Below are 288,358 nucleotides of genomic sequence, written 5' to 3' on the forward strand. Positions count from 1 at the left end.
TTAACCCTGCCATATCAATTTGATGTACACTCCTTGATATTACTATAACACCCAATAGCACCCCAAATCCCTACTAAAAGTCAGCCATTTCAACACATTAAAAGTTAAGTGTGAGGACATTCTGGCATGGCCGGGAGCTGGAATAATACTACCTGCCCCCAGGTTTTTTGTGTGTCAGTCAGTTTGTGATTTGATTCAAACAAATTAAAACACAAACATATAAATTATAAACATTATAAAGACAATAGGATGCCTTGATGAAATCCTTTACAATCATGGAACGGACAACTTGGAGCGTTGCCCAAATTACTTGAATACTGTAATCAATCACTCATTACTCAGTTTCTGCTCAACGGCAATAAAGGTGGCTTTAAACAACTCCAGATACTCCATACTCAAATGTTGCATCTTTTGTATCTAACACATGCGGTTTAACAAGCAGGCAGGCCTACAATTTAGAGGGATTTACTGACCATCCTGCAACTAGCCTAGGTTAGGTGACTGCACACAACGCTCCATTAAGTCTCAACAAGACAGCAATCAGAATTCAAGAGATGTGAGCTCCCCAGAAAGCCTCATTTCTAAAATAGCTCTAAAATATTGTAATTTTTAGTGCAACAGTTTTTTTTCTGTATAAATTTGTATATCTATGTTCCTGGAATAAATGATAGGCTAATAGTAAAGCACTTGTCAAAGTGCATGTTTATTTGCTAATAACAATTTCCAATAATTTGTGTCTTATCAACACATGGGGGCGCACTCAATGCACCTAATGCTCCGTATTTTTTAAAAGCTTGTAGTGAGCAGGTGGCCTTGCCATCGTATGAATGTGAATGAAAGGGTGAATGTAGACTTGTGTTGTAAAAGCACTGAGTGGTCGTCAGACTAGAAAAGCGAGATATAAATACAGTCCATTTACCATTGACCATTACTACTTTTCCCAGTGTAATTTAAATAATTCCCTCTAACGTGGATCTGTATGAGATCATGATGCTGGAACAAGAACATGATTGTCTCCTCTTATACAATTCATTGTGCATCACAGGCTGGATGACTGTGTAAGCTCACATGCTTTAAAAACACATCAGTGAGAACAAAAAAACATTTCACCAGAGGATTTATGCAGGAAACTCTGCATACTGTAGGAAATGCTCTTTGTGCACCAGGTCTACATTTTTTTTTCAAATCCCTTCAGATTTCCCTTTATTTCCAATTAAGGTTTTTCTTTGAATCTGCGCACTCCTGTGAGATAGGTGCACGTTACAGATCAGGCTGCACATGCACAATGGAAAAATAACAATAATAATAACAAAATAACACAAAAGCAAAGTAAAGTAAGACTTTTTTGGTTTTCTTGTTTATTATGTTACCCATTTCAAGACCAAACAAGAAGACACACTTTTATAACTATGAAAACCGGTAGTGTAACTTTAAGAAACATAACAGAATTAATAATAATCCACATAATTTGGATACATTCCACCCACATTTCACATATGAACAATACATACAAAGAAATCTAGTGGGTGTATGTGTTATGAGAGACACCAATTTCACTGCATGCACAGCTCCTCCTTGAAAATTGCATTGGAACATGGCCGTAGGTCAACTTTGGCAGAGCCAGTTTTCTCTTGCAGCACAGTGGTGCTCCAGGCAGTTTCTTGGTGATTCTCTGCCAGCTCTTGCATCTTGATATGATCATGTATGGAGAGCTCTACTGCTTATTTGAAGCTGACTGTTTCTTGTTGTTGAAATGGGAAATGGCCATGGCATTCATAAAACTATTCTGATAAACTGTATGGTGGTTCACATCACCTATTACTTCACATCAGCCCTACACTCTGGCTGAGGTCTGATTTTAAAAGGCTGTTTACATAACACTGTTCATTAATCTGTGTAACCTGTGTGGGCTTATCTCTAATATACGAAACAACTGGCACAATGACGTGTAGCACTTGAAAACCTGCTTTCTATTGGAACAATGTCATATTTTCTACCACTGCTGTTTTACATGACTGCTGGAAATGTATTTTGTCTGAGTAACTAAACTCACAAATTGGACCAAATGAGAGGATAAGCCAGATAGTTTTACAGTATGTACTATTTCTATCAATGAAGTATTCTTTGATTTTCGCTCGCATTAAACTGTGGCAAGACATCTAGTTTCACTGTGATATATTAAGGATAACTTACTTTACACATACTACACTGACTTATGTAAAATCTAGTAATATGAGGCCATCCGTGTAATACTTTGCTGTTCATGTAAACGCTGATCACTGTTAAAGCTTAGTGGTGATTAAGAACTAAGCCCTGAAAGAAATCTTAGTGGAAAATGACTATTAATGTTAAATCTTATTATGTGCTGTAATCACAGATCTTGCTGAACTGCGTTAATGTATAAATAAAGACTTGGTGTATGGTGTCTCACTTTGGCCTGTTTGGTATCTGTCTCAGCTGTCTTAACACTGTTCTGCACTGAGCATGTTACTCAGGTAAGAAGTAAGTCAATGCTTGGATTACACTACACTACACTACTCTGCTCTACTCTACAACACAGGCAATTCACAACAGTTCACCAATATAAACATAGCACAAAAACTAAGGAAATCTGTGTTTGATAGATCATTTCTTTGTTGTAACAATGCTTCTTGGCAATAAATCTTACACTGTTGGAAAGCCTGTTTATTTCCCCTCTAAATGGTGCTAATTTCTAAGGAACATGCATTTGCGGGATGAGTGGCAGATCTGAGGATGTGGGTTGCGCCCATTAAAATTTGCCAGATCTTCTCTGCCAATGCAAAACAGCTTATTCTGCTATTGCCTCTTGTTTGGGCATTGTTTGGTGGATTTGGATGATTGAAGTCTGAAGAAACAAGACCTACTGGCAATTTAAGCAATTTATTAATTTAACAAACAGGAGAATCAGTAGCATGTGGAAGAACCATACACAGCCACAACAGCCTGGCACCTCCTCCTCATGCTGCTCACCAGCCTGCTCACACACTGCTGTGGGATGAACAGCACAATCAAGTTGATCCCACAAGTGTTCAGTGGGGTTGAGGTCAGGACTGCTGGCAGGCCGTTCCATCCTCTCCACTCCCAAATTCTGGAGGTAGTCTCTGATGAACCCCGCTCTGTGGCAGTGAGCGTTGTCATCTTGGAGGATAGAGTTCAGTGCCAGACTGTGGAGATATGGGATTGCCACTGGTTACAAAATGTCATCTCGATATCTCTCTGCATTGAGATTGCCTCCAATGATGGCAAGCCCTCTTTTTCCAGTGAGGGAGATGCTGCCCCACATCATCACACTGCCTCCACCAAAAGATGTTACTCTATCGGTGCAGCAACCTGCATAGCATTCTCCATGTCTTCTCCATGCATAGCATTCTCCATGTCTTCTCCATGCATAGCATTCTCCATGTCTTCTCCATACTTTGGCCCTACGATCCAACTGCGTTAGGCAAAATCTGGACTCAGCGCTGAACATAACGTTCCTCCACATGTTCAGGTTCCAGTGCACGTGTTGCGGTGAAGGGCAGTCATGGCAAGCCTCCTGGCAGCCCTATGAGACTGGAGATTGGCTGCGTGCAGTCTGTTTGAGATTGTGTGGGTTTAGAAAGGTGTCGGCAATATAGCCTCAGTTTCCTGTTCTTAGCTGACAGGAGTGGCACACGGTGTGGTCTTCTGCTGCTGGAGCCCATTTGCCTCAAGGTTGGACGTGTTGTGCGTTCAGAGATGCTCATCTGCATACCTTGGTTGTAACGAGTGGTTGCTTGAGTTACTGTTGCCTTTCTGTCAGCTCAAACCAGTTTGGCCATTCTCCTCTGATCTCTGACATCAACAAGACATTTTCACCCACAGAACTGCTGCTCACTAGATATTTTCTCTTTTCGGACCATTCTCTGTAAACCCTAGAGATGGTTGTGTGTGAAAATCAGTAGATCAGCAGTTTCTGAAATACTCAGACCAGCCCGTCTGGCACCAACAACCATGCCACGTTCAAAGTCAGTTAAATCACATTTTTTCCCCTTTCTGATGCTCGGTTTGAACTGCAGCAGATCATCTTAACCATGTCTACATGCCTAAATGCATTGAGTAGCTGCCATGTGATTGGCTGATTAGAAATTTGTGTTAACGAGCAGTTGGACAGGTGTACCTAATAAAGTGGCCGGTGACTGTGTATTAAGCAAGGAAAAAGACCTAAATGCAGACAGCTGGGCAAAAAAGAACAGTTCTGTAATTTATTAGTAAAGGGGAAAGAGTTAGGGTGAACCATTGGCTTACAGGTAAGGGCAGCAAGTTCAAACAGAAGAAGTTAACAGAATTGGGCAGTTAAAGAGTAAAGGTTAATCGACAGGCAGAATCAAAGAAATGGGTGGCTTGGACAATGGTGATTGACTTTAGATTGAGGTTAGGGAAGGCTGCTGCTAGGATTAGCAGACTGTTGGGGTGCAGAGCAGATGGTCAGTGGCAACTAAAGAGCAGAGACTGGCGACTGAAAATCTAGCTGGGCATTGACAGAGATGGGTGACCGAAGATCTTGCTGGGTGTAAGCAGGGGGGACTCATTATCTAACTGGGCTTTGGCGGCCGACTGTACGACAGAGGTGGCTGCAGAGAATTCTGTGTGCTGACTGGGATGCAGACTGTAGGCAAGCAGATGGGGGATTAGGTTTGTTGTTAGATGGATGGGATGCAAACAAGGCTGGTGAGACAGGTTCAAGAGAAACAGGATCTGGAGCAGTGCTCGCAAATGTCTACCTGAAAAATTCCACTTTTTTGGGAGAACAAGGTATTCTATGCTTCCAGATAGCAGCGAGGCTCTCCAGAAAACATGGCTCTTTGTGTAGAAAACTACCCTTAATAACTTCAAACTCGTACCAAAAAATGGCAGGCAGGGCTCGTGACGGCCCATTTGTGCTGTCATCAGGTGTGTATGACGCATCAAGGAAAATGACTCATGAATCACCAATGCAGACAACTGGGCAGACAGGAACAGTTCAGTGATATTAGTAAAATGATTAAACATATGCTTACAGGTAAAGGCAGCAAGTCCAAACAGAAGTAGCCAGGAATCCACAGATTAAGAGGAACTGGGCAGGTAAAAGGTACAGGTAGATGAGCAGGCAGAGGTGCAGATTCAGATTTGGATTGAGGTTCAGGTTTAAGAGGCTGGAACACAACGACATGATGCAACACTAATGATGTGGCCATGAGCAGGTGCTTACCAAGTGAATTGCTAAGGTGCACTTGATGCACCTTTGGTACCAGATCTTTTTCTCCTGCATCCAAGACCCCCTTAATGTAGATTGTTTAGCTGATCGTTATTATGTTGCTGGGTGAAACTGCTATGACATCATCTTCAATGTGACACAAACAAACAGGAACAAAAGAGGATTGCCTTTCTTTTTGAGATCATTTCATCTGCAACCAGAGGAATGTCTGCACATCATTAAGAGACACGCATGCTTTAGATGAGCATGTAAGTTTTCTGTACAATGAAGGATTGCTAGCAACATTTTGGGTGCACTCACGTTCAGTTTTACCTACAAATAAAGCGGTTTTGATAATCTACATAAGGTGTTGCCATGTTTCCAACCTGCCTGGCTGTCTGACAGCTCATGTTCCCTGCACTGCTGACCTTTGTTGTAGTGATGTCATAATATTCCCAGATCTGAGTAATTGTTAGGGTGAGTAGAATGTTATCAAAATCGGAATGTAAAACCCAACTTGTAATAAACTGTAATTATCCTACCTCTGGCAAAAATGAACATGGAATTCAAAACCTACTTGTAGTTGCCCATCAATCTCAATTATGAAATATGGTCACAGCATCCCCACAATACATTCATACTCTAAATTCTAGTACCATCACCTTCACTATCAACACACACACACACACACAGACACACACACACACACACACACAGGTCCCATCTGTGTATTAAATAGTACATGGTGTATCAGGAGTTGTGTCAGTAATGTAGGTTTGTCCATCTATTTAAGGCAGATTAATTAGAGCACTTTGAATAAGGCCAGAGAGAACGAGAGAGAGGGACAGAGAGACTACCATTATGAATAGTTAATCTATGTGCCAGTTCCGCAGCCACCACAGGGACTGTGGAGATTTATTGGGACAGATGACAGTCTGTTTGCCACACAGTCTGTAAAAATTTATGACCAGATTTACTATAATTCTTGAACTAATTTGAAAAAACTTTTCAGGATGAATGTCTTCTGAGAAAGATGAGAGAATGATTTTAAACAACTCTCCTCACACTGCAGCAGAAATAAGTGTACATAACAAAACGACTACAATATATCTGCAGGGACTGAGGTGGTTGTTAATCTATAGAGGCTGCAAGTGAAGGTCATTATTTTTCCAACCTTCTATGCTATAAAGTGCCAAAATGTAAGTATTTCAATATTCTTGTAGAAAATATGAATAGGCTCTTTAAAAAAGGCCCAAACTATGAGCTGTTGAATGGATGTCCAGGAGGAGGAGCATTTTCAAAAATTTCAATCAGCAGGGATAGTTTATGTCTTTACTCAGCAGGATTCTTGGCTTCTTTATCCCAAACTCACTACTGCCAGGAGATTAAAATCACCCATAAGCCTTTCAGTGTAATGACACTTTGTAGAAATCACAATCTTTTTAGGACTTCCAGTGAACAAAACTGGACTGGGATAGAACTCAGCCTCTGAAACCAACGGAGGCCAGCTTGATTACAGGGAATAGATTGAGTAGTGAGGTCGTTTACTTGTTGGGTTTGGCTCCTGGCACACTAAGGGTTGAGTCAGATAATATGATCACTAGCTGCATGGCTAACTAGCTAGCAAATGGCGGCTACACAGTTGGCAGCTGTTTGTAACATGAGCAACAATTAAAGCTATCTGTTCCCTGTCATCACACTGACCTTTTAACATTTAGTGACATCTTAATGAAAAGTCCACATTGTACCACTGAAGTTGAGGTAAAGGAAATTATTCTTCTTGACACCATTACAAAATCATTTGCATTTATATCACACTTTCCTAGTCTTACTGACCACTCAAAGTGCTTTACAACGCATTCACCCATTCACACACAATTTCTTACACTGATGGCAGAGGCTACCATGCAAGGTGCCACCTGCTCATCAGGAGCAACAACCATTCACACAGACTCACACACCAACATCACAGCATTGGGAGCAATTTGGGGTTCAGTATCCTGCCTAAGGACACTTCGACATGTAGACTGCAGGACATTGTGATCAGTAGATGACTACTCTACCTGCTGAGACACAGTTGCCCAACAAAAATTATAATGACAACTTTATAACAAATCCAAATTGTTCCACTGTAGACTTGAGGTCAATGAAATTATTCATGACATTGTTTGAAAAGCATTTGACAGTGTATTAACACTTAATGGCCTGTCCAAATTTCAGTTGAGCAACAGCAAAGCTATAGACAATACATCCACCATGGGATTTATGTGACGATCAGTTGGTATATACATCCTCAAATGTGCACATCCACCTCTGTCATGGTGTCAGTAACTTTATTGAAAAAATGTCAGTTACAAGCAAAGCATAACAAAGTTAAAGTTTTATTCTACATATACCATAAAAACTATTATGAAACTATAAAATTTGATTCAATTGAATGATTATTTTCTCATTTTGTTATTTTCTCTGGTATTCATGTCATATACAGATGCAATGATGATTGCTGGGTAATTTTTTGTTGTCCAATCTTTAGTCTCTGTTGTTTTTGTCCATCTCCCTCTCTCAAGCACATTCTCATACATGATGCTGCAGCTGTGTGCACAGGCGCCTTATCCAAGTTCACTGCCACTGCCCTCTGCTGATGAGTGCTCAGAGTGCAACACTGAAACTGTGAACTCCATTCTTTTTCTACACCGTGCAGCCAAACCAGACTGTACAGACCTCATGTGGACCGATGTTCTGTTCAAATTCACTATATGAATGGGAAAAGAGGGAGAGAATGAGATGAAGTCAGTTTAACTAGTGGTCAGTTTAACCAAAACAGAATACATATAAAAACCGAGAAAGTACCAGAGAGTGCAGTACCAAGGCTGCCATCTGCGGCACCATCTTGCAACTATAACATATAGTAATATAATATATAATAATATATAATAATTATTATATAAATAATATAATAATATAATATATAGGAATTATTGGTTTTAAATTATTTATTATTGAGAAATATATGATCCTACAAGCTTGAGGATGCTTCCCTACCACTATATAGTACATTAGATCTCAGCTTCTGAATTACCTCCACCAAAGCCCTTTTTTAGGTAGCAGTTAGCAAAATAAATAAATTCAATTGGATTTACTTTAGAAAACATCAACAATTCAAACACATATATTAGACCTTGACTTGTCCATTATCAAATACATAGTATTAATGCTATCAGAAGTGTAGAACATGTACAGCAGCTACTGTGTCCACCAGTGTCTCTCTCTGCCCCTCTCTGTCTCTGAGGTGTTTATCCTTCATATTGTTGTTGTTGTGTATTTGACTGTGTGGGCGTATGTGTATGTGTGTGGGTGGCAACTGACTTTTTTGTTATCTGTGTGTGTGTGTTGTTCTGTGTGGGTGCTAGCTGCTTGTATGCACTGCATGTGTGAAGAGAGGAGGATGAAAGAAACTGCTGCACATTGTCTATCTTTGACAGACACCAAGCTGCACAGAGTACACTGAGCCAGGCAGTAAGTTAGACAAAGGAATGGAACAGAGAATCGGGTCAATTTTCAAAATAAAATATTCTGTGCAGACTCAATGATCAGATCTCGATCATCAATAAACACAATTAAAACAAACCAAAAAAAAAAAAAAAAAGACATACACAGCAAACGAGGTGGCGTGTTGATGACATTGCACAGTGTAGCTGCTGCACTGTTCTCTGATGTCAGAATATTGCTTTGACTTTGTGGATGTGTCCAAATACATGTAGTATTGATGTTAACACAATTCAACACCATTCTCTATCCACACACCACCCTTCACCTAAACCAGGCTGAAGTTTTCCATTGAGTGAGAACACGTCTGAAACAGACAAAAGTTCTACATGTGTCACAGGACAACTCTGGACATTGTTTGGACCTAATTCTGTGGACACTGTCCAGAGTTCATATGAGAAAAAGGCTTTAGTGTCTCTGCTGTATAGTGGGAGTGGGCAGCGCAATGTAGCAATCCAGCTGCCACACAAAGTCATGTGATTTTGGCAGCAGGACTGCTTACCACCTTCTCACATGACCGGAGAGGGACAGTTGGTAGCAATAATGAAAAATGTTGTTAACCCTTTAACTCCGATTGTCACAAATTCACATCATACCGCTTCAATCCACATTAGAGCCGAATCGTGCATGCATTCCTCTAATGCCGGTTTGTGCATATTCAACACACACCTAGGAACCTTTTGAAAGCACTGGTTTCTCGTTGGACTGGTCAAAGTGAAGTTGTTGTTACAATGCAATGGTTGTAAGCCAATTTTGTGGCTGTTTTGATGAAATTAATTAATTTTGAATTGCTTTTATGATGCACATTTATGAACTTTGAAAAAAAGTATTTTTGTTGCATTTAAGCATTAGCACATGTTGTCGCTAATTTGCATCATACCTTAATTTATATCTATTCTATGTGCTACAGAAAAATTAACAAACTCCTCTTAATTTAGGATCAGCTTGAAAGCAAAAACACAAAGAATTAATGTTTTAATGTAATTCTAAATAAATTTAGGCGTCAAGGGGCTAAGATGCTAAACTCATGTGACACAGTTGTTTTTGTTTGTGTGGAAGTTCCAAATGAACAAGGAAACTAATGAATTATGATGAAGTATTTCCAACAATTTCTTAATTCAGTTTACAGACATTACATTAGTATACTGTGATAAAAGTATTACCTAATTTCCTGAAATTTGGTATGGTGAGATACGATTAATTCAATTTAATTGTAGTTTCTTTTGGTGAACACACATCATGACCTGATGTAGTCCAGTGATGCTAGATGCAAACTGGACTGATGCTAGCTATCTGATCAGTGCATTAGTGCATTAAAAGATAAGGGGTTCAGAAAAATGCCAAAATCACCCAAACTACCCATTGTAAACATACATCACAGTTTACAGACCCACCCCGTTTGACCAGCTATACTCGTGAAAGTTTGGACTGTCTGGATAATAACCTTAATGGTGGTTGTCATTTTCTCCTCCAGATAACTTCTGATTGTCTGAGTGCTCAAGTTTCTTGCCCCAACTCTAGAGGTTACAGTTTTTCTCAATCGCTTTGGTGCTTTTCTCACATCACTCTTAAAATTTACACAACAGTCAGTGCTTTTCTCAAAACAATTATTGCAAACTGCAAAACCTAGTGGATAACCTGCAAAAGCAAATCACTTGCTAAAAATGGATAATTCATCCCTCAAAAGCAAGTATTCATGTCAATGAAACTGCCAGTGTCATCAAAATGAGAAGTCTTGACACCATCGTGTATGAACAAGAGTCAAATGGCTTTGTCTTGTTTTCATTACGACAGGTTATTCTGTCAGTGTTTTCCAAAAAAGGTCAGAACTCTGTGACACTACCTGAAAATGCTTAAGACAGCACGATACACTGCTTGTACAACCTTTTGAAAACAACAGTAAAGTTACACATTGCTGTAGTTAGAGGAGTTACTGTATATGTGCTTTGAAATTCTACAGCATTGTGGAAAAGAAAAACACACTGCAGTCGCTTATTTAGAATAAACACAAGAAACACCCTCTTGGTAGAGCTGTGCACAAATGTGAACAATATAACAGCACATATTGTAACTGAACAAAGGTAAATCATTCTGACACATCCAGACGTTCCTGTCTGTCTGGACACAGAATTGTTAATTTAGGAGACATTTTCAGGAAAAAATGATAAAGAAAGGTATAAAATTTGCTTGACAGAATTTGATAGCTAGTTCAACAATTTTGTATGTAATGACTCAAGCAATAAAATGAAGACTATTTTAGTTTTATTGGGAATGACTATTCAGCATCCATGAGTATAGTTTATTTGACCTACATGACATAAGCAAATGATAATGTTTAAAACAGCAGAGAGTTGTATAAAAGCAGCTGATACGTGTCCAAAAACATTTGCAATTGCTTCAAAGGAAGGAGAAGTTGCAATCATGATGTGCACAAATGACTAAATGTTGAACTGGAGGTTGAACTAAGAGCTATGAGAATTTTCATTCTGATCTGAGAAAAGCACCAAAGCGACTGAGAAAACCTGCAAATAAAGCTGCATTAGCTAAATTTTCTGGGCCACCTGGGGGCAGCAGAACACTGGCATATTATCACCTCATAAAGTTGTTAACGTAAACCTGTTAGTTGCGGAAGAAGTAGTCTGATTAGTAGTCTGAACACAACAATATAAAGTTAATTAAAAGTGCTGCATTCAAAATTCTACTTGAGTATAAGAAATAATGAGTACAAGTTCAGGCAGGCCATGGAGGTCAAGCTCAATTCCCATTGTAACTTCATAGGCTGATGGCTCAGCTGATCTCAACCCAGCCCACATCAGCTGACAGCTCAGCTGATTCTCTGCTTCACACCCTACTGGCACATCTCAAACAGGGTGCCTTATTTACTGTCATAGCCTGCTTACCCTCGCTGCTTCCTCTACAAGCCATTTTGCTTTCCCACATGAGAATGACAAGACTGATGGTGTGTGTACTTGAACTTACCCTGCTGCTCATCAGATTGACTGCATCATGGATTCCCAGCAGGTATCCGAAGCTGAGGAAGCCATTTCCGAAGAGGACGCTGTTCCCATTCGCTGAAGCTCTTGTCTGGCAAGTAAAACCATTAGCAAATGGCCAGTGCTTAGACTCCTGGACGCCTTGTTCAGGAATAACATTCAGGCTTCAGTGCTTCTCAAAGGGAGCTTTTTTCCCCATTATTCTTGGAAAACATCCACAATGAACAACCATCCACAGCTTTTTCCAATTCCTCCGTTCCCAGGAAGGATGCAGAGAAAAGGAAGAAACTGCAGTTCCAGCGCCTGCCACTGCTTGAGCTGGAGTCTCAACCCCAGCAGCCAGCTCCGTGGACCTGGAGGATGAACTGTCTTGCCAGCCTTCTCCAACATTCAATTATTACTCACCAGCATGAACTCCATGATTCATGGAGTTTTTTTTTTCAGCCAGTGGACCAGCTCTACACCCTCCGCAGGGTGCTCGAGGGTTCGCGGGAGTTTGCCCAGTCCACATGTTTTTTGTTGTTATATGTTATGTTATAGATGGTCAGCTGTTTCTGTAAAATTTGAAAATGAACTGCTAGTTTGTTTTTTCTGCCATTTTGTTTCTGCACTGCAAATTGTTTGACACTTGCCAAGATTTAAAATGTTATTTTTAGCCATGATAACTTATTTCTGGATTTAAAAATCTTATTTCAAGAATTCTTATTAAGTATAATTTACTTGCTGCATGGACAGACACTAGTTTTAAGTAATTTTCTTCTCAAATGTAGTTTTTATATCTCATATTTGGGATGCCCTTTTTTGCAGTGTGCTATTCTGCAGTTTCTCTTCAATTTTATTATGTCACTGTTTCTCCAGGTTTTGAATTCATTTTAACCTTTTTAAGTTTTACTGGTGCCACTATGTCAAGTGCTGACTTGAGTTCATTGTTAAAATTATCAACAATAAAATCACAAGAAGAAGGTAAAATCTCTGGAGAAATAGATGGATAAATGAATTGTTGGAGAAGTCTGAGGGTCCCAGTCCTGTAATGCAGCTCTCACTGTTAGAAGTGGAACTAAAGTAATAGTGACTTGGACCTGGGGGACATCAATCACTGATGGGCTGGTCAGCAGGTGTGGGCCTGCTCGGGGGAGAGGTGGATGATGTGTGTATGTGCTGGATGCTGTATGTCAAATTAGCAGACAATAGACGGCTACCAGATCTGTTCAGGTGCAGTCCGTCTGCCCCGAAGAGGTGCCTCCTCTCCCAGAAGGCATCAAAGTCTATGAAGCCCATATTGTTGGATCTACAGGCAGTGGAAAGCCAGGTGTTCAGGCTGAGCAGCCTGCTGAAACTGACAATTCCTCGGCCACAGGTGGGGGTGGGGCTGGAGATAAAAACACCTGACTGACAACACCTGAAGTGTTTGACCGTATTGAAAAGGTCGATAAAATCCTGCTTTAGAAGTTCGGACTGCTGTTTGATCATTTGTGCCTGCGTGGATGATGATTCTGTCAGCCTCCGGATAAGATCTCAGAATGTCTGGAATTTTCCTCCTTATGTCCGTAACATTGAAAGACAGCAAGAGTGGCCCCCTCATCTGCACCCATCCCCAATGATGATGGTGGTTGGAGGGTCTGTCAGCTGTCTAGTAGGTAGGCGTGTGGTCGTCCTCCTGGCAGGGTCTCGTTTTGTGACGGACCATGACAGATTTTTCGGCCAGCTCTTATGGGGCTCCCCTAACCCGGGGAACTGTGAGGTCAGCTGCTTCAGGTGCATACCTGGGTGATGACTGCAGGGTGTTTGGGTTGGAGCCTTTTGGGAGCAGTGGGAATTCTAGCTTGTCCAGAACGTCAAACCTGTTGCCCAGTTCGAGTTCGAGGGGAGTGTTTAGATGCCGACTCTTTGCTCGTTTTATTCCTCTGGACTTTGGACCACAGCATCTCCGCCAGAGTGGAACCAATCAGTCGCTTGGGCTTGGCTCCCTGGAGAAGCCAGCGGTCCTGGTCTGGATTTTGGGATACTGAGATTGTGGAGTCGAGCTCCGGTTCCCCTCCAGCGGCGCCCTAAGTTGCTCCAAGAGTGACTACCGTGTCTTCTTTGTACAAGGTGGAAAATGTTTATGGAGTTGGATGGTCTGTGACATGTGGAGGCAGTGATGGCACCCAGATGGAGAAGTAAGTGGTGGCATGCTGGAGAGAGCGAGCTGCTTATGGCTCTTCAACAGCGGGTACCAGCTAGTTTTAGCTGTAGTTTATCCGGTGTTGATGGAGGGGAATCAGAAACTCTTTAGCTTTCCTGCTAAAAACAAGCCGGTGATAGCAGCAGTTTCGGTAGTATGCTGTTTGTCACTCCACTCGTCTTTCAGCGTCTCTCTGGTGGTCCTCTACTGGTGGAAGCCCTTCCTTATGAGCAGAAAATGCGTGGGTAGAAATCTGTAAGCTGGTTAGTTCACTTTAAAACTAAAAACTTGTGTGGTGTAGGTCCCCACACTTTCACCAACTCAGCAGCAGCAACACTTCCTGGTGTTTTTGTTTGTACTCATGCCACACATTGTTGGAAAGATTCTTGTGATTCAATTAATGCAAACCATTTCAAGATATGACCACGACAGCAGCAGGCAGCAGCACATCGCATGGTTGATATACTTGGAGTAAGATGTACTGTAGTTGATTGTTACCTAAATCACACCCATATAAGTGATATTATATATGGTAAATGAACTGTAGTGATATATACACGAGTCTGCATTCACCCATTCACACATGGTGGCTCGGCCACCTCCTCATTACGAGCATTAACACACACATTCACACACTGATGCACAGGGTTCAGCATCTTGCTCAAGGATACTTCAACACGTCGACTGCTGAGGCCAGGGATCGAACCACCAACCTTCTGATAGGTGGCTCTACCTGCTGAGCCACAGTCGCCATATATGATAATTGTACTTAGTTACTTTCCACCATTGCTTGTTAGCATAAAGCAGTCATGTTTCTGCCTCTTTGGTACGTGCAGGGTGGATAAAATCCATGACCACTAGAATATTCCATTACAATATCATCATCAATTATCACAAGGCAAAAGCAGCAACAAAAGCTGAAACAAGGTGGATGTTAATGTTTGCCAGTCTGCTGAGGCTGGTGCAGACTCGTGCCATGAAAATTGTTTCCTGTTTTCTCTGTCAAATCTTCTGAAGAAAAGGGAGAGAGAAACAAATACGTATAGGCAGGCAGAATGGGATACAAACACTAGGATAAAGAGCAAGAGAAGATCAAGAAGTGCTGATTACGTAAGACCATCACAAATATCATGGTAAAAGCTTGAGAGGGAGCAGAGCTATTTTAAACCTGGGCTAGAGCTCAGAGAGAGAGAAGCAGTGTGGGCTGATAAGTTGGCCATCACAGCAAACTGTGCTTTAGTGTGTGTGTAAAGCTTGTGTTGCCCTGTGCATACCCTTCCCTGCAGAAACCTGGCAGATAGCAGACAGGGACTTTAAAGACAGGTTGCATAATGCAGACTGGGGGTTTTTCACAGTGAAGCACCTCCAATTTTGTCTCCTGGTCAAATCACTCCTAAAAAATCCTGACTACTGTTTCAGAATTTTGCAGAAAATGGACAGTGCTGAACAAATCTAGACTGAACTTCCCAGCATTATGGAGACATGTACAAGATAGTGGGTGGATGTACAGTATGTGATGTTGGTAAAGTGGCTGATATTTCTTTAAGACTGAAAAGCTTAATTGAAAACAGCATTGATCTGACTGACAGACATGATTAAGTGTAAATGAAAGGGTATTAAATCATGTCTTGATCAGATGTCATATTGCCCTTTTTCAATGTATGTCTAGTTTATAAACCACATGTAAAATGTATGACATATTCCTTAACGAGATTAACTAAATTAGGGGTTTATAAAGTCACATATTATGCCTTGTCTGGTTACAGTGTGCTTATTAGAATTCTACCTATCCTGCAGCAGATATGATTTTAGTATCTATATATATTTCAGAATGAAAGAAATAAAATACAGTAAAACAATAAAATAAATAACAATAAAACAATAAGGCTGCAGCAGCTCAGAGAGGTAGGGTGGGGCAAGGCCATTGAGGGATTTAAAAGTAAATAAAAGAATTTTAAAATGTATCCTAAAAGGTATTGGCAGCCAGTGTAGTGAGGCTAAAATGGGAGAAATGTGCTCGCGTTTGCAAACAAACAATAAATGTCTATGTAAAATTTCATGGCGTACAGAGGTGATTCTCCCAGAGGTCAAATCTATAAACCAGTGGGGGGAAAAGGATACTTTGTTTTATTCTTAAACCTTTCTCAGCTGTTATATAACATTTTATCAAGAGTTCCTAATTTTATAATATTCTAAGACGCTGTATCTGGGAAGATATGTGCTGTCATAAACATGCAAGGGATTACACTATTATTGTATACTGTGGTTTGATTTACATTGTGTGGAACATAGTTGGACCATCTCAAGTTCAGGAAATAGAGCTGAACCACCTGTCACGTACAGTGCTCTCAAAGCTCTCAACCTGTCCGCATGTCTTCTTCAGTTCCTGATGAGAGGGATCACCTCTGTCCTGCACCCAGAGCCATCCAATCAAATTAACATTTTCATGCCTCAGACTCTTGAGTTTCTAGTAAGCTGTTTATTTACATGGGCAACACATTGAAGTCTGGTTTGTAGACTCTAGATCTCTAAATTCATCATAACTATACTTCGCCATAAGAAATGATCAGTGTTCTGTCCACTTTCATGTATGTGCTCTCTTGGAACAGTATTGTCGGTGATCAGGACGATGTTCTGGCCATCTCTTATCTCAGGGACTCCTCTTCTTGCTTTCATCTGATGACTCAGATAATAGTGACAATGAAGTCTCTGAAAATGCCACCAGTCTATTGGACAGTTTGTTTGTATGTTTTGTTGTTCTGTATTATTAACAATGTTCTTGTGTGGAAATCTTTGCACTAAAAGCTGTTTTGCACAGAAATTAATTGAAGCCTGCTTTGTTTTTAATGTTTATACATGTTGAAGTCATGGTTTACAAACATACACAGAATTTGTACAAAGGGTAATTCACGTCACTGTCAAAGCAGAGTGATATGGCGCCACCCTGTGGAATATTTACAATTAATCCAGATCTGACTTCTCTAATCTCTGAATCTAATCCACATATGTCAAATGAGGCTATAATCAATATTCCAGAATAATTCAAACTCATAGTGGTGGGATATCTAAATTCATTCCTCCCAGTGGTTATTTCCAAGATAAAACGAGTTAAGGCCAGACTGCCTTCTTAAAACTTAATAAATATTAAAATGAGCCAAATGAGCCAGTTTTTTGAGCGGCTCTTTGAAAGGAATGGCTCACCAAGATCCGGCTCCCCTCAAAGAGCCATAAATCCTTACTCTCTACTAAAGTCCGGTGACAACCTTCAAAATAAAACTACCAGCTACCTTCTTCCTGTGAACACTGGTTATTGTCAAAACAGTTAACTCCACCGGTGTAAACACAAAATTAACAGAATAAACTAGGATATCCAGGATAAACACAACTTCAAAGTAACATTGTCAAATTAGATGGCTGTCTGTATCTTGTGTTTTTACAGAAAAGTTAACTGCGAGCAGCTTGCGTCACCACAGTAAACAGGAAGTGTTGCTGCAGTCATTTGCCATGTGACTGCGATTAAATTGCTCCGTTTATTCGGAAGCCTGTTGTTTTAACGTCCATCACAGCATGGGTTTAGAAGCCTGGTACATGGACAGCTCTGATGAAGACCAGAGAAAGCCGCACAGACTGGTCCCAAATCAGCCCGTTTCCCTGGACGAATTAAAAATGCTTGGGGTGTTACACTGGAAGGTAACGGTATCGTTACAGCCATTTGCTGCTTTCCACATAACAGCTAACATTACTAGCTGATCCAATAATAACCAGTGGCTAGCATTAGAGTCTGTCGAAATGAACACACAAATAAACATTAACTTTTCTACCAAGTTCTGGCAGTGAATTTCATACTACTGGCACAGCCCCAGTTTGTATTATCATTACATGAAACAGGCTAACTGCTAGCATGGGATTGCTGTTCCAGTTCAGCACTGCGGTGAAGCCAGTCGTCATTCGCAAATCCGTGTATAATTTATGACAATGTCTGATAGATTTGAGTTCAGGAGAAGTCCCACTGACTGAAAATGACACATTTTTACTTCATTGATATATTAAAATGTTTTGGTTTTCAGTCAGGGTGTAGTCGGAGTCTTCCTGAACTTGTCTATTGTCCAAATACTCCTTTTGAATCTCTCTAAATCCAGACAGTGAAAAGGTTTGGTTTTCATTTTAAAGGATATTTTTGTGTACAAGTGACACGGTTCATGTGTTTTATTTTCATCCCATTGATATTATTTACATGTATGTATTTGCCATGCGCTGTGTAATATCTTATTTTGAAAAGCGAACATAGATGCGATTTGCAAAACTGTGATGTATGCGTGATGCTCCGGTACAGTTAAGATTTCATAGCTTCTCTTCAGATAAGACGTCAACAGACAGACAGACTGACTGACTGACTGCAACGCTCTCGTTTTTGGAAAGTGACAAAAAAAGTCCCCGAGAGCTCGGGGACTTTATCCTATCCTCCAGCTCAATGCATCTGCCGTCTGCCTGCAGTCCAAATGTAGGGGCGGCTGGTTTGACCACGGATTTGCCCATGACGGCCGGCTTGACCGCAGTCAGTGCGCGACAAATTATTAAATGATCGTGGTTCAGTAGGAATTTCTTTTCATAGCAGAGTTTGTTGACGGATCAGTCCTTTTTTGCTGTTCTTGCAGCTGAATGCTGACATCTATGAAACAGACCCAGAGCTGGAGCAGATTCGTAAAGACCAAGCCTACTCCTATATGGACATTATCACTATTCACAAGGATACACTGTCCAACTATGAGGAAAAGGTAACCTAAGCACTTCACATTGCAAAAGCTGTACTTTTTAAATTAGGCAATGAAAATGATCTTTTTTATTGTGAGAAATTTACTTTGTTAGAAGATTCATCAAACAGTTGAAACTGAAGAAGAGTGCAGTGTAATCTTGTCGCTGAATCCGATGTTATGACCTGTGGACAATTAGTACAATGCTCTATAGTGGTTTATGACCGTTATAATACCATCGTTCTCAGTCAGTGGTGAAGAGAACACCATTAGGACAGCTACTACTGTGTGGAAAGTTAAGAATTCAATGAAAAAGCCGCCACTATTCAGGCCCCTTTGTCTTTTTGTGTCTGTCAGCTGAAGATGTTCTTTGAGGAGCACCTGCACTTGGATGATGAAATCCGCTACATCCTGGATGGCCAAGCCTACTTTGACATCAGGGACAAGGAGGACCGATGGATCCGCATCGCCATGAACAAGGGGGACCTCATTACCCTGCCGGCTGGCATCTACCACCGCTTCACCCTGGACGAGACTGTACGTACCATACATGAGTGTAACTCATTGATGCACGCCAAGTGAACTGAAACATGAAAGTAGTTTCAGAGAACTTAGAAGTGTACATGTTCAATACTGACAGTGTTAGCAAAGCACATCACTACACTGGATTAGAGGAGATGAAATGTAAATGATGAGGAAGAATTGAATTGTTGCACCAGAAAACAATAATATTTGAATTAGAGCAAATATTGAGAGCACAGCCCCACTGCCATTTCCATACATCAGACTACAAACAAAAACTTGCAGATGTGTATTGTTCAATAGTATTGAAATTCAATTTTTATTTACATATTTAAAGAATGCACAGAATGCATACTTTGTGCATTACAGTTGCAACCTTACTGTTTGCTACTATTAAACTATTACTAGTTTAATAGTAATAGTTGCAGCTGTGTGATATGTGATATGTTACTACTCTTAGCATTGTCATTGCTGTTGCCACTGGCATGTAAAGCTTTGTTTTTTGTTTTTTTTTTTTGCACTAACAACAAGTTTACCTTGACATTTTGACCTTAACTGTATTTTAGCAGTAGCTAATTCATTAGTTTCCAGCTAGCTGAATGAATTGGTTTCTGTAAGGAAAGTTCACAAGCTGTTTTTGTTGCTGTGTTAATTAGGGGAGGAACATTTGAGAGTTGAGATTCTTTCATTTATCCAGCAACATTCAGACTGATCTAAACACTGTCTCTGTAGAACTACACGAAAGCCATGAGGCTGTTTGTGGGGGAGCCAGTGTGGAAAGCGTACAACCGGCCCGCTGATGGCTTTGACATCCGCCAGAAGTATGTGGCTTCTCTGCAGGGATCCTGAGAGAACGCTGCACCTGCACACAACAATAACTACACAGTGGTCTCCATATGACCACTGTTCATGCAAGACTAAGGACTTTTAATGTGATTTGGTTAAACACATGAATGAATGAAATGATGTAGCCTTCATATAGACAATCTCAGAGATGGAATCTTAGTCACTACATTTACTCAAAGGTACAAGTCTTTTGAGTTTATGCTTCTACTGTGCTATTGTTACTTGTTGTATTTACATACAAAACACACAATCATCAACTCATAAGTATTTTCTAATTTAATGTTCAGATTCTGTGACTCACAAGTGAGAGATAACTATTCTGTGCTAATGGGGTGGACCATTTCTGACAGTTAAATATACATTTTTTGTTGTATGGAAAATAAAACTGCTGCTATTGTCAGTCTGTTATGTTTTTTTCCTAAACCAGATAAGTTGATTAAAAAAACAGCTTTATTTAGGATAAAACAGTTTTTTAAATATACATAAATATGATCAACACAATATGTAAACAGTGATAATTAAAGACCCACTATGACAAATCACTGAAAGATTTAACAAGACAATTATTTTGATATAATCAGTTAAAATGAAAAATAATCAGCTTCTTTGATATGTGCAATTTAGGATTCCTAATATTTGTATTTTTGATTAGTGGAGAGGCTAAATGGAATCAGAAAGGCTTATTTTTGAGTTAATAAACCTGGGATCTGAAATCCGAGTGGTCTCTGACTGTTAATCCAGAATTACAGGGTCTGCTGAGAAGAAGCTTTGGACCTCAGCTGTCGTTTATTAGTCTTTCAGCACAGTGATGCTCAGGATAATGCCCCTGTCTCAGAGTCAGTGTCAGATGATGAGCCTGCAACTCCCTTGAAACCACTATTGGTATGTGGAGCAATGTAGGCTACATCTACGTTGACGCCTTTCTTCCAATCTCATGATGCTGAATTTGGTATTTCCTCTGCAACTAGAACTTATTTAATAATAATAATAATAAAACCATTTTAAAGGAATAGTTTGACATTTTGGGAACTACTTCTAGTCACTTTCTTGCAGAGATTCTCTCATGACTACATGCCAGTTCTGAAGCTTCAGCAACCAACTGCTTAGGTTAGCTTAGCACAAAGACTGTTAGCAGGGGAAAACAAAACACCTAGCTTGTGTAAATGACTACTTGACAGGGGGTTATAATGTGCTGGACTTTTTCCTGGTGGGGAGACACTCTTGGGATCAAGACCTGAAGGGCCAGGGTCACATGAAAGATGAAGGTAAGGTAATATTTGATAGCCTAATCAGCTTGTCTGCTTGTACTGTATGAAATTTAGCAGTGAAGAAGCACATAATATGGCTCTCCCTGAAAAATTTGTAAAACTCCTTACAGCAAAGGTAAAAACCAGGAAAGCTTCTTAAACAAGCTGCTCCACTTATTTATTTTCCATGAAGCAGTTCCTTCTCTTTGTGATTTAAAAATGTGATGAATGCAAAATTTTCAAGTGCAAAAATGCTTTTGAAAACGTTTCTGTATTACAGTTGAATTTTTGAAGAATTGACCCTTATTCTTTCATATGTATTATGTCTCATCCTTCAGGTTTGTTCACATCTGGCTAAAGTATCACATAATGAAGAGGACAAAAGACAAAACTTCTTCAGACTGTTTTTCCCACCTGAAATGCATCCATTGTAGCAGAAAAGAACAAAAACAAGCAGACAAAAAACCATATACTCAAATAAAATACAAGATTTGCTTGCTATTGGTAATGCTAGTGATGTACCCCTGATGGTCATTTGACCTATCCCATGAGGTCATAGTGGTCCCTTTGGAGTGGCTGAATTTTTTTTTTACATTTAGACAGAGCCAGGCTAGCTGTTTCCGTTTCCTTTTCCAGTCTTTATGCTAAACTAGGATACCTGCCTTTTAGTATATACATATTTACTGAACAGACAGAGTAATAGCAATCTTCTATAAAGAGTTTTCTTTCCAGAATGTCACTCAAATAGTATTAGTATGAGCTGGCCTGGCTGTTCCTGTAAGTAAATGTGTAGCTCATTACTGGGTCACTCTTCAGAAGGATGCAAAGAGAAAAGTGTGATCTGAAAGATCTTGTATCAACTCATTTTTGGGAAATCAAACCAAGCACTAAACATTTGCTTTCTGTCACCACACTCTGACAGGAGCTAGAGCTTTCCAGTCCTCCAGATTCCACTCTTGGGGTTTTACTTCCTGTCACACTGGAGGAAAAAGAATGCACTAGTGTTTGTCCCAGTTAATCCTCTTGCCTCTTAGACCAATTTGAGACACTGTATGTTAAAGCTGTCCCCCTCCCGGCAAGCCACGGCCTCAAGCAGAGCCTGCTTCTTCTGGGTGCTGCGAGACGACTCCAGCTCGTACATAGTGGTCAGGTTGAAGAGGACACTCTCATGGAGGTAGAGTGCGGGGTCCTGCTGCACCAAGCCCTCCAGCTGGCCAAGGGACTCCTTCAGACGGCCTAGATACAGCAGGCACACTGCTGCGTTGTTGTTGGCCTGGTAATGTATGGCGGGAGGGAATGGGCGAGGACACAAGAGTTTAAAAATGAACTGTATCACTCTATTTGGTATGAGGCTGCTGTTGATATTGATATTAATCTTAGCATTTCACTCTGTGAGAAAGCAAATAAGTGTATGTCCAAAAATATTGAACTGTTCCTTTAAGGATCAGCAATGAAACTGTAACATGTTTGCTGTTAATCTTAGAATGGATCTATATGTGGCTCATCAAATAAGACAGACCCACTACTATTTGTTGATGAGATGATATAATGCATGACGTGAGCCTTAGTTTAGATTGTCTTTCTACATCACTTTGACTTAATGTGGTCAAATGTAATACAGTAGTTAATATAGTGCTTGCATCTAATATCATTTAACATTTGAATCATCTGAAGTCTAACTATTTTTTGAGCTCCTGTCCTGCATTATAAAGCTATTGAAGAGTAAAAGACGTGTTTACAACAGTGCATGTGGTAGCACTTAGCACTTACAACGGGGTTTTTCGGGTCAGTTTTCAAGACTTCAATGAAGGATGCATGTGCTTCAGCGTAGTTGTTCTGACTGAGGTAGACAAAGGCCCTAAAAAAAACACACACACATACATACACATACATTACATCTACAAAACAGGAACATTCTGGTTATTTTCAATCATGCTCAACCTGTGCTGTATTCAGGTCATACTGGAAGCTATACCATACATGGCACAAAGTATGTGGGAAAGAGAACATGCAACCATATGTCATTTCTGAACCATGCACATTCAATTGGCCCTTCACTCTTCTGGATACATGTTTTCAACCTGATACTGGAACCTGGCTACAGTGACTTCCTCCCAGTGAGGCATAGACCATTAGTGAGCTCCAACACTAAAAAGACCTGGCTCACAGTCAGCATTCCAGTTCATCTCAAAGATGTTGGATGGGGTTGAGGTCAGGGCACTGTGCAGGCCTGTCACACGCTTCCACACCAAACTGGGAAAAACATGACTCTGTGGTTCTGGCTTTGTGCATGGGGGCAATGTCTTGTCATAACAAGGAAGGGACAAACAAACTACTGACACAAAGTTGGAAGAACACGATTGTCTAAAATAATACTGAGTGCTGTAGAAGTAAGAGTTCCCCTAACGAGAAAATCGACACCAAAATAGAGGTATGTTATTTCTCTCATTTTCTACAGGTCAAGTTGTATTTGTTAATCTCTTTAAGATGAACAGCAAAGAGACTGACTGGTTTGGTGATGTCATCTGGAGACACACACAATGTAGAGTTGCTCCACAGACAGGAGGCAGCAGTTGAGGCTGAGGAAAACAACTTTCAGCACCTAAACAATCAGCACCGGCGCCCTCCAGCAATGTGTGGTCTGCCCACTGCTTTTCTCCCTCCAAACCCATGACTACACTTCAGGAGACCAGTTTATTAAAATCCAGCAGAGGGTTTCTGGGATCCACCATCTCCCAGGACCTAATGTGGGCAGCCAACAAAGACTTTGGAAGTTTAACCTGCATAAGAAGATGCTGATCCTGTTCTACAATGCAACCATTCAGTATGTACTCTGTTCATCCGTCACTGTTTGGTTTATATCAGTCCCCAGTCAGGACAAGACCGGACTACAATGAACAGTCAAAGAAAATCATTGGTGCCAACTTGCCCTCCATCCTGCCCGTTTAAACATCACTGCAGACCCATCACACCCTGGACACAACCTTTTACAACTTCTCCCATCTGGGAGGTGCTACAAAAACAACCAGACGCAAGAACAGTATCTCCCCACAGGCCATCACTCTGATGAACAGCGTCATCATTCATACTGTATATTTACAATTTAAAATACACACAGTGCTCTAACATGTACATATCATCCATCATTGCCAACAGTCCTGTACACTGTATTTTTTTTTATTTCCAAGTGGTATTATTGGTCGGGCTGCTGTCGCAAAGGTAACCTGGTAACTACCAAAAACACAGGATACACTGCATTTATTTCCAAATTTCTGTGAGAAAAACTTTGGAGAGAAGAAAGGAGCATATTCACTGACGAGGTAAAGTGAAATTGTATTTTATATGGAGACATCAGGTTGGAGGTGGGAGTAGAAGAAAACAGAAGAGTTCATTCATTCATTAATTTAATCTATAACAGAGACATGAAAGCAGAAACAAATGGTGCCAGCTAGACTGGATTGCCAGTCAGTCTTCATTTTCACAGGAAAATGATTAGAGCAGCTGTTTAACTTGAACATACCCCTTTCACATATTCAAAAAACGTGCTGTTTACACATGACCACTTACACTTTCACCCCCCTACCCCTGTACACGTTTCTGTGGCCCACAAATCAGTTTTTAATCAGTACAGCTGTATACACTAGCAGCACAGCGGCTCACATTTCACTCACAGGTAACACCAACTTATTGGGGGTTCAACACTCTCGATCTCTTTTGAAATTACAACTACAAACCGGAGTTAGGTATGTAACTATGACTCCAAGCATTCCAGGACAGCTACCGATGTTATGTAATGGATGTCCATCATCTGTGGCAGTTAGGAAACATTCAACAGAACTTTCCACACCACTGAGATTTCTGTATTTAAGACTTGATGTTTCAGATTTCTTAAGGGCGTTTTTGGTTTAAGATGACAGGATTCACCAGTATTCCTGAATAACGAAATGCAATTTTGTTTTTATTCACACCTCAGATTTATTATTGTTCATATTTGTCCTGTAGTATCCTTCCACATCAAATAAGACAACATAAAGAGTTTAACTAAAAACAACAGAATGCAGCAAAAACAATATGGATCACCTTACTTTGTGAAGTGAGCAGTGTGAGTGAGACAGGTTATCACCTGAGCTTGCCTCATGCTATACATCACCTTAGGTCAGAGCTACACAGGTGTGACCTCCTGTGCTAAATCACACGCCAGGAGGGAGCGCAAACCTGCAAAAAGCCCTGAAGGACCCTCTGCTAGCATGGAGCGAAAATGATCCTGAGAAGCATTGAGCACACACACACTGTATGGAGGTGCTAAATGCACAACACACACATACCTGTTCATTAGCATGCATGTGGTCTGACTGGGCTGGCTCCCTTTCATCTGGCAGGTTTTCTCCACATCCTGGAAGTACCTCTCTGCTGTTTTGATGTCTCCAATCTGGTCAAGAATAAAGCAACAGTAACACATTAACCACTAATCTATGTGTGTGCATATTGTAAAATTGGTGACCTAACAGATCATATTAGATTTTATGGTCCCCCAAGGAAAACGGTTTTATTACGTCAGTAAAGAATACATACAGGACCAAGAGAAAGTAATTATGACAAAACAAATAGATCTGTTTGATCTGATCTGATGATAGAGGAACCTCCACATTTTGTTATGCATGATTTTTGCAGCAATTTGATGAAGTATCTTCATATGTCAGGTATCTGATTTGCTGGATTGCTGTCTGGTTACTGGAGGGAGGTTGTGTCTGTGCCTAGGGAATCAGTGTCTTATAGTCATGTGTGTGTTAATGTGTGGACCTGCAAGAAGATTCGTCCTATGCCACTGAGTAGCTGTTCTCTCTGCTGGGGTTCATACTGGATGATCGAGTGATAGGTTTCTACAGCCAGAACATAGTCCTGAGAGAGGGGGGGGCAAACACAATAGTTAGAAGTGAATACACTAAAACAAGTAGAGCTGAGGCATGGACAGAGAGAGGGAGAGAGAGAGAGAGAGAGCATGAAAGCATTGCATTAAACAAATATATGGAGTATTAGAAGGGTGATTTGACCCTCCTCTCAACTCCACACTGCACTGCTACACATTGCTCACATCAGCTGAGCGGGGCGACCGAGAGAGGTGGGTGTATGTGTGCATATAGGGAGCGTGTACTAGGCTGGGACAAGGTACAGAGACATGTGTGTTACGGTGCAGTTTTTTATTCCTTCCTATTATTGCTGTGGTTCAGTTTTCAGAGTGTCCAAAACTCTGAAACTTGAAATCTCTACAGTATGTAAAACAAAACAATGAGTTGATCTTACTACTGTGTATTGCAGCCTGAAATACAGTATCTTCTTCCTCTGTGTCATAGAGCTCCACTATTAAGAACACATCAGTGTGCCACACTGTTGAACTATGGGGCTAGAATGCATGTTACTATGGGTGTGCTGAGTGACATGTTCCGTCTTTACCAAGAACACACACAGTTTTTTTTTTTGACTTAGCTCTAGATACTCTTGTATACTCAATAGAGCACCAAATTTGTATTAATCCGCTGCTGAAAATAGTCCTCAAAAACAACACTATTGATCCTCCTGATTAAGCAGCATTTGCTAAATGTACAGTGTGAGCTACTAATACTATATTTTTTAATTTCAGTGTGAACCAATGACCTTGGGGCTTAGAACCACAGACAGGGTAGGAAAGTCAGAAAGTATTGAGGGACTGTTGTTAGTTAGGGTCTTTGAAGTTGACAACACCGACAACAACAACAACTAGTTTTGTCTCCTTTTAAGGTAGCTATTGGTTTCCATTAATTTCCACACAGTCTAAAAATAAATAAGCAGACTTTTGAAACTTGCTTGAATTGTATTCCATCACTCTGGACAAAATGTTTACCTTATTGTTGTTTTTTTAAAAGTTTTGTTGTTCTTCCAGTTTTCCTTAACACTGTTTAAGTGCATAACGATATGAAAAGTGTGCACAGTGTTTCCTCTTTTACATAACTTAACATTCACTCTGATGGACTACACAACTCAAGCAAGTTTCAAAAACCAGCCATTTAATTTTCAAACCATGCAGTAATGAATAGAAACGAGTGGTTTCCTTAATGGTACAGTATCTATTTAAAACATTTAACACTTAACACTTAAGCATGGTTTGCTAAACAGTTCACACTAAAATGAAGTATTTAAGATTTGAAATAAATGTGCTATAGTATATAACATCACTGGTGTGGCGCTTTAAAGGTGAGAGTTTGGCATATTGACATTGAAACTGAGCCCAAGACACTGAAAAATACTGTAATCTCAATTCTCACCAGTCGATGGCACTGTGGTTCTCTCTAGAGCCTGATCTAAAATCTGCACCTCAACCTCTCTTTCTCTATCACTGAACAAGAATCCAATTAGTGGTCAGTCTGGGGGGATTTCACTGTGAATCCTCCACCAGCCTGGCATCAGAGATCTCTGAGTCTCTCTCTCACTAACACACACACACACAGGCGCACACAATCACACGCACACACACACACACACACACACACACACACACACACACACATGCATATTGCCATACACTCACGACAACACACAGTGACACACAAACTTAAGCTGACAAACACACACACACACATGCACATGCGCACACACACACACACACACACACACACACACACACACACACACACACACACACACATACCTTCATCAGCAGCAAACAGTTGGCCATGGAGTACATGATCCGGCTGAGGCGAGACCTCCAAAGCTTAAGAGACTCTAAAAACACGGAGAGAAGAAGAATGACACAGGGTTTCTTTCTTCAAGGGTTACTTCCTATTTTTATTCCACCTTTTTTTGGGCGTCCCTCTTATGTTACCATTTTCCCCCACTCTCTACCCCCGCCCACTTTCCCACATATACACACACTAGGTTTTTTTTTTAAGGCGATAAGGTAGTGAGGAAGACACTGCGGCACACTTGGCTTTCCTCTTTTCCCTCAGACAGTGTACCCTGTGGAAAAGCTTGTGTGCAAGCATATTAGTATTCATCGCTGCACACATGTGAGTCTGTGTGTGTTGGGGAGAAGAGCTAATCACTCAGCAGGGGTCTGATGTGTGAAGGCAAGGCCCTGCATTACTGACTTGACTGTAGACTGTCTGCGTGGGCAGGGTAAGGAGAGACAGAGGGCATGGCTATTACACTAATTTTAGAAGGGGAGAAACCGGCAGACCTGGCGCACCGAAACACATACAGTGGATTTATCACACGTCACCCTGCCAATTTTCACAATTATATGCAAGTGTCTTGGTACATTTAGCTCAACCTCACCAAGTGGCTTGTTGTTGTTTATTGCCCTGAATTAGCTGATTAAACGGCTTCTAGTTGCTTTTAACCAATAAATAAATAAATAAATAAAAAACAAATAAATTTGACACACAGCCATTGGAAAAGTTGCTAAATTAATGGTCGCAGGGCTTGTAAACATGATACTCAAATGCTCTGCATTAGGATGTATTGCTGTGTCGAGAAAGTCTGAGAGAAGAGAAGAATAGATGCAGTCTTTTTACATTGAATTGTGTGGAGGTGTGTCTACCTAAAACTGGTGAATTTCAGATGAAGGTGCCTGCCTATTTCCCCAGCACATTTGTGCAGATGTGAGTGGATTGGATAGGATTGATCTGTATTGATCTGCTTGGCGTGAAGGGCTGGAGAGGCCATTTGATATTCTGCACGAGTACTGAAGCAGTGAGGTGCTAAACACCTTTATAGCACCGCATTGGTGTGTTTGTGTGGTTAAAAGTGTGTGCCTTTGTGGCTGAGGTATGCTGCAGTCCTGCACCAGGTGTGCCTCTGTCTCAGTGGTTGTTTGTATGTGTGTTTGTGTGTGAATGCATGCGTGCGTATTACCCACTGGGGCCCATGACCTCACCCTCCTCCCACAGTGTGATACAGTCTGGGAATGGGGCCAGGTCTGTAGCCAAATGTCTGTGTGCGTGAGCACATGCTAGAGCTTACCTTGCCTGTTCTCCTGTGTTCGGGTGATGATGCTGCCATCCTCAGCCAAGCCTTTCTCCAAGTTGTCCAGAATCTGTTTGGGAGGAGAAATTAAACTTCAGAGGGGAATGTTGCTTCACTGCCAGTGCTGAGGCCTTTTTATATGTGAGTGTGTGTGTGTGTGTATTAGAATATGCATATTCACTCCAAAATCTATCCATATTTGGCTGTTTACACAGGTGGGCTTATGGATTTGTATGGTGAATGTGCTTTTCTGGGGGTGTGTAGTTTTATTGTGTGAACACTAGTATGAATAACTTTATATTCATCCAGAGGCTGTATTCGTGTATATGTGTGTGTATACTAACAGTGAGGGAAACGGTTTTGAGATTGTGCAGGCGGTCCAGAGCCTCTTGGGGCTTGGCCAGGTACTGGGGAAGCTCGGCATGCAGCAGCCGCATGGATAATGGCACCATGGAGCCTGTACAGGAAGGAGGGAGGGAAGGAGAGGGGGAGAGGATAAGAAAACATGAGACACAGGGAGAAATGGGAAATGAGGGGCAGGGGAAAATAAGAAACAGGGTGGGATGAGGACATAGCAGGAGAGAGAGAGAGGGAAGGCAGAGAGAGACAGAAAGAGACAGAGAGCGAGATGAGAATATAAACCCATCCACCCACACACAGACTGCACACAGCCCTGAAGGCAGGAACCTACAGATGGCATTGAGCTAAGTATGGCTGCGTATTAAACCCTCTCATCTCTCTCCCTCTGTGTGTGTGTGTGTGTGTGCCGCACAGCTCCATCACTCCTCTTTCTGCCTCATCCCTCTGTCTCTCTCTGCTTCTGAATCAATCACACCATGACACACACACACGCACGCGCAACAGAAAGAAAGAAAGAAAGACAGACAGACAGACAGACAGACAGACACACACACAGAGGCACACATATCCCCAAGGAAGAGCCTATATTCAGGTGAGTCCCTAAGCTTTGATCAGGGTCTCTTTGATATTGTCATCATATCGAAGCTCAGCTAGCTGGTCCATCTTTGGCTCCTGCTACTGCCAGTCTATGTATCTCTATTTTTCTCTCTCTTGTCTATCTGCTTGTGCTTTCTATCTAATCCATCTACAGTACAGAATACACACTCAATTTCACCATTTACACCAGTGTCTCAAGTACTGCCCTCTGCCACATCATTTTATCTTCATACTGACTGGACACTACGCTCTCTCAGCTTGATTCTTCATCCTGGTGTTAATACTTTCAACACCTTTACAATGTCTGTTAAGGTAAAGGATTCGTAACTGACATGGACAGAACCCACGGATGCATTCTTCGAAAACTAAATTAAATGGTTTCAAGAGGGGTGCCCATTTGAACAGTAATAATATATATATATATATATATATAGTAATAATATATATATATACAGTAATAATATATATATATATATATATATATATATATATATATATATATATATATATATATATATATATATATATATATATATATGATATATTATATCATTTAATAACAATGACATTTTGGAGCAAAATAAATAAGAATGAGCCTCATCCTTACCAGCTGCTACAATTTTTTTTTTTTTTTTTGAGGGGGGGGGACTCATTCTACAATTATATAAATAGTAAATTTATTTAATTTTTAAAGCTGATTATAATACATTTTCTTTTATATTTTAAAATGTGACAAGTTTTAGGAAACAAATATATTAAAATAAAAGGCATTCTCCAACAGAACGTACCTGATGGTGTAGAGAGGGATCTGAGACTAAATTTAGACTGTAGTTTTTTTTAACCCTCACAATCATGAGTAATATGTTGACATTAAAAATCTCTTTTGAAGAGTGTCCTGGCCAAGACAGAACAATTGCACAGCTGCAGACATTAAACAAACACAGAATGTGAGACGAAAACAAGGAACAAATCAAAGAATCATAAAATAATACTAATAATACAAATAAAATTAATGTGGGTAGATACTATTTGTAGAAAACGGAACTGAACATTTAAACTTATAAATACAATTAGTGTTCTTAAAAAGTCTAAAAAGATTTAAACACTTCTAAAATCCTGGCTCAATGTCATCAAGCGTCCAGCCCCACTTATTCTGCAAAGATGTGCTATGAATGTGCTGTGTTACTGTCTGGTCTGACCATGCATCCAGTCCTATTCTCATCTCTCTTTTACTTTATTGATTAAAACATGAAAGGAATTATGACTGAAAGGAGAGGATGAAGATACAGCTTTAAAAGGGACATGAATGAATACCACTTGTCAGGCACGTGGAAATCAGGTCTCAATATTTTCGGAGTCTAAATTGGATTTAACTTTTCAATTGGCAAATTAATAACCGATAAAAATTGATTCCTTCTCAAGTGCTTACTCGATCCTAATTCTTTGGACAGCAATACATGGGTAGCCATCTCTTAAGGCATTCAAAGAGTGTGATCAGCGGTAACAGCTAGTCGATGCAAGCGCTTGGCTGAAGAACTTGTTCGACTTGTGATGCCAGGTTACTCGTGCCAGATAGTTTGCGAGCACCTAGCAGGGCACAAAGCCTTTAAATTGAGCAATGGGAAGTCAATTGGTGCTCTCTTTAGAAGGCTGTGTGGTGCATCTTCAAGTGTGCTTTTTTTTTTGTATGAGTTTGTGTTGGTGTGCGTGCGTGTGTGCAGCTGTGTCTCTGCTACAGCATTCACTGTGGTAGCCTGGGGGGCGAAGCAGATCCAAAGTAATGGGAATACATTAGAGAACAATTCATGCAGTGTAAAAAGAGGAAAAACAAAACTAAAGAACTGCTGGAGACAAGTAGAGTTGTTGGAGCTTCTCAACGACAGAGTCTAATATCAGGCTCCTGGCAGAAACTTTCCTTTGAATATTTAATAGGACAGTGGTGGTACGCTTGTGTATCCCCCAAAAAATGTGGGCAAAATGCAGAATCCTTTCAGAGAGTAGGCTAATAACAAATGCAAAACTCACAGATAACAGTTTCAGAGCTGTTTTTCCAGCACTATGCTGAATACTACTATTCAACCCCAATTCATACAGCAGCCTTTGGACATATGAAATATGAAAAGAGATATGAAATTATGCATGATTTTACGATGGAACAGTTTGTGTATAAAAGTTTGTGTGATCAGTGCCAAAAGTGCTCCTTCTGCATAAAAGGTCAATAATAGCGACCCCAAGGAACAAAGGATGGTATTGTTGCATGCAAGCTGAGTGTGTGTGTGTGTGTGTGTGTGTGCGTATGTACACCTCTTCTCCCAGGGTAAACAGTGGGGTAGTACTCATAGTAGAGGTCTGGATGATCCAGGTTGCCAAAGGGCTCAAACTCCAGCTCAGCATTTTGGAAGAGGTTCAGTTTGGTCATTAGGGCCAACCGCACAAACCAGAGCTAGAACACACACAAAGACACCTCTCTCTGTTTGTTAAATGCAGAAATCATTCATTAAATAGTATTGAAAAGACACATCAAAAAGATACATCATACAAAGTGTCTTCTCTGGTCACAGTTTCATTATTAGACTCTTGCGATGAATCTAAACATTACATTTTCAAGGACTGATTACTTTGTTGGACTGCCAGACAGCTATAAAGGTACGGAGAAACAATGTATCTATGGCTTCAGTTGTGCTGTGTATGCCATCCAGTGCACTTTCTTGGAAAATGAACACAATGGCTAAAAAAATGAGCCTAATCTATCTGTACATATATTACATGTTCATATGTCTGTACTTTCACAGTACTAGCTGTCTATGACAGTTCAGTGTTGTACTAATGTCCTGTGGTTGGAGTTGCCCAACAGTCATCATCTTACATACATATTGCTTTGGGATAAGGTGATACTGTTGTTGACTTTAAAGCTACAGGCTTGGGCTAGCCAATCGGTTGAAAAAGAGTGAATTAAAGTTTGATTGATTTGAAATGATGATTGATTTAAAACCAGAATTTCAAAATAGTGCCAGGATGTTTAAGTAAAATAAACAGAGGTCTATACATAGGCAGTTGGTCTCATGCACAGAGCCTATCACAGGGGTGGCCTTCTGAATAATCTTATGCAGCCATCCATCTTCTAGATTGAGCCCCACAAACACAGGCATATGAATGTGCTAGCAGCAATACTGACAAAACGTAAAAAAAGGACAGCACTGCATAACAAAACAAACAACGAAAAATATTTTGGACTGTCCTTTCTTACAGATTAATTCTAGGAAAAGAAAAAAATCCACATCTGCCTCCCTGAAGTGAAACTCTACTTAATATCACTCATCACTTACAATAATTATATCATTGGATTTGAAACAAAAATTGTACAAAAAAAATGTAATTTTCTTGTGCAATTTTTTTTTCACTTCTCAAGTGCAAGACTTACATTACATTAATCTCTAGAAAAAGACTTGTCCCAGCTTCACTTTCTAACGCTGACAAACACAGAGAGACAGACAGATGAACTGATGGATGAAAGTCATCGGTGTCTTACCTGCAGTGAGTCAGTAGTGTGGGAGGTTGGCTGACCAGCCTTTCCATATCCCTGACCATGAGCTGTCAGCAGCCGGCCCGTCAGGTCCACCGCAGCCCGCCAATTCTTACTGCTCTGCAGGGGGAAAAAAGACACAACATACTTAATCACACACAGACTGAAGAGAACAAATCACCAACAATATATCACTGCATTTTTTTAAGATGCGTGTCTCTCACACAGGGACAATGCTTTTAGCAAATTTAAAGGATAATTAGGTTTTTTTAACAACTTGGGTCTTATTTTTACAGTTTTGGCTCATTTCTATCAGTTATGATAATCTTGTAGCCACCAAGGTCCAACAGGAAAAAATAATTCAGTAATTTATCAATTATTTTTAATTGATTGAACATTTAGAATGGATGCTGTGAAAGGCAAGTGAGAAAAAAATCTGATCTGGGGTGGCTGTGGCTCAGAAGGTATAGTGGTCATTCGCTTATCAGAAGGTCGTTGGTTTGATCCCTGGCCTCAGCAGCCCACATGTTGAAGCATCCCAGGGCAAGATACCGAACCTGTGCCATCTGAGTGTGTGTGAATGTTCGTAATTTAAGTAAGTAAAATTTCTACAAGTATATCAGTGAATGCAGACTTGTCGTGAAAGTGCTTTGAGTAGTCATCAGACTAGAAAAGCCAGACATAAATGCAGTCCATTCACCATTCATTTTCTAAGTTTGATTTAAATTGTTTTCTTGCCAGGATAAGAGGTTTTTTCTTAGTTCACTATATTTTCTATCTGCAAAAAAAAAGTTTTTGCAGGTGAAAAATACTTTTTTTTTTGCTAGGAGCACTTTTCTAAATGTTCGTTGATATAATACTAATTTTGACAACAAAAGGCTGAGGTGCACCACACATGGGAGAAGTTTACCTTCAGGGCTTTCTGGCAGAAAGGCTTTAGGAAGTCAGGTGACATAGTATAAAGTGTGACAAAATACAAGGGAGAACGCTGTGGTGGATGAATGGGTCAAACAAAGGACTGAGGAGACTGGGGTTCATGCCCCGTGAGGAACCAAAAGTCAGATATGCCTTTTTATTTTCAGTTCTTTTTAAATATCATTTTCAGTTTTCAGTTGCTGTTTTGTTTAGGCACCAAAACTAGTTTGTTAGGTTTGGGAAACGACAATGGTTTGGGTTCAAATAGAACCTTTCATAGCATTAACTATGTGTTAGAAAGGCCTTCTGGCAGAAAACTTTCAAGCTCTAAATGCAAACTTCTGTTCTGATCAATTAATCACCTGTTTCAGCTGTATGCTAATGTGTCTTTCCCTGTCAGATCGAAGGCCTCTTTGGCCTTGAATTTATAGTAGACACCATTTTGGACAGCTTACTAATGATCTTATCATCTCTTTGGCAGCTCTGTGACTCAGTGGTACACTCAGTGTCACCTAACAGCTGGGTCAGGACCTTTCTGTGTGGCATTTGTATGTCCTCCCTGTGCTTGTGTGGGTTTCCTCCGGGGGCAGGTCAATTCCGTCAGTGCCCTTGACAAAGGTACTAGCTGTAGCTGTGGCTGTCTGCTGCTCAGGGACAGGTTAAATGCAGAGAGCAATATGTACACAAAATGTATGTGAAAATAATGAATCTTCTTATATGAGTGGAAACTCTAAACTGCATAGGAAATAAGTTGTGTGTAAGTGCACAACTGACACTGTTTACATGTGTTTATTGGGTTTAAAACTGCCAGCCATTTAGGCAAACAAAGTGCCCCCTCACACAAACACACGGGACAAATATGCATGCACACACACAACTCAAGATATTAGCAGCATCTGCTTCCACGTGAGATGGTACAATAAGTAAGAGAGGGACAGAGGTGGGAGGCGGTGTAGAGTCACCACCCCATCATCAGCACACATGACAAGGTCGGCTTGTCGATTGGTTCCTAAGTGCTGTGCCATTCATCACAGCCAGGGAGCTAATTAGGAGAGAGAGGAAGAGAACAAGAGAGAGGGCTACTTTCTTTCTAATCATCTTTATTACAAACCTGATCACTCCTTTCCCTCTGTTTTCTCCCATGTAGCTGTCCTCTCTTTCCCATTCATTCCCCAGCCTTCCATTCTTCTCCTTTTTTCTCAAACCTACATCGATGCCTCTCTCTCCCTTTTCAGGATTCTCCCCTATTTTCATTTCCCTCCATCTTTACGCCCCTCCCTCCCCATCCACCCTGGCTCTCATTTCTGCCCTACTTCTCTTCCTTCTGTAATTTCTCCCTCCTCTATCTCTCCTTCCTCATCCTTCGCTCCTTCCCTCTCCTCTCCTGCCCTGTGCCAGTAGCTGTGCTGCCTCTGAATCTTCATTAGGGGGGGAAATGAAGCTGAAAATGAGAAGGCAGCCTGGATGGCCAAAAGCAGCTGCAGTCACTCAAATACACACGTATCCTACAGTATGCTACCGTACACCACGCTACCATACACCACTGCCCTACCACAGGGCATTAGAAAACAGGTGTGCAAGCCTGTGTTTGTACGTATTGTACGTACGAGTGACATTAGGATATGGCCTGACTAGGAGACATGAGAACAGCCAACAGTGATGTTCTGTAGCTATGTGCGAACACACACATAGAGTTGAGAGAGGGCACAGAGGACAGAGGATAAGCAGGATAAGATTGGAAGAAATCTGGACCACATGTAGTGCAAGAGCGCAGAAGTCAAAGTTGGCTACAGAGAATGGAAGGAAAAAAACAGAAACTCTGGGCCAAAAGAGCCGGGAAAAAGAAAAATGGAGCAGTGGTGAGGAGAAAACAGCTGAGGGCCAAGGCAGCTGCAGAGAGGCACTGCAAGGAACCAAAGTGAAAAAAATCTCACAAAGCTGGAAAAGTGAAATTCAGCTCAGGCCTCATGTAATGATGCAGAATTGCTGCTATGCACACATAGCTTTATGGTATGATGTTGTCTTACACCAGCCTATACTTTTAGTTCTTGAACCATACAAATCCAAACCAAACATTACAGCTATAAGAGGAGCTGTGATTTGAGTAGACAGCAGGCAGGGCTTTGTGTTTTGAGAGGCGATCTTCTGTGAGCAGGTCACAGGGTTAGACTCCATTAAAGGTAGTATGTGATTATGAGTGCCCTTGACTGAGATAATGATGTCTCTGCTCCACTGTCATCTTAAATCACTGAACCCTGACCCTGCTGATGAAAAAAGTTTACGAATAATCACAGACTGGACCGTGTTCATCATGCTAATTTACCATTTAGAATGTATGGAGTCAGCACGCATCACTCTGATTGAAATTTCTATTATATCTTTTCATTTTCAGTAAGGCAACATTTGTCCAATCGTGTTTTTCCATAGAGTCAGGTAAAGCTGCTTTAGCCACACTGTGCCTTGCCAATCTGTGATCGCCTGTGTTTCCACCAAAGGGGATAACCACACTGAGCCACACTATTGGTGCACTGCACGGTGCAAGACACTGACCAATAACAGTCTGACTTGATCTCAACCGATTTTGCACATAACTGACACATCAAATAGCCAATGAAATTCTAAACATGCCGATATGCCACTTTAGTGAATTATTTACAGCTCTGATTACCTCAAACCAAGGAATTCAGTGCAAATAGGAATATTACACATGGCTTGAAATGATACATATAGTACATGGCCTCAATATAAACATATATAGCCAAAATATATGAGAATATAAATGGTATTTTTTTATTGAATGTACATAAATATAGATATGTATGAAGATAAATATAATAAATTGCTGTACCATTAGAGAAAACATATGAAAATATTCAGTTTCTGTGGTATTTTCAGATGAAAAAAAAAACCCTTCTACTTCAACGTGTTCAAACTTCTATACTCAATGCCAGTAGCACTTACAGTGATTCTGACTGCCAGGAATGAACGAGTGTTAGCTTTCAAAAGACACAAAATCATGCACGTACTCCAAACAGCTTTCAGTTTACTTTTGGTAAGCCTTGGATAGGTGTTGTCGGCAATTTTTTAGTGGAATGGTACGTTAAGATAACCGCTCCTGAGAGCCAGAGCCTGTCCCCATCCATTTAAAAACCAGAACATACATTTGTGATTAGACTAAGGAGACACTGCTGGTTTTATTTTTGTTTCTACAGTTGGGGTTCAGGTGAACTTATTTCTCATTTAAGAACATACAAAGTGCTTTATGATAGCTCCCCATAAATGCTATAATGTGCACAAGCCACGCTGTCAGTCCTCCGGTTGGAATGATTTCAAATAGCACAGAAAGGGCATTGGGAGGACATAAAAATAGAAAAAACAACAGGCTGATGGTGATTAATAATTTAGTTCAGCTCAAATGACTCTGCAATAAGGCATAATTAGATCACCCCAAAATCAAATGAGAAGGCATAACCACGGTGATTTATTGCCAGTGATATTAAATGAGGAATTGACTACAGAGGTTTGGCAAAAGAAGCGTGTGTTAGGATTGTGCCGGTATGTCTCTAGCATGATAGCAGGGAAGGGCCATTTTCTTTTGTTTGCTGTTGCTTATTTTGGAAGATGGTGAATAGTACACACCTGTTACTGCACCTGCTTTATGTGCTTGTTCCTGACAGAACAAAAACACCACCCTAAAGTAGAAAATCAGGGAAGAATACAGGTAAGATGAACTTTATTAATCCCCTGCTGGGGAAATTCAATAAACAAACGTTTGGCTGGCGTACGGCAGGGGGAACTGTTCCAAAGGTCGCTGGTTCGTTCCCTGACATAGAACATATCTCCATTAACGTGAACTCTTACCAAGTGTTATGAGTCTTTCAAAAATCACTTAAAAAGCGATACAAATAGGAACATGGGTTACTTCGAATGGCATATAACCAAATAGTAGTACTCGGTTACATAATGTAGAAATGTACAGCAACGTGAGAAACATTTGTAAGAACTACTAGTCTCACCTACACTCGTGACTTTGAGTGTTTGCTTGAGAAAAAAGATCCAATTTAAGGATGCAATCTAATTAAGAAATATATAAAATAAATAAAATAAACTAAATACCAAACATAATAAATAAAGCTAGGAAACACTGCTCTACTAATAAAAACACATATATACTAGAAGACAATATCAACAGACTTTGCCAAGCACACACAATATTTGTCAGTAAGATAAGATAAACTTTATTTATGCCCAGTCGGGGAAATATATATATACGTTATGTTATTTCTGTAATGCTGATTTTTCTGAAACACCACAACTGTTATATGGGATGATAATTAAATACTTACAGCAATAGGCTGCTACAACAAGCAGGCTGTAGGGTGTACCTGTACAGGTGGAAGAGACACAGGCAGAGAGAGAGGCAGGCAAGTTGACTCCTTGCAGCAGAATGTTACATTCCCGCCTCGTCAGTGCTTCTTGTGCCACTGAATGAGTTTGAGTCACATCAAAGAACTGCATAGTGTTCTGCATGGCCACACCATTACCCAGGACCAGCTGCCTGATCTTGCTGTAGTCTCTCAGTCCATCTTGTCAGTGCATAACTGGCCGGACTTTTAGGGCTCTTATGAATGTTACAGAGTTTCACAAAGATGGACTCTACCAGATGACAATGGTCTGGCCACTTGGCAGGGCACCCTGTTGATCCTAAGATACAGATGTCATGCTCTCCACACCTGGTTTAAATTCAGGTTTCTTTTTTACAACACCTGTAGCATCCTTTTGTCAGCTGCACGTGGTGCCGTGCAACATATGCCAAACGCTGCTGGTCATGTGGCAGAAGGTTGTACCACAGGGCTACGATGGTGGTGGCCTGCTGGTTGCTCAGTGTTTGTCCAATTTAAGTCCCCAGCCCCACCAAATACTCCGCCAGGTTGTCCACTCCGTCCATCCCTTGGACACTGCACTCACCCACAACCTGGTATATATAAGAGTACAGCAAAATCAAAAACACACAATATCACAGGTAGAAAATAACACATCCGTCAAAGTGTACCTTGTCACAACATCAGATTATTCTATTTTTGGATAAGAAAAATAATCTCATCATGATAGAAAGCTAAAACTCAGGTAAGGGATAATGTATAGTGAGCAGGTTGCTATGGAAAAACAAACCAGACGGGATGACATAAACCCCTTCATCCTGCAGCAGTTTATTTCTCCGTAGGAACCAGCTCTCTGCACATTATCCCGCTTAGAACACGGCTTACTACTAAATCATAATTCATCATTAATAATTTGACACAAAATAGTGATTAAAACATATTTTATTGATTTAAAATTAGCCTACTCTCGTCTGTCACCGCTCTCACTGTGCAGCGGCTCTGAAAGTAAACACATATGTTGCCTAGCAACTGCCTGCCACTGTGCGCAGGCCAGCAGGCAGGAAAACTTATTTATAATCATGTCAAATGTGGAGACGTGACGGGATATCCCAGACCTGAGAGAGACGTAGTTGACGACAGAGTTTAGTTTACCGCTATTATTTTGTACTGATGGATAAAAGTCCTGCAGCAGCTGATTTCTGCGTTCAGCGTCATACATTAAAACAACCTGTCTTCAGTTTTGTCTCCACTGAGCAGTCTTTCAGCAGGTTGATCGCTCATGCTGTGTTCTTCTTGGTGTATTTTCGTGTCTGTCTGCTTCAATCTGGTAAATCTCTGTGTTCTCAAGTCGCTTTTGACTTAATATTGCTCCTCCTGTCGGTTCAGCATTGTTATTTACTTTTCTTGTCTTTTTTTGCTGGGGACATGTCATTATCCAGCCACACGTCAAGTGTTTTGTCCTCTCCAAACAAATTAAAAGTAATGTCTGGAAAATGCTCCATATTTTCGCTCAAATCAGCTGGTGATTTGCTATTGAGCTTGGTACATTAAAGGATTGCCCCTTTAGTCTATGACTGTTGGGAATTCCTTAACAGGCGGTAGTCTGTTGAGAAATGAACACTGCTGAATTTTGGCGGATGACCAATCAGAATCGAGTATTTAAGAGTGCCGTGTTCTAACAGTGTGCAAACAACAGGTGGCTGAAAAGTAAATTCAATTTGACTGCAATTAGTCTAGCGACTAAATAAACAACACTGATTTTATCTGCACCGACATGCACTGTGACAGCAACCTTATGCAATGATAGTAAGGCTGATATAGCACTCATCATATAGCGTAATAGCGTAAAGAAGCTAGCTAGCTAGCTAGCTTGTCAACAAAATAAAATAAGTATAGAATAAAATAAGTTTGCCAGCAACAGCTCACCTCTTTATGTTGACCAGTGGACTTGAAGCGGCTTCAGGCGGAAAAATTCGGAGGCCCGCGGTGATTGGCTGCGGGGGAAAGATGGAAATGAGGAGCCACGATTGGCCATCTGTCGGAAGATGGAAATGAGGATCAACGATTGGCCGGGGGGAAAGACGGAAATGAGGAGGGGGGATTGGAGGAGAGTGGCCAGTCTCTTGGTCCCCTGGCACCACTATCGAAGGTTTGACTCCACAGAGACAGTGTGGTGTGTCAGATGGTTCCCAAGGTAAGGGTTCAAAACCAAGAGGCATTGACAGGCACAAACTGCAGACCTTCACCCTGACAAATAAGCGACATGTAGACAGACGGCAAGTAAGACGATGTCAGTCATGCCATGGAAAGTCACCAGTAAATCTCTCAACTTTAAAAAAGTACATGCCTAAAGCATGTTCAGCATTACAGGAAACAACTTAATAATACACTTTTTACACATATTACACTATTACCACTTGTAATTAGCAAGCCTGACTTTAGTAGTATTGTAATGCTTCAAACACACGCCTACATACTCACACTCACCCACACAAGTGTGTGCAATAAAAATGTGCACACTATGTCCTCTATCTCTCTCTCTCACACACACACTAACAGATATACATAATCATTCTCATCACAAGTTTAAAAGGGGTGAGGCTTCTAAAATGTGCTGAAGATCACAAGTTTAGTGCTGCTTTTTTTGACAAGTTTAGAAAAGACCTGCGTAACGAAGCCTGATGAATAAACGAATGCCCACTTGTTCTCTCGTAAGACCCGAAGCCTCCAGGCAAATCAGACTTAAAAGGCTTCCTCACACCAGCTTTGGTTAACACAAGGACGTCCCATGCTACTTCAATTAAGCCCCTGCATTTTGGATTACACAGTGGTAGTGGGGAAAAAACAGATTTATAATATCCTAAAAGTGCAAGCCAGTTATTGCAACAGCAAATAACCTTGATGCCTCTGTAGTTGGTCTACAGATGTTTGAACCAGGGGACAGTATATTGCCTTCAAGATGGTGGATGGCCTGCTTGGCTACTATGCTGATATGACTTCACACAGCAGTCATTTTGTCTCCCACAGGCAACTGCTGGACTCTTCAAACAAATATCACTGACAGATGCTGAGACACAAACTGGCATAATATATAATGTGACGACACCATACTAGCTCATGGCTTATAAGAGAACTCCACATGACACCCCCAAAGATCAATCAGCATAGCTTCCAAGTTCTAAGTGACATGCTCCTTTGGGTAATATTAACTACTGACTGACTAGTGGGCTACTGGATAGCTTTTGATGATTAATAACGGTATGTCCCACTTCCTTTTTCCTCTGAGAGTTCTGCCAAAGACATGCATTTAAGAGAAGTTCTGTCTGTGGCCCGATTCATGTCAGATGACTCCCAAAGTACAGCTTCTCCTCCTCCTCCCCTAACTTGTGTCTCTTTTGTCATTTGCATGGAGTACCAAACTTTTTTCCTATAATATTTAGTAGTATAATATATTAATAGTTAAGCAGGTATAATTGTCGCCATCTTTGAATAGTGTGTTAGCAAATTAACATTTGCTAAATAGCCCTAAACATATAGTAAAGCTGAGGACAATGGGAATGTTAATATTTTTGCAGATATTTAGTCATAAACAAACACACTGGACAAATGAAAATTTGACCTGATGATGATGGCATGGTAAATAGTAAATGCACTGTAGTTATATGGGACTTTTGTTGTCTTACCAACCAGTGGGGCTGTTAAAATTGCCAAAAATGATGTTTGATTATTCCTTCTTAAAAAAAAAAGAAAGGCACGTACCAATATGAGAGACATACTACTTGAATATTATTTCAACATAAACATTCTTAAAGATGTACATTCCTCGATATTACCAAAAAAACCCAAATACATTAACGTCCTATATCGTACTCTTGAATTGTTCGTTCATATAAGCTTGGCCTACGTAATATTTTCAATGAATGAAAGTGACGTGCAATTTCCAGTTGGTGGTGTTCTGGACAAATGGGAAAAATTGATCTCAGTCAGAATATGGACCCTGCTTCCCATCTATTTGTGTGTCAGTGACTGAGACAACGTTTATTTTTTTTTCCAGAACTGAATGAGAGCTTCTGCAGCCGCAGCCACAAAACAGCCTACAATATAGTCCCTCCCAGCATTTGCACACTGTCAGTGTATGGCCACTAAAAGTGTTTGTTTTTGCCTCCTTTTTGTTAAAGAGTAAGATCCTTTCTGTTGCACCAGAAACAGCTGCTCAATCACTCTTGTCAAAGCCACCAGACTCTATTTACAAAAACCTTCATTTTAGCATCATAAAACATACTTCATTGATAGAAACAACATAAATAAATAAAATAATAACTAAATCAGCAGACCAATCCTGGTTTCCTCCTTTCAACAATCACTACCCCCTCAAATTAACTCTTATTTCACTGAATTGGAAGAGGAGCAAGAGGGCGGACATAAGAGAAGTGACAAAAACAGAAAGATTTTGTGACTCCTGTAAGTCATGCAGTGCATTTTGCACAGCAACTGTGGTGGTGCTCCTTTTTTTTAACAATTGAATTGTTATAATTGACCTCTGTTCACTTTAGGTTTGTACTTTTTCACTGAACTCATGATATTTACTGGTTGTTCTCATTTAATTAACAACATCACAGTTTACTTTAATAAGCAGGCCTCTCTAAACTGTCATGTTAGGTTTGTTGCCATAGATACACGCCTCAATGACAACATTCATTCATGTTTTATATCACTGTTCACCAAAAAAATTTGGTGGAATACTTGGAAACGAAGTATGAGAAGACTTAAATGATTTGAATATGACTGCTTTAACTGTTTCTTCAGGTGCAAATGTTCTGGGGAAGCACTGCATCCAATAGTACTGATACTGAGATATTTCAATCTTGACAAAGTGGTGGACAGGCGAATAGCACGCCTAAAAAGCACCTTCCAGTTTGACACGGTACCTGCTGGTGCAAAGTGGCACCTGCTGAACACGAGTGGCATGCTGTTTTTTTCTGGCACACAGCAGCGGCATGTTTCAGTAAGAATTGCAATATGCCACGTGCCTGTGGTACACAAGTGATGTATGGTTGATAAGTGTGACAAGCCAGTACAACTGCAGCGGCATACCAGTAGTCAACAGTCCCAAATCTAAGAATCAGCATATGCCACTAAAACAAGAGTGGCAAACCATCAGCCACTTTTAGACTGCAGTGTCATTCCAGATCTTTGCAATAACTTTGTAAGTGCATTGTTTTGATGACGAGTAGGAATGATGTCAAAAAATACTAAAGTAAGAACCAAGTTGTGATGAACTGGAATGATCCAGTATGCTGGCAGACCAACGGGTTAAATTCTGTACTTTTACAATAGGTCTGAGCATATGGCTGCAGCAACATAAACAGAGCAAGGTGAAAACAAATACCAGGTTTAAACATGCTCTTCAGTGCTACAAAAGCTGATGGTGACCCTGGCCTGCAAGCGTAACTGGTGGCAGAAAATGTTAAAAAGTTATGATAATGACAAGTAAAGGTTACAGCAATGATATCAAAGTGCGATGCAGCAGCTGGGTCGTTGCAGTGATTACAGGGGTGTGTCTGTCTGTCTGACCCAGGCAAGGTCTCTCTCTCTCTCTCTCTCTCTCTCTGGCAGGGGGAGGGGAGAAAGAGACAGAGATGAAGGAGCGAAAGACAGGGAGAGGAGAGAAGGGGGTGATTGCTAATGAGAAAGACAGATGAGGCCAGCCCAGGTGGTGCTGAGCCAGAGACTAGACCACTGCTGACCACACCACAGAGGTCATTGGGAAGACAAAAGCAGAGGTAAGGCGGAGGCAAGGACAGCTAACCAAATTCAGTTCAGTCCAACCAAAGTAACCATTATTTTCTAAAATTAAGAGTTCCCTAACATTGCTATGTTATGCTATGGTTTATTACCATTTCTTTTGTAGTTTTGGTTGTCTTTAATAACACTGTACTTGCAAGAGTAATGACATATGGGATGAGGTGACAGGCTACATTCAAGTCTGACAGGCCAAGAAACAAGCAGTCAGACACTCAAACTGTCTGTAAACCTTCTGTGTTTTTGTCAGACTTTGTTATATCAATGTGTCCATGTTTGCACATGTTAGAAATGACGTTGGTGAGTACAATGTTACCTGGCCAAATCCACAGAATAGGTTCTAAAATACCTGAATTATCTTTTCAAAGAAGAAATGACGAAATTAGGTGGAATCACTGCAGAAAGTAATTTAGCAAACAGCTGAAAACTTGGTATCAGTTTGAACCAGCCTACCAAACCATGTAAACTGGGCGAGGAATGAAGTATGACCAAATTTTGCTCTGTCAAATGAGGCTGGAGAGACATATACAACGAAACAAAGGTAGAGAGAAAGTATTCTTAATTAGTCTTGTGTGTTATGCGTGTATTCAATGTGAATTTGTGTACACAGTTCAAATGTGTGTATGTATGAACGGAGGGAGTATGCAGTGGCTATGGGTGCAGTAACAATCTGGCTCTGCAGCATGACTCATTCTGCCAGCTCATAGGAGAGCTCTACAAACCACACACACACACACACACGCACGCACAGTGATGCCATAAAGTAGAATCTATGAGCTACTGCCAACTACTAGCTACATCCAAGCAAAAGGCCACATACAAAGGATGATCACAGCTGACAACAAATACAGAATAGCATAAAATGTGTTTAAAGCAGAGTAAAGAATCAGTTGTCCCAGGTTCTATGTGATTGATCTTGTGTGTGTATGTTCGGATTGTGCACATCCTAGTTTTGTCCCTCCAAGCTTAGTGAGCTACATCAACTACTACAGCTTTGATCTATGAACTTAGTTGATCTTAGTTTGTAATTTTTTTAATGGATTTGTAAATGCATGTTAAATGCAAGTAGTTACCAATTCATCAGTGAATCAGTCAGTGATTACTATGTCAGCAAAGCCGTCACACAGGTGCTGCTCTGATGAAGACCAAAACAAGCTCCTGATGCAGGAACATTTGTTGGCCCCTCACTGGGTGATGCAGTGAGTAGCGATGTTGTCCCTCAGCTGGAGGCCCCGGGTTTAAGTCTTTGTCTTGTCTAGAGGTTTTCCTTTACAAACAAAAAAAAAGCCTCTGTGGTGGCCTCAAGTCCTGATTTACAAAACAAGGCATGAATATACATATATATGTATATATACACACACACACACACACATACATATATAAATATACAGATATAATAAAATAGTACATACTGCAGTTAGTGTCATAAAGTATGAAAACATAAGATCAGAGGAATTACTGATATGGATGTGAAAATACAAAGGTATAGCTTTTATCCTGTGTAAACTTTATTCATAAAGTGTCTTTCAATGCCAGAGTTGTACAATGCAAACATTTAAGAAAAAATAGGAAGGTAAAACGGCAGATAACAAAAGTAAAAAAAAGAATTAAAATATAAAAAACAAAAGGCGAACACAGACGTCAATAGCATTGACAAAATTGAAATTGTGGAACATTTAGCAACATCAGATACGTTTGAGGACTGGATACAAGACCACTGGGAAGGTCTAAAGCCATGCAAGTAGCTCTGTCAGGTTGCAATGAGGCACAGCTGTGCTTTGAGTTAAATGCTAAAGTTCAGACAATGATAATGCTAGCTAATATGTTGATGTTTTGCAGTTATTGTTTACTATGTACAGTACACCATTTTAGTTGACTGTGTTAGCATACTAACATTTACAAATACAAAGTACATCTGAGGCAGATGGAAATGCCATTAGTTTTTCAAGTATTTGGTCATAAACTTAAGTATGGGCATATCAAAATTTTGATCTAATGCTGGTGTTGGATGACCACTTAACTCATACATTACAGTTAATCCTGGGGAAACATGGAAAACAAATTTCATGGCATGCCATCCAACAGTTATTTGAGACATTTCAATCAAAACCACAATCTCATGGTGGTGCAATGCTGATCACTGGTGAGTCATTAGGATATATTCTCTGGGAACCATGAAAGTCTACTCACGCTTGTGAACGATTGAGGATGCCCCTTTCACACACAAACATGACACTATCATGTTGCCCCTGTCCCAAATTGTTGAAACATATTGCTGGCACTGAATTCAGAATATGTATATATTTACAAAAATCTATGAAGTCGATGAGGTAAAACATTAAATATATTGTCTGTTTACTGTTTTCAATTGACTATATGTCAAAAAGGATTAGCAAATTATCACACACTGTCTTTTTGATGTTTTACACAGCACAACAGCTTTTTTGGAATTAGGGTTGTATGACAAACAGCACCTTTTTTTCAGTAGCTCTTGGAAGTTGGGAAAAAAAATAATTCTCAGATGCTTCTGTACAATGAATCTGTGTCAGTGCAGACACTTAAACTTCTAGTTTCACTGAAAGATGCTGCAATTGCCTACAGTTGCAGAGTGGCAGACAGTTACAGCAGCAACCGTCACTAGTCTCAGTTGAACATGTTCACCTATGGGTATACAACTGGTGAGACTAGTGATATGATTCTTACTCTTTTCTGGACTATTTAAAACCATATCTGAGATCCATTCAACCACAGCTCCATTGTTAACACTCGAGTAGAGCTGTTAGCACTGTTAAACAACGAAGGTAATCCCAGTGGAAAGACTGGAGATCCAAGGAAATAAGGAAGAGGGGATGCAAAAACCTGAGCGAAGTGCCATAACAAGAAAAGATGGTATAAACCATCCACGCCGTCTCTTATTGTGGGGAACGTGAGATCTCTCCGTAATAAGATGGAAGAGCTAACGGGTTAACCAGACTGCAGAGGGAGCATCGGGAGTGCAGCATGATGTGCTTAATGGAGTGCTGAATGAACTCACGCTGGATGCACATGCTGCATTGGACAGATTTCAACTTCTGAGAGTGGACGAAGCAACGATGAGTGGTTAGAGGAAGAGTAGGAATATAGGGGTTGAACAAGGATTTGTAAACAACAGCTGGTTTAACCCAGGGCACATCAGTCTAAAGGAGCAACGCTGCATGAGAGACATAGAGCTGCTAGCTGTCAGCATTTGGCTATATTATCTCCCGTGGGAGTTCTCACATGTCATCGTGATAACGGTGTACATCACCCCTGTCAGGTGATGCTGCAGCAGCCTGCAAGCTCCTACAGATTGTGGTTTCACAGCTGCAGACATCACACCCCCAGGGCCTCCTCCTCGTCTCTGAAGACTTCAATCACCTTCCTTCCTGTCTTCCACAGTCCCCACCTTCACCCAGCATGTTAAATGCTACACCAGAGAAAATAGAACCTTGGACTTAACATAAAGGAGGCTTACAGCTCTTCATTCCTCCCCCCACTGGGCTGCTCTGTTTACAGCTTGGTTCATCTGCTTCCTGTTTACATACTGTTGGTGAATAAACAACCATAAGATGTGTGAGGAAATGTTTTAAGGAGACCAGTATGGTACTGAGGGACTGCTTTGACACCACTGACTGGGAAGTGTTGTGCAGTCCACACGGGGAGGACATCAACAGTTTAGGGAACAGTCTTCCCTGGAGCATCCTTGAGCACTCTCCTCATACATCAGAGACTACATACCCTCCCCCCACCTCACTCGGCAGGGGCTGCCACAGGGCCTGTGCAGATCAGTTCTGTGGGGTCATTCTGCACATCTTCAACCTTAGCCTCTGTCCAGAAAGAGTTCCAGCCCTGTGGAAAACTCTAGTCCCAAAGCCTGTGCACTCCAAGAGCCCAACCACTTCAAGCTGGTAGCCGTAACTTCTCACCTGATGAAGACCATGGAGAGGATCATGCTCAACCACCTCCATAACCTGGTGAGAAGGGAGGTGGACCCCCTACAGGGGCTCCATAGGGTACTGTGCTCTCTCCTTTTCTCTTCACCCTTTACACATCTGACTTCAGACATAACACGGACAGCTGCCACATCCAGAAGTTCTCTGATAATACAGCCATCGTTGGACGTATATCACAGGGGAACAAGCTGGAATACAGGAAGGTTTTCACCAACTTCATCGACTGGTGTGGATTGAATCACCTGCACATCAACGCCAGCAAGACCAAGGAGATGGTGATAGACTTTCGCAGGATGGAGTCACAGATCACACTAGTAAGCATACAGGGTTTGGACATTGACATTGTGAGGGAGTACAAATACCTGGGTGTGCACCTCAAGAACAAACTGGACCACTAATACAGATGCCCTGTACAGGAAGGGTCAGAGTCATCTCCATCTGCTGAGAAGACTGAGGTCCTTTGGAGTATGTAGACACTGTTAAAAAAAACGTATGACTCTGTGATTGCATCTGCAATCTTCTACATCTGCTGGTCAGGAGAGCTGACTCTGTCCAGGACTGCCCTCTGGACACCATTGAGAACAAAGGCAAGACGAGGATGGTAGCCAAGCTGACATCTATCATTGACAACCCTTCTCAGCCCCTGCATGACACTGTGGTAGCCCTCAGGGGCTCCTTCAGCGACAGACTGCTGCAACCACTCTGTAAGAAAGAACGCTGCCGCAGGTCCTTCATTCCAAAAGCCGTCAGGTTATTCAACTCAGGCATTGTATAATGTAGCACTTTATCCACACACATACTGTTTTTCTCTACACTACTGTAAAACACTGGAATACAGGGAGGTGTGAACTGAACCACCTGCACAAAAATGCCAGCAAGACCAAGGAGATGGTAATAGACTTCTGCAGCAAAGTGCCACAGAGTACACCGAACTGAACACTCAGAGTTTGGACATTGAGATTGTGGGGAAGAACAAATACCTGGGTGTTCACCTCAGCAACAAACTGAACTAGACCAACAGCACAGATGTCATCGAAAAGAAGGGCCAAAAACCTCAACTGGTGAGAAGACTGAGGTCCTTCAGAGTGTTACACTGTTAAGAACATTTTATGACACTGTGGAGGCATCTGCAATGTTCAATGCAGTGGTCTACTGGGGAGCTCTGAGAGGGACAGAAAAAGACAAGACCAAACAAACTGATCAGGAGAGCTGGCTCTGTCCTGGACTGCCCTCTGGACACCTTCAAGGCAGTGGGAGAAAAGAGGCTGTTAGCCAACCTGAAGTCAATCATGGACAACCCCTCTCACTCCCTGCATGAGATGGTGGGGGCCTTAAGCAGCTCTTTCAGTAACAGACTGCTGTATCCACTGTGTAAGAAAGAATGCTTCATTCCAACAGCTGTCAGACTGTTTAACTCCAGTATCATTTAATGTAGTACTGTGTTCATGTTTTTTCACATCACAACATCACAAACCAATTGTTTGTACTACTGCACTATTTATGTTTAACATGTGATAATATCGACTACATCCGTGCAAATATCTATATTATACACTGCTCACAAAAATTAAAGGAGCACCTTAAAGAAACACATAAGATACATCAGATCAAAATATGAAGTTGGATATCTATACCAATAATGACAGGGCACTGTTTTAGGAACAAAAGGATGCCAAGTCTTTTAATGGAAATAAAAGTTTTCAGCTTACAGAGGGCGCAATTGTGTAGACACCCTAAAATCAGAGTGAAATGAAGATGTTAAGGGCTAGTCCATTTTTTCCAAAACTTAATTTTTGCCACTCAAAATGCTTTTCAGTATCTTGTGTGGCCCCCACGAGCTTGTATGCATGCTTGACAACGTCGCGGCATGCTCCTAATGAGACGACGGATGGCGTCTTGTGGCATTTCCTCCCAGATCTGTGTGAGGGCATCCCTGAGCAGTTGTACAGTCTGAGGAGCAACCTGGCGGCGCCTAATGGACCGAAACATAATGTCCCAGAGATGTTCTATTGGGTTTAAGTCAGGGGATCGTGAAGGCCATTCAATTGTTTCAATTCCTTCATCCTCCAGGTACTGCCTGCATACTCTTGCCACGTGAGGCCGGGCATTGTCGTGCATTAGGAGGAAACCAGGACCTACTGCACCAGCGTAGGGTCTGACAATGGGTTCAAGGATTTCATCTCGATACCTTATGGCAGTCAGAGCACCATTTCCTAGGCAGTAGAGGTCTGTGCGTCCCTCCATGGATATGCCTCCCCAGACCATCACTGACCCACCACCAAACCTGTCATGTTGAACGACGTTGCAGTCAGCATAGCGTTCTCCTTGTCTTCCCCAGACTCTTTCACGTCTATCACAGGTGCTCAGGGTGAAACTGCTCTCGTCTGTGAAAAGTACAGGGCGCCAGTGGCGGACTTGCCAATTCTGGTGTTCTTGAGCAAATGCCAGTCGAGCTCCACGGTGCTGGGCAGTGAGCACAGGGCCCACTACAGGACGTCGGGCCCTCAGGCCACCTTCATGAAGTCTGCTCCTGATTGTTTGGGTAGAGACATTCACACCAGTGGCCCTCTGGAGGTCATTCTGTAGGGCACGAGCAGTGCTCAGCCTGTTCCGCCTTGCACAAAGGAGCAGGTATCGGTCCTGCTGAGGGGTTGAGGACCTTCTACGGCCCTGTCCAGCTCTCCGAGAATAACCACCAGTCTCCTGAAATCTCCTCCATGTTCTGGAGATTGTGCTGGGAGACACATTAAACCTTCTTGCTGCAGCACGGGTGGATGTGCCATCCTGGAGAAGTTGGACAACCTGTGCAACTTCTGTAGGGTTAAGGAATCGCCTCATACTGCCAGTAGGGATATTTACGCAAGCCAAAATCAGCACGAGTGGAAAACCAGCCGAAAAAGATGAAGAGGGAGAAACTTGAAATGACCTCCACATGTAAAACCAGTCCTGTTTTGAGGGTTTTCTAATTGTTGCCACTGAAGTGCACCTGTTGTTTATTCCATGAACACCAATACAGCTGAAATTGATTAACGAGGCCCTCAGCTGCTTAACCAACCAGAAAATTATCAGACAGGTTTAATTCAATTCATGCCAGGGCCAATGAAAAAGGTGTTCCTTTAATTTTTGTGAGCAGTGTATATTCATTTACTGTGCTTATTCTTTTTTTTGTACTGTGTTATATATTGTCTACTGTGCGTGTGTGTGTAGTACAAAACACTGTATTTTATTATCCATTTCTACCATGTGCAATTCAAAGATTTCCCATTGGCAACAGTATTTTTATACTCTTTTTGTGTATCCAAGACGGCGGCGCGTGCACACGCAGCAGCTTCTCTCTCTCTCTGACTTTGATAACGTACACACACACACACACACACACACACACACACACACACAAATATATATACATTCACTCATGGGCCACTTTATTAGGTACACCTTGCTAGTACCGGGTGCCTTCAGAACTGCCTTAATCCTTCGTGGTATAGATTCAACAAGGTACTGGAAACATTCCTCAGAGAGTTTGGTCCATATTGAAATGATAGCATCAAGGAGCTGCAGATTTGTTGGCTGCACATCCATGATGGGAATATCCCGTTCCACCACATCCCAAAGGTGCTCTATTGGACTGATATCTGGTGACTGTGGAGGCCAAGTGAACTCATTGCAATGTTCAAGAAACCAATCTGAGATGATTCGAGCTTTATGACATGGTGTGTTATCCTGCTGGAAGGAGCCATCAGAAGATGGGTACACCGTGGTCATAAAGGGATGGACATGGTCAGCAACAACACTCAGGTAGACTGTGGCATTGAAACGATGCTCAATTGGTACAAAGGTGCCCAAAGTGTGTCAAGAAAATATCAACAACACAACATTACACCACCACCAGCAGCCTGAACCGTTGATACAAGGCAGGATGGATCCACGCTTTCATGTTGTTGACGCCAAATTCTGACCCTATCATCTGAATGTCGCAGCAGAAATCGAGACTCATCAGACCAGGCAACGTTTTTCCAGTCATCTATTGTCCAATTTTGGTGAGCCTGTGCAAATTGTAGCCTCAGTTTCCTGTTCTTAGCTGACAGGAGTGGCACGGGGTGTGGTCTTCTGCTGCTGGAGCCCATTTGCCTCAAGGTTCGACGTGTTGTGCGTTCAGAGATGCTCATCTGCATACCTTGGTTGTAACGAGTTACTGTTGCCTTTCTATCAGCTCGAACCAGTCTGGCCATTCTCCTCTGACTTCTGGCATCAACAAGACATTTTCACCCACAGAACTGCCGCTCACTAGATATTTTCTCTTTTCGGACCATTCTCTGTAAACCCTAGAGATGGTTGTGCGTGAAAATCAGTAGATCAGCAGTTTCTGAAATACTCAGACCAGCCCGTCTGGCACCAACAACCATGCCACGTTCAAAGTCACTTAAATCACCTTTCTTCCCCATTCTGATGCTCGGTTTGAACTGCAGCAGATCGTCTTAACCATGTCTACATGCCTAAATGCATTGAGTAGCTGCCATGTGATTGGCTGATTAGAAATTTGTGTTAATTAGCAGTTGGACAGGTGTACCTAATAAAGTGGCCGGTGTGTGTGTGTGTGTGTGTGTGTGTGTGTGTGTGTGCACAGTTTTACAGTGTATGGTATGGCAGCTGTGCCAAACAAACATATTAGAAATACAACCACACATAAGCGAAACCACATACTGCACATTGCTTAATAGAGTTGGAAGAGAGACAGCAGCTTGCTGTTGTTGTCAACCAGAGAACCAATAAGCGAATGTCAAAAGACTTTATCCAACATAGAAAAGGTAGAGGAAATCACATCACTCAAAATTCTGAGATCTGCATCATCACGATCAGGACTGCAAACTTACAGAATTACGGTTGATGTCCACTGACACAGACTGTGTGCACAGACACTGAATTAGTTAGGCATTAGTTTTGTATTATATTCTTAACTATCCCTTATCAAATGTCTGAAAAAAAAAATTGTAATAATTTACCAGAAATAATTCTTAGTTAACTGACAAAATTGATAAAAAAGCAAATGAATTTGGATCATTTTTACTAAATTTAATTTTAATAATGTAATATTTGTGAATAAAGGTTAATTTATTGCAAATATTCATGGTGATAATCACGAAATCAATTCAGAAGGGTCTAGACATTCAAAGCCACAGTTGCTCTTCACATTCCGAGGTACATTGTGCGCATGTGTGTGCGTTTATGTGTGAGTGCTTAGGACCAGGTGAAGCCCTCTTCTGCCTCCATGTCTCTCTCACACAATATCACTTACTCCTTTCTTCTTTTTTTCTTTTGCTTGTCATTCCATGACATTTCTCCTGTAAGTCTACATTACCTTTCTGGCTTACTGTCTCTCTCCTTTCTTTTGCCTCTTGCTCAAGGGAGCCACCCACACCATCTGGCAGACAGCGTATGATCTTTTTACACATACACACTCACCTACACCATATACAGTTGACTGCAAGCTGGAAGTATCTTGTGAGCGTGTGTGTGTGTATGTGTGTGTGTGTGTGTGTACACCAAGTCCAGAAGGCCTTTGAAATATGCACAGCAGTACCATGCATAATACATGGGCACAGCAGGAGAAAAGAACTTGTGAGCCGAGTGGACTGCTACCTCTCCACCTCTCTACTCCACCCGTCCCCTCGTCCTTTCCTCTTTCCACTATCTCCATCACACTGCCTGCTGCCGCTGTGCATATGCTTTAAATAACAAGTGTCTGTCAGGGTCACCCGTGGGTCAGAAATTATGACTGAGGGAACACATGAGGGCTCGAGAAATAAATAGCTCAATGGCAGCAGGAAAGGGAATGAGTTCACAACACACATGGTCACAAAGAAAGACGCACATTTATAAGAATAAGAGTAGAATAAGAATAAGAATAGCAGAGGAATGAAATATGAACAGAAAGGAGACAAATTCACTGTTTCAGTTAGTTGAGGCATGACCACCCAACAGTTTGAGTAGAATCTGACTGTCAGAAGGTCAGACAAGCTGCAGAAACCAATGAATGTTAAGCTGTGGTAACCTTGCAGTGGTTCGGTCATTTATCTCCAGAAAGTGAGGTTATGTTCCCAGAAAGTACCTGCTGCGATGCACATGCATAAAACCAGAGGTCATTAAATCAGAAGCCTGTCACAACAGAGCGAATTTATTTCAGCTTTAATTTCTTTCATCACATTCCTAGAAGTTTACATACACTAAGTTGGTATTTAATAGCATTGCCTTTAAATTGTTTAACTTGGGTCAGACATTTCAGGTAGCCATCCACAAATTTCTAACAATAAGCTGCTCGGATTTTGGCCCAAAAGAACTGCTGTAACTGAGCCAGGTTTTTAGGCCTCCTTGATCGCAAATTTTCAATTGGCTTGAGGTCAGGGCTTTGTGATGGCCACTCCACTTTGTAGTCCTTAAGCTATTTTTGCCACAGCTTTGCAACCAAGCAAATGCCTGGATGATGCTTCAATGCAATACAAAATATTCCTTCGTCATAATGCCACCTTCTGTATTTTGTGGAGTGCACCAGTCCCTCCTGCAGCCAATCACTTCCACAAAATGTTGCTGCCACCTTGCTTCACAGTTGGGATGTTTTTCTTTGGCGTGCAAGCCTATCCCGTTTCCTCCACACATAATAATGATTATTACAGCAAAACTGTTATATTTTTGTTTTACAGGACCGGAGGACATTTATCCAGAAAGTAAGATCTTTGGCCGCATGTGCAGTTGCAAACCAAAGTGTGGTTTTACTATGGCAGTTTAGGAGAAGTGGCTTCTTCCTGGCCGAGTAGCCTTTCAGGTTATGTTGACATAGGACTTGTTTTACTGTGGATACAGACACTTTTGTACCTGTTTCCTTCAGCATCTTCACAAGGTCTGTTGTTGTTGGTTTCGGATTAATTTGCACTTTTTGCACTTAAGTATGTTAATTGCAGTTTCTGTATTTATACTTGCCAAATTTTGTTTGTACAGATGAACAAGGTACCTTCAAGCATTTGGAAATTGCTCCTAAGTATGGAGCAGACTTGTGGAGGTCCACAATTTTCTTTCTGAGGTCTTGGCTGATTTCTTTTGATTTTCACATGATGTCAAGCACAGAGACACAGAATTTGAACATTAAAATATATCCACAAGTACACTTCCAATTGACTACCTGACCAAATTATGTCAATTATTAGAATCTTCTAAAGCCATGAAATCATTTTCTGGAATTTTCCAAGTTGGTGTAGGAAAACTTCTAACCCACAGGAACTGTGATATGGTGAATTCGAAGTAAAACAATATGCCAGTAAACAATAGATGGAAAAATAACTTGTGTCATGCACAATTTAGATGTCCTAACCATTCTTCCAAAACTATAGTTTGATAACATGAAATATGTGGAGTCAATACAATGAGTTTTAATGACTTCAACCTGAGTCTATGTGAACTTCTGATTTGAACTTTATGTGATCCAAATATAGGCCTTGTTTCAAAAATATAACACATAAAACAGTAATAATAAGTTGAATAGATGAAATTATTGGCATAATATCAAGGAGAGTTTGGGAACTGGACTCTGAAAGACTGCTAGTCATGAATTTGACATGAAGTGGTTCGCAGCAGGTATTGCCGTGTTAGAACTGTTATAAACGCACACTCTGAACAGTGGATTTAACCAGACAACATCCCATCAAGTTTTGCTTTGGCCTGCCATCACCTGATTCATGGAATTCATGTCAATCGGTGACAGCTGATACGATGAACCAGTGGTAGAAAGTAACTATACTCTGTACTACAGTCATGTGAATCTGCAGAGCAGCCACCTCACTAAACTAAACACTAAACTCCTTGTCACAGCTCACATGTCATGACTAATGTTTTACCTTCATGTTCTAGTGTACCTTTCATCATCTTCTTTGATATCAAAATCTGTGATTTGCATACAGTCACAGAAAAAAAAAAAAAGTCATAGTTCAGTAATAACCACAGACACTGTAGAGCAACTCTTCTTAATGGCTTCTGACAGTAGAGATGCACTGATACTGATATCGAGTATCTGTCCAACACAGATTGCTGGACTGGGTATTGGTGACAATAGGCCAATCTGGTATCACATGGATGTATTAGGGACGTCAACGGTTAACCACAGAGAATATTTTTGATCATACATATGTGTGCATACACAAATACAGTATGATGCACGTCGGTCCAAGGCCATCACCCAGTTGGTGTACCGAATGATTGAGACCCATATGCTGCCAATCAGTGTGGTAGAAAGTAAGAGATTAAATAGAGCTAGTTTGCTACCTCGACTCAGAGTATGCTATGCCATTGAGTGCTACTGTGACTAAATACATTGAAACCACTTTGAAGAGAAGGAGGAGGAGCTAAAAAACAGGGCAGACAAGCTAACTTTGACCATAAACTGCTGGAAGACTCTCACAAACGAAACCTACATCAGAACTCCCTGTCACTTCATAGTCTAGCCATTATCGTGTAATTAACTGGAAAATAACTGAAAATTTCTGGAATTACCACATATCTAACTCTCCAGTCATAATCTCTGGGTAAAATAATTTTGTAATATTTTCATCATTATCATATTATGTAATCATTTGAGTAGTTTAGTAGAATTGTATTACATTGTCAAATAAATGTGAAAATAACCTGGCTGTACACGCTGGTTTCCCCAGCTACTTCTCTGATGTCCGCCCTCTCTCTTGCACAACTCCCAATACAATGAGTTTATGTCAACCAATCCAGAGCTGGTGGGGATTGTTGTAACAGTAGAAAGACAAAGATGGTTTTCGGTCAGTTTCATTTTGTTTCTGTCAAATCTGAATGAAGCGTGTTTGATGATAAAATTATTGTTTGTAGTCTTGAGTCTGGTGGCTTTGGCAAGAGCGATATAGCGGCCTTTTGTGTTTAAACAAAAAAGATCTTGCTCTTTAACAAAAAGGTCTATCTCCTATTCATAATGTTAATAACAATCTGAGCAGTCAGTGACAAAAACAAGTGCTTTCAGTTGCCGTGCATTGACATTGCGCAAATGCTCAGAGGGATCACATTGCTGACATGTTGAGGTGATGTGTTGAGGTGACGTGTGTAATGTGATGTTTATCCTGTATAGCCAGATGTTAAGACGTTTATCCTGGATAGCCTAGTTCTTTATTTTTACTTCAGTATTTTTTCTTATATTGTTATTTTGTACTGTATTTTTACCTCCTACCTGAAAAGGTTCATTACTTGAAAGTAGTTGTTGTTCTTATTTTGCATGCCCTTGTGTGTGCCCTTTTGAGCTGCACATTTCTCTTCGGAGATGAATAAAGTCAGTAAGTATCATCCATCCATCCATCCATCCATCCATCCATCCATCCATCCATCCATCCATCCATCCATCTATCTATCCACCTACCTATCTATCGAGGTGAGCATATTGTTCCATTTCCTGTTTGCAGTTGCTACGTTAGTAGCTGTTTGCTCCTGTTGCTCACACTCGTCTGAGCTTAAACTGCGTTATTGCTCTTTCATCACACCAGTTAATCTCCCGCTATTTGAACTAACATTAGTTCTGCTCAAGCATTCATAGGTCTATCTCTCTAGCGACCGCTAATCTCACTTATTCACACACTTGTTTGGTCTGCTAGCCACATTAGCTTAGCCTAGCAGCTAGCGATGGCTTCTCTCTCTCCCTCTCCCTCCCCTTCTTTCTCTTGCTCGGTGTGTCAGATGTTTAGCTATTCCTCTGCCTCCTTTAGTGATACTGGTACATGTAATAAATGTAGTTTGTTAGCTGCGCTGGAGGCAAGGCTTAGTGAATTGGAAATGCGGCTCCACACCATGGAAACTCAATCCATAAGCATAGCTAGCCAGGCCCCTGTAGCTCTTGGGACCGACCAAGTGTAGCTCCTGCTAGCTGTCCTTCGGCTGCTCCCGAGCAGCCAGGAAACAAGGGAGGCTGGGTGACTGTTCGAAGGAAGCATAGTCCACAGCTGAAGCCCACGGTTCATCCAAACCACTTTATGTTTCTAACAGATTTTCCCCACTCAGCGATACACTCGCTGAGAAACCGACTTTGGTTATTGGCAGCTCTATTTTGAGAAATGTGAAGTTAGTGGCACAAATTTGAAACTGCTGGCTAAGGATAAGCGTAAATACAGTAAAATTGTTATTCACGTTGGTGGTAGTGACACCCAATTACGCCAATCGGAGGTCACTAAAATTCATGTGGAGTCGGAGTGTGCATATGCAAAAACAATGTGGGACTCCGTAGTTTTCTCTGGACCCCTGCCAAATCTGATCAGTGATGACATGTTTAGCCGCATGTCATCATTCAATCACTGGCTGTCGAGGTGGTGTCCAGCAATGGTGTGGGTTTCATTGATAATTGGCAGACTTTCTGGGGAAACCTGGTCTGATTAGGAGAGACGGCATCCATCCCACCTTGGACGGAGCAGCTCTCATCTCTAGAAATCTGGCCGAATTTATTAGTCGACCAAACCTGTGACGACCCAGAGTTGAGTCCAGGAGGCAGAACTGCAGTCCTATACGCCTTTCTGCGCTTCCATTAGAGCAGTTACCCACCCAATACTCAAAAGAGACTGTGTCCGCCCCCTGACCATGCAAACAAACTAAATCTAAAATAAACAGGAGAGGAGTTATATGTAAAAACGTATTAACGCGACCGACGCGACAGTACAAGACAGGAGAATTAAATGTGCACTGCTTAATATCAGATCTCTGTCCTCTAAAGCTGTATTAGTAAATGAGTTAATATCAGATCATAGTTTTGATTTATTTTGTCTGACTGAAACCTGGCTGTCTCATGATCAGTATGTTAGCCTAAATGAAGCTACTCCTCCTAGGCATACTAATACTCATGTTCCTCGAGGCAGCAGCAGAGGAGGTGAAGTTGCAGCCATTTTTGACTCTTCCTTATTGATCAACCCTAATAATAATATAATAATACATTTTATTTGGAAGTGCCTTTCAGAACACTCAAGGACACTTTACAGAGCAGGTAAAACACAAATAACACAGGATAAAAACCCTAGACCTTAACTCAATTGTAGCTAATTTGAAAGCCTTGTTCCTAATCTTTCAAACCGAACCTGGAAAACATCACAGATTATTTGTCATAGTGTACCGCCCTCCTGGTCCTTATTCAGAATTTATATCTGAATTCTCGGAGTTTCTATCAGGGTTAGCCCTTAAAACAGACAAAATAATTATTGTAGGTGACTTTAATGTTCATGTGGACATTGATAATGATAGCCTTAGTACTGCATTTATCTCATTATTAGACTCAATTGGCTTCCGTCAGAGTGTTCATGGACCTACTCACTGTTTTAACCACACTCTCGACCTTGTTCTGACATATGGCATTGAAACTGAACACTTAATAATTTCAACGCAGAATCCTCTTTTGTCAGATCATCATTTGATTACTTTTGAATTCCTATTACCAGACTACCCACAATTAGGCAAAAATTCCAACACCAGATGCCTATCAGATAGTGCTATAGTTAAATTTAAGGATGTGATCTCATCAGCATTTAACTCAATGCTCAGTACAACAGTGGACTGCTGCGACATGATTAGTCCTTCTTGACCATTGATCATCTGGTTGATAGTACAACAGGTTCATTGAGTATGACCCTTGACTCGATTGCCCCCTTAAAAAAGAAGGCAACAAAACAGAAGAGGTTAGCTCCTTATTATACCCCCAAAACTCGCAATTTGAAGCAAACATCATGACAACTTCAAAGGAAATGGCGTTCCACCTATCGAGAAGTATTTAATCTCACCTGGCAAGAACAGCCAGAGCAGCCTATTACTCTTCACGAATAGAGGAAAATAAAAACAATCCGAGGTTTCTCTTCAGCACTGTAGCCAGGCTGACAGAGAGCCAAAATTCCATTGAACCATGTATTCCCTTAACCCTCAGTAGAAACGACTTCATGAGTTTCTTTAATGATAAAATTCTAACCATTAGAGACAGAATTCAGCAACTACTGCCCTCAGTGGGTACTAATTGATCTTCAAATACAGAAACCATAGCAGTAGCTGTTAAACCGGTCGTATTTTTAGACAGCTTCTCTCCTGTCAAGCTTCACAAACTAATTTCAACAATTTCCTCATCAAAATCATCAACCTGTGTCTTAGATACCATCCAGACCAAACTGTTTAAAGATGTTTTCTCTTAACTGGATCTTACATGATTAGACATGATCAACCTGTCTCTGTCAACAGACTATGTACCACAGTTCTTTAAAGTAGCTGTAATAAAACCTCTCCTCAAAAAGCCTACTCTTGATCCAGGGGTCTTAGCCAACTACAGACCTATATCTAACCGACCCTTACTCTCTAAAATCCTTGAGAAAGCAGTTGCTAATCAGCTGCAACTTTTAACAATAGTTTATATGAGGATTTCCAGTCAGGATTTAGAGTGCATCATAGCACAGAGACAGCACTGTTTAAAGTCACAAACAACCTTCTAGTTGCATCAGACAAAGGACTCGTCTCTGTACTGGCATTACGAGATCTGCCCCATTTGACACTATTGACCATGGTATCCTATTACTGAGACTGGAACACCTCATTGGCATCAAGGGAACTGCATTAAGCTGGTTTAAATCCTACTTCTCAGAACGATTTCAGTTCGTACAGGTTAATGATGACTCCTCTATGTACACTAAAGCAAGTCACGGAGTTCTGCAGGGTTCTGTGCTTGGACCGATCCTTTTCACTCTATGCTTCCTCTAGGCAACATAATCAGGAAACATTCCATAAATTTTCACTGTTATGCTGATGATACTCAGCTATATTTATCAATGAAGCCAGAGGAGACCAATCAATTAACTAAACTCCAAGTGTGTCTTAAGGAAATAAAGACCTGGATGACCTGCAACTTTTTTTCAAAACTGAAGTTATCGTATTTGGGCCTAAACACCTTAGAAACTCACTATCCGATGAGATAGTAACTATGGATGGCATAGCGCTGGCCCCCAGTACAACAGAAAGGAATCTGGGAGTCAGGATATGTAATTTAACTCCCACGTAAAACTAATTTTAAGGACTGTTTCCACCTACGTAAGACTGTAAAAATTAGACACTTCCTGTCTTAAAATGAAGCAGAAAAACTATTCCACGCATTTGTTACTTCAAGGCTGGATTATTGCAATTCCTTACTATCAGGATGTCCCAATTCTTTGCTAAATACTCTCCAACTAATCCAGAATGCTGCGGCACATGTTCTGACAAAGACCAGGAAAAGAGATCATATTTCTCCGATATTAGCCGCGCTACACTGGCTGCCTGTAAAATCTCGAATAGAATTTAAAATCCTTCTCCTTACCTACAAAGCATTAAATGGTCAGGCACCATCTTATCTTAAAGAACTTATAGTACCCAATTACCCCAGTAGAACATTGTGATCCCAGAATGCAGGGTTACTGGTGGTTCCTAAAGTCTCTAAAACCAGAATGGGAGCCAGAGCCTTTAGTTATCAAGCTCCTCTTCTGTGGAACCATCTTCCAGCTATTGTCCGGGAGGCAGACACCCTCTCTACATTTAAGAGCAGGCTCAAAACTTTCCTCTTTGATAAAGCCTACATTTAGGACTGGCTCAGGCTTGTCTTGGACCAGCCCCGAGCTATGCTGCCATACGATCAGGCTGCCGAGGGACTTCCAATGACACCCAAACCTCTGTTCTTCTCTCCCTCTCCATCTGTATGCGTTCCTGTCCTATTAAGGCATGTTACTGAGTCTTTGTGCTTTCTCGTCTCGCAGGTCTGAAGGGAGAGAGGCTGAGCCTGGACTACTGAGTTCACCTGCAGGACATCCACTGCAACTTCTAGAACTTAGATCATTAGTGCCGTTCTATGTTCATATACTATCTGCTATTAATATGTTAATACATCACATACATAAATATATCACATAGACATGTACCATGCCATATGGACGTTGTATACCTATAAATCTATTACAGCTGTCAAAACTGTGATTTCTTCCTCTCTCTATATCTCTATATATATCTCTCTCTCACCCACCCAACCGGTCGAAGCAGATGGCCGCCCACCCAGAGCCTGGTTCTGCTCGAGGTTTCTGCCTCCTAAAAGGAAGTTTTTCCTCACCACTGTCGCCAAGTGCTTACTCATTTGTTGGGTTTCTGTAGATAAAGAGTTTGGTCTGTACCTGCTCTATATGTAAAGTGTCCTGAGACAACCTTGGTTGTGATTTGGCGCTATATAAATACATTAATAAAATTGAATTGCCGTAGAGCTGTCAAAATTGGCCAAAAATGAAGTTTAGAAAAAAACACATAAATTGGAACCATTTGAATATCTATTATTGGGCATTATGTCCACAAGAGGGAAAAGCCACACAAGAGACACACTACTTATTGTTTCAACATAAACATGTTTTTCAAAAGATCTACTTACCTACACACAAAATAAACAAATAAAATAATGTCCTGTACCATGTTGCTGAATTATGCATTTGTTTCATCCTGACTAACATTTAATTTTCAATCAAGGGACGTTGTGCGTGCAGTTTCCAGTTTGGTGCCGGTCAACATGTCCTGGAAAATTTAATGTCCCGGCCAAATGGGAGGAATTCCATTATCTGATTATGCACCATATTTTCAATGTTTTTGTGCCCAAGTGCCTAATGGAAACAACAACTTTTGAAGTTTATCCAGTATTGAACAAGAACACCGGCAGCCATAAAATGGGCTGCAATGTAATCCCTCCAGGCATTTGCGCACAGTTTTTGCCACTGACAGGCTTGGATTGTTATCATAAATGTTTGGACATTACGGACCTACAGAGATACCTTTTTGCTAATGAGTAAGATCTGTTTTGTTTAATTAGAAACAGCAGTTATATCGCTCTCGCCCCAGCCACCAGACTCTTTTCACAGAAAGAAGTATTTTTCTCATCGTAAACACACTTTATTCAAATGAAACAAAGCAAAATAAAACTCACCAAAACTTTCTTGGCTTGTCTTTTCATTGTTCCAACAATAATCACTAACTCTGGATTGGTTGAAATAAACTCTCGCAATGAATCAGGAGAGGAGCAAGAGAGAGGGTAGAAATCAGTGGAAGAGGGGAAACCAGCACATGCAACCAGAATATTTCAACTTCAACGGATTTTCCTGGTAAAACAACAAAAAAACATGAATTACTGGATAACAGAAGCTCTGGTTTTATGACTCCTGTCCGTCATATGGTGCATTCAGTGGCCGAGATGGTTATTATTTTATTAAATTTTCACAATCAAATGTATTGATTTTTTTTTTTTTTTTACAATCCCAAAAAAATTTGAATTTGGAATATTTGATGACAGCCTTACATTGCAGCACATTTTGTGGCTGTTGATTGGAGCAATGCCGCTCAATACTAAACCAATTTAAAAACTATTGTCTCCATATGTTAGACACAAAAACATGGGAAAATAGAGTCCATGGTCACAGTTAATATTTGACTAGAATTTCTCCCATTTGTCTTGGACACTGAAATCTTCCACATTGACCAGCACCAATTTTTTTCTCATGGAAACCCTGACTGGGAGATGCAGTCAAATGTGCTCCTCAGCTCAAAATCAACCAGCTTGTTACTGGTTCATGGAGGTTAATGAAAACAGTGTATGAAGTGAACATGAAAAACAAAAAGTACTCAATGACTTACGATGAGTTGTTTGAGGCCTGTGAAGGACTGTTCCACAGAGTTGGCAGTGAGGACCTGACGCTTCATTGCTGCCTGTTCTCCCAGGAAACGAAGCATTACGTCTTTTACAGCATCGCCCTGCAGCGAAACACACACATACATTTAATACTGGCAAAAGAACATAACACTGTACAAGCAAGAGAACTAAGAGTTGTCATGCTGGTATTTACATATTTAAAAATATTGGATTTGGATTTGTTATTGATAATTACTCGAAATTAAATAAAGTAGAATGGAAATTATGTGGGCATCCCCAGATTTGGACAGAATTATAATCAATAAAACAGCCCAGATATGAACAGTATAAAAACAGACTGCAGAAAAGCTCTCTTTAATCGAGCTTTAGTGTGGATCTAATTTGCTTGCTGAAAACTGTCTCTTAGTGGGTAATAACACAAAGATGATGGGAAAAATTCCTTTTTTATTTATCTATTTAGGTAGGCATTCAAACACATTCGGAGGGGATAGTAATCACAATCTGAGCTGAGCGGTGGATTACATACCATGAGATTCAATTGAATAAATAAGTAAACTCATGTTTAATCTGGGTTGTTAATATGAATTAGTGTGTCTCTTCAGAGAGCTCAGAGAATGTCTATGAAAAAAACATGATACAGTGACCCTGGAACAAGGAAGGGCGTATGTAATTATGCTTACAGACAACTGCCTTGACACTATACTGTGTCAGAGAAGGAGAAAAGGTCTGACTGAAACTACTGTCATTCTGTGACAGACAAAAGAATATTGTGGTAGTTAAAATGTGTTTAACAGATGATAATGATCAAGGTGGGACCTATGGCTGATAGATTTCTTGCCATAACAGGTCAGCGTGAAGGCAGAATGATTTTTCAGTATTACTGCAATATTTTTAAAAAAACACACAAAATGAGTACAAAAACATGCTTTGTCAACCTTCCATCCTTAACAAGAAGGTTGTTACCTTAGGTTCTAGCAGGTGGTCATAGTAAATGTGTCCAAGCATTCTGATTACAATTGAGTGCTGTGACCAACCTAATATCTTTAAGAAATGAAACAATTAATCAACTAATTGATGAGCTGATCTTAATCTGAAAATTAGTTTGCTGCAATTTCAATTATTGATATGGTTGATAAAAAATGGCAAAACAGGTCTGAGCTTCTTAAAAGTGCAGATGTTCTCTGTTTTATATGAACATAAATTATATAGTTGTGGGCCTTAGATGAGTGGTAGAGCAAACAAAGCAATTGACAGTGACGCCATGGGCTCTTAACATTTGTGATGGGCATTTTGGGCTAGAGGCATTCACATCAATAATGCTTGGTGTGAATGATGGAAGTAAACAAAACTTTCTGTTTTTGTCTGTAATTTGTTAGTAATTTTTGAAGGCATGGCGTCATTAACCTACAGGTCAGACCTATGTAATGCTAAACTGGACTGCAACCAAAGTTGGAAACGTTGTGCATACTGCCAACATGCACAAATGTGTAACCCTTCATACAATTCTACCCCAAAATTAACATTCTAGTTAAATTTGCTTCTTTGCTTCAATTTTAACAACACAGTCATGCACAAAAATTACCAAAAATCCTAGTTTCATTACATATCCTAAGAAGAAACAGTAATTGTTTTCGTAGTATGTGTTGTTGTTGTTGTTGTTATGTTCCTACTGACTACTCCAGTGATTTAGTATCGGACTTACACAAAGTTAGGAGCCTTGCAAAAGACAGAATTTCAAAAGGAATGGTCAAAATCAAAAGACATCATCAGATGACATCATCATCAGGATTATTTTGAAAATGCTCCAAGTTCTTTCTAAAGACAAGCTATATGGTAAGCATTTGACTGCCACAGTTCTTGCTCTACCTGCAGGTTGTCAAACTTGAGTCCAGGCATGGTGAGTCTGTTGGTCTCTACATAGGCTGGGTTACAGTGCTGGGTGGCCACAGAGATCAACACCTTCCTAGTCTCCTCAGATGGCAGCCAGGCATCATGGCGCCTATCAACCTCACTCAGGCTCAGTGCTGTTGCAAATGGGTCATCACTGCCTGAGAACACAGCCTGGAGCTGGTTGAAGGGCTGTGGCTGAGTAGCTGGGGAAAGGGCTTGAGATGGAGCTGAGACAGCTTGGGGGGGATTTTTGGGGGGCTTGGTGGTGGATTCGGTTGGGGCATGGACAAAGACTGAACTAGGGGTGGGAGCACAAGAGTCCAAAGTTCCTCCGGGGGTAGAGATGGAGGAGGAGGTGGAAGAGAGCTGGTGATCAGGTGTGGGGGCTATGGCCACTGGGCTGGGGCCAGGAGAGATCTCAGCATTTGGGTTTGAAACAGAGATAAAAGAGGAGGGGGCCGTAAAGGAATCAAAAAAGTCAGAGGCTGGGTTGGCCTGTCCATTGTCAGTGAAGAACTTACTGAGACTGGGGCTGGGCTGGCACACGAGGGGGGCCATCAACTTGCTAGGGGTTACAGCCTCAGTGCTTCCCCCACCACTACCCATGCTAAAGCTGGGGGACTTGATGAGGGTGGGCTGGAAGCCATCAGGCACTAGAGACTTTGGCTGGGTGCCCTGGCTGAATATGGTACACACTGGAACAGGCTCGTCTTTTGGGTGTGTCCCTTTAGCTTCTTGTGGAGCTGGTTCCTGTCTTTTAAGACCAGATGGGCTCTGTATGTCATCTCGAGGTGAAACACTGGCTGTGATTTGCTCTGTCTGGTCCTTTATGTTGTCTTCAACTTTTTCCTCAGGACCACCTTTGTCCTGTTCCTCCACTGAAACTTTAATCTCAGTTGTGTTCTGCCGAATTTCACTTTGTTCCTCTTTTTCACCTGACATTTCTAGTGAATTCTCCTCCTCCTCTCCTCCATCAAGAAAGGAGTCAATGGGAGCAACATCTTCCTCCTCACTGTTATTGGGTGAGTCAGAAATCATGACACTCTCCATCATCTGGTCGTTAAGCTTGTCCATCAGGCTCTCTGAAGGTGTAGCGCTGCTGTCTTCTTGGGGAGTGGCGAACTCCCCACCAAGGTCGATGCTATCTTCCTGAGTAACACGGTTGTCTCTGGAAGGTGTCTGACTGGTGGTTGGCTCTGGAGGGTCCGGGGCTTCCTTGGTTACATCTTCCATTGTGATGTCCAAGGTTACTGGCCGTTGAGCAAGAGCCTCCCCACTATCCATCTTACTGCCCTTGAAAATTAAACACAGCAAAAATGACACAATACTTTAACATAACATCAACAGTCAAGGAGCAATATTCTGTGTTTTACAACACTATAACGCTATATAATCTCTTAGAAACTTCCTGTCAATGTAAGAAAACGCTATTTTTACAAGCGCTTATCGTCAGCTTTAAACTACAGCAACAGAGAACGAGTCAGTTTCTCGCATTTTATTTATGCACTAAATCGCATATGAACCGTTACCGGAGATATCGAAGGATTGTTGTCTGTTACTGGTACTGGCTGATACCTTGCTAATGCTACATTAGCCGATTGGCTATAATACGCTAACTTACCTTAACAGTTGGTTACAAATGTCTAGCACATTCTTCACTAATAGCTGTCTACACTTAAAAAGGCACTGAACATACTATCCTGTTTTCCATATCACTACGCAATGACAGACAACAAATAATAAACTGAAACACAAATACGGTTGTTTCCTTACCTTACTGTACTGACAGATACAACTCTGGTGCGCATGCGCACCTCTAGCTACATGTACGGTATTCCAGAGCAGACAAATCTCATGCCGCCATTTACTTTGGTATTCTTGACTTCTTTCACGTATTTTTAAAAGCGTATACTACGTTGCGCGATTGTTCTTACGTATTTTCGTCGTACGCTTCCTTTTTTAAATCGCGGAAGTGCTGTATTAATGTTTTGATGTATGTAGCGCAGTTACAATATTTTGAAGTGTTTTCATCGAAAGACGATCGTTTTTTTAAGATTAGAGAGCGCTGACTTTTGCAACAAACTGCAAAATGGAGGACGACGCTCCTGTTATTTATGGGCTCGAATTTCAGGTAGTCTTTACTGTTGCACTATTACATCATTCATCACTAATTACCTATGTGTGAGTGAATCCTAACTGTTATATTGTAAACGTCCTATTGGCAGTACTTAGAGATTTTAGTGTACGCCATGCTGTTAGTCTACACAGAAGAACGTGTCACTATATTAACTAGTTGTTTTCATATTCGATTCTATTCTATTCCCGAAAACGTGTTGATGTATGTTAATGGATAAACTCTTTTCCAGGCACGAGCACTGACTGCCCAAACAGCTGAAACTGATGCCATTCGTTTCCTTGTGGGCACACAGTCACTCAAATTTGACAACCAGGTAAGAAAGGCAGTTCATGGCAGACCTCTCTTACCATATATATAACCCTGACGGATAGGAAGTTGTACACAAGTGGAGACAACAGGCATCAACTTTTCTGCTCATTTAGTTCATAAGATAAGATAAGATAAGATAAAACTTTATTTAAGCCCAGCTGGGGAAATTTGGGCATTACAGCAGCATATAACAGCAGTGGGAAGAAAAATAGCAGCAGAGATAGAGAACATTCGGGGAAAAAAAATACAAAATAAAAAGTAGACTATATATGTATATATATTTCTATATATATATATAGAAAAAATATATTAAAAAAGTGTAAAAACTCGTATTGCCCCACTAGCTGTGGGAAAAAAACAATGTATGCTGCCTTCAGATTAAAAATAACTATAAATAGTGTTACTACTATTGCACAGAAGAATGAAATGAAATATACAAAACAGTAAATGCTATGTAATATTGCACAACATGTAAGGAGATGAGCGTATGTTGGCATAAATGACGAGTGAAAAACAACAGATTATTTGGCAAACAACATCAACACAGTCTTATGTTAAGTGATGCTGGAGTTGAATAACCTGACAGCTGATGGAATAAAGGACCCGCGGTAGCGTTCCTATTTGCAGAGTGTTAGCAGTCTGTTCCTAAAGGAGCTGTTGAGGGCCCCCACTGTGTCATGCAGGGGGTGGGAAGGGTTGTCCGTGATCAATGTCATCTTGGCTAACTCCTCTCAAATACATCCTCAGTGGTGTCCAGAGGGCAGTCCAGGACAGAGCCAGCTCTCCTGACCTGTTTATTGAGTTTCTTTCTGTCCCTCTCAGATCTTCCACAGCCCCAGTAGACCACTGCCTAAAAGACTGCAGAGTCCTACCACAGAGTCATAGAAAGTCCTCAGTAATGTCCTACATACTCCAAAGGACCTCAGTCTTCTTAGAAGATCATGGACCAGTCCAGTTTATTGTTGAGGTGTACACCCAGGTATTGTACTCCTCCACAATCTTAATGTCCAGACCCTGGATGCACACTGGTGTAGTCAGTGGTGCTTTCCTGCGGAAACTAATCACCATCTCCTTGGTCTTGCCAGCATTGAAGTGCAGATGGTTTAGTCCACACCAGTCGACAAAGTTAGTGACGACTTCCCTGTATTCCCAATACACATCCGATGATGGCTGTATCATCAGAGAACTTCTGGAGGTGGCAGCTGGTTGTGTTGTATCTGTGTAGAGGGTGAAGAGGAAAGGAGAGAGCACAGCAAACTGCCACATCTGACACACAGTCGCAAAGCCTCACATACTGTGGTCTGTTGGTGAGGTAGTCAATGGTCCATGCAGCCAGGTGACAGTCTACTCCAGCTCCTTCCAGCTTCCTCCTCAGCAGTGATGGATTGTGTTGAAAGCACTGGAGAAGTCAAGTCCCAGGTGGGAAAGAGAGCGATGGAGCAGGTAGATGATAGCTTCTTCCACGCCAATGCCTGGTCAGTATGCAAACTTAGACTTAAAAACCCTCTTCTTCTCATTCAGTAGGTTTGATCAGATCTGCCCAGTGGGGGGAGGGGTGAAGAGCTGTAAGCATCCTTGGTGTTTGCATACAGTTAATCCAGTGTTTTATTGTCTGTGGTGTGGCATTTGACATACTGAGTGAAGGTGGGGAGAGTTGAGGACAGGGAAGCATGATTGAAAATCTCCAGAGATGCGGAGGAAGGCCTGGGGGTGTGATGTCTGCAACTGTGAGACCACAGTGTGCATGCATGCTCACCTGCGGTGTCGCGCTCCTTCCTGCACTAAGGGTGCCTCAGTCGGCCACTGAAAGGGCTGCTCAGGTCCTCTACAGTCCGGTGCAGTGGGTGAGAGCTGTTGTCCATGATGGCTGTGAGCTTGGTCAACAGCCTCCTCTCACCCACCTCCTCCACAGAGTCCAGTGGGCAGCCCAGGACAGAGCTGGCCCTCCTGATCAGCTTGTTTAGTCTCTTCCTGTCCCTCTCAGTGCTGCCCGGGGCCCAGCAGACGACAGCGTAGAGGATAGCAGAGGCTACCACAGAGTCATAAAAACTCCCGAGCAGGGGTTTGCACAATCCGAAAGACCTCAGTCTCCTCAGATGGTGGAGACAACTCTGGCCCCTCTTGTACAGGGCGTCAGTGTTGTGGGACCAGTCCAGTTTATTGTTGACTGGTACTTGAAACTGTCCACTGTCTCAATGTCCTCCCCCTGGATGTTCACTGGTGAGTGTGGTAGTGTCAACCACCATCTCCTTCATCTTACCGGTGTTGAATCACAAGTGGTTGCGCTCACACCAGTCCACAAAGTCCATGATGGCCGACCGCTCGTTCCCCTCTGACACACAACCTACGATGGTGGAGCAATTGGATCCTCCTGGTTGTGTTTTCCTAAGTCCTTATGAATTCTCCTCAACATCTTTCCTTGACCTCACAATGTTTTCCACCAACGTAAAGGAAAATTGTTTAGGAAAAGACAGGGTGTACTTTTTTTAGATTAGATGGATCATGATTGGTCCCCACATTCACCGTCCAATACCATGAGGGAGGAGGAGGAGCCAGCACTGAGGCCCACAGTGCATGCAGAGCAAAACACACCACATTTTATCAGTCATGCATCTATGGGGGAATGTAACAGAGACAGACAGACTTGTTTTTGATTTTTTTTGTTTTGTTTTTTTAAATTCAAATGAGAGATGATTTTTAATATTCTGGAAATAGAGAGCATGATATGGGTCGACATGATGACATGAGATTGTGGGGACCAATTCAGAAGTACTGAAGAAATTCAACACTTAATTTTGGCCTAAAACCTAAGTTTCTGGTATTGGTTCAGAGATTTATTTGTTATCTCCTTCAACATTTGTTTTTTTTGAGTGCAGAAATGGTGTGCTATCTTTGTCAAGGTGTATTGTAATCATTTATAATAGGGCTTAGACCTACAAATAGTAAAAAGTCATTGCAGCTATTTAAATAGACCCAAAGAGCTAAAAAGATTTTACTTTTGTGGCACTTTCCTAGGGTGTTTTCCCATGAGTATAGGTTTTTCTTCAAGGAATGCCTTATATCGTAGATTCATAGGTTCATGGAAAAATCAGCAAATGAACCATACAGACTCAAACAACTGCAAATCAGGGCCTATTTTTGTTACACCAACATGAAAAAGATTTGAAAAACTATCATTAATAAGAACAACATAATCGGAAAAGAAAAATTAGTTTGATGATCAATTAATTGTTAAGAAAACAATGCCAAATATTCGCTGCTTCCAACCTTTTACTTGTGCGGATTTCCTACTTTTCTCTGATTTGTTTTATTGTTCACTGAATATCTTACTTGAACTGAGCAATCAAGATGAAAATTAAAATGAAAAAAAGACGTTTTGGGAATTTTGGAAGTTGTCATGGGTATTTCTGACAACTATTAGTTCACAAAGAGACTCTACTGAATAATTAATCAAATAGTAATTGTTTATTTTAGCCCTAAATGAATCAATTGTATATTTCAAAAGCAGCAAATCTTCACATTTGAGAAGTTGGAACCATCAAATATTAGCCATTTTTGCTTGATTAATGGTGTAGATTATTAAAGGGCTACAACTAACTATTATTTTCAGATTTAATTAATCTGATGCTTGAACAATAAAACGAAAAAAAAAAAGTGAAAACTGTTGGCATCACAGTTATTATCATTATCATTTTCCAAGAGCAATGGTGACAATACATCCCACTCGATCTGTGTGATTTGCCATTACACACTGTGTGTAGTTTAATATACCCATCTTCACACTTTCCACTCTGGCATGCCCACAGAGCTTCAACACAAAAAACAGAGATGTAAATTCTTCAACAGTACTGTAAACAATTATTAGATTTATGTAGTAATGAAGGTGCTTGTTGCTCATTTATTCATTGGTCTGATTGCTTTAAGGCCACTATACACAGTGCAGTTTTGTCATGTGGATTGCACTGGTTGAAAGTAGGAGTGCACAATCCAACTTTTTCTCGTAAATACTAATAATACTAATTAAGATACCGATTTGTATATTTAATGTGGATACACTTGAAGACAAAGTCAGTGGGCCCTGCTTTTGTGAACTACCGGTTCAAGTGACGCTCAGACCTTATTTTCTTGACCTTGAAATTGGCATATTTTGGTGGTTAGTGTAGAGTGGTGCAGAGGTGGTAGGAGAGGCTTAAAAATGCAATGCAAAGTAAGTTGTTTTAATCTTTCATTTTAGGTCTGTCTGTTTCGGTGCAATGCCACTCAGCTGCCACTTTGGTGATTTTGCCAACAAGAGCAAACTAAATACATGGAGCAAATGTGCAGTAATAACAGAATAATGCTTAAAATCTAAATATACCATTCTGATTAAACACTCTCCAACCAGTGGATGTGCTTAAATCAACATCATGTGATTACTGTGGTGAAAGCAGGCAGCCTGGTAAATCAGTCTGCATTTATTAATCAGTATCTGTTATCCACAGCTGCTTTTTCCTATGAGGACAGCAATCCTATAAATGTCCTCAAGACATTTTTTATTATTTGTTTCTATCATCATTGTACTAATTAACTGTTAAAAAGATGCCATCTGTCTTTGGCTGTAGATTTGTGATGCTGTGTCTTCACATTATGATGCTCTGCACCATTCAGAAAACAACATGATTGGAATCGTGGAGGAGCTGATTCTTCATTTGTTGAGCCATTGTCCATATTCACCTATACCGAGCCCTTTTGTTCAGCTGCACATACCAAAATAACAGGTGTGCTTGGAGAAGCCCTGCATCAAAAGTCTATCAAGGGCACAGTATGCTTCAAAGAAGTGCTTTGGCAAGTGCTTGTTTAACAACAGTGTATGAAGACCCATTCAAATTAAATTTTTTTGTAACATCCAAACAGACAATTGTCATGCCCCTTTATGCACCAAAAGGCTAGGTGTGTGTCATCACTTTTCATGTGCGCTACTGATTGGTCTACCGTGAACGGCTATTCAAGGATTGACTGTCCCATATTGTGCGCTGTTGTCCTCATTGTAGCGTTAGCGTTGTGCAAACGCTACAATGATACACAAAAGACACAGAATTCTTCAAGTGATATCCAGGAGGCAGTGGGAGAGACAGTGCTGCTGCTACAGCCATGGGCGGATCTACCCCCAGAAGGCACAGGGTGGCAAATGCCACCCTAAAAGAAAGCCTTGCCACCCCAATTTGCAGCGACGAATTTGACATTTACGATTGAGGAACTCCAATGTCTGACTGCAGTGAATGCAGCACGAGATGAGGCCGGAGCGGCAGCGAGCGGCTGCAGCGCAGGCACAGTAAGAGACTGAGGTAAAAACTGAGCAACTATCGAAATGTCTATCTATCAAGAAATGTAATTATAGTTAAAGCACAGTGCCAGTATAGTCGCAATGCTGATTTTGAGACAATCAGGTTGAAGAACGCTGTTTTGCTACTATGCATGTATTATTAGCTAGTTTTGAGGCTTTCGGTGTAAAGTAGGCTACAAAAGCCTCTGTTGATTCACTGTCTGTAAAACACAGTGAAATGACTTTGAATCTTACAGAAATGAGGGGAAAGGTAGCATCTGCAATTTTTTTTTCTTGTGGGAAAATTGTGAATGTGTAGTGAGATGGGGACAGAGCTTTAATATTTTGTGTACAATTTGTTTTAGATATATTGACCAGGTTAAATTCCAAAATTTAACAAATGAGCCTAAAAATACTCTCCCAGGCTAAAATGCTAGTGTATGTTAACACAGTCTGATGGTTATGATTGATTATGTTTTTACTCGTTGTTATATTGTATAATTAGTTCAGATGTAATGCACTTTCAATCGTTCCTCCTCTCCATCTTCTAGACGTATCCAAGTCCAGATTTGAGGTACCAGCGCAGCCAATGCGAGACAGTTTCCCTCAGACCCCCCAGGGAGGAGCCAGAAGAAGCTTCTGCAGCGACTGGTACAAACTTCATCCCTGGTTAGAAAACTCACAATCAAAAGATGCAGCTTACTGTTTTGCATGTCGGCATTTTTCCAGACAGAAAAGAGACTATTGAGTTTGGCTGCACTCAGCATTGAATCAACGCACAAAAGCGTCAGATCTGGATACATTTGTGAAGAGCAGCATGGAAATCACCACGTTCAGCTGTTATAGGCATGCCAACTTCATGTTATGCTCACTGGTGAGGCTTTACAAAGGTCTTAAAATGATGACCTCAACAGAATCTGCACTTTTTTCTTTTTTTTCTGTATTTATATCTTTGTTTTGGCAACTGAGAAAATCTGATATCACCTTTAATAAAACCTAATGTGAGAAAAAAAGTTTAAAATTCCACACTGGTGTAAATGGTGTAAATCGTGCTGAACAGGAAGCAGTGTTGTTATTGTTGTTTTTTGTATGTACATTATAAAACTGTCCAGAAAGGCCCTGTATGAACCAACTCACAAAATAATGTTGTCAGTGAAGAAAATACAGCATCAAAAATAATCAGTAAACAACCCATCCATCAAAAAAATGTTCAAACTACAGAGGGAGAAATGGAGAGAATGTGTGTTCTCAGTAAAGAATAAAAGTGATGTCCAGTACCTTGTTTGAGTGCCAGGACCTGTTTATTTCCACACAGTGTCTTTATGCTCACCTTAGTGCAGCTCAGTCCATCGATCTTCTTGGGTAAGTTTTTCTCTGACTAGTTTCTTCTTGTACAAATGCTGCCTGCAACGCTGCCACTCTGACACAGTCAAAAACTGTTTGCTTCCTTTAATGCCTTTCCTGTGATAATGCCCCACCTACTGTAGTGTTACCATACTTCTGTCTCCTAATAAGTACTGTACTCTTTGAAGTGTTTCACATGAAACTTCAAATGAGATTAAGTTTGTCTGTATGCAGCCTGTGCCCTTATGTAGTATGTACAAACTATTTCATCAAACTATTAAGTTCAGTATATGTACATCTGTCATGTTGCCACCCCTCAAAAATGCCTGCCCCCTTCTCGCCACCCCATAAACATTTTTCTAGCTCTGCCCCTGGCTACAGCTAAACTTTTTTTGTTCTGCTTAACATACAAAACTTGAATGTTATGAAAATTATTTGCATCCATTTACATCATAGCGCCACAATTCACCACTCATTCATTACGTGCTAATCAAAGTTACTGTCATACAGTATCACACAGATAAAGATTTTTTTAGACCCATCTAGCAGTGGCATGCAAAGAACATGCAAGACCAGTTTTATTATAAAGTGTAAAGGTATTTAATGTGTTGTTATCCTCAAGTTATTTACCTAAACAATTCAAAACCATGTAAAACTCATGTAGGAAGATTGTCAAAAATATGTGTTACTCTCTTCAACTTTGTTTTCTGATATAAATGTCAAAGAGCATTCAGAGCTGTAAAATCTGCTTGGGATCACAGGCTCACTCAGTGCAGTCCATTTTATTCATGAAGTGGTTTCCACACGGCATAAGTTTGCTGTCCAAAATTGGTCAGCTCATCATCTAAGTTTGAACTTGCAATGTGAAATATTTTTTCAATTGGCATTTCAGCCCTGCTACCGCCTGCTGTCTCCATAAGCCTGCTGGCCTCTCCACCTCCCATTAAGCAAAATGCTGGGTGGAAATGTCTCTCTTAACTCGCAGAGCACCTCTCAAATCCCTCAGATACCAATAGCTGGAATGACAAATCAGAGGGCGCGTCGGCATGGCATTTAAAGCTGGTAACAAGATAAAGCGCCCGAGCTTGGCCCCTCTCACCCGCTCGCCGCTCCTCTGCCCCGCTTACTGTCATCTGTGTGGCTAAAGAGCTTTAGTGGAGAGGCCCCTGAAGTGGGGGCCATGAGCCAGCTTGGTTTTATCCCCCCCTTACGCCTCTTCCCAATCTCCCTCCTCTCCTCCTCCTCCCTGCCTCAATTCCTCACACCATCGGATCATAATTAAAAGTGCTGGGCTGGGTGCCCAAGTGGCTGAAGGCTATGAGTCACTCCCCAGGACTGGAAGAATGAGGGATAAATCACTTGGTGGAGGAGGGCTGGAACTTCTCTCTTCCCTCACACCTGGGTTCATTTGTGGGGACCCTATTACTAGGCCCTCCAATTACCCTGTCCCGCCAGCCTGAATTTATTTGTACTGCTCCCCCACCACCATAAAATTATAACTTTGCGTAATAATTTTTTGCTTGATGCAGTCCAACCCAAGGTTAATAGCCAGCTAGCTGACTTTGAGGAGGCTGAAGGATGCTGCTGCACCGATGCTCTTCTCCTCCTCATCCTCACACTCCCTCCTTTCATCCTCTTGTTTAACCTGTAAAAGTAGTACAGGCAAGGGGAGTGGAAGTGACTAGCAGGAGTTATTGTCCGGAGCAACCCCATTAACAGTCCCCCAAGGTGCTGTAAGTGTCTCTCTTATGGGAGAAACCACCATTAATTGTCTGATCAAACCTTGAGGCCCTCACTGTTTTACTGCATTGTAGGCCCTGAACTGCATTCAGTCGAGGGCCCTCATAGAATAGATTTCCATCTAATGAAAAGAGAGAAGGACTTTCTATTAACTTCTTATGGATAAAAGTTGAGCTTGTTTGTTGGACTTGTGTGCTGTTTAGACAGCTGTTGATGTGTTTTCAAGTGCAGCCAAGGCCTCAGCATTACACAGGATCAAAGAAACCCATAGGTATTTCTGGTGTCTTATGGCATGTAGTAGTTTAGCCATAACTGTTGAGAAGTTCTTGGTATGCATCTTTGGAGTTTTTTCTTGACCCTAGAAACACTTTGACGAAACATCCTAACATGGACCTTGAATTAAGATTTTTTTGGTCAAGGCACTGGTGCTGATTTGATGCCTAGGTATACCGATACCAAAACAATACTTTGCTCAGTACTTTGAGAAATAGAAAACATATGTAACGTATGGTCAGCCTTGTCACCAGTCAGCACAAGAGACAATGTCAGCACTTAAGTGAGTGAACACTTATTTGTTGAGCTTTAGTTTCATTCAAAAGGAATGCAATAAAATGGGAAACAAATATGCTCTACCCTTGGTTCAATTTACCCATAGCTTCACTAAATTGTATTTCAAGTGCATCAGATATTCCTACATATCTACAGGATTTGAGATTTGCTGGGATGAAGGAAAAATCTGTATCTTAAAGGAATAGTGTAGCATTTTGGGAAATACTAGTGTTTACTTTATCTCTTAAGAGTCAGATCATGTCTGTGAATAAATATGTAGCAATAGTCAGAACATGTTTGGGATGTCTTAGCATAAATACTGGAGGCAGAGGGAAACAGCTATGATGCCACACCTGACAACCTCATTGTGATGGTGAACCTCCAGAAAGTCACCACCCAGCTAGAGCTTCTCATCTTACTCTTGTAAAAAAGGAGCAAGCAAGAGTATATCTCAAAAGGTTTAACTGTTCCTTTTAACAGAATAAAGTTTTATGCCCTGTCATTGCAGGTTTTTCCAATTACAGCACATGTTTACACAACACAGCAAGACAGCATTTGGCTGTCAAAGATCCATTCTAAGTCTACTCTTCTGTATGTTGTTGCTGCCCCACATCAGTTAGTTTAGCTATAGCTAAATTATCCTCTCCTGCCAAAGGTTTGCATACAAAAATTGTCTTTTCAAAAAAAGTGCAAAATTAAAGCCCTTTCACAGAAAAGCTCTCTTGGATAAAGCACCTAATGCAGAGTTCTTTTTAGCATGGCCAGTTGTCAAAATAAGAAAAAATGAGCTTTTATCAATTTCCTTTTTGTTGCACCTTTACCTCTGACTCCTCCAACGTGTTATATCCAACACCGCCATGAATCCATGTGAGTTCCAACAGTGTCTTAATCATCACTTTAAAGGCCAAATCAAGATAAAAAGTCTTCAGTCATATGAAGTTGACAGGGAAAAAAGAACCAAAGCGATTCCTGACTTGAAAATTACGTGTACTGTCACATTAAAGAGACGAACCTCCTCCTTTTTCAGGGGAATCAGACGAGTGAGTGGAGCTTTGAACTGCAATTGGTGTGTGTGGAGGAAGGTGTACGCAACCCATCCCTTCTCTCTGTCTCTGCTTTTCTTCCAGATCCACATCATTGACTTTGATGATGAGAATAACATCATTAATAAGAATGTCCTTCTGCACCAAGCTGGGGAGATATGGCACATTGGCGCCAGTCCTGCAGATAAGGCTGTGCTTACCACCTGCTATAACAAAAGTGAGTCCTACTGTTTCCTTCTGTCTCTGGCTTCATTCTCTGCCTCTTTAGGCTTTATGTTTCCTTATTCTTATTTCTATTTTTCTGTCTTTGTATCTTTTTTTGCATAAATACTTTATTTTCCTATTTTTTCTATCTCTGTTCAATCTGATGACCTCATGCAATTTTGTCAAGAATCACAACATGTCATCTGCCTTTACCACGTGATCGGTAACAACCAGTCTCTCTTCAGAGGTCTGACTCTAGCAGCTCATAAAATCAATGCTAATATGTGGACTTGATCACCCTCATGAGGGGTCGTAGCAGCGAATGCAAAGTCGCTGTCAAGCAGGAGATAATCTTTGAAGGTCAGAAGCACATCATCTGAGCTTTTATGCAAGGTCATCTTCTACTTGTCAAATGTCACAGTTTTTTGGTTTGCTACACTCACACTGCACTGCACAAGTATACACACAGTGAATCCTAAAGTCACTGCTAGGCAAAAATTGGGTTAACTAGTACCTTAAGTAAGTGACTACAATCGGAATCAGACACCTGGCTGAAGTGCAATGCTCTGAACATCCCTGCATTACATAAATGAAAACACAGAAGGGCATATAAATTCAGCACTTCATTTGAATATGTATTACTTGAAGGATATGCAGGCGTCTCTAATACATTATGCTTCCGTCGTGATTTTCAAAGAGGCTACCGGCAGGTGAGACAATTGGTAGGAGCGGGTTATTATGAAACTCTGTTACCTTAAAGGCAGAACGACTAGGATTTTCCTAAAGACAGTGTATGTGATGTAACATTGTATAGTGTCATGTAAAAGTAATCCAGCCATCAGTCATCATATATGACCCACTAAAAGTGTGTGGCGGTATCTGTATGTGTAGAGGCCCTGCCCCGTCTGTGTTTTCTTTCAACCGATTCCAAAAAAGTTGGGATGCTGTGTTAAACGTAAATAAAACAGAATGTGATAATTTGCTAATCAGTACACAAACAATGTATGCAATGTTTTACCTCATCAACTTCATTGATTTTTGTTTATGTATAAATCATTATAAATATATGTTTATTCTGAATTTGATGCCAGCAACATGTTTCAAACAAGTTGGACAGGGGCAACAAATGTCTGGGAAAGTGCTCAAAAAACAACTGTTGAGCATTCCACAGGTAGTACGTTCACTGATAACAGGTGATAGTATTGTGATTGGGTATGAAACGTGCATCCTCATTGGCAAACGAAAGCATGTAACATCAGCTTTTTCCCAATGAACCCCACCTACTTCACACTAGTCAGAAAGGTACAGACAAAAATGCAACTTCAGAGAATTTGTGTCTCTGTGCATGCGTTTGTGTGGAAGAGATTTTGTAGGACTTGAATTTCAGAGCTTGACAATAACAACGTAAAGAAAGGACAGTTTTACCAGGCTTAAATTTTTCAAAAGGCTGTTTGAATGTTGAGACTTGTTTTCAGAGCTCGGATTTAAACTCCGTTCAGGTTAGGGGCTAAGGGATTCATTTATGTTAATGACGGTTCTCTCAAGTATAGAAGGTGTGTGAATGTGTCTGAGGTTGAGTCACAAAGGAGCAGACCGCCATGTTAGAAGGAGCATGGGGAGGTTGATGCAGAGTGCACTGTAGGCCTTTAAGGGTAGACACAACCTTCCAACACCCTCTTGCCTCACTCCCTCTCCCTTTTCCATGTGTCTCTCGCTCTCTGTCAGCTGAGTTCTGCATGCTTGAGCGCGCAGGATTACAGCCACTCCAGACCGGGCTGAAGCTCAGACAGCCCACTACACACAGCTACGCACACCACACACTCGCACCCAAAATATATACATACAAACACACACACACACACACACACTAGTTCAATCATATAGCGTTTCCATACCGCCCTCCACCAACACTCCAATATGTGAGCAAGAAAAGGCTTTTGTTCAAGATGATTGCTTGCCCACTTACTCCAAGCAAGGTTGTCTTAAACCACTCAAGAGCCTGCGCACTTGCCCCACGTTGCTTTTTAATTTGACAAATAGGCTTAACGCCAGTGTTTCATAGCCCAACGGCTGCCTACACACAGTCAATATCTTTGCCAAAAAGAAATTAGGCTCTTTTGCGCTCTCTCTCTCTCTCTCTCTCTCTCTCTCTCTCTCTCTCTCTCTCTCTGTCTCTTCTGCATTTGCTCCATTGGTTCCAATTAGCAGCTCTGGTGCTGGTGTGGATGTACCAAAATAACTCATTTGTAATGTGGATTTGGAGGACTGTGCACATCAGCCACATCAGTGCCTGTCCACCACACAGAAACACACACAAACACATACACAAAGAGCAGTTTAACAAACTGTGAATGACTCTGTGTGCATGCGTGCGTGCATGTGTGTGTTCTCCCCCTCCAGCCAGTGACAGCAGGGTGGTGTCCTGTGCAGCAGTATGGCGGATGCCATCTGACTGGGAGACAGGAAGTCATGAGTCACCTGATGACTCCGCCCATAACCCCCAAACCCTGGAGTTGCTCTGTCACCTAGACGACAATAGCCACAGCAACGCTGCCTGGTAAGTGTTGCTGGGCAACAGTCACACTCACAGTACAAGTCATGCAAGTGCAGTTATTCTTTTGATCCACAATAGTGTGCAATTGTGTTTGTCTTTTGTGTATATTTGTTGGATGGGATATTGTTAACATTTTTGTGGACTGCAGGATAACTAATGGGGTTCAAATAAACTACAAACAGAAGACTGAGACACCTTGAAAAGCCTTACCATATTTGAGACAGTCATACCATTCTTGTGACACAGTGATTAATATAAATATGGTTTAGCTAACATCTCTGATATCATTTTTTATTGATTACTTCTGAAACTTTGTCAATATGTAATAATTACTAGAATAAAACTTTTTTAATAGAGCTGAGCTAGTAAATCTATATAAAATCAATATTACGATATAAGATTCAGATTCAGCTACCGGAATATTGAGATATTCCGGTAGCTGAAATAGATATTAGTATTTTCCGGGTCTGATGATTACATCTTCTGATTTTAGTTTAGCTCAATGAAATTAACATTGAGTCACTGTACTTGTTTCTTTGTCATATTCGCATTACACATTATTTTGAAGGTTTGACGGAAATATTTTATCCTGTGAAATATTTTATGTTTTAACCTCCAAGGTTGGGAACCAGCTGTATAAAAGACATTACCACATGGGCTCAGGAACACTGCATAAAACTGTTGTTGTTAAACACAGTTTGTATGCAAATAATTGCATTCTGTTTTTATTTAGATTTTAAGCTGTGTCCCAACTTTGTTTGTAATTGTGATTACATTATTGAATAATCCTCTATCAGTGATCATTGTTATATCCCAGCCATTTTAGATTGTTACCCCTTAATACATAGCAATATCTACAAGCAACACTGCATCACAAGGTGCATATCCATGTGTTGTGAATAGTTCAGTTCACTTCATTTCACACACTGTAATGATTTATTTATAACTGAGAATGTAAACTATGCAAATTATAGTATGTATTTCACAAGATATGTCTGGCATGACAGTGAAATAGTATTTAGCAAAAATTTGCTTTCTCTTATTTCCTTTCCCTGTGATCATCCTGCAACCTCTTAGATTCCTCTTGTGAGTCCTTGCAAGGATTTCATCCTCCCGGGTGGGAACTAGTGACATGAATATCCACAGACATAAACATATTTTCATTATTTTCTGAAGTTCCTGTAAGACTCCAAGGAAAGTACAAATGAAGGATGCACCATTATGTCAATGTACGCATGATTACACATTGATGGCACAACTGAAAGCTCTTGGCACAGTTAGCGTAGTGGTGAATTGGCCGATCAGTCCCTCATCCCATCATACAATGTTCGCAACCTGATCCTCCCCTCTAGTAGGAAGTATAGAGCACTTTACACCAAATCAACCAGGAGACAGGAGAACAGTTTTTACCCACAGGCCATCATAAATCATTCATACAGTGTCAATGATAACACCAGGTGATTTGATCACAGCAGAGATCACATCACTCATAATTACTTATTATTAATTAAGGTTTCATTTAAATATGCGATATTCCCATACCACTAGCTATTATTAGCCCTGTCAATCATTGTTCTGCCCTCCCACAAAACACCCACAAAAAAAAACAATAGCACCACTTCCTGATTTGATCTCTGCCAGCACACTCCCCACCTGACATCTATAAGATTTCACAATTACATTGTCTTTCCAGTGTCCTTGTCATTAGTGTTTGGCAGGAGAGCTACAGTGTCCCTTATTCGTCTTAAAAGAGTCTTGCATGTTCCTCCAGAGCCAAGCTTGACTTCTAGTTTCCTCACCTTCCCATGTGAAGGTAGGTGTCTGACTGTACCTGCCACATTGTGGCAGAATTCTTCTAATGATGTCAGAATTAATTGGAGCGATTTTTCATCTGCCTCTACTGGTATAAGTACAGGTCACTTAAGTGAAGATTGCCAGGAGGTGTGGATGGAACTCCCAACTGAAAACAGAGCTCTTTGCATTCGCCCAAGAAGTTGGTCCCACAGTCAGACCTCAGCTATTTTACCGGGCTGCTGGAGAGGAATGGCTGCAGCACATTGGTAAAATTTGAAGACTCCATTGACTCACATCACTTCAGTGTATGTGGCCCTGGTAGTCATAAAGCAAAAAATGACTGCCCACTGTGTATTGATGGTGCAGTCTCCTAGAATTTGATGAGAAGTGACAGTCAAAAGTCTAACATAAGAGAACCAAGAGTTGGTGCTTAGATGCATGCCTAACCCGGCGGGAGAAGAGGTTAAAGTCTGAACAAGACACCTCTCCTCTGCTCTGCTTTCCCCACCCCATCTTCTCGCTCTGCCAATAGGAAGAGAACCAGGAAGAGGAAGTTTAGATAAGGTGGGGGTGTGGCCAGCTAGAGTCTCTCTTTGGGACCATGCGGCCTGTTCAGGTGAGTTTGCGTTGTAAGATACAGAGTTGGCTTGTTTTTTGATCTTTTTGGTTGTTTTCCTGTTTTGTTTGCTTCTTGAAGGAAATGTTAGGGTTTGTTTTCCGGCTTTGTTTGCTTTTTGAAGGAAATGGTAGGGTTTGTTGCTTCTTGAAGGAAATGTTAGAAGAGGCTGTTAAATCTAGTCTGTGGTTTAGGCCTCCACCTTCAGCACCCTCTAAATTTTCCACCCCCTACCCGAACAAGGGTCTGTATCCAATCCCTACTTTCATCTTTTGACTCTACCTCTTTATTTTCTACCCCCTACCCGAACCAGGGTTTGTATTCCCACCCCGCTTTTTTGGTGCAGTTGGTGAGAGGCAGGTGTAGATGATGGTAGTGTGGCAATCGGCAGTTACATGTGGCATCTAGGCCTGTGGTAGCATTGTAGCAGCTAACAATAGCTAAAGCGGTGAGAGTATGATAGTATCTTAGCAGTTAGTATTGGTAGCTAGCAATTAACATTAACAGTATAGGTGAATCTAGCTTTATTGTCTTCTTCTGTTCCTCTTAGCAGGTAGCGGTTAGCACGTAACATTAGCTAAATGGTAGCATCGGAACTGTATTGTCTTCTTCTGTTCTTCTTAGCGGTTAGCATTAGCATTAGCAATAGTTAAATGGTAGCATCGGTACTGGCCACTACCTGGAGCATCTCTGGGTAGGTTGAACGTGGCGGTGCTGTTTGGATTGTGTAGGAGCAGTGTGAACTGGCACTAGGGGGGGGTGACTCTGGGACGCCGGAGTTCACTGCCTAACCTCCTGGAGGTGTAGTGGGACTAAGTAGGCGAAACACTGTTGAAGGGAGGTTTCCACCTGATGACCCCCAGAGACGTGTTAGGAATCACTGCTCTTTGGCAGGTATGGAGGCAGATTAGAGCTCCAAGGTTCTTCACTGAGAATGAATCCTCTTTTTGAGCACAAGTATCTTGTGTTTAAATTAACCCCACTAATGACCACCTTTGATGCTGGACTTGCTGGTGGTAGTGTGGTATAGTAGGATTGATTGATGGTGACGGCGAGGAATAATGAGTGGGTTTCTTTTGTCACTTTCACGATCTACTTGTGACAAACAACCTCTACCTCTAAGGCAACCTGCATCATCTATGTAAGGAGGCGGTCTTCTGAGCTGGCTTTGTTAAGGGGTCTCTGCCAAGAGACATGCAAAGACTTTAGGGAAGGCCTAGTTTTGAAGGGAATGTATGATAATAGCCTTAGCCCTGATGAGGTCCTCTGGGCAGAGAGTTCTGCATATGTGCCAGCAAAAAATGACAATTGCTCTTGCTATTTTCTTGCTTGAAGGAGCTAGCTGTATATATTTGTCTTGATATAGTTCTTACAAGCGATCAGGACATTCATTCCAGGAAAATAATTACTCAAAATCACTTCAAACAGAGTCAAGGGAGAGTCTGCTTCAACAGGGAGTCTGGCCTTTTAAGCCACACGCTGGCCATCGAGATGTTTATGAGAATTGACCTTGAAGCACGCTTAGCCGCTTAGCTTAGTTTGTATCTGTGGCAACGTAGTTCCATAGGCTCCAACATAGTTCTGTTAGGGGTGACTTTGTGATTCGCTGCACACGATTACTTAAGTAGACTTAGGACCTTCTGGATTTCTTGCATATGTAACCAAGGACAACTTAACTGGTACTGGACATCCGTCTTCTCTGCAAGTGTGTCTATAGTATCGTCAGTGAAAACGGCTGCACAAAGTTCAAGCCTGGGGATTGCCACCTCTAGTTTCGGTACAAGCCTGGCCTTGTCAAACACAAATCTAAAAAGAAGAATGAAGACGTTCCTGTGATGAAATGGAACATCTGTTTGATATCAGCGTTGACTACCACCCACTCCTCACTGAGCATGCGCAGAAGGCCATTGTTGAGATTGGGGAAGTCAGTCAGGCATTCTCTCAATCAGCTTCATGAGGCAGTCACCTGAAGTAGTTTTCCAATGGTCTTGGCGGAGCTCCCAGAGGTGCTGAGCGCTTGTTGGCTGTTTTGCCTTGACTCTGCGGCCCAACTCATCCAAAACCTTTTCAACTGGGTTTACGTCAGGTGATTGTGGAGGCCAAGTCATCTGACGCAGCACTCCATCACGCTCCTTCTTGGTCAAATAGCCTTTACACAGCCTGGAGGTGTGTTTGGGGTCATTGTCCTGTTGAAAAACAAATGATGGTCCAACTAAGCACAAACCAGATGGGATGGCATGTCGCTGCAGAATGCTGTGGTAGTCGTGCTCGTTAATTGTGCCTTGAATTTTGAATACATCACCAACAGTGTCACCAGCAAAGCACCCCCACACCATCACACCTCCTCCTCCATGCTTCATGGTGGGAACCAGACATGTTGAAACAATCCGCTCACCTTTTCTGCGTCTCACAAAGATGTGGCAGGTGGAACCAAAAATCTGTACTTTGGACTCATCAGACGAAAGTACAGATTTCCACTTGTGTAATGTCCATTCTACGGAGCCCCTAAAGTGTCATGAAGAAAAAAAAAACTATATCGTGCGCACGAGATACTAAAACGTGCACACGTTTAAAACGTGCGCTCGATTTAATACACTCGTTCATTTATACAGACAGGTAGCAACAACAATAGACAGCGGGCTCCGTTCACGACTGAATCTGATTTGAATATTTACCGTATTTTCCGCACTAAGGCGCACCTAAAAGCCTTTAATTTTCTCAAAAACCCACAGTGCGCCTTATAATCCGATGTGCCTTTTATATGGATCAATATTGGTTAATTATGGCTATCGTAGTAAGGGGGCGTGGCCGAAGTAACAGCGGTATTCCACTCTCTGCGTGCCGTCATCCTTTTACTGGCATTATGAGTGCATTAAATCGAGCGCACGTTTTAGTATCTCGTGCGTACGATATAGTTTTTTTTTTTCTTCATGACACTTTAGGGGCTCCGTACCATTCCTTGTGTTTAAACAAGTCTCTTTTTCTTGTTGGTCTTCCTCAGTAGTTGTTTCTTCGAGCTATTCGACCATGAAGGCCTGATTCAAGCAGTCCTCTCTGAACAGCTGATGTTGAGATGTGCCTGCTACTTCAACTCTGTGAAGCATTTATATGGCTTCTATTCTGAGGTGCTGTTAATTTACAGTTTCTGAGGCTGGGAACTCTGATGAACTTATCCTCTGCAGCAGAGGTAACTCTTGGTCTTCCTCTCCTGTAGCGGTCTTCCAGCCAGTGTCATCACAGCGACTGCACTTGAGGATACATTCAAAGTTCTTGAAATGTTCTGGATCGACTGACCTTCATGTCTTAGATTAATGATTGACTGTCGTTCTTCTTTACTTAGCTGAGTGGTTCTTGCCATAATATAGATTATAACAGTAGTCAAATAGTAAACACACTGGGGGACAGGTGGACATGTCGTCCTACTGAAAATGAAGTAGTCCACACTGTGAACACCATTTTCTTACTACCAGTCGGAATAAAGCTTAGAATAGTGCTCTTTTTTCTTCTTCCCCTCTCTCCCTATATCTCTCCTCCATTTGAGTGATTTTATATTTTTTTTACTTACTTACTAGACTATTGACTGGCCCACATCTGAGATTGTAGCCTCAGTTTGGTCCTTTTGTTCTGTAGTCGGAGCTCCTGTGCACAATGCCTTGCCATAATTCAGCACTTATGAGAAGGAAAATCAATGGTCATTCCCCTTTTATTCAACTATTTTTATTCCATTCCGCTATCATTTTTAGAGGCACCAATCATTTAGCATGATGCATACTGTGGCAGGTGTCTATCAGGGAGAGATAAAGATGAAGAGTGACCTGGGAAGACAGAGAAAGAAAGATGAAGCGAAGCGCACAAAGAAGAGCACAAGAGAGGTAGAAGAGAGGTCGCATTTGTGTACTGTGTACTTGATGTGTGCTTTGAGCTTGTGTGTGTGGAAAGAGGGTTTTGTATATGTGTGGGTGCACCTGTGTATGTGTGAGTGTAGGTCTGTGCGTCAGAGGGCAGGTCAAGCAAGGCTGCTGGGTAATGATTGATGGTCCTGGCTTCACCGTCTTACCACCCTAAGAGCTGGGGCACCATACTGTGTGTGTGTGTGTTTGTGTGTGGTGGCAGTGTGCATTTGGTGCTGTGAAGCCTGTAGCCTATGCTGTGCACTATTGGCTTCCCAATGGATGGCTGTGGTCTGCTGCCCACCTCCTCCATCTCTGTATGACACACAGACACACACATACACACGCACACTTATCCCCACTCACTGCAATATTACTGGCAGCTTGCACCAATCTGTGTCTGTGTGAATGTGTGTGTGTGTGTGTAAGCAGACGTAAATTGGAGTTTGTATTCTTGTGAGGTCTGTATGTGTTTGTTTGTTCACCTTCCCGTGTGTTGGCATCCACTGTAGCGTGTCTGCGAGTGTGTAGCCTGCATCCTTTATGTGTCTGTTATTTGGTAGCTGGTGTCTCTCCACCCCCACTAATAATAACCCTTTCGCCCTTGTCCAAATCTCCTATTTTTTTCGTTGGGCAAACATTTGATTATCTGCCCTGTTGTGAAGTGTGCTCTGAATGGAAATATTGGCAAAATCGAACCCCCTAAAAGTGGGCTAAACAAAACGGAGAAATGATTTTTTTGTGTGCTTATGTGTGCATCATGTCTATGTTTTTTCCCCTTCTCCTTGTTTTTCTCCTTTCACTCGGTTTTCGATTGGGTTGAGTGAATCGATTCACGTGGAGCCATCTAAGCCAATCTGGGTCCTAGGCGGGAATGGAAAAGCGCAAAACACAAGAATGTTGATTTTCAAAAGTGTGCAGACTTCTAGATCACTAAATGAGATTTTCAATGTGAGGGTCCCCGAGTCCCATTAATTGGACCCCACCGGGCTCTCATGCAGATTATCAGACCTGTGTGCTTGTGTGTGTGTGTGTGTGTGTGTGTGTGTGCGCATGTGTGCGTGTGTGTGTGTGTTCTAGCCTTTTTAACCACATCTTGGTTTTGCACTGAAGTTTGGGGGTCTAGTTATTTTTTCTTCACGGCCAGCAGATCTTTAATCTTTAGTGAAGTTCCAGTAATTCCAATTAATTACAATTTGGCAATTACCTACATAATTTTGATCATCGTTTCTGTCTGTAATGATACAATTGAAGTTGAAGTTTGATTGAATTTTTCAGAATACCAACCCAGTATGTCATCTGAAATACCTTATCTTGACAAGCCCAGAGGCACAAGGTTTCTGGACTCAATAATACAGACCCACACAGCAGTGAGAGATTTCAAAATAAGAATAATTTATTGACTTAAATCGCTCAGGATGATACAACAAAATAAGGCAAGATAATCAAAGTACAAACCAAAAGCGCTAAGGATCAAAATGGAAAACATAGCAAACTAATTTGGCAATGAACTATGAGAAAAGTATCAAACAAAGGGCGCAAGGCAAAACTTAACCAGAGGAAAAGTAACAACAAAAGATATAACTCAATACTACTAACAAGACTTACTAGGTAATCAGGAGACAAGGATCAAGAAAGCTAGACAGCAAGGCAGTACAAGACATGGCACGAGACAATCTGGCACAGGACAAAGGGAGACGCAGACTATATATACACGAGGTAACAATGAACAGGTGGAGACAATTAGGGCGGGGTAGACAATCAGACAGGCAGGAAACACACCGGGAAGTCAAGGGCCTGAAACGAGAGGAGAGTTAGGTTTCACAATAAAACAGGAAGTGCAAGACAAGACATGACGCTCGTGAACAAAACACATTAACAGACTTGACGAGATATAACAGTACCCCCCCCTCTAGGGCCGGCTCCTGACGGCCCAGGAACATCAGGATGACGTCTGTAGAAGTCCGTTATCAGAGTCTTATCAATGATGAAGCTCGTGGGGACCCAGGATCTCTCCTCAGGACCATAACCCTCCCAGTCCACCAGATACTGGAAGCCCTGTCCCCTGCGGCGCACGGCCAGGAGCTTTTTGACTGTGTAGACAGGTCCTCCGTCTACCAGGCGAGGAGGTGGGGTTGGGTCGGTGGGGGGTACCAGAAAGCTCTCTCGGACAGGTTTGATTTTAGACACATGAAATGTGGGGTGGACTTTCATGGACCCGGGAAGTTTCAGCCGAACCGCTACTGGATTAATGATTTTTGATATGGTAAAAGGGCCCACAAACCTGGGTGCCAGTTTACGTGAGTGTACATGGAGGGGGAGATCCTTCGTGGACAGCCAGACCTTCTGGCCCTGAGAATACTGCGGTGCTTCTCTGCGGTGACGATCAGCCGCTGTCTTCACCCGCGCCTGAGTCCTGCACAGCATGCTCCTTGCCGCTGCCCAGATGCGTCGGCATCGTCTCACCAGTGCGTGGGCTGAGGGAACGGTCACCTTCCGGTCATTCACCTCGAAAAGAGGGGGTTGATAGCCATACACAACATGAAAAGGTGACATTCCCGTAGCTGCAGTGGGTAGGGTGTTGTGCGCATACTCTACCCATGTAAGGTGGTCACTCCAAGACGTTTGGTTTTGTGAGACAAGGCAACGGAGGCAGGTTTCAAGGTCTTGGTTCATACGTTCACTTTGGCCTTTGGATTGAGGGTGGTATCCTGAGGTCAGACTAACAGTGGCACCCAGCATAAGACAGAATTCTTTCCAGAAATTAGAAACAAACTGTGGTCCTCTGTCGGAAACAATGTCTTTGGGAAACCCGTGAATGCGAAATACCTCCTTAATCATGACTAGGGCCGTATCTTTAGCTGAGGGCAATTTGGGTAAAGCAATAAAGTGAGCCATCTTGGAAAATCTGTCCACTACAGTGAGTACTGTTGTGTTACCTCTTGAGAGGGGCAGCCCCGTGACGAAGTCCATCGAGAGGTGTGTCCAAGGTCTCTGGGGAATGAGTAGCGGCTGGAGGAGTCCGGTCGGGTTCTGCCGGGGAATCTTGTTCCTGGAACAGACTTCACATGCCTGAATATATTCCAACACATCTTTTTTTATGGTTGACCACCAGAATCTTTGTGAAATTCACACTTTTCGGCCTTAACATACAGGTGATGTTCTAACAGTTGTGAGAGTATGAGTCGGACATGACGCTGGTGAGAATCCAGGTCAGGGGAGAAGATCAGTATATCGTCAAGATATACAAACACGAAGTCATTTAAATAGTCTCTCAAAACATCATTAACGTACCCTTGGAAAACCGCTGGGGCGTTAGTTAATCCAAAGGGCATCACCAGGTATTCGTAGTGGCCGCTAGGGGTGTTAAACCCGGTTTTCCACTCGTCCCCTTCCCGGATGCGGATCAGGTGGTAGGCGTTGCGGAGGTCCAGTTTGGTGAACCACTGAGCCTGTTGTAACAGTTCAAATGCAGATGACATTAATGGCAGAGGATAACGATTCTTGACAGTGACATCATTAAGAGCGCTATAGTCAATGCAAGGTCTGAGAGAGCCATCTTTTTTGTCAACAAAGAAAAATCCCGCCCCCGCGGGGGAGGATGATGGCCTGATGATTCCGGACTTGAGGGACGCCTGGATGTATTCATCCATGGCTTTGCGTTCGGGAACCGAGAGAGAATAAAGTCTCCCCTTGGGAATGGGAGCGCCCGACAGCAGCTCTATGGCGCAGTCAGAGGATCTGTGAGGCGGTAGAGAAGTGGCTTTCACTTTATTGAAGACCTCCTTGAGGTCCAAGTAGCACCGTGGCACCCGAGCCAACTCCGGGTACCGATCATCCTCGTCCTCTGGCATCGTAGCACCTGCTGTGCTCTGGGTGTTCACACTGTGAATAGAGACACAAGGAGAGTTTGTCACGCAACCCCCCCCCCATCCCAGGATTTTCACAGTTTCCCAGTCAATGTGGGGGTTATTTTTTGCGGAGCCATGGATAACCCAATATGAGAGAGTGCTGAGCTGAGTGGAAAAGGTGGAAATTGATAGTTTCACAATGTTCATCACCTATAGTCAGCAACCATGGTTCGGTACAATGGGTTATTTGAAACAGAAAATGTCCATTCAACGCACTAGCACTTATTGGCTGAGACAGTTTTTTAACTGCCACCTGAAAGTCCCTGGCAACTTGCCAGTCCAAAAAGTTCTCATCAGCCCCTGAATCAATTAGTGCTTCAAAATCACAGAGTTTATTGTTCATAAACAGGGTTACCTTGGTCAGGATGCGAGGAGGATAATGTTCAGGTTTTCGGCTCACCAACGCCCTCCTCTCGGCTGGTGAGCCTGCTCTTTTACCTGACACGTTGCTAGGAGGTGTCCCTGCTCACCACAGTAGAAGCATGCGTTCTCCTTGCGGCGGCGGTTTCTCTCTTCCGCAGTCAGCCTGGTGCGTCCAATCTGCATGGGCTCCTCCGCTCCAGGAGGTGGCAGGCTGGGCACGGTTGGCTGAGGTGCTGGTGGCGGACCGAAACGGCGACCCTCCTCCCTTGCAGGTGGTCGGTAGCTGTCCCCGCGGCGCGCGTTCTCCCTCCGGCGATCCCTCTCCCGCTCGCACAGACGGGAATCGATGCGGATGGCCGTAGCAATGATGGATTCCAATTCTGCCGGAAGATCCAGGGGAGCCAGCTGATCCTTCAGCGCCTCGGACAGCCCGTTGACGAAGGCATCATTAAGTGCGGGTCCGTTCCACCCACTGTTGGCTGCCAATCTGCGGAAGTCTATGGCATAGTCAATGACTCTTCGCTGGCCCTGCCTCAGTCGCAAAAGCGCTAGTGAGGCTTCATGGGCTGGCGACTCATGGTCAAAAATGGTTGACAGGGTTTTGGAAAAAGTCTTAACATCTTGGCAAACCAAGGATTCCCTCGACCATTCAGCCGTAGCCCAGGCCGAGGCTCTCCCGGTCAGGTGGGAGATCATGAACGCCACCTTTGAATGTTCATTAGGATACGCACCGGGGTACTGTGTGAAATGCAAATTCAATCACAGATTTTTTTGTGTCAGAGCTTAGTGAATCTGGGTATTTTGCCATCCAGGAACCGGTTGTGTGTCAAAGCCCTCAAAGCCACACACACACACACACACACACACACACACACACACACACAGCCCTTGTGTCTGTGTGTCCATGCTGGAATCTTATCCAGAAGGAGGAATGACATGTGTCTTTCATGCTCTTTGTTTGCGTTGGCTGTTGTCAGGGTCTGGGATTAAATGCATATGGATGCAAAGCACAGAAAACCAGGGGAACAATCTGATGAGCAAGAGACATAGTGAGAGACAAAGAGAGAGAAGTGCATCTGTGTCCTAGACTATATAGAGGGCTGTAAAACCTCCATAGCTCTCCCTGACGGTATTTACATACCATTCCACTAGCCAGTGTGCCAGCTTGGTGGAGAGCTCAAGGACAAATGCATATAACTTATATTCTTCAATAAGTGAAGAAGGCAATATGTGTCTCTCTGTCTCTCCCTCTATATCATGAATTGATGGATACAAGGAGAAGCATACATCATGTTAATCCCAAAGTAATTAATATATTTTAATTGGTCCTATGGTGTGCTCATAATGTTTATGTGTATTATATGTGTATGTTTGTGTGTGGGATTGTGTGTCTGAAAGAGAGAAAGACAGGCATCTCTGTCAGTGTGTGTGTGTGTGTGTGTGTGTGTAGGGTCAAGACTTGGGTTAAGATTCGGGTAAGGTTAAGGTTAGGGTTAGGGTTGTGGGGGCATAAATCTGTTTACACGGTCACATTGTAGGGACTCGCCTTATGGTGACAAAACGCAGGTCTCCATGATGTAAATGATTACATTTTTGCGTGAAGACTTGGGTTAAGTTTAGGTTTGGGTTAGGCATGCCATACGTACATTGACAAGGTTACCAGTTGCTGTGATAATTCCTCCTCTGCAGGCTGGTTCTGGCCAGTAGCCTGTTATCCTTAATTTAGTGACTTAGTAAATTCAATGAGAGTACTAGCAGTTGTTTGGTTAATATTCTGTCTGCATTCCAGTGTCTGTACTGTTTGCACTCAGCTAAATTGTTTCTTTGAGGAAGTGCACCTATCTGTACAATTCTGAGTTATAGCAAGATAGGAAGTGGGCTGCATCTTTTTTCTTTCAAATAAGAGCAACGGAGGCAAGTCTGTCTAGATAAACAATGTGGTGTCAGCTGGTCTGATCATTGTTATTACAGGTAACACTGGCTAACACTATGGTACCTTTCAAGTAAGTGACCAACAGCCGGCAGATGGTCAACAGTATTGTTTGTTGTTTTCATCTTAGCACACTATCTGACTTGCAATAATACGTTATTTGCAGATGCCTGATTTTGCTGATGGAGGTCTAGCACATTGCAAACATTGCAAGTCAATGTGCAAGTTAGACAGTGTGCAGCAGTTTGTTTACAAATTTTAATCTCGTCTTAAAAGCTCTGAATCTGGACCTCCATGATTACTTGTATTGCTGCAGTTTGTCCTGTCAGTCTGTCACTAGCTGAATAAGTTACAGTCTATACCTAACAACTGTGGATGTCAAGGTTAACATTAGTTAAATGTGACTTACCAGCAGTTTGTCATTTCAACCATAACTGGATGAGTGTATTGTTTGAGAAACTATAAAACATATATATAAGTAAAGAATATATAAGTAGTAAAAAATATATGTAATATTGCACAAGATAGATACACAGATGTAATGGATATTGTTAACATAAATAACGGAGTTGTGCTGTTGTGATGAGAAACAACATCAATACAGTGCTACATTAAATGATGCAGGAGTTTAACAGTCTGACAGTTGATGGAATGAAGGACCTGCGGTTTGTTCAGTCTGTTTCTGTCCCTCTCAGAGCTTCCACAGCCCCAGTCCTTCACTGCATAGAAAATTGCAGAGCCCACCACAGTGTCATAAGATGTTCTAAACAGTGTCCTGCACGTTCCAAAGGACCTCTTTGGCCCTTCTTGTACAGGATATATGTGTTGTTGGTCCAGTCCATTTATAGAATCACAGTCAAATACAATATTGTTAGAAAATTTGTCATTAGGTGTTTTCCTCAAAATCCTTTGTCCAGGTAGCTCTGTAGAGTAGCTGTATCTCATACTGAAGATACACATTTGTGTGTGTGTGTGTGTGTGTGTGTGTGTGTGTGTGTGTGTGTGTGTGTGTGTGTGTGTGTGCAGCCATGAATTTACAGTCATTATAAACACTCTACCCCCCCATATTTAAAACTTGGATTAAATCCAAAAGCAAACTTCAAGTTTGTCTTCCCTTCCTTACACTGTCATTTATTATATCTCCCCCGAACACTCCCACCATCTATTGCACACACTCTCTCTCAAACACTGGAATTGTTCCTGCTGCTTCAAGTTAACAAATTAGTCCAAGAAAATGGAGTTGTCTAATTGAACTCCTTAAATAAATGGCGTCATTTTGTAAACATCTAATGACAGCAGCTTTCATGCTGTGATGGACTTAGATATCCAAACCTTTAGGCAGACCACATCTGTACCTCTGTGACATTTTACACCCCAGATTAGACACAGGTTTTTTTCTTGATCTGAAATGTCACACTAAATTAAAACCTTAACAAGCATATAGCAGCTTTTTCCAGGCCAAGGTTATGTTGAGCATATTGCTGTCTCTCTAACTGCACTGACTTTGTTTTAATGTCGACAGGCGTCAGAGTCAAAGTACTGCTTTCTAATTTCGGTTGTTTCCCCTTTCTAATCCCATATAGTTGTGTCTCTACATACATTCAGCTGCTAAGTGTTTCCAAACGAAGGAAAACAAACTACTAAAGCATACAAGTGATCCAATCAATAGCAAGGGAATTATAAAATCAACAGTTGGTGCTCCAGCTTGTCAGGTCTGGTTTGTTCCCTATACATACATACATACATACATATATATATATATATATATATATATATATATATATATATATATATATATATATGAAGTAGAGTTCAGTGGAGAAACACAACTCTAAGAAGCATGCACTGAGGAATGAGCACTCCACAGAAAGTAGTATGCAGGGCAAAATAAAAGCATGAATGCAGTAAAAACTACCACTTCTTTAACACTAGGGAGGCAACCCTGTGTCATACTGCTGTGTCTGAACACTAGATTGACAGAATTGGGCTGCTGGATTTGCCATAAGTACTAGCCATACAGAACTCTGTTCTCACATTCTTGGGCAATTAATTTGTGCAGTTTAGACCTGCTATAGGCAATTTTCACTGTTTTTTTTTAAGGATTTTTTATGCAGACATCAAATAACATGACAATCTGCACACAGAAATTAAACTCTTGTGACTAATGGTAGTGACAATGACATCTGAGCCTGGGTTAAAGAAGCTTCCTAAATGTGAAAGAATTGTATAGTAACCAGGAAAATGTATTTGTAATCATACATAATTAGGCATTCAGAAGAACTGGAGAAAAATGTAGAAACATCTTAAAGCTTTGCTTTTAATTGAAGTGAATTATTGAATATTTTGGTAAATATATTTACTTTCTCTCCAAAAGTGAGATGAAAAGACCAGTTTTACCACTAGTACTTTTGTGCAGCTTATCTGGGTATTTTCCAGATATATATACAGTAGATATAGTCAGTGAACACAGGTTTGGGCTTGGTTTGCTGTAAAGGCACAATCATAACAAACCTGGGAACCTCAATCTGACAACATGACTTCTGTAGGCTTCTCAGTCACTGCACCTAGTGCAGCGTTTCCCTTATAAATAGTTTTTGCTCTGAATGCACTGTAAAACCTCAAATTGCCATTTTACATTTCTGTTGATCTACACAAGTACAAAAAAGTACAAGTACAGGGGATTGTTTGAGATTTTTTATTTGTTTTTTTTATTTATTCATTTGATTGTTTATTTTTTGCAGGGAGTAATGATATCATAAAATATAGACATTCAAACCTTCATTCAAAAAACCTCATTAGAAACTTCAAATTTAAAAAATGACATTTGGTACAGCACTAAATGAAATTTGACAAAAAGAAAAATATGACAGAATGCCATCCTGAACCTTCCATCTGTAATGTCTAACAATTTCCAATTTTTTACTTGTCAACACTTTACATACAGAAAACATGCATCCATGCATGCATTCCCAGGCATGTTCTAGAATTGCATACAGATGTTTAAAACTGGTTTAGCTGTGGTATTTTACAAGGTGCTTATATTTAGCAGTATTCTAATTGACTGTGACTTTTTGAATGTCTATGAACAGTGTGCTGTGGGAGCCCATGGGGGATGGCAAACGTGTGATTTCATTGGCTGATAACCATGCACTGCTCTGGGACCTGCAGGAGAGCTCCACATGGGCCACGGTAAGACACACACACACACACACACACATGCATGCATATTCATACATACTTTAAACCACAGTTCATTCACAAACTTACACACAATATCACACAATAGCTCATGTAGAAGCTCACATCAACTCATTATTTGATAATCCTCTTGGTGTTATCAGATCCATGCACACAGCTGAGTGTCCACTGTTCATTCTATCTCACACAGTCCTACTAGGGCTGTCAAAATTGGGCAGAAATAAAGTTCGATTATTCCTTTTAGTTTTGATTGTTCCAAAATAAAACACGTAGGTTCGAACCATTCGCTTATTTATTTTTGCTGATTATGTTCACAAAATCAAAACAATGAAAGACATACTGATTGTATATTATTCCCATATTTGAAAAGATCTACATACCTACACATTACAAAATACACAAATGCAATAATTTCCTGTACTATGTTGTTCAATTATTCATTTGTATCAGCTTGACCTACATTTCATTTGCGATCAATAAAAGAAAAAAAAAGTTTCCAATTGGAGCCAGTCCATGTTTCCTGAAAGGTTTCAATGTCCCAGTCGAAGGGGAAAAATTCTGTCCAAGTAGTATCTATTGATATTTTCTCATGTTTTTGTGTCCAAGTGACTCATGGATTGTGTTAGAAGCACTGGAGAAGTCAAAAAACATGACCCTCACTGTGATCCCAGTGCTCTCCAGGTGGGAAAGAGATTGCGTCTTCCACACCAATGCCCTTGTATGCGAACTGTAGGGGGTCCAGCTCGCTGCTCACTAGGAGGTGACGGAGGTGGTTGAGTATAATCCTCTCCAGGGTCTTCATCAGGTGGGAAGTTAAGGCTACCGGCCTGAAGTGGTTGGGCTCCCTGGAGTGCACAGTCTGGAACCACATAAGAATTTTTCCACAAGGCTGGAACTCTCTCCAGATTGAGGCTCATGTTGAAGGTGTGCAGAATGTCCCCACAGAACTGATCTGCACAGTCCCTGAGCAATCTGGAGCTGATGCCATCAGGGCCAGTAGCCTTCCACTCCTTCAGCCTCTTGAGCTGGCTCCTCCAGGTGGCTCCTGTTGAGTGAGGTAGGGGGAGGGGTCAGTGATCTGTGATGTGGATTAAAGAGGGATGAAATGGTGTGAGGACGGAGCTGCTTGTGTCAGGGATGCATTGGGGCGGAGGGAGGAGGTGCAGAGAAGTAACGCTGTCTGCTCTGGGCTCTGGTGGGTGGGGGAGGTAACAGGGGTAGAGCCAAACCTGTTAAAAAACAGATTCAGTTTATTAGCTCATTCCTGGTCTCCAGATTCTGGGCCCCTGCCGTTGTCACTGCTGTGGCTTGAGATGGTTTTCAGGCCCCTCCAAACCTCTCTGGCGCTGTTCCCCTGCAGGCACTCTTTGCCTCTCTTAATCTCCCTTTTTAGCTCCCTCTGCACCCTCTTCAGCTCAGTTCTGTCCCCTAACTTAAAAAACCTTCTTCTTCTCATTCAATAGGGTTTTCAGTTGTTTGGGAAACACACACCTTCCTGGTAGGCAAAGTGTTTTCCACACATAAGTTGGTGCAGTCCGATGCATGTTGTCAAACTGTTGATGTCCTCCCCGTGTGGACAGCACAGCACTTCCCAGTTGGTAGTGTCAAAACAGTCCCTCACGGGAGGTAATACGGCCGAATGCTAACAACTAGCAGCTCAATGTCTCTTGTGCAGCGCTGCTCCTAAACGCTGATATGTGCTGGATTACACCATCTGTTGTTCGCAAACATCACTATGCCCCCACCCCTCCTTTTACAGCACTAGCAAAGCAGTAGTCTCACCAGTTGTACACCTGTTGGTCCAAAAGTGTGGCCTTTTCTATATATATATATATTTTTTTGGATCTGGTCCAGTTGGGGAGGAAATGAAAATTACCCAAACCCTTGGGATGAAAGAATCTTTGCATGTCGAGATGAACAATTAGTTTCTTCAAGTCACAACCTCTGGGGCTATTGGTAGAGATGTCGACTGCCACAAGCCTAGGATAGCTAGTTTTCAGAAATTGTTTAGGAGGCAGAACACAAAGTGGCAGGACCCACAGTTTTAGGTATGGATGTGAGAGTGGGTGACACAAAGGTCTAGATTGAGTCTTGCCATGTTGCATATCAGAATGACTTAAAAGCTATAAAAAGGATAAAATTAGTAGTCAACTGCTTTGTTCCCTTTCTATTCTGTATAAGCTTGAATTAGTCCAAAAGTAATCAATGTTTGAGATGAGCTCATATTCCGCCACCAAACAGAAGTTTTTTTAACCAGTGGGTGGAGACTGAGGAGTCAACTAAAACATTCAGACCTTTTGGAGAGAGTGGGAATGGGGCCATCAGGCAGCGTTTTCCAAAACTGGCAATTGTGTAGCATAGGGACTCAAGATCTGTGTGTAATTTGTTGGAATTTACTAGCCATGGCATCATTCGTTCCTACTTGTGTTGAGACAATTTTGACACTGGGATGCAGGTCAATAAGAGTTGGATTGATCAATTAGGTCAACTACCTTGCCACTGGAGAGACAATGGAGACAGGCACCTGAGAGAGTTAAATACTATAAAAATTCTGGATTGCTGCTTACCCCACATCTGTTGTAGACAGGTAGTTTAAGTTGAAGCCGGCAGCTAGACAGCTCCAAATCAGTGGCATTATCCTCAGAATCACAGCCAGGAGATGGATTAGCAGTATCAGGGTGTATTACCTTCACTGATAGACTAGTAGACTCAGGATGGAGTTGGAAAGGAAAGTGACCATACTCGGAGATATAACCTCAGTTTTCTCCAGAAATAATGTGTAAAAGAACAAAAGTCCATAAAAGTGCTAAAAGTTTAAAAAACTAAATGAAAGAGCTCAGCTAGCCTAGCCACCAGGCTAAAAACAACCCTCGCCAAGACAGCAGCAGCAGTGGAGGCAGTGGTAAGCTGTAACCAGCTGACAGCCAACTTAATTAGAAATTTTAGAAATTATGTCAGATTTAGATGTCCAATGACCAAAATGTTTTATCGTGTTAAAACTTAACAGTAAGATGATCATGATCTAAAAGTGTAGTATAAAATTGTGACTTAAAAGCTGGATAAAAAATTATGACAAACCTTCTGGCGGGCAAACAAAACACTGACGCATGCGCATATGATCAGAGTTTAAAAGAAATCCTTTTATGTGAAACATCTGTGCAGGAAGTATTAAGTTTCACTGTCTCCTTTGTCCCTGGGGCTAAGCATTTGAACAATTTAACAAACAAATTTGCAAAAAAATTTGAATGACAATCATGCCACAAACATTGCATTTTTCATTTGGCCAGTAACCACCAAGCTAAATATGGCACTGCTGCCACATACAACGCCAATGAGGATAAATAGGTCACCCTGGTGGACAATTTATGCAATTCGGGGAACAGTGTTAAATGACAAATAATAAATGTGATAATTTCAATTTAACCATTTTCAATGTGATAACATGAATGTATGTGAAAAATACATGAATGAGTTTATACATACGTTATCGTTGGTGCCTGCTCTGTTTCTCAGTGCCTGTAACTTTTATGTATGTATTTGTTCTATTTAGTGTCTGTTTGTGTGTGTGTGTTTGTGTGTGTCTGTGTGTGTGTCCCTGTGTGAGGTCAAGTTGGACCAGGGAAGCAGGGGTTTGTGGATTCTGTCCTTTGACTCCAACACTGGACAGCACAAACTTTAAATCTTGCATCAAGGGAGAGAAGGAGGAACGTAATGGTGAGAAAGTAGTATAGTGAGAAAGGGAGGATGGACAAAGAAGGAGTAATGGAGAACCTGACTGATTAGAAGGATGAGATTAGGAGGGAGAAAGAAGGAGGTACTGATAAGTAAAGAGAGTGGGCTTGATGAGGAGAAAGGGAATAAAAAAAGCGGAGAAAGAGCTTTTGCAGCCAAGACAAATTCCTTCAGTGCTGATGTGAATGCTCATCTCCTTTCCTCCGTTCCTTCTACCTCCTCTCATCCCACTCTCCTCTCTTCCATTCCATCCATCTTTCAGATGGTTATGTTTTCATCTCAAGTCATGTCCAGCTGCAGTGTAGATGTGTCCTTCTCATGGACCAGGCCAAAATTAGTTTGTCTGTCTGTCTGTGTCTGGACGTGTTTTACTAATGTTGTCGGGACAATGCAATACTAATATAATTTTATTGTGTTTTTTATTGTTTCGATACCATCGAATGTTTGATTAGCTGACTAACTTGTTTTAAAAATATGATAACAAAACCATACTTTTGACAACCTTGTACTTCCTTATGGGGACAAAACACATAAAATCCCTATAATGTAAATAACAATAACATAAATAAATCATGACATTTTAGGTTGAAGACTTGGGTTAAGGGTAGGGTTAGGTCAAGGCTTAGGGTTAGGGTTTGACAAATAGTGATAATGGTTAGGGTCAGCGCCATAGTAAAAAGAGAGTTGACTCTTTGATCCCGGCGTCACATGGCATTGTGTTTCATGTATTTCTCAATAGTTCCAAACAAATCAACCTATTTAAATGAGTTCAAGTGGGACGGATAACAGCAGCAACTGCATTTGCTGCAATATTCGGTCAATATTAACGCAAAATGTGCATTGATTACGATGTGTAATTGACTACACTTATATTCAATATAACATTTTTTCTGGGCAGTGGCTGAGGGACCACATTAATCAGTCGTTGTGTGTCAATTTTGGAGGGAAGGGGGACTGCTCCCATAATGTAGAATTCATTTACAACACTCCACTATATTTATAACCTAAGTGCAGAATTAGATATACAATACTTATGTGTGGAAAACACTTTACAAGATAATGTAATGCAAAATAATACAAGGCAACCAACTGCATTCAACAAAACATTTTATACTATAATATATCCAGAGTGAAGGTAGATACGTTTTTCCTTGAATGGACAGTCTTCAAAGAAAGCATACAAGAGAAGAGAAGCATACAATTGTTCCAAATAGCCATTGCATTCTTCCACGGAAAAAGAAAAGAAGATGTGGACACCTTTCTGTGAGCACTCAATTCACTTCAGTGGATGACCACTACTCAAACTATCTCCAGACACACATGCAAAAATCACAGAGTCAACTGCTCATCCATTCAATGATAGCAAAAACATTCCAGCTCCAGACCAAAAGTAATGCTGCAGTTTAATTTCTTTGGTGAGAGCATTCCACTGCCATAAGCAGACCACATCATAGTCCCCAGATGAGGCCGGGCCTTGAGTCAAGTTGAGTTTGTCACTGCAAGATGGAGAACTAAAGAAAGATGAAACAGTGGTAAGGTAAGATATTTAAAATCAGAAATACACATTAAAAACAGATGTTAATTTAATCATATGTTTTAACATCAAGGTCATGGTGGTGGTACTATTCATGGGGAACCATAAACACTAGGTTTTGTTTCACTGTATTCTAACAACTGTTAAAAATATGACTTTAGTTTTTTTGTTTTATGTCCAAGCAGGTGACCGAAGAGGTTGTTTAAAGTGCAAGGGAAATCAAATACAATTCCACAGCAAGACCATTAGCTGAAAGGAATGGTGTTGAAATGCCTTTGTAACTTAAACTAATTGTATGTTCCATGTACACTATGTACATTTTTGCCAAAATATGGGCGAGAGCTTGTCTGGGTTATTTTTGGTGGTATGAGGTATTAGACCTCTACTCACTACTTTTAAAAGATACAGTGTTGGCATGTTTCTATGTTCTCATGTTTCATAAGTTATGTTATTATGTGTTCAGTGTGGGTGTATATGGATATGTAAGAGGGGATCATGTGATAAGCATACCAGTGTCCATTGTTTGAAGGAGAATTTGTGTGTTTATGTGTGGGTCTGCATGTGCATGGCTCATCAATTAGGTTGCAGGTGGAATTGAGTGAGAACATCTCCACTGGCTCACTGCACACCCATACACCTCCTGCACATCTGCTCATACACACAGACTCTCTCTCTCTCTCTCTCTCTCTCTCTCTCTCTCTCTCTCTCTCTCTCTCTCATCCAGAGTCGAGGCATAGTATAATTGCATGGCGATTTGACAGATAGCTTTGCATTATTGCTGCTTGCATCCTATGTGAATGTGTCCCCCAGTGCTGTGTGTACGGTCTTGTTAGGGCCCCTAATTTGGTTATTGCACTAATAAAGCTGGGAACCTGTGACACACGAGGCTCAAGCTTTATTGTTGCACCACTAGCGTATCTGCTGAGAGGGAGAGTCCTACTCCACCCTTCCAACTGATTATGGAGTTTACAGAGCTTCTCTTCTGAGAGGAAGTCAGGGAACATGTCAAAGGCACAGTGAAATCAAAAAAATACATTGCTACGCTGATTGTTTCTGTTTTCTCTTCCTGTTAAAATACTTCTGATGACTCCTGCACTCATGGTTGCATACATGAATTTGTCTTATCATGGATGTCAGTTGGCAAAGCCTGTGGTACATTTTCAGAAGAGTGCAGCTGAGGTCTAATTTATTTCTCCCTTTTCCTTTACTCTCCGGTCTACAGTAACAATGCCAGTGAGGGACATGTGAGAGGAGGTGAATGGTATTCCACAGCTTGTGTCACTGTGGTCCTACAGAGACTCTATGCTTACAAGTCATGGCTAAACAATTAGTTTTAATCCTTCAGAATTACAGCCCATCTACATTTTCCATTTCACTCAGAGACATGTGATATATTTGACACCTGATCGAGTTTTCCTCGCTGAGGAATAGCATGGGATATGATTGCAAGCCCTGGAAGAATGTTAAGTAAACATAACATCACATTGTAGTTAACATCACAGCATTAGGTTGCATCAGCAATATTCTGTATTTGTTTCTCATCGAAAGTGTCAATCATTGTTGTTTTCATTTTGTCTTCAGATGACCTTACTTTTATACCCTGATATACTGACCACACCATTCATTCGCTTAATTACACCTTGGGATGCTTTAGGCAGAAATATGCTTGAAATGAAGTTTTGTACAACATGTCCTGTGATCAGTGTTTATAGTATTTCTAAATGGCCACAATTGAATTTGGGCTGAAAAAAAAAAAATGGTGAAAAAATAGTGTCGTACTGTTGTACATACGAAAGTACTGGGCACCGTCCAATTCTGACATTATAAATGTGGGAGGTCTTCTAGACTCTGTTCGACCATCCACCAAACATTTTGGTTTATCATACAACCAATGCTTTGAAGGAATGCAAGATACACGGTCGTCATGCACACACAAATACATAGTTATAAACAAATATGTCAGCAATGTAAAGCTGCACATTTCACTGTGAATTTAATTAAGTAAGTAAGTAAGTAGTAACCTATGTTTTGTTCATGATTGGTATGCTCGATAACCCTAACCCAACATAAAAAAATGAAAATGTTTTTAATGTATGGAGGCACTCAGATGTAATCATGAAAATTCATGGAAAAGTAATGGAATTTTACCTAAGGTCACAGAGGAAACAGTGCTTCTCTCATATTCCGATTTTATTTGTCTCTCTTAATCTGCCATCTTTTTTCAGCTTTCTTTTCCCCTCTTCTTCCCTCTTTGTTCTCCTTCCTTTTACACTATCTGCTTTTCTGTTTCAGTCTTCCTCCCTACCTCCTTGCTGCTCTTTCAACCTGTCTCTCTCTCACTCACTCTCCCTCTGTCCTCTCCAGCTGAAATAATGAGAGTGTACCAGGGAGCTGTGCTGTGACGGGGCGATCGATGATCCTTGCTCCAACAGGCAGAGACAGGGGAGAGAGAGCGGGGGGAGAGAAATGGGAGACAGAGAAAGATGAGGATAAAAACCTGCAGACTGTCAGAGAGCAGAAAAAATGGAGCAGTGCGATGTTGCTTTTTGGAATTGTTAGATGCATCATAGTTTCAGGGAACGATAACTATTTCCAAAGCCAGCCTGCTGAATTAATTGGATTCCATTTTTAAAGCGGCCTGGTCAAGTGATGTGCTTCATAATTCAAATCCCTTGAAGTGTTTAGATTTTGATTAATTTCAACTTCAATTGTTGCCCTGTGAAATATAGGTTGCAGGTTGGTTAAATATCCAATGACAAGCATGTCATCTTGAAAAGCCTTAAATGTAACAATTTAATGTGCCTCCCTTTCAGCTGAACTGCTCTGCTCTTTTTTGGATCCAGTGACATTTTGTCAGTTAAGTTTTCTTCTTTCTGCTGAAAGACATTAAAATACATTTGAATGGTTAGCCTAACCAGTGGTTGATTCATGTGTAACTTTGAGCTATCTAGTGTGTAGATCCCCACCATGGGAACATGGAGAGCCTTTGATCAGTAGATCTGCTGACTGAGCAGCAGGTGACAGAGGAGACAGGTGCATGCTATTGCCTCCTAGTCACTCTTAACAAATCTGCATCAACTGATATTCGGTCACGTGGGAAGGATAAGCACATCCAACATCACAAAAGAATTTAACACGGAGCAACATTAGCATTCATGAAGAGTTTTCTTTAAACCTGACAAAAATAACTGCCTCTGTAGCTGTGAATACTACTGTGTTGCTGTGTATGCTGGCTCTGTGCCCACTGGTGGCTGTTTCCTCCAGTTTGAGAACAAGATGAAAAACATTGAGATAACTGATCTTAAACGGCCACTACTCTAACTTTGGTGTCAGTTGAAAATGTCAGCAGGGTCGATGCATCTCTTCTCTCTCTTCTCTTCTGGGTTGTTGGGGCAAAACAAAACAATCCCTCTCCTGTAAAGAAATCAGTTAACATGAATCATTGTCGTCTGATCGTATGGTTAATATTCACCATCTTGCAGCTACCTTTTTAGGGACGCAGTTTTTCGCGTCTTACGACGCGAAAAACTGCGATAAATTTCCCATAAGAAATGAATGGGACGGGTGAAAAAAACAAGATTGAAATTGGAGTTTTTCAAACATCTGTAGCTCAGGCATACATTCACCGAGAGACTTCATTTCAACTTTAAAATGTAGACCCAAGTCTGGTCTATTGGTGTGTTCATCCACATTTTGATTGGTCCTATAGTTTTTGATCAGTCACTGTTCAATGACAGTGATCGTTTGGAGGGAAATTTTGAGATTATAATGGGTGTGTATTGCGCGGAATGTTCGTGCTAGAGTGCGTGCTAGAGTGGCACAGAGTCTAAAAACGATCTGAAAATCTTCTCTTTTTCTCGTCGCTACGGCCACAAATTACACTCTACACGCATAATTTTGGGATCAGTTTGTAGACAAACTTGTCCTCTTTCGTGTGATGTCCTCGAAAAAGCCGAGAGACTTACTGAATTTAAATAGTGAGACTTTTTGTGCAGCCAGCTCCCTCCTGCTCTCCCATTAAGTCCCATGTTAAAATTCAGAGCTGTTTTGTGAGCAAAGCAGAAATGCCTCCTGTCTTTAGATCGCCATAAAACGAAAAGTTGTTGTGTCAGGAATAAAACGAGGAGATGGTCGGACTCAGGAAGTTCTCGGGAGTCCGATGATCTATAGTACACTCTGATACGAGGTACGGTTCTCTCACCAGAGGATTTAGTTCGCCGAACCCAAATCTCACTGCATACAATACAAACTCCTGTTCTCTGAGTCGCAGAGTCTTTTTAAGTCGACCATTTTGTCATTTTTCTAAAGAATATCTGGACATAAAACACACGTACATCTGGCCCAGACTTGTCCGCATCTCACAGTGTAATCGGTTTTTTGATAGCAGCTACGGTTTTGACACAATCGCAAGTTGTTCGGAAGAAACCGACAGCGAAAAAGCCGCTTTTCAGTTAACAGGTGTAACTGTCATTAACTGTCATTTACACACACACCGGTCAATAACCCACGCACACACATCTGCAGGACAACAAGCCTGAGAATGATTATCTTAACGAGCTCAGTCAAAACAAGGGCATTGTTTGAAAACAATCTCCGTCCAACAAGCAGTTAAACTCAGCTTCAGAAAGCTCTTTGCCAAAGAGGTTGAGACAGTAGTCACACAAATGCAGAAGTTACACAGGCACACACGCACACACACACACACACACACACACACATTCAGACACATATATACTATACACATCTCCATGTAGGAGCTGGTTGGGCTGCTTGTGTAGTTCAAGCAGACACACACACACAAACAGACGAAGACACACACATACGCAGTCACACACAATGACAGATACATAAACACACACACACAGACAAATGCATAATGAAAACCCCATCCCCCCGCCCCCTTGTTAACGCCGTTAGCTCTATTAGCTCTGTTAGCACAGTTAGCTCTGTTAGTGTTAGCGCCGTTAGCTCTATTCGCACCGTTAGCTGTTAGCTCCGTTAGTGTTAGCTCTGTTAGCTCCGTTAGCATTAGCTCCATTCATGTTTATTGATTCAGTTCATTAATTCATGTTAACAGAGACATGAAGCAGAGGAGAGAAGCAGACAGACAGCTGAGGTGATCAACAGAGACAGACAAGGAGAAAGCCACAGAAACACAGCTGAGAGCAATTCATTAATCAGGGACTGACTACCTCTGATATCTGCTGTTTTCTCACATTACAGCCTTTTTCAATTGTCCGCTGCTTCGCCATAGTTTCTCCTAGAGACTTCATTCAAACTTTAAAACGTAGATAATTTTGTCGGCTCGAACGCACCCCGTGTCCCTTTCAAAATTTCCCAGGGGGAATTTTCTAGTTTTGTCTACCGTTTGGTGGTGGGTAGTTACATGCAGTGGGTTTATTAAAGCTTTTCTTTCTGAAAGCCCCTGCTTGCTGTTGACAAAGGGGTTGGTGAGAGCAAATTTGAGGGCTAGAAACCAAAACAATAACCTAAGAGAGACTTACAACCTCTGCAGAGAAGAGGGGAACGGCAGGGTTTGGTAACAATTCTCTGTGGGTTTGTCTGTATGAGTAAGACTGAATCAGTCCAAACTTATATCTTGATTAAGAAATGTATTGCAAAATATGCAGAAGTTAGATATGTTTCAGCTTGGCTTAAATCTGCAGGCAGTTGTGCCACTAATACCCAAAATGCAGATTCATATTGAACGATTGTGGTCTTGAGTGTAGTCTGCAGAGAAAAAGACTAATTATGCCTTATCTTGCTGATTGATTGCACTGTATTGGCTGAAGCTGTCACAACTTGTTGGATGAGATTCACAGCCCTGCTCAGAGATGGTAATGAGGGTGTTTCTGTCCTCTGTAGCTCTCCAGCACTGCCACTCTGGAGGGTAAAGGTCAGCTGAAGTTCACCTCGGGCAAGTGGAGCCCCCATCACAATTGCAGCCAGCTCGCCACAGCGAATGATACGGCCATACGAGGCTGGGACCTTCGCACTATGAGGTGAGCTCTAGATATAATGTATCTCATTGCAATAATGTTGTGCTTTTACTGCTTAAGTAAGGGATCCGAGTACTTAACTATGTCAGTCACATAAACAAGTGCAACAAGTGATCTCAGTTCATGCCAACAACTGCTCAATCTTGTGTAAACAGTGTATCCAGAAAGAGGGTAGATACATTTTTCTTTGAGTGGACAGTCTTCAACGAAACTCATTTGACCTCCAACAGTAAGAGACAGATGACAAAAAGCAGGCCAGGAGAGATATACAGGTGTTCTGAATAGCCATTACATTCTTCCACCCCAGCAGTAGGAAGAAAAGGAGATGTGGACACCTGGCTGTGAGCGCTCAACATCTCCAGACTCACATGCAGGAATGAACGAGTCAGCTGCTCGTCCATACAGTGATAAGCAAAGACGTTCAAGCTCTAGACCAAAAGTAACGCTGCAGTTTATTTATTCTTATGGTGAGAGCATTCCACTGCCAGAAGCAGACCACATCATGGTCCCCAGTGGAGACCAGGTCCTGAGTTGAGTCAAGCCTGTCACTGCTGGAGAGAACTGATAGAGGTAGAGAAAGATGAAACAGACACCTGAAAGTCTGCACCTTAAACCCTCTGTCAGCAAAAACTAAACAATATAAAGCAGAATTCATGGCATGTTATGCCCTTCTCTATCACCTCTTAAAAGAGAGAGAAAGTGTTACCTTTACATAATGCAACATTAGATGGCATCCAAAAAACCTCATGTTGGTCCAGCAAGCATACTATAATGTTCTCTTTAAGCTTCACTGAACAATTTGCATTCATCAAAGCTCAAAGTTGAGCTCCAATTTCAATACCACAGTAGAACTGGGCTATTTACCAAGAAATATTGCAGTTTCACGTGTATACATTTCTTTACAGAAAAGGAGGGTATAGAGATATCACACTGGTGTTTCCAACTTTTGGAGGGGCACTTTGAACCTTCAGAGTGTCCCCTAAGTGGCAGTGTAGATGTGCTTCTTTCACAGGAAGCTTACATCACTAGCATGAGATATTTATGTGTTTTCTATGACATACTCACAAGTCCACAAACAATGTTTTTTGAGAAATAAAAAGAATGGTATTGCTTCTTCTTCTCCTTCTTCTTCTTCTTTAGACTAGACAGACTACAGTGTTTAAATCCAACACTGCAGTCTGCAGTTAAAATGTGACTTAATTTTATTGTTATGCACAAACAGTTGGCCAAAGAGACAGTTTGGCTCTTCCCTCCCTAGAGCTCGTCCCACCACAAGGCTGTGCAGTTTTGGGAGCCATTTTCTATCTCTTCCACTCTATTAGGGCTGTGCCTTGATCCACACGTGCACATACGCACACCCACACAGACACATACACAATAATAAAGACCATGGAAATAATAACTAAAGAACAACCTTACTGGATGCAAGCTAGCCATCTTATCATCATCAGTCAAACTAAACAATAGTCGCAACTAAGTGTTGCTAACAACAAATCTAATAACCGAAGATCAGTATTACAGCACATGCACCTGACTTAAAACCAGTTGGATGTTTTCAGCCTGCATTTAGTTCTGACAGACGTGAGTCATGTAAGTTAAACTCTCAGAGCTTAAATGTGTCACTGTATGTTTACATACATCACATACATGTGAATCATCAGGCTGAATGAACACAGGAAACGGGAAACTTTCCCTCCTATCTATATCAATACTGCACATTTATAGCATATGTTTAAGACAAGCCCTACATATCCAGTCACTGAAAAGCTCTGTGATTTGCGTCTTTTAATATTGTGTTATCCAATCAATGATATCTAATTGAATCATATTGTTTCAAATTATGACTGAAGCTGTTTGTTTACATCATTTCAACAAAATAGTTAAACTATATTCAGACTTTAATTGATGAATTATTTCAAATCTTCTGTTATGCATTATGATCTTTATGTAAGATTTCCTTGCTAAATCATTTTCTAATTTCCATAGTTCACACTACAAACTTTGCTGGTATGTCTAGTAGCTCAACTGGACATACCACAACAAGCACCGATTAACAATACAGAGCCAGACAACTGCTGACCATAAATACTATTTTTTTGCCAGTAGAAACACACTGCATATTTCTGAGCTGCAGTACAGGATACGGACAATGTAATTATATTAGCTGATTTTAACATAATATAATTAATATCAGTCATAGACAAAATGCTGTTTAGACTTATCAATACCAGTGACTACGAATGTGACAGTATCACATTTTTTTGGTCATTGTGACAAAAATATCCCAGTAAACTGCATTACTGTTTGTGTTAAAATATAATAAAAAGTGTTTGCTAACAGCCCAGTCAGCACAGTTTGGTATTCTGGCTCAGACAAAAAAGATGGTGCAACTCACTGCATCCACAAACCTATATTCAGCTATCTGATCCAGCTAATCCAGCTGTAGTGAGTTACAGTGGTGACCCAAATATCCCACCTTTAATTGAAATTGACTTGAATATGCTTTCATCAATATACTGTTGATATTGTGCCTGACATTGATAAAAGGCTAAAAGTCTTGTTACTTTAATTTGGACATGGACTGGACCTGGGCGTAGTCTCAAGAATTGAAGCTGGTATTGAATGCAGATCCTTACATGACTTATTCTTTGAGATTTCCTCATTTGAATAATAATGCTGGTCAATTCAGACTGTATTTTTAGTAAGGTAAGGTTATATGTAAAAACGTTGCTAAAAGAAGATTCATATTCCTCAATCTGACATCCTAAAACTCTGGTATGTTATCTGAAAAATTACAACCAAAATCCAGCCATCATGACCCATAGCATTGCCGTTAAATCATATGATGTGCTCCTTGACAGAACCTATATTCACCACATGTCCTTTATGTCTTTATCTAAAAATATTACCATCAATAAAATTGAGGACAGGGGCAAAAAAAAACAAAAAACAACCCTGCACATTGCTATGATTTTAATCCACATTCTGAGTTCTGTTTTTGTCCAGAAGAATCTGGAAAATAGACATCCAGGAGTGTCATGATGTTCTCTGTGGAAACACTAGGAAGGCAGTGGTAACAGTGGACTGACTGGCGGAGGGAATCTGTGAATTTCCTCTTTTCTCTTTATGGTTTTGTTTGCCATTCATGATTCTAATGAAGTGTAAGCTTCACCTCAGCACACGATCAAGTGTGAGGTGCCGGAACACAAATTTTCCTGCTTGACGTGCAGCACGTGTACTAGCACACATTAACCCAGGTTATCAGCTACCCACCTTACAGCCACTAGCGATGCATGTGCATTGTGTGTGTGTGTGCTTTCTTAGTGTTCGCTGTGTCTCTGAGGTATGTGGTTAGCGAGGTCAGCATGTGTGTACATGTGGGCTCTGCTAGAGGATTGATAATCACCTCGCTATCCATCGCCAAGATAACGGAACTGTGCCGAAGAGAGAGAGAAGGGTGCTGGTTGAAGGAGAAAGACAAGGAAAGGGACAGGGAGACTGAGTATATTTAGATGTGTATCACAGCCCCAGATACGATCGTTGAATATATCACTCCCCATCAGCCCCATAACAAATTGTAGAGCTTCTGCACGCTCCGTTTTGGCCGTTCTCCTCCCGCTGTGCTATTTTGAAAGATGCAACAGTACTGATGTGGCTGCCGGCACAAAGGAAGGGAGGGGGCGGCAGCACAGGGCTTGTTAGCAGAGACCATAGTCTAATCTGGAATATCAGTGTATGGAAAGATATCTTGTGCATTATTTCATACTAATTTCCCAGGAATTTAGCTGGTATATTTGAAACCTGAATTGAACCTTGAGATATACACTAAAATTCAAAATAAAGCTCTGTGTGTTTGAACAGTGTTTGGTAACACTTTGAAAGGGTGTGCATAAGACTGACATGACACCATCATAACCATGACATGACACCTGCCGTAAAAATGAAGTTTTTATTAGTGCTCATGACTCTTGTCATTAAGTGTAAATCGGTCAATATGGTTCCGCCAGTGGAGTCATCGAGATAGCTTTAACTACATAGCCCACATTAAAAATGACATGATGACAGTCTCTGTTGGTTAAGGGGTAGATGGCTGTTAATTTAGCTTAGCCCAAAAAACAACACAAACAAAACAGAGTAGGATGAAGTGGATTTTACTTTCATATGGGTAGGGAACACAGTAATGTTTGTTAGAATGAACAATAAATCTAATAGTCACTTCCCCTAAAAGTCTTACATATAATAAAATATAAAAAGCAAAATGTAAACAAAACAAAACAAATCAATGTTATAGCTTCAGGTCGTTGCAAATAATAAGCCTGTGGTTTCTCTATGCTTTTTGTCAGTTATCCATTGTAGTGATGAACTGAATGAATAACTACAGCCTTCTTTACTCCTTTAATCGAACATTTTAGACAGACAGAAGCAACAGAGGGCATGGTGTGTGTTTGTGCGTTGTGTGTTCATGCGTGCACATCCGAGTGCAAGTGTGAAGTGGTTGTGAGTGGAAAGCTTGCAAGTGTGAATGAGCAGTGAGTCATGTTTGTGTGTGTGCATGTGTCTGTTTGAGTAAGTGACATGTGTGTGACAAGTGACTGTGTGCTCACCTGTGTTTGCTCTATAATGTGTGTACCTTTCTGCTTGTGTGTGTGTGTGTTGTTGTTGCGTGCTCATGCCACTACATACTGTAAATGCAGCCTACTTGTGCATTTGTAGGTGTGTGTGTGTGATTTTGTGTGTGTGTCAAGTTAGGGTGGCAGCTGTGTGATGGCAGCCTCTCAGCACGCTCCACTGCCTCCTCAGACGACCTTTGAGGTGTCCCCTCGCACACACACACAGACACACACACAGACACACACTCTAAAGCACACAAAGACACCTCTTCTCTTCTCTTCTCTTCTCTTCTCTTCTCTTCTCTTCTCTTCTCTTCTCTTCTCTTCTCTTCTCTTCTCTTCTGTTTGTCCTGGGGCTTGTCACCCACTCTGCCCAATCACAGCTGCCCTACTCTGAAATAAGGACATGGGGAACAGCCCAGCAGTGGCAGCCACCACTAGTTACTTATCTAACACATTGGAGAGTACAGTATCTACATCACCACATCAGCCAGACACACAGTGCTTCAAAAAAAAAAAGAAAAAAAAAAAAGCATGCAAAGATATCACAGCTTATAAAACATATATGGACCCTGTTCTAGTCTGTACTGATGTAATATGCAGTATCATGCAAATTGTGGAGGGATCTGCTCCAATATTGGGGGCGTAAAAAATTGCAAAATTGTTCCGCATTTTCTCTTCTTGTCTTCTTCATTGTACCCTTGCTTTTACATTATTCACAATATAGTCCCTGTTGCACAGGGCTGTTGTTGTGACTTTAAGGCAAGGTCATTTTCATTAATACTGTACACATTTTAAAGGTCATGTTCACTTTTGCTGTAGGTTGTCAGAAGCTGCTTGGCAGCGTTTTGAAGAGTTTCCTTGATGAACAATATGTACAAAAGGCTGAAGGTTTTTTTTAGATAGATAGATAGATAGATATACTTTAATTATCCCAAGCTGGGAAATTGCAGGAATATGGTATGTGTAACAAATATGTAATTGTCACAAAATATTGATTAAATATACAGCAGATTTTATATACAGAAGATCGACGTGGTTGAAGTGATGACACCGCAGAGCTCCCATTTAGGACAAATAATCGGGGTTGCTGTTTGTGACATAATTAAATGCATTTAGACACATTACAATAAAGAGTTGAATTCATGAAAAAACAGACTTGCTCCATTTGATACGCTTAGGCTGGACTTGGCCTGGTATGATAAAAAAAATTAGGTTGCTAATGTTAGATAATGTCAGCAAAGATATAGCTACATAATTGATGTTGCAACGATTGTTTGCTGACTTAGTGACATTTAACTCACGCTACCTCTCTCATTTTAGCATGTTACAAATCTTTGATAAAGTTAAAAAAAATAACACTTAGATATTGCATGCCAGACCTACTAAGCACAGAACATTTGTATAGAATTGCATTAGATTGTACAGGTGTACCTAATAAAGTGGCCACTGAGTGTATGTTCAAATACATTTAATGTTTAAGGTCCACAAAGGTGCATAGGTGGTGGACAAGTGGTAGCAACTATTGATGTAACTAAAGCTTGACAGTGGATGTGGGCTGGTCTCCCCCATCCACTGGTACAATTAAAACCCATGATTGACTCAGCTGGTCTTTACCTTCAAGATCTTGTTGTTTCATGGTGCAAACATTTATTGAGATAACCAGGGGAATTATCAGGTCTTGAATTCTTGTTGCATTTCTGATGCCACAATTTCTTGAGAAAATGCAAAAAACCCCAAACCTTGTTTAATCCTTGTTAAAAAAAAAAAAAAGAAAGGCTCATTATTCATTTGATACAGTTGCAGTCTCCCTGTCACTGAGAAATAATCTCTAGCTGTGAAGTGATGTAGCCTTGTCTGCCTACAGTCATGCCGCTTTCTATTGTTGGCATATGCAAGCAACCTTTGAACCCATAAAGAAATGCAAGACTGGAAAGAGTTTGAAATCAGGAAATTGCTGAGGAACCATGCAGGTCGAATACAATGATCACAGCCTTAAAGAAACAAAATGTCAGTGAAAGTTAAGACAATATATGCAAGCATATGTAGGTAACAATTATTATTATTCAAAATGTCTTTGTAGAGAACTGATGAAAAACAGCTTTGTGTTAGTTGGGGAACCAACTGTGTATCATTCCTGGCACACTATGGTGCTTTGAACCTTTGAATAATATTAGGCTAGCGAAAAGGCATGTAAAACCAGCCACTGGGTATACTGTACAGCTGTGTGTGAGTGCGTGTGTGTGAGAGAGACAGACAGACAGACAGACAGACAGACAGAAAGAGACAGCTAGACAGACGCCTGTCTCTGGAGATGTTCTTACACCGGCCAACAGTCCACAGTGAGGGCCAACACACACACACTGAGCTGTGTAATAGCTGTCAGGCCTGCGGCCATACCATGCACTGCAGGGTGCATACTGAAAAGCAGTGCAGTGCTGCAGTGAAGCATGGACTCTCTGCACGTCCCCTGTGGTGTGTATTTATGCGTGTGAGTGTCAGCAAGAGATAGCATGACGGAGAGTGAGCAACAAAAAGAGAGAGGGAGCACAATGAGCAGATATTGAAAGAAAGCCGGCATAAAAGAAGGTGAAATGATTGATAGTGGCACTATTTGCTCCTTCATAGTCCAGGTTAAAAGCCAGCATCAAAACTCCTCATTCAGAAAGAGAAGACAGGCTCCTGTTCACACGCATGCCTCCTGACCAAAAACAGCTTTTTCATTCCACCTATTCAACAGATTTGGCAGTGCTTCAGTGTACCATAATGACAGGGTAACCAAGGTAAACCATTATTCAAAAGCCTTTTCCATCATGTTTTACTCTCATATTCAATATAGCGCCATTATGTAAAACGTGTTGCCTATTAGGAGTATCATGTTTCACATGCTCATATGAGCCATTATGCAAAAGATGTCAGCTGTTTTTGAAATAGTGGTTGTCCATATGCTGCTGATTTGAGGGTGACCTTTTGAACCTGGCTACTGCCAAACTGATCATCTTTAACCTCATCATGTGCTCCAAGTCTCTCTCATCCCTAGTAGACATGAACCAGACATATTACTGTACTAAGACCTTGAAATTAATGAAATAAAAATGTTTCGTCACCGTTGGTACACCTCTCAAGCTTTCTGTTATTACACGGCTCAAACGCAGTTTACAGTGATAATGGAGGCAGATTTAACTCTCGAAATTTGATTAGAATGTTTTGAAATAGTGGGTCCTTGATTTGAGTCTGAGGTAGACACAGCCAAACTTCTCATCTCATCAGTCTATTTTGCAGGCTGAAATGAAGACTACAATTAGTAGATTTTGTCGGCAGCTCATCCACTACAATATCTATTAACATTAATTATACAACCATATTATATATAAGATCCATAGTGTTGTATTATGTACATATACTATCTGTTACTAATATTTGCGTATATCACACACATAAATATATAGCATATGTATCTACCATGCTGTATTGAGCTACAAGTCTATTAGAACTGTGAATGCTATTGTGATTGCATCTCAGTCAACCCCCCCCCCCCCCTTTGCCTCTTTCTCTTTGTTTCTCTCTCTGTCTCTCTCTCTCTCTCTCTGTCTTTCTCTCTCTCTCTCTCTCTCACCCAACTGGTCAAGGCAGATGGCCGCCCACCCAGAGCCTGGTTCTGCTCGAGGTTTCTGCCTGTTAAAAGGAAGTTTTTCCTCGCCACTGTCACCAAGTGCTTACTCATGAGGGAATTTTGGGGTCTTTGCAGATAGACTTTGGTCTGTACCTATATACCTCCTATATGCTCTATATGGAAAGTGTTCTGAGACAACTTTGGTTGTGCTATATGGTTGTGTTGTGCTATATAAATAAAATTTAAAATTGAATTAGCCAAAACTAAGATATTGTAACATCCAGGGCTGACTTCCACACTGTGGATGTGTTGGTTTTTTTGTATTTGTTTTTATGTAACCTGCAGCCCAACAAACTAATGTTGTAAGTTAAAGATATGCTTGCTCTTGGCTCTGAAATAATGACAGGCAGCAGTCACAGTACTGTAAGTAGTAAGCTAGTTAGCCAGACATGCTAACATTTGTAGCCTATGCTCTTTACACTTTTGCTTATGTGTTTTAGGCTTTGCAAAGATCCACTCTGCCAGTGAAATTGAGTGTTGGGATTGTAACATTGTCTTTGGGAAGTTTACACTGGTTTTCTCTTCACAACCTTTGGGAGGACTTCATGCTAACCTTCAAAAATCTCCCCAATCATTTAGGCAGCTTGATGTAACGATCCCTTACTTTTACGCCTGGGCAGACTCTCCCCCTCTCCTCTTCCCTCCTTTCTTCTCTCCCCCACTGTACCTGCCTGCCTGCATGCCTCTCTTTCTCCCATCTTTCTTTCTCTGCCAGCTCCGTCTCAAAGCCAGGCTTTAATTTTGATCAGCAATGAAATGATTGCTCTCCTCTTTCGATTTTTCTTTTCTACCCTCCCTCCCCACAGCAGTTGTCATAGAAACAGAGACGTGTACGTGTGCGTTTATGTGTGTGTGACTATGAGCATGTGTGTTCCAGCCCATCCCCTCAGCAGAGTGATTTATCACCCAGACTGTGTGTGTGTGTCTGTGTCTGTGTGTGTGTGTGTGCTTGCCAAATGTGTACTTCTATCTACCTGTGTAGCTGCCCTCTCACACCTAGATCTTCTTCTGTATTTACTCACATAAAAAGTATTTGGAAGAGTGTGTTTTCCCAGTTTTATGTTTTTATCTGTGAGCCTAACAGTGTGTGTAATAGGTCCCCTGTCCCCTCATCAACCCCCATCACGCACACATCTCAGCCTTGCTGGCTGGATGATCTGAGATTGAGTGTGTTTGGTGGCTTAGGCCAGCCACGACTCTAATCCTCCTCACTCATACAAACACAAACACACACTTGCACACGTAGAAAAAGTGCCCAGGTCTATCTGCTATTAGCCTGGGCCGAGGGAGTGTATGCATGAGTATCCTTGTGTGTATGTCTGTGTGTGTGTGTGCGTGGAGAGGATTGCACAGAGACACCAAAGAGGGAAAGAGCGAAACTAACCCAATTTCCTGCTCCATTTCCTTTTCACGTGGTGGGTGTGTCCAATTCCATGGTGGGCCAAGTTTAACACCAGCCACCCTACAGCCTGGGGTCATGCATTTTACCTCAGAGTCACACACAGGAGACAGAGTAAATAAATTGTGCTCCACCTCAAAATTAAACATGAATTTGCTATTTTGAGTTCAACAAAAGTTTCAAGTGGACTCAAGTTAGAGCAGCTGGTGATGGTTGATGCATATTTCAAATATGTGAATGTACTGTACATGTTCATTCATATAGGAGACCTATATTCCTTTTAGAGTGATGTTCCATAAATCCAATAAATAAATAATGATTACATAAAGCATGTGTTAATGCATAGATAGATAGATAGATAGATAGATAGATAGATAGATAGATAGATAGATAGATAGATAAAATTTAGTAATCTCACAATGGAGAAATTAACTCTTACAGGAATGTTTGTTCTTGTCAAGCTAGAATGCTGAATGCACCGCTACATCTTGCAAAAACACGTCCTTTCGCGTGAAAGTCAGAGCGTATCCCTGAGGCTGCCATCTTTGAATTTCCGATTTATTGAAATTTGAATTTTTTTTGAATATTTTCTTGTAGTGTACATTGTCATATCACCCAAACCTTAATATAGCTAAGATGAACTTGCATTTGGATACCCTGTTGCCTCGTGTAGTTCTGGAACCACCAATATATTCACACACAATTTAACTTTAAATGAAGCTTTGATAGAAAATGGTCAGACTTTGGAACACTAATGTTTTGGAAATATCCAGATACCATCTTGAACAAAAGTCTTATTAACCAAAGTGGCAGGGATATGCAAGGAATCAAAGTTTGTGCACATGCATGCTAAAATTTGCTAGCCAGATATCCATTTATTTGCACCCATTTTTACAGAATAAGTCATTTAGGATGTGCGTGTATATATGTTCCTTGGACTCCCTGGCCATGTGTTTTCATTAGAAACTCAATTCGTTATTTAAGATTCTCTGTCAAGCTCCATATGCTGACATGAGTGCCACGGTCTAGTCGCAGTGACAGCACATACAAATACACACAGAGTCGCGCAGTCCCTGAGTTGTCTTGACCTAATTGAAGCCCAGCGGTCTGCCCCAGGTCATTCTCTTAAATGCCCTTATTTTAATGAGATTTTTAATTAGCATGTTAATTGCCTAACGTGATCAGCAGGGTGACTAGCTAGCTGACGAGCTGCGGTTGGTATCCAGCTGGGCCATAACACTGAGGCTTTCCACTCTGCTGAACAAAACCATGCCAAGCTGAGCTGTGCTATGCTTGGCCTGGAAAGGAAATGGTGTTCAAGAAAACAAGTGCTGATTTTTCTAGTCTCATGTTGCATTTATTCTTAAGGCGGAACTGTAGATCCAATTAATTACCAGTATATTTAAATAGTTTTCCATTCTCTGACTCCCACTCGATTTGCTGATTTTTTCTTTTACTTAGAAAGCAGTATTAGCAGGCTAGTTTGGTAATATTAGCATCAGAACCATTAATCTGTACACTATACACCTAGTAATATTATTAATATTATTACAAAATGCATATAGAAGGACTGCTGATGCATAAATAGTATTTTTCATATGACATCTTGTTAATGCTGTTACAGTCCTAAAGATATTTTGTCCCATATAGACACAGTTCCAACGGAGATGGAGTCTACAAAGATTAAGAGCAACAAAACACAATAAACATTAAAAATAAACATAGAACGTATGTATTTAATATATATATATATATATATATATATATATATATATATATATATATATATATATATATATATATATATATATATATAATGTATTTCCAAGTAGATAAAAACTAGGTGTATATACATAAAACACAACAATGGCCAACAACATAATTCTAAACAATACAAATACTGCTACAAAATAAATATTGAATGGGTAAAGTACTAAATTATGTACATAAATTGGGTGGTCACACACAATATACACATGCACACACATACATGCACATGCACGTCTGAAAGGTAATACCCCCATCATTTTCCTTTTTCAATATAACTGTAATATAACCCTGTCCCTGACAGCCGTCATGCCACTCATGCTTATCACACATGTTTGCTGTGTTAGCGAAGTGGTTACCCAGCTATAGTTCGTCAGTACAATCAGTAATGTGCCATATTGAAAGGTCAGCAGCAGAGCATCCCTTCACATTTACTCTGCACTCAGCAGACGATGGTACTCATAGTCTGTTGAATGTTTACTTCACACTACATTGTTACCTAGTTGGTGAAATGCAATGCTGTAAAGTAAACATGTCACTTGCAGCATATATCCACTTCTTGTCTGGATTTTGTAATGCCATGTTTACATGCCTTGGCAAAAACATTTTCACATCTTCAGGATGTCCAACTGTAAAACTTCTAACCAAATAACGCCAGCACGATCGTATCTCACCTAGTTTGGCTTCCCTTCACTGGCAACTTGTCCCTTTTCCAATTGATTTTAAAATTTTAGTCTTGACTTTTAAGGCCCTGCATGGTATGGCTCCAAGCTGCCTGGCTGAGCTTGTAAATCATTACTCAACTACCCATAGCTTTGGTTGTCTGATAAGGCCATGTTAGCTATTCCCCAGATAGGGCTGTCATAAAATTGCCCCAAAAATTTGATTATTCCTTCTGAAAAAACACATAGGTTTGGACCTTGTTATAGGTATATTTATTTCAACATAAAGATGTAGTTTGATAGATCTATTTACCCACACATTACACAATAAACAAATTAAATAATGTTTTATACCATGTTGTTGAATTATTCACTCTTTTCAGCTTGACCTACATCAGTGAAAGTGACGTTATGTGAAGAGGTTCCACTTGATGCCAAACCACATGTCCTAAAGATGTACGATGTGACAATTGGTGCAGTCAAAGCAGGCCTGTTATTCCAGTTTTTCTTTGTTGGTCCATGTCCTTACAGAAGGTTGGGAAATTAGCACCAGCAACCAGCCAAATGCTGGTAAAATATAAAAGTGACTGGTAGATTTAAGGCACCAAACAATGATTGACTGTTGATTGGCTGGTGAATTTGAACATTTAGCCTGTAGCTGGTATATTTATATTTTCAAAAGCTGAATTTAGGCTTAGCAAATTTTAGTTCCTAACTGTTAAACGGAAGATGGTGAACCAGACAGTGATCATAGAGTTCCAAAGCTGCACAAGGTACAGAGTGATAGGAGTTATTTAATATGGTATAGCAAAGGTCCTGCGTGTTTTTATCCCTGGGATACTGAATGTGGTGTCTGTAATTTGGTAGTTTATAGCAGAGGTTTGTGATGTTTATAAGCCAGTGGCATCAGTGGTATGACGATGCTGTACGAAGAACCTGCTGATACAAGCTTGAGTTAAAGAGAACTTTATTAACAAGCAGTATCAGAACAGATGCCATCTAAGAGAGCTTCAGGGTCAGATCAGAAAACTCTGCAGTTAACATACACACAACACAATATATAGCATGGCGTTTTGTCTAACTCCACCCATATTTTTCTTGTCTCAAAGACCAGATCATGTTCTGGGCATTGTCCCACTGAAGAATGTTCTCCTTTGCAACAATCATTGTCTACATCTATAGAAGTTTTACATCCTAGTAGCCCCTCAAACATTATCACCTCTGGTTTATCTTTTCCTGATCTGACCCTACATGACCCTGCGTGGCCTCACATACCACAACTAAGAGTGGTTTATATCCCAAACATCAGTTTACCCCGATCATGCTTAATCTGACATATATTTGATATTTGATTGATCTGATCATATAACTCAGTTGCTCTGTTAAAATCTACAAGAACAATGTGCAGAGTCTGGATGTTCATGCTCCATGTTAGTTATCTGGTCAGCCAGGTGTTGTAATACCTCACTAACACAAGCCTGATTTGGGATGTTACTGACCAGAATACTGGAGGAAAACTCCCATGGTGAATGGACAGATAGGTGTTTTTTCACCCTCTACTCCATGAACATTACAATCATGTGTGTGACACTTTTACTGTTATGTATTACATCTTATCAATGTAAGAAATGGATTATTATTTTGATGATTTAGAACCAATAACCATGCACTTACAAGTAATTCCATTGAGTTACACAGCAGCTTTATATCCACACTGGGCAGGTCAGGAAGAATTTATTATTTCTTTCCTAAAGCCTGTCTGTTTGAGAATGAATAATAGAGGGGCTAATATCTGACCATGGAGGTGAAGGGAGGTGAAGGGGGTAGAAAACATGGAAAGAGGCACAGTGCACAGAGTGGCTCTCTTACTCTGTCATGTCACTTTGTTAACTTCACTCTAGCAGGAACTCAAGGCTGTGCGGTTATGAAGCTTGCTTTTATAATTTACCAACACTGCTGTCGGCTTCTTTATTGAGCTTGGCCTTCACTGACAGACACAGACACAGACACAGAGGAAGCTTTGATTTAGCCTGGGAATGTTCTAGCTTGTGTGGACCCTGTGATTCAGTCTATCTCTCATATCTTCTTTTTGTTATTGTCATTACAACCATATCTGTCTCTTATCATTTCTCTCCCCAACTACCGCTCATTCTCTCAATCCTAATTCTTTTCTATCTGCTTCTCCTCTCACCTCCCTCCCCTCCATGCCTCTCCCTCTCCTTCTCTTTCCATTCCAGTCAGATCTACTGTATAGAAAATGCCCATGGCCAGCTGGTGCGTGACCTAGACTTCAACCCCAACCGGCAATACTACTTGGCCAGCTGTGGAGACGACTGCAAGGTCAAGTTCTGGGATGTCCGCAACATCCAGGAGCCCGTCAAGACCCTGGAGGAGCACTCACACTGGTGGGTGGATTGGTTGTGGGTACAGAGAGGTTGAAGACAGGGGTGGGTAGTGGAGTGGGTCCTTGAACTAGAGGACCTTCCCATGTTAGCAAGTATCCATCCTGCTCGAGTATTCCTGAGTTCTACTCTAAATCAGAACCTGCTGCCATCCTCCCATGATTTGGTGGCAAACAGACAATTTCTGTACACTGATTGATAATATATACAGTATATTTCAGTCAGGACCACTTTAGACAGGGAGTGTTTAGTTGTATGCAGAAATTATATTTGGTTGCATGGCTCTGTTCTGGGACCTGCCTGCCCTTCAACGTGCTTACGTGAAAAGCCTGGCAGAGCACCTCTCTGGTCTGTGCCTACATGGGACAGCTAGAGCAGGGAGAGCAGCAGCAAAGACCCCACAGGGAACAGAACAAACATGGCATTAAAAGTGGAGATTGGTTTTAAATGGTTTGTAAAGGAAGCAGCTAGGACAGTTTAAATAGTGCGCCCTGTTTGAGATATGCCAATAGAGTGTGAAGCAGAGAATCAGCTGAGCCATCAGCCAATGAAGCTGGAGTGCAATTTGAGCCTGACTTCTTTGCCTGAGCCTGCCTGATCTTGCACTATGCTTTGTGTGTGTGTGTGTGTGTGTGTGTGTGTGTGCATACATACATTTTCCATAGAGGAGGATTAATACTTTCAGCTGGTCAATCTCAAAGTCTTGGCCAATTAATCTTCTCTCTGCCTGGCTACTTATGTCTTTAAAGAGACACTCCTTCTTTTTATAGTGCCCAAGATTGTACACTGAACTTGTATTGGGACCACAACAATTCATCCTAAATTTTATCACATGATTGGAATTGACAAGAAATATTACCAAAATAGGTGAAAAAGTATATCATTTCATTAGATTTTACAGCTTGAGTGTGAATGTGAGCAAGTATTTCCTGTGTCTCATATAATTATACTGTATCCGTGAAATAGGGGAGAAGCCTTTTTACACGGCTTTAGAGTGTAATTCAGGCAGGTTCAGGATAACTCACTAACAATAATGATAAATATGATGATAACTCCTTGGCTCCGCTGTTAATTGGTTTCTGGTTTTATTAATGGCTTTATCTCCTAACTAATGAAATGCCCTAACTACTGCTGGTGCAATAAAAGGAAGTAATACACTAATTAGTAATTAAATAGGAAGCTACTCGTTTTGTCAGTAAGGATTGAATCACTGTCAGTCTAACACAGCCCAGTTCTGCTCCAGGTTTGCTTGAGACAGTTCTAAGGGCTGAACATAGTGTATTGCAGAAGTGTATATGTGTGTATGAACGTGTGCGTGCGTGCGTGCGTGCGTGCGTGCGTGTGTGTGTGTGCATGGGAGACACTCTCCTGTGTGAGCTGAATAGATTATCAGTGTGTCTGCGAGACAAACTGGGCTACTGCTGCAGTACACCAATCCTCACCTGATAAAGGAACACACACACACACACACACACACACACATACACAAACATATGCACACACATGTGCCTCGTGCATGTGCAGACACACACTCTTGAGGGGGCGTTATCTCCAAAAGAAAGATTGACTTGGCAAACATATCCATAACTATAGATAGCTTCAGATGGGATCTCTTCAGATACAAGATAAGTGTGTGCGTGCGTGCGTGCGCATCCATGCGTGTATGTGTCCCTGTGAGTGTGTGTGTGTGTGCATGCACCAGCATCTAATCTGTGTTTTTGCAAGAGCTCTTTTTTCTTTGTGTGTAACACAAAAAATGTTGCATACAGTATGCATTTGTGTGTACACTTAACGTTTGTGCGATGCATATACTGTATGTGTTGGTATTTCCCCGAGTGTGTGTTTGTTGTGCATACTCATTTTTCAAAGTGCAGCCAGGATATGGCCTCAGGGTTGCTGGGGGTATTAGAGATTATTTTTTTAGAAGGGAAGCAGATCAGGGGCGCGCGGGGAACAGTGTGGCCGAGGCTGATTTCCCGTCAACAGCCTTGGTTATCCCTCAATCCCTCCCTTTGAGGGATATGGGACCACACTCTGAGCTGTGCCCCAGGCTCACAGACAGAGAGACATAGACAAAGAGAGAGAGAGAGAGAGGATGAAAAAGAGCAAGAGAGGAAAACAGTGTCGACAAGGGACAAAAATGGAGAAAAGAAGGGACGAAAGGTGAAGAAGTGAATTAGCAAAGAATTGAAACTGAGCAACCAATACAGGGATCATGGGGCTTATGATAATGGCCGTCAATGCGTGTGAGCTAAGCCCAAATATAGACTGCAATGTACCAAATTTCCATCATCAGCACCTGAATACACATTCAGAGAGGAGTAATAAGCTGTGAGCTTATTGTGTGAGCATGTGACTCTTTAATGTGTCCATGCATGAATGTAAACTATACTGAACTTCTCCACATTGCTGCACTGTTAAACACCGAATGCATGTCTGGTAATGTGTGTTTTTTGTCCCAGGGTGTGGAGTGTCTGCTACAACCACAGCCACGACCAGCTGGTGTTGACAGCCAGCAGTGACAGCCGCCTCATCCTCTCCAACATGGTGTCCATCTCCTCAGAGCCATTCGGACACTTGGTGGATGATGAAGAGCTCAGCGAGGGGGAGGACAACCACCAGGAAGACAAGTAAGAGCAACTCAGGCTTGATAAAAAAGGAAGTGCTTTGAGTAATGCCAGTTAATAGTAATTACCTTTTTCAGGGATAGTCTGGTTTAAGATAGTAAGGCGTGGCTTTAAACAAAAACAGTGGTTTATTACAGCTTGGATGTTAGTTTTGCCACGACAACACAACAGTTTTAATAGAATGGAAATCTAACTATTCAAACACATGAATAATACGATGCTAATAATACTAATACTGACACATGGAAGTAAAACAGAGTAAACATTTAAGATAATTTGGTTTTTAAGTTTTTCACTGTCCAGAGTATCTCACTTCAGTGTTATCACAGATGAGTATCTTGGTTTTTGATGTTTTGTTTCAGGAGAGTTGTCTATATTCACAAATACTGAATATACAACAGAAAAGTAATTTGATATTGAGTGGTACATCATTAGCTCCACTGCCAATTATTGATGCATAGACTATCCCTCACTGCCCCACCTATTAAACATTAACAGCAGTGTGATTTCATTCTTTTGGATGCATAATTCCCATTCATTTGTAAGATCAACTTTCTCCTGCTCTGAACATGTGCTTGTAGCACATTACTTATGAGTGAGCTTCATCATCTTCAAAGTATTAGGACAGTAGTAGTAGGACATCAGTTTTGATTCTATATTCAATTAAATTCAATTCAATTTGAATTCAGTTTTATTTATATAGTGCCAAATCACAACCAAGGTTGTCTCAGGACACTTTCCATATAGAGCAGGAACAGACCAAACTCTTTATCTACAGAGACCCAACAATTCCCTCATGAGTAAGCACTTGGCGACAGTGGCGAGGAAAAACTTCCTTTTAGGAGGCAGAAACCTCGAGCAGAACCAGGCTCTGGGTGGGCTGCTATCTGCTGCTACAGATGTGGAATCATAGCACCCCTCTTGTATGTGCAGTATGTGTCCACTCCACAGTACCTGGACACTACGTACAGAACTCCTCCAGTGGTTAGCCATTTTTTTTACTTTATGTGGTGGTTTTTAAAATGTATTATCTTTCAGATAATAATAAGGCAGTGGAGGCTAGGATTTTTGGATGTGTTTTTTTTTAAGTTTGTAATCAGTAATCATGAGTCATATAGGAATTACACAGCCATTCTAGTTTTTGTTGATCTGTACATAGAATATTTCAAGGTTTTGTCAAGCTTTTTCAAGGAACATTAACTCTATTTAGTCATTATAATTTGTACAGTACAAAAGAAAATTGGAGTAACTTTCCATTTCAGCTAAATCACACAGCTCACATCATCTGTTTTCTTCTGGAATATTTTTATATTGACCAGCCTCAGTGGCCAGAGGAAGAACACCATTATTCTACAATCGTATCATTTTCAGATTTCCATTGTACCTCGCACCCAGGCCATTTCTCCCTGAATTGCTGAAATCAGAACAAATCTATGAATCCCCAGAAAATACTGAAGATCATTACATACTTTCGATGTGTTAATAACTGATCCCAGATCTCTTCCAGCAGAGTCAACAAGAGACCCCCATTCCAACCTCATGAGTCATAAGTTAAAAAGGTTAAACAAATCATTGATCTCAAAATAGGCAACTGGACAACTGGATTGCTTTATAGAATCTACTATCCACACCTTCAAGAGGTTTAAAGGCAAGAAAAGAAAGTGAATTTGCCTTTTGCTATTCTAGTTCTAGTAGTAATAACAGTAATAATGATACTGAATGTTTCTGATCGATACAGGCTTATTTCTTTCTAAATCCATTCTGCTCATCAACACGATACTGTCTCATTTCTAAGTACTGTGTGAACTTTTGTTCAGTATTTCAGAATACAGTTTGTTAGCTGCATTAAGGAGCCTGATCCCCTGTAACTGAGGGGCATTCTGGGGTCATTCTGTTATGACTTTGGCGCAGGCTTGATAATGGACTTGTACCATACTGAAGGGACCATTTTCAAAGCATGACTTGAAAAGATAAAGGTGGATCTCTCAGAGATGTGGATATTTTAAAGTTTGATTTGGAATACTTTCTATTGCAGATCATTTCTTTAATTCTTAAATTCTTTCATTTCGTTTAACTCAAATGGGTGAAAAATAGAGAGAAAACAGCAACACATTATGTCTTAGTAAGCATACAGAACAGCTTCAGTGACTTCTCATAGATTTTCCAGGTCTGTGGATCTCTACTAGAGGTATGAATGCCATTCTTGATGATGGTTGTGGCAAGCTCTGCCCTAACGCACCTCCAAAATCTCCCACAGCAACACAGTGGTTGACTGATATCTGAGGGCCATTGATAGTGTTTTTTTTTCTTCTTTTTCAACAAATCCACATAGCTGTCCCTTTACAATATTCAACATTTGCTGTTGAGCTTGTATTCCTCTGAAAATAGAAGCTTGAAAGCTAGGTTAACTCACTTTGACTTGGATATCCTGTATATTACACATGGACTCAAGCCACAATAGGCTGTAACGTACAGAAATGAGGAGAAAGGAACAATGTAAGGAGTGCTCAATTCACAATGTATTGTCATTTTGGAGGTTGTAGTTCATGGTGCTTTATAATTAGATACTGTTACACTGATATATTCATTTATGTAAATGGACTGGAGAAAATATTAATAACACATTTCAGTATAGTGCAATGAAACACCTCTTCATTCTTTAGGAAAACTGAGGCAAAGTCCAGCATTTTGTAGTCAAGTGCTCTCATGTGTAGCTTCTTGTTCTTGTCTTCCCCGTTGAATCTATACAAGCAGAGCACTTGGAGTGTTTATATTTAGGCTGCAGCCCAGAGGGAGCAGCTACTGTCTATGTGAAACAGTTAATGTGTAAAATAATAATATAATAGTAATAATATGTATGTATGTCACTGTTTTCCCTCAAAACTACGAATAGCCATGGGTTTGGGGGAACTTTGGGATAGTACTAATGCTAGATCATAATTCTGAAATTGTATTTATTGTCACATTGTTGAAACAGTGGGAGAACTGTCACAGCACTAGGGAGATTGGTGTTTGTGTACTGAAGACAGGGAAGAATTGTGATTAAACAAAGTAAATGTTCTCCAGTCCTCAGCAGGTACTGGTGTGTGAGGGCAGTCCACAACACAGAGGAGATAAACTGATGCAAAAAAATGTTTCCCAGTGGAAATTTGCCTCTTAAGTTTTGACACATTTTCACATCATTCCTTAAACAGAGTAGGTACGAAACAACAAAAAACATTAAATAATTTAATTGCTCTACATGCAGCTTTTTAAATAACTGTCACTCTAACAATGAAATCTTAAGGTGTCCTGCTTCAGTCAAAGCGTTTGTCAGATGGCTGAACAGCATCTGAAACCCCACACCATTACCATGTTGTAACTGGGGGTGGAGCCGCGCCTGACAATCATGCCTTCAGACATGATAGAATGACACATGAACAAACTGATGATGGCTGGTGACCTGATGACAGTTTCTATGGATACCATCCAACAGTGTAGAAAAGGCCACAAAGTTATAAGTTAGGGTTATTAAGTAACGTTACCCTTATGTTATGTCTATTTAGAACACGGCGCTCATAAATATTCAATTCTGATTGGTCAATCAAAATTCAGCGGTGTTTATGTAAGGGATAATGTATAGTGAACAGGTTCCTATGGAGAAATAAACCCTGATGGGATGACATAGAAGACATGAGTAGGTTCCTATGGAGAAATAACATCATCATCCTGAAGGGGGTTATTTCTCCGTAGGAACCTGTTCACTATACATTATCCCTTACGTGTAACGTGCGGTTAGGTTTCTGTTAGTTCAGTGCCAATAACTCTATTGGGTGACTGTCGTCATGCTGGTGGAAAGACGTGTGCTTCAGTGGGTCAGTCGAGTTAGGGACTGCGGTCGTGTAGTACAGTAAGTTCCTGTGAGTAAGTTGATCTGTGTGTGAATGAAACGAGTGCGTACTTATCTGCTGCATTACTTTTATTATTGTACTTCTTTTGTTGACACATCTATAGTTAATTTCTGTTCGCCAATGTGGATGATATTTACGAGTTCAGGTGCTCGCCATGAGATAACCACGCTCATTACATCCAGGCTACGCTAGTTTATAGCCCTCGTCTCACCTGACTCAGCGCGTCAGATCATGACAGGTCATGTCAGCTTCAAAGCATGTTCATACATTATTGCCTGTTGTTAGTACTGTTAAGAGTTTTATGGTTGAGTTAAAATACAAAGAGTATTGTTACCTGTACCGCTATTGAGACTTTGCTAACTCCGTGACAGGACATAGCATGCAGGGTTTTCACAATAAAAGCATCCTGTCTGTTTGTCAGTGGGGGAATGTAACACGGGTCATAAATAAGAGGAAGTGTTATGTCGACTTTAGCAGTAACTTAACACAGTGTTAACATGTCTACAAATCCCATGTGATGACTGTTTGGGAATGCTGTGTTATTGTAGAGGGAGATACATTTAATTGTAGGCATTTGATTACTCTTTTGTTTACAAGTGTTGGAGTTTGAGAGACATGTAGTCATATTTGCATCAATCCTGATTTTGAAACTGATTATGTTCTTTCTCTCTGGTGTATTTTATTAATTTCTTCTTATAGAAACCACAGTCAGACATAAACACAGCTGTTATTGCATGACCACTGGAATCCCTGTGTATGTGCCTGCACATTGGAGAATTAAACAACATATGAACCATCTCTCAGACCCTTATTTCATACTCTGGAGAATTTGGCGATAAGTGGTGTTCTGGGGTCAACCTAGTGACAAACAACTGGTGCCCAGACTGAGCATATCCATACTATCTTCACTACAAACAGTGTGTATTATATTTGAGTTGCATCACTTTGATGCCGGTTGTGTTACATATTGGCTGTACAGTGAAAACAATAAGAAAGAAGCAACTGTGTAATCTCTAAATCCTCCATACATTGACATCAAGACCAGGGTACATGTGCAGAGACCTACATGAAGTCTGCAAGATGTAATACATTCTTCTTCCTGTTTCCATTGCTCACTTACGTGTGTGTGTGTGTGTGTGTGTGTGTGTGTGTGCGTGTGCGTGTGCGTGTGCGTGTGTGCGTGTGCGTGTGTGTGTGTGCGTGTGCGTGTGTGTGCATGATTTAGGGGTAAGGAGCCCCTAAAGGACAGTGTGGTGTCCACCTATGAGGAACATGAAGACAGTGTGTATGCGGCAGAGTGGTCATCAGCTGACCCCTGGCTTTTTGCCTCACTCAGCTACGACGGACGCCTTGTCATCAACAGGGTCCCCCGCGCTCTCAAATACCGCATCCTGCTGTAAGAGGGCAGGGAGGGACAGGTGACCTGAATGTGCATATGTGTTTGTGTGCAGTGAGAGTGCAAGAGAAGAGATAATAAAACTGTACAAATTCTTTGCTACAAAAGCTGCCAATAGATATTCCATTCTAACTTATAATATCCTGTGCAAGACACTGCAAACTGCATGTGAAGGCAGCAATGGTGAGGACTATGTGTCTGATGGAAATATACTGTAGTTCGTATGTATCAAATGACCACTGTAAAAAATAAAACTGTGCTGCTCATGATTTCTGGATAAACATTTCACATGGTGTGCTTCTTAAATGTTGGCACCAACCTCATGAGATAGCAACACACACACATAAAACATCATATTCTTCAGTCTACTGTGTCATGTCATTATGTTTATTCATATGTTATTTCCTAGCATTTTGTTGTCTGAATCTTATTTGTTGTCCTTTATGCATTATCTGTGTGACAATAAATACTGGTGCTCAACTATCAGTACAATCATACTTACATACAAATGCAAAAGACACAGTATTTGTATTTCAGCAAAGAGAGTAAATGGACTGTATTTATATACCGTTTTTCTAGTCTGACGACCACTCAACATTCTCTTACAACACAAGCTTACTTTCACCCATTCACACATGGTAGCTAGGCCACCTGCTCATTACAGCCATTAACATGCTCACACACACTCACAAACCCACATTTGTTTTGGGCCATGTGGGGCAGCAGAACAAGCTGTGAAGTTGATGTGACAAAGGTGTGAGCAAATAGCTGCTTATTTACAAAACCAGCAGATGCAGGGAAACATAAGCAATAATTTCGAGTCGTGTTTTTAGCCACCAGTTGATTGTAAGTCCAACAGTCACTCTCCTTTTAGCTCTGTTTTGGTCTCAACCAACTTCTTAGAGAAATCAAGTGGCATGAAAGAGTTTGGGCACCCCTGGCCAAAATTTCTGTTCCTGTGAACAGCCAAGTTAGCAAAAGACGACCTAAGTTCCAAACAGCAAAGTTAAAGATGACTCATTTCTTTAATATTTTGAGAAAGTCTACTTTTATATTTCCACCTTTTACGCTTTCAAAATAACATAAAAGGAAAAGGCCCTGAAGCAAAAGTCTGGGAACCCCGCATGGTCATTACTTAGTAACACCCGCTTTGGCAAGTTTCACAGCTTGTAACAGCTTTTTGTAGCCAGCCAAGAGTCTTTTAATTCTTGTTTGGAGGATTTTCACCCATTGTTCCTTCTGTGAAATATTTGGGCCATCATGCATACACTACTCTTTTGAGGTGTATCCACAGATTTTCAGTGATGTGTAGGTCAGGGGACTGTGACAGCCATGGAAAAGCCCTCAGCTTGTACCTCTTGCGGTAGTCCATTGTGGATTTTGAGGTGTGTTTAGGATCATCATTATCCTGTTGTGGAAGCCATCCTCTTTTTATCTTCAGCATGTTTACAGCTGATGTTGTCATGATGCTATCTAAAGGCAAAAGGTAAACACCAGCCCAAAATGCATCAGGCATGTTTAGATGTTCCTTTGAAAACTTCTGATGCTGAATTTTTAGGTGAGGATGCAGCAAAGGTGTCGCAGAACAGCACACCACTGACACTTCCAGAGTCTGGAAATCTGAGTCTTGATTTGCTTTTCTAGCATTCCAATTAAAATTCTCTCAGAAAGTGTTGTTGGGGTTTTTTGTGATGTTGATTATGTTGGTTTTGTTGGTTCAGCTTGACCTTCGCCAATTCTTATTTTAATTTTCAGAGTGCTAGGCAGCTGCTTAGAGGAGCCCATGGCAACTGATTGTTGGGAAACGGTTTGAGGAATGTATTTCTAAAGTTTTGAAATTTGTATCATCTGGCTATCACATTTTCTACCTAACAAGCTACTTAAGGTCAGAGACATTGGTAAAGGTTATCTGAGAGCTCAAATCTCTTGGGGTACCCAAACATTTGTATTGTTATCCTTTAATTTTCTTCACTCTAAAATTGTACAAAACAAAAATAATCATCTTTAACTTTATGCCTTTTGGAGATTTGTTCATCTTGTACTCACTTAACTATTCACAGTATCAGAAAGGATACAAGTGGTGCCCACATTTTGCATGCCACTGTATCTGGCTCATTGGCTCTTTAGCTGCTACTCTACCTGCAATTACTACTCTTTAGTTGATGTTCCTCTGCTTTCACCAGCTAGTTGCTAACTTTGTCAGCTGTTTGGTGCTGGCCAGGTTACATGCTGGGGATTATCAGAGCTGCTGGAAATGACAGTGAACCAAGCTGCTTGCTTAATTTGCAAGCTGTAAAACCAAAAAAGAGCTGAAAGACATAACAACGCTTCAGCAGCTGAGACGTGGTGATTATTTTCTGTTGGTTTGAATTTTGTGTCATCACTTAATTGATGAATTGACTAATTTGATTTATTTAACTGGAAGTACTGCCCTCAATACAGACTTAGATGCCAAAGCAAGGTAAAATTGAAATAAAGCCAAGAAATAATTCTAACACGATTACAACATGCAAACCTGTGTGTACACCACATATCTTGTCACACCTGAGAAACTGCTGGAAAATATCTGTTGTGACATCTCTGGTTGGGGTGTGGCCACAAGTATGACATGCAACATTAAACCTATACAATTTTGTACCCTTTGTGATTCAGTTGGCCTTTCTGAAGACTGTAGATTTACAGTGTACTGTGAGCTGCATCCCTTGCTCTTCTCTCCCCTCACACATGTGCTCACTTCTCCCTTTCCTTCTCACTCCATACAGTGCGATCTGAGACTGATCAACACTGACAGTCTGAGCCTCTATTATGGCGGACACCACTGCCAGGCCTTTTAATTGCACCTTGACTCTATGCGTCACACTTTCACACACATACACAGACTAGTGCCAAGGGAGGGGCACAGGGCCTTCATTAGCTATGCCAGTGGGGGCATGCAGTGATGTGTCTGAATACAGACTGTATTCGGCTGTCTAATCAGAGAAGCTGCTCACAGATGCACATTAAGAGTCACACACATACAAAAACCTTGTTACCCTACAGTCAATAATTGAGAGGAGGGATCAGGGTGGAGATACAGAGGGATGTGAGCACTGAAAAGGTAATTGCTGGATCTTGCCCATCTGGAAACTTGTGATGCTTGTCACAGACATGCAATGACACGCACACAAGCAGCAGTCATTGTCTCTTCTGTCTTCTGGGCACCATTGTATATAGAATTGTGAGGGTGACAAGCATGTATGCCAGGGTCTTATATGTAATGGAGTATGTGTCTGTATTTGTTGTAAAGAAAGACAATATTAAAAAAACAATGATTGATTAGAAAAAGCAGAGCCAGATATTTCATCACCAGAAACAGAATATCCAGTTAATATTGCAGCTTTTTGACCAGTCACTCTACATGCTGATAACAGCCAAATGTTTATCTGTGAATCGATGAAGGCACCTCTTTAGTATTCCTGAAAGGCTACTCTGATGGATTTGTAGCCATATACAGGCTACAGCATTTTGCTGGCCAACAATAACACATGATGGCAGCTGGTGGTTGAATTAAAAAAAAAAAAAAGGAGAGAAAAAAACGATCCACACCTTTGTGTCATCCACAAATATGGAATTCATGAATTATTGTAATTTTTGTGTCATTCACATTACCCATCAACAGCTTCAACGGCCTCTTTGGCCGCACACAATTTTAAACACACTAACACATTCTATAAATTAGAAATAATGAGTAAAATGTGTTTGTGTCAACATCACAAATGCACAGTAATTCCAATATTAACTCCCCTTGCAGCTCTCTTTCACCTTTTTCAGCTCCTGAGAAAAATACCATCTCTTTAGCTGCTTAATTAACACTACCACTAGCTCATCTTAACTTTGTCCTGCCGTTTGGTGGTGGGAAGGTAGTGTACAACAAGGTAAAATAGGCTAAAAGGCACTGTAGAGCATAGGGGAATTACATAGTTGGGTGATAATTCTCTGTGGTTTCTTCACTATGACTGATGTCTTTCAAATTACACATAGTACACGTGATCGGGAGCTTTATGTGCCAGCCACCCAGACTTCCTCAGGTCATGAGACTCTTGACCTGGAATAAGAGATGACAGTGTCATTGAGGCTGCCGGCAGCCCTTCATGAGTTACTGCACTCTCCTGGGAAGTAGAGGCTGACATTTTTGTGGTGGTGCTTATGAACTTCTACCGTCAGTGAGGTGTGTGAGACCTTTCTGCTGTTTCTGACAGTTTCTGTTACAGTTGTGACTGCAAAGCCTAATTCAGCTCAAAGTGTTGAAAACGGTGGGACAGTCATAGTGGAACCGGTAGGTTTAGAGGACTGGTTATAGTGTGACCTGAGAATGGTCAAGCAAAAATGTTGAATCAAGAGCAGATTGTTGATGATTTTGTGGTACACAAGGCTCAGAGGACTATGTTCAGAGAGGTGAATACATAACAGCTACAGAGGCATCAACAACCACTGCGTTGCTTGGCAATGGAGCATTGTGTGTTTGAGTGCTACACAGTGTGTAAAAACTGTGCAGCTCTCTTTGCTTTATTAGGGCTAAAGCCCCGAAGGGGCAGAACCCTTCTGTGTTTGTACCGGTTTATTATCATCAGTTGTTTTCTTTTGCAGCGTCTCAAACTGCTGTGAGCTGGATTGTGCTAAACACATGAGACTCCAAATAACTGGAAATGATGTGCAAGTGCTTCCCAAGAAATGTGAGCCCAATCAGCCAGATAGTGATACAAAAAATACAATTTTTGAAAGGCCACGTCTCTTACTTCTTCTGATCGACTTGAAATTGGACAAGCAGGTCCTACTTCATTTGCTCTACGAAAAAAACTCTTGGACCATAAAAGTCTGCCATGATGGACTTTCTGCCATTTTGAATTTTTTGAAAAGCAGGAGTATTATGTATGTATGAAATTGTTGGATTTTGACTGTCTCACCAAAATGGGTATACAGCTTCACAGGACTGAGATAAACATTACGAATATAAATGAACAAGATCGGTTGAAAAACGTGATCGCCATCAATGATTAAACTTAAAAGGCAGCAGGAAATTAGCCATAACTCATTAGCGATTTGTCCAGTCATCATAAATCTTGTACATATCTTCAGGGTGTGATTGGGAATAGGGCTACTGTGTATTTTGAGCCTGACAGCCACACTATGTCCTGAACATGAGTTTGGACAAATTGTGTAACTTTGAGTGAGCAGTTAGTGAAATGCTGCAGGATGAAACAAACGTGTGATTGGTCTCACGTCTTCTTGAATGAGAATTAAACTAGCTGAAGTGACCTTGCTCACCTTTGTGAGACCTGAAACCCACTTGTTGGGGCAATTGCAGCTTGCTTCTGTGTGAACAAAAAAAGGCTTGAACCCAGAATCAGCACTTGCAGCTGTATTGTGTGTTTGAGACAGCAGCCACGATATTATTTATACATCTCTGTGTTGTCTGCTTTGGTGATGTTTTATTCTTCTGTTAAAGTGGCACTTTTACCATTTACCAAACATTTTTTTCAGTGTCAAGAATGTTGGTAGTTGTAGCTAGCTTCTTTGACCTGTGCAAACTGCTCAGGAAGCACGACAACAGCATGACAAAAGCCAACTTACTGTCCAAATCTTTCATTCTTCCATGGGTTACATTATTAATTTATTATTCAAAACCTAATACCTATGGTGTTCATTGTGAGTTTCAGGTGCCTTGATCATTTGAACTATAAAAATGATCTTTTGCCATGTTTCCTTCTATGATTTTATCACAATGTGATGTGCTTTGGTCACCTTTTAGGTCTAAGTTATTTGTCAATTTGCAATTTTAGTGTCAAAAATGATTTTTTTAATCATAATATTATCATTACATTACTACACCTGTTCAGATTTACTTTAAAATTTACTTTTAAATTTAAATGTTCAATTTCATATTATCTTGCAGTAATTCAATTATTATCATTATGATTATTATTATTATTTTGCTGTCTTGGCACAGCACAGCTAAGTTAAGGCATCACATACATACATACGTACATACATTCATACATATGAAATCATTTTTATTAACGAGGCCTTATAGATATTTCTATCAGTGCATTTATATTCATATTAAAAACAAGTATTTTCCTGCAATGCCTGTAAAGCATGCATATATCAAGGAATGCGTCTCTCATCTACAAACCACAACACAACAACAAGTGGAACTTGTTGTTGTGTTGTGGTTTGTGGTTTGGAACCTTTTAACAATTTCTTCTTTTTTGTCCTTTTATAAGAAGTGCTGGCAGCAACTGCCTGAGGGTTCTCAACTGATCAGGTTCATCAATACTGGCCTCAGAACACTGAAGGTAGCGTGTAGTGATGCAGTGGACCTGTAAGCAGTGTATTTTTTCTGTAGACAAAAGAGTTTTGAGTAACAGTTGTTTAAACACTGTTGCCTAAAACATGGAGGATTCGCTCGTCAACAGCCAGTCCCATGTCTTGCTTGTGCACTTTAAAATCTTTTAATGCACTCAAAGAGCATTTCTCTGTTTGGCACTCTCAATCAGACATTGGACAAGCAAGTAAACCCAGTGTATGGATGTTGATTTACAGTACAATAAAAAAAATACTTTGTATAGAGTTTAGTATTTATATTGTTAAATAGGGGTCATTGTGTGCAGGATATTGGTTGGTGTTTCAGGTATTGGTTTGTATTTGGGCTTTGGAGGGGGGAGGAGTTTTTGGCCTTATGAACCAGTTGGTCAAACACAGATGTCAAGTGTACGGACACATAAGTGCTTAATTGTAAACACACCGACCAGGCATAAGCACAATAAAAGAGTGTACCTGTCTTCATCAAAAATAGAAGGCAACATTGCAGTCAAGGGGAAAAACATTATTGGCCTCAGAGCTATTTTGAATGTCACGGGTCAAAGTGGTGGTAACATCACAATGTGCGCTGCAATCACACAGAATGGGGTCCTCTACCGCAATTCCAACTTAGGTCCTTACAACACAGCCCACCTGCTCACATTTTTAGACAGACTGTACAACATAGTCACAGCAGAAGGCCAAATGGATGCAGAGCAGATGAGATACATTGTCAACTGGGACAATGTATCTTTCCACTGATCTACTTTGGTCCAAAACTGGTTTCGTCAGCATCCACAGTTTTCACTCCAATACCTCCCACCATACTCCCCCTTCCTTAGCTCCACTGAGGACTTTTTTTCAGCATGGGAATGGAAGGTTTACAATCTCCAGTCCTATGTCAGGATACCACTGATTCAAGCCATGGAGGAGGCCTGTGACCAAATTGTTGCAGGGTCTGTGCAAGGTTGAATTCGTCATTTAAGAAGATTCTTCCCTCGCTGTCTTGTGAGAAAGAACGCAGCCTGTGATGTGGACAAAGTGCTATGGCCAGACCCAGCTAGGCCACGAGATGATGCTGAGGGTTTCTTTTCTCTTTTTTCCTTTCTTTTCATTTTGTCTTCACAAATGTTTTTGCACGATATTCTACTGTATTTAGAATCTGTTCTGTTCTGATTTTGAGTGCAAAATGCAGCCTTTGGAAATGCATGGATGTATTGACTGATTTTACAGTGTGGAGAGAAATAAAAAAAAATCCTCAGTGTGTAGTACTGGACTTCTGTGTTGTGTTTGGTCGATATATTCATGTACTTTAACAATATCTCTGAAAAAATCAAACCCAGACTACATGATTAGAAAAGTAGAAATGTTCAAAGTGTTTTAGATTGAGCCCAGCAGTGTGTAACTGGTTCAAACATATCATATGAACCATGTGTGTTCCATATGGTGACAAAAATTGGGTTTTTATAAATTATTGTATAGTTTTGAATAAAGAGTTTCATTTTGCAAAAGATCTGAGGCGTTCTGCTATGTGTGGTTGCGTAAAAAACAAAAAACAACAAAAAAAACTACGTTGCTTATGAGATGTTATTTTTGTGGGTTTTTATTTTTTGTTTTTTTTAATGTGCACTTATTTCCTTATGATTCCTTATGATTATTATTATTTATAAAGGTACTATGTATGTATGTATGTATGTATAGGTATGTATGTATGCATGTATACATGTGTGCTTTTATTTTTTATTTTTATTGTTGTTTACGTGATCGAAATAAAGTTATACTACACTACACACACATAAAATGGGAAATGGATGGAAAAAGAGTCATTCTTCCGGGACTGGGATGGGACAGGATATTAGGGTTTTTTTGTTTTTGTTTTTTATTTACTCTGTCATGGCTTTGCTATGGGACAGGAGTATTGTTGTGGGTGTGTGATGGGACAGGAGTGAAAATCCACTCCCATGTCACTCTCTACTGGGAAGGCACTCAAATGAAACCGGGTAAAAATGACTGAAATATTTATGTGGCTGGGAAGTGGAATGTTGTTTTCCTAAGCAAAGAGGGTGAGTGATTACTGGAAGATACTTTTCACTATGTGGATGTTATGTGAAAGAATTATGGAGGTGTTTGCTTCTCATGTTTGAGGCTAAAATGAAATTTATGAGGCAAATGCCACAGAGACATAATGAATCATTTCAGAGATCAGTGGGCACAACTGTCTGTTTATTTATTTTTTCAGTTGTGTCTGTCTGTACATAAATTCTCTCAATGCTGGTAGCTGTTTCATATATTCATTGATTACATCACCACACAAACATATGTCTTACACAAAAATGCAGCACAGATCTAACAGTTTTTGTGTAATGTCTTGGATGATGGTAATTGTACCTGAGGGTTACCTGGATGTCATCCTCGCAGAGTGGAGGCAGAATTGGGTTCGGCTGCTAAAAAAGAAAAAAAAAAAAAGAATTGTGTATTCATGTTGGTGATGCAATGTGGAGTGCGTGTGTGTGAGCAGGGGTTTTAGGTGATTATTACCTTGGAGAGTTTCACTCATTTGCATTGAAGAGAATTTCTATGACCCCTTGAAATGAAAATGATGCATAAACATGCTGTTCTCTGCATCAAGAGGAGAAAGAAAGAGTGGCTGATAGCAGGAGAAGGGGGGACTTTTTGACCCGTGGTCAGGAAAAAGAATGGCACAAGGAAGGTGATGATTTCTACTCTGGTAAGGCAGATGGTGCCAACATGAGCTAGAAGACCCAAGCACTTCGTTTGAAATATGTATATATATAAGATAAGATTTGCAATGCAAAAAGCCTATGGAGGACTAAAATAAACCATTTGAAATGTGCAGGGACATACTGTACAAAGGAATAGGTCTGGTCTGTTAAATGTTAACCTACTTGCAGCTGCAGTTTGCTTTTTGTAAATTTCTCAAGTTCTCAACTCCATAGCTGATTAAACACAGCCCCATCACTTTTGATGTTAGCAAGGATAGCTACTTAACACTGAAAACCACCCTGTAGTCAGAGAAAAGCTTTTGTATATTGTAAGCTACCTATTTACTGTGATATAACTTCTGCAGAAGATAAACTGCTTCTGGAAGGGGTGAACAGAGACTGCTTAACCATGTGTGACGGGTGGTCTGCATTATGGTATGTTCTCAGGGAACCATCATGGGCCAATACATTTTTGTTGTTTTTTCAAACCTCTGATTGATTTGCATGTTCTCTCCATGCTGTGGGTGTACCAACTCTTTTAAATCTCTCAGGACCTGAGTAGATGCAGATTTCTACACATCTTCGCAAAAATCACACTAAAAGGTTGACAAGCTCTTTTCCCCCAATTCCTCCATCCTTTTTTACTCACAACTGTGCTATTAGCGACAGTCATCTGCAGAACTGTTGCCTTGATCATCATTTGGCTTCGTCTGGCTGACCAACCCTCTTTTCTTCCGGGTTGGAAAGGGACCACAATGGATGAGGTCCTATCGTGATGCAGCATGCACCCACCTCCCTTCTCCAACCTCACTGTTCTTCAATTATCAAACAAGTGTACAGGAAGGATCCAGATTTATTTGTGTACCCTTAACACTCAATAAAGGTGGTTCATATGTTCTTTCTTAAAATTTTAACTCTGTTGAGCAGATGCTGTTAAAGGTGGAAAAAGTCATTAAAAATAATGTGGTTTATAACTGTGTTAATATAAAAATGTAATGCAATGATATTTGCGTTACTTAGGCAGTCATTCACTGGTACACAAACATTTGTTCAAATTCAATCATACATTCTATGGACTTTTTCTTTTTGACCTTGAACCAAATGAAAATGCATGCAACATCATTCTCCTGCAAAGTTTGTGATTCTAGCTTTTGGATGTGAGGTTGACTAATGATTGAAATGACAGTTGAGTCTGTCACTGGTGTCCTGGCAATACAGAGTGACAGTTTGTATGTGTTTGATCAATGGTGCATTGCTTGGAGACAGAGCAGGAGCAAGTGTCTGTGGCAATTCTTTGTCAATCAAATGGCACCCCATGAAATCCATTAAAACCAATTTAGCCACAGCTGTACAGCTCAAATCTCAATGAACACTAAACCCATGGTGAATTAATAATGGATTTTCAAAACTTTGGTGATTTGAGTTGATTACTGAGTATTATTTCAAGGACCTGGTGTGTCATTCATTATTATGTGTTGAAAAGGGCTCTCAGTGAGGGATCATTCTACGTAGCCTGATCTCATGTAAAAACTACAAAAAAATCTGTTCTTTTTCTTTTTCTCTTTTCTTAGTTCTTACAAAATGATTCTGTTTTTGCTGCAAGTCAGTTACTGATATTTTATTTTACCTATAAAACAAAAGCAAATATATATCCTTCTCACCCCAGTGGACTACACCACCTGCACATCAACGCCAGCAAGACTAAGGAGATGGTGATTGACTTCCACAGGAAAGCACCAATGACTACACTGGTGTGCATCCAGGGTTTTGACATTGAGATTGTGGAGAATTACAAATACCTGGGTCGCCACCTCAACAATAAACTGGACTGGTCCAATAACACTGATGCCCTGTACAGGAAGTGCCAAAGTTGTCTCCATCTGCTGAGAAGACTGAGGTCCTTTGGAGTATGTAGGACATTACTGATGACTTTTTATGACTCTGTGTTGCATCTGCAATCTTTTATGCAGTGGTCTGCTGGGGCTTATATACACATCCAGCAGTGTATGGAGCAACATTATCATTCATTTGGAGTCATGTGTGTTCACCTGAAGTCCAATATTCACTTATTTTAGCTTTGTTTTGGGAGGTTAGTCCCTGGCAAATTGATCATCTGGTTGTACTGCAGGTTCATTGCGTATGACACTTGACTCTATTGCCCCTCTAAAAAACAAAGTAAAACAGAAGAGATTAGTTCCATGGTACACCCCTCAAATCCACTTATATACTGTAACATATGTAATACATCCTACATACTTATATATAACTTTCCAACTTTCCATCTACCGCTCTCTCTCTCTCTCTCCATCTCTACGCCCCTCTACACTCATAGCTAACCAGTTGAGGCAGGCGGCAGATGCTAATAGAGCTTTCCCTTTTGTATCCATTTTGCCACAAACAAAATGAGTCCCAGCCAACAAATGATTCACAGTAGTTATCACACCACTTAGCTTCTAGCACTATTTCATGAGGATGTATGAGTGACCAGGCACAAATTGCTTTTAGTTTCAGTCCTGGTTTTCTAAATGCAGAAATAAATAAATGTAAACATAGAGTAGAAACTGTATGCTGCTTTCACATTTATGTTTGTTACGGTATGTTCATACATCTCCACTACATGCATAGCCACTTTTGTGAGTGTCACAGGGGAGAGAGAGAGAAAGAGACAGACAGAGAGAGAGAGAGAGAGATCCTCCCATGACCCCTGGCTGTTTGACTGCCTGGCTGCACATTCACTCTCTCACTCTTTCTCCCTCTCCTCCTTGCTCACTCGTTCACATCAGACATGTCATTTGCCACACAGCACCAAAGCACACTCATGGGAACTGCCTGACCCCGATCTGTCTTCTCCTCTGCCCAGTTGACCATACACACACACACACACAGACACACTCAGGCACAGATGCACTTGACATTTGGGTCACTGACAAGACATCAGGTGAGGATGGAGGAACCCAGGTGACAAGGAGAAGCAATGAACCTTTTACTGTGATATTGCTTCTGTGAGCCCAAGAACACACACACACACACACACACACACACACACACACACACACACACACACAAACACACACACGTTTGTCTCCACAGGAATAGCAGTGCTTGTTTCTCAGGTTTGAAAGCCAGCGAAGGCCTCATGGTTCAGATGGTGACCTTCTAGATTTCTCATCATCACAACTCTCAACTCAAATGTGTATTATTTTGCTGCGAATATCAGCAGCACTCAGTACACCCACAGAAAATCACATGAAAGTGGAACCACCAATAGGACACCATGAATGACAGAAAGAGTTGGCACACCACTTGTGATTGAAAAATAAATAAAGAATGACCTTAAAGAACCAACAAAATAAGCCTTTCATCAAAGACAAAGATTCACTGCATCCGCACAATACTTTCAAACAATTGCAAAGATCTGGGAGCACAGCATCATTGCTTCAGCAATCAGATATGACAATAGCAGCAATCAGAGTCATTTTTTTTAAATGCTAAAAAACAAATCCTCATTACTACTGGTGTCTTGATAGGTGGATGCACCCCACCCCTTATCCCAATCTACAAACTAAATAAGATAAGATAAGATCAACTTTATTAATCCCCAGCTGGGGAAATTTGGTGTTACAGGCAGCATCAATAAAAATAGCAAATAGCAAAGGCAATAGAATATAAAAAAAATACAAAATAAGAAGTAGACAATGTATATGTACATTCTATACAAAATGTATAAATGTAAATGTAAAAATATATTGCCAATGGAAAGTAACTTGAGAAATATTGAAAAGGAATTGCACAAGGATTGAAACAAAAATTGCACATGGTTATGGATAAATTAAGTACAGTATTTGCTCGATTGCACAGTAGATAATATATATAAATATTTATACACACACACACACACACACACACATATATGTGTGTGTGTGTGTGTGTGTGTGTGTGTCACAGTGGAAAGAAAAATATATATGTATATGCAAAGCGTAGTATTTAAGGAAAAGGGAATGTAATATTGCACAGGTAAACATCCTCCTCTCGCCTACGTTCTCAATGGTGTCCATGGGGCAGTCCAGGACAGAGCCAGCTCTCCTGACCAGTTTGTTTCTGTCCCTCTCAGAGCTTCCACAGCCTCTGCAGGCCATTGCATAGAAGATTGCAGATGCAACCACAGAGTCATAAAATGTTTTTAAGAGAACTGAACTGAACCCTGAACTGAATGAGAAGGGTTTTCAAGTCTGGGGACAGAACTGAGTTGAAGAGGGTGCAGAGGGAGCTGAAAAGAGAGATCGGCAAAGGCAAGGAGAACTATAAGAGGAAGCTGGAGGAGCGCCTGCAGGGGAACAGCGCCAGAGAGGTTTGGAGGGGCCTGAAAACCATCTCAGGCCACAGCAGCGACAACAGCAGGGGCCCAGAATCTGAAGACAGGGAATGGGCAAATGAGCTGAACCTGTTTTTTCACAGGTTTAATTCTACCCCCGTTTTACCCCATCCACCAGAGCCCAGACCAGACGGCGTTACCTCTCAGCATCCCCTCACTTCCCCCCAGTGTATCCCTGACACCAGCAGCTCCGTCTTCACACCACTTCATCCCCCTCCAATCCACATCACAGACTTCGAACCCAGCCCCCCTCCTCACCCAACAGGAGCCACCCCCCTGTCCCCCACCCTGCCTCTACATAATAGCTGATCAAGTGAGGAAGGAGCTCAAGAGGACGAAGATGAGGAAGGCTACTGGCCCTAAAAGCATCAGCTCCAGACTGCTCAGGTATTGTGCACATCAGCTCTGTGGAGTTGTTCAGCACATCTTCAACTTGAGCCTCAGCCTCAGAGGTCCTGCCCTGTGAAAAACTTCCTGTATGGTTCCAGTGCCAAATACTGTGCATCCCAGGGAGCCCAACCACTTCAGGCCTGTAGCCTTAACTTCCCACCTGATGAAGACACTGGAGAGGATTATTACTTATCCATCTTCGTCACCTGGTGGGCAGCGAGCTGGACCCCCTACAGTTTGCATACAGACCAGGCATTGACGTGGAAGATGCTATCATCGACCTGCTCCTCTCTCTCCCACCTGGAGAGCACTAGTAGCACAGTGAGGACTGTGTTTTCTGACTTCTCCAGTGCTTTCAACATAATCCAACCATCACTGTTGATGGGGAAGCTGGAAAGTGCCGGAGTAGACTGTCACCTGGCTGCATGGGCCATTGACTACCTCACCAACAGACCACAGTATTGTGGTCTTCACGACTGTGTATCAAATGAGGCAGTTTGTAGCACTGGGGCTCCGCAGGGTACTGTGCTCTCTCCTTTCCTCTTCACCCTCTACACATCGGACTTCAGACACAACATAACCAGTTGCCACCTCCAGAAGTTCTCTGACGATACAGCCATCACTGGATGTATATCGCAGGGGAACGCTTTGGAATACAAGGAAGTCATCACTGACTTTGTCAGCTGGTGTGGACTAAACCACCTGCACATTAATGCCGACAAGACCAAGGAGATGGTGATTGACTTCCACAGGAAAGCACCACAGACTACACCAGTGTGCATCCAGGGTTTTGACATTGAGATCGTGGAGGAGTACAAATACCTGGGTGTCCACCTCAACAATAAACTGGATTGGTACACCAACACAGATGCCCTGTACAGTAAGGGCCAAAGTCGTCTCCATCTGCTGAGAAGACTGAGGTCCTTTGGAGTAAGTAGGACATTACTGAGGACATTCTATGACTCTGTGGTTGCATCTGCAGTCTTTTACGCAGTGGTCTGCTGGGGCTGTGGAAGCTCTGAGAGGGAGAGAAAGAGACTTAATAAACAGATCAGGAGAGCTGGCTCTGCCCTGGACTGCCCTCTGGACACCACCGAGGAAATAGGTGAGAGGAGGATGTTAGCCAAGCTGACATCGATCATGGACAACCCCTCTCACCCCCTGCATGACACAGTGTGGGCCCTTAGCAGCTCCTTTAGTAACAGACTGCTGCATCCAGTGTGTAAGAAGGAACGCTAGCACAGGTCCTTCATTCCATCAGATGTCAGATTATTCAACTCCAGCATCACTTAACATAAGACTGTGTTGATTATGTTTGACAAATGTGCAATATTACATATTTCCTTTTACATTTTGTGCAAAATTACATGTTTTGTATATTTTATTCTTCTGTGTAATAGTAGTAACAGTATTATGCCCAAGATTGGGGATGAATAAAGTTTTAATCTTATCTTACATTATCAATGGTGTCCAGAGGGCAGTCCAGGACAGAGCCTGCTCTCCCGACCAGTTTGTTTCTGTCCCTCTCTTCCACAGCCCCTGCAGGCCACTGCGTAGAAGATTGCAGATGCAACCACAGAGTCATAAAATGTTTTTAGGAGTGTCCTACATACTCCAAAGGACCTCAGTCTCTCAGCAGATGGAGACGACTTTGGCCCTTCCTGTACAGGGCATCTGTGTTGGTGGACCAATCCAGTTTATTGTTGAGGTGCACACCCAGGTATTTGTATTCCCCCATGATCTCAATGTCCAAACCCTAGGTGCTCACTGGTGTGATTTGTGACCCATTCCTACAGAAGTCTATCACCATCTCCTTGGTCTTGCTGGCGTTGATGTGCAGGTGATTTAATCCACACCAGACAAAAGTTGGAGATGACTTCCCTGTATTCGTTCCCCTGTGATACACGTCCAACAACGGCTGTATCACCAGAGAACATCTGGATGTGGCAGCTGTCCGTGTTGTGTCTGAAGTCAGATGTGTGGAGGGAGCCCCAGTGCTGCAAACTACCACATCCAACACACAGTCCTGAAGCTGCACATACTGTGGTCTTTCTGTGAGGTAGTTGATGGTCCATGGTCCAGCTCCCTCCTGCTTCCCCCTCAGCAGTGATGGCTGGATTGTGTTGAAAGCACTGGAGAAGTAAAAAAACATGACCCTCACTGTGCTCCCACTGTACTCCACATGAGAAAGAGATCTGTGGTCTTCATAAGGTGCAAAGTTAAGGCTAAAGTTGAATGGCCTGAAGTGGTTGGGCTCCCTGGGATGCACAGTCTTTGGCACTGGTGGAGCCCCTCAACAACAGGCCATTATTCTGATGAACAGTTGAATCATTCATATAGTGTAAATAACCATTTAACACCAAAACATGCACTGACCTTAATGTAAGCCTAAGCATGTATGTCTATACGGTGTATAGACATACATGCATACATATACTGTCATATCCACCTACCCGCCTATTCCAGCACTGTATGCAATCCTTATTGCACTATTGTTTTCTTATTTATAATTTACAGGAATAATTAGACTTTTTATATAGACATTTTATACTGTTCATTGCTGCTTTTTTTACATTTTTACTCTGTGTATGTATATTGACAGTAATGTAAAACCAGAGTCAAATTCCTTGTATGTGTTCACAGACTTGGTTAACAAACCTGATTTTGATTCTGCTGCTGCTCTCTCAATTAAATAAGTTCTGGCAATGTTGCTGCAATCACAAATCTAAGCAATATACTTCTGGAGAACAATGTTATAATAGCTGATAAAAGTAATGGTCAGAATTCCGAAAATATGTCCATTTATAGTACACCTCAGTTATATTACAGTCAAATCACTTAAACCTCCAGTGTACATTTACCCAGAGTACTTAGCTTTCCTTTTTGCTTTCTGTTGCAGCCATGGATTGCACATATTAAACCGTGAATGTAGGCCTATGTAATGAATATTTGATGGAATATACGATCAAACTAAATGTAAATTTGTTTCCATTTCAGTGCACACTGTTTGCCATATGGTAAGCGCAGGGAGTGGAGGGGGGCTACAGGCAGGTGGCGGGTGTTCATGATGAAAAGATGGGCATCTGATCAGTTCCTTCAGCTCTGTCGATACTGGGCCATACACCCTCACACATAGGCCTATGCAAAATGTGGATCCCCTCTCTGGGTCTCTCAAAAATGAATTAGTATAACCTTCTCGCCACTCTGAGCTTCATTCATAGCTGTGACAATCTACTCTCTTAGGTGTACGTTCTTTTATCTGCTGAGACCTCTGTGTTTCTGTGTATGTCTGCCTGTCTGCCTGCTATAATAAGCCTCACTCTCTGTCTCCCTCCCTCTCACCTTCCTTTCTGAGCGATGTGGGTGGAGGAGGAAGTGACCTATATAGGCTGCATCGCTCCCTCTCTCTTTAGTCTGCATTTCAACTATGTGTGTGTGTGTGTGAAGGAGAGAGACAGAGAGAGCGTATGGTGGAAGGCGCATATGAATAATTCAGTGGATGCCTCAACACGACCGCCTTCAATAAAACCATCCCCCTTAATGAGTCTTAATGACAGCCACGGCTTGGAGACAATCAAAGTGTGTGTGTGTGTGTGTGTGTGTGTGCAGTCAGAGCGTGGGTGGTAGCAAGAGGGAGCACTAGCGCTAAGGTTGATGTGCGCTTGAATAATAGCATCCCTGCATCACAGTGAACGTACCTGCAACATGCTCTCCTGTGCGTGTTTGCCCAGGTACAGAGCTGAGTGCTGTCTTTGCCCCGGGCTTTGTCAAGGTTGCAAAGGGTAATACTACCTGAGACTCTGAGAAGAACATGAAAGCTGACTTCCCAGCAGGCAAGGTGAGAGGAGAAGTTTTCTGGGGTGGAGCAGCTGAGGAGAGGAGCAGTAGCATCACTCCATCCCATCATCTCTCCAGTTTTGTTGGTGGGTTTGAACTCCAAAATGGCTTCATCATCCCCCTCCCCCTTTTCCTCGTGGCATATACAACATTCCTTTTCTGACCACCAAGAGAATCCTCTCTTATTTATTGTTATATTTTTGGAATTGACTGTTCACATCAGCCAAGGCTTTTTCAAGTTATTTTATGTGAATGTTTGAGATGTGACAGTTGAAAATAGGTGAATGGAAATGGAAAATTTCAATCTATGTTTTTTTTTATTGAGACACATGTAATGTTTCCTTTTTGCCATTATGGCTTGGCATTCAGGAAGTCTGGGCAGTTCAATAAAAGGCAGAAAGAAAAAAGAACCCACTTATTTCACAGCACCCTCGTTCAAAAGAGCCCTTTAATTTGACTTGACAGGGTGCTGAAAACATATCTATTGTCTGTGGTATGTTATGGTGTAGCACAGTCTTTCCATTTACAAGGTGCATGTTAAGTCTTTGTTCCTATTAGGCTTTATGTTAAGTAATTAAAAAAAAATGTAAATAATTGCAGACATTTAAGTACACGTTTTTAACCCTTTTTTTGCAAACCATGTGATCTAGACTATAGCCAAAAAAAAAAAAAAAGCCAACTGTTCTGCTCCTTTGCTCAGGTTTCTCTTTTGAAAATGTCACACATGAGTAAAAAGAATTCAACACTGCAAAGCCTGAAGTGTCAACTGTCAAGTTGGCAAGGTGCAGACAAACAAAAAAAACCCCTGACACCTGACCTGAAACCTGGTACTTAGCCTCTTCTCTTTAGGTCTTTACCACATATTAAGGGAAATGATTTGACAAATACTGGCTGAAACCCTGGTTCTTAAATACTGAGTCTTGATTGCTTGATTGAGCGCTGCTTTGCTCAAGAGGAGAGAAGGCTGTCTCCCTGGGGAGACACAGAGTGGAGTCAAAAGTGTTGCCAAGTTTTTGCTCATAAGGAAATTGTTGTGCCTCTGTAGGTAAAGAGTTTGGTCTGAACCTGCTCTATATGGAAGGTTTCCTGAGACAACTTTGGTTGTGATTTGGCGCTTTATAAATAAAACTGAAATTGAAAAGAAAGGGAAAAAACACAGGAGAACAAAAGGAAAAAGGAGGAGATAATTTAAACACAAGATACTTGTGCTCAAAAAGAGGATTCATTCTCAGTGAAGAACCTTGGACCCCTAATCTGCCTCTACACATGCCAAAGAGCAGTGATTCCTAACACGTTTCTTGGGGTCATCAGGTGGATACCTCCCTTCAACGGTGTTTCGCCTACTTAGTCCCACGACACCTCCAGGAGGCTAGGCAGTGAACTCCGGCGTCCCAGAGTCACCCCCCCAGTGCCAGTTCACACTGCTCCTACACAATCCAAACAGCACTGCCACGTTCAACTGACCCAGGCCTGTTTAGGAGATGCTCCAGGTAGTGGCCTGTACCAATGCTACCATTTAGCTAATGCTAATGCTAACTGCTAAGAAGAACAAAAGAAGACAATACAGTTACGATGCTACCATTTAGCTAATGCTAATGCTAAACCACAGACTAGATTTAACAGCCTCTTCTAACATTTCCTTCAAGAAGCAACAAACCCTAACATTTCCTTCAAGAAGCAAACAAAACAGGAAAACAACCAAAAAAGAACAAAAAAAACAAGCCATCTCTGTATCTTACAACGCAAACTCACCTGAACAGGCCACATGGTCCCAAAGAGAGACTCTAGCTGGCCACACCCCCACCTTATCTACACTTCCTCTTTCTGGAGCTCTTCCTATTGGGAGAGCGAGAAGATGGGGCGGGGAAAGCAGAGCAGAGGAGAGGTGTCTTGTTCAGACTTTAACCTTTTCTCCTGCCGGATTAGGCATGCATGTCCTCTGCCTCCCCCCACTCCCTCACCACCCCTATTCCCACCCCCAACTACCATTATTTCTCCTAATCCATATCCACTGACTAGACCTAGCAGCCTCATCTGACATCTCCCTCACTGTCTTCCTTAAATTTTGCCCCTGCACTCCCAGCTCCCTCAACAGTGAAACAGCTGACCCTGCAACAAAACCTCTACACCCCACTTCAACCGGACAAACCCTGGTCTTCCATCCCCTCTGCTCAGATTCTGTCTTTAAATCTGCATACTTAGTCTTCTTCCTTTCATAAGCTGCCTCCACTGAATTTTCCCAAGGGACTGTTAACTCAAAAAGATACACAGTCTTTTTACTCATGGACCATAAGACAATGTCCAGCCTCAGATTACTATAAACTATTTCCTGGGGCACGACTAGCTTTCCTCCCAAGTCGACCTGCATTTGCCAATCATCAGCCCCTACCAGGCAGCCACCAACCTGCCTTCTCCCTGACTTAGCAGCTCTATTTTTCTCCCCCTCTCGAACAAACTGCACAACTAACCTCTCCTTTCTAGAACTTCCAGAATTCACCTGCTTCCTTCTCTCTTCAATGCCTGCGGCTAAGCTTCTCAGCACCTGATTATGCCGCCATGTATACCGGCCTTGTGATAAGCTAATTCTACAACCTGACAAAATGTGCTTTAAACTTGCTGTACCTGAGCAGAGTGTGCACGATTGATCACCCTGTACCCAGAGTCTTAGGTTCTGCGGGGTTTAATACGGCCTTCCTCCATATTCCACAGGTCCCTCCAACTAAGTTTCCTCTTCTCAACACCTTCTCAATTCAACCATTGTCCCTGTTTGGCCTGACCAACTGCTTTTGCCCCCCTTAACAACTCCTCCTGCCTACGCACCTGTTCCACTACAAGCTTTCTTTTCTCTTTTAAACCTGCTTTCTTCCACACTGGTTTGCCTGGGCCAAGCCCCAAGCCTCCCTGGCCAAATTGAACATTTCCTACTATTTCTGCATGATTAAGAGCTGCCTCCGCCTCCTGCACTGCTGCCCTTGGGTTCCATTTCCTCCCCCCAGAAGGATTCGGAACCACATTGCTAACTAACATGTCCTTACTCCCAGATAATAAAAGTTCTGTCCTAACCTTGGTGCATTTAAACTCCTCTGTTAGACTGGATACTGGCAGCTGAAGCATTCCTTTCCCATACAAAGCTACATTGCTTAAGCACCTGGGAGCACCCAACCGTTTTCTAATATAAGAGCTAACTAGCCTTTCCATTCTCTCTGCTGCAGATAATGGGACTTCATATACTGACATTGGCCACATTAACATAGGATACAAGCCAAACTGCAAACACCACAACCTCAGTTTTCCTGGGAGTCCTGATTTATCTATTCTATCCAGCCCCTCTGCAACATCCTTTCTAAATTGCACAACCTGTTGTTATCATTCAGGTCCACATTATACCACCGTCCTAGACTCTTTACTGATTTCTCCCTAATTGTTGGGATTTCCTCACCATCTATAGCAAACTTCCTATCACTTACTTTCCCTCGGTATATTGAAATACTCCTTGACTTACTAGGCTTAATCTTCATACTAGCCCACTTGAGATTCTGATTGACTTTATCTAACAACCTCCTTGTACATGGCACTGTTGAAGTTAGCAGTGTCATATCATCCATATAAGCCCTAATTGGTGGAAGACGCATTCCATTCTGCCGTCTCTCCCCACCTATGACCCACTTGGAAGCTCTAATAATTACCTCCATAGCCATTGTGAAAGCTAGCGGGTAAACTGTACATCCTGCCATAATACCAACCTCCAATCTTTGCCAGCCTGTTGTAAGCTCTGCGATACTTGCACAGAGTCTAATGTCTTGGAAATATTCTTTCATCTGCACTTTAAAGTAGTGAAAGGAACTCCAAATAATGCTCTTCACCCTCTACACATCGGACTTCAGACACAACATAACCAGTTGCCACCTCCAGAAGTTCTCGGATGATACAGCCATCACTGGATGTATATCGCAGGGGAACGCTTTGGAATACAGGGAAGTCATCACTAACTTTGTCGACTGGTGTGGACTAAACCACCTGCACATAAATGCCAACAAGACTAAGAAGATGATGATTGACTTCTGCAGAAAAGCACCACAGACTACACCGGTGTGCATCCAGGATCTGGACACTGAGATCGTGGAGGAGTACAAATACCTGGGCGTGCACCTTGACAATAAACTGGACTGGTCTACTAACAATGATGCCCTGTACAGGAAGAGCCAAATTCGTCTCCATCTGCTGAGAAGACTGAGGTCCTTTGGAGTATGTAGGACATTACTGAGAACTTCTAAAGTCTTTTACACAGTGGTCTGCTGGGGCTGTGGATGCTCTGAGAGGGACAGGAACAGACTTAACAAAATGGTCAGGAGGGCTGGTTCTGTCCCGGACTACCCTCTGGACACCACTGAGGATGTAGGTGAGAGGAATATGTTAGCCAAGCTGACATCCATCACTGACATCTCCTCTTACCCCAGCTCCTTCAGTAACAGACCATCCAGTGTGTAAGAAGGAACGCTACCGCAGGTCCTTCATTCCAACAGCTGTCAGAGTGTTCAACTCCAGCGTTGCTTAATTTAGCACTGGTTGCCATAATCAGACAGTTTTTTGCACTGATGTGTGACTTATCATACAATTATTACCTTGCAATATTGCTTTTTTTCCCACTCTCAATGAGTACTCTACAAATCAATACATAATAGTATTCTACTGTGACATATAAATATTTATTTCTGTGCAATAGCATTAATGCTGTAGTCACTTTATCCGCCATGTGCAATTTGTGTATAGTCTGTGAAATTCTACAGAATTTTTGGCAGTATATTTTTATGGGAATTTTTCTTATAGTTCTTTGAGGCAATACATACAGTATTTTGCATATATATTTTTACATGTTTTTCTCTTTTATAGTCCTGTGTATAAAATGTACATATATATAGTCTTTTATTTTGTATTTTGTATTTCTCTATTTCTGTTGCCATTTTTTTCCCATCTGGCATTACCTGCTGCCTGTAATACCCAAATTTTCCCAACTGGGGATTAGTAAAGTCTATCTTATCTTATTTTATGAATAGAATGTCCGTTACTTGGGTCAGGTTGGTGGCGTTGAGCCTTCTTAGGTTGGGTTTGGGCTCAGGACTGGTTCCATCCGCACTGTGTTGCCAGGAGAGGATGCTGGGTGTGATAAGATAAGATAAGGTAAGACTCACACTGGAAATAAGAACAATGCAATTGTATAAATAGGTAACAATAAAAAATAATTAAAAAAAAATTTAAAAATAAGGTATCCTATGTACAGTGAATGTAACCCCTTGACGCCTGAATTTATTTAGAATTATATTAAAAAATTATTTCTTCGAGTTTTTGCTTTCAAATTGATTGAGTTTGTTAATTTTTCTGTAGCACATACAGTAGATATAAATTTAGGTAGAATGCAAATTAGCAAGAACAGGTTAATGCTTAAATGCAAGCATTAACGCCTGTTTTTGCTAATTTGCATAAAATACTTTTTTTTAAATTCCTAAATGTGCGTCATAAAAGCCACAAAATTGGCTTGCAACCATTACAATGTAACAACAACACAACAGATGTAGTTTTCACTTTGACCAGTCCGACGAGAAACCACTGCTTGCAAAAGGTTCCTAGGTGTGTTGAATAATGCACAAACCGGCGTCAGAGGAATGCATGTGCGATTTGGCAGCAATGTGGATTAAAGCGGTATGATGTGAATTCGCTACAATCAGCGTTAAGGGGTTAAGAAAAAATTGAAAAAGTGTTTTGCTTCGCAACAATATAATATAACTATTGCAGAGTACAGAGTAGAATGCTTCTTAGTGCAAGAGATTACAGATGTTTCCAATCACAGAGGAGGTAGATGTGGTTGATAAAGTGACACTGATTCCAGGTATTAGCAGATTCAGAAGTTATTGCACATAATAACTATACAGTAGAGTTGTACAGTCTGAAGGACGAGACAGATTTGTTCAACATGGTTGCCAGACAGTTATGGGTCTCTGCCTTGAAGTTGCCGTTTAAGGCATTGGCTGTGACTGGGGTGAATAAAGGCTCCAGTAGTAGGTCTAGCTTCTCTGCTAGTTCCTTATCAATAAGGTTCTCTTCTGCCAGCTTGGAGCTGAAGAGAAAGAGACTGGCAACAAAGGGTAGCAGGTAACTGCAGTTTTGGGTTAGATGGGGAGTTAATAGAGGGCAGACTCACCAGTACTCCACCGCTACTGGTGAGCCAAATGTTTTGGTCACATGAAGCAGTCCTGCATCCCCGCAGCACAGGCGTAATCCTTCCTTGCGGAACAGGCAAACTCCTTCTAGCTTCATCAGTTTATCCTCCCAAGTGGCACCAGTAGAGGAGCTCTCCTCCGGTGCTGGAGTCTGCCTACATAACCCAGAGGAAAAGGCCACTGATTGGGAGGAAGCAGAGGCAAGGTTAAAGGATGTCTTCCTCTGTGTTTCTGTCATGCGGTTGTCTCGTGTGGCTGCTAATGTAACCACTGACTGCAGGTCGGGAAGGAAACTCTCGTGTGGCTAGTTCTTCTTTCAGCTGTTCATTGAGTCCTGGTTCAACATCCAAAGATGTTGCGGAGTGCAGCTTCATGCCATGAACACGCTGCCAGTACCCTAAACTACATCTCTCACATAATCAAACAGTCCCTGACCTCAGAGATGAACCTTTTAAATATTAAATTATCTGATTGTTCTCTAGCATCACATAACAGATCTCAGAGATCTCGGAAGAAAGGGTTTCTGACCGAACACTATGTTGCATTGTAGAAAAAAACCCACAACATTTGCCGAACTCTCCAGAAAATACCTATGGGTCAGTGGCGTGGGACTCTCTTACAATAAGCAGGGGCCGGAGCTGAGGCTGCCTGGATTTAGGCACCATAGCACAGACAGACAGGACGGTCAGGAAGGCAAGTTGTAGACTTGACTAGCAAAAAAACCCTGACAAACTGGCACTTAGCGTCTTCTCTTTAGGTCTTTGTCATTACCAAATAGTGGTTGAAATCCTGGTGCTTAAATATTTTGTAGGCAGGTGAGTCTTGATTGCTTGATTGGGCACAGCTGTGCTCTGGAGGAGAGGAGGCTGGGCACAACCTGCCGGCCCCGCCCTGCAATAACATAGACTTGGACTTTACAGACAGGGGAGAGACAGACAGGAGACAAAAGGAGGGGAAAACACAGGAGAACGAAGGAAAAAATGAGGTGAGACTGTAGAGGTTTAGGGGACCTGAAAAATTTGAAAATATTAAAGTCATCAACACAGTTGCATTGCTGATCCGTACAATGACGGGAATAAATAGGGATGGATTTGATGTGAGATGCAAAGATAACATCTTGTTAAAACAAAACTACCCACGACTTCACACGATGTAGTATAAAGGGCGGTAAATAAGTTGGAGAAAGGTATGGTGGATGGGTGAAATAAAGACATGATTTTTACCCAGGAGACTGCTGTTTGTGTCCCATGTGAAACTGAAAGTCAATGTTGACCCATTTTAAGTTACATAACAATTATGTTACATCACATACAGTACGTACAGTATTGTTTTTATTTTGACCCATGACCTTTCCCAACCTTTCCCAACAAGTACATTTATTGTCGAAGCCTAACCAAGTAATTTTGCTAATTTTGCTAAACCCAACTAAGTAGTTCTGTTGGCTAAACCTCTCCAAGTAGTGTTGGTGCCTAAACCTAAACAAGCTGCTACCCTTTCACCACATTAATGATGTGAGGACGAAGATATGACAAAGGCCACTGGTACTCTCTGACAGTGATATGACATTTTTGGAGTCATTGGCAAGAGATGTGTTAAGTGGTTTAGGTATGAGGTAAAGTTATACAATCACGGCTGAATAAGTGAATACTTTCAATTACAGTGATGTGTGTCCAATGGTGATGTTACACCATCTGATGCAATGTAGGATGCTCCCCTGGACAGAGAACTTACAGGGCAGCTGTTAGAGAATTTTCTACTGAAATCTAATTCAAACACTTGATCTGAATATAATTCATAATATACTCATGCCAAAACCATCTAAAACCTTGTTGTTGAACCTCCGTAAACAGGCAGGGCAGTGTCAAACAAAACCTGATTTGTCAATGTAACATAATTTGAATGGCTCAGCTTCCATCACTTAAAAGTTTCTCCACATAGGGCAACATTCCTTTCAAGAACCTGCAAAAAGAAAAATCAACCTGATAATGACCAGTTTACATCAGAATTTTTTCTGCTGGCCATCCCCTTCCAGATAAGTACAGCAGCAGGCTGATATGAAATCAACTGCAATCTCAAGCTCATTTCCACCCAGAATATAACTTGTAGCCCTCTGACACTGTGTTTTGTGTTTCTCAGTCCATCCGCTGGTTCTTGCATTTCACAAAGCCACATACGAGCCTCTCATCACCAACCCAGCAGCAGATGTAAGGGTCATGGCTGGCATGCCAGTGCACTGCCCAACCAGCTGTGCCACCAGAGGTGGGTAGTCTCCCCAGCAATGATGGATAACGGACACGATTTGCCACCCTTGCCAACCTACATAACTTCTGGGCTCTGGAGTTTCACAACAAGGCTAGGCTACAGAGCAATAACAGATAGCTCTTATTAATGGGCAGCTAATTTGCACACTTTGCAGATTGGACTTCAAACCATTCTTCTAACTCTGTAGCATATTTGTGACTGTATTGACCAGTAGACAGTTGACGTGGAAGACACCTTTAACATATCTGATGTACATTGAAGGGCAACCATATTCTATATATGTGGTATGCAGCCACCTCCATGCATAGTGACAGTCTGGTCGGTAAAAACACTCATTCATTCATTCATTTAATAGTCTGAGTATTTAAATCTGAAAAACCTTTGTGGTTGCATGTCATCCTTTGAAAAAGGTTCTCATTCATATACTTTTTAAATTATTTGAATCTTAGTTGTTCTTATAGTATGTTTATATATATTTAGTAATTCATCTTAGACATTTTTAGTGAGACAAATGGAAAAAAGAGACTGAGCACATTAATTGTGCTTGCTTGTATCTGTAAATACACATTCAATGGGGCTAATGTTTGTTTCTTGTGTTTATTGTTAAATAGATGGTAAAATCAGAGATGTTAGTAATCCTCTCCCACACCACCTCCCAAAGGTTCAGCTAGTATTCAGTGCAGCATTGTGAGGGAGCTGGTGAGCATTCCCCTCATTAATGTGAAGAAACCACACACAGGCATATTGATTGTAAAATGGACTGAACGTAGACTATACCAGGAAGGTTTTTTTTTGTTATGTTGTGCTTTTATTTTGGTGAACCCTACTGCCCACTCTCTCTTCAAGGTCTACTTCGGGGGATTGGGGGGGGGGGTTCATGGAGTGCACACGTGAGGATGCTTGTTGAGGCTGAGTGGAGTGATCAGGGAAGAGGGGGTGGTTGGGGGGAATAAAGGAGTTTTGGCTTTTGTTTGGTATTTTTGAGTTTGATGTGCATTTTCTTTCACCTGTATTAGTCTATAGTAATGTGCATTGTTTGTAGCTGTAAATAGATGTTTTACAGTCAGTGCAGGGGGAGTGTCTTGCCTGTCCTGCTTTCACTGGGTAATGGTGTGGAGACTGCAGGGAAGGTCAGGTGAAAAATCAGTGGAAGCTGGGCTGCTGCAATTTGTGCACCTGTGAGGGTTCTTTATTAACCAGGAGTCTGCTGCTGTTCGTGAGGGACATGTGGGGATCTGGTGTACTCAGTGCTTGGACTCAAGTAAATAAACTCAGAGCTCTGGAAAAATCTTTGCCTGTCTGATGCTCTTCATTTTACCACCACGCTTTACACCTCCATGCCGCTGGTTCATGTCCTGTTTGTAGAGGATGACCACCATCGAAACCCTACAAGCATATAGACTTCTTTGGAATTCATGACCAAACAAAATTCAGGACCCAAAAAGCTGCACTCAGATGCAGAGACAGGGACTTAGTGTAGAGCAATGTCCTTAGATGAATAGTTCAATTTAGGAATGTGCAATAGAAGAATAAAGATGATGCAACAGGTTTTTTGAAAGGAGAATGGGCGGACAGGTGGAGAATCCTGTCTTTGTACTCACAGCTGACAAATAACAGATAGCAGGTGGTTGGAGATTAACCTGAAGCACATGAGAAGACAGACAGGTATCAGGAAGGCAGGTAAGCAGCAGAACAAACAAAGCAACTCAGTGACTTGAGTCAAAATAATACCACATTGCATAATGGACAATTCAGCAAATACTGGTTGAAGAACTGGGGCTTACATACTGTACAGCTGGTGAGTCTTAATTGGCAGAGTGTCAGGCCTGATCAGGAGATGAGAAGGAGGTACGGACAGAAGTAGCCAACCTGCTGGGTGTGACCTGGTGGAACACACCCACACCACAAACAGGCAGAGACATACAAAACACACAAGGGAAATGGGAACAGAAACACAAGGGGTACATCTGTTCTTCCTCTTCCCTTAATTGTTGTTTCCTCACTCCTTGCTTGAACCGAAAGTTCTTCTGGTCTGCCATCTTACAGGCTGTCCCAAAGCTCTTATTTGGAGTGAGGAGTGAGGAGGGATCTCAGAGGAGCCATGAAAGAGGATACATGAGTGCAGCCTTCCCGGAAGTCTTTAAACTGAACGGTATAAATGTGGCATCTAGGCCTGTGGTAGCATTGTAGCAATTAACAATAGCTAAAGCGGTGGTAGTATGATAGTATCTTAGCAGTTTGCATTGGCATTTAGCAGTTAACATTAACATTAACATTAACGTATAGGCGAATCTAGCTGTATTGGCTTCTTCTGTTCTTCTTAGCAGTTAGCGGTTAGCATTTAGTATTAGCATTAGCTAAATGGTAGCATCGGTACTGGCCACTACCTGCAGCATCTTCTAAACAGGCCTGGGTCAGTTGAACGTGGCGGTGCTGTTTGGATTGCGTAGGAGCAGTGTGAACTGGCACTGGGGGGTGACTCTGGGACGCCGGAATTCACCGCCTAGCCTCCTGGAGGTGTCGTGGGACTAAGTAGGCGAAACACTGTTGAAGGGAGGTATCCACCTGATGACCCCCAGAGACGTGTGAGGAATCACTGCTGTTTGGCATGTATCAAGGCAGATTAGGGGTCCAAGGTTCTTCACTGAGAATGAATCCTCTTTTTGAGCACAAGTATCTATCTTCTGTTTAAATTAACTTGAAACTGCAATATGAAGTTCACTATATACAAGCCTTTCTTTTCTCCATAGATGTAGCTACAAAGGAGACTAAGCGATAAGCAACAGATGTTGGGTGGCTGTGTTTCTCACATCTTATTGCCCATGGTTTCTGCTCCAACCCTGCATCTCCCACAGCCTTCTGGGTAAAAGGCAGCATGGAGGGAAGGAGAAAAAGAAAAAAAAATCTCTTCTCCCCCCTCTTTTCCCTTGGTATATTTAATATGCACAACTTCTCAAAAAGCCTGTTTTCCCTCTTCAGGATGCTGCTAAAGCAGTTTGCTGCTAAGGAGATCAGGACTAATGCTTCTTGGTCCTCTTTAGAAACCAGGATGATCAGCACTTGGCCACCTGAGGTACTGCTGCAGTTAGAACACTTTGGTGGACAGGGCTTTAGGTTGTATGGCTAAAGTGTTTCTGGCAACCATGAACCCAACTGATGTACACTGTATACTCTGGAAATCCCTGTTCTCAGCAAGCATTAGACAGCAAAGCATTAGGTTACACACAGAGCTGGATACCAGCTTGAAATTTTTCTTTTTTGTGTGTGGGAACGTTATGTATGGAGATTGTGGGACTGTGGAATGGGTGGTTTGCACAAAGGGACACACACACAAAAAAAAACACACACACACATGCTTGAGACATGAGTGCAGAGGAAGAGGACTTCCTTGGCAAGATTTTTGACATTTTATTTATATTCAGCACAGCATTTGGGTGGGATTTTTTGATGGCTATTGACGCTTATTCTATTTTTCCAGTATAGTGATTAATCTTTACAACACTAGTAACAATAACAAAGCAATACCGTACTTTTGTTTATACCTTTGAGGAATATAAATACATATACATTTTTTCATTTGGGGATTGGGGGGGGGGGTTCATGGAGTGCACACGTGAGGATGCTTGTTGAGGCTGAGTGGAGTGATCAGGGAAGAGGGGGTGGTTGGGGGGAATAAAGGAGTTTTGGCTTTTGTTTGGTATTTTTGAGTTTGATGTGCATTTTCTTTCACCTGTATTAGTCTATAGTAATGTGCATTGTTTGTAGCTGTAAATAGATGTTTTACAGTCAGTGCAGGGGGAGTGTCTTGCCTGTCCTGCTTTCACTGGGTAATGGTGTGGAGACTGCAGGGAAGGTCAGGTGAAAAATCAGTGGAAGCTGGGCTGCTGCAATTTGTGCACCTGTGAGGGTTCTTTATTAACCAGGAGTCTGCTGCTGTTCGTGAGGGACATGTGGGGATCTGGTGTACTCAGTGCTTGGACTCAAGTAAATAAACTCAGAGCTCTGGAAAAATCTTTGCCTGTCTGATGCTCTTCATTTTACCACCACGCTTTACACCTCCATGCCGCTGGTTCATGTCCTGTTTGTAGAGGATGACCACCATCGAAACCCTACAAGCATATAGACTTCTTTGGAATTCATGACCAAACAAAATTCAGGACCCAAAAAGCTGCACTCAGATGCAGAGACAGGGACTTAGTGTAGAGCAATGTCCTTAGATGAATAGTTCAATTTAGGAATGTGCAATAGAAGAATAAAGATGATGCAACAGGTTTTTTGAAAGGAGAATGGGCGGACAGGTGGAGAATCCTGTCTTTGTACTCACAGCTGACAAATAACAGATAGCAGGTGGTTGGAGATTAACCTGAAGCACATGAGAAGACAGACAGGTATCAGGAAGGCAGGTAAGCAGCAGAACAAACAAAGCAACTCAGTGACTTGAGTCAAAATAATACCACATTGCATAATGGACAATTCAGCAAATACTGGTTGAAGAACTGGGGCTTACATACTGTACAGCTGGTGAGTCTTAATTGGCAGAGTGTCAGGCCTGATCAGGAGATGAGAAGGAGGTACGGACAGAAGTAGCCAACCTGCTGGGTGTGACCTGGTGGAACACACCCACACCACAAACAGGCAGAGACATACAAAACACACAAGGGAAATGGGAACAGAAACACAAGGGGTACATCTGTTCTTCCTCTTCCCTTAATTGTTGTTTCCTCACTCCTTGCTTGAACCGAAAGTTCTTCTGGTCTGCCATCTTACAGGCTGTCCCAAAGCTCTTATTTGGAGTGAGGAGTGAGGAGGGATCTCAGAGGAGCCATGAAAGAGGATACATGAGTGCAGCCTTCCCGGAAGTCTTTAAACTGAACGGTATAAATGTGGCATCTAGGCCTGTGGTAGCATTGTAGCAATTAACAATAGCTAAAGCGGTGGTAGTATGATAGTATCTTAGCAGTTTGCATTGGCATTTAGCAGTTAACATTAACATTAACATTAACGTATAGGCGAATCTAGCTGTATTGGCTTCTTCTGTTCTTCTTAGCAGTTAGCGGTTAGCATTTAGTATTAGCATTAGCTAAATGGTAGCATCGGTACTGGCCACTACCTGCAGCATCTTCTAAACAGGCCTGGGTCAGTTGAACGTGGCGGTGCTGTTTGGATTGCGTAGGAGCAGTGTGAACTGGCACTGGGGGGTGACTCTGGGACGCCGGAATTCACCGCCTAGCCTCCTGGAGGTGTCGTGGGACTAAGTAGGCGAAACACTGTTGAAGGGAGGTATCCACCTGATGACCCCCAGAGACGTGTGAGGAATCACTGCTGTTTGGCATGTATCAAGGCAGATTAGGGGTCCAAGGTTCTTCACTGAGAATGAATCCTCTTTTTGAGCACAAGTATCTATCTTCTGTTTAAATTAACTTGAAACTGCAATATGAAGTTCACTATATACAAGCCTTTCTTTTCTCCATAGATGTAGCTACAAAGGAGACTAAGCGATAAGCAACAGATGTTGGGTGGCTGTGTTTCTCACATCTTATTGCCCATGGTTTCTGCTCCAACCCTGCATCTCCCACAGCCTTCTGGGTAAAAGGCAGCATGGAGGGAAGGAGAAAAAGAAAAAAAAATCTCTTCTCCCCCCTCTTTTCCCTTGGTATATTTAATATGCACAACTTCTCAAAAAGCCTGTTTTCCCTCTTCAGGATGCTGCTAAAGCAGTTTGCTGCTAAGGAGATCAGGACTAATGCTTCTTGGTCCTCTTTAGAAACCAGGATGATCAGCACTTGGCCACCTGAGGTACTGCTGCAGTTAGAACACTTTGGTGGACAGGGCTTTAGGTTGTATGGCTAAAGTGTTTCTGGCAACCATGAACCCAACTGATGTACACTGTATACTCTGGAAATCCCTGTTCTCAGCAAGCATTAGACAGCAAAGCATTAGGTTACACACAGAGCTGGATACCAGCTTGAAATTTTTCTTTTTTGTGTGTGGGAACGTTATGTATGGAGATTGTGGGACTGTGGAATGGGTGGTTTGCACAAAGGGACACACACACAAAAAAAAACACACACACACATGCTTGAGACATGAGTGCAGAGGAAGAGGACTTCCTTGGCAAGATTTTTGACATTTTATTTATATTCAGCACAGCATTTGGGTGGGATTTTTTGATGGCTATTGACGCTTATTCTATTTTTCCAGTATAGTGATTAATCTTTACAACACTAGTAACAATAACAAAGCAATACCGTACTTTTGTTTATACCTTTGAGGAATATAAATACATATACATTTTTTCATTTGACAAAAGAATGCAAAATTCTCATGTTAGCCTTGTCCAAACATCAGGAGCCAGAGGTTTTTGTTCGGACACTTAATAAACGATATTACAGAAACATTTTGGTCAGATGCCCAACTCTTCACCTGTGGAACTCCAAAGCAGTGAGAAATCTATTATTTCCATCAAAGTGATGCTTATTCCCCTCCTGATAATTGTGCTTGGCTATAAGGGAAGGTTGTTGTGTGTGCAGCAATGTTGCACAACTTCCATCATCCACACTGTAAGAAAGTTGCTACATGAGTCCAAATGTTAAATGATTAAGCACAGAACTCAGTAGAAAATAGAAAAGCTACTGATCTACAGTACTGCAATGTCCAAAGTCTCCCTAAAAATTAACAGTGCCATAAACACACCTCACTAGGCAAAACTTTTGACTTTTTTTAACAACACATGCAAAGTAGCTAATGACCTATGACTCAAAGAATATCATAGTTATTTATGACTCTGAGCATTGCTTATTAAAAACTAGACTTGGAAGTAAAAGAGGATCATAATTAGCTGTCAGAGAGACAGGCGTTTGCGCTGAAGTGCATTCTGAGCCGGAAACAGTATTGAAATGTATCTTAAGGTAATGTGTTCCATACCTGGAAAATTGGGCAGTCCTTTGCTTTTAGAGTGAGTGACGACCATGTTATGACTTCCAGTGGGCTGTAGCTGAGGTATTGTAGCTCATCTGTGGTAACCTCAAATGGAAATGAATTTCGTTTTCCACTATGAGGAAATAAATAGAAATATCAGAATTCAACCCAGCACATGGTTCTTCCTATTGCACAAGATGATATCGCCTTCTATACACTGTATTCCCATGCTGTAAAATTCCATTAGGCTGCTAAAATGACTTGTCCTCCCACTGCAAAAGGTGGCGTCTATTTGCAGATTCTATCATCGACCGGGTGCTAACCTCCGTTTCTCAAAGAACACACTCTCAGACAAGTGCACGCACACCCTCATGCTCTCTCCAACCAAGGCCATAATGATGTGCTATGTTCAGATGTTACAGGAGTTTATACAGATGGCAATATGGCTGTGGAGAAGCAGCCTAATGGTCCAAACACCCTTGTGTCCATTAAATACATAGGAACCAGCCATGGTCCATATCACAGTAATGACCTATACTGCTGCTTCTCCTGTTGCTGTCTGTAATTGGAGTCCCGGCTAGCTATCACACACATTCATGGTCATGAACTTGTTTTACTAAGCTCTTATACACACTGGGACACAGTACAAGCCATTATTGCCACCCCTCCTCATCTTGGTTAATCACATGTATTTTAGCTATACCTTCCTTTTTATCCATGATGTGTCTTCTGTACCATGAGACTCATTGCAACCTAATCAATGGACATTGCAGGGCTTTCAATTCAACTGTTTAATTGTCCAGATCTCTTTTTACATATTTCTTTTATCTTATCTTATCTTATCTTATGTACGTGTTGGCCTCAGCAGTGACCTACATATTGTCAATATGTGACTCATTATGAGCGAGACAGTCACAGGCCCCCCATGACTTTAAGAGTGCATCTGAGAGGGTAACTGTGTGCCTGTAAACAGCGTTGCTGAGAGGCTATATGCAGTAATCTGGTGATAGCGTCATTGCTGCACAGCTTATGGCATCATATACAACACGTTAAATGGATTACCTTTTTTCCTCTGTAACAACATATCACTGTGTATCAATGTACCGCCTCCTTTGGCATCTTTCCCCCCACCATCCACTCCTGTTCTGTTCTCCTGTTGTCTCCCTCACCTCTTTTAATTTCTCTTTACCACCACATACCACACTCCTTCTTTTTCCCTGTTCTTCAAGCCTCCTGTTTTCCCACACATGGAAATCCTCACCATTCCGGCTTAACATTTCAGATGGGACTGATAGCAAAGTATGTGAATGGTTGTGTTTCTCACATCGTGTTGCTGTCTGATTTCTGTGTCCCAGCCTGTCATCTGCACAGGAGACCAGCGGGTTAACGTGGTCAGGGGCACTGAGCTCTTTTCTACATGGTTGTCATCTGTGCACTGTCGACAAACAGAGATCATACTGTAGATGTTCACCTGAATATGAATGAAGCTTATTCAGAAGAAGATTCACACCACATCGATGAGTCATGACTCATAATGAGGCTCATGGAGGAGAAAGCTAATGACGGAGAATACGGGTACATACAAACACAAAAGCTGGTGTAGCCTGGATACAGCATTATGCATATTCACAAACACACACCCATGAATTTGCTGCTGTATGTCTGTCGCAGTCACTGCGGGCCACTGCAGCAGGGCGGGGTGGGGTGGGATTTTTAATTGTTTTATGGGAGAGAGCGACATGCATGGAAAAAAGTGGCCCCCCAATCCTTCCAGCACAGCATAGAGACTGGTACTGTGCGAGACGGTCTATTACAGAAACTGTGGAGGTCCCTGAGGTACACATATGGGAGGAAGATAGCACGTAGTGATTGCAGTGGAGGGCTGTACAAGCTGCCAGCAAGTGTATATGTGTGATGATGGGTGTTGTGTGTGATTCTCTATGTGTGTGTATGCATATTGGCTTAGAGGTCCTGTGTTAATCAATGACTGCGTGTGTTGTGCTGAGGATACTGGCAGTAGTGTGGATTCGCGCACATGTCTGTGTAATCTCTCTCTCTCTCTCTATTACTATCTGTCTTCCTCACTTGCTCACTGCCCACTCTTTAAGTGGTGAGAGGAACAATAAGAGGCGTGTGGGAGTACCTCAGATATGGAAATAAGTATGTATTATTACTACTGGGACAGGTCTGCAGGCCGCCAGCAGCCCATGCTCACTATTCTGGCTAGAGATACAATGCCATGTTTACACCACCATATTGCTTAAATATTTGCATAAATACATTATCTAAAAAAAGTTTAGAAAGAGCTCTGAAGTTCTGTTTGTTACTGAGAAAATAAAATACCTGTTTATATGAGACTATAAATAGATTTTTTTCTTGAGTTAAAATAAATAGTTGGATAAAATTCCCTCTGGGTGCAAGGTATTGGATGACTTATATTGATCTTTAGTTTAGTTTAGCAGGTTTGATGTTTTCCCCTCTTTTCAGCCCTCTCAGGGATCTGATCTGGGATCATTATCCAGCCTTCCTAGACAGCATCTTTCATTACAACTTGACAGATGTAAAGAAAACTGACTGGAGATCAGCAATTCTGCAAACAAGATGTCAGATAAAAGCTTTGTTCCAAAAAGAAAAAAAATACACACACACATCAACACATCATGTACAACATGTGCACTTCAATCGATTATCACATAATGATGAGCATAATGAGCCTTAATCAACATTCTCTTAGCATCCTCCAGCACTAATGCATCCAGCCCCACCCACAATCGCTTGCAGCTGATCAATTACAGGGCCATTATAGTGAATGTCTTGCACCGCTCTCAGCAGCTCCATACACACAACACAGTCCAGTCACTGGTCTTGATGGTGGCCACAGCAAATGAACTTAGTGAACAATTTGAGGATCAATCCCATCACTTAGCCAATTAGACAATAGGGAGACAGACGGCCATTACCGTAAGAACCAATCGATAGCCGGAGCCAGGGCCCGAGGCGGGCTGTCTGGTCCTGTGGAGCCGCCAGGGGTTTGTGTGCTGCTAATGGAGGCAAAAGGGGCGGGGCAAGGGGGGTAGGAGAAGGGAGGAAACCAGGCATTTTGATAGACAGCTTTGATGTTGACGTCAAGAGCTGAGATGTTGTAAACATGACAGAAAGTAGTGTGTGGTTGGAAAGACAGACTCCAGGATCCTTGACAGCCAAGTGACCAGTTGATTCAAAATGTATCCCTCACCACCAAAGACATTTGTTCCTCAGAGGTTGATTTGCTGTCTCATTTCAGTAATGTTTAGTCTCTGCCAGTAATGTTTCATAGCATTGCTGGTTTTTGGAGGGAAAACCAAGTAAATGCAGAATCCTGCACTGAAAATAAAAGCAGCTGACATAAACCAGGTAACTAATGCAAACGTGACAAAATCAATCTCTGTGTAGCATTAGCATTTATGGGTTATCATTTGGAATGAGTGGTGAATTAATGTCACTTGCCAGCTAAATGTTTCGATAGCACACACACAAAAATATATTTTTGCATTAATGTTATCCAATATTTTAGCTGTGCATCCTAAGTTTTCTGTACAAGTAACAATTTAAACAAATGGCCGAAAAAGTGAGCAAATAGCAATGCGTTTTGTGTGAGAATTATTTCATGAGCCAGTCCTCAGGTGATCAGTGCAGGGCCACAGCTCAGCTCTCTGTTGTCAGCTGACGGTCCTTATTGCCCATGTGTTTTACAAATTCAAATGTGTGTATTTTATTTCTTTGCCTTTTCTGTGTAAACTGCTACAAAAATTAGCAAGGATCTCCCATTCTATTTTTGGTGTAAGAACACGTAAGAATTTGTGGGACTTTGGGGGTTGCCTAGCAACATAAGTCTACGTGTCATTCGGTGTATTGACTCAGTCAAAAGATCTGTGCACAATATGTTGGTGGAAATGCTTTTATGAGGAATGTGTTGTTAGTTTATCCCAAGCTTAGCAGAGGTTTGGTTGAAGAGTAGTACTGCTTGAGTTACTCTGTTCACACTTTCAGGATCTCCCTCTCTCTCTTTCTCTCTCTCTGACGCTAGCCGGAGGGTACAATGCCCTCAGGGCCAGCATGTCCACTTGGGGTTACTGTTAACAATCTCTCTGTCTTGCTCTTGTTTCTCTCTATGCCACAGCATGACACCCATGCCAACACTTTTATCCTTCATGCTCCCAACTTGCAATCTACCCAGAGAGTGGTTGGCAAAATACTTTGTTAGTGTGTGTATGTGTGTGTGTGTGTCAACTAAATAGAAGATGTGTCTTTCTTCTGACTAGATTATAATAATCATGCTATTAAGTGACCTTTCCTGTATATTTTGGGTGCAGTGGACTCTGCAAACGCAATCCCCTCAATGATCCCATTTGCCTAGAATACAAATGTTAGAATACTGTGTGTGGGTGTATACATGTATAAAAATGCATATACAAATGTTACCAATATCAAAGAATGCTGTTGCCTCACCAACAATAGCCCAGTTGACCTCATCCAACCCCTGCTGTCGAATGGTTCAATTATGACTCTCAGAATTGTGTCTCTCAGTTGTTCTCATCAATTATTACAGCTTCTAGATAAAAGTCTAACAAGAAATAAGATGTTGGAGGCAGCACACAATGCACAGAAGAGCACAAACTGTGTACAGTCTTAGGATTAGGTATATGTGAGTGACATGGTCAATAATTACAGTATGAAACTGTGCTTCCTAATGTATTGTCATGGTCTGCAGGAAAAAGCATTTTGGATTGGTTCAGAAAGCACTCAAATCCTTTCAAATGAAATCTTAGTTCAACATTTAAATTGTCTCTTCTCTCATAAACTATTGAGGTATGAGCAGTGAAATTAAGGTTGCATACCAGCTGGGTATAATTTTAATAGTTCTGGCAAGCATCATCCCAACTTATTTGCTTATTTGCTCCAAAAAGAAAACATCCTAACAAAATAAAATAGTTTGTTGTCAGAACTGTGTGTTTTTGTAAAAAAACTGTCAGTTTCAGATTCAAAATGTAACCCTAATCCTAACCCTTTTCTCAACACTTTTGGTTTTACAGTGCAGTTAAGTGCTGTGAATGTGGCATCAGTTTGCAGACCGACTTCCTGGTTCAACTTAGACCTAGTCCAGTCAAGTCAGTTTACTTATATAGTACACTTAAGACTATATATATATATATATATATATATATATATATATATATATATATATATATATATATATATATATATATAAAACTGCTTATTACTAACAATTGGGTTTAAATTGTAACAAAACATTATATATTATTATTTTATTGTATGTGCGTCTGTATGTTCAATATATAAAATCATATTCCTCAACCAAATGAGTCAGAGAAATGCAGTAAAAAGTAACAAATAATTTTTAGTTATGCAGTAACTTGTAAGACTTCTCCACGGATTTACCATTGTATTCCTATAACATTGTCAGACTCACAATGGACAAAAACAAAAACACATCAAAAACACAAGAGATATTGTCTTTTTTAACCTGGCACCTACACTACCTACAATCCAACTTGGATACTGACAGTTCTGTCAGAGATTTGACTGTGTTATGCAAGTAGTGGCTAATGTAGCCTTGAGCCTCTAGTCTCAAGCAGAGATGAGGTCTGGGAGTCTGGAACTTACCACACTCCCAGACCTCTGGAGCCGCTCTCATCATTTTTTTCATTCCAAACTTGTAGTCTTCAGACCAAACCAACGTTGCCTCAAGTGACATCACTTGAAGAAATCCATCAGACTTCACACAGCTTCCTCTGGAGATACAAACTTTAAAATACAAACTTTTACACAACTTTACTCGCAAATGCAGTAGTATTCCCTCACAACTATAAACACACATTGTGTGTAATATCAACCAAGTTCCCCATCAATAACTGAAATGCAGCATTTTATTGCCCTTTTGGTTGAACGTTTCAAGTCATTTGGTACCTGTAACCAGACCCAACAACTCACTTTGTACTGACCACACCCTGGAGTACACTTCTATATTATTGCAACTAAGTGAAAAGTTAACCACCATGGAAGGTTAAAAAAAACCTGATTTCATCTGCTAATAAATATTAGCATATTGAAAGTCATGGATATTTATGATGGATGCTTCGAGTAAACTTATATATTTATTTATTTGAAAGGGACAGTAAACATTAATGAACATCAGTATGTAAGTACATGTGTAAATGTGTCAGAGTTAGCAAGCCTACTAATTTACAGCCGTAGTCCCTTGGCAGGTAATAGACAGACAGACACATAGGAGGTAGACAAGAAAAGAAAAGAAGCAATATAATAATAACAGTACACAAGGAGTTCACATTAAAATACCCATTCATACACAGACATAAAGTGCAGTGTGAATTCTATAAAGTGCCGGGTGTAAAGTGCCAGTTGTTGGTTAGAGTGGACCAAGACATTGGATACTTAGCAGCAGATGAAAAGTCCCATTCACAAATTGAGTACACAAAAATGATACATCACAGTGTAGTACAGTGCAGTGACAACAACAATAACAACAACAAAGACAGTGCAAAGTATGGCGGACAGTCACAGAGCATGGTACATACGTATATGTATCGCACTCTGCGAGAGGTCTGCGTAGCCATGATTACAGTGTTGGTTTGTTTTGAGCCAGTTTTTGAGGTGGGCCTTAAAGGTGCTGTAGGTAGGGCATTCTCTAATTGTACACGATATGTTGTTCCAGATGCTACTGCCCTTAACTGACATAACAGATTGTCCGAAAGTCGTGTGTCTGTAAGGTACTTTGCAATCTGCCCTGGAATTGGCTCTGGTGGTTTTGCCACTGCTAACTTTAAGTTTTATATATTCTTTTAACGGAGGAGGTGCAAGTCCATTGAGTGTTTTGTAAATAATGCAGGCATACTTAAAAACTTTTAAGTTTTCAAAACTCAAGAGGTTGCACTTCTCAAGGATATGGCAGTGGTGGTGAGAGATCGGTCTTCTGTCATAGATTTTTAGGGCCCTTTTATAATGATTCAATTGGTTTAATTGTAGCTATTCCAGTAAGAGACCAGTTTATAAACAATATTCGATGTGGGAAAAAATCATAGAATGCCTAAACATTCTGGTCGCGGTAACTGTCAGCGATGGCCTAATCTGCTTGAAGGTAAGTAGAATGATTTTGATTGTTTTTAAAATCAAATTGGCCAATAGCATTGAAATTAAAACTCAAATCATGAAGACCCCCTCCTTGAACCACCACCTGATTGTGGTGGAGGGGTTTGAGTACTCAAACAATCCTAGGAGCTATGTTGTCCAGGGCTTATTGCCCCTGGTAGGGTCTACCAAGGCAAACAGGTCCTAGGTCATGGGTCAGACTAAAAGCGGTTCCACAGCCCCCGATGAAAGATATAAAAACCAGGACCACTATGTTGCCTGGACTGGCATTACCGAGGCCCCACCCTGGAGCCAGGCCCCTTCTGATCAGGAGGGATCAGAAGGGGTCAATGCGGTGGGATTTGGGTGGCAGTCGTGGGCGGGGGGCCCGACGGACCAATCCCTAGACTCTGACTCTGTCACCTCGCTGGGGGGGAAGGAGCCCGAGCTGGTGTGGGAGGTTGAGCGGTACCAGCTAGAGATAGTCGGGCTCACCTCCACGCACAGTCTGGATTCTGGAACCCAACTTCTCGAGAGAGGCTGGACTCTCCTTCTACTCTGGAGTTGCTGCTCTGGACTTGCTTATAGTGCCCAAAACCAGGACCTCCAGCATGTGTTGGGGCGGCCTGGGAACGCCTGGGGGTTCCCCTGGAAGAGCTGGAGGAAGTGTCTGGGGAGAGGGAAGTCTGGGCATCCCTGCTTAGACTGCTGCCCCTGCGACCCAGCCCTGGATAAGCGGAAGAAAATGGATGGATGGATGGATCATGAAGACAAACTGGTGTTGGAGGTCCCTCACGATGCTGCAGTTGATTACCTTTCCACCATACCTGCACCCAGCCATTACTCCCTTTTAAGTAGCATGATGCTCCTCCTTTTTCTTTTTTCATCTGCCGAGGGGAGGTGCAGTGAGACGGAGGAAGGTGGGGAAATTGTCCATCAGAGGCAGGGCGAGCCGGGACATGGCCCATAAGGAGAAGCATGAAGCCCCACAAGTTATTACCCCTGCTACCCAGGACCATTTTATCTTCATTAATTCTTAAACCCATACGACTCCCTGCTTCTCTCCTTTCCCAAATTGTACCATCTATCAAGCATGCTGCCACCCTTGCAACATCTCCTTTCCTCTCTGCACGTCCTTTGCTTTGTGGTTTTCCCTCTTGCGATTCTCGCTCTCACTGTAGAACAAGGCAGTTCAGCAGCAGATCGTCAAATTATCCTCAACCATTAGATGATACATTTTTTTACAGGTCGTATTGACTACAGCAACCCCACATCCCCCAACAAACCATTCCCTATTTCTTCTCCCTAAAATCTCTCCTTCTCTTCATTCCCCTCTCCATCTTACTTTATCTTCGACCCTCCACTTTATCATTCCCCTCCCCTCTTCTCCTCATCTCTCTCCAGCCTGTCTTCCTTCTATCTTTTCTGTCTCACTTCTGTTTTCTCATAGTGGTGGACCGTCTGGTCTTCCTTCTTATTTCCTCCTCCATCTCTTTTTCTCCATCTCTCCAATTTGAGACAAAGGCATCTGATTCTCCATCCTCCCACTCAGAGCTGTCAGGCTTGGTGTAGGAGAGAGTTAATTTCACACTTTTTGCATGCTTTAATTAAAAAGGGGTGGGGAGGTGGAAAAAACGATGGGCATATGCGCTCAGTCACACATCATACAAAGGCTGGACTGTGTTTATATGTGTGTGTTGACATTTGTGAACATGCATCATGTTTGTGGCAAATGTCTACTGGTATGTGCGTACAGTTCTGAGACAGATGTGTAGTTTTATATTTTTAGCTGTGTAGGCGTGCACCTCAACACATGCAGAGCTCACGTCTTCACTCCTCAGGTGGATGACATGTGTACTGTCTCTTCTCCCTCAGTGGCAACAGGCTGTATTTTTAGCTGGGGGCTTTAATGAGGAATCAATAGGATTGTAATGGTTTGTTAGGAGGGCTACAGTCCCACTCTACTCCACTCTACACACACAAACACACACACTGGCATTACTTCTTTGATCTCCTGCATTGGCAGCTCGAGTGTGATTTGCACACACATGCAAATACACAATATTTCACACATGCTTGAGCATGTGCAAAAACAAACAGTACACACATCCCCATAAATACAGATATGAAATCACAATACATGCATACAATCTGTACAGCTCCACTCCCACCCCTACAATCATTCTCAGCACATGATAACCCTTGTTAAGATATTGAGATATGGATGATAGTGGTTACACCCTCCATTGTCAAATCAGGTAATTTATCACCCTCATTCACCACATGTAGCAGCGAGACAGTGATCTAAGCAATACATGTACTCTCACATATCCATATCTGCTGGCCAGTCATTGAAATTCTTTGGTGATATGATGTATTTTATCCCAAACAATGCTGACACCTGATTCCTGTCAGACTCGAAACAGGACTTACACGTAGAGATTTCTATAAAGACAGGTTTATTAACACACAATCCAGAGACCTCTTCGTGGAGTGACAAAACAAGCAGGCCAAGAAATTATCCTAAGGTTAATCTATCTCAGCAAAGGAGCAGAATTCACAAACTATACAATGCGATAAAAGGACCATATAACGAAAACTCTCCAAATGGAGGATAAGGAAAAGAATACTAATGGCTACAGAACTTAAGCAAACAAAATCCACTCCCGAGGGAGAAAGAACTCAAAAGGCTATGTAACGAAAAACACTCCAAAGGAAGGAAAACCAGACTAGGAAATATAACAAAAAATTCACTCCTGAAAAACGGAGGACCTACAATCATTAACAGTCTAAGGCTATCAAACAAAAAACACTCTTAAAGAGGATAATAATACGACTATGGGAAAAACAAGGATAAGAAGGCAAAAACTAGACTATAAAACTTACAAACAAAAAATCACTCACGAAGAGGAACAGAGGCTTGCATAGACTAACTCTGTGGTTGTGGGCAAAGGACGAGGACAGGCTCAGGTGAATTGACCAATGGACAAAGACACTCTGGCACAAGACAAGGGAGACACAGACTACTGAAGATCACAGAGGGAAATGGGGAACAATAGATAATCAGGGCAGACAAACGAGGAAGGGCAAGTGCTCTGAAACGAGAGGAGAGTTAGACTTTCAAAATAAAACAGGAAATGACAAGACAAAAAACCCAAGACAAGACAAACCTCACCACGGTGTGACAGTTCCTCTTTTTCTAAATTCAGATTTGCATTGTTTATCTCTGCTCAACCTACAGAAGACAGTGTAATGATTTTGTCATGTAAAAAGAATCTTGTGGCTGAGTGACAGTGGTTGTGCATACATAGGGGATAAGGACTTGTGTGTGTTTATCAATATGTGATTTACATATAGTATGTGTTTGCGTAAACCTGCAGATGCATATTTGATATGCAGAATACATTGTCAGAATGTCCAAAGCCTGTGGTATTCCCAGATGTAATACTGTATGTATATGTAGGCTGGTAGGTGAGTAACTGAACATGTACACATACTTGCACACATCCATGAACCTTGCGCATGCATGGAGAGTATGTTATAGTTTGTGAATAGTGCACTATTGTGAGTGTGTGACGGGCAGAATATATTAGTCTTTGTTTTTGCAGTCTTTGGTTGCCATGCAGAAACAGTGCATTCTCTGAGCTGCTGTGTTAACCATGGAAATCAAGCTCAGTGAACACTCTGAATAGCATATTTATGAAATGTTAACTGCTGCTATATGTTAACCCTTCAGTTGGAGCACATGGTAGAAGAATTTATAATGTGTGTGTTCATTCAAGAAGCAATTTCAGAGGGATTAAGTGCAATACTATAAGATGGATAGATATATGCTGAAGGTCCAGCTCAGTCAAGCTGAATGTCCTTGCTTAAGAGGCTATCTCTCAATGCAAAATCAACAAGAAATCTTACTACAGTCAGGTCATCTCAGTTGCTTAGGAGTAAGGATCAAATTGGGTAGTTATTAGACAATGGCCAGTAGTAACTTATAGTACAAAGCAGAAAGCACTGTACACTTTTTGTGTTTAGTGAGACAGAAATAACACAATGTTCACAATAAGAGGCTCACCAGTAAACAATGTTAAATGTGAAGCAGCAACAGCATAAAAGCTTTGGTTTACATCAGCAGCAACCTAACACAGAATGTATGTAGAGTTGGGATGATAACTGAAAGTACAAACAAGAACACGGGAATGAACTCCAAAACGCAGGCATTCATGTAGTAGCTACAAAAGTATTGAGAGCTGAAAACAGAGAGACTTTTTGAAGCACTGCTTTCTCTCTAATTTCTAGCACAGACACACAAGTTCACCCACCCAAGGCAAAGCTGAGGGGGGGATACTGTCATGGGTTGGTAGTGGTTGGCCCCTGCTGAGCAGGACTACAGAGGCGCAGCTCGTCAGCGCAGCTGTAGTGGAAACGCATGTCATCCTAGCTTCGTTCGGTGCGGCATGGCCGAAGCAGACCAGCCCAGGCTCATGGAAAAACCCTGTTTGATCGGGTAAACTTGTGGCAAGTAGGACTCCAGCAGAGTAGTACTTTGTTACTCTGGGGCGTCAGGTAAAATTTCGTGAAGCTGCCATGCATAGCCTGATGTGTGGATGTACAGGATTGGTGCTTGAAGGTGAAACAGTGAGCATTTTTCAAAATTGTCAGCATTTAAGGAAACTGTCTGTGAAGTTTAATTTGGCTCTCTTACAAGTGATAGAATTACATTTAAATTATCTACATGGTAAACAGTTGCAGTGAATAATGCAGAGTGTAATGTAGAGAACTGGTCAGGTAGGTTCTTCTTGTGTTTTCATGGTGGGCATTTCAGCACAATGCATCATTAATAAATGCACCTCTTAAGATCTACGTCATACATGGACAACAGCTGCAACAGTAAACCCCTATACCTTACCTATAGCATGAAGCAGGCATCCAGCAGATATTAGAATAAGCTCGGGGAGAGGCGTGCTGATTCCAATTAGCAGTCTGTTGTTTCACACTGTGGGCGATGAAGCTTGTTATTCCTAGCATGGAGAGAGTCTGAGGAGCACTGCTCTCTGGCTCCCACCGTGTAATCAGCCTCTATGACTCTTTCATACCCACCAAGCACTGATTGCCACATTCATCCAGCATTATTCTCACTCTGTGAGGTGCTGCAGAGGTACATTTGTTAAGAACTGTCTTGGATACCTGTGGAACAAGGGACAAAATGGCTCGACATAAGAGCTGAAGTCATACCATCACCTAGAATTATAAAGTACCTATAATGAACCTGACAGAAAAAGGCGGTAGATGCAGGAAAAGGAAATAATCACAATTTATCTTTGCAATCATAATTTAGTGTATGAGTAATGCTGTATTATAAGCAGTAATTATATCCTTGATTAAAAACTAGGGGATTACAATGGAGGATTCAATTGCAGGTTGACAACATTGGTTGTTTCTTTTGCTCTCTCTCTCTCTCTCTCTCTCTCTCTCTCTCTCTCTCTCATTTAAACTGCCCGATTGTGTGTTTGTCAAATAACTGTATTCGGGTGGGTCTGATTGTTCCTCAGAGGGAATTATTTTTACTGAACCAATTTCCACAACTGTGTGAGGCATTTGTATCTGTGGATTGGTATGTATGCATGTGTGATATATTAATATTTGTCACTATACTTGATGAAAGTCATAAATGCATTAACCCACATATGAGTTTTGGGCAAAATTACAAAAATCATCAGTATCTTCATGACACTGTGGGCAGTAGAGTAGACACTGGCATTATGTTTTGAAAAAAAAAGAAAAGAAAAGAATTAAAAGGAATCACATACTCCATAATGTAAGAATTAAAGGAATAGTTCAACACATTGTTTCATTGCTTTCTTTCAGAGAGCGAGATGAGCATGCTGATATAAAGAGCTGGAGTCTTGACATTTGTTACCTAGGTTAGCATGAAGACTGGAAACAAGGAGAACAGCTAGCCTGGTGTTCTCCAAAGTTAAAAAAAAATAAACCTACCATCATCACCATCTAAAGCTGGCTGTATAACACATAAAAATGCGTGGGTTTCAGGGGAGTTATGTGCTGGAACTATTTGATGAATAACTGAATTTCTCAAATATCTATAGGAGAAATGTCTTAGGTGATTGTGGTCACTCTTTGACAGCTACTCTTTATGTAGTTCCTTTTTTAATGTTTTTTTTGTCTTAAAAACATAAAAACAAAACATACAGGCTTAGACTGCTGCCCCCGCAACCCAGCCCCGGACAAGCGGAAGAAAATGGATGGATGGATCAACTCACAGAAACATGTATCTTAAAAAGACAGACAGGAGGAATAGGATCGAGCATGGGAAGCAATAACAACTTCCAATTAAATTTACAACCAAACCCCTCACTACATTAATCGGGATCAGCCTATGTAGCTGCAGATCTGCCAGCAAGTGGTTCCAGGATGCAAGGGCAGAGAACATAAAGGCCTGTTTGCCCATTTCAGTGCAAACCTTAGACACAGACAGTAAGAGGGTGTTATTTGAGCACAAACAATAGTTGCTAGTTTTAACTGAGATATACCCACAAATAAGGGGAGAGCAGCCCAAGGATGGATTTAAAAATTAATATGTGAGTCTATGCAAGGCCAAAAAGGCCACTGAACTCATATAGGGTATATAGGGTGCAATGGTGACTGAGAGTTTTGCAACCTTTGACAAACCTCAGAGCCCTGTGGTATACTGTATCTAGCTGATGCAAGCACTGGGCAGAGGCATGCATGTGCAACAGACCACTATAATCAAGTGAGGGAAGGAACATATCCTCAATCTATTTTTTTCCAGGCAACATAGGAAAAGCAGGATTTGCGTCGAAAATAAAAACCTGCCTCATTACTTTGTTTTCAATGTGAGGTAAGACTTTTTCAGTAATACTTAGAGGCAGTTGTGGAGAAAGTACTCAGATCTTAGTAGATAGTAAGGCCCTTAATTTCAGACCCATTTCAGATTATATTATTGAATTATAATTACTGATGCAGTAACGTGTACATTACTTTGATGATTAATTAGATAAATAATAATTCATAATTTGTTGACTATATTTTATTTTTTTATAATCTGAATCTGTAGTGGTAGCAACTAAAATTCAAAACAAATGTGAGTGGTAAAGTGTAATGTTTACTGTATATTTTTCCCCATGCTAAACACTAGAGCTAGAACTTAAGACAGAAAAGATGGATTTTAGGAATTTTGTAGGAATAGTGGCACATAGAGTGGAGGAGGGATGGGTATGATCCACAGTGTTTATAATGATCTGCAGGGAGATAGGAGCAAATTCAGACACTAAAGCAGGGTGGCTGAATTATGTAGATGATAAAACAGACAGTAGAAAATTCGACCTCAGACCATCAATTTTGTTATATTTTACTAAGTGTATGTAAGCTTTCTAATGCCAGGTTCTGATAGAGGCAGGAGACAGAAACACTTAAAGAAAAGTTTAAATTGATGTTTTTTAACAAGCAACCAACTAAGGAAGTATCCAAAGATACTGAGTTGAAAGGTGCATAGTTCCTGATCTCCTGATCCGAGTCTTCAGGGTTAGCAGACAGAACTGATCCAAGTTGAGATGCAAGAGGGGGGGCAGGATTATCCACTACCTCCACAGGGAGTCCAAAAAGGCGAGATCCAACGAGCGTTGTAGTGGTAGGTTTTTCCACTTACTTCTCACCGGGAGCGCAAACAGGCAAGGCACGAACGAGGGTGGCTGACTGGAATCACCTGAGTACAAAACACATGAGCAGATCAAATTACTGAGCACAAGCAGATGCAGACTGACTGATACTGGGCACATGAGGGCCTAGTCATTACCACACTGGAAGGCTGACGATTTGATGAATACCAGTTCCTTGTCCGGGGTTTTTATACTGTGTGGCCATGTGGTCTTGATTGAATGATTAAACACACTTGTGCTCAATCAGAGGCGAGGCTGGCACAACCTGCCACCCTGGAATGATGTCACTCACTAGACACACAGGGCAGAGACAGACAAGTAACACAAGGAAGGGGAAAACACAGATCTTGCCTACAAAAAAAGATGACAAAGTTCATCGTCAATGGAAGATGAAGCACGAAGGACAGTAGGAAGGGGATTTACAAGCTGGTTAAAAGTGCTGAACAGGAACCTTGGATTGTGTTTATTATTGTTAATTAAGCTAGAAAAGTAGGCAGCTTGTGCATGTTTAGCATTCTGATTCAATTTTAGTAATAGCTCCTTCATATGGAGGTGATGAACTTCACATTTAAATTTTTTCCGTCTAAATTCAGCCTTCCTATATTTGCTTCTTTGTTGTCTGATGTTGTTGTCGATCCAAGGGCTTGTATTAATAATTGGAACAGCCCTGGAAATGTATGGATGTACACAAGTGATTAATCCAACTAACCTGGCCATTAATATTAGTGAAGTGATTAGGCCAATTGGCCAGATAAGAAAAGCAGCTGGAAAATGTGGCCGCAGAGTGCTCATTAAAGATGTGAGGGTGGGTTGTTTGTTTCAGGGTTATTTTAGTAGGCGGTAAAGGTGCATCATTTGTGGTCAAAGACAAAGTCAATCTTATTCAGGGAATTCAGTGAAATGCCTAGAATAAAAACTAAGTTATGGGTGTCCCATGGTTATGTGTGGGGCCAGAGCCATGTTGAACAAGGTCAAAAGATTTAGAAATGTTTATAAAATCTCTGGCAAATGAGTCAAATGGGTTGTCAGTGTGAATGTTAATGTCACCAATTGTAATGGGTGCTTGAAGGCTTTTTATGCTGTCGCTGCCATGCTTTAAGTGGGAAATCGCATTGCTGGCAAGATTTAGAATTGTGACTGTGTGGCGTTTCACTGTGTGGCGTTTATCTGCCGATGCGTATTCTTGGAAATTTCTGAGTGTTGGAAAATTTAACAATGAGTGAAACAAATGGAAAAAGTGATGAAATGGAGCCAAGGAGGCCCTTGTTATTCCGCCCTCACAGTTAACCACCAAAGCAACATCTGACATACAAGATGAAATTCAACCAAGTGACAGTGTGTCAAATGTCAGAAGCTGCAGCAGAAGCAGAGGAAGTTCCTCTGGTTCAAGATCATCTAAAGCTTCAAGTACTGCCTCTGCACATATAAAAGCTGAAGTTGCGGCTCTTGTTGTGCGGCAGAAAATTCTTCAAAACAAACATTCTTTGGAGGAACAGGAGGAGAAGCTAAGGAGGAAAAGGGAACAGCTAGAGCTGGAAGCAGACCTTGCTGCTTCTATGGCCAAAATGAAAGTACTTGGAGCCTCTAAACATTCAATAGTCTGAAGCAACATATCTAAAATATCAGACGGTATGGAGTCTTATTTTGAGAAAGGACAGCAGGACAATAAATCTATACAAGCTGTTAACGCACCTGGACAAATTGTATCAATACACAGCATTGCCAATTCACAAACATCAAAAACAATGCCTGTAGATGCAGCTGTAACTCAAATTCCAGCACCTACTACAGCTCCAAAGGCAAACATGGCAAGTACTAAAACCCAGGGTGAATATGCACATATGACATCACCTGCTTCAAGCAACATTGAACAGAACAATATACTGTCAGTCATGGAAAAACAAAATGAACTCACTGCGTTATTAATCAGACAACAATCTCTCTCTTCTCTGCCAAAGAAGGGATGCAAGTTTTTGATGGTGACCTACTTCAGTATCAAACATTTATCAAATCATTTGAGCACATGATTGAGAGCAGGAACCAAAATCCCAGAGACTGTCTTTATTACCTTGAACTATATACAAGTGGTCAACCAAGGGAACTAGTACAGAGTTGCCTGCATATGGCTTCAGACCAAGGGTTTAGGAAGGCTAAATCTTTACTACAGGAGCATTTTGGTAATGAACATAAAATCGCTATAGCTTATCTGGAAAAGGCTCTTTCGTGGTCATCAATAAAATCAGATGACACTAAAGCTCTGCAAGCATACACCCTTTTTCTAAGAGGGTGCTGCAATGCCATGGAGGACGTGAACTACATGCATGAGCTCAATATGCCAGCCAGTATGCTGGTCATCATAAAGAAGTTGCCTTACCGCTTGAGGGATAAATGGAGAACTGTGTCCTGTGATTACCAGGAAAAACATAAGCAAAGAGCAGCTTTTAAAGATATAGTGGACTTCTTGGAGACAAGTGAGGATTGCAACTGATCCAGTATTTGGCGATATCAAAGATACTCCTACTCCTACATTGGGTAAAGATGTGAGAAAGTCCAAGTCACAGCCAATCCCACGGATTAAAGGCAGCATCTTTGCAACTACAGTAACAACTGCAGAAAGAAAGAATAACAAGGGAGTTAAAGGAAAAGGGAAGATGCCAGCTGCTATGAGTTTGTTTTGTGAAGAAGGACATGGTTTGGAGACATGTCCGCGGTTGGAAAAGAGGACACATAATGAAAAAATCACTTTTCTTAAAGAAAATGGAGTCTGTTTTGGCTGTTTGTGTAAAGGGCACATCTGTCTCAACTGCGACATATCTGATTTAAGGCATCCCAGATTCCAGTATATCCACCGAAGGAAAAAGGAAATGCACGAAGAGGAGAAAAAGCCAAAGAAAGTAGATAGTGCTGTGGCCTCCGTCCAGACAAGTGGTCTTACTGGGGCCGGTGAAGATACCTATAAACTCTCAATAGTGCCTGTTCAAGTCAAGGCCAAGAAAGGAAATGCAACTGTGCATTTCCTGACCCAGGATGTGCATCATTTTGCACATTGGGGCTAATGAATAAGCTTAATATTCAGAGTCGAAGGTCAAGTATTCTACTACTCTTCTAAGAACCATGGGTCAGAAAAAGGTAGTTGGAACCAATGTTGTTTCAGGCCTAGAGGTTGCTGGACTGGAAAGCGGCAACTTTTGTGACCTCTCACACATATATACTCAAAGGACCATGCCTGTGCACAATGGAAACATCCCACATCAAAATGACATCAGTCAGTGGTCTTATTTGGGGGACGTATATCTGCCTGAAATCGACTCTGAAATAGAGCTGCTTATTGGCTCTGATGTCCCTAGGGTTTTAGAGCCCCTGGATGTCATCCAGAGTGTTGGAGATGGACCTTATGCTGTCAAAACCCTTCTTGGCTGGACAGTTAATGGACCACTAGAAGAAAAAAATGGTGACGCTCAGGAGCAGTCAGTGAAAAGTGTGAAGAGGATATCAGTTGTAAAACTTGATGAGCTGTGGAAGCAGCAGTTTGAGAATGACTTTCCTGAATGTGTCAGAGATGTTCATGAACACTCAAAAGAGGACCGGCAGTTCTTGGACGTAGTCTCAAGCTCTGCTGAGTTAGTCGATGGACATTATTACATTGGACTGCCTTTTAAGGAAAGAGGGATATGCATGCCTAACAACCGAAGTGTTGCTGAACAACGCACATTAAATTTGAAAAGAAGATTTAAAAGAGATCCATCCTTTCATTCTGACTACGCAAACTACATGTCTGACATGATATCCAAAGGATATGCAGAGAAAGTACCAGATGATGTCTTGGAGCGTATCGATGGTCGGAAATGGTACCTCCCACACCATGGAGTTTTGCATCCACAAAAGAAAAAACTCAGAGTGGTGTTTGACTGTGGAGCAACATTTCGAGGAGTGTCCCTGAATTCTCAGCTACTACAAGGACCTGATCTTACTAGTACGTTGGTCGGAGTTTTGGCTAGATTCCACAAAGAACCTATTGTCATTACTGCTGACATTGAGGCAATGTTCCATCAGGTCAAAGTCCCAATCAAGGACCGTGACTTGTTGCGGTTCCTCTGGTGGCCTGATGGAGACTGCAGGCAGAATATGTGGAATACAGAATGACAGTGCATCTATTTGGAGCAACTTCATCCCCAAGTTGTGCAAACTTTGCCCTGAGGAAGTGTGCTGAGGACAGTGGAAAATTGTTCAGCCCTCAAACTGTGGATACCATCATTAACAACTTTTATGTGGATGACTGTCTCACATCAGCAGCTTCAGAGGACGACGCTATAGTTCTTTGGTCTGTGGTCAAGCAACAGTCGTCATGTGTTGTCTTCCATACCAGAGACTGAGAGAGCCAAAGAAATTAAGAATTTGGATTTGGACCATGATGCTCTTCCCATTGAAAGGGTGCAAGGGGTGCAATGGTGCATTCAGTTGGATGCCTTAAAGTTCAAAATCAACTTGAAAGACAGGCCTCTCACAAGACGAGGAATTCTTTCAGTCGTCAGGTCTGTGTATGATCCTTTACTGCTGGCACCAGTTGTCTTGTCCGCCAAGAAGATACTGCAAAACTTATTCAGACAAAGGATTGGTTGGGATGATACAGTGCCAGATTACATCATGCAGGAATGGATGAGTTGGATCCAAGATCTACACAATCTGGAAGACTTCCAGATTGACAGATGTTTTAAACCCACCGACTTTGGAGCAGTAACATCCGCTCAACTGCACCACTTCGCTGATGCGTGTGAGGATGGTTATGGCACCGTTAGCTATCTTTTGCTGCATAACAGCCATGGACAGGTGCATTGTGGATTTGTGATGGGAAAAGCAAGAGTGGCTCCAATAAAACCAGTCACGATCCCACGAATGGAGTTGACTGCTACTATGGCAAGCAGAATGGAGACAATGTGGAGAAAAGAGCTGTAGATCGACTTATCAGATTCCATATTTTGGACGGATAGCACCTCTGTGCTCAAATATATCAACAATAAGACCTCAAGGTTCCGCATGTTTGTTGCCAACAGAGTGACTGAAATTGCCAAGGTCTCACATTCATATCAGTGGAGATACATTAACACAGCTGACAATCCAGCAGACATGGCTTCCCGGGGATCCACAGTCAAATCCGTCCTAAGGAAAACTATATGGAAGTCCGGGCCTCAGTTTCTTCTGAAGCCGCAAGAGTAGTGGCCTCAAGACCCTGATGGATTACATGAAATATCACCAAGTGACTCAGAAATCAGAGACATAACCGTAGCTGCTGCTCAGGTAAAGTGTGAACAAGTGGATCCAACTACCTGCTTAATCCACTACTTCTCATCCTGGACTGCTTTAAAAAGAGCAGTGGCCTGGATGCTTAGACTCAAGGGACTACTTTTGGATCATTACAGGAAGAGGAAACATTCAAACAACACTCTTGCTCAACTACATCCAGGCAACATCCATCCACAAGTTATGCAACAGAATAGGACAGAAATTCTTCTCAGAGTTGAGGAACTTAACAAAGCTGAGATGGAGATAATCTGCTTCTGCCAAAGGAAGAGATTTACAGAAGAAACCTCCAGTTTAAGAAAAGGCATGGATGTCAAGAGAGCTAGCCACATTCATAAACTCAACCCCTGCTTGGACAAGGACGTTTTAAGAGTTGGTGGCCGACTCTGTAGAGCAGCTATGCCTGAAGAGGTAAAGCATCCTGTCATACTGCCCAGGGATTCACATGTTTCTGAGCTTCTCCTTCGTCATGTTCATGAAGAGGTGAGCCATGGTGGTCGCAACCATATGTTATCCAGACTACGCCAGAAGTTTTGGATTCCTGGTGCCACTGTTGATCAGAAGAATCATGTCCAAATGTGTTGTTTGTCCATGCCTAAATGCTACCCCTGGACAACAACATGCCATTGCCATTGGATAGAGTCACTCCTGATGAACCACCCTTTACTTATGTTGGTGTTGATTATTTTGGTCCCTTCGGGGTGAAACGTGGAAGGATTATTGTGCTATGAATGCGCTATGAATGTTTGGCTACAAGAGCGATTCACATTGAAGTAACGTCATCTCTTGACACAGACTCCTTCATTAATGCCTTACGGCGCTTTGTTGCCAGACGCGGTCAAGTGAAAGAACTACGATCTGACAATGGCACCAATTTTGTGGGAGCACAGCGCGAATTGAAGGAAGCAATTGAAAACTGGAATCAAAGTCAGATCCATAACACATTACTCCAAAAGGGAATCAAATGGACCTTCAATCCCCCTGCTGGCTCACACCATGGCGGTGTATGGGAAAGACTTACCAGATCAGTGCGAAAAGTCCTCAACTCCACCCTCAACATTCAAAGCCTTGATGAGGAGGGCCTCATCAAGGCTTTGTGTGAGGTTGAAGCTATCCTCAACAGTCGCCCTATCACCAAGGCTTCCACAGACCCACATGACCTGGAAGCACTTACCCCAAACCACCTCCTGCTCCTCAAGACTACACCATCTTTACCACCAGGACAGTTTGAAAAGAAAGACATTGTGCAGTTTGTTCGAGAGGGGGAGAAAAATAGAGTTGCTAAGTCAGGGAGCAGGCAGGTTGGTGGCTGCCTGATAGTGGCTGATTATTGGCAATTGCAGGTCGACTTGGGAGGAAAGCTAGTCGTGCCCCAGGAAATAGTTTATAGTAATCTGAGGCCGGACATTGTCTTATGGTCCATGAGTAAAAAGACTGTGTATTTTATTGTATTAACAGTCCCTTGGGACTTGCTTTCCCCGAACCTCTCCTCTGCTCTGCTTTCCCCCGCCCCATCTTCTTGCTCTCCCAATAGGAAGAGATCCAGGAAGAGGAAGTGTAGATAAGGTGGGGGTGTGGCCAGCTAGAGTCTCTCTTTGGGACCATGTGGCCTGTTCACATGAGTCTGTGTTGTAAGATACAGAGTTGGCTTGTTTTGTATGTCCTTTTTGGTTGTTTTCCTGTTTTGTTTGCTTCTTGAAGGAAGGTGTTAGAAGAGGTTCTTAAATCTAGTCTGTGGTTTCGGCCTCCACCTTCAGCACCCTCTAAACTTTCTACCCCCTACCTGAACAAGGGTTTGTATCCAATCCCTACTTTCATCTTTGACTCTACCTCTTTACTTTCTATCCCCTACCCGAGCCAGGGTTTGTATTCCCACCCCGGTTTTATTGGTGCAGTTGGTGAGAGGCAGGGGTAGATGATGGTAGTGCTGCAATTGGCAGTTACATGTGGCATCTAGGCCTGTGCTAGCATTGTAGCAGCTAACAATAGCTAAAGCGGTGGTAGTATGATAGTATCTTAGCAGTTAGCATTGGCATCTAGCAGTTAACATTAACAGTATAGGTGAATCTAGCTGTATTGTCTTCTTCTTCTTCCTCTTAGCAGGTAGCGGTTAGCATTTAGTATTAGCATTAGCATTGGCATTAGCTAAATGGTTGCATTGGAACTGCATTGTCTTCTTCTGTTCTTCTGAGCAGTTAGCATTAGCATTAGCATTAGCTAAATGGTAGCATCGGTGCTGGCTACTACCTGGAGCATCTTCTAAACAGGCCTGGGTCAGTTGAACATGGCAGTGCTGTTTGGATTGTGTAGGAGCAGTGTGAACTGGCACTAGGGGGGGCGACTCTGGGATGCCGGAGTTCACCGCCTAGCCTCCTAGAGGTGTACTGGGTTAGGAATCACTGCTCTTTGGCATGTATAGAGGCAGATTAGGGGTCCAAGGTTCTCTTTGAGCACAAGTATCTTGTGTTTAAATTAACTCTTCAGGGTCTTCATCAGGTGGGAAGTTAAGGCTATGGGCCTGAAGGATGGCACCTGTTGAGTGAGGTTGGGGGAGGGGTCAGTGGTCTGTGAGGGGGGTGAACTGATGGACGGAGCTGCTGGTGTCAGGGATGAGGGATGAGCAGGGAACAGGAACCAATGCAATTGAGCATCTTGATTTTTGGATCCAAAAATGGCCATTTAGTTGGACATATTTGAATAAATCAAATATGGGACATATGAATTTTCTTTCAGAACACTAAAAAATAAAACTAGCAAATAAAAATAAAAATTACATTTGAATATTACTGGAAATTGAAAGACGGTATTCACACAGCATGAATTCATCAAATAGAAGGTTGTGAAAGTGAAAGCTGTCAATACTATAAATTTAAGTATTCAGTATTGATTAAACTTCACAGTTAGGTATTGAGTTGCATATGTGGTTTAAATCCTTGCAGCCTTGGCTTGCTTTGTTATTGCAGATGCTTACACAAATATATAAACCAAGAAAGTGATAAATAGAATGGGTTATGTTGATGCCATTCTACTTGTTCGAAATTATGAATGAATATTGTTATATATTTAAGTTTTGCATTTTGTCTGCATATTAGTTTGGAATCATTGTTATCTAGGGATTTTTTTACTTTGGCCCACTTTGTCATTTGCACCAAAATGGTGTAATGAATGAATGCAGAGTAAATGATGTGTACAGGCAGAGGGAAAGAGAGAGAGAGGTCGAGATGGAGGAAATTTCTAGAGGCTTAATGCATCCTGAATGCTATGGCATATTATCGATGTGAGCGGATTGCTCCAAATAGCTCCTCTTGGGACCATGGGAGACCATGGGAAGCCCCATGGCTCATTGAAAGGGGTCAGAGGAGAGGTGCTCTGCTCCATTTACCAGCCTACTCATGATGGGTGAATGGAGGGAGGGATGGATGCAGAGGAGGAGTAGTGCCCTGCTGAGCACATGGGGAACAGGGTGCCACCAGGGACCTCCTCCTGGAACCCTGAATGGTGGTAGTGGGTGGTAATGGGAACAGACACAGGTGGAGTCAAAGGTGAATGCAGTGTTTTAGGTCACCATTCCCCTGTGGTTTTTGGCTCATTATTGATGCAGTGCTTATAGAAGGCTTTGTGTAAATGGCAAAGGGCAGGGGATTTTAAGACTGTATTATTACTGTTTAAATCAGGACAAATATGTCATGGTGTATGGGTATTTACTAAAGTAAAATAGCTCGTCAAATTACCTCAGAAAAGAATACGTTGGTAAAAATGTTCTGCAAAAAAAATTAGCAAAATCAAAAAAAAATGTTATTAGGATTATCATTGTACATAATAAATTAAAAGATATGCAGAACCAAATATGTAAACTATATAAACAGAACATTACCTGTTACAGTACTTTCATGACTACTTCTTCTTATCACAGTCCATCTGACAATATTGATTTAAAGGACATGTCATTTCTGAAAATGATCCCAAGAACCTAGATGCATTTTGGGAATTAAATGTCCCATACAGGATATCCTTTTTCCTAAGTCAAAGGCTGAGATCCAGACATGGCCTCAGAAACTAGCAATATTACTCAACAAATTTGAACGGTTGCTCTGAAGACCACTGGGCAATTCAGGCTGCTCTTTACCCACAAAATACAGGAACCCTTCAAAGTACCTTCAGTGATTTGTGATTTGCAAAGATTTGGGCCAGAGCCCAATCCATATCAAAGAAAAGTATCCAGATGGAGCCACGGAAAGGCTCTAGTCTTGCTATAGCTGTCCAGAGGGGCACAATACCCATCTAGGTGGGGAATCCCTTTCCTGTTACATTACCACTCTATGTTGTTGCTTTCTTCACAGAGTTGAGCAGACCAGGCCAGGCACTGAGGAGGCTTGTGTGCACCAGATGAGCTAGTAACTACCCAGAAATATCTTTAATGTGGAGGCCTTGATCCCCATGACGCATGAGGGATCTTTTCACACAAGAATTGATCAAACACCAAACACTCCATTACAACAACAACAACAACAATAATAATAATAATAATAATATTTATTTGTATAACACTTTTCATACAAGAAATAAAACAAAAAGACACAGGATTAACATAAAATATGCAATAAATTAAATCCCATAATTAAAGTGAAATAAGATGGCGAATTAAAAACCAACTTGATAATAAAAAATTAGGATGGATAATAATGTTAATAACAATAAAATAAAGTTAAGAATAGAGTTCACAGAATGCAGAAAATAAAACATTTTAAAAGAAGTGCAGCAGTGATGTGTGGCCCTAGACCCAGATAAGATCTCCAGTGTACAGAGCTGAGGTGGGCCAAGTGAAACGTAGTTGCTGAAACCTAGTGGCTAACTGTCACTCATGCCCATAATCACACATAACTTTAAGGGAACAATGTAGACACAACACAATTTTTTTTTGTACTGGGCAATAAACATGTTTACCTCTGAATTTGCTTCATTTGTCAGCCCTGAAGGTTGTGCTTGGCTGTGTCCAAGGTAGCCAATTTCTCTGTTGTTAGCTAACCAACCTATGCCCTCTTCTACTCTCACCATTTGAGCATAAAGGTAGTAGATTAACTTTATTTTTGATGTGACAAAAATGTCCCCACAAAGAATGGAAAACTCTTATTTGTGCTAACCATTTTACTTCTGACTGGTTTGATGATCAGTACAAAGCTAAGAGCTAAGCATGAGAACAGCTGTTGTTGGCTGCAAGAACCAACACAAGGTGTCTTCATCTACTCACACCAACTGTGGATGTCAAGATCCAGCGAAGTAATTTTATTTTGATGGAGATATTGCAGAAATGTGCCCGCAATGACTGGAAAACTGTGTGTACATTTTAACGTTACTCTGCTGGACTGCTTTGCAAGTAATGGTGCAAGGTTGAGGATGGATTGATACCAGCTGTCTGTGAACCAACAAAACTTGGAAACTTCAAACTTGGAAGGGTGGGGCTAGGATGTTTTGTGTTGTTTTAATGTTTATTTTGTAGGTTAGCCTGTTTAACTTGCTGCGAGCAAACTGAGTCTAGGATACCCCGTACAACATTACATAACAGACGATTCGACTAATACTGGCCGGAGAACTGGTGCTTAAATACTCTTGTGGACAGATGAGTCTTGATTATTGATTAGAATCAGGTGAGGTCAGGAGATAAGCAGGTGGAGTGAGTAGGCAACTCAGAACTGCTACCTGCAGAACACACTCACACAGAAAGACAGGGGGAGACAGACATGACACAAAGGGAAGTAGCCACTGTGGATGGACCCACTGTAGCTCCCTTGGAACCTCCTGAGCAGCAAGGAAATCAGGGAGGTTGGGAGAGAGAATTGAGACATCCTTTCCTCTGAAGCATCACGAGAAGCGACATCTGTTTCTGATGATGCAACACAGCTGGATCTGCTGCATTTACCGTTATATACACACTGACACAAACACCCCCACCCTCAGTACTCCATTTAGACACATGCACTTTTATTTACATTATTTGAAAAAAGTCTCCAGCGCTAGCAAATAAGTATGTAACACTTACAGCACATAATGATAACAATAATAACAACTTTATTTGTATAGCACTTTTCATACAAAAGGAAATGTAGCACAAAGTGCTTTACAATCAAAGATAACAAATAATTAAATAAATAAGTAAATAAAAAAATAAAGAAGAAACCACCCACAACGCCCACACACACCCATACCTACGCACACAAGCACATGAAGTCACACACTCCCGTTACATCATGATGAACGAAATACTGAGGAAACGCCATCTTGATCTAAAAAGAAATGAAACAAAATGAGGAAACACAGGAGATAAATTTGAAATGTTAAAACAATAAAAACAACTAAAATTTAAAAAAAATAATTGTACATAAAAATAGAATAAAATAAATAAAATGTGATAAAGTACCTAAAATGAATTAAATTAAAAATTTAGTTAAAGGCCAGACTAAAAAGATGGGTCTTACGTTTGCTTTTAAAATTATAAATATTACATGTCACCCTCAGACCTTCAGGCAGCCTATTTCATAAACGAGGGGCATAGTAATGAAAGGATGCCTCCCCATATGTTTTAGTTCTAACTTTGGGTACAGTTAAAAGGCCACTCCCAGAAGACCTAGGGGCTCTGCTGGGTTCATGTGGTAAAAGCAAGTTAGATAAATATGAAGGAGCAAGACCATTAAGAGCTTTATTGGCTTTATAAACCAATAAAAGGATTTTAAAAACAATTCTAAAAGGGCACAGGAAGCCAATGCAGAGACTTTAATATCTATCTATCTATATCTATATCTATCTATCTATCTATCTATCTATCTATCTATATATATATATACACACACACTCACCGGCCACTTTATTAGGTACACCTGTCCAACTGTGGCCGAAAATGCCTTGTTGATGCCAGAGGAGAATGCTGTTTGAGCTGATAGAAGGGCAACAGTAACTCAAATAACCACTCGTTACAACCAAGGTATGCAGAAGAGCATCTCTGAATGCACAACACGTCGAACCTTGAGGCAAATGGGCTGCAGCAGCGGAAGACCACAGCTGCCACTCCTGTCGGCTAAGAACAGGAAACTGAGGCTACAATTTGCACAGGCTCACCAAAATTGGACAATAGAAGATTGGAAAAACGTTGCCTGGTCTGATGAGTCTCGATTTCTGCTGCGACATTCAGAGGATAGGGTCAGAATTTGGCGTCAACAACATGACAGCATGGATCCATCCTGCCTTGTATCAATGGTTCAGGCTGGTGGTGGTGGTGTAATGTTGTGGAGGATATTTTCTTGGCACACTTTGGGCCCCTTAGTACCAACTGAGCATCGTTTCAATGCCACAGTCTACCTGAGTATTGTTGCTGACCGTGTCCATCCCTTTATGACCACAGTGTACCCATCTTCTGATGGCTCCTTCCAGCGGGATAACACACCATGTCATAAAGCTCGAATCATCTCAGACTGGTTTCTTGAACATGACAATGAGTTCACTGTACTCAAATGGCCTCCACAGTCACCAGATATCAATCCAATAGAGCACCTTTGGGATGTGGTGGAATGGGAGATTTGCATCATGGATGTGTAGCCGACAAGTCTGCAGCAACTGCGTGATGCTATCATGTCAATATGGACCAAACTCTCTGAGGAATGTTTCCAGTACCTTGTTGAATCTATGCCACGAAGGATTAAGGCAGTTCTTAGGTACTAGCAAGGTGTACCTAATAAAGTGGCCATCTACGTATGTATGTTTATGTTTGGGACAGCCAGCAAGATGGCAGACCAGAAGTACTTCCAGTTCGAACGAGGATCGAGGAGCAAGGACATGACAAGAAAAAAAAGATGCACCCATAGTATCCAACAATGTCAAACTCTAGTTTTTTCTGGGCCCCTGCCAAATCTCACCAGTGATGACATGTTCTGCTGCATGTCATGGGACGGAGTAGCTTTCATTCGTAGATATCTGACCAAGTTTGTTAGTGAACCAATACCATGACCCAGACTTGAGACCAGGAGGCAGAGCTGTTGCTGAGAAAAAAGATAAATAAATAAATAAATTAATAGTAAAGACGAAATAAAGAGAAAAAAGAAAGGAAGGAACACATATAAACAATGCATGTAAACATATAATTAAATAAGTTAAATCAAATGAATACAAAAATCAATATTTACAATGAGGAGGGGCATTTGCAGTAGAGCAGGCTCAGCTACAGAAGAACATAACAATGGCATCCCTAGTGATATTCCTTTACCATGTAATAGAGATGGGATTTATTGCTCTTTGAGGGGAGCCGGATCTTGGTGAGCCGTTCCTTTCAAAGAGCCGTTCAAAAAACTGGCTCATTTGGCTCATTTTTATATTTATTAAGTTTTAAGAAGGCAGCCTGGCCTTAACTTGTTTTATTTTGGAAATAACCACTGGGAGGAATTAATTTAGATATCCCACCAATATGAGTTTGAATTATTCTGAAATATTGATTATAACCTCATTTGACATGATTTTAAAGTCTGATCTGGATTAATTGTAAATATTCCACACGGTGGCGCCATATCACGATTGTGCTTTGCTTTTTTTTTTTGTTACTGGCGCACTCATGTGAAGGCAGTGTGCACAAGGTGGCGTGATGCTATTTGCATATCTAATAAGCACCGCGCAGCTGGGCAGCGCTCCCCCCATGTAACTCGGAAAAAAAAGAACGGTTCCCAGCTGCGACTCGGTTCCCATCGTTCATGTAAACCAGTTCGTTCGTGAACATCACAACACTACAATGTAATCACTTACAACAATCCAATCCACTACATTAAACCCCCAGATATAGTGTAATATAAGTCCATCTTTGTATAAAAGTGTCCATTTTCAGTTGCAGACTTGCTGTCATTCATTCCATTATGTAAACCTTTTTGAATCTCTGCATCCACTGGGTTAAAGTTGGTGGTTTTGAATTTTTCCAGTTCACCGTTATCATTTTCTTGGCAATCAGTAAAAGTATCCTTAGTATATATCTCTGATCTGTGCTATATCTCTCTTTAGGTCAAACTCCTAACACAGATATCAGTGCATCTGAGAGAACATCCATTTCCATAATTTTCTCAATCTTTTTTTTAAATATTTCTCCAAAACACTTGAATTACTGGGCAATCCCAAAAGATATGTGTGAGGTCCCCAATTTTTCCACAGTTCCTCCAACACAATGCCATAGAAGGGTCTTTCACATATGATGAAATAATGATAGGTGTATTAAAGTATTTAATTTTTAGTTTCCAATTGAACTTTTTCCATAATTGACTATTGATGCCTTTATGACAATTTGCACATAGGTCTATTATAATATTCAGTTCCAATTCCCATTTTTCCTTTATGTTGCAGGTGTTTTGAGATGCATCAGATAGAAGCCTTTTATATATATGGGAGACTTGTTTTTTAGTTGGGAGGCAATTTGCTGCAATACTAATAATGTATTCTCCTAATTTATTTGGGGTTTTACTGACCATGTCTCTTTCTTTATGGCTTGTGATGTACTGTCGTATTTGGAAATATCTGTACAAATCATTTAATGGGAGCCTAAATTGTTCTTGAAGTTGGGAAAATGACTTGAATTCCGTTCCATTAAACCCCCTTCCACTATTCCATGTGGAAGGGGGGAAGTCTATATTGCCTACAATTGGCATAGCCCTTGAAATTGATGCTGGCCCCCCAAGCATTTTTTTAGCTGCTGTGTTTTATCCATTAATTTTCCATTTTACTTCTATTAACAAATTTTATGTCAGTAAAAGGTAATACTGATTAAGATATGCCTTTAGCTGTGCTCTGCTCCATTTGGGTCCATCCTGTTTCATTCCTAATCCATCCCACTATTGCAGTTAATTGTGCAGCCCAATAATAATAATATTTAAGATGCGGCAGGCCCAGGCCTCACCTATGGTTTGATAAAAGAAGGGTTTTTAGTCTTACGCTAGGTCTCTTTTTCTGCCAAATAAATTTAGAAATTAGTTTAAAGCATATCAAAGGTGGAAATGGGCACTCTTATAGGTTGAGATTGCAATAAAAAAAAGAAGTGTAGGTAATAGACTTATTTTCACTGTTTTAACTTTCCAAAGTAAAGAGAGGGGAAGGACCTCCATTGTATTATGTCATTTTTTTATTTGTTTAATGAACTTATCATAGTTAGCACCAATTAATTGTGTAGGGCTAGATGTGAGAATAACCCCCAAGTACCTAAATCCTTGACCAGCGAAAGGAAACATCTTCATTTAATTGTGTGGGCCAAACCCCAGATATCATCATGACCTCTGATTTGTTTTCATTAATTTTATGCCCTGAGACTGAGCCATAATTACAAAGGTATTGCATAAGTGTGGAAATGGACAGAAGTGCGTATTTTATAAAAAGTAAAATATCATCTGCAAACAGTGCTATTTTATAGGTTGACCCTCCTTCATCCTCTATCCCCTGAATCTGTACATTTGGTGTATTCCATCCATCCATTTTCTAACCCTTATCCGTAAGCAGGGAAGCCCAGACTTCCCTCTCCCCAGACACTTCCTCCAGCTCTTCCAGGCGTTCCCAGCCAAGCGACATGGTCCCTCCAGCGTGTCTTGGGTCTTCCCCGTGGGGCATGACTGGAACACCCGCCCAGGAAGGCATCCAGGAGGCACCCGATAAAGATGAGCCATCTCAGCTGGCTCATCTCGACGTGGAGGAGCAGCGGCTCTACTCTGAGCTCCTCTCGAGTGACAGAGCTCCTCACCCTATCTCCTCACCCTAAGAGTGATTTTCTTTTCGATAGATTTTCTAGTCAGGTTTTGTTTTCTGTAAGTCCATGGTATTCTTCCTCCCTCGGGAAGCGATTTCAGTTTGTAGTATTCGTCATAGTGTTTCTGTTATTTTGTTATACTCCGCTAGAGCGCTTTATGTTAGTTCTTTTCCTTTCTTAGTTTAGCATTATTTTGAATGATGTTATTGTTAATATATATATATATATATGTATATATATATATCATTTTATAGAGCCTGATTTCTTTGCTCATTGAAGAGGTCTGGGATTTCGTGCTAAATAAAAGCTGTGATCATTTTAAGTCTCTGCATCTGAGTCCTAATTGTGTGCCGGCCTGACATAGCTAAGATAGAAGGTTTTTTTATAATCTACACACAAAAGGCTTATTATGACTGTATGACTGTACTGTAATAGCTTCTGTAATGGCAAAAACAGGTTTTGGCTTTTCCTGTAGCCCACAAGTCCTATCCGTTTTCCCATCACATCAGAAGGCAGATTTCAGTGTCAGACTCACACCCGTAATAATCCAACGAGCTGGTCGTGGCTGGAATTGTTGCCGATTTTATTGCAAATAAAATAAAATACAAACAAAAGGATGCAATGGTATGCAAAAGATAAAGTCTACAAAATAGCACAACTACAAAACAATATTCAGCACAGGTGAGCAGCGTGCGTCGTAGGCGGGCGAGGTCAATGACTGTATCCTGCTGCCTGCCTTCCTACAGTCATGCGCAATAGGCATCCATTTACCCGGTGGTGGTGGCACCATTCACCACCTATAGAGGACGCAATCTCACAAAATGCAGAAAACAACAAAATATGAGTACAAGCAAAATAAACTTCAATGTGGCTCCTACACACCGGCCCCTAATTGTTCTCCAAGAATCAATTACTTTAAAATATACAGAAAAGGAGCCAAATAATTAAGTATCCATTAACTATGTGTAACAAAAATGAGTCAAAAATAGGGCAGTTATCAATTAGGTAAGTGTGTAATTCAAACGAAATGACTTCCCTGTATAGCGTTATCAGGGACCTCATTAGGGTTCGTCGTCAGGGTTCATCGTCAGCCTCAAGGATGCGGCACAGCTTGGTGATGGGCCTCTCAAGGATTGACGTCTTGGTCTTCAGCTTCACAGACCTGACCAGGCCTCTTGCATCTGATGTGGTCTCCAGCACTCTTCCTAGTGGCCAGGACCCTCGTGGAGCAGTGGGATCGACCACCAGGACAATGTCTCCAATGTTGAAGTTCTTCTTCGTGCCTGTCCATTTCTGCCTTTCTTGGAGCAGGAGAAGATATTCCTTTGTCCATCTGAGCCAGAAGAGATCGGCCATGTACTGGACCTGTTTCCAGCGGCGCTTGGCATAGATGTCAGACTTCTGGAAGACTCCAGGGGGCAGAGTGGGCATGGTCTTCAACGAAAGGAGATGATTGGGGGTCAGCGGTTCAAGGTCATGGGGGTCAGAGGACACTGTGGAGAGGGGGCGGCTATTCAGGATAGCCTCCACCTCACAGAACAGGGTATGAAGGCCTTCATCGTCAGTGGTTTGCTGATGCAGAGTGGAGTTGAGCACCTGCCGGACAGATCGTATGAGTCTTTCCCAGACTCCGCCATGGTGTGATGCAGCTGGTGGGTTGAAACTCCATTCAATGCCATCAGGAAGTAGGGCGTCTTGGATTTTCTTCTCATTGAGAGACATCAGGGCCCTCTTCAGCTCTGCATGCGCACCCACCAGGTTTGTCCCATTGTCAGACCTGATGTGCTTGACTTGGCCTCTCCTGCACACAAACCTCCTCAAAGCATGAATACATGAGTCTGTGTCCAAAGTATAAGCAATTTCTAAATGAACAGCTCTGCTGGACATACAAGTGAAGATGACTCCATACCTTTTGATGGTGCTTCTCCCTCGCCTCACCTCAATCGGGCCAAAGTAGTCCAGTCCAACATTGGTAAAGGGTGGGAGGTCAGGTAGGATTCTTTCCAGCGGCAAGTCTGCCATTTTCTGCTGACCTACTTTGCCTCTCACACGGCGGCATGTGACACATTTGGAGAGCACCTTTCTTGCTACTGAGTTGCCCTTTACAATCCAGTAACTCTTGCGGAGCTCTGAAAGCATGTGGTTTCTGCCACTGTGTCCACTGCGTTCATGAATGTGTCTTAACAGCAGCACTGAGATGTGTGAATCTGTGGGCAGGATGCAGGGATGTTTAGTCTCCTCCGGCATTGCGGATCTGTGTAGTCTGCCACCTACCCTCAGGAGGCCATCATCCAGTACAGGATCGAGCCTACACAGCCTACTGTTGATAGGTACTCTGGGAGGAGTCATCTGCAATGTTGAGAGTTCATTAGAGAAAGCTTGTCTCTGAACATACCTGACAACTGCTCTTTCTGCATCCGCTAGGTTGCTCACTGTTAAGCGCTGTTCAACACAGGATTTTACGTCTTCCACCTTTTGGCTCGACTGTGACCTGTGGGTGAGTGGGGCGAGCTCTTTTCCTTTTTTCATTTTCAGCATCAAAAATCTCATCAGCTTGAGGTACCAAGCTACAGCCTTTAAGAGGCTGATCCAGTTTGAGAAATACAAAATAAGATGGTCAGAAGGGGTTTCAAGTTTCACCATGGCTGCGAACACGGTGGTGGTTCTCCTAACCTCTGGATCATCCTGAAGCATGGGGCCCAGTGCCTGCACTACTGGCCAACTTTCCTCTGGTTTCCATAGAAACTTGGGTGCATGCATCCATCTCTCTTGATCCATGAACCTTTTGGCATTCAACCCTCTGGATGAGTCGTCAGCAGGGTTGTCTTTGCTGCCTACATACCTCCACTGCGACAGCTCTGTGTTGTCTCGTATAAATGAGACTCTGTTTGCCACATAGGTCTTAAACCTGGCTTGGTCATTGGCAATGTACTTCAGCACTGTTTGGCTATCTGTCCAGAACAGTGAAGGCTCCAAGTCAAGGTGTAATTCTTTCCTCAGCATTCTGTCCACTTTGACTAACAGAGCAGCAGCTGCCAGCTCCAGTCTTGGCACTGTGATGTTCTTTAAGGGTAGCACTCTAGACTTGCCAAGTACAAAGGTGACATGCACTACATCTTTCTTGTTCACCTGTCTGATGTAGCTCACAGAGCCATAGCCACTCTCACTGGCGTCAGCAAAGTGATGCAGTTTGGCACACCTGGTCACTCCAAAGCCCTCTGGTTTCAGACAACGGCGCACACTGAAGCCTTTGATTTTCTCCAAGCTGCTGATCCACTCCATCCACCGTTCTGATATGGCCGGTGGCAATGGCTCATCCCATCCAAAGCCTGCCTGGCAGAGCTCCTGTAGCAGCTGCTTGGCTGGAAGAATAAGAGGAGCAAGAAAGCCGAGTGGGTCAAAGATAGAGCTGACAACAGACAGTATGCCTCTGCGTGTATGCGGCTTTTGGTTGAGGTTGATGTTGAATTGGAAGCTGTCTGAGTCTACACACCATTGCAGTCCCAATGCTCTTTCAACTGGCAGGCTGTCTTTGTCAAGATCAAGTAACTTAATGTCTTTGGCTCTGTGCTCTTTGGGTATGGATGACAGCACCGCACGGCTATTGCTGACCCACTGAGTTAGCTGAAACCCACCTTTGCTGCACAATGCAGTGAGATCTCTTACCAGCTGGATGGCTTCAGACTCTCTGGCCACTGACCTGGCGCAGTCATCAACATAAAAGTTGTGCCTGATGGTCTCTGCTACATGATGGGGAAAACAGCTTTCATTGTCAGTGGCAGTTCTTTGAAGAGCATAGGTTGCAATACTTGGAGAAGACACAGCACCAAAGATGTGCACAAGCATTCGGTGTTCCTTTGGGGTCTGACTGGTATCACCTTGTGGCCACCAAAGGAATCGCAGGTAGTCCACATCAGACTTTGCCACTCTGACCTGATGGAACATTGATTTGATGTCAGCCATGATTCCAATGGGCTCTTTGCGAAACCTCATGATGACCCCAAGGAGAGAGTTGGTGAGATCTGGAACCTGTAGCAGTTCAGTGTTGAGTGACACACTTTGGAAAGACGCAGCACAGTCGAACACCACTCTGAGTTTTTTCTTCTTAGGGTGGTAAACCCCGTGGTGTGGCAAGTACCAGGTTGTTCCTGGCGGTTGCATGAGTTCCTTCTGAGGGATTTCCTCAGCGTAGTTATTCTCAAAGATGTCAGTGAGAAATGTTATGTACTCCTGTTTGAACTGCTCATTCTTTGACATTTTCCTTTTTAGGCTATACAGACGCTGTTCTGCCATTTGCCTATTGCTTGGCATCTGCACATTTGTTTTCCTGAAGGGCAGTCTCAAACTGTAGTGGCCATTCTCCAGTACTGCCTCCTTTGCTATGCGTAGGAATATTTTGTCCTCAGCAGACATTTCTGTCTTTTCCTCTGATGCATTTTCCTGGAAATCCTGGTTGTACTGTGAGATTAGCAGCTTCTCCAGACTCGCAACAGAGATCCTATTGACTGTCACACTTCCTCTAGTACCAGCAGCACTTCTCAATGGCCCATTTACCACCCACCCTAACAGTGTTCTTACTGCGTAGGGACCCCCATTTTGGCTATTTATTACCTCCCACGGTTCTAGTAGGTTTGGAGCATTCGTGCCAATCAACAGTTCCACCTTTGAACTAATGGAGGGAATGGTGACCTTACTTAAGTACGCCCAATGCGCCAGGTCACTTTGCTTGGGGATGCTGCTACAGGTTACTGGCATGTCCTTTTGAGTCAAAGTGTCAGGAAGATGGAAGAATGTGTCGCTGTCCAGTGCTGAAACTTCCAATCCTGATATAACATGCGTTGGGACCGACGTTTCCTGATTCATAGTGCGCAGAAGTATGCGTGTCCTCTTTCCTCTCAGATTGAGACGTGTCATGAGCTCCTCTGAGCAGAAGGTGGCAGAAGACCCAGGATCCAGCAGAGCGTATGCTTGTATGACATGGCTGCCCTTTGTTGCCTTGACATTAACTGGGACAATGGAAAGAACGCTCTCATGGTCTCCGGCCCCTATATGACCACATGACTCTGCTACTCTAACCTCAGATGGACTGTCTGCTTCCTTGGTTGCAATGTGGAGGATGCTGGGATGGGTTCGCTTGCACAATTTACAAGTAAGACGCCTACTGCAGTCTTTACTAATGTGCCCTGGTGTGAGACATCCATAGCAGATGCCCTTGGTCTTCAAGAAGCTTAGCTTGTCTCTATGGGCCCTTTTCATGAACTTCTGGCATGAGTCTAGTGCATGTTTGGAGCTGCAAAAGTCACATGATGGCTCAGGGTTTTTTTCTTTAACAGGGGCTACACTGGTAACATAGCTACTGCTAGAGGGCTTGGAGGGTCGTGTTTTAGCAGGAGCTTTTGTCTTTCCTTTAACTGCTGACTGCTCTTGGAGATCGCCAAACATTGGGTCACCTGCTATGCGAGCCTGCCGTTCCATAAAAGAGACAAGGTCTAAAATTCTTACTCTGCTTTGGCGTTGTTCTTGCAGCTCAAATGCCTTGTTGCGCCATTTCTCCCTGAGCTTGTATGGCAATTTTACAGCAATGCTCTTCATGGTGGATACAGTGTCCAGCTCTTCCATGTACGACATTTCCTCCATTGCATTGCAGCAGCTCCTCAGGAACATGGCGTAATCCTGCAGGGACTTGGCATCCTGTGATTTGATCTGAGGCCATGAGAGGGCCTTTTCCAAGTAGGCGCAAGAGATCTTATACTCATTGCCAAAGTTTTCCTTCAGTAATTGCAGAGCCTTTTGGTATCCTCTATCCGGTGCCATATATTCACAGCTCTTAACTAGCCGTTGAGCTTGGCCCTTGGTGTATTGTATGAGATATTGCAGACGGTCTCTGTGGTTGTCAGTTTTCCGTTCAATCATGTTCTCAAAATTATGAATGAATGACTTGTATTCGAGAACTTCACCATCAAAGACTGTAAGGCTGCCCTGTGGTAAGGTGGATGACAGCTGTTGTTTCATGAGCAGTCTGGTTAGTTCATTTTGATTTTCCAACACGTTGATCATATGACTGTCATGTGGCGAGTTGGGTGTAGAGGGTGTTTGAGCCAGAGGCTGTGACTGTGGCTGAGGTGGAAGTCGAGGCTGCAGTTGAAGCTGAGGCCATGATGGGGACTGAGGCTGTGGCTGTAGTTGAGGCTGAGGCTGTGGTGGCTGAGGCTGTAGCTGAGGCCATGGTAGGAGCTGAGGCTGCAGAAGAGGCTGGGGTGGTGGCTGTTGCTGCAGATGGGGCTGTAGCTGAGGCCTTGGTGGGATCTGAGAATGAGGCTGCGGTGGCTGTGCAGGCTGAGATTGAGTGGATAGGTTTGCAGCTAGTTGAGTGGGGGGCTGAGTAGAATAAGGGCGCCGTGCAGCTGACTGAGTTAGGACATGGGAAATATTTGAGTCACCTCCATAGGGAAGACTGTGCACTTGCACTGCTGTGTACTGCACCTGGTCACTGCTAGTGGGCCTAGGGTAAGGTGCAGGTCTGCTGGTATCTAGGTTAAGCAGGGGGAAATTAACATGAGCAGCACTTGCTTTGGGCTTGACTGAGGGGGTTTTATGAAAAGAAATTGAACTTTCCAAGTCTTCATCCAATTGTGCAGCTTGTGACGCTCCTTCTCCCAGCACAGACATATGAGCTGTATCCAAATCAAACGGAATGGGACCGAAAGTGTTCTTTTCGGCAGCCTTTAAGTAACTGATCTTTGCGTTGGCGGCGTCCAATTCAACGCTAAGCTCCAGCGCTTCTCTTTGTTTGCGCAATATTTCCTCCTGCTCCTCAATTGCGTGTTTCTGCTGCAATTTAGACACTTTGGCCAATAAAGCTTCTCGATCTGCTTCTGCATTAATGCGTAAAGATCTTGTTGATGAATGTGATCTGCCCGATGAACTGCTGGACCTATGCGACTGCGCATCGAGAAAGTCAAGGTCCGCCTGGGCATTGCCAAGCTTCAATGGGGCGGATTCTGGCACTTCGGCAGAGGAAGTAACTTCAGTTGCGCTTGGGGAGCTAGGATTTTCAACATATGCAATCCATTCCGACACCTTATCAATAAAAGCAACAATACCCGCAAGTCTCGGCTGATACCATTTTTCCTCATCTTCCACGCGTATACTTTCATCAAGCATGTCCGCGTAGGATGCATGCAACGCCTTGAATTCTTCCAAAAATTCATCAAACTTAATCAGATTGTGTTTAACTTCATCTAGAAAGTCTTTCTCCGTCATTAAATTATTCAAAATATTTATTCTCCTGGTAATGTGAGACATTTTTCCTGATCTGGCAGCGCGCAGCCGCTTCACCGTTTCGTCCTCCCTATTTACAACAGGTGTCTCCGATTCCTTAGATTCAGCCATTGTTCAAAACAAATAAAGTTCCAAAAACTCACAGAAATAATAAATTTCTTCCTTTCAGTTAATTTCAGTTAGTTTCAGTCAAGTTCAAAACAGTTTGGTGCAATTGTTTGGTCACGTCAATTAACTCCAAAAAATAAGGATTCCAAAAAATCTTCACAAAAAACACGAACCAAACTTGCTTCTAAATAATTAAAGCATTATTGTCCAACGAAAAAACTTTCAAATTTGTGGCATTTGGCCGCACATACCTCCAACGAAGTGATTCCTTTGTTCCTTTGTAGCGCGTAATGCCGACAGTTCCTATGATCCTCCAGCGCGCTGCAGCAAGGTTTCTCCGTGATCCAAAGTTATCCTAGAAGTTGCAGAAGTCATTGACGAATTGTAATGGCAAAAACAGGTTTTGGCTTTTCCTGTAGCCCACAAGTCCTATCCGTTTTCCCATCACATCAGAAGGCAGATTTCAGTGTCAGACTCACACCCGTAATAATCCAACGAGCTGGTCGTGGCTGGAATTGTTGCCGATTTTATTGCAAATAAAATAAAATACAAACAAAAGGATGCAATGGTATGCAAAAGATAAAGTCTACAAAATAGCACAACTACAAAACAATATTCAGCACAGGTGAGCAGCGTGCGTCGTAGGCGGGCGAGGTCAATGACTGTATCCTGCTGCCTGCCTTCCTACAGTCATGCGCAATAGGCATCCATTTACCCGGTGGTGGTGGCACCATTCACCACCTATAGAGGACGCAATCTCACAAAATGCAGAAAACAACAAAATATGAGTACAAGCAAAATAAACTTCAATGTGGCTCCTACAGCTTCTGACCATGATTTTCGGGGTTTTCCTGATTTTAACTTTTAAGTGCGAGCAGCTTGCTCTCCTAGTGCCGACAGGTGTTCCAAATCAGGAATTAAGATGTACACCCAGAAGAAGGGGAAGAATACAGACTTGTGCAGAACAAAATAGAAAAAGGCTCAATCACACACCCACCCCGTGACACTACCTTAGTCTTTAGAGTTGGTTTCGTCTCCTTCTTGCAGAAGAGCCTTGAGATCTGATGTTGGCAGTACCATATCTCTCTTTCTCTTTGTGCCACTCCTACGTCCTTCCTTCAACTCTTTCTCAATGAGCTCTTTTTCTCTGCAGTGCACCTCGATTCCGAGCTCTGTAAGCAACATAGCAGCGCCCGTTAGCGTCGCAAAGGTCTTCTCTCCAGTGGACAGCTTCACCCACAGTTGTGCCCGGTACAAGCACTTTGCTTGTACGCCCTTCTTTTTGAGTTGTTTAGTGACTTCATGGACTGTAACTTGTTTCTTCAGTAGATCAGAAGAGTAGTCCTGGTCAAAGAAGATCCGCTTGATTTGAAAGAAAACCTGTCCGTGGCTCCATGCTTGCTTTATTATCGCGTCCTTAAGAGTTGCATCAAAAAATCTCACTATTATTGATTGAGGAGGGGCTGTTGAATCCTTAGGCTTAGACATGAGTGAACGATGTGACCTTTCAAGCTTAATGTCTTTTTCTGGTGATAGTTTGAGTGTGTTCTCAAACAATGTGTTCTGTCCCTTCAGATTGTAATAAAAAGGCAATCTTGTTTGAATCGAGAAACTTGTTGTGCCTCCTTGGTTTTCAAACAAAGTGCTCACCGCTTGATTCTAAAGAACCAGTTACAAATTTTATGTCTGTGACGGCTTGCTCCAGTCGTTCAAGGGACATCTTAGTGTGGTCCATCTTGATTTTCTTTTCGGAGTTTCCTCAACTCTTCCAGAACATCCACGTCTGATGGAAATTTGATGCCAGCAATGTTTAAGCTAGCAAGATTCGTTGTGCTCCATTTTTCCTGTCTTGTTTGTCTGGTTTCTTTTGTCTCGTTGAATTCATTTAGGGGGTGTTCTTTGTTGTGTTTTATTGTCTAATAACTATGGTTAACACTTTTTTTTCTGTTTTACCCGACAGAGCTCTGTTTCTATGCTGCTATTCCGTCCATGACGTCATGAAGTCCCTAACGACATATTTCAAGGAAGATTCTAAATTATTGTCTTCAGACATATGTCTAAAGGCTACTTGATATTGTGATAATGTGTGTGAAAGATTCATTATGTCCTCACTTCAGTTATTTTAGCTTAGATTGTGTGTTTAGGCTTAGAGTCAAGAATAACTCGAAACATTTTGATATGTACATGTTTAAGAAGAAAATTGATCGCAGTGTGTAATAAAGGTAAAGGTGTGACTGAGATGCCAAAACTCACACACTGTCAGAAGTAAGTCTTCTGCATTCCTCAGAGACAAAGAGGAGAAAGTAGACATTTATTTGGTATAAGAATGTATGGACTGGCATGCATTGATTTTATTTTACTAATTTGCTGTGTGTTTACCGTAGCTGTGCCGATAAACACATATATACACACATATATAAAACCAAGGTTGTAACATGATTGCCATTATGACATGTGAATGCTTACTACGGCTCATTTATTATTAAGTATGATTTTTTGTTATTCATAGATACTGTATGTTTTGGTACCCTTCTGCAACTTCAAAGAAACATGGATGCATTAAGCTTGTAATAAACTGGACACTGGACACTGTCCCCCTCTCTATAGAAGACTCAAGTGCGAGGAAACAAAACTTCAGTTCATGCCTTGTCTGCTCAGTTCAGTTTACTGACTACAAAGCTTTTCAGCCTCATCCCTGGCAAGCAGGCCACTGGTGCCTTCGTCTGGAGACAACTTGCTTCCATCGCACAGAGATCAGCTGAATCTCAAGCTGCACAGACTGTGCTGAAGACATCCAAATTGAAATGAAAAACCTTCTTCGAGGTGTCTGCTCCTATCTGCTCAATGCCTTCACTTGATCAAAGTTAGAAAAGTCAGAATTGTGACAAATTCTGTTGTACAACATGTATCCTGCACACAAGGGCCTGCATGGTGAAGAGGTACAGCCAACTCAAGCTGAAGTCGTCATTTGGGATCCAAGATGCTCGAAAATACCTGAGAGCTCCAGGGAGTTCCAGACAGGAGACAGAGACACATCAGCTCGTCACACTACTAAGCGGGACCAGACACACCCAAGAATGCCCAATAGTGGTCCACAAAAAAACTAGCATTGCTTCTCCTCTCTCCCCTCCAGAGCAATCGTTTGCCCTGGCCATCAAGCCACAAGTGAAAAAAAAATCTCTTGTGGCATTGGATTGATTGCTGTAGATTTATAGGAATATTTAAATGGTGTTAGATCAATTTTTTTTTGTTGCATTTAGCCTATTACTGGTTGCACTCATTTGTTTATTTATTTGTATGTGTCGAAGTTATAAGTTGCATTTAGTTAGTAGTTACTGTGTGTGCTGTTTGGAGTAATAAAGCTTCCATTTATAAAGAACCTGGTTCTGTGAGTTTGTGTGTATGAAGCATTATGGTCACTGTACACAAGTTAAGAACTTGAAACAAATTTTTCCTTTCAAAGGGTTTAATGCATGTCAAATTATGCTAATATTTATACTGAATATTTTGGTTAGGTGGAAGTGAGTGTGAATCTGCACATTCTTCTTAACAAAATAAATGTATTTGCTATAACAATTTAACATCTTTTCAGGTATAATATGCTATATGCCTGGCAACCACTGCTCACTCCTGTCGGGTGTGTGCTTTTTGCTATTTGCTTAGCTGGTGAACAAGACTCTGTTGCTGCACAGTGCTTGACTCATTCTTTGGCTCAGGGTAATGTGTACTTGAGCGCAGTGCATACTTGTCATTGCTAAGTGTATCCAACTAAAGCTAATAACGCAGTATGATTGACTTTCTATGGCCTTCCACATCATCAAGCAAAACACACGTGACACAGCCCCCCAAATGAAGACAGCTATGATGCTACAATTAAAGCTACTCCAGGTTGTAACTGGCCAACCCGCCCCTCAAAATCCTACCCAGAACTACAGAGTTCAAATAGTCCACTGTAACAGGTTGCGATTTTAGCCTTTTTCATTAACATGCTGTATGTTTTATATCTGGTCATTCTTACGAGTATTTCTTTACAATATTATCACATGACTGAAATTCCATACTTACATGGACATGGTCGTATATGATCATATATCTTGTACACTTGATGACAAACAAGAGGTGTGGCAGAAGGTACTGGAAAAACCAAGACTGACTGAAAGACTGCACAGAAGCACTAACCATGGCTGCACAAGAACAGGCCCTCAGTAAAAGATCAACAGAAGCAGGGATCTACTACACCAGACAGAACCCCAGGCGCAGGCTGTGCAAAGGTGCTCTTGAGACAGTTCAGCACATAGTAGCAGGGTGTAAGATGCTGGCAGGAAAGGTGTACATGGAACGCCATAACCAAGTGACAGATATAGTATACAAGAACATCTGTACTGAGTATGGGCTGGAAGCCCCAAGGTCAAAATGGAAGACACCTCCTAAGGTGGTGGTGAATGACCGAGCCAAGATCCTGTGGGACTTCCAGATCCAGACTGACAAGATGATGGTGGCTATCCAACTGGACATTATGTTGATAGACAAGCAGCAGAAGAAGGCAGTAGTATACAGTAGTGTATATATTTTTTTCCAAGATGTATGTTCCAGTGACATGAATAATCAGATAAATGGAAGGAGAACATGGCCGGCTGGATCAGAGTCCTCTTAATCTATGTACCATGACACTAATCTCTGTTAGCTTTGCCAGCAGATATCATTGCTAATGTTTTGAGCCATTGGTGAAGTCACAGAGTGACTTTAATTCTGTCATTTGAAGGAAAATGACTTAAAAATTTATCTGACAAGAAAATATCACGCATTTAATAATAAAATATGTAACTGCAGCATGCACATAGTGTTAACAAAGTGTTGCATTTTAGCCTTATGAGTGAGCATAACTAATGCCAATGCTACAGCACTGTTTAAAGTGTGTGAATTCCCTTGCTTTATAGCAGAGGACAAGGGGGAGTGTTTGTGCAGAGACTTGTGAGAGAGTATGTGTATGTTATGTGTGGCTCAGAAAGAGGGAGGGATGACGAGAATGAAGGAGAAAGAGAAAGAGGCTGTGTGGGAGGAGGCAGCTATGCTAGCTCCTAGGAGAGACTAGGAGAGTGAAGGGTCATTATTGACTGAATGAATTTTTAAAGAGGGCCCTCGTCAGGGGTGGGAGAGGCAGTGAGTCTGTGTGTGTGTGACTGTATTTTATATATGTAAAGTTATACTGGATACTGTTCCACAACATAGCACTTTTTTCATCTTTTGCTTTCCTTTCTTTTCATTGTACCAATGTACATAAATGCCCACCATCCACCTCCTCCGGCCCTGTGACCGATTTAGACCCTCCTGCTTCTTCATATAAGTTCTACAGTTTCCCTGCATGGGAAAGCCTTATTGATTGCCCTTTCACACCCTTTAACAATCAATGACAGACCTGGTTTTAGGAGGAGAGCCTCTGGGAGGTAGGAGGGAGGGTTCCAAGGGAGTAAGCAGAGGAGAGGTGGATGGTTGGTGAGGAAAACATGGAGTCCTTGTTTTTTTTCTGTGGGAGGGAGTAAAAGGACAGAGAGGGAGGTACTTAAGGCCACTACCTCCAACTCTTTGGATGTTGGCAGTGAGGCCAGCTTTGCTGTATGAAGTACCCGGAGGCAGTGCATGTTTTGCATGGAGAAAGATAGGGAGAGATTAGATGGGGGTGGTGGTGAAGGTAGTGGAGGGGAGTTGTTGTGGTTGATTTGGAAATGCTATGTATTTTCACTGACCATGCCAGATGATGAAAGAGGGAGGGGGGTATTCAATCATACTAATCCCTCCCCCCTCACCACATCTATACACACACTCTCTCTGTCACTACACACACAAGCCAGAGAGCAGCCATACTCATTAGTACCAGCAAGACTTGGTGTTGGATGGAGCTGAAGCACCAGCACAAAGCACACCCACCCCATCTTTCCTTTCATTCTCTTTGGGTGTCCCTCGCCCCCTTGCTTGCTCAGTCTCCCCGTTTCTGCATTCTTTCCCTTGCTGTCTTCACTGCATTCTTCTCAGCCAATTTGTGTCTCTGTTGTTTTCCCTTTCCTGTTTTTATTAGATTTATGCTTGCATCTATAGCTTTTCGTTTGTCATCTGTCCACTTGATTCTATACAATGCTCAGCCCATCTATCCTTCATCTTTCTTTCATGTCTTTCTTCTTTATGTTTTTCTTATTTATCAGTCCATTCATTCGTTCTTCTCACTTTCTACTCCCCCTTGCTTCCTTTCCTCCCCTCTCCTTTGTCACCTGTCAGTTGATTTCTTGCACAATCCTCCTCTCCAATCCTTGCTTGTCGCTGCGCCTGTGGTGGAGGGGTGATTTCGAGGATTAGGCCTGTGGCAGGGTTGTTGCTGTGTCAGTCTAACAGGCAGGGATCTGGACCAGAGCTCAGTCCAAATCCCTTAATCCACGCTTGCCTGCCTGGCCACAGAATTAGCAGCTTCTCTCTCTTCCATCTTTGATCTTGCTGTTCCTTTTCTCTTTTGGTGCCTGTTGCTCTCTTTTTTTTTTGTATGTTCTGTCGACATGTGTGACAAATATCTTCTGGTGTCCACTGGTATATTCCACTGCCACTTTTGTTAATCTTTTTTTATTATTATTTATGGCTCTCTTCTATCCTGGACACTCAGAAAAATAGATAAACAAGCTTTCGCTGAGAATATTACATTGTGATACACAGTGTTGGTTGTTTTTTTTTTGGTTGTTTTTTTCGCTGTTGCCACTATGTTTGTTCATTTGACTGATTTTAAGGCATGGGTGTAGTCCCTCACTGTGTAATTTTTTGACCTCAACAACCTCAAATGGTGCTTCCAGTTTTGCTGTAAGACCTTATAGTCTTTCCAGTAAGACAATGAAAATTTATGTGAGTTCAATTCAAGTTCTACCTCAAAGCCCTTCAGTTAAAGTGGTGATCGGTCCCTTTTTAGATGCCAAGAAAACATTTACTTTTAAAAATGCTTAGGTGGCCTAAAATGCCATTCTTCTTCAAAATCCAATCCTTCATAAAATATAAGGGGGACAAATGGTCTTTTTTAATTGGAGCTCTAGGCAAGTATATAGTCAGTCCTCTTGGGTAAGTGTGTTCTTCCTTCAGCAGCCTTAGACGAGTAAATGAAAGATGACTAGCTCCACTGTCGTGAGGTTTTTCAACATGCAGTAGGTCATAAAATAGGGATGTTAGGCATACATCCTTTTGGCTGTTACTTTTAAGAGGGAAAAAAAAGGAGGAATATTTAGAATCCAAATGTCATTGACAAAATCACCTGAAACTGAGCATAGAAAAACAATGAAGCCGTTTAAAGGATGAATCCAGTTAATTACAACTTGTATCTTGTTTTTAGAAACAAGCAATTACAGCTTAACAATAGTGTTGTACCATGTATGACACAAAGTTCAGACAGATTTAGGTATATAGTTACATATAGGTTATAGTTTAGAGTTACTCAAACTTTGGTGTCTCAAAGCTGTCAGTTTTGAAGCTCTCGTCAAGAGCAGGAAGAGGTGTTTCTAAATATAAATTCAGGGCGAATTTGACATAAAATTCCAGAAAATGGAAATTAATGTCCATTTCCATCCACTACTGTTATGTGGAATTAGGAGCTGGTTCATTGTGTTAAACTGTTGGTGGATCTAATTCTCCAGTTCACTGAAGAAGAAGACACAACAAGATGTTGTCATTAGATAGCTAGCTAGCTAGCTAGCTAGACTTTATTTATCCCAAGCTGGGAAATTGCAGTGCAGCAGCAGCATTACACACAGTGAAATAAGTGAAAAATTGTGAAATAAGAGTATAAAGAACAAACTATACATAATAAAATATCAAAATAGGGAGCAGTAAAAAATTATATACATAATAATAAAATAGCAAAATAGCAAACAGTAGTAATGAAAAGTATTGCACTAAAAAGAATATCTACAGCAAATGGCAGTGTGTAGAAAATAAAGTGCACCGTGACTGTAAGCATTACACACAGTGAGAAAAGTGAAAATGTGTGACATAAGACTATAAAGAACAAACTATACAGAATAAAATGTCAAAATAGCAAGCAGTAAAAAATTATATACATAATAATAAAATATCAAAAGTAGCAAACAGTAGTGATTAGAAGTATTGTACAAAAGAGATTTTTTTTTTTATTTTTGTGGCAGGAAAGATTTCCTATATCTGTCCCTTTGACAGTGGAGCTGTAGCAGCCTGTGGGAGAAGGTGCTCTGCTGTCTGTCCACTGTGTGATGGAGAGGGTGCTGATCATTGTCCATGATGGGTAACAGTTCATTCAGCGTCCTCCTCTCCACCAGAGTCTCAAAAGACTAAGTCCAATTACAGAGCCAGCCTTCTTGATGATCTTATCAAGTCTGTTGGTGTCGCTGGCTCTGATGCTGCTGCCCCAACATACAACAGCAAAGAAGATGGCGCTGGCAACCACAGACTAGTAGAAGATCTCCAACATTTTGCTGCACACGTTGAAGGATCTCAGTTTCCTCAGGAAGTAGAGTCTGCTCATCCCCTTCTTGTACACAGTCTCTGTGTACAAGAAGGATTTCCAGTCCAGTCTGTTGTCAATCACCACTCCAAGGTATTTGTAGTCCTCCACCTCCTCCACCACCTCCCCTTTGATCCGTAGTGGCTGTGAAGGCGTCTTCTTCCTCCTGAAGTCGATCACCATCTCTCTGGTCTTGCTGATGTTCAGCCTCAGGTGGTTCTGTTCGGACCAAAGTTGTCTATCAGTGTCCTGTACTCCCCCTCTTCTCCCTCTCTTATACACCCGACAACAGCTGAGTCATCAGAGAACGTCTGCAGGTGACATGACTCAGAGTTGTACTTAAAGTCAGTGGTGTATAAGGTGAAGAGGAAGGGAGAAAGGCAGATGGAGAGGTGATGTGCAGGAGAATGCTGGGTGGTGCTAGCCATTTGGGACAGTGTGGGTGTGTGGGAGGCAGGGGGCGTCTGAGAGGTGCAGTAAGGTGAGCTAAACCTGTTAAAAAACTGGTTCAACTGGTTTGCTCTGTCCAGGCTCCCTGATGTCTGCCTGTTCTTCCCCTTCATCCCTGTGATGTGCTTTATACCCGTCCACACATCTCTCACACTGTTCCTTTACAATTTCCAATCTGCAGAGAAAATTAATTAAATAAGACAGTGCACTTGACATGTTTGATGCATCAACGACATTCAAATCAACATCAATCTCAGATGTAGCCAATAGGGCAGCAGTTCCACACACACAATGTTGCGTATCGCAAGGCACAGAGTTCATAGAGGATGAGGCGCTTGGGAAAAAAAACAATCCAGCATGTGTGCCAATATGTCCACTGTCCATGGGCTAAAGACCTTCAAAGTGCGAGTGTGTGTGTCTGTGTGTATGGGTGTAAGAGAAGGTAAGGGGGGAAACAAGGCAGCCAGAGCCTCCTACCAGACCAGGAGAGCTCTTAACTGGGACTGCTTGGCTCCAAATCAGTGTCTAGCTCGCCATCGATTCGATTCTGCATCCGTACAAGCACCTGGCCTGTACAATGTGAACAGGACCATATTTCAATAGAACATTTCACTAACTATTTAGTGAAATGTTCTATTGAAATATGGTGCTGCTGGTATGATTCTCTGGTCGAAATGTGTCTTGTTTCGTTCTGCTGATTTAAGGGCGTTCTCTGAGGCGATTTTGAAACTTTCTTCCAGGCGTAATTTCAACCCTTGCATGTACTGTGAATGACTCTTGTGCTTTGTTCCCTGCAGGGGAAGACCAAAAACCATGTCGACAGGAAGACGGGGTGTTCGGCCAAACATTAATTCATAGGGCGCATAACCATGTGACGTCATTCTTGGTACAGTTATATGCATGAACTAATGGTTTCACATAGTCTTTCCGTTTTGATTTTTGCTTCTCTTCAAGTGTACCAAGCATGTTTAAAAGCGTCCGGTTAAATCACTCCACAGGATTGCCTCTAGGATGATACAGTGTGGTTCGACTCTTTTGGATTCCTGCAACTCTTTGATCAATCTGGACTCAAAAGGGTGTGATCTATTCCAAGGTGGCCCATATCATCGTGAAGACTCTTGAGTACAAAAGGGCGGAGTTCATCAGGGAGAACAAGTTGGTATGACAAAGTTGCATTGTTGTGCCGTTTGCGGTACAGGACACCATCTATGAGCTCCAACCTTGTCCATTCTCGCAACAAGAGAGGGAGTTCAGGCAGCTCCACCCTAGCTGTTGGTGGGACCTTTTCTCCGGTCTCCATCTGATGAATCAGTTCTCAGATGCTTGGGTCTGCTCTCTGTTTTCCTTTCAGGCTGGAGTGAGACACTGCTGGAACAACAGGTAAGTGATCTTCAGAGATATAACTTTCTGGAACAGCATCGGCTTTGAGGGAAAGCGACTCAATCAGAGTCATACAACACTGACCAGAATCAACTGGCTGAGAGGCTTTCACCAGCTGACTCCGGCAGATTGCGTCAACAACGTCAGGAGCAATGACATCAGCGTCTGCAAGATGGTGGGACACAAACTGATGAATAACCTCATAATCATTGGGTGACTGTGACTCTTCGGCAGGGGTTGTATGAGGTTGCAGAGAGAGCGCGTCTGCATCATAGTTGTGCCTTGATAGAGCAGTTTAAAGGAAAATGTGGAAAGAGCAGCCAACCAATGGTGACCAGTAGCATCCAACTTGGCGGTGGTCAGGACATAGGTCAGGGGGTTGCTATCTGTCACTACCGTGAACTCAGCTCCATACAGTCTTGAAACCTTTCGGTGACAGTCCATTTAAGTCTGCCTCATCCATTTCGATCTGATAGTATCCTGACTTCAAGTCGAGTACAGAAAACCACCTTGAACCGGTAAGGGCAGTGAAAGACTCTTCTAAGTTCAGCAGGGCATAGGCATCCTTCATAGTCTGGAGATTGAGCTTGCGATAGTCGATACACAACCTTACATCACCATTTTTCTTCCTGACGACCACAATAGGGGATGAAAATGTTGACTCCCTGATCACTCCAGCATCCAGAAGCTCCTGAAGATGTCTGTGTACAGCTTCAAGGTCTTGTGGATGGATAGGACGTGGAGTTGTTTGAACGGGGTCTCATCATGAAGAGTGATATGGTGTTTAACTTGGTTAGTGCATCCAAAGTCATGGTGGAAGAATACCTCAGATATTGCATTAAGCTTCTCAGTCACTCGCTCCTTCCACTCTGAATGTATGGGAGAGTCGCCAAAATTCAGGTTCAAGTTGGAAGACTGTTGCTTGGCTGGAAAATCGGCCACCTGATGCTGAGACAGGATGCAGTGGTAGGTCTCGAGCTCTGCAATCACACTTAATGGTGGAACATAAGTGTCTTGCTCTGACTCGTTGGTTACAATCACTGGAACTTTATAAGGAGCATGAGCCGAAAGTGAGATTAAACAGCTGCTGACGCACAACCCACTAGGCAAGGCTGACACAGGATGGTGAAGTAGGACGGACAGGCTGGCTGCTGGAGAGGAGGTTCTAGCCGTGCCCTCGATGACCAAAGTGCGGCCGGCCAGAACTCGCACTGGGACTTTGCTTAAGAGTCTCACTACTACCCGTCTTTGGGGGACGTCACTCATAAATCAATGTAGCCCAGGTATGGGACAGACTGGCCCCCTTGATTTCCAGCAGATCATGCAGTGAGTGGATTGGTTGATTGTGAAGATGGCGGTTGAAAAATGATGCGGGTACAGTAGTCACCTGTGACCCAGTGTCCAACAGGCACCGACAGTTGTGGCCTGTTATTGTAACTTCTGCTGTACAGCAAGATCCCACCAGTCCTCTGGGCAGTTTGGCTGTTGCCCTAGGTCTGGGATGCTGCAACACTGCACACTGAACAGTTCTCTTCGACATGGTGGGACAGGATGGGTCCAGCACAGTTCCTGTTTGTCCCTCAACAGGAGCTGAGTCTAGTTTAACTGTTCAGAACTTGAAAATTGTCTTTGCCATCTTTGTTTCTTGTCATTGAATTGTTTTCTCTTTGCACTAACCAGTGCAGAGTTATGTGGATTGTTGCATTGTGGCTTGATATGCCCATCCTCACTGCAACGGAAACAGAACCCTGGCTTTGGATTTGCAGCAGCAGTGCCAGCAGTCTTTGGTTTATTCTGAGGCTTTGTAGCATGACTGGATCTAGGGGCATATGAACCATGTTGGCCTTGAGACTGGATTGCGGTCAGGGCAGATAGCTGTTGTTGATTGGCTGCCATTTGCTCAGTGAGTTGCTTAGTGAGTGTGGTCAACGTTGCACACATCCCCTTCCCCTCTTCCTCATATGCAAATTGAGCCTGGGAAGTGACTTTTTGTCTTGTGGTTCCTAGGTGCTGTTTGATCCTCTGGATCTTTGCAGCTTCTCGATCCTCTTCAATTCTGAGCAACAACAGAAGCTCAGCAAATGATGGTGGGCTGGACTTTTTCTGTTTGAGCTGGAGTTCTGAAATGAGGGTATTATCCCAGCAGCCTCTAAAAAATTGATTCAGCAGCTGTTTATTTACTTCACTTTCAGGAACTCCGCCTCTCCTCACAGTGAGATTCAACGCCACCTGTAACCGCTGCAGGTAGGTAGATGGTTTTTCTCCTGCATCCTGAAGAGTGCCCCTAAATTTAGCTCATAACTCCTCTCCATCTTGCACTGTACCATAGGCTGAGTCCAGTTGCTTGATGTAGATGTCAGCTGATAGATCAGGACTCAGATATTTCGCAATGTCTGCAGCAGGGGGAAGTAAGCTGTCCAGGATGAGACGTGATCGCTGAATTTCAGAGATGGCTGGGTCCTTCATAATCAAGTCAGCACCCGAGCGCCAAGTGTCATAGTCAACCTAATGTTGTGGACGTGGCACTTGTCCAGAGAAAACATGGAGTCTGTGGGATGAGCGTGTGTGCATAACAGTGTCCTCACTTTTCACAATATGCTCCACCACATACCTCTGGACCTCAGGTGGATTTAGATCAGCGGTGGCAATGTTAATAGAAGAAGTTTGCTCCTTTGGTCTTACGGCGAGCATGGGGCTGGCATTGATTAAAGGTGATGAGGTGGCGGCCATTTTGTGTAGGTCTGGGGTTGTCTGCTCCTCAGTTATCTCCTCCATTTTAGCAGGATCGACAGGATGACACTCTGCACTGGATTCGCTGATTTGGGCCATTACTTCCTGCAGCACCTCAGCATAGTCCTTTTCAGACAGTTTGGCCACTTGTTTAAGGTCAGCTAAATATGTCTTAGTCTTTGAGCTTCCTACCTTTGCTGAGTAAATTTTTAATAAATATAAATATCTGATATAACACCGATTCCCTGCCCTCATTGTAAAAGTATACGGCAACAGTGGATCTAACAAAGGTAAAGCAGACCCTGACATGTACTCTACCACCCACATCCCATGGAATTTAGACTCAGGAGTGTCGACAAAAAACTCCCACAGCCAGCAGTTCATGTCAGGGGTGCAGAGACGTTCCTTCACGTTAACATGTCTGGGGTTGCACCACCTCTCACTTACATAAAGTGCAAGTCCGCCACCCTTTTTCTTCAGACTTTTGGAAAAGTCTCTGTCTCCCCGTACCAAACTGTAACCTGGGACCTCAACGCTGCTGTCCGGGATGTGCGAGTGCAGCCATGTTTCACTAAAGCAAAATAAGCTACACTCACGGTATTCCCTCTGGGTCTTCACCAGCGCTGCCAGCTTGTCCGTTTTATTCCCCAAAGACCTCACGTTTCCCGTTATAATCGCCGGGACCGCTGGTTTGTGTCTTCTCGTGTGTCTTTTTCCCCTCCTTTTCGCTCCAGACCTGCAGCCCCGGCTTCTCCTCCATGACTCCCGCGGGACCGCCGGTCTGTCTCCAGGCAGCAGCACGGGTTTACACAGCGCAATGACTGGTCTACAGCTATGTAGCCCCATAAGCAACAAAATGCAATGCACTGTGTGTTCTGACACCTTTCTATCAGAACCAGTATTAACTTCTCTAGCAATTTGTGCTGCAGTAGCTCTTCTACTCGGGCCAGCCTTCGCTCCACACGTGCATCAGTGAGCCTTGGCCACCCATGCTGCTAGAAGAAAAGTGACAGAGTGGGTAGTACATACTATATGTACACATAGTATGTATCAGGAGTCTAGTTAGTTGATGTCCATTGTCAGTGATTTTACTGCTGTATGATATGGCTAAGCCTCTGACTGTGACCCAGCAGTGGCGATAGTTACACAGTCAATTTATGGTTCTCTGTTACTGTCTCTGCCTTTCTATGTGTTGCACCTTCACTGGGTTGGGCAGGGGAGGGGAGCAGGTTACACTCATGTTGTCTGAAGGGCACTGGGACACTGAAGAAAAATGTGTGTGTTTGTGTGTGTGTGTGTGTGTGTGTGAGAGAGAGAGAGAGAGAGAGAATTGTAAAAGTGCTTTTTCTGTGCATCCCTATACACATGTGTTCGTGTGTGGCACCCTGTCTGCATTGCTGCAGATACTGCAATGCAGAACTGAACAGACACCACAATAGCTTTAGGTTGAGAGTGACAATGGGTGAGTGTAGAGTCCACAGCTTTGAAGTCATTAGTACAGCAGAATAGTGGGATTGGTACAATACAGTGGTACTCACATGAATAGAAGCCTGATCAAGGCCAGCACCACAGCACAAAGGGATACGACTTGACAGGAATGTTAAACAGGTGTAGGCTCACATAAACAGCTTTTTGGTGTCGTGGTTTGTGTGGCAAGGTGTGTGGAGAGTACCAGCGATATGTGTACTGCACCTTCATCTATACATGAAAATGGTCATCATTTGCTTTGATTCCGGTCTTTCTCACACTGAGGATTTCCAGTCAGGATCAGCTGATTAAAATCCAAGCGTGTCTTAAGGAAATAAAGACCTGGATGACCTATGATGTTTATCAGCCAGGTCCTGCTGAACAGTGGTGTGATACTGGTGTAGAAAGGACTCTGCTGATACAAGCTTGAGTTTAAGAGAACATTAAAAACAAGAAATATCAGATCAGATGCTGGCCATCTGAGAGAGTTACAGGGTCAGATCAGAAAAACTCCCCCATTATCATACAGACAATACAATATAGAGCTTAATGGTCTTAGTTCACCCAAAATTAATTTCAAGGACTGCCTTTTTCCACCCGCGCAACATTGTAAAAATCTGGCACTTCCTGTCTCAAAACAATGCAAAAAAAAAAAAAAAAACGAGTCCAGACATTTGTTACTTCCAGGCTGGATTAGTGCAATTCCTTACTATCAGGCTGTCCCATTCATTGCTAAATACTCTCCAGCTAATTCAGAATGCTGCCTTTTGCTTAAAGCATAAAGTTTACACTTAGGGCTGGCTCAGGCTTGCCTTGGACGAGCCCCTAGTTATGCTGCCATAGGATTAGGCTGCTGGGGGACTTCCCAGCTCCTCTGTTCTTCTCTCCCTCTCCATCTGTATGTAATAATATGTAATAACGGGGCACCACCCTGAGATCAATAACCAATAACTAAACAGTGGATGCCATCTCACAAAAGGGCTGTTCACTTAAAATGCCAATGTTTAAAATACCATTGTACATTTATCAGGTGATTAGTTTATCAGTGAAAGTGATGGCATCAGCCCATTGATCAAGAGTAGGTCCAGGCTGGAGAACCACACTGTTCGAGTTTGTAGGAGCAGGTTATTCAAGTTCTGTTATTATAAGTTATAAGTTATTTGCAGATATTCAGGATAGTAATTGATACCAATAACTGCCTTAATGTTAATAATGAATATGAATTGATAATAATGGGGCACCATCCTGAGATCAGGGACTAATAAACCAAGCAGTGGATACAGTCTGAAAAGGGTTTAAAAATACTATTTTACACTAATCAAGAGAACAGTGAAGGGTTGAAGCTTGAGCACTGACTCTCACAACCAGCTGTACCAGAACCCATATGCACAAATGATCACGGACAACTGTTCTTAAATATTGAATTGCATTTATTTAACTTCATCACTACTGATAAATAATTATTAATCCTTTGATCAATAAACATCTATTGTCCAACTACAACTACAGCACAAGCAGCTATAACACACACCTGAACACTATGCTCCATTTGTTAGCTGTGACGTGAGTCACTGGTTAGTTACATAGACGTAGGAAAACCATTGTGTGAATAGTGGGAATGACTGGGGCACATGCATGGTCACATGACATGTGACCAGGAGGTAGAGTGTCCCATCCCTCATGAGTGGGAGCTAGAGCAGATTGATGGTAATGCCCATAGTAGTTTAAGCCCTGTTGTCTGGCATTAAATGGCTTTGGCTAGTGCTATCCTTTTGTATGTGCTTCACTCATGCATCACTTGTCTGTGTGCGTATAATGCTTGGCATGTTTATAGCATTTTTAAACCTGTGTTAAACACCTGAAATAGTTTTTTGTCATGAAGTTTATTTATATGTGTCATTTTAGACCTGATGTGACCACTAACAAGCTGCTGCGACTATAGAGACCTGGAGATATTCATAAAACGATATGCATGTCTCTATATGTGTATTTCAAAATTTTAGGCTTGTGATATTCATAATGTTTTGTTTTTTTAAATATCTGAAGTAAAGTGTTCTCACTCCCTCTTCGCCTACCACTTAGTGAGAATAGAGGGAGAGGTGGATGAATGGAAGACTGCATTCTACACTCTGCTTGGGCATTTTGAATATCTAGTGGTGGCCTTCGGGCTCAGCAATGCCCCAGCAGTGTTCCAAAATCTGGTCGATGACATCCTGCCTCCGACACCGGAGTGGGAGCTGTTCTATCCCAATGATCTGGTTCTGGTCAGGAGCTCCACCTCTGTGCCTTCTTCTCCCGAAAATTGGCCACAGCTGAAAGGGACTACAACGTTGGGGAACCGGAGCTCCTGGCAGTTGGAGGAATGGCGTCGCTGGTTGGAGGGCTCTGAACAACCATTTGTGGTCTGGACTGACCACAAGAACCTCTCAGCCAAGTGGCTCAACTCCCACCAGGTGCAGTGTTCTTCAGCTGGTTCAATTTCACCCTCACCAACTGACCCGGCACCAGAAACAACAAGCTTGACTCCCTCTTCCGGCAACATGGTGCTGCTGAGATCGATACCGAACCAGGGAGACAGCAGATGAGTTGTTACGTCATGTTTTCCGTCTGCATGGTATCCCTACTGACATCGTCTGTGACAGTGGCCCCCAGTTTATCTCCCAAGTCTGGAGGGAGTGCTGCTGGTTGCTGGGGGCAACAGTCAGTCTCTCCTCTGGTTTCCATCCCCAAACCAATGGTCAGTTTGAAAGAGTCAAACAGGACCTGGAGTCAGCTTTAAGGTGCGTAACTGGCTCCAATCCTACTTCCTGGTCCACCCACCCACCCTGGGTGGAGTATGCTCATAACTCCCTGACTAGCTCTCCCACAGGTCTCTCCCCATTTGAGGCTTTTCTCAGGTATCTCCTTCTTTTATTCCTGACCCAGGAAGAGGAGATAACCATCCCCTCTGCCCAGCTTCACCTCTGCCACTGGCGGCGGATGTTAACTCACTGGTTAACATAATCACCCTTTTTTAAATGCTCCATGTTGTATTACTTTTACTGATGACATTATCGTTCACATAGCAATATGTTTTTTTTTCATCACAATAAAAAAGTGTAAAAATGTGTTTTTTTTAAAAGAATACTTTCTCTAAAATGTTATTTTTTACCTGCTATTAAAAGAAAATATGAGCAGTTTGGAAATGGGGTGCAATAAAAATCTTGACTGAACACATGAACTAAAATAACGAATAAACTAATCACTAACCAACCCTAAACCAAGATATTTTGTCTCTTTATACCAGAAAATATTAATATATGTTACATATAATGTCAATAAATGTGATGTTTATTTGGCTTTGAGAGCCAAATAACTGAGAGCATTGGTCCATTTCAAAAGTTTTATTTTAGTGATACTATATCCTCAGTGTTCCTCAGCATAGAAACACAGGGGTCTCCTGTGTAAGGGTAGGGTGTAACTACTAAGTTTTATTCAGTTTCAGGTCATGGTTTTTCCATCAATGATATCAGCTTAGTTGCCGTGGCTATGGAATAGTAACAGCTGGAGGGGGAATCAGAGTTGTATAACATTCTAAATGCTTCAATTGTGAACAACCACACCAGGTTCAGACAAGACTGACACAAGATTTGAAAGTGAACTAATTTAAACAGCGGAATGTTTAACAAAACATTAACTCAGAACAGAGCTGTGAGCTTGGTGATTGGATGTTTCTGAAAACACAGGCCAGTACTTTTTTCATTCACTTTTTTTTTCAAGCTCACAGCACATCAACATATTAGCATTTTAAATAGTTGATTAGTGTGTTGCCTATTTACACAACACACAAGTGTTCATTTGTGTTTGGAGGTGGCCCTGAAGGTGAGTAAAAAGATGTTGAGCAGAAGAATGGCTTCAGAAGCAGAAGCCTGTGCAAAAAACCCTGTGGTTTTATTTGCCAAAAATTACAATGAAACAGAGTAGACAAACAAAAGTCCTGAGGAAATTAACAAGGAGACAACCACTGTCTTAACAGAGGGGGAAATCCTCACTGAATCCTGACCCTAAAAGGATCATCCAAAATTAGCAGAAATTTGAAACATAGGAAATGTTTAAATGCCAACAATATTTCAAGGTGAGCAAGAATTAATAAACTCTTTGCCCTTGGATGAAATTATGATCATACCTAAGAGACTGAATAGGTTGATTGTCAGTGACTACCAAAATAATATATATATCACCATGGGAAAGTACCAGCAACTAGTTGGACCTTCGCCCTCAAGCCGTTAATATTTTGAAATGGTCACAGTTTGCTTATGCTTAGACAATAAAACTACTTGGTCAGGTTTAAGCAACAAAAGTACTTGGGTTAGGTTTAGGAAAAGATCATGGGTGAGAATAGGCATGTTACTGTTTCGCATGTGATGTAATATGTACGCACTGTTCTAAGTATATTTTTATTGTCTTAGTATATTTTTATTTCTGGTACATTTTCATTGCATTTCTGCATATTTTTGCTGCATGTTGGTTTATTTTATTCTATTATTTTTATTTAATTTTATTATCTTTCTTATTATCTTAGGTTCTAACACAGTGGTTGCAATGCAAATTTCATTGACATGTCCATGCTCAATGACAATAAAGGCAATCTCGAATCTTGAATTATTAATTCATATTCAAAATTGTGTTAATATTAAGGCAGTTATTGGAATCGACTACTATCATTTATATCTGCAAATAACTTAATAATAACTTAACTTAAATAACCTGCTCCTACCAAACCCTAACAATGTGGTTCTCCAGCCTGGGCCTACTGTTGATCAATGGGCTGATGTTATCACTTATCTCTCCCCTCAGATCACAGACATGGAGTGTTCAAACTCACCAATCTCTCAAACTAGAGATGCACACATACACACTTGCAACTACACACGGACGCACTCTTGCTATCTCACAGATGCAGAAACACACACACACACACACACACACACACACACATACATACATACACACACTGATGGGACAGATGCAGGTATAAATGATAAAAGTCAGATAGATAGAGTAACATGTGTCAGGTACAGCTGTTCACATGCATTTCAGGCACATTCAGAAAAGAGATGTGAGCTGTTTATGTGCTCCATAAAGACAAAACATACTTCATGATAAATTTGATCCACAATGCACACATACGTATGTACATATGTAGCTTCTTGCTTTCTCGTCTTGGCTGCTATTCCCCAAACACTGCACAGGAGTCGACTCGTTGGAGCAGTCAGAATTTATTCTGAGACAACAGGACAGGAAATAAACACAGCCACAGCTCAGCAGTTGGTCAACTTCCATTCAACTGCTTTGTGGAATTGCCATTCTGTTATATTGTGATCATATAGTGATACATTGTTTTTACAGTTGTTGTATGTAATAATGATTTGCCATAAACAATAATTTCAGTGACTCACATTACATTTCCATTAACCTTTGCACAACTCTAATGCTCCATTTTACTTGTATAACACTGTAACATACGTTTTACTGCCACCCTGTGGTGAGAACTGGATATAGCATTGGCAGTATAAACAAGATTATCTGACAGATTAAACTAGCGAACAACACAGTTTACAACACTCAACAGTTAAACATATTAACATACCTGAGACAACAGGACAGGACATAAACACAACCACAGCTCAGCATGCATTCAACTAGAAAGCAAAGATCTGGAATAGTGACAAAAAGCGATCTTGGGTACTTCCGATTGCTTAGCAACTAGCTAACCTGTTTCCACATTCTATTTTACAATCGTTTTTAAAGTAAAAGAGTGATGTAACCACACTTTCTATTATTCTCTCTTTTAGAATTAATATCAACAATGAACTTCCAATTATTTTTTACAAATTACATAAACAGCAAGTTACTTTTATTCATCAATTTACGTATGAACGGACCAGAGACCATTTTCTTCCAGAGTTGATTCTGAGATGTGTTCTCAATTTTATTTTTCAGATTGTCAGCTGGCTGTTTGCGTGTTGCTCTGCTTGCATTTCAACTTGGAACTACTTCTAACAGCTGTTTGTGGCCATCTGATTACTGAATTGATTTTATGGTCTACCTATAATATTTTATGGACTTTATGGACTTGATAAAGATGGTAATGACCTCACAATATTCCAGATTGTACCCCTGTGATACACATCCAATGATGGCTATATCATCTGAGAACTTCTGGAGGTGACAGCTGTCAGTGTTGTGTCTGAAGTCCAATGTGTAGAGGGTGAAGAGGAAAGGATAGAGCACTGTACCTGCGGAGCCCCTGTGCTGCAAACTACCACATCCCCCACACAGTTGTAAAGCCTCACATACTGTGGTCTGTTGTTGAGGATGGTCCACACAGCCAGGTGGTAGTCTACTCCAGCTCCCTCCAGCTTCCCCCTCAGCAGTGATGGATGGATTGTGTTGAAAGCACTGAAGAAGTGAATAAAAACATGACCCTCACTGTGCTCCCTGTGTTCTCCAGTTGTGAAAAAGTTCTGTGCAGCAGGTAGATGATTGCGTCTTCCATACGGGTTCCAGTTTGCTGCTCACCAGGTGATGAAGGTGGTTTAGTATTATTCTCTCCATGGTTTTCATCATGTGGGAAGTTAGGGCAACTGGCCTGAAGTGGTTGGGCTCTCTGGGGTGCACAGCCACACAGGAAGTTTTACAAAGGGCTGGAACTCTCTCCAGACTGAGGCTCAGGTTGAAGATGAGCAGAATGACCCCACAGAGCTGATCTGCACAGTCCCTGAGCAAACTGGAGCTGATGCCATCAGGGCTGTAGCCTTCCTCGCCTTCATTTTCCTTAGCTTCTTCCTCACCAGATTATGGCAAGGTTGGGAAATGGTGGCTCCGGTTGAGTGAAGTGGTGGCAGGGGTATGTAGTCTCTCTCTCTGATGTGAAGAGGGTGCTGCTGGTGTGGAGAAGTACCACCATCAGGTCTGGGCTCTGGTGGGTGGGGGAGAACATGAATGAACAAATTCAGTTTATTTGCCCATTCCCACTCTCCAGATTCTCTGCACCTCCCACTGTCATTGGTGTTGCGAGAGAATTTTTTTCAGGCCTCTCCAGACGTCTCTGACATTGTTCCCCTAAAGGCAGTCCTGCAGCTTACTTCTGGAGCTGTCTTTATCTCCCCTTATCTCACTTTTCAGCTCCCTCTGCACCCTCCTCAGCTTATTTTTGGCAGAACTAAAAACCCTCTTCTTCTCATACAGTATGGCTTTTAGCTCCAGGGACAGCCATGGTTTGTTATTTGGGAAACACTGTACCTTCCTGGAAGGCACACTGTTTTCCACACAGAAGTTTGTGTAGTCCATGATGCTGGTCATTAAACTGTTGATGTCCTCCCCATGTGGACTGCACAACACTTCCCAGTCAGTGGTGTCAAAGCAGTCCCTCAGTGCCATACTGGTCTCCTCAGACCATCTCCTCACATACCTTATAGTTAGCAGTTGTTTATTCACCAAAGGTATGTCAGCAGGGAGCAGATGAACCAGGTTGTGATCAGAGCAGCCCCACAGGGGGAGGAGTGAAGAACTGTAAAATAAGATAAGACTTTACTAATCCCCAACTGGTGAATTTTGGATGTTACAGGCAGCAGGCAATTGCAGTAGGAAAAAAATAAAATAAAATAAAGCTGACTATGTATATGTACATTTTATACAAAGCACTATATAAAAGAAAAAATATGTAAAAAATATATATATTGCCACAAAGAACTATAAGAAATATTTACATTTTTTTTTTTTTTTTTTTTTTTTTAAAGCGTCCTTCTTGTTAGCATACACTTTATATGTTCTCTTCCAAGGTTTTATTGTCTCTGGTGTGGCATTTGACATTCTGGGTGAAGGTGGGAAGAGTGGAAGACAGGGCAGTAGTATTTAAGTCACCAGAGATGAGGAGGAGGGGGTGCAATGTCTGCAGCTGTGAAACTACAGTGTGTAGGAGTTCGCATGCTGCCGCTGCACTGGCTGATGAGCGCATGTACACTGAAATCGCGATGACATGTAGGAACTCCCTTGGGAGATAATATGGTCGAATGCTAACTGCTAGCAGCTCTATGTCTCTCACACAGCGTTGCTCCTTTACACCGATGTGTCCTGGGTTTCACCATCTATTGTTCACAAACATCAATGCCCCCACCCTTCCTCTTACAACTCTCCATTGCTCCTGTCCACTCTCAGCAGTTGAAATCTGTCCAAAGCAACATTCGCGTCCAGAGTGAGTTCGTCCAGCCACATGTCCATGAGGTATATCATGATGTTTCTGTTGACATTTCATCAGCCATGAATGTGGTACTGTCCAACTACTACTATTTTATTGACTTTGCTGTCTCTCTTCATTGTATTTTTAGATGCACAGTGAAACGCTGATATCTTATATATGAATTGGCCGAAAATGTTATCTTGCATATAAATAATGGCCTGAGTCTTTGCCAAGTCTCCCACATTTAGTCGATATTGTATTGGATAATCTAAACACAAAAATATAATTTACCATTGCACCAGTTGGATGCAAAATCCTTATCCTCAAAAACAAAAACCACCATGGAGAAAACAGAACATCAGCCAACTCAAAAGAAACTGTGGCAAAGCTGAACAGACATAGAGACAGATAAAACTTCAGGTCCACTATGGTATCTTAAAAGAATTCCTAACAGACAAGAATACAACAGTCAGAAATGCCAGACATTTTTTTTCTCTGAATTTATAAAAAATTGTAACAATCCAAGAGTTCATTTTTCAGCTGTTGATTGTCTTATGAACCCTGCCTCTAACTACTACTCAGACCGCCTGAGCTCAACAAAATGCAGTTAATTTTCCGGGTATTTTAGAGATGAGATCACGGCCATCAGAAAAAAATATTGCATTAAAAGGATGGACAATGTACCACAAAGTATTTCTCCAAAATTCAAATGCACCGTGCACTGCTTTACACCAGTGGACTTGGAAAACATTGTGAAGACCTCAAAATGAACAATGATGAGAAAAAGTTGTCTGTGTTGGTGACTTTACATCTTAGTGCTATATTCGAATGGTTCAGGTCTGATCTGACTGGTCGACAGTTCTATGTGGTGATGGATGACCACTCCTCCAATAAAGTAGACCTGACATGTGGTGTCCCACAGGGCTCAATCTTTGGCTTTTCAGTCTTTTTATGTAACCACTTTAAGAGGTGACTTCAGCCATGCCCAGTTCAGCTGGACGTCATCATACTTCTGTCACCTCTCATACTGTCCTCTCCAGGTCTTCCCTCATCTTTGTCCTGGCTGTGGCTACAGCTTGGTGGCTGGTGGTTGTCTCTGTGCTGCTGTGGTCCCAAGCTGTCATATTTTACCCATCACTACAACACATCCTCCCCCAAGTTGTACTTTATGGAACATGTATTATTTAGTCCAGAATTTTACGTAATTGAGAAATTTATATTGTTTCAGATTTGATCTAAAAATAAACTTCAAGCAAATCCTTGGCTCATGTTGATCTCTGTGGTAAAAAACTTTGCTATCTCACCAGAGATTCTGATACAGACTTTCCAAATAAAAAAAAAGAAGTTTACATTCAAATTATCTTTGGTCCCTTTACAATGTTCTCAGAAGAGAACACTCTTTAACAATATACTCCCTTTGCAGACCTTTTATAACGCAGGCACAGGCACAAGGTTCAGGACTCAAATGCATGACTCTGAAAACAAAAAGCATTAACAAAAATAAGGATTCTCTCAAAACAGTGGAAACTCAGGGTGTTCAAAACACAAAAGTGCAAAAAAAAGCGCTAAGGATATTCTCTAGAAAAACAAACAAAAGAATCTCCTCTCAATACTAGGTTTTCAAGTAACAAGCGCTGGACTGACATATCACAGGGGAGCACAAGACAATCTGGCACAGGACAAGGGAAACGCAGACAATATATACACAAGGTAACAAAGACCAGGTGGACACAATCAGGGCGTGGCAGACAATCAGACAGGTGGGAAACACCAGGAAGTCAAGGGCCTGAAACGAGAGGAGAGTTAGTTTTCACAATAAGACAGGAAGTGCAAGACACAGACCACCAACTCCTGAACAACTCCTCAACAGACCTGTCGAGACATAACACCTTTTCACATTGCTCTCTCTCTGACTTCTTCCAAAGGAGATCTACCTATCTGACTTTCTAGAAGATACTTCCTGTTTTCATTAACAGGCAAACAGGGCATTAATGCACCCTCTGATGATCTCATAGAGTAACTACACCATCTTTAAATTTACTGAACTGTCCAATCTTTTAATCTCCAGACCCAATACTGATACTTCACCTTCAGCATCTGTCAGAGAGAGTTGTGCATCTTTTCTGATGCCTCACCCAAAGCTATGTCTGCAGTGACGTATCTATAAGTCACAGATGCTGCTCAGAACAATCATGTTGGGTTTGTCATGGTGAGGCAAGCTGGCTCATGAGCCCAGCTGAGCACTCAATACTAACACTAGACCTTTGTCCAGCAGTACTTGCTGTCGAGTTACCAGACCTAACCCACCTTATGATTGGTTTTGACAGGAATTCTGAAAATAACAGGAAAGCTGACAAGCTTTAACAAACGTGTTCTTCCAATTGGCACATCTAACAAAACAGATATATTCTGATTTTAATCTGTCTGCACCAGCTCCATGCAGGCTTGCATTTCAGATGTGTCTCATGGGCCTAACCATGAACTAAAATGTGTATTTACGCTTAATGTCTATTTTTCCAGTGTGTTGAAAGCTGTCTTCCACTCATCTTCCTTCCTTATCCGAAAAAAGTGATATGCGTTTCTGAGGTCTAGTTTGGAAAACACTGTGGCTCCCTGAAGCAACTCAAAAGTGGAAGAGATTAAGGGCAATAGATATTTGTTTTTGATATTGATTAAGACCTGTGTCGTCAATACATGGACTGAGTGACTGATCCTTCTTAGTGACGAACAAGAACCCAACACTGACAGGAGAGGAAGAGGGACAGATTATACCTGCACTGTGTGATTCCTGAATGAATATCTCCATTGTTTCTCTCGGGACAAGACTGGTTGTACAGCCAACTGGTTGGAAGGGGGGCTCCAGAGAGAAGGTCAATGGCGCAGTCGTAGGTATGGTGAGGAGGTAGGGAGTTGGCCAGCTCCTTGCTGAATCCCTCTTTCAAGTCCGAGTAATTCAGTGGCACACCGGACAGATCTGGGGGAGATATGGTCTTACAGGCAGAGGAGAGTTTAGCAGGAAAGGGAGCTGATTGCAAACACTGGGACAGACAATGTTTGTCCTTGTTGTCCTAATAGCTGCTCTTGATGATGCAGGATCTGGTATAAACTCACAATCTGACTGTCTGAGCTGGCAGAGTCCCATGGTGGTTGAATCGTACTGTTATGTTTTCAAAGGATTTTACGACTCGAAATGTCACACTTTCACAGGGAGAGCAGACTAATGTGCTGCAGATGAGAACCAATGAGAGTTTGAATGATCCAAGGTTCCACAGGGAGAGAGACAAGAAAGAAGAACACAAAGAAAAGTCAGGAAGGCTGGACACAAGCAATCCACAAAAATGACAAGAGTACTAAGCACAATCTGAGGTCTGGGTTGTCACCACACTGGTAGGCTGACAATTTGATGAGTCCTAATTGAAATCCTGGTGCTTATTTACTGTGTAGGCAGAAGAGTCTTGATTGCTTCAATGAGCACAGCTTGCTCAATAGGAGAGGAGGCTGGCCCGACCTGTCTGCCACACCCTGCAGTAATGCAAACTCATACTAGACAGACAGGGGAGGAACAGACAGGAGACAAGAGGAGGGGAGACTGCAGATCTCCACATTGTTTTTGGATACCTGATCCATTGTTGCCAATCTTCTACATTCACTGATCTGATCGTGTGGATGGTGGTCATCAAAGTTCCCTCTAATTTTTCATGTGTCTGAGCAGACACACAAGCTCCCTGAGCACACTAAGGACCACCGTGAGCAACATCAGATGTGTACGCTGTGGCCACACACCAGTATCACGCCTGTTCAAAACCTTGGATCAAAGCAAGTTACATGGCTTATTAAAAGAATCAAATTACAGCAGCAATTTTCATTAGTTTACTTTTAATGTAATTGATTTGGCCCACTTAAAATGAAAAAGACAACAATATCGTTGTTCATGAGATGTGTACTATGTAATACGTGAGAGTCCTGCTTTAACCATAGGAAGAGTCCTGCTTTGGCCTGGGTAAGGTCCAGTTATGGCATGGTCATGTTCTGGAAGAAATGACACATATACACCTTTCAGACATAAAATTTTGTTCACATTAAAACATTCACATTTTGCACAATGTATATACATATACATATATGTTCATATATATCCATTTAAAATTGTTTTAAATCTGGAAAAAAAAAATCATCATTCTGAAGGCGTGGCGGTGCGCCACGATGAATTACATGTAGCGGAAACCCTGCCCATACATTATCAAATAGTAACAGCATTTAATGATTAATATATAAATGTCCCTAGATGTCCCTAATGTCCCTTAAATTTTACCTTATTGTTCGCGTCTGTCCTTCTCGCTTCTCCAATGCCTGTACACTTTGTCTAGGTCGATGACTTCCTCTGCTTCTTGCTTTGACTTTATGCGCATCAGCTGGTCCAAATGTGCCACTTCAAGACGATTTCTGGATGCTTAAAGAACCGCATTTCTTTTTTACCTTGGCTTGATGAGTGGATGTGTCGCTGCCCTTCGTTTTGACACGATAATGGGTTAGCATTTGTTGTTGTTTGTTTGGTTTGCTGTTGTTAGCTAGCTAACCTGCACGGCGCGTATGGGCAGGGCACATATGCAAACACTGTCAATGCTATGATTGGCTGCGTAGCGTAAGTGAACTGTATCGTATTATTGGCTGGACACCTGTTGCTCATTGAGTTATGTTGCAAAATGGTACAGAAAACAATATTATGGGTCTAATTTACTAGATTATATCAGTTCTAAAAATAGATGTTAATTAATACATTTCTGTTAAATTTTATTTTGTGCGCTGCATAGATTTCTTGTGCACTGAGTATGTGCAAGCAGTGCGCGATTGCGCAAGCGCGCAGCTTACAGGGAACATTGGTGGTCATAAACTCAGCACAAGGAAAAGAAGTGAGTAAATGAAACGGTACAGATTAGACTGTGCAGTGAAAATGTTTGTGGTCAAAAATGAAAGTGACCATAATGTAACACGTTCTACGTGACATTGCCTAGTGCACATATACTAAAGTTAATGTCACTCACTGTAATTTGGGCTAGATCAGAAGATGTAGTTTTGCTCAGGGAGGATAAATGTAACAAGGACAACGGTTTGGAAAAAAGAAAATGTAACAAAAATATATTTATTGGCAGGAAAGCCACTCCTCAATTTCAACAAAAAAAGAAAAAAAAAATCAGCTATGACTGACTACTGAATACTTCTTGGTATTTCAAAACAGTTATCACTCAGAATTCACTATCAATTCACAAATAACAACCTCAGTAGTAAATAACCACAAAACAAATTCTCAGCAAAGAGCTTCAATATTCAAAGTGCAAATGAAACAGAAAAATGGGCCCAAAATGGTAAATGAATAAGTCCAAAATAGTCAAATGTCCAAAAGAGTCAGTGTCCAGTTTGCCCAGAGTCAGTGTGTATCACTCATCTGCTCGGGTAGTGTGATTTTTGTCTCTTATCTGTATGATGTGACACGATGTAATCTCTCCAGATGCTCGATGAAGCTGTTCCCGTCGTTTCACCCTACACGCGTGTAAGTTGGTTCCCGATTCCACGTCTCAGGTTCGGGCTCTGGCTCGCCATCAGAATCGTTCATACACACAAAAAAACCCAACCTTCATAGAGCAGCAGTTTTTTAGATCCATTTATTGTCTCTTTCTAAACATCTTCTTAAATCAACTGTACAGTATTTATTCTTCCTTTCTTAAATCAATAAATGTGAACCACTCAATTTTGACAATGTATCATTTACAGCTATAAAATGAACTTTTAACAGCCAACACACAAAATGGTGTATATGAATTGTTTTTAACTACTTTTAGCTATTTTAAGCCTTTACCACACATAGTGCACATAAATCATGAACTGAATCATATCTGAATCATGTTTAAGGAAAAATTAATGATATATCCATGTATTTAGTTAGCATGCTATGCTAATGCTAATAGCTCCTACTCACCGGAGTTTTCCCTCAACAAAAAACAGAATAAACAGCGATGTTCACAACCCAAAAACAATCTCCTCACAATGCGGATGCTTCTCAGAATCGATGCCTTACAACAAAAATAGTTTTCATCCACTTTCATTTAGTTTTAAACACTTATTGCTCTCTTTTGGCTGTAGCCTGTCTGCTCTCATCGGCATCGGAGAGGAAAAACGAGCAAAAAAAACAAGGAAACTCAGACCGCGAGTGGCGCTGTGTGAGTGACTGATGTGCCCTCTGCTGGTGTAAATAAGGAACTACAAGACAATGCAAACATAATCTCAACTGGTATAGTTTATCATGGTTAAACTGGAAAAATTGGGGATTACTCTGTGTGTGTAACAACAGGGCATTACAATAACACTAAGATATTTAGCAACTGGAAAAATGCTGCAGTGCTGCAGTGATGACTTGGGTCTGTCGCAACCTTCCATCAGCAGATTGCACCACTTTCACAGCCTTATATTGTGGCACAGTTCATCTAATTTCCATTGGATGTCTGCACCTTGCAAGCTCACAAAAGGGGATTCATGGACATAGCGGGCTTCCCCGGTGTTGGTGTAATTGATGGGAGAGTTATGTTTATGGTAGAGTTGTGTCAATCAGTGCAGCTACTTATATAAGCTGGCCAACGTGTTTATTTGCATGGTAAAAAAAAAATGTCAGCAAATAAAAAAAAAACCCCAACTGTAATCTTGTGAATATGTTACTGCAACAAATAGGCCTACTTTTAAAGTAGGGCTTACAATGTATTCAACAGAGATGTACATAAAGAGATTACACAAAATAAAATTCATAATTACGCCATGTCCTAATAGAGACTAAATTCTATGATTAGGTTTATCGATTTAACTGTCCATTAACACTAAAATGTCATGTGTGCCTCATAACTAGGCTTATTAGGCTAAGTTAGGAGCTCCCTGAGAGTAGTCTCAGAATGTTTGTGAACACGACCACATCTTTGCTACATAAATTGTGACTGACTGTGGTTTGAATATTTATAAATCAGCTGCTGTTAGGACATCCATGACTGCTGCTTTTTAGTTGTTATCAGCTACTCCTTGTCAACTAGTCAATTAATCATTAATTAATGATTAATCATAATTAATTTTTCACCCAACAGTGATGATTGATATTCGTCAAAATGTTGAGACCTTTTTGATGAGCAACAAGTCAAGGGTTAACTAATGTAGGTGGGACCAACCTGGGGGTAGGTCGGTGAAATAGCAAATCGGCTCACAGAGGTTGTTTACAAATGGGCTGTGATCTGATCTGGACTGAATCCACAGCAACTAGTCTGAGCTAAGGATACTGTTTGACTGCAGTAACAACGCAACTGCTTTCTTTACAGTGATAGCAGCCATAAGCAGATGTGGCTCAGGAGGTACAGCGGTCATCCACTTATCAGAGGATCAGTGGTTTGATCAGACCAGTTGAGCCACTGCAGTCTACATGTCCTTGTATCCTTGGGCAATATACTGAACCCAAAATTGCTCATTTGGTTACTGCTGATAATGTGCAGGTGGCATATAGCCACCAGTGAACGATGCGTGTGTGAATGCTGACTAGTGTTGTAAAAAAAAGCTTTGAGTGGTCGTTAACACTAGAAAAGCACTATAAAAATACAGTCCATTTAGTATTTACAGTCTAGCAGGAACCTTCTCTAAATACCTTAAATTCAGTTTATTTAGTGTGGCATAACATAGAAAACGATCAAATCTATTTTTTACAAATCTACTTCTGCTCTGGTCAAGCATTGGGATGTAGAACCATGTTTCTGCCTCCTGCTCTGGCTGCATGTCTGCAGTTTAAGCGCTCCACCCTACCTAGTGTTAAAATCACACGACAAATAGGATTTGCCAACAACAGCTGCCAACTCACCCCTAGCTGCAAATCTGCTGTAGATTCCTGATTCAAAACAATTTAGAACCATCCCATAAACAGTCAAGTATAATTTCCCTTTCAACATCTTTTGTTGCAAGTTGTTGTGAATTATGTTTTGTGTTTCTAACACAAAACTTGCATCCAGAACAGTTTCAATTTTGCATCACACACAAATCAAGTAGCAGAATGTCTGTTCTAAGCAGCATGTTCAGTTCTCAAGGAAGGACCTTGACCATCTGTAGCATTCTTGTTTGAGGCTCTGTGCTTTAAGCCCTGCTGCCTGCATGGGAGATCAAAACAGTGGACCACACAAGGCACACAAGTTCGGCTTACACTTTCATTCTGTATCTCTAGATCTCATGGTGCTCGAAAGAACAGTAACCACAGCAGCAGCAGCACAAGACAAGAATATATGGGTAATGTACAAAGTTTTAAAGTGAATGTACAAAGTTTTAAAGGTGAAATAATCCTCAGAATGTTTTGTTATATTCATTGTTTTTTACCCTCACTTTATTTCTCCTGCTATCTGTCTTAGATGGCCATGAAGAAGCAGCCATGCAATTAACAACCACTTTTTGAGGGACCTTTGATTGATTAAGTGCAGACATTAGTTTTATATTAAAGTATTAGTAGTATTATATTATTATTCTGGTCAATTTACAGCTGATGATATGTAGTATTTTAGCCATGTCTGTGTGAAGGACGAGTGTGTGGGTCTTGACCAAAGATGTACCCTTTTTGCTCCTTCTTTTCAAGGCACATACACACTCACACAAATACATAGAAAAATAGAATATCAAACACATATACACAATATGCATTCATATGAAGAAACACAAATGTACATAAACGCACAGAAAGAACCACACACACAGCAGGGCAGACTGCCGGCTGCTGAGCTCTGCCAAATGAAAGGGTCCTACGGGGCAGCGGCTGCGACCTTGGCTGCCCTTGTGTGTGCTTGACTCCAGCTGCGCGTCCATTAGAGGGCTCCACAACAGACAGCCTCTGCTAGAGGCCCAAGGGTCGGAAGCTGTACACACATGCATACACGCACACACAGAGTTACCACATGAACACACACACATGACAGACACACAAAGTAGTGCACACACACACACCAATGCACCGTTAGGTATAGACAGCATGAATGTATCTAAGCATGTGGGTATGGAGAGTGACAGCGAAGGGGAGTGAGGGATTATGTGTGACCAGCGATTTGGAACCTATGTTTAATTTTGTTAAATAGTGCAGATGTTACGGTATGATCTTGAAAGATCTTAAAATGTATCAGGGAATTTCACACAAACAAGACCGTAACTTTAGCAGATTCCAGCTTGACTTATGTAACTCAGACTTGTGAACCCTCTCAATAAACTGGATATATGTTTTCACGTTTCACACAGAATGGAGTGGATTTTGCCCCCATCATTTTACATGAGATGCAATCTCTCAATATTCATATGACTATTGTTTTAAGGCAGACATTTTTCTTTTTTTTTAAATCCTTGAAATGAAAAAAAGCTTATTGTGAGATTTGATTGGTCACATACATAGAAGAGCCATTGTAAAGCTCAGTGATGGTGGCTCTGACTTTCGCAAACTCATGGCTAATCCAAAAATTTGCAAAGAGGTGGAGCATGGGTGGATCTGAGGTAGGCTGACTAAAGCCTGATTGCTGAAACCTAGTTGCTAGCTTTCACTCAAAGCAGCCTTGCACATAGTTATGCACAACTTGAAGCCTCAATATTATTTAAGTGAGTAAGTTATATAAACATTCACACCCCGTACAGTAATATTAATAGGATGATAATAATAAACTAAACTTTATATATTACTTTATATAGTACTTTTCATAACAATGTTACAAAGTGCTTAACAAAATCAAAATCAAAATAAAAGCAGTTAAAATGATAAAAAAAAAAAAAAAGGGCTGAGGAATACATGATTACAGGGGGAAATAAAACTATTTTTCGGACCATGCTCTGAATATGTTTATTTCTTCTGTAAAGTTTGGCATTCATTTTTCAGCCCCACAGGTTGCTCTCCAGTGTTTGCTGTGACGACTATGCCAACAATAGGGAAATAAGCCACATCAAAAGCACGTGCTTAGTACAAAGACGATAGTTTAACTACCAATGAATGAGTCTTATCTCAAAAAAAGGCTCTCTAAGACATCCTAAGAAACAAAAATACTAAGTTTGGGACTCAATACAACAGTTGATGGTGGGGCCATGGAGTTGAGAGGATGAAATTGGAGGATAATCAGATTCTGTAGAATGGGTGAACTATGAATTAGGGACTTTTCGGTTTGTTGCATGGGGTTGGCAAGCCTGGCAGATTTGTCAGCCTGCCATAAACTGCCTACAAAGCCACACAAGGGCCCCATGACTGTCTGAGCTTGAAGAAATGCTGCCGAATGCACCAGGTGGACTGAAACGCATGTTAATCACTCCTGAAGCAATCTCAAGTAAGAGACTATTGTCTGGGCAGAGACCACTTAATGAAAGTGTGACAGTAAGGTTCATTGTTGTATAACCTTTACTGTATTGTTGTGAAGTTAACACACCATTAAGTCCTGTTGCTGCTGTTTGAGATACCTCAATCATCGTGCTTGCTGCTTGTTTCATGTGTGCTTAGCATGTTATATTGATTGATGATTGTGTGTCCTGTGCCCTCTGGCTTTGCTTTGTTTTGTGTTGGTTGGTAGCTGGTGGTACCATCATAGATCATAGATAGATAGAAAGATAGATAGAAGTAACACAAAAGCCAAGATAATAGCTTTGGATGGTAACAATAATTTTCAGGCAGCTCTTACAGCTGGCTGGTCTTTCCTTCCTCCTGACAAAAGGAGAGGAAGGCTAATTTTACCCTGTCTGCAGTGGAGCCACTGAGCCACAACACTGGTATGCTGCAGACATCACCTCACAGCATGCCATCTCTCTCTCTTTCTGTATCTTTCTTTGTGTAATCCGGTCAACTCCAGCACCACAACCATCATTAAAGCGTTCTGGCTGATCACACCCTTTAATTGGATCATACCAACAGTCTGGGCAAAATGGTGCCTTGTTAGCTTAGCTGTAGAGCAGAGTGAACACACAAACAAACACACAAACAAATGAGGGTATAAACAAGCTCACTTGGAACATGAAGCATGATAAGAAGCAAAGATGAGACTGACCTGCATACACAGGAACTGAAAAGGAAAGTTGTTGTTAGTAGTTGTAAATAATTGTAGAAGCATCAGGCTTTCCAAGAAATAAGAAGAAATGTGAATAAATACCACTTTAAGAGAACCTCTAATACACTGTATGTAACACAGTAGTCATTTGGTAGCCATTTAGAGGCAAGTTAGAGTCAATGAGTACGATGCATTCATTAGTAGCATGGGTGGTCAGTTTTTATATTTTACCAAAAGTAAAAGTCTAGACTATAATTAGTCTACACTTATTATTGACACACCTTTCTAAATAACTAGCACAGGGGTTCCAAAAAAAAAAAGAATAGTTTGCTCTCCTCCCTTTCCCCTCAGTGGTGTTTAATTTGGAGGCAGGAGTGTGTGGATTGCAATATTTTCCATGTAGTGCTGAGGGAATTGGAGAATTCAGTGGGTCGTTTCACTTTCATGCTTTGCAGAGGAGAAAACGAGGACCATCTGACAATAGTTGCTACAAGTCACCTTGGTGCTGCTTTCATCCTAACGGGCTGGTGGATAATTCAAGGTTGTTAATTCAGTAAACCACTAAATCAAGAGCTTTACAATGCTGCTCCTCTAATACACTGACAGCAATATGTTGCTGTTGCTTCACTGATTATAAAGATAACAGTTTTAATACCCACACATTACCAATTATACCTGGGGAATTCTTTTTCCTCTTAATTTAGACAGGTGTCTTGTTCAAGGACACTTCAGCAGGTAAATAATCAACAAACATTCTAATTTAAGAAGCCAATCAATTCAGGTCTTGTGTTAGAGTATGTTGAGCTGCAGCATGTAGCAAAATGGTTTTATAAAGGGCTCTATGTATGCATGTGTTTTATGTGATTTAAATGTCCAAAATTAAGCCATAAATGAACACATCCATTTTTTATGTCTTCATGCAGGATTTGCAGATGAAACTATTTTACCTAACTGTGGGATGTTCTGTTCTCTGCCTGACGTTGTACAAACAACTGATCATGACAGACTGATAATGTATTCAGATTTATTCGTCATATTACAATATAATTGCTACTCAAATTGAACTTAATAATGTAATGTAAAGGAAATGGCTCCATTAACAAATTCACGTCATATTGGTTATGGCAAAAACCAGACCTTGTCATGTTTCGTACGTTCTGTTAATGTGTTTTGTTCACTAGTGTCATGTCTCGTAATACACTTCCTGTTTTATTGTGAAACCAAACTCTCCTCTCATTTCAGACCCTTGACTTCCTGGTGTATTTCCCAGCTGTCTGATTGTCTGCCCCGCCCTGATTGTTTTGTTCCTTGTGACAGTGTGTGTATATATAGTCTGTGGGTGCATCTCATTTCTCAAAATTGTTGTTTCCTCGCTCCTCGATCCTTGTTGGCTGTCCCAAAGCGCAATTGCGGCTCTGAGGAGCAATGATCGAGGAGCGAGGAGGGCTCTCCGAGGAGCCATGAGCGAGGATACATGAGTGCATCCTACCCCGAAGTCTGTCAACTGAACGGTATGAAGACTCCGCCCCCACAGCTGGCACGTTTGAACGGGGTGGAGGAGAAAGTGCGCTAGTGTCAGTATCCTGCAGTGAATGGCTGTAATTCAGATTAGCCTAACTTAACGCTATGTTCTCCAAAGATCAATAATACAAGAACATGAGAATCCATCATGTTTCAATCACGTAAGAGATGATGTATAGTAAGCAGGGACGATAGGAACCTGCTCACTATACATTATCCCGCTTAGAACTCTGCTCACTATGAAAGCATTCAATACAAAGTGTCACAAAATAGTGATAGATGTCGCGTCATCAGAAACAGACGTCGCTTCACGTGACGCTTCAGAGGAAAGGACGTCTCAAATCTCATAAAACATACTTCCTCGTTTCTTCTTTCCTTGCGTGGTTTCCTTGCGTCCTCTCATGCATCCCCGGTGGGAGGGACTAAGACGCAAGGAAAAGACGCAAGTGAGGGAAACGAGGATGCAATTTTGAGAAATGGGAGGTACCCACTGTCTCCCTTTTTCCTGTGCCACATTGTCTTGTGTGCCACGTCTTGTCCAGAGATCCTTGAACCCTTGTTTTGCCTAAGCTTTGTGAGCAAGTCCAAGAGACTCTTTTTGTTTGTATTGAAAGTATCTTGAGATTTTTGTTACCTTTTTTCCAAGAGCCTTGTGCCTTTTGTTTGTCACTTTGTTATCCTGGCGCTTTTTGTTTTGATCTGTAAATATCCTCAGCGATTTTTGTTATTAAAACCAGCTTTTGTGCTGAAAGCGTCCTTCTGTGTTTTGAGTCTGCATTTGACTCCAGAAAACCTTGAGCCTGAGAGCTTGTCAGACCTGTCATTAATTTTAGAAGCTTAGCTGTACTTAATGAAAAGCAACATCGGTCAAAGTCATGCATTCTGTAAAATACACCAGACTAAATTTAGTGTATCATAGGGGAAGTGACAAATCTCCCAAGCAATGCGCACCCACAAGGCACAGAAACATACAAAATCACAAGTGAAGCATGACGCGTAACTGATGTGTACACATACTTCAAGTATTACATAGATAAACAAAGTGCTGAATTTGTATGACCCTTTGCATTCTCATTTGTGGAATGCAGGATGTTCTGACCACCTAATTATAGTTACTTGATGTAGGGACTAGCTAACCCAAACATTTTTGCTTTAATATTTTAAAGTAAATGGTTGTCTGGTGGTGATTTTAGGATTCATTGTGTGCCCTCTTGTCTAAGTGTAAGGGGCATGTGAACAGTGATAAGGGCAATGGGAGTAGTATGGCAAAAGTATAACTGGTTTATTCAGTGCTATCTACACATATATGGCTGTATACTGGATTTTCTAATGAGCAGGGCATCAGAAATTGTTGCAAGGGAAATGAATAGTTCAAGAATAGTTTGTGATGTAGTGGTAGCTACTGTAACAATACAAAATGTATGTGTTTTGTGTGGTTGTTCCTGGCTATGAGCTCCTTTTTTACGAACTGTAAGACTGTTCAGATCTGAAAAAAAAAAAATTACAACATTGGTAATTTATTCGAATGCTTTAAATTACCTACTTCTCTGAAAGTTGTCAGTCCAACTGACTTTTTATTGTCATGACTGACTGTCAGTGGATGACTGTGAGATACCCTTTAGACCTCTAGACTGCAAACATCACCTCAGCGTCATGCTCACGTGTTGACAGCAATCACGTGACACTTAATTCACTCATTCAAGCTGCCTATACTGGTTCTGTCTTGTCTGTGCATTTCAAAGTACTGAGCAGTAAAGGAGCAGCCAAAATTTCTGTGCAGTATGTGGTTTTAGCTCGATATGTGTGAGTATTCCTGACCTAGTTTTTCATCAGCACTGATGCATATGATTGACACTTCAGTAAATCAGAATTTTACACTGGACCTAATGGTAGGGTGTTTTCATATTTCAATCTACATTACATAGTCATGGGCTATATTTTACGAAAGTACTTTGTCTGTCACAGCTATAAAAAACTACAAAAAACTATATCCTTGCTGTTTGCAGTAGTCTCCATTTTAGGAAGCCTGCACAAGCTGTAAACAGAAGAAGAGCACTGGACTAGCTGCAATTTTTAGATAAACATATTTATTATTGGGCATTAACCCCCTGTTTACTTGTGTATTGTCAAAAAAAGGTCTGCTGGGGCTGCTGAAGCTCTGAGAGGGACAGAAAAAGACTAAACAAACTGGTCAGGAGAGGCTCTGTCCTGGACTGCCCTCTGGACACCACTGAGGATGTAGGTGAGAGGAGGATGTTAGCCAAGCTGACATCCATCATTGACAACCCCTCCCACCCCCTGCATGACACAGTGGGGGCCCTCAGCAGCTCCTTTAGTAACAGACTGCTGCATCCACTCTGTAAGAAGGAACGCTACTGCAGGTCCTTCATTCCATCAGCTGTCAGATTATTCAACTCCAGCATCACTTAATTTAAGACCGTGTTGATGTTGTTTGCCAAATAATCTGTTTTCCTTGTCATTTATGCCAACATACGCTCATATCCTTACATTTTGTGCAATATTACATATGTTTTTTACTGTTTTGTATATTTTCTTCTTCTGTGCAATAGTATTAACACTATTTATTAATTTATTGTGAAACCCTAACTCTCCTCTTGTTTCAGGCCCTTGACTTCCTGGTGTTCTTCCCACCTTGTCTGCCCCGCCCTGATTGTCTCCACCTGTTCATTGTTACCTTGTGTATATATAGTCTGCGTCTCCCTTTGTCCTGTGCCAGATCGTCCTGTACGTCTCGTGCCTTGTTGTGAACCTTGTCTTGCTACCCTGAGCTACTTAGCCTTGCCAAATTGTCTATTGCCATTTTTGCCTTTTGATTGTTGTTAATAAGTTCAGCCTTTGTGCTCGCCCTTAGTTTGGAGTGTCTTGGTGTTCTGCTTTTGAGTCCTGAAACCCCAGAGCCCAGCTGGCCTTTTCAATATATATATATATATATATAGTCAATTTTTTATTTTCTCTCTTGCTCTCTGTAGCTATTTTTCTTTCCAACTGCTATGACATGCTGCTGTAATTCCCAAATTAATAAATAAAGTTTTTTATCCTATCTTTTTATCTTGGGTGCCCTACTGATGATCTCAAGTAGATGATGAAAACCATTGATTGCCATGTCTGCAACAACCAAATACATAAGCCCCAGGTTCTTTAAACACATGCAACTCTGCTTTAAGTGCTCTCTTTGTGTCCACTAAACAGGACACCTTATTCAGGACGAAGTGAGGGGGAGAGCGTTCCCTCTTTCTGACTCTCTGACCTTCTCAAAATGGAGAAGAGCAAAAAGAAAGCAAACAGAGGAAGGAGTGGAGTGGGAGAGGCCATTATTCTAGCTATTTTCCTTCTCCACCCCATCACCTCCACCACCACTCAGGTCACTTTTTAGAACATTCACCCCCACCCCATGTGCATTCTTATACACATTCAAGCATGCAACTACATTAACACAAGAACAAATTAATCCTCTGATTTAAGCAGATTCAATATGCAAACACATACACCATAATACTTGCCGTTCCATCACAGCCACCCTGTGCTCTGCAGATCCTCCTACCCGCAGCTAATATGTGTGTGTACACAGACCTGGGAGGGGGTGGTGGGTGGAGCAGACATGCCTGGCTGATCACACTGCGCCAGGGCCTCCCAGATGAACTGTCATCACCAATTAGCACAAACAGTACCTACTGACATCCCATAATGTATTAGGGCAGAGCAGACTTTACCAGGCACAGCTTATTTTTAATGCACAGAAATACCACCATATCTTCAGAGTAGTGCCGGATAATAATGTAGTACATCAAGTACTGTCCTTTGACTTGTTAATTTTTTTGTTTGTCAATTGTGGTTAAATGTGGTTAATTTGTTTTTTTTGTTTTCACTTTTACTCCACGACATTGTATGATAGCAAGTTAACACTTGCATTTATATTTTTAAACAAAATATATAGACCTTCTAAAATAAACTACCCAGTATATAATGTATGTATGTAAAGTAGTTCCAATTTACTTCACCCCAGACAGGTGCAACATCTAAATACCACAGTTAATTTAAACACAAGATACTTGTGCTCAAAAAGAGGATTCATTCTCAGTGAAGAACCTTGGAGCTCTAATCTGCCTCTATACATGCCAAAGAGCAGTGATTCCTAACACGTCTCTGGGGGTCATCAGGTGGAAACCTCCCTTCAACAGTGTTTCGCCTACTTAGTCCCACTACACCTCCAGGAGGTTAGGCAGTGAACTCCGGCGTCCCAGAGTCAACCCCCTAGTGCCAGTTCACACTGCTCCTACACAATCCAAACAGCACCGCCACGTTCAACTGACCCAGAGATGCTCCAGGTAGTGGCCAGTACCGATGCTACCATTTAACTATTTTATAATGCTAATGCTAACCGCTAAGAAGAACAGAAGAAGACAATACAGTTCCGATGCTACCATTTAGCTAATGCTACGTGCTAACCGCTACCTGCTAAGAGGAACAGAAGAAGACAATAAAGCTAGATTCACCTATACTGTTAATGTTAATTGCTAGCTACCAATACTAACTGCTAAGATACTATCATACTCTCACCGCTTTAGCTATTGTTAGCTACAATGCTACCACAGGCCTAGATGCCACATGTAACTGCCGATTGCCACACTACCATCATCTACACCTGCCTCTCACCAACTGCACCAAAAAAAAAAGCGGGGTGGGAATACAAACCCTTGTTCGGGTAGGGGGTGGAAAATTTAGAGGGTGCTGAAGGTGGAGGCCTAAACCACAGACTAGATTTAACAGCCTCTTCTAACATTTCCTTCAAGAAGCAACAAACCCTACCATTTCCTTCATAAAGCAAACAAAGCAGGAAAACAAACCCTAACATTTCCTTCAAGAAGCAAACAAAGCAGGAAAACAACCAAAAAGATCAAAAAACAAGCCAACTCTGTATCTTACAACGCAAACTCACCTGAACAGGCCACATGGTCCCAAAGAGAGACTCTAGCTGGCCACACCCCCACCTTATCTAAACTTCCTCTTCCTGGTTCTCTTCCTATTGGCAGAGCGAGAAGATGGGGCGGGGAAAGCAGAGCAGAGGAGAGGTGTCTTGTTCAGACTTTAACCTCTTCTCCCGCCGGGTTAGGCATGCATGTCCTCTGCCCCCCCCCCCTCACTGTCCCTATTTCACCCCCCAGCTACTATTATTTCTCCTGATCCATATCCACTGACTAGACCTAGCAGCCTCATCTGACATCTCCCTCACTGTCTTCCTTAAATTTTGCCCATGCACTCCCAGCTCCCTCAACAGTGAAACAGCTGACCCTGCAACAAAACCTCTACACCCCACTTCAACCGGACAGACCCTGGTCTTCCATCCCCTCTGCTCAGATTCTGTCTTTAAATCTGCATACTTAGTCTTCTTCCTTTCATAAGCTGCCTCCACTGAATTTTCCCAAGGGACTGTTAACTCAATGAAAAACACAGTCTTTTTACTCATGGACCATAAGACAATGTCCGGCCTCAGATTACTATAAACTATTTCCTGGGGCACAACTAGCTTTCCTCCCAAGTCGACCTGCATTTGCCAATCATCAGCCCCTACCAGGCAGCCACCTACCTGCCTTCTCCCTGACTTAGCAGCTCTATTTTTCTCCCCCTCTCGAACAAACTGCACATCTAACCTCTCCTTTCTAGAACTTCCAGAATTCACCTGCTTCCTTCTCTCTTCAATGCCTGTGGCTAAGCTTCTCAGCACCTGATTATGCCGCCATGTATACCGGCCTTGTGATAAGCTAATTCTACAACCTGACAAAATGTGCTTTAAACTTGCTGTACCTGAGCAGAGTGGGCACGATTGATCGCCCTGTACCCAGAGACTTAGGTTCTGCGGGGTTGGCAACACATCGTATGTCGCCCCTATCAGAAATTTAATACGGCCTTTCTCCATATTCCACAGGTCCCTCCAACTAAGTTTCCTCTTCTCAACACCTTCCCAATTCAACCATTGTCCCTGTTTGGCTTGACCAACTGCTTTTGCCCCCCTTAACAACTCCTCCTGCCTACGCACCTGTTCCACTACAAGCTTTCTTTTCTCCTTTAGACCTCCACACTGGTTTGCCTGGGCCAAGCCCCAAGCCTCTCCGGCCAAATTGAACATTTCCTACTATTTCTGCATGCCTAAGAGCTGCCTCTGCCTCCTGCACTGCTGCCCTTGGGTTCCATTTCCTCCCCCCAGAAGGATTCGGAACCACATTGCTAACTAACATGTCCTTACTCCCAGATAATAAAAGTTCTGTCCTAACCTTAGTGCATTTAAACTCCTCTGTTAGACTGGATACTGGCAGCTGAAGCATTCCTTTCCCATACAAAGCTACATTGCTTAAGCACCTGGGAGCACCCAACCATTTTCTAATATAAGAGCTAACTAGCCTTTCCATTCTCTCTGCTGCAGATAATGGGACTTCCATCCTTTCTAAATTGCACAACCTGTTCAACATCATTCAGGTCCACATTGTACCACCGTCCTAGACTCTTAACTGATTTCTCCCTAATTGTTGGGATTTCCTCACCATCTATAGCAAACTTCCTATCATTTACTTTCCCTCTGTATATTGAAATACTCCTTGACTTACTAGGCTTTATCTTCATACTAGCCCACTTGAGATTCTGATTGACTTTATCTGACAACCTCCTTGTCCATGGCACTGTTGAAGTTAGCAGTGTCATATCATCCATATAAGCCCTAATTGGTGGAAGACGCATTCCATTCTGCCTTGGAGCAATGCTGCCTGGAAGGCTGCTAAAGACACCCGCAGGTCAATGCCTCCTCAGTATCACCAGAGACCAGTACCAGGGATGGGTAAGCCTCCTGGAAGGGAGAATCAGCAAGCTCATCAAAACCTCCTAACAGAACACCCATTTGTTATCTGTGTGGACAGGAAGGTCATATACCAAACCAATGTGCCCCAAAAATCCAGCTAAGCTCACTCAAATGTGTTTTGTCCCACGACAGATGTGTGACTTTAAACCTCAGAGTAATCGGTCGATGAAAATTACCACGGTGAAGATGAATGGGAAAAATCTCAAAGCACTGAGCTCTTGTGCACAGGCAACATGTACCAGCTAATGTTTTTTGTACTCTCGAGACCATTCCCATCTGCTGTGTGCATGGTGATGAAAAACTTTATCCCGACGTTGACCTTTATATTGAGGTGCAAGGACAAACATATCTGTTGAGGGGCACCTGAGGGAAGTCCTGGACCGCCTGCACTCTGCAGGCCTGACAATCAATCCAGCAAAGTGTGTTCTCGCCAGAACCGAGACAGAGTACCTGGGTTTCACCATTGGAGACATGACAGGCTCACAAGATCCAGTGGACAACACAGGCAGTGGGAGCATTCCGGAACATCCAGTAATCCCTGAGTAAAAACCCAGTTCTCCATAGTCCGGATTTTGAGAAAAGATTTGTCCTGCAAACTGATGCATCTGAGAGGGGTATTGGAGCTGTGTTTCTGCAGGGACCATCAGAGGACTGACATCCTGTCGCCTACATTAGTCGCAAACTACTCCCCAGGGAGGTCAGCATCCTGACAGCCTGGTGGACGAAGCTGTCCCGCAGTCTCCTGGTCTTGGCCCGCAGACTCTGCAGTCTCCTCCCTGATAGCAGCAGGCTGAAGAGGCTGTGTGACGGGTGGGTGGGGTGTCTCGCAATGCAGAGGGATTTGCGAGTAAGGCGGGAGGTGTAGAGGTCGTGGAGGGAGGAGAGAGAAGCACCGTCGATCTTCTCAGCTGCTCTCACGATGCGCTGGAGGTTCTTCCTGCAGGACGTGGAGCAGGCACCATATCACGCGGTGATGCTGCTGGTCAGGACGCTCTCGATGGTGCCTCTGTATGGAATGATTAATTGTATCAAAAGCTTTTTTAAAATCTTCCAATATATTCCAATTGCATACTGTTTGTGATCTATGGCGTTCAATTGATTCAATTAATGCCAGTGATGCTGAACTGTTTGATCTGAACCCATATTGACTGTCAGAAAGTAATTTATGTTTTTCTATGAATTTCTCTAATCTGTTATTGAATAGTTTTTCTAAAATTTTGGAGAACTGTGAAAGTAAAGAAACAGGCCTGTCATTTGTGAAGTTGTGTCCATCCCCAGTTTTATACACAACTTTTGCTATTTTTATTTTGTTTGGGAATATACTGGTATGTTAGTGGTTCTGAAATCCCCTCAATGACCTTATTCACAATTTTTATATCAATTTCACCACAATCATTAGATGTTTTGTCTTTACATTTATTTACAATATCTATTTCCTTTTCCTTAACTGCTGCCAGGAACATTGAGCTGGGATTCCTGTCTATAAATTTATCATTCCAATCCCCAGATCACGATGGATCAAGGATTTTTTTTCTGCCAGGTTTGGTCCAACACTTACAAAAAAATTATTGAAGCTATTCACCACATCATGGATATTATCTTTTTTAATGTTGTTATCAATAAAATATGGAGGGTAATATTGTTGTCAAGAACCTATTTTTTTTCACAGATTTGTTAATTGAATTTTTAGACACGTTACAAGTAGACAGGTACAGCACCAGCACCAGCATCAAGTTACAAGATAAAACAAGTTAGCATAAAATCTGGACCTGTACAAGAAAATCCAAGAAAAAATACTTCATCAATATTAGAGGCCAATAGAGCCAATAGAGTAACAAATGCCACAAAATCCACTTTGTATTTCGGAATAGATAGATAAGGGGGCAAAACCCCAAACAGTGCAGATAGAACTGTTGGTTCAAGTGGAGTAATGATACATATTGAAATGGAATTAAAAACTTCCAACCAATAGGTGTGTAATGAGGGGCACGACCACTACATATGGATATAGGTAGCAGGTGCCTGACCACATCTGTCACACATGAGATCAATATCATCATAAATTTTTGACAGCCCAACTTTGGTGAAGTGTACACAATGCAGAATTTTACATTGAATCAGACCACGTCTTGCACAGATAGATGAGGTGTGAACCTGACGCAAAATCAGACCCCACTGCTCCTCAGAAATCTCCCCCACATCGTCTTTCCACTGAGCTCTTAGCTGGCATAGAGAAACTGGGCGCAATGAGATAATAAGGTTATATAAATGTGACACTACACCCCTAGCAGAAGTGGGAGGAGACAGAAAAGAGTCAAGTGGTGAGGCCTCAGGAAGACCTGGAAAGTAGAAATTGAGATTGTGAACAAAACTGTGGATCTGCAGATAGTTTAAAAACTGTGAATTTGGAAATGAGAACTTGTCGAGCAGCTGCTGAAAGGATCAAAGATGGTTGAAACATAAGGTTGGCATATATGGGAGCTAAGAAACAAGGGGTCTGGAGGCCAAAGTGGCATCTGAATTGTTTCCAAATTCTTAAAGTGGATTTAACCAAAATACTATTAGTATAGGGAGATAAAGAAAGGCTAAATGGACATTTATTTAATTTACTAATTTACTAAAAAATGACTGAGGAAGGAAAATATGTATGCATTGGAAGAGATATGATAGCTTGGGGAGGACATTCATCTTTACAGAATTTACTTGAGCTATAAGAGACAAAGGCAGTAGTGATCACCATCGAAGATCTTCGTGTATTTGAGCCAGTAAAGGGGCAAAATTTAATTTAAACTGGTCCTCAAACTTTCTTCCAACATGAATACTAAGAAAAACTCAATGGGGCATGTTTAAATGGGAAATCCTGTACTGGGTTACCGGTTGCATCACTTAAAGGGAATATCTCACTCTTGTCCAAATTTAGTTTATACCCGGAAATACAACCAAATGATGTGAGAATATCCAGAGCTACAGGGACCGAAGCCGAGAGGTCGGAGACATATAACAACAGGTCATCTGCGTAAAGGGAAACTCTATGTTCAATTCCATTTCTGATTATACCGGTTATAGAAGGAGCTGACCTTAGAGCAATGGCAAGAAGTTTGATTGCAATAGCGAATAACAATGGGCTCAAGGGGCAGCGCTGATGGTTGGAGCGATGCAAAGGGAAGCATACTGAGTGAACATTGTTGGTCCGAACTGAAGCCATTGGAGAAGAGTAGAAAAGCTTAACCAATGAAATAAACTTCTGCCCAAAGCCGAATTTCTGCAACTTATAAAAAAGTGAATTCCACTCTACTCAGTCAAAAGCCTTTTCGGCATTCCATTGAAATCAAAGCCTCAGACATAGACCGAGTGGAGGGATTATATATAATACTGAAAACCTGTCTGAGGTTAGAAAAAGAGTGTCTATTTTGGATGAACCCAGTTTGATCAGGGGAAATAATTGTAGGCAATACTGTCTCCAACCGCATGGCTAATAATTTGGACAAAATTTTTACATAAGCTTATTAGAGACTTATGGGGCGGTAACTGGAGCAGATAAGTGGATCTTTATTTTTTATTTTTTCAAAAGTGGTTTTAATTTAAAAAAAAAATCTTATAAAATTCAATTGGAAAGCCATCAGGCCCTGGGCACTTTAAAGATTGCATAGAGAATATCGCCCCTTTAAACTCATCCACAGTAATTGGTTCCTCAAGCCTTTCAACAGAATCTGAACCAGCTTTAGTTATGTCCAATAACTCAAAGAAGCATCAATGCAGGAGAATCAGAACTAATTTCAGAGTAATATATAACAAGCTGTAAAACTGTTTGTACTGGTCATTGAATTTCCTAGGATCAGATGTTATAACAGAAGGAGTTTGAATTTGTTGGATCTGATGAGACATGGAGGCCTGCCGCAGCTGACAGGCTAACAATTTACTTGCTTTGTCCCCATACTCGTAGTGAAAGTGTTTAGCTTTAACCCCTTAATGATTGTCGCAAATTCGCATCATACCGCTTCAATCCACATTGCAGCAGAATCGCACATGCATTCCTCAAATGCCGGTTTGTGCATATTCAACACACACCTAGGAACCTTTTGCAAGCACTGGTTTCTCGTCGGATCGGTCAAAGTGAAAACTGCATCTGTTGTTTTGTTGTTACAATGTAATGGTTGTCAATTTTGTGGCTGGTTTGGTAAAAATAAATAATTTTGAATGCTTTTATGATGCAAATTTATGAATAAAAAAAGTATTTTTATTGCATTTAAGCATTAACGCCTGTTGTCGCTAATTTGCATCATACTTAAATGTATATCTATTGTAGAGAAGAATTAACAAACTCCTCTTCATTTAGGATCAATTTGAACGCAAAAACACAAAGAATTATTTTTTTAATATAAGTCTTGTGGTGTGTGGGTATGTGAGGCTGGGGGTTGGGTTTTGTGTGTGCTCTCTGTTATATAGTGGCTCATTAAAGGAGCCTATCCTTTTAAGTGAATAAAGGACAATCACGAACTGTACTGGTACATGCTCTGTATTGACTGAACCCAGGTATCAGCATAACAACAAGAAAGGGGCGTGACGGAGTCAGTGGAGGGACAAACTTAGAATGTCAATACATAACATATCCCTCCCCCTTTACTTTGAAGTCCCCTATACAAGACAAATTAATCCACTCTTCTTTTCAGTCTCTTAACATGTTTCTTAACATCCCTTTAACTGACAAATAACAACATAACACATATCAACAACATGTTTTCCTTAGCTAGGGAAAGAGGGTAGACTACCTCGTTTCCCAGACTGGACCCTGGGGATTATTATGCCCCATCGTCGTGGGTCAGCCTCTAGACTAGTATGACAGTCTATCTGGAGGGTGTCTGTCTCTTTGGGGGTATGTACGACCCATGGTTATGTCACGTGCATCATCACCAGGTCGTGGTGGCGTAATCTGTGCGGGGCCAGCTGTCAGTGGGGAAACGTCCCCATCTACAGGTGGCATGGAGGATTCTTCAAGATGCTGATCTGGATAGACCTCAAGATCAGGAACTGAAGATGCTGATGATTTTGGGTCATCACTGGAACAAGACGAGTGAAGCAGTTGATCGATGTGTCTCCTCCATATGAGATGGTCACTTGTTTCGACAGTGTATGACACAGGACCTGTTCTTGCCAAAACTGTCGCTGCTTTCCACTTTTCTCCCCTGGCATAGTTCCGGGCAAGAACCTGGTCCCCGGGAGTGAAGGTTCGCAACTGTGCTTTTGCTCTCCTGTCTACCTGAGCTCTCTGCTGAAGATGAACAACCTCTTTTGTCCTTAGAGGTCTCAGAAGGTCAAGATGAGTACGGAGCTGTCTGTTGAGTAGAGCTGAGGCAGGAGACACCTTTGTGGTAGCATGAGGTGTGTTCCGATAGGACAACAGAAAAGCACTGAGGCGCTGGTTTAGTGATCGTCTGCCTTGTCCAGACTTGAGGGCGTGCTTCATAGTCTGGACGAATCTTTCAGCAAGCCCATTGGTCGCTGGGTGATACGGTGCAGATGTAATGTGGTGAATGCCATTCTCTTCCATGAATGCCTTGAACTCTTTAGACACCAGTTGTGGGCCGTTATCACTGACAAGTTGTTGCGGTAATCCAAAACGACTGAAAAACAATCGTAGTTCTTCAATGGTTCTCTCTGTGGAGGTTTCCTGCATTATGATAGCCTCCGGCCATTTGCTATGGGCATCAACCACCACTAAGAACATACGGCCCTCTACTGGTCCAGCGAAGTCTATGTGGACTCTTTGCCAAGGTTCTTCAGGCCATTCCCATGGATGTAATGGAGCCAACTGGGGGAGATTTCTGAGTTTCTGACAGTCAGGACATGATTTTGCCTTTTCCTCTATGGCTGCATCCAGTCCCGGCCACCAGAAATAGCTGCGTGCAATCTCTTTCATTCTCACCATCCCACAATGCCCGGAATGGAGCTCGTCAAGCACGTTCTCTCTGAGTGGTGGCGGAATGATGACGCGATTGCCCCACAGCAGGCATCCAGACTGGACTGACAGCTCATTTCTCCTCACCAGGTAAGGCTTCAGATTCTCAGTCATGACACCCCTCCTTCCCCTGGTGATAATATCAACCACCTCTGACAGAATAGGGTCTGCCCTAGTGTGTTTCTTCACATGAACTGAGGTTACCGGGACTGCCGCCGCATCCTTGAAGTAAAAGATCTCGGTCGGTTTTGACTTTGCATGTGTGACTGGCAATGGAAGCCTAGATAGCCCGTCTGCATTTCCATGCAGGTCCGCCTTCCGGTATTTAATGTCATATTGGTGAGCAGACAATAACAGGGCCCAGCGCTGCATGCGACTGGCCGCGAGGGAGGGGATTCCGGTATGGGGTCCGAAAATAGAGGTGAGTGGTCGGTGGTCTGTCAGTAGTGTGAATTTTCTGCCAAAGAGATACTGATGGAATCTCTTCACCCCGAAAACTATAGCCAGCGCTTCCCGTTCAATTTGTGCATATCGGCCTTCTGCTTGGCTCAAGGTCCGTGACGCAAAAGCGATAGGCCTCTCTTCCCCTGAAGGTAATATATGTGACACCACAGCCCCGACGCCATAGGGCGAAGCATCACAAGCCAGCTGAATGGGTAGTGTGGGATCAAAATGCATAAGGGCATCAGAGTTAGACAGAGCCATTTTAGCTTCCCTGAAAGCTGTCTCGCATCTGTTGGTCCACTCCCATGTCTTGGTGTTGTTAAGCAGCTCGTGTAGTGGCTTCAGCTTATTAGCAAGGTTAGGCACAAATCTCGCGTAGTATGTCAGAAGACCAAGAAAAGATCTCAATTGGGTCACATTATTTGGGGATGGCGCTTCAACGATAGCCTTTACTTTGGATGGCGCCTTATGCAGTCCTGCACTGTCAATAACATGGCCCAAGTACTCAACTGAGGATTTGAAAAATTCACACTTGTCTTGTCGAACTCTCAGACCATAGTCTTCCAGTCTTTGTAATGTTGCTTCCAGGTTCTGTAAATGTGACTTTTCATTTGATCCTGTGATCAGAAGATCATCTAAGTAGCACTGGACCACAGGAAGACCACTTAGAATTTGGTCCATGGCTCTTTGAAAAAGGGCTGGAGCGGAAGTAATTCCAAAAGGGAGCCTCTGATACCTGTACAGGCCCTTATGTGTCACTATAGTCAACAGTTCCTGAGATTCAGGGACAACATGCATCTGGAGATAAGCTTGGCATAAGTCTATCTTGCTAAACTTTTGTCCACCAGCCAGACCTGCGAAGATGTCGTCAATGAGGGGTAACGGATACTGTTCAGCAGTTAGTACTGGGTTCACAGTGACCTTGAAATCGCCACAGAGTCTTAGAGACCCATCCTTTTTCATTACTGGAACAATTGGTGTGGCCCAGTCACTTGTTCTCACCTGTTCCAGTACTCCACTCTTAACCAGCCTGTCTAATTCAGCCTCTACCTTTGGTTTGATGGCATAGGGAACAGGCCTAGCCTTTAAACACTTTGGGGTGCTTCCTGGTTTTAATGTCAGTTTAACCGTTATGTCTTTCATGCTGCCAAGTTCACCATCAAAAACTTTGGAGTGTTTATCCAAGACCTCCCATAGGGAACCCGTGGTTCCATCATCCACAAGGAAAACCTCTTGCCAGTTTAGTCTGAGCTCTTCTAGCCATCTGCGGCCGAATAGGGCTGGACGTTTTCCTGGAATGATGTATAGGGGTAAAGTCATTTTCTGTTTGTTGTATTCCACCGCCACATTCACAAATCCTAAAACTGGAACAGCCTCCCCAGTATAGGTTCGCAACTTTAATTTTGTTGCTTGAAGAGCAAGGTGTTGTAGCTTCTCTTTATAAACTGTCTCAGACACCATGGACAGACGGGAACCTGTGTCTATTTGCATCCGTACAGGATTGTTCTCTAACAGTGGGGTAACCCAGTATCCATCATCACTGTCCCTGATTGATAGAACACACACGGTCTCATCATCAGACTCATCGTCACTTGATTCATGTTGGTCGTGCTCCAACTTATTGACATGTTTCTTTTTATTTCTTCGGAAACCATCTTTCTTCGTCTCAACTTGCTGTTTTTCAGTTCTGTTTTTATTTCTACAGACGCGTTCAATATGGCCTTTCTTGCCACAGTATCTGCAGTCTAAGTCCCTGCACCAACATTCTTGTGCCTCATGCCCGGTTTTCCCGCAGCGGTAGCAAGGCCTGTCAGCTGCAGTTTTGTTCTTGGCTTCAGAAGACAGCCTATGTACTTGGGTTGAGGCACTTAAGTGCTGTGCTTCACGTGCAGCCATTTCCATGGAGGTGCTTATCTCTATTGCCTTTTTAACCGTCAAATTGGCCTCAGAAAGTAGCCGTTTTTGAATGGACTCACTGCTTAGACCACACACCAGTCTGTCTCTGATAGTGTCGTTCAGGGCCACTCCAAATTCACAGTGTTCAGATAAACGTTTCAGAGCAGCTACAAATTGTGCCACAGATTCGCCCTCTTCCTGATTCCTTTTATGGAATCTAAACCGTTCCGCAATAATGAGTGGTTTGGGGGAATAGTGATTTCCTAAGATCTCCACTATGTCATCATATGACTTTGTTCCAGGTTTGTCTGGTTGCACTAAACTGCGTAATAGATTAAATGTCTTTCCTCCCATTACACTTAAAAATGTTGGCACTTTAACATCATCATCAATCTTGTTGGCAAGTGCAAAGTATTCAAACCTCTGTGTGTATGCACTCCACTGCTCCGTGGCTTCATCAAACGGTCCAATATTTCCAAACAGTGCTGCCATTTTCAACAGTTATCCTTATTCAGCGCTTTTGCAGTCTTAGTTTGCTATCTTACTTTCACTTTCAGTCCGGCACCGTCTGTTTCCCTCTCTCTTTCGTTTATCGTTGTTTGTCTTCTTATTTTCCTCCCCTTTTTAGTTTTCACCTCCGCGCAATCAGCCTTTGTCCACCGGAACGCAGACTAGCAGTCCAATCTTCTCATGCAGCGACTAGCCAGCAGCCACGCTTAGCCAAAAGTTAGCATGAAACGTCCGCGAGGGAGAAAAAAAAAAATCTTCATAGCAGATATTCCGTCGCGATGAACACAACGCAGGAACGAAACACCTCGTCGCCAATATGTTATATAGTGGCTCATTAAAGGAGCCTATCCTTTTAAGTGAATAAAGGACACTCTCTCTGACAGTATCGGTGTGGCTTGCGGGTTGGTGGAGGAGCTGGCTGCACACACCTGTGCCTGATCTTCATCAGGAGCTTACTTAAGGCGGGCCCGCCAGTGTTCTCGCTGCCAGATTGTCACCGCTTTGTGGTAGATCGTATGCTAGTGCCTCAGAGAATTTTCGCTTGCGATTCCCTATAATTACCTGTGTTTTCTATGTTCAGGATCCAGCTCGTTACCCTCAAGCCACCCAGCACCTGTACCAGTCAGCTCGAGCCACCGCTGTGCCACACGGCCTACCTTCCTCGCCGCCTGCTTGCTTGCCTCCCCAGTCTTCCCTGTGTCTGAAGACACCACCTCTACCTACGCTTCCCCCCCCCTAACCGCTGCCTCAATAAACCTTCACCAAGTCACCTTTCCAACGTTTGTTTGTCTGCATTTTGGGTCCAGCTCCCTAGCCTCGTCACAATTCCAAATAAATTCAGGCATCAAGGGGTTAATAGATCCACCGTTTGATTAGTAGAAAGAACATCAAATTCTGCTTATAGGGAGAGGCACTCCTTGTATATGTTTGGAGATGGAGAAGATGCATAAATGTTATCAAGCTAAAGAATACGTTGCCTAAGTTCCTGTAATCTTTTCTTCCTGTTTTTATCCTCAAAGCTACTATATGAGACAATCTCACCACATATATACGCCTTCAAAGTTTCCCAAAGAAGAGAGGCCGAAACCCCTGGAGTCCTGTTAACAGCAAGGAAAAATGTAATTTGGTTGGAAACAAATTTGACAAAATCCTCATTCGACAATAAGCGCACATTAAAACACCAGGGAGTCCTTCCTGATGGGTTAAGGGTCAGAAATTTAAAACTCTTCCATAAAGGAGAGAATCATTTTAATTTTTTTTAATTTTGAAGGCATAGCAACAGGTGATGATTAAGACAACAGTTGAAATCACCTCCCAAAATTAGTTTATGTGTGGACAAATTGGGTAGTTTAGACAACATTAATTGGAAGAAGTTCTCATTGTCCCAGTTAGGACCATATATATTCGCGAGAACTACTGGAGTGTTGTAAAGTTGCCCTGATACTAGAATATATCTCCCATTAGGGTCAGAGATAAAAACATTAGATGACAAGAAATTAACAGGTTTATGAATCAAAATTGCCCTGCCTCTAGACTTCTGTTGATAAGTGGACTGAAATACCTGGCTAACCCATCTCCTTTGTAGGAGAGGCTGACTTGAGGATTTTTAAATATGTCTCTTTAGGGAAAATAATGTCGCTGTTGGAGGTGGTGAAGGACCTTACTGCGTTTAATAGGATGATTTGTACCTTTACAGTTCCAACTAACAAATTTCAGTCCACTCCCAGACTGCTTAGGAGAACTATGGTGGGACATATTTTAAGTAAATGAAAAAAAGTTCCTGCAATATGGTAAGTGAATGTGCAGCGATAATCAAAGTATAATTAAGAAAACGGGTGACCAAACGTAACAAAACACTCAAAATAAGCAGTCTTCTACCGCCCCCACCCCCCAAGCTGAAGTGTCACTCAAAACTGGACGCATTCTAAACCCACAATGTGACAACCACATCCTAACATGCTCTGTCATACCTCCAACATCTCCCAGACCTACGATTCTAAATTGGCAAGAGGTTATATAAACAACACAGCAACAACGTGAATAAAACTGTACAAATAGTGCTTCCTATGGGCACAGCTCACCAAAAAGGTACTTAAATGGCCAGTTAATCAGTTAAAATGCCTTATTAAGCCGTCTTTAGATTGAGGCTTCAGAAGACACCACTGATTTTACATTTGTTTTCACAAGGTCCATCTGGGCCGCTGGGTCTTCAAATGTGTGCGTGACTCCACCGGTTGACATGATCATGAGGACTGCAGGAAATCTCAGGCCAAACTTGACAACGGGGCATGAACATTACTGGCGCTTCACTTCCATGAAGGCAGCACATTTTTTAGCGATCAATGCAGTGTAGTCGGGGAAGAGAAACAGCTTCTTTCCTCTGTAAAAGAGGGGGGGCGCTCGGCAGGTCTCTCCAGCATGACGCAGAATGTCATTCCTCATATGAAAAAAGTGCACTCTAATGACTAGGGGCTAGGGCTGCTTACCTTCCTTGGGTTTGTTCCGAAGAGTGCGATGTGCACGGTCGAATAGGGGTTTCTAATCCAAACCAAGAATGTCTTTCAGTTGAGACACAAATTCAGTCGGTTGTGCTACCTCGGCTCCCTCTCGTACTCCAACCAGCCATATATTATTTCTTCTTGCTCTCCCTTCCAAGTCCTCACATTTGTCGGTCATCAGTTTCACCTGCTTTTGGAGTGAAGAGACCATCGTTTCCAGTGTGGTTAGCTGGTCACTATGATCCGTGAATGCGCGCTCCAGCTCAGCGATGGTCTAATCATGTGAGCTGAGTTTCTGTTGTAGAGGTTCAATGGTGTGTCTCCATTCCTCCCTTACTGAAGAAATATCGGACTGCAAGTCAGAAGATAACCAGTCAATCTTAGTGCAGATTTCCCCTTTCAATAGGTCTAGCATAGCTTGTAACTATCCCAAATTGGAGGCGGGACCCAACTCCACTCTGCCTCTTTCGGTGGCGAGGCCGGCTCAGCAGAGTGTGAGGCTTTAGAGCAACCCAAACATCCCTGGTCTGTTTTCACACGTGAAGTCACCTTTCTTGCTTAAAAAGTGCAAAAAAGTAGCAAACAGTGGTCTGAACACACTACCCTACAAGATACCAGCGAAAAAGTGAAGAAAAACTGTGTATTAAAGTATTAAGTATTAAATATCACAAATCCACAGAGCAGTGGGCAGACACATCCTACATGCTTGATGCTCTACAGCGCCCCCGTCTAGAACCATTTTTAATCATACTATTTAATATGTCTCATATTCCTTCAATATTGTTTTTGTTATTATTTAATATTGTACTATAATATTACTTCTTATGTACCCTTGTGTTTGTTAATATAATGTATTTTTATATATTTTATATTTATTTTCTGCCTCTTGAGTTCTTTGTTTTATGAATTCTCTATAGAGTGTATTTTTCTTTTTACAGGCATTTTGCAGTCCCTTTGTGATTCATGGCCGGTCTGTGTATTTTTGTTTTCTGTTACATTGTTTTGTAGGACAATTTTATCATACAATGTTGTGAATATCCTTAAAAATGTTTCATATGCTTTGTCAATTGTTATTGTTGTATACAAAAAAGTCATTTCCTCTGTCCTCACTCTGTATTGTAGTGTTTCATCTGGCTGACTTCTCTCGTAGCTGCCGTTATAAATTCTAAAAACTGGTAGGTGGTCAGTGATGTAGTTAATTAATAGTCCACTCACTGTATTATTTTCAATGTCATTGGTGAATATGTTATCGATTAATGTGGCACAATGGGATGTGAGTCTACTGGGTCTGGTGATTTTTGGATATAAGCCCAAGATGTACCTCGTATAAATGACTTCATCAGTCATTTTATGCTTATTAGGATTTAGCAGGTCAAGGTTTAAGCTACCACTAATGAAAATAACTTTTTGGTTAGTCTATCTATCCAGTCCCTAAATACAGTACTTCAATACTAGAGCCTGGTGCTCTCTATATACATCTAATTAATATATTTTTGTGTTTTCTTTACAGATTTCAATCATTATGTATTGTAATAAGTTGTCAATCATAGTTGTCATACTGTCTTTAACATTATAATTCAAGTTTCTATCCACATACATAGCCACATCTCCTCCACTCTTGTTCTTTCGGTTTATACAGCTAAATTCATACCCATCCAGTTCGAAGTCCATTACTTTATCAACATTGATCCATGTTTCTGATATGGCAATTATTTTGAATGGTTTTGTAAACTGTATATAAGTTGCAAAGGGGAAAACACAGAAGACAAGTGGAAGATGAGCACGTTGCACTAACTTGAAAGGAGAAAACATCCTTCTGTGAATTATTATCTTGTTTTGGACTAAATATCTTTACTGAAGTGGTTCATCTGAACCTTTGTCGATGTCACCAGACTGTTTTTGTCTGAATATTGTCAATCTGTGGATCACTGAGAGACGCAATTGGTGAGATGCCTAAATGTTGCATCAGTTTGAAACACGGCTGTTTGTTTGTTTCTCCTGTTGTGATTGTATCTTGAAGGGATTTGCATCAATCTAGTCACAAGAATCTGATCTTCTAATGGTGTACAATATGAGCGGAAATGTGACAGTAGCATTTGTGTCAATAGACAGGAAGAAAAGTAGAGACACGTGTTCTGAATTCAATTAAATCCAATCAAATTTTATTTATATAGCACCAAATCACAACCGAAATTGTCTCAGGACTTTCCATATAGAGCATGTACAGACGAAAATCTTTATCTACAGATACCTAATAACTCCCTCATGAGCAAGCACTTGGCCACAATGGCGAGGAAAAACTTGCTAAGAAGGTTCTGAAGTGTTCTGACGGCTTACCTGCGGGCTGCAAACAGACAGCAAACATTGGTCGCCTGTGTTAAAGTCCAACGTTTTGCTGACCCATCAATCCACCCTGATCACCTTCCTCTGTGGCTCTATGATACCACACTTCTTATGGCACAATACGGCTAGCATCCCAGCTGCTTGTCTACACATACATGCTGTTTCTATAAAAGCAAATATACCACAAGTCTTACCACCACCATCACTGAAACACAGATTGAAATAATTTTTGGAGGAATACTGTTCATCCCTCAAGTGCACTTCCAGAGACTTGAAGAATCAATGCCAAGACAGACTGAAGATGCTCTGAAGGCTTGGAACAATACCTTTCTGGTACTGAAACACTGTGCATTATCTTTCTCTTCATTTGTCAGCCATCTGCATTTATCTCAAATCTCTCACAGTTCAGCAAACCACAAGATCTTTCCCATCATCAAAGTTGCTTTGACTGTGCTGTTGGCATTCAGCGGTGTAGAACAATGTGAAATAGTAGTAAATAAGCTTTAAGAATAATAATCAGCGTAAAACATCACCCCTACCTGCCATCAGCTGTAGGACCAGACCTATCAAACTGTGCAGCTTGCTTTATGAGCAAACAGTTCTGATACAATCCGCCTTGAGTGTCCCTCGCCAGAAGCTCACATCTTTTCCCATTTTGATGCTTGGATATGGGTCAAAGCCACTAATGTGGAAAGTGATAACAATACTGAGCTCTGGACTTGGATATGAAACTCTCACATTGAGTATGTGATAAAGGGGGGGCTTGTGCTATTAATGTGTGGAAGTATTGCAGTGTGTGGGGAGTAATGGGGTTGTGTGTGAGGGGACTTGAGGCCATTGGTGCTAGATCAGACTCCATCCGCACTGCAATGTATAAATAGCATTGCCCTGGTTTGGCTGCTGGCAACCTCTAAAAATCACACATGCACGCACGCATGCACGCACGCACACACACACACACACACACACACACACACACATAACCTAACCCTGATCCAGTTGCCACAGTGCAGCCTTTTTGTGTAGTTTGGCTGCCCTTCAAGAAGTGTGTGTGTGTATATTTGGGAAGGAGTGTTTATCAAGCTGTCCCTATCTGAATCTCTGCGTGTGCATGTGGGTGTGTGTATCTGTAAGGGTCCATGTGTACACTTTAATACCCTGCTTGGCTCTCTCTGCAAACAGATGGAAAAAAATTGGTTAACTGCTGTAAATTATGAGTATACGCATGTTTACAGCTGTATTTCTGCAGCAATGGGCTCATAAACACTTACACACAAATAACACACACACACACACACACACACACACACAGAGAGAGAGGTACCATTCACAAAGTGCAAATACAATATCAATTAATAAAAGCACATTACACCAAATTTCAGTGTGAAAAGAATTCATACCTCTTAATATTTAAGAATTAAGTGGGGAGTAATTTCAAATACAACATGCATGTTTTTTCCTTTTTGGATTTTTGCATTTGGGTAGCTTGACAGTATAGAAACAAGAGGTGAGATAGGGAAGTAAAATGTACCATTCCTGGCCAGAATCAAACCAGGGATGTTGTACGTGGTGGTTGTATGTGGTGTGCTGCAATAGTGGTGTAACACTCACACACGTCAATCACTTCCCTATAGCTCTTTGCCTAAGGGGAAAATCCAATGCCATTTGATGAGTGATCAATATTGTAGTGTTAAGCACCCAGCCTTCTTTCTATACTTCTGTAGTATTGCAATCATTTCTCGCGTATCGGTAAATGTATAAATAAATAAATGGTAAGACGTGAAGTAATAAAATAAATTAGATTTAAAATAAATCTATTTATCCTCATGTAACCCTCTGTACCCTCAGCATGCCTTCTTCCTATTCATAAATATATACTGTAGACATTATACACACACATATTTTCCTGGGGAGCACACTTTTACTAAAGTACATAGCGAGAGCCAAGTGTACGTGTGACTACTTGCATGTGTCTGTGACTAACTCGTCTGTCCCTGCAGCCGTCTGGCACCCCTGCCAATGACCTGACCATTGCTGTTGCCAAAATACTGGCTGTTGAGTGAGTGTGTGTGTATGTGTGTGTCTGTGTGCCTGTGTGTGTGTGTGTGTGTGCTTAAGGATTTTTCCACATTTACATACATACATACAGCCTATTTCTGTTGTATGTTCTATATGTTTGAATGCTGAACTCCGCACACCCACTGTTAAAAAAATATACACCTGCATAGGTGTTTATTCTTGGAATTGAGTCATTGTTTGTGGGGGTGGACCATTTACATTCAACGGTCATCCGGTTGAAGAAAGTGATTTCTTCAAACAAATTTCTTGAAATTTTACACTCTTTATTGTTTTGAGCACTTAACTGCAAAATAAATAATTTATAAATGTCAAAAGAAATGGAAAAACAGGCCACCTAACCTGTGGGGGAGTAGTTCACTCTGCACAGAGACAACTCACTGCATACATAATATTACGGTATACTGGAAATATTCCAGGAGTTTATCAGTTTATATCATTCCACAAAACTAGCTTCTTAAAGGGGCACTTACACAAAAGTTAATTTACTAGTGAGTATTTACTAGTCCGGGATACCTCTAATGAAAGACAATACTGAGTTCTGAGTTGCATTCTGGGACTTTTAGGAACCAGTGTTTTTGGAGACTGACCCATACTGCTGATGCTTCAAATGTGGTGAGAATTTTAGTTTTTTTTTTTATCCCTCACAAATCGCCAATTTTCACTGAGAACGAATCCTCTTTTTGAGCACAAGTATCTTGTGTTTAAATTAACTTAACTATTAGTTCTTTCATAGCTGTTTGTTTTCTCCCTCTTTCAGGAGCGTTTTTTGTTCCGTACTGTTAATTATATAGTTGTTCTTTTCCTTATCCTCCTTTTGGAGCATTTTTTGTTACTTTGTTGTTTTCTCATTATATATCTTGCTAGGCTATTAATAGAGTAATTTCTTAGCCATTTTGGTTACACTCTGCGAAAAGATCCTTGAGTCTAGTAAAAATAAACCTGTGTGATTTGCTATCTCTGCACCTCAGTCCTCATTTCAGTGTCGGCCTGACAAAGGGGGCAAAACAGCTGCTGGCTTATCATAAAACTTCAGTCTGTCGTGACCCATGCCATGCACGTCGATTTTTTGTTAAGTTTCCCACTGTGTGTCATTAGTGTTCCTGCCTTGTGTATTTAAGTCTGTGTCTTCCCCCCAGTCTTTGTTGGGTCGTTGTCTGCGTTACCTGGTCTGTAATTTCCCTTGCCGTTAGTCACAGTCATAGTTCTAGCCATAGCCCCCATAGTAAGTGTTTGACGTGTTTCATGTAAGTGTTTCTTGTTGCGTTACTTTTGTTCATGTCCATGTCCTTGCGGTCTGTGAATCCTTGTTGTCCATGTTCTCATGTCATAGTCCTAGCCTTAGTCATAGCCATAGCCCCCTTAGTAAGTGTTTTTCCTTGTGTTGTCTTGTTCATGACCGTGCCATGTTTCATGTCAGTGTTTTCCCTTGGCTTGTCTTTGTTCATGTCTGTGCCATGTTCCTGGTGAGTGTTTCCTTGTATTGTCGCTAGTCCTGCTACGTTTTGTGTTAGAGAGAGTTCCTTGTGTTGTCTTAGTCTTGTCCCCAGCTCCATTGTCTCTTGTGTTCATGTGTGTTCATTCCCTGTGTTGTTTCATTGTAGTGTGACTCCTTTTCCCATAGTGTGTCTTTATCATAGTTCCCAGAGTTTTGGTTTTTGTTGTATTATCTTTGTGTTTAATAAATTCGCTTATTTTTGAATCCACGTCCCCATTGTGTCTGCATCTGCGTTCCCTCCTAGTTTCCCTAAATCCCACCTTCCTGACACAGTCACTGCAAAACTTTTCTTGACCAACTGCAATAGTAGGCAAACTGCAATAGTAGGACATGACACCTCCTGAGTAAACCAATGGCAATTTTCACAATATGAAACAGGATTTTGAGTTTTACTTTTTTCTCTCAGTAAGATTGGTTCATGGAAGATATTTAAATTGTCATGATGACACTGTATTTATATCAACAGATTATTGTTTGTCAGAGTTAGAGGAGAAAATCAGAAATGAAAATCAAAAAAGTGACTTTACTTTAACTCCCATGTAGCATTTATAAGCAGTTTATAAATGGTTTAATGAATAGGTTATAACACACTGTAATGTACTCGTAAACACTTAACACTATAAAAAAAAACAGAGAATCTGACTTCTGGTGACCAGAAAGTGTGACTTCTGAAGTGCTCAGCAGGTAGGAGCTGCATCCTTGGAGTTGGAGTGGTGGGGGTTGGGGAGCAACTACAACCCAGAACTGACAACTGTGAAAGTTACAGTATTAAAATATGGCAGCAGCATGATCATTGGTTGACAGTAAGTATTGTGCAACCTTATTGAGAGTGAAAAGGAGGTACAATTAATTAATAATAAATAAATAAATAATTATGTGCTGGATAAGTAGTCTTCTTATTCATGTGTAGACACATACACACACAAAACTCTCTACTCACAGAAATATACACTTTGAGTTTCAAGGTTCGTTCCTGAAAAACAAAAGTTAAAAATTTTAAAAACCTAGAGAAAACTGATCCCACCCACACACATTCGCACAAACACAAGTCAGCAATAACTACGAAACTTGAGTTTTCTCCAAAAACAGTGCTGGAGGTTGCATCCCACACAAGCACATTGACATTTAAATGCATACAGTCAAATCCTCATCTCTTTTTATTTTCCTTTTCACTTTCAGAAAAATGACATTGTTATTTCTGAGACTTTTTTTTCACCCTGATGTGTGCAGAAACAAGCACCAGATGTTCAAGCTGCTTTTGGTTCAAACAGAGAACTCAATAATATCATATATTTTTGATACAAAATACACTGGCATCCATGTTTGTTTGTTTTTTTTTTCTTTCACTAAATCCTCGTACCACTGTACGCACTTTTCTAGGACCTAAGAAACTTTTTGAGGAACTCAGTAACACTTTACCTACATTTTGACCAGAGCCAGAATCTAAATGTCGGCCCTGGGTTGTAGTTACTGCACCCCTTCTGATGTTGTGCCTTGTTGTGTGTTGAAGTTGCAGTGTTACAACTTGTGTACAGCATTCTCTCACACAATAAAAAAATCTCTGGGAAATTTACTGGGAAAAATCACAAGAAATCACACAATGGACATTCAACAGGTTAGTAATTGGGTTTCTCCTCTACACTTGACTAGCTAGTTGCTAGACTTTTCTGCTGTTTGGTCCAGGGAATGTAGGATAGAGAGAGTTTATCAGAGCTTTTCTAAAACTGATAACAGCGGCCGGCTGCAACTGTTGAATGAAAAAAAAAAAAAAACTAAGTGCTATGAGATGCTAAAACAGGAAAACTTCAGAGTTAGATTATAATTCTCAGTGGGTCTCTACAAGCGACACCATTCACATATAAAAATACACACTTTCATCAACCCAGTGAAAAAGATGTACGATGGGAAATTTTACTTTTACTACATTAACTTCAACATTAACTTTACATTTTTAAAGCAGGTGTTCGACAGTGTTTGAAGTTATGTCCTGAAGATTACAAATACATCTCTTCAAACAGGCATCTTCCCAGATGCCTTCAAAACAGCTGTAGTAAAACCATTACTTAAGAAACTCAACCTAGATGGTAATGCACTAACCAACTATAGGCTGATATCCAACCTTCCATTCGTCTGTACGATATTGGAAAAAGAGTTTCAGTGCAAATTAATTCCTTTCTTAAAGAAAAGAAAAAAAAAAGCCTCCCGCCCGCACAAAAAAAAAAGTCCAACAACTGAAGAGGTAGGTGAAATGATGAACGTCTTGCAAGAAATCAAGCTGTTGAGCCTGTATAGCCAGTTCACTGATAAAGTCTGTTCTTCAGGACTTGGGCTTTTTTGGACAGTGTATTGCCTTCAAGCTCCATGACCACCTTCTACAATACTTCAAAGGTGTACTTGAGTTCACCAGTGTCACGGATCAGGTTCAGAGGCCCAAACGCGGACAAAGACACAGCAGACCGTTGCGTCCAAATGAAAATATTTATTTACAATCACAAATGTAACACAGGGAGTGGTGGTCAAAACTACAAAACAAAGCTACCTGTGCTCACTAGCAACTAGGCGAAAAAACTACCAGAACACAAAACTAGAATGGAGAACTGAACAGGTTAACAAGGCTAATGAACTAAGGGATCCTATAAAGGCTGAACTGAAACAATCAACAAGAGATCAGAGCTTACAGACAGACAGATACGGGGAATGAGAGGGAGTACACCCAGGGCTGGGTGGCGTGGCAGTGTGGCTGTTGCTGGCTTGTAATAGAAGGTGGGTGAAGGCAGTTTCCAGGCAGGTCAACCAGAGGCAGATGAGTGTGGCAGGAGGGATCTTCAGGCGGCAGAGAGGGTCGGAATGGAGGTTGTTTACGGACTGGCGTCGAGTAGTGGTCTGCAGGAATCTTTATACAGGCTGGAGAATGCTTCAATGAGGTGACCACTCCCCGCCGCGGCTGGAAACAATCCTCTGATTGGGATGAGCTGCACCTGCCCTCCACCAGCGTGGCAGTCATGCTCACACTGCCAGGGAAAGAAGGGAGGGAGAGGTACTGCCACTAGACGGTGCCAGAGGTGGAGGGCATGACAGTACCCCCCCCTCTACGTGCGCCTCCTGGCGCACGTTGGAATCGATCGGGCCGTCGTCTCCGCAGGTCCCGAATGAGACCAGGGTCCAGAATCTGACGTCTGGGAATCCAGCTTCTTTCTTCAGGTCCATAGCCTTCCCAGTCGACTAGAAACTGGAGGCCGCGACCCCTGCGGCGTACATCTAACAGGCGACGGACTGTAAAGGCTGGAGCATCGTCCACCATCCTGGGAGGTGGAGGGGGCTGGACAGGGAGGGCAAGAGCAGAGTTCTTAACAGGCTTGACCTGTGAGACATGAAAGGTCGGGTGAATTTTCATGGTGGAAGGGAGTTTCAACCGAACCGCACTAGGGTTCACAATCTTTTCTATAGAAAAAGGACCCACAAATCGAGGAGCCAGCTTCCTAGATTCAACCTTAAGAGGAAGATCTTTAGTCTTTAACCAAACCTTTTGTCCCACAGAGTAAACAGGAGCAGGGGCACGGCGACGGTTGGCCTGGTGCTCCATCCTCTGGTTGGAGCGAAGTAGTGCTGCTCGAGCCTTAGCCCAGGTTCTTTTGCTTTGCCTGATGAAGGCTTCCACAGAGGGGACAGAGATGTCTTGCTCCTGTGAGGGAAACAGTGGGGGTTGAAAACCCAGGGAACATTGGAAGGGGGATAGACCAGAAGAAGAATTAACCAACGAGTTATGTGCATATTCCACCCAGGATAATTGGTCACTCCAGACTGAGGGGTTTTCAGAGACTAGGCACCTGAGGAAAGTTTCAAGAGACTGGTTAGCGCGCTCAGTTTGACCATTAGACTGGGGATGAAAACCAGATGTTAGACTCACAGTAGCTCCCATAGCAGAACAGAAGGATTTCCACACCTGAGAGGTGAACTGAGGTCCTCTGTCAGAGACAACATCTGAGGGAATTCCATGCAGCCTGAACACATGATGGATCAACAGGTCTGCAGTCTCTTTGGCTGATGGGAGCTTCGGCAGGGCAACGAAGTGGGCAGCTTTAGAGAAACGATCCACAATGGTTAAGATGGTGGTTTTACCTTTAGAGGCTGGGAGTCCAGTGATGAAATCCACAGCGATGTGGGACCAGGGCCGTGAGGGAACTGGCAAGGGCTGCAAAAAACCAGCACTAGGTTGGTTAGAGGTTTTGTTCCGGGCACAGGTGGGGCATGCAGCTACGAACTCCCGAGTGTCTTGCTCCAACGTGGGCCACCAGAATCTTTGTTTCAGAACATCCAGGGTCCGGGAGGCACCTGGATGGCAGGTGAGACGGGAGGCATGGGCCCATTGGAGGACCTGGGAACGGACAGAATCTGGAACAAACAGAGCATTATTAGGACCATTACCAGGATCAGGGTGTTGGTCTTGGGCTTGGCGAACCTTGTTCTCTATCTCCCATGTTAGGGAGGCAACCAGACAGGTTGGGGGCAGGATGGGTTCTGGGTCTCTGGAGAGTTCGTCACTAGAGAACTGGCGAGAAAGAGCATCAGGTTTAATATTACGTGAGCCTGGGCGGTATGTTAGTGTGAATCTGAACCTTCCAAAGAACAAAGTCCACCGGGCCTGTCTAGAATTCAGTCTCTTGGCAGAGCGAACATATTCTAGATTTTTATGATCTGTCCATACAATGAATGGTTGCTCTGCCCCCTCAAGCCAGTGACGCCATTCCTCTAAAGCTAGTTTCACAGCTAATAATTCTCGGTTTCCCACATCATAATTTCGTTCAGCCGGTGATAGGCGGCGGGAAAAGAAAGCGCAGGGATGAAGCTTATTGTCTGTGGGGGATTTCTGCGAGAGTACTGCTCCTACTCCTGTGTCAGAAGCGTCTACCTCAACCACAAACTGAAGATGGGGATCTGGCTGAATCAGGATGGGGGCCGTGGTGAACCGCCCCTTAAGGGAGAGAAAGGCCTGGTTAGCTTCAGGGGTCCATAGAAAGGGACAGGATGTGGAAGTCAAGGCTGTGAGGGGAGCTGCGACCTTACTGTAGTCTCTGATGAACCGGCGATAAAAGTTAGCGAAGCCCAAGAACCGCTGCAGCTGTTTCCGTGTCTCGGGCTGAGGCCATTCAGAGACGGCTGACAGCTTAGCAGGATCCATCTTGATTTGCCCCTGAGAAATGATGAATCCTAGGAAAGACACAGTGGATGCATGAAACTCACATTTCTCAGCCTTCACAAAAAGGCGGTTCTTAAGTAGGCGTTCCAAAACCAGATGGACATGTTGAACATGCTCCTCTTCATTCCTGGAATAGATCAGGATATCATCCAAGTACACAAACACGAAGCGGTTTATCATGTCTCGGAGTACATCGTTGATTAGGCTCTGAAAAACAGCAGGGGCATTCGTGAGTCCAAACGGCATGACCAGATATTCAAAATGTCCAAGTGGGGTATTAAAAGCAGTTTTCCACTCATCTCCCTCTTTGATCCGAATGAGGTGGTAGGCATTTCTTAGGTCCAATTTGGAAAAGATGGTGGCTCCGTGCAAAGATGTGAAAGCAGAGTTTATGAGAGGAAGTGGATAAGTGTTCTCTACCGTTATGTCGTTCAGTCCCCGGAAGTCAATACATGGCCGAAGAGTCTTATCCTTCTCGTCTACAAAAAAAGAAACCGGCTCCAACAGGTGATGAGGATGGACGGACAATTCCTGCTGCTAGAGAGTCTTTGATGTAGGTTTCCATGGCGGCCTGTTCAGGTTTTGACAGATTATACAGTCTACTACTTGGCAGAGTAGCTCCTGGTAATAATTCTATTGCACAATCATAAGGTCGATGGGGGGGCAAGGATAAGGCATCCTCTTTGCTGAACACAGCAGCAAGATCATGATAAACCTTCGGAACATTAGTCAGGTCAATTGGCTGGGGAGGAGGTTTTGGGTTTTCAGAGGCTGGAGTTAGTGCAGAACGGAGGCAGTTAGCATGACAAAATGGACTCCAGGATTTAACCTCTGCTTTGCACCAGTCAATAGAGGGGTTGTGCTTAACTAGCCAAGGATAACCCACAACTACTAGAGGATGTGTATTTTCAAGCAAATGAAAAGAAAGTGTCTCTTGGTGATTACCTGCCATTACAAGATTAACTGGAACCGTCTTCCTCCGAACCATGGCTAGGGACAAACCGTTCAGAGACCAAGCCTCCAGAGGTGTCTCCAGGGGAACAGAGGGTATCTGAAGTTGTCTGGCAAGCTTGCAGTCTAAAAAGTTCTCCTCAGCCCCAGAATCAACCAAAACAGATACAGGAACAGAGTGGGCCTGAAAACAGAGAGAAACAGCGAGTTGCAGCCGTTGAGGGGAGGTTGTGGAGGTTTGGCTCACCTGTATGCTCCCCGTTACAGGTGAGCCAGGTCTTTTGCTGTCTTCTTGGGGCAGGAAGAGATGTAATGTGCAGGACATTACATCTCTTCCTCCGCAGTAAAGACAGGAATTTGTTGCTCTCCTCTGGTCTCTCTCCTGCTGCGTAAGCCGTGCTCTGCCGATCTCCATGGGTTCAGGGGTGGACTCGGGTGGTTGCAGGACCTGGGGATGCAAAGAGGTGGGACTGGGACGCCGAACTGGGACTGGATCTGTTCGCTGGATGCGCTCCCGTCGTCTCTCCCTCAGACGATTATCCAGACGAATAGCTAGGGAGATCAGTTCATCCAGATCCTTTACCTCATCACGTGTGGCGAGTTCATCTTTTAAACTTTCTGTTAACCCTCTGTAGAACGTTCCTTGGAGGGCTTTGTCGTTCCACCCACTCTCCGCCGCCAGGGTCCGGAACTCCACGGAATACTCCGCCACACTCCGTGCTCCCTGTTTAAGAGAGGTCAGACGATTCCCTGCCTCACGTCCGCGAATTGGGTGGTCGAAAACCTTCTTCATCTCTGAGATGAACTGAGGATAGGAAGCACAAACGTCACCTTGTCTTTCCCACACAGCAGTGCCCCAATCTCTTGCAGATCCTTTCAGTAGCCCAATTAAATAAGCTATTTTTGCTTTTTCGGTGGCATATGATAAAGGCTGAAGCTCAAAAACCAGAGAGACCTGTGTTAAAAAGGCCTGGCAAGAGCCTAAATCTCCTGCGTAACGTTCAGGGACTGGAACAAAGGGTTCACGGAGTAGCTGAACTGAGGCCTGTGGGGCACTGGCAGCTGCTACGCCAGAGCTACTAGTGGTAGCGGGGGGATTAAATGGAGAAGCTGAGGGCGTTAAGGTGGACAATTTACCTGTTAATTGTGAGACTTGATTTATCAGTGTGTTAGTAGTCGTGATGAGGTTTTTAATCAAATCATCGTGCTGACCTAGTAAGGCTCCATGGCTATCCATAATATTCTGAACCACCTCATTAGTGGACGCGCCATCAGCGCTGGTCCCATTGTCCGCTGAGCTCATCATGGCCAGTCCGTACTGTCACGGATCAGGTTCAGAGGCCCAAACGCGGACAAAGACACAGCAGACCGTTGCGTCCAAATGAAAATATTTATTTACAATCACAAATGTAACACAGGGAGTGGTGGTCAAAACTACAAAACAAAGCTACCTGTGCCCAGCAACTAGGCGAAAAAACTACCAGAACACAAAACTAGAATGGAGAACTGAACAGGTTAACAAGGCTAATGAACTAAGGGATCCTATAAAGGCTGAACTGAAACAATCAACAAGAGATCAGAGCTTACTGACAGACAGATACGGGGAATGAGAGGGAGTACACCCAGGGCTGGGTGGCGTGGCAGTGTGGCTGTTGCTGGCTTGTAATAGAAGGTGGGTGAAGGCAGTTTCCAGGCAGGTCAACCAGAGGCAGATGAGTGTGGCAGGAGGGATCTTCAGGCGGCAGAGAGGGTCGGAATGGAGGTTGTTTACGGACTGGCGTCGAGTAGTGGTCTGCAGGAATCTTTATACAGGCTGGAGAATGCTTCAATGAGGTGACCACTCCCCGCCGCGGCTGGAAACAATCCTCTGATTGGGATGAGCTGCACCTGCCCTCCACCAGCGTGGCAGTCATGCTCACACTGCCAGGGAAAGAAGGGAGGGAGAGGTACTGCCACTAGATGGTGCCCGAGGTGGAGGGCATGACAACCAGGGTAGTTTAAGTTCAAACAATAAATCAGGCCAAACAACATGGCAGCAGCTAAGGGAACATTGTCCAAATCCTGCAGCACAATCTGGTACTCGAGGACAACACCAATGTCCTCTGGTTTTTTGCTGGCATCTCCGTGTTTCCAGAAGTATATACCCATAGTGGTTTCCTCAATGGACTGCTGGAGGAGGGATTCGTCTGCTGCCTGTACAATGCACAAAAAAGCATCAAGTGGTATTACACTACATGCACAGGCTCAAACCCACACGCAAAGACACACATTGATATTAAGATCACAACCATATTATCTTACAAGTTAGCTGACTGTCAAGTAATTTCAAAGAGTAGATGTTTTAAAGATGATATGTTATAGAAGTATCACTTTTTTAAGGCTCTTTGAAATTGTTTGTCTTGCCTTCCGGCCGACAAAATGTGATATTTGACAAAAAAAATCGTTAATGTGCAGGCTCCTGAGATTGAAATCCATGTAGTGTTAAGAGCTGTTCCCTGGTTGTCTGACAGTTATGTAATTAGTCTGAAATTTGCACAACACCACCCCTACCTGTGAACTGGTAGAAAGGGGTAAGCAGTGTTTCATTTGCATTTAAAAAAGCAACAGACACTAAAACCAGCCATTCTAAACAGGGCAGTTTTGAAAAAATAGCTGTGATGTTTGATCCTTGGGGCATTTTGACCAAAGCATGTCACAAACATGTCTTTAAGACACCTGGAAACTATTTGTGGAAAAGGCTCATACATACATTCTTGAAGCAACTTGTGTGTTTAACAATGTTCTTAAAGAAACTGTGTTTGGATTCAAATCAGATTGTCCAAACTGTGACTAGAGGGCCAAAACACCTTATCATCTGTGGGTAGTGTTTTAGATAGTGGTGTTTGGGTAAAGTCTGACACCAGGGAACAGGTCTTGGTACCTCTGTCTGTGCTCAATGATTTTGCTTTCAAGGTATGAGATGGATTCATCTGTATGCACAGGTGCAACAACTAAATGCACAATATCTTTTAATCCATCAAAACAAGCCATGCTGGCTCATTTTCTGGGACAAGGGGGCCTATCACAAATGGGAGAAAACTCAGTAGGCTCCAGTTCATGAGCGTTGCCACCAATATTTTTCCGACCCAAGAAACTCTGTGGTACAATATGTGGCTTGTTTGTTTTGTCCGACCATTTGTAAGGAAAAGTCAGTGTAGCTTTATTCAGTTCATTTAATGTAAATAACTTCTTTGATATCGTTAATGCCAAGCAGTGGGCCAGCTCAGCGCATCTTGTGTGGAATGCACTCTATTTTGATGTACAATTAAAGCATTCCATGTCTTAAATGTACAGGAACATTTAAAATATGTACATGGATAACGTATGGTGTGTCCAAAATGTGAGTGGGTGTTTGAGTTTATAATGGTGAAGTAATTCTGACCTACTTTGCACAGCGACTGAACACCCTTTACACTGCCACAATCACTAGAGAAAGATAGACAAACAAATGGAAGATCAGCTCACTCAAATCTTCATCATAAAGAAGATATATAAAAGAAAAATTACAATCACAGACATTTTAGAAGGTGTAGTTTGTCATGCCGCTCAGCTTTGATGTAAACAATGGAAATAATAGCGAATGTCATATCCACATGCAACCACTGAAACCCAACTGGCCCGAAAACTTCATCCTGAACTTTTTTGTTCCAAAGACACTTGCTTGTGGACAGAAGAATAAAACCGGGAACACATGTTCACAGTTGCAAAATAACCCGGGCTTGTGTGGACAAGGCCTAATTATTAAAAACACTTCTCCAGAATAGTTTCAACAAGAGAAAGAACACTAGAACCTTAAAGACAGTAGGACTTACAGCAATTATTATTACTCACAATATTTTTGAAAACAATATCATCATCATCATCATGCTGACAAATCCATTAATTCTTGTTTAAACACATCCAGTAAACCAACAAAAGCAAATAAATATTAATACTCACCACTACTACAGAGCCTTTGACACAGCACCCAGAGAGACATGTCAAATATTGGCCTTGGCTGGAGGATATCTACAGAGTAAAAATAAAAACAACAACAACAACAACAATAATAGTAAAGGCCAAGTAAGATCTCTGTGGGTGTGTAGACTACATCAACTCAAGGCAGGACATAACTGTAAAAGAGCTGTAGTTGATAAAAGGGCAGCAAATCTATCCCCAAATCATATCATTCTTATGTTTTAATGATGTTTTTTTTCGCTCATTATAAAGCACATGATGAACCAAGTGCCGTTCAGCGGATCGAGACACTTGAGGAGGTTTACAAGGCAAAAGTAACCAGTAGATTATTATTGTGCATCTGCTCCGACCTGATTATGAAGTAGTGGCGGCGATAATTAATGAGTGGTTGGCCGCCACATCTAAATGTAGATAGCGGAAACTCTGTTAGACACAATATGAGGCCAGTATAAAGCCACTAGGAGTTGTGATTTTTTTTTAAACATATACAAACATACACAGTACAAACAATATGTCACACCGCGGTGAGGTTTGTCCCGTCTTGGGTTTTTGTCTTGTAATTTCCTGTTTTTATTTTGTGAACCTAACCCTCCTCTCGTTTCAGAGCACTTGCCCTCCCTCATGTGTCACTGGTGCGTCCTCCTGATTACCTATTGTCTCCACCTGTTGCCTATTACCCTCCATGTGTTTAAATAGTCTGCGTCTCCCTTGTCCCGTGCCAGTGTGTTTTTCGTCAGATGGTCGTTTCACCCGTGCCCCCCAAGATCCACAGCCATAGTTCAAGTTGCCAAGTAAGCCTTTGATCCTCTTCGTGAGCGTTTTGTGTTTTGAAAATTTTCATAGTCTAGTTCTGAGTTTTTGAGTTCCTTAGTTATTTCCTTGTATAATCATAGTCCTCCTTGTGAGTGTTTTTTGTTGTTCAGGTTTAGTAGTCTTTGTCCTAGATATTTCATAGTCCTCCTTGTGAGAGTTTTTCAGTTGTTTTAGCCTAATAGTCCAGTATCGAAATTACCTCGTAGCCTAATCATTATCCTCCTTGTGAGCGCTTTTTGTTCCATAATTTTCAGAGATAATTGTTGATAGTTTTGTTATTTTTCCTCCTTCTGGAGCGATATCTGTTTTCTAAATTTTATAGCCTCGATCCCTCTCTTCAGAGCGTTTTGTGTTGTTTTTCTTATAAGTTAATTTGTTCCCTCATGTTCTGGCCACTACCTGGTCCAGGACGTGTCAATCTAGAATAAGTTTCATAGCCACTTGCTTTCACGTTCATCGAAGAGGTCACTGGTTGTTTTTGTGTGTACAATAAAAGCCTGTTACGTTGCCACTCTGCACCTGAGTCCTCTATTCAGTCCCGGCCTGACAGTACACACTGGCCAGTATGGACTCAGCAGAGACCGACCAGCTCACGGCCGCCATGCACGCCCAGGAAGCCCGTATCTCCCGTCAGGAGGAGTTTCAGGCGGCCATGGCTTCCCAACTCGGGCAACTCTCGTCCCAGGTGAGGGACTTGGTCGACCACCTGCGGCAAACCACCATGCCTCCTGCAGAGCCACAGCCTCCACCTCCCGCCACGGGTTCGGTGCAGCACGCTCCTTTCAGCGGAGCAGGTCCCAAGCTGGCACCACCGGAGCGTTATTCTGGAGAACCAGGACAGTGTAAGTCATTCCTTACAGACTGCTCCATCCATTTTGAACATTCTCCTCATGCTTTTCCCACAGAGCGATCCAAGATCGCTTTTATGGTTTCGCACCTGACCGGGCGGGCAAGGACCTGGGCTATGGCGGAGTGGGATCGCGACTCACTTCTGTGTAACGCACTCAATGACTTTAAAGAGGCGTTGTTGAGGACATTCGATCCGGTGACAACCAGCAGGGAGAAGGCTCGTGAGTTGAGTGGACTGAAACAAGGCAAAAATTCTGTCTGCGACTACGCCATTCATTTCCGCACGCTGGCGGCAGAGAGTGGGTGGAATTCCACGGCGTTATACGACGTGTTTTTGAAAGGGCTGTCTTCATCCATCCAGGAGATGCTGGTTCCGCTGGACTTGCCTCCTGACTTGGATTCGCTCATCGCTCTGGCCATCCGCACCGACAACCGAATACAAGAGCTCAAGCATTGCCGAGGAAATCGGCTCACAGAGGAAAGACTCGCACGCGCTCCGGCACCGGTGTGGCTGGAACCCCGATCCTCGCTCCCAGACTCACATTTCCCCGCCTCCTCGAGTGGAGGTCCCGAACCCATGCATCTCGGCCGGGCGCGGTTAAACCCTGAGGAGCGCCGGCGTCGGCTGATGGAAGGTCGGTGCTTCTATTGCGGGGAGGCTGGTCATCTCATAGCCTCATGCCCCACCAAGAAACTTAAACCGGAGAGTGCGGTCGCGACGCCGGACCGATCTCCACGAGCCCTCACCCCGGTCAAGGTAATCCACCGTAACACCATCACTAGTCTCAAAGCGCTTATTGACTCAGGGGCCGATGAAAGTCTAATGTCCTGGGGTTTGGCCACCCAGCTGGGGTTAAAGTCCATGCCGTTGCCCACCCCTGTTCGGGCCCGGGCCCTAGACGGCAAAGAACTATTTTTTATCACGCACACCACTGAGCCACTGGAACTGCTTATAAGCGGGCACAAGGAATGTACTAACTTTCTCCTGTTCAGATCCACATCACAGACTCTGGTTCTCGGATATCCATGGCTATGCAGACACAACCCACACATAGACTGGAAAACTGGGGCTATAAGGGGGTGGGGGCATGACTGTAGCGATCACTGCGGGGTCAACACAGTTCAAGGAAATAACACGTCTGCCATTAACCATGTCTCTTTTCATGTCACCACAGACGCCGAGACCAACCTGACATCCGTGCCCGCATGCTACCACCACCTCCGTGAGGTATTCAGTAAGACCAAAGCTATGTCACTCCCTCCTCATAGACCATATGATTGCGCCATAAACCTCATCCCCGGCTCCACCATTCCCAAGGGCCGACTGTATTCGGTCTCCGGCCCTGAGAGAGCGGCCATGAATGAATACATTCAAACCTCTCTTAGGGCGGGTCTAATCCGCCCGTCATCCTCCCCGGCCGGGGCGGGGTTTTTCTTTGTGGCCAAGAAGGACGGATCCCTCAGACCCTGTATAGATTACAGCCCGTTAAATGACATAACCGTTAAGAATCGCTATCCACTTCCGCTCATGTCCACCGTCTTTGATCAGCTCCAACAGGCCAGAGTCTTTACTAAATTAGACCTGAGGAATGCTTATCATCTAGTTAGGATCAGGGAGGGTGACGAGTGGAAGACAGGGTTCAATACCCCCAGTGGCCACTATGAATATCTAGTTATGCCATTCGGTCTGACCAATGCCCCTGCTGTATTCCAAGCCATGATCAACGACGTTTTAAGAGATTTCATAGATCATTTTGTTTATGTTTACCTTGACGACATCCTTATTTATTCACCTGACATCGAGACACACAAGAAGCACGTCTCGGTCGTATTGCAGCGATTGCTAGATCACAAGCTCTATGTCAAAGCTGAAAAGAGTGAATTTCATGCCGAAACCATCTCTTTCCTGGGCTTCATCGTAGCCCCTGGGAAGATGCAGATGGACCCGGCGAAAGTAAGTGCGGTGACTGAATGGCCCACACCCGATAGCCGCAAGAAGGTTCAGCAATTCCTCGGATTTGCGAACTTCTATAGGCGGTTTATCAGGGGCTTCAGCGCTATAGCAGCTCCCCTGCATGCTCTCACCTCTCCCAAGGTGCGCTTCACCTGGACACCCGGAGCCGAGACCGCTTTCAGGAGGCTCAAGACTTGCTTCACCACAGCGCCGGTCCTCACTCTGCCGGACCCCCAGCGGCAATTCACGGTGGAGGTGGACGCCTCCAATGAGGGCATCGGGGCTGTGCTGTCCCAGCGCTCGGAGCAGGACGGTAAGATGCATCCTTGTGCGTTCCTGTCGCGGCGCCTATCCAAAGCAGAAAGGAACTATGACGTGGGCAACCGGGAGCTGCTGGCTGTAAAAGTGGCGCTGGAAGAATGGCGACACTGGCTGGAGGGGGCTGAGCACCCGTTCATAGTCTGGACAGATCATAAAAATCTGGAGTATATTCGCAAAGCCAAGAGATTAAACTCTCGCCAGGCCAGGTGGGCGCTGTTTTTTAACCGTTTTTCTTTTTCCCTCTCTTACAGGCCGGGGTCCCAGAACGTCAAACCCGATGCTCTGTCACGTCTCTATGACCCCGAGCCTGTTGCCAAGGAACCTGAGCCCATCCTTCCACGGACCTGTGTGGTAGGAGCGGTAACTTGGCAGATAGAAAAGGAGGTTAAGCAGGCAAATGGGGAGACCCCGCCACCTAGTGGGTGCCCAGATAATCGGTTGTTTGTCCCTCTCAATCTGCGCCCACAGGTGATCCACTGGGCTCACTCCTCGCTGCTTTCCTGCCATCCGGGAGTTCGGCGGACGATGTTCGCCATCTCGCGGAGGTTCTGGTGGCCGTCCATGGAGCCGGAGGTCCGGGAGTACGTTGAGGCGTGTTCGGTCTGTGCTAGAAACAAGCCATCCTCCGGGTCACGTACGGGTTTGTTGCAACCCCTGCCTATTCCCTCCAGACCGTGGTCCGACATATCCATGGACTTTGTCACAGGGCTTCCAGTCTCACAAGGTAATACCACAGTTCTCACCGTTGTCGACAGATTTTCTAAAATGACCCGGTTTATAGCTTTACCCAAGCTCCCGTCAGCCAAAGACACGGCTGAAATCATGATTAACAATGTGTTCAAAATTCACGGATTCCCAAAAGACATTGTTTCAGACCGGGGCCCTCAGTTTGTGTCACGGTTCTGGAGGGAATTCTGTCGGCTCATCGGGGCCAGAGCCAGCCTGACCTCGGGATACCACCCGGAGGCTAACGGCCAGACCGAGCGTCTCAACCAACAGCTGGAAACCGGCCTCCGGTGCCTGGTGTCCCAGAACCCCTCCACATGGAGCAAACACCTGGTCTGGGTGGAGTATGCCCACAACTCTTTACCCACGTCAGCCACAGGTTTTTCCCCATTCAAATGTGTATATGGTTATGAACCCCCATTATTCACAGACCAAGAACCCGAAGTCTCAGTCCCCTCCGCCCATGCCATGGTCCGCCGATGCCGCCGCATCTGGGCGGCGGCTCGCCAAGTGCTCATTCGCCAGGGGGACAGGACCAAGAAAGCAGCGGACCGCAAGAGACGCCCGGCACCTGCCTACCAACCCGGACAGAAGGTGTGGCTCTCGGCAAAGGATTTGCACCTTCGGGTCCCCTCGAAGAAACTGGCACCACGTTTTGTCGGACCATTCCCCGTCACTAAAGTCATCGGCCCGGCCGCTGTCCGTCTCCGCCTGCCACGCTCCCTCCGGGTCCACCCCACCTTCCACGTCAGCCAGGTTAAGCCTGCCAAGGAGAGCCCCATGGTCCCAACCCTCCCTCCCCCTCCTCCTCCGGAGATGCTGGATGGGGGGCTCGTGTATAAGGTGAATCGCCTGTTGGCGGTGCGCAACAGGGGCCGGGGTAAACAGTACCTCGTCGACTGGGAGGGTTACGGCCCGGAAGAAAGACAGTGGGTCCCCTCCCGTTTCATAGAGGACAAGACGCTCATTGCGGACTTTAATAGACGGCATCGTGACCAGCCTGGACCGTCTGGTAGCCGGTCCTAGAGGGGGGGGTTCTGTCACACCGCGGTGAGGTTTGTCCCGTCTTGGGTTTTTGTCTTGTTATTTCCTGTTTTTATTTTGTGAACCTAACCCTCCTCTCGTTTCAGAGCACTTGCCCTCCCTCATGTGTCACTGGTGCGTCCTCCTGATTACCTATTGTCTCCACCTGTTGCCTATTACCCTCCATGTGTTTAAATAGTCTGCGTCTCCCTTGTCCCGTGCCAGTGTGTTTTTCGTCAGATGGTCGTTTCACCCGTGCCCCCCAAGATCCACAGCCATAGTTCAAGTTGCCAAGTAAGCCTTTGATCCTCTTCGTGAGCGTTTTGTGTTTTGAAAATTTTCATAGTCTAGTTCTGAGTTTTTGAGTTCCTTAGTTATTTCCTTGTATAATCATAGTCCTCCTTGTGAGTGTTTTTTGTTGTTCAGGTTTAGTAGTCTTTGTCCTAGATATTTCATAGTCCTCCTTGTGAGAGTTTTTCAGTTGTTTTAGCCTAATAGTCCAGTATCGAAATTACCTCGTAGCCTAATCATTATCCTCCTTGTGAGCGCTTTTTGTTCCATAATTTTCAGAGATAATTGTTGATAGTTTTGTTATTTTTCCTCCTTCTGGAGCGATATCTGTTTTCTAAATTTTATAGCCTCGATCCCTCTCTTCAGAGCGTTTTGTGTTGTTTTTCTTATAAGTTAATTTGTTCCCTCATGTTCTGGCCACTACCTGGTCCAGGACGTGTCAATCTAGAATAAGTTTCATAGCCACTTGCTTTCACGTTCATCGAAGAGGTCACTGGTTGTTTTTGTGTGTACAATAAAAGCCTGTTACGTTGCCACTCTGCACCTGAGTCCTCTATTCAGTCCCGGCCTGACACAATAAACATACAATGAACACAAAACAAAAAATATATACATATATACATTGAAAGGGGTAATTATTATTAAATCATATAGTTGTTTGTAATAATTTATAATATTCTAATGATTTTATAGCTTTTCTGTCTTTCATATTTTGTAATAATTGCATATAATATCTTATTTCTCTTAAGAACTCAGCATAATAAAAGCAAATAAATAAAGCAAATATCCATCTTCATTCAACAGCTGTGTCACAAACATATTTTGATCAAACCATCTCTTAAAGAACAAAGATTTATTCTTATATCGAATGTTTTGATTATTCCAAATCAGACACTTGTGTGGTGAAAAGTTATGTTTATAAACTAACATCCAAGAAAGTAAAGCTTGTTTGTGAAAATTTGCCAGATTCACAGGAAGTTTATCAACACTATCGTTACAGTTTAAAAGAAATTCAATTCCCCCGACCTTCTTGAAAATAAGCTGTGGTACAAGTAAGGGATAATGCCCGATGAGGTGTCCATTATCAGAAATTAATGGACGACGCGGAGGCATGAACCGTCCGACGCAAAGTTAGTTAGTTTGTTTCGTTAACTTGTTTAACACCTCCAAGCGTCAATTTGAGAAGAAAATAGACCTATGTTCTATGAATTATCCCATACAAATTGGTTGCTGTCCACACATTACGTTACCAGACATAAAAACTCAGGCAAAGACATTTAATTAAGGACGGTACCCATGACCGCTAGCATATTCCAGTGACTCCCCGACAACATTAGCATGAGGACTCACTCGGTTTTACTCGACATTACCAGCAAATAAAAAGCTAAACCTTTGAAACCCTCGATTATAAACTCTCAACTTCTAACTATGCCTCATATTTGACAGGTTTTATATTACCTTTATCGTGTCCAGAGCAGCCCAATCCCACAGACAAAAATCCACAGCTAGGGAGAAAATGGCGGAGCCGGCGTGTCTTCAGCAACCGTTTTCATCTCTGGAAACCGCCCCCTCCAGGCCGTCTGGTAAAACATAACTTTTTAATTTCTTCTTCAAATGAAGGAGACATGTAGGTTTTCAATTTCCTCGGTATTGAAACACTTTTTCAAGATTTAATCATGAAAAAGGGTGAAACATAAATCAATTATGAAGCAAATACAAAATGCATACATGTGAATTGAACAACCCTCCTTCTTCCATTTTTTCAGTATTGGCATCTTCTCTTATTTGAGAGTGTGTGTACATGTATGTCTGCATGTGTCAGAAGAAATGAACTGACCTGCTGTGCATGAACGTGCTCTGACAGAATGCCTTGTCAGATGTCTGAGGAGAGTCAGCCAGTCACTTCTCCTCTCTGTCATATCTGGGTTACAGCTATGACCTGGATACACACAGATAGTCGTGTTTCCACCACTTCAGTTGACATTATGTTGACTTACATTAATTTCCTGCAGACTTACATAACCTTAACCACAACCAGCGCTTGATAAACCCTAATCCCAACCTTGAGTAAACTTAGCTTTAGTCAAACGTTAAGTTTTAATTTTAACCTTAAGTTTTTATTGAATTATTTACATTATGGGCACTTGAGTTTAGTCCCCAAAAGAAATGTGAGTACCCACAATGTGAACTAAACAGATAACATGTGTAAAACATGTCCACACACACACACAGAGTTTTGGACACATGCAATATGGAATTGGACTGACTACTATGTAGCTATCAAATGTTCACATATAGAGACAGACAGACACACACAACAGTGACTCAGATACTCTTCTCTGACAAAAGCCCACACTCTCTCTCTCTGCTAACATCATATGGCTTCCACTGGCAAGGACGGATGACTGAGCTGGAGTCATTAACTGCTTTTGTGTGTGTGTGTGTGTGTGTGTGTGTGTGTATGTGTGTGGATGTGTGTGTGTGCCTATGAGCACCGTCTGCAGCTATACTGAAATCAAGTTACTATAGGAACAGCTCTGTAGGAATCACACAGAGAAAGAGAGGAAATGCAAAGGTGACTACAGGAGAGAGGGATCAACCTAAACCTAACCCTAAACCTATGAAGGGATCAAGGGCAAGAAAGAATTAATTACAACAACAGATGGGAGGAAGGAAATCCAGAATGGAGAAAGAAACACAGAGTGAGGGATAAAACGGAAGGAAGCAAGAAAAAAGGGAAAGATATTGGAAATTTGGAAGAGAGGACAAAGAATCAGGGGTAGATGTCGGGGTAGAGCGGTGGATCACATAAAGGAGACCAGATTTTTACTGTATGAAGTCAGTCAATGCTGAGTATTTTAACTAGTTATTTTAAGTCGAACCACGATCTCTTCCTAAATCTAACCAAAATTCTATTATCAATAGAAGACAGATAGAGACAGAACTGCTCCAATGCCTTCATTAGAGGCATCCACTTCAACCACGAACTGCCTGCACGGGTCTGGAACAGTGAGTACTGGTGCAGAGGTGAATGCTGTCCTCAGGTGTCAGAAAGCTGCGTCTGCCTCAGGAGACAACTGAAAAACAGACTTAGGAGAAGTGTCAGCGGGAGAGGAGCAGCTACAGAACTGGATAAACTTCCTATAGAAGTTGGTGAACCCCAGAAACCGGCTAATTAGCCACTGCTCCCACCTTCTCTGGGTCCATCTGAATTTTGTTTTCTGAAATTATGTATCCTAGGAATGAAACAGTATGTGCGTGAAACTCACACTTCTGTGCTTTAACGTACAGGTGGTGTTGCTGCAGTCGGATCAAGACATGCCTATGATGGGAGGTTAAGTCTGGCGAAAAGATCAAGATGTCATCGAGATACGCCAACACAAAATCATTTAGGAACTCCCGTAGCACATCATTTATTCAAGATTCAAGATTCAAGAGTCTTTATTGTCATTGCACATGTCAATGAAATTTTCATTGCAACCCCCATGTTAGATGGTAAGAAAGATAAGACTAGAAAGAGTGAATAAAATTAAGATAACTACAATAAAATAAAATAAACCAACATGCAATAAAAAAAATATTCGTGAAGCAATTAAAAATATAACAGAATGAAAATATACTTAGGTAATAAAATATACTAAACAATAAACAATAAAATATGGAAGTGAAATGTGCAAACAGAATAAAATATACAAGCAGAATAAAATATAAAATATACACAGTGAAATGTATAATATACAGCTTTTTTTACTCCTAACTGATTGTCCCTGGCAATCTGCCAGTCCATAAAGTTGCCGTCAGTCCCAAAGTCTATCAAAGCTTCTAGTCTCACCACTCTGTTGTTTGAATGCAAGGTTACCTGCGTTAAGGCGCAAGGTTTGTTGGTGAGCCCTCCTTTTTACATGACAGTCCGCTAAGCGGTGTCCCTGCAGTAGAAGCATGCCTTCTCTTTTACACAACGCCGTCTCTCCTGAGGATCCATTTTGGCTCTGCCTATCTGCATGGGTTCCTCCGCACTGGAAGGTGGCCATGTAGGAGTGTGGTAGAAGTGGTGTTGAGGCAAATGGCTGGGGCGCTCCGAGTTCCCCGGCATCAGTCTCCAATTTTCCTCCTTACACGCACTCTCACTCCATCGATCCCTCTCTCTCTCGCATTACCTGGTGTCGATATGGATAGCCGTTGGTGTGATGGTTTCCAGATGCAGGGCAGTTCGAGGGGAGCCAGCTGATCCTTCAGTGCGTCTGAAAGTCCATGGACAAAGACGTCGTTCAATGCAATTGGAGGGAGTCCAGTTATCTGTTCACCAGGAGATGGAGGTGGTTCAGTATGATCCTCTCAATGGTCTTCATCAGGTTGGAAGTTAAGGCTATGGGCCTGAAGTTATTGGGCTCTCTGGGATGCACAATCTTTCGGACTGGAAACTATCTGGTTCCAGTCCCATAGATGTTTTCCACAGAAGTTTTCCACAGGGCTGGAACCCTCTAAAGACTGAGGCTTTGGTTGAAGTTATGCAGAAAGACCCAGCAGAGCTGATCTGCACAGTCCCTGAGAAATCTGGAGCTGATGCCATCAGGGCCAGTAGCTTTCCTCGCCTTCATCTTCCTGAGCTCCTTCCTCACATGATCTGCTGTTATGGAGAGGCTGGGGGGACTGGGGGGTGGCTCCTGATGAGTGAGCTAGTGGGGGTGATTGTGGTCCATCTGGTCTGGGCTGTGGTGGGTCAGGGAGGGAACAGGGTTAGAATAAAATCTGTTGAAAAACAGATTCAGTTCATTTGCCCATTCCCGATCTGCAGGTTCACTGGTGTGGCCTGAGATGGTTTTCAGGCCTCTCTAAACCTCTCTGGCGTTGTTCCCCTGAAGGCGCTCCTCCATCTTCCTCCTGTAGCTGTCCAGCTGACCAGGCCCTAGTTATGCTGCTATAGGATTAGACTGTCGGGAGACTTCCAATGACTTTCCTCTCCATTTGTATGCATTCATGTCCTACCAAGGCATGTGCCTAACTTCTTCTTCGGCTTCTTCCCTGGAGTTTTTGTGCTGTCTGGTCTTGCAGGTCCCCATGCAGGGTGGTGGATTATAGGTTCCTCTCCTGCCATGGCCCTGCCTATTTATGTTAGTTATACTACCATTATTATTAGAACCATAGTTTTGTATTATGTACATATACTATCTGCAACTAATATATACATACATAAATATATCACATATGTAAATATAATGCTATACATACACTTTGTATAGCTATAAGTCTAAAATTAGAGTTGTCACTGTTCCTCTGATTGCATCTCTGTCCACCCCTCAGCTCTTTCACCCAATCAGTCGAGGCAGGTTTCTGTTAAAAGGCCACTGTCACCAAGTGCTTGTTCATGAGGGAATTTTTGGGTCTCTGTAGATGAAGAGTTTGGTCTATACCTGTCAGGAAGTTGGGGACTTTGGGGAACTAAGGGGTTGAACCCAAACGCAGACACAAGGGACGTAGATATAAATTAAAAAGAAAACCAGAGTAAACCAAAACTCAGGGAACCGTGAAAAAAGACACACTAGGGTAAATGGGTTCACACAGAGAACGAAGACAACACCGGGAAACAATGAATAATTGCAAAAGACGCAAACTCAACAGAGCAGGGGAAAAGACTAAGCCAACACAAGAAACTCACTAGCACAAAACGTGGCAAGACTATTGACAAAGACAGGACTAGAAACTCACACAAGACGTGGCAGGAATATAGACAAAGACAAGACAAAGAACAACTATCAATGTATAAAATAAAGAACAAAACAAAAGCTCCCGAAGGAGGAAGAATCAAATGGCTATAAAAGATACACAGCTGTGATAATAGAATAATTAATGACACCTTTAAGAAATTTTAAGAAAGAAATTTACAGTTCTATACTTCTCAGTTCAAACCGATCTTAATGCGAAATATGATTGACTTTTTCACGAAGGTCAATCTACCAAAAATTTCAGACAGCCAGAGAGACGTACTGTGCAAACCGATAGCTCTGAGTGAAATTAAGAATTGTATCCAACTACTCCCCAACAACAAGGCCCCAGGCCCTGATGGATTTAATGCTGAATTTTACAAAAAGTTTAATACTATTCTAGACCACCCTTTATTAGAAATGCTGCAGTCCTCTTTTGTAGCTGAGGCTCTTCCACCGTCTCTGATGGAGGCTAATATCTCCTTGGTACTAAAAAAGGGTGAACCGTCTGAAGAATGCTCGTCGTACAGACCTATATCTATTTTAAATCTAGACTTGAAACTCCTTGCAAAAATTCTGGCCTCACGTTTAGAAAAAGTTCTCCCCACTGTTATTGCAAACGACCAAACTAGTTTTATACGCGGAAGGTACTCCTCCCATAATGTGAGACGCCTGCTTAACATTATTCAGCATTCCTCCCTGTACAGCCCAGACGCTTTGGTCATCTCTCTCGATGCGGAAAAGGCCTTTGACAGGCTGGAATGGCCTTATCTTTTCTTTACACTTCAAAGATTCGGCCTTGGAGAAGTATTCATTAAATGGATTCAGATTTTGTATACGTCACCCCTTTCGGCTGTAATCGCGAATAGACTCTGATCTGGCAGCTTTAACATTGAACGAGGGACTAGGCAGGGCTCCCCCTGAGCCCATTGTTGTTTGCTCTAGCTATGGAGCCCTTGGCTGCTGCCATTAGACAGGATACTAGTATTAGAGGAATATTTTTAAATAATTGTCAGCATAAAATTTTGTTGTATGCTGATGACGTTTTAATTTTAAGTTCCCCGACACATTCCATTCCTAAATTGATAGAACTAATTAATAACTATGGCTCCTTCTCTGGCTATAAAATTAATGCCTCTTTATTCTTCACAAACATTAGACCAAAGCATTTCACAGCCCTTCCGTTGGTCCCCTGCAGGTTTCATATATCTGGGTGTAAAAGTGTCCCCATGCTTAAAAGACCTATATAAGCTGAATATTTCCCCCCTTCTACAAAGTATAAAACGAGATCTCGATAGGTGGTGTAGCCTGCCCCTATCTCTTCTGGGCCGTATCCACTTGATCAAAATGAATATCCTCCGTCTTTTGTATCTATTTTCAGATGATACCGGTTATGATATCAAAGAAAGCTTTTACACAATTAAATAGTGCTGTCATATCATTTATCTGGTGTAAGAAAAGACCCAGGTTAAGATACAGCTTCCTATGCCTCCCCGTTAAAAATGGTGGTTTGGCAGTGCCTTCATTTACATTCTACTTCTGGGCTGCACAGTCTAAGTTTCTTTTGGAATGGTTTATAGATGACCCCGATTCTACCTGGCTTAGTTGCGAATCAGCTTCCTTAGGCAGTATCCCTTTGCAGAACTTATTATATGCCTCTCCTGACAAAGTCGCAGCCCTGGTAAAAGACAATGTGCTTCTAAGGAATATGGTAGATATCTGGCGTAAGATGAGGAAGTTAGAGGGATATAGTCATTGTTTCTCTTTATTAACTCCTATTCATGAAAACCCTGACTTTCAACCTGGTCTTCATGCTGGCTTAGCTGCCTGGAAGCATAAAGGTATTAAAGTCATTGGAGACATGATGCAGGGCAATTCAGTTCTCACCTTCCAACAAATAAAACGTAAATACGGCATCTCTAATAATGATTTTATTAAATTCCTTCAGGTTAAAAGTTTTATTTTGTGCAATTTGAAAGAATTCACTGGAGGCCTGGCTATTTCTCCAATAGAATCCTTACTGGTAAACGACAGGAGCCTTAAATTCTTTACCAAAAAGCTGTATAAGATCCTCTGTAATCTTAATGCTGATAATTCTGACAAAGTAAAAGGCAAATGGGAGTCTGATCTGGGTGTGTGATTGAGTCTGAGGATTGGAATGCCCTTTGTAGTCAGCCTTCTAGTGTTTTAGTGTCTCTTTTGGACATCCTACTGCGCTGTGCCTGGAAATGTATACTGGCCTTGTGGATCACTGATAAGGCTCCAACTCTCGTTCAATGGCGACAAACTGTGATGAGTATCATCCCACTTGAAGCCTTTTCTACAGCGTTGAAGGATAAACCTTTCTTATTTTATCGGACCTGGGATCCATTCTTTGATTATTTGGGTGCATCTATATCCTGTAGGATGAGGTCTGGGCTTGTAGGCCTGGCCTGGTCTAAGGCTGTAGAGCCATAATTTGATGCGATATTGTTATGTAGTACATCTTATGCTGTCCTTGCTGGACTTGCACCCCCAGAGCTCCCAATTTATGTATTTATTTGATTGTGGGCTGTTTTCTTTTTATTTAATTTACTATTACTCTCATTTTGTTGTATTCTGTACCTTCGCCGATCAATTGCCTGTATTTTGAGCACTGGTGCTAGTACTATGATTGTTTATTGTCCCTGTCAAGTCTGCTTTGTGCAAAAATTTCAATAAAAATTATGTCGAAAAAAATGGCTATAAAAGACCTTAAGAACCAAACTACCAGAACAACAGAAACAAAAATCACTCCTGGAAACTCAGAGGAAAATAAAGCTACTATGAAATAAAAACTAAACAAAAGAAAAATCTAACAAAGAACTGAAAATCGGCTATAACTAGCAATAACAAAACAACAAAACTAGACTATAGAAGTAACAACAAAACAAACACTCACCAGGAACAAGGCACAGACATGAATACAGATAAACCAAGGGAAAAACAAAGACATGAACAGAGACACGGACATGGACAAAGATGACGCAACAAAACACTCACTAATGTACTATGGCAGACAGCAAAGTGACACAGACAACAACCCGACAAAGACTGGGGGGAAGACACGGACTTATATACACATGGCAGGAACACTAATGATACCCAGGTGAAACACATCAGACAATCACAAGGGCGGGAAACACAGGAAGTAAAGTAAACAAAGAAACATAACATAAACCTTCAAAATAAAACAGGATGTGACAAAAACCAGACAAAGACAACACACAAGGGGAAACTTAACAAAAAGCCAGCGTGCACAGCACGGGTCATGACATACCAGCTCTATATGGAAAGTGTCCTGAGACAACTTTGGTTGTGATTTTGCGGTATATAAATAAAATTGAATTGAATAGAGCACTGGACTTACTGTATGCACACACTAAGGATGCTCACAGTTCTCCACCCCTCCCCCTGCTGGGCCACTCTGATCACAACCTGGTTCATCTGGTCCCTGCCTATATACCTATGGTGAATTAACAACCACCAACCATAAGGAGATGGTCTGAAGAGACCAGTATGGCACTTAGGGACTGCTTTGACACCACTGACTGGAAAATGTTTTGCAGTCCACAGGGGGAGAACATTGACAGTTTAGCAACCTGAATCACAAACTACATTAAATTCTTTGTGGAAAACACTGTGTCTACCAGGAATGTACAGTGTTTCCCAAATAACACATCCTTGGTGTCCCTAGAACTTAAAGCCCTACTGAATGACAATAAGAGGGTATTTCGATCTAGGGACAAAAATGAGCTGCAGAGGGAGCTGAAAAGGAAGATAAGGAGAGGCAAGGACTGCTACAGGAAGAAGCTGGTGAGGAAAGCTACCTTAATTTCTCACCTGATGAAGACTATGCAGAGGATAATACTGAACAACTTCCATCACCTGGTGAGCAGTAGGTTGGACCCCTACAGTTCACATATCGACCAGGCATTGATATGGAAGATGCAGCCATTTACCTGCTGCAGAGAACTTCTGCCCTCTGGACACCATCGAGGAGGTGGGTGAGAGGAGGATGTTTGCCAACCCGATTAGCCGATAGACTCCAACCTTCAAACTCCAAACCAGGTCAGAGAGTTTGGTTGACTTCTAAAAATATGCCTGAGTCCAAGAAACTCTCTCCCTGGTTTTTGGGTCTGTTTACAGTGGACTCCATCAGAAAACCCACTGCAGTCAAATTAAAATTGCCTGCTTCTATGATAATCCGTCACATGTTCTATGTCCCCCAGCTCAAATCTGTCTCCACTAGCGAGTTGTGCTCTCTGGCCAGACCCCTAACTCTCACCCTGATCATCGATAATCAACCTGCCTACACGGTCTGCCGCCCTGTTTGCAGACTCCAGTACCTGGTTGATTGGGACGGTTATGGACCTGAAAAGAGGTTATGGATACCCCACTCCGGGACAATGAGTTGGCTGAGGTACTGTTGGGATCTGCTGTTTTCCCTCGTTTTTGTCCTGTTATGACTTTGTGTTTCCTTCCCATCTATTTCCTGTCTGTCTCCCCCACATCTGTCATCTGCGTGTGTCTAACTGCAGGGCATGGCTGGCAGGTCTCGTCTAGCCTCCTCCTCTCCTGAGCACACCTCACACCAATAATTCAATCAAGACCCACATGTTGCCACAGTCTGTAAGTACTGGTCTTCCACCTAGTGTTCATAAAATCATCTGTTCATCCTAGTGGTAATAACCAAGACTTCAGAGATGTAAGTACTTTGGCTATTTTTGCCTAGTATTCTGGAACTGGAA

At 42.0% G+C, this 288,358-nt stretch overlaps 3 protein-coding genes across 4 annotated transcripts; 2 read left to right on the forward strand and 1 right to left on the reverse strand.

Annotated features, from left to right (window-relative positions):
• Nucleotides 1–17,422: 17,422 nt before the first annotated feature.
• Nucleotides 17,423–20,744, forward strand: adi1 (acireductone dioxygenase 1). The gene is made up of 4 exons (XM_041953528.1): nucleotides 17,423–17,608; nucleotides 18,574–18,693; nucleotides 19,027–19,206; nucleotides 19,924–20,744. The coding sequence occupies exons 1-4, from the start codon at nucleotides 17,486–17,488 to the stop codon at nucleotides 20,038–20,040; spliced, it is 540 nt and encodes a 179-aa protein (XP_041809462.1). The 5' UTR covers nucleotides 17,423–17,485; the 3' UTR covers nucleotides 20,041–20,744.
• On the reverse strand, nucleotides 20,299–68,230 carry trappc12 (trafficking protein particle complex subunit 12). 2 transcript variants are annotated; one of them, XM_041953527.1, is made up of 12 exons: nucleotides 68,211–68,230; nucleotides 66,414–67,730; nucleotides 64,532–64,648; nucleotides 33,769–33,882; nucleotides 32,544–32,682; nucleotides 29,627–29,739; nucleotides 29,280–29,352; nucleotides 27,967–28,040; nucleotides 26,085–26,183; nucleotides 25,610–25,713; nucleotides 23,055–23,142; nucleotides 20,299–22,557 (listed from the first exon to the last, which is right to left on the reverse strand). In XM_041953527.1, exons 2-12 carry the CDS (start codon nucleotides 67,719–67,721, stop codon nucleotides 22,315–22,317), a joined length of 2,472 nt encoding a protein of 823 aa, XP_041809461.1. In that variant the 5' UTR covers nucleotides 67,722–67,730; nucleotides 68,211–68,230; the 3' UTR covers nucleotides 20,299–22,314. The 2 variants fall into 2 exon arrangements, with proteins under 2 accessions (XP_041809461.1, XP_041809459.1); XM_041953525.1 differs by having other exon boundaries at nucleotides 66,414–67,725; nucleotides 68,211–68,226.
• A 192-nt stretch (nucleotides 68,231–68,422) lies between these two features.
• Nucleotides 68,423–139,131, forward strand: eipr1 (EARP complex and GARP complex interacting protein 1). Its single transcript, XM_041953570.1, has 9 exons — nucleotides 68,423–68,568; nucleotides 68,804–68,887; nucleotides 78,946–79,078; nucleotides 81,466–81,622; nucleotides 97,213–97,312; nucleotides 108,453–108,589; nucleotides 122,935–123,102; nucleotides 125,562–125,729; nucleotides 130,842–139,131. The coding sequence occupies exons 1-9, from the start codon at nucleotides 68,527–68,529 to the stop codon at nucleotides 131,014–131,016; spliced, it is 1,164 nt and encodes a 387-aa protein (XP_041809504.1). The 5' UTR covers nucleotides 68,423–68,526; the 3' UTR covers nucleotides 131,017–139,131.
• The last annotated feature ends 149,227 nt before the right edge of the window (nucleotides 139,132–288,358 follow it).

The sequence above is a fragment of the Chelmon rostratus genome, chromosome 15 (assembly GCF_017976325.1).
Source record: "Chelmon rostratus isolate fCheRos1 chromosome 15, fCheRos1.pri, whole genome shotgun sequence".
NCBI lineage: Eukaryota > Metazoa > Chordata > Actinopteri > Chaetodontiformes > Chaetodontidae > Chelmon > Chelmon rostratus.

Excerpts from the sequence above, each read along its gene's own strand:
- eipr1 (XM_041953570.1), top strand. The coding sequence starts at position 68,527 with ATGGAGGACGACGCTCCTGTTATTTATGGGCTCGAATTTCAG. Across the intron at positions 97,313-108,452 it reads AGAGCTCCACATGGGCCACG|CTCTCCAGCACTGCCACTCT; the intron begins GTAAGACACACA and ends TGTCCTCTGTAG. Across the intron at positions 108,590-122,934 it reads TGGGACCTTCGCACTATGAG|TCAGATCTACTGTATAGAAA; the intron begins GTGAGCTCTAGA and ends TTTCCATTCCAG.
- adi1 (XM_041953528.1), top strand. The coding sequence starts at position 17,486 with ATGGGTTTAGAAGCCTGGTACATGGACAGCTCTGATGAAGACCAGAGA. Across the intron at positions 18,694-19,026 it reads TGTCCAACTATGAGGAAAAG|CTGAAGATGTTCTTTGAGGA; the intron begins GTAACCTAAGCA and ends TGTGTCTGTCAG. Across the intron at positions 19,207-19,923 it reads GCTTCACCCTGGACGAGACT|AACTACACGAAAGCCATGAG; the intron begins GTACGTACCATA and ends CTGTCTCTGTAG.
- trappc12 (XM_041953527.1), bottom strand. The coding sequence starts at position 67,721 with ATGGATAGTGGGGAGGCTCTTGCTCAACGGCCAGTAACCTTGGACATC. Across the intron at positions 33,883-64,531 it reads CAGGCCTCAAACAACTCATC|AGCAGTAAGAATTGGCGGGC; the intron begins GTAAGTCATTGA and ends TTCCCCCTGCAG. Across the intron at positions 22,558-23,054 it reads CTGACCCGAAAAACCCCGTT|GCCAACAACAACGCAGCAGT; the intron begins GTAAGTGCTAAG and ends ATACATTACCAG.